Raw genomic sequence first — 207,147 nt, forward strand, 5'->3', positions numbered from 1 at the left:
GAGGTTCCTCACAAAGTTGAAAATAGAGCTACCTTATGACCCAGCAATCGCACTGCTGGGTATTTACACTAAAGATACAAATGTAGTGATCCAAAGGGGCATGTGCACCCAAATGTTTCTAGCAGCAATGTCCACAATAGCCAAACTATGGAAAGAGCCCAGATGTCCACCAACAGAAGAATGGATAAAGAAAATATGGTATATATACATAACAGAATACTATGCAGCCATCAAAAGAAATGAAATCTTGCCTTTTGGAACGACGTGGATGGAACTAGATGTTATTAAGCTGAGCGAAATAAGTCAATCAGAGAAAGACAATTATCATATAATCTCCCTGATATGAAGAATGTGAGAGGCTACGTGGGGGGTTGGAGGTTAGGAGGGAAAAAAAATGAAACAGGATGGGATCAGGAGGGAGACAAACTATAAGAGACTCTTAATCTCACAAAACAAACTGAGGGTTGCTGGGCAGAGGGGGTTAGTGAGAGGGTGGTTATGGACATTGGGGAGGGTATGTGCTATGGTGAATGCTGTGAAGTGTGTAAACCTGGCAATTCACAGACCTGTACCCCTGGGGCTAATAATCCATTATATGTTAATAAAAAATTAAAAAATTTTAAAAATTAAAAAATAGTTAACAAAAGAAAGAAAGGAATGAAGGAATGAAGGAATGAAGGAAGGAAGAAAGAAAGAAAGAAGAAAGAAAGAAAGGAAGGAAGGAAGGAAGGAAGGAAGGAAGGAAGGAAGGAAGAAAGAAAGGACGGACATTGCTTATAGGTTCAGGCGGCAAAAAGAGATTACGGCAAACCCAAGTGTGGGGTCAGCCCTACCTTGCAGACAGAGCAGACATCTGTCACACATAAGAGTCACAGAGATGACCCACATGACAATAGAAATAATAATACCCTTGAATTATGTAGCACTTTAAAATTTCTCAGGCGCTTTACGAATGTTTGATCCTCCAGATGACCTCCTAGGACCCAAGGAGAAAGAAAGCATCTTTTATAAGTTGTCACCACCTGTCAAGTTTTCCCTCATAGGGGAAAGGCAGAAGACATGCAAGGCAGTGAGTGAATTAACCAAACCCAAGCTCCTGTGGGTAATTGATAGTTTTTATGGTGTCTTTACCCTCAGACTCCTCAGATATCATATTTCCACTGGATTACCACATTTACATAACAGTGCAGGGTGAGAGACCCTGATAAATCTTCTCTGCATGGGGATGAATACTGTGGAAATGTACTTTGTTGACAGCAATTTGTTTTACTACACCCCTGCCCTTCAATTTAGGGAGGAAAGAGCAAAGCTATTGCCTTATGAAGGGAGGGTGGAAAGGAGAGAAAGGGAGGGAGGAAGATGAGAGATCTGGAAAGAGGGGATGAATGAGAGAGAAAGACACAGGGAGAAAGGTAGAGCTTTAGGCAAAGTGGAAGAAGGATGGAAGGCTGGAAGGATGGAAGGATGGAAGGATGAAAGGAAGGAAGACTAATAGCAACGAGAACTCTGTGCCAAGCACCGTGCTAAGCATTTCCCTGGATTAATTCTGCTAATCCTCACAGCAACCCAGTGAGGACAGTCCTGTTAATATCACCATTGTACAAATGACAACACCCCATCCTGTTACACACATTTTATTTTGCCACTATCTACAACGGGCTTCTTAACTCACTTATGTGCTCACTGCCTTGTTCACAGCTATATCCCCGGCACTTGGAGCAGTTTCCGACCTGAAGTAGGTTCTTAATAAGAATACTTGTTGAGGGGCGCCTGGGTGGCTCAGTGGGTTAAAACCTCTGCCTTCGGCTCAGGTCATGGTCCCAGGGCCCTGGGATCAAGCCCAGGCTCTTCGTTCAGCGGAGGGCCTGCCTCCCCCTCTCTCTGTGCCTGCCTTTCTGCCTACTTGTGATTTCTGTCTGTCAAATAAATAAATAAAATCTTTTTAAAAAAAAGAATACTTGTTGAAAGGATGAAGTGATGAGAAGCTACTGGGGAGTGAGCCCCACCCTGCCTCCCACCCAGGGTGATATGATGGGGAGGGTGGACGGAGGGCAGATTCTGGAGGTGCTTTCTCTCTCTCTCTCTCCACAGACACAGAGGGAACTGTTATCAGCTGATGGAAGGAACCCATTATCTCCTCCATCCTTATCAGCTCTTTTCTTTTTTTTTTTTTTAACTGCCCTCAGCTCTTGTGTCCCTTCCTGTCCTCTCAATTTGGCATATGCTAATCATATCTTCGAGTTCTGTCTCACTCTCATTCTTGTTCTCTTTGCTTCCCTGCTTGCTTCTCTTTCCCATGTCTCTCTTAAGAGAGAGCTCATCCGGCTAACTTGCAACTGGTGATTGCAGAGGCCAACTTCCCCTGTTGGAAGCCCAGTCTTGTACCAAAGACTTCTCCCTGCAGAGGGCATTTCTCTCCACCTACAAAATGGACAGAGTTTTTTATAGGGTTTTTTGGACCAGTGCTGGTGAGCCTATGAGGGAGGGGTCTCAGAACCACAGCACTGACCTTCCCCCATCCTGATCCACAGAGCCTTGCCAAAGCCTTGAGACCACCGGCATCCACTACCCAACGGAGAGCTATTTCTTCTCCCATGGTATACGCTATTTAATGCAATTGCAGTAAATATAAATCAGAGGATAATAAGCCTCACTTTCCTTCTGTCTTTAGGATTTTGAAAACTCTTCAATCCATTAAATAGCAGTCCCTCTGCTGAAGGTATAAATGGCAAGACCATGGGATAAGTGTACAAAGACCATGTCTCCACAGGGTTGGTAGAGTATCAGAGTGGCTGGGAATGTGGGCCTCGAGAGTCAGATAACTTTGAGTTTGGAATCTGGCTTCTGTATGAGTAGATTATAGCTGCCAAGTGTGGAAGTTGGGTGTCAAATGAGGCCTTTGGTACTTTCTCCAAATCAAGCTTTCCTCCTAGGCCCACCAGAGCCTCCCATACCAAATCAGTTATAGCACTTGGCCAGTCAAGTTGGGATTATTTCTTGCAGCAATGTCCAACCCACCAGACTCTGAGCTCCTCAAGGTCAAGAACTCAGTTCTTTCTTTGTATCCCTACAGACAGGCCACATGCTGGACATAAAAGAAGGGCATTGTATAGACCTTCATGTTCTTCCAGACAATGGAAGGTACGCATTTTCTTCCTCAAGGTACTGCTATTCCTTCAGACTTTGATATGTTTAGCACCTACTGCATGCCAAGCACCCTAATGATATTATCTTCTTTAGACCTCATATTGGCCCTTGAGTTAGGGATTGAGATGATAAGCATTATCTCTCACCTGGATTAGGGAAAAGAACCTCTTTCTGGGAGAACACTGAGTTCTTCCTCATCTGATACCCAACTTCTGCCCTTCTGATCTATAGGGTACGCACACAGCAGCCAGAATGATCCTTTTAAAATCATGTCTGTTCTGCTCAGAATTCTTCAATGGCTCCCCATAAAATCCAAACCCTTACTACGTTCTACAATGCCCTACATTATCTCCCTAACCCCCAGCCCGAAAACTTAATGACCTCATGCCATACCATTCTCCACCTTGCTGTCTCTGGTAAGCCACTCTGGCTTCCTGACATACTTCTCAAACATTGCTGTGTACACTCCTGCCTCAGGCCCTTCCTGGCTGTTCCTGTGCCTACAAAGCTTTATCTTGACCTCTCCATGGCTTGTTCCCTTACTTATTTCAAGTTTTGTTCAAGTGTCTCTATATCAGGGAGGCCTTCCTTGACTCCCCCGGTGATTTTAAAATATGCCCACAAAATCTGATAATCCTCCCTTCAATAGGTAGAACTCAGTTCTCCCCAACCCCTTGAGTTTTGGCTTGACTTACTGTCTACTTCCTAAATAACAGAATATGGTAAAAGTAACAGCATGTGACTTCTAAAACAAGGTCATAAAAGGCTTTGCAATTGCCTTAGTCTGCTGATGAGAAAACATCAGAAAGATGCAAATTAAGGGACACTCTACATAATACGTGATCAGTACACTTCAAAATTGTCAAGATTATGAAAAATATTGCCTGCTTCAGCAGCACACATACTAAAATTGGAATGATACAGAGAAGATTAGCGTGGCTGCTCCACAAGGAGGACACGCAAATTCACAAAGGGTTCCGTGTTTTTACCATCAGGGAAATGCAAATCAAAACTATGAGATACCACTTCACACCTGTCAAAATGACTAAAATCAACAACACAAGACACAACGCGTGTTGGCAAGGATTTGGAGAAAGGAGAACCCTCTTTCAGTTAGGAACGCAAACTGGTGCAGCCACTCTGGAAAACAGGATGGAGGTTCCTCAAAAAGTTAAAAACAGAACTACCCTAGGGTCCAGCAATCTCATTACTGGGTATTAACCCAAAGAAAACTAAGACACCCATTCAAAAGGATACATGCACCCCCATATGCATAGCAGCATTATTTATAATACTCAAATTATGGAAGCAGTGTACATCATCTGATGAAGGGATAAAGAAGATGTGGTATATATGATGGAATATTACCCAGCCATAAAACAACAATGAAATCTTGCCATTTGCAACAATGGGGACAGAGCTGGAGAGTATAATGCTATGTGAAATAAGTCCATCAGAGAAAGAGAAATACCATATGATTTCACTCAAATGTGGAATTTAGAGATAAACAAACAAACAAACAAAAAAAAAACAAGCAAAGGGGAAAAAAGAGAGACACATACAAACCAAAAAACAGACTCTTTATTCTAGAGAACAAACTGATGGTCACCAGAGGGGAGGTGGATAGAGGATGGGTGAAATAGGTGATGGGGAGATTAAGGAGCGCACTTGTCGTGATGAGCACTGGGTGATGTACGGAATTGTTGAATTACCATACTGTACACCTGAGACTAAGATTACACTGTATATTAACTAACTGGAATTACAATAAAAACCTTAAAAAAAGATTATGAAAAACAAAGAAAGAGAAGGAAACTATTGTTGATCAAAGGAGACTAAGGAAACATGATGACTAAACACAATGTGATCTCTTGAACAGGATTCTGGAACAGAAAAGACATTAGTGGAAAAAGCAGGGAAATCTGAATAAAGTCTGAAGTTTAGTTAACAGTAATGTATCGATGTTCATCTCTTGACTTTGAGAAATCCACCACAGTTATATAAGATATTAACGTTAGAGGAAGCTGAGTGAAGTATGTAAGGGAACTCTGTACTATCTTTGTAAGTTGTCTGTAAATCTAATATTATTCATAAATAAAAAGTTTTTTTTTAAAGCATTGTGGGGTGCCTGGGTGGCTCAGTGGGTTAAAGCCTCTGCCTTCAGCTCAGGTCATGGTCCCGGGGTCCTGGGATCGAGCCCCATATCGGGTTCTCTGCTCAGCAGAGAGTCTGCTTCCCTCTCTCTGCCTGCCTCTCTGCCTACTTGTAATCTCTGTCTGTCAAACAAATAAACTCTTAAAAAAATAAAAATTAAAAAATTAAAAAGGCATTGTGTCTTCCTCGTTTCTTTCTTTCTCAGACCATGCACATGCTGCCATATCATGAGGATACTCAAACAGCCCTGTGGGGAGGGCTACTCTTCATGATGAGCAACTGAGGTGTTCAGCCAACAGCCATGGGAGCGAACCACCCTGGAAGAGAATCCTCCAGCCCCAGTCAAGGTTTCAGGCAACTGCAGTCTTGTCTGACATTTTGACCGCAACATCAAGAAAGACCCTGAGCCCGAATGAGCCAGCTAAGCCACTTCTGAATTCCTGACCCTTAGAAACTGTGAGATGATAATTTATGACTGTTTTAGGCCTCTGAGTTTTGGAGTGAACTATCTAAAATAGCCTCCTTATGGTCACGCTCAACCCCCTGTCCAACCTCAACTTTCTTCATAGATCCTATCATAACGCCACATGGCATGTTTGTTTATTTAACTTCTGTCCTGCAGCCACCCCCCCACCGGAGAATGTGAGCCACATGAAAGGAGAAACTTTGTTTAGTGTGTGTCCCTTACACCTAGAACTGTGCCTGACACATAGTAAATGTTTGATAAGGGATAGTTGTAATTATTATTTTTCGATAACAGGGAGTTAGGTAAAAATCCCTTTCCTACCCTCACCCCGACAGAAAAACAAAGCAAAACAAAACCCAGCCCTGGAGGATGGAGGCCAAAGTGGTTGACGTTGAGGCAATGTAGAACTAGGAAATGCAAATGATGAATCAGAAACTCTGAGATCTGACTGAGTTCTTAATCCACTGAGAGACCTCACATAAGTGTTTATTCCTCCATCTGGGTCTCTGTTTCCCTAAATATAAAATTCAAAAGACTGGGAGGACCAGCAAGATCACCAAGATTCCTTTCAGGTCTAACAGTTGATGATTCTAAAGGTGGCCTGGGAGGAGGTACAGGAACTCAATTCTGGAGATGGAGGAAAGGAGAAGGAGTGAAGAAGATGTTTCATCCTCACAGGGACCAGGCAGAATCTGCCTACCTTTATGCTGTTCTCACCTCCTGGAAACCCTTTCCCATCTAATAATCTAGTCCTTTTCCAAAGCCCAGCTCCCTGTCTCTGCAAGGCCCACAGGCTCCCATAGGCCTTAGCACAAGTCTTCATAACACAGTTCCCACACTGAATTATAACTGGACCTTTTTAAACCTGGGGTCTTAGCTCCTAAAAGGAGTAAGTCAGTCCCAGGTCACTACTCTCAGGCTTGCAATTCCCTCCTAGGGAATCAAGACCCTAAAAGAAGGAAGGAAAGAGAAAACAGGGGAGGGGGTGGAAGACCAGACATATGCTGGGACTCCCTTAAGCCTCTGCCCTTTCTCTCCTCTCCTCCAGTCTTGGCTTCACCACCAAGAAAAACATGCACATCAGCCTGCCGGCCCTCTGCCTTACCTAAGTAGGAGGCCAAATGCCATTTATTTGAGCCATATTAACTTTCCCCTGCTCCTCCCTCCCTTAGTCCTCCACCCCTTCCCCATGATATACACATCCTGGGTCCCTTCCCAACATCTGTTCCAGGAAGCGCACACTTCTTAATATTTGGTATGAAGACAGGTTTGAGGGTTGTTTTTTTTTTTTTTCTTCCACTACAGTTCATGGAAAGTCTTGAAGAATTTGCTCTGCTCTGGGAATCACAGGAGGTAGGATCCCATTCAGTCTATAAAGTGAGGTTGGGAGCCACGAGAAAAGAGGTAGGAAAGGTAGGCAGGAATCAGCCTTTGTGACGGATTTTGTCCCATAATCCACGGAAGCCACTGAAGAATTTTGCACAGATTGGAACTCACTCCCCTTCCACTCAGCCCTTCTTATTTACATCCCTCCCTATCTCTCTATGCCCTCCCACCCCATCCCATTTGTCTTCTACCAGAATATTCATAACAGCAAAGATTTATTGAGAACCTACACTATGTAAGTTTCCTGTTCACATTATCTCATTTCCACCTTTCAGCACTGATGAGGTAGGTGTTATTGTCCCCACTTCAAGTAAGCAAACTGACTCCAGTGAGTGATTTGCCCTGTTGGAAACTAAGGAGAAAGCAGAGCCCAATTTCTTAATCATTACACTAATTGGTCTCTGCTCTCTGACTTTTTGCATATCTCTTCTTTGGGGGAAATGTCTTCTTTGGGGGAAATGCCTGTAAGGAGGTCTTTTGAGGTCAGGAGATAGAAATCAGAGGAGCGAGTGCAGAACCAGACTATTCTGGAACTGGAATTTCCAGGTTCTGAAGGGACCTATCTCATGCAGCCTTGCTCTTCTCTGCTTGGCAGGAAATGTCCCCTATTCTCCCCATGCTCTGTCTTGATCCACTTGCTTACTACAGTTCCTATACTCTCCTTCACCTTTTTATATACAGTTTGCCCTTGTCTTTCAGGTTCTGGGTGCTACATTTGTTCTGAAAATGCCTGGATGGACCAGAACCCTCTGGAACTTCTGCAGATAATTCAAGTGTCTGGAGAGGATACCCACCTTGTCCTCCCCAACTCTAATAAAAGTGTCTGGCCTGACCCTGGGCTTTCAAGACTCTTCAGCAAAGGTTAGCTCCTTTCTACTTCATCTCCCACTACCCACCCCTGTGCCTTCTACGAATATATAACCACATGTACTTCCCCAAACATGCCAAATTTTTAAAATCTTTCCACGTGCTTTTTCTCTCTCTGGAATACCTGCACCCTTTCCACCCCAAGTTTTTCTGCAAGGAAACTCCCAGTTATCCTCAGACTTGGCTCAAACATGATCTCCATCCCCAGGGATGTCATCACTCAGGTTATCATATCTTGTCTGGACTATTGCCTCACTGGTCTTTAGGATGCCTCTCTGGCCCTATGCCACCCAGTGCCCACATTGTACCCCGAGTAACCTCTCTAAAATCCAAACTTGATCTTATCACTTCCCTTCTTAAAACTTGCAAATGGTTTCCCATGCCCTGAAGGTAAACTCATAACTCAGCATGGTTTGGGTGCTTCTTCCACCCCACTCCCACCCACTTGTCTTGCTTCATGTCTTCCAGCCCTGCCCACCATCCTACTGGTACTCAAGGCAGATTTCCTGACACTTTTGCTCGGTTCCTTGAAAACTGCCTGTTCTCTCTTCACTACATAATGTTCCCTTGGCTGGAACTTTTTTTCCCTCCTTCTCCCTTGGCTGACTTCTACTAACCTTTCAGGTAGTTCTCAGCTTGGACTCCCTTCAACACAGAGCCTTCCAGGACCCCTCTGATAATGAAGCAAGATACCTCAGTTTCCTGCCCCCCACTGCCTATGATTTCCCCTAGGACAGCATCTGTCTGGTTTATTACTACCTGTCTGCTTATATGTTTCCCACAACCACCTGGGAGCCTACCTTTTTCCCCTAGTAGGCCCTCCATGAATAACCATTGGGGAGTGAACAAAGCCTTCACTATCTTTACAGTATGGACTTAGGTACCCACTGTCATTTCTACCACCACCACCTCATAGTTACTCTTCTAGATTATGGGTGATTGCTTCCCTGCGTGCTCTCTCTCCTGATGGATGGGGATGGTACCTTGAATGTACTTCAGTGCCTAATGCAGAGGTCAACATTCACCTTCCATCCATCTTCTATTTGTTCTTATTTGTAACAAAATTTTATTGAATAACTACTATATACTAGATACTTCGGATGCAGCAGTGAGCAAGGTAGCTGACACGCTGCCTTCAAGCTCATGTTCTATTGTTATATATGGGTGCCTAGTGAACAGGAGGTTCAGTGGGTCTCAGTTCTATTGGGAAGCCCCTGAGGGCTTTCCTGTCTACAACTACCAAGCAAGGAGCAGAGCTTCTGGGGACCCCTGGACCTCCCTCTGTCCAAGTCTCCATGGGACTAGCCATCCAGCAGCAACGGGAAGCAGGAGGGAGGGAGGAGAGTGGACAATGGTGTTGTAGCCCAGTGCCTAAAACCACTTCACCCAGCAAGGTTGGCAACTGGCTTTTTTCTTTACCCTGGAATCAAGAAACAAAGATATCCACAGGGGGAAAGGCATAAATGGATAGGAATGACTGAGGAGAAAGGAAAGAGAGGAAAAGTGGAACACAGAGTAAGAAGAGGAGTCAGAAACATATGGACAGGGAAGGAGACAGAGGCAGATACAGAAATCCTGAAGGACTAACCCTGCCCCTATCATTTGGGTCACTGGGGGGTGGAGAGGAAGGTGTTGGAAAAGATTCAGTTTTGACCTCTTGGGATTCCTTAGATGATCCCTCAAATTATCTCTGGCCCCATCTGACCCAGGAGGCTTCTGCCAGGGACCTGCTAGCCCCCAAGCCAGGATATACTCCAGGTGACCCTCATGAGTAGGGACAGGCAGTGATGGAAAAACGCAACTGCTCTGGGAACAGCAGTCCCTGGTTTTCATCTTTTTCAGAAAAGATCACAGAAAAGTCCCTGTGTTCACCATCTGTTTCCTAAGTGGGGACTCCAGCCGCTGTTCTCTGAGATACTGGCCTAACAATATTCCAATCTACAGGCACAGCACAGAAACTCCTCTGAGCTGGGAGCTGGGGAAGCAGCCCCCACTACCAGGAGCCCCCAGATGCCAAGCACGAGCCCGAGTTGCTAATCGTGCCCTGTTCTTGCCAGCAGCCTCAGCGGCTCGCTACTGAGGCTGTGATGCCATCTGCTGCTCAATTTAGGAAACTGGCTGACTCTGGCTGCACAGCTGAGGCCCATCAGGGCAGGAGTGGGGAAGGGGGCCCGCCTGGGTCTCAGAAGAGCCATGTCTTTGTCTCAGAGGACAGACCCAGTACTGGGCGTCCTGGGCAGAACAAATGCTCTGTTCCCTATCGTCATTCTCCAAAGACAGGCAGGATGCCTCTCTTTTACAGGAAGGTACCTCAGGGTTCTGGAGGGACGGGTAGGTTGGCTCTGCTCTTCATCAAAGTCCAGTGTTGTTTCCAGATGAAATTGCCCAGAGGGCTCCCAACCTGCCTTTGAAGTTCCACAGCTCTCCTCAAAATAGTTTTTTTGTTTGTTTGTTTCTTTGCAGGTTTAAGTAAGATTATTCCAAGTTATATTAATTCGGTAAATGAAATAATGAGGCCAGGACTAGAGAAAGTGGGGCTTTGAAGAAATAAGCACACTCACGCTGAATCGAAATAAGACCTTCAGACTCTCAGTGGGTTTCTGATGTTCCTGATGTGTTGTCCCTTTTCAGCCTCAACCCAGGTAGGGTTGTGAGCTCCAGTGTTACAGGACCCACATGAATGCCAGGCACGTATTTTTGATATTTGTTCAACTAAGGGTTAGTTTGAGGAAATTTCCTGCAAAGCAGCTGAGGGGGCCAACCTCTGAGGTGATCCCCATCTCTTGAAATTCACCCTCTTTTAGTCCCCCTCCTACAAAGTACAAGGATTAAGCTGGGTGGCCAATATAGTATGACAGAAGTAATGGTATGTAATTTCCAAGATTAGATTATAAAAGAATCTGTGGCTCCCTTTTTCATGTCCCTCTCTCCCTCTCTCTGTCTCTGCCTCTGCCTCGCTCCCTCATCACTTACTCTGAAGGAGGCCAGTTGCCATTTTGTGAGCAGCCCTATGAAGGGGCTCCTGTGGTAAGAAACTAAGGCCTTCTGTCAACAGCCACATGAGTGAGACTCAAACAGATCCTCTTAGGAAGACTTCAGATGACTTCAGTCCTGGCAGGAAGGCTGCCTACAAACTCATGAGTGACCCTGAGCCAGCTCAGCTGAATTACTCCCATTTCTTTACCCTCAGAAACTGAGATAAATGTTCAAAGTTGGGGGTAATTTGTTATGTAGCCACATAATAAATCTGTCATCTGGTATTATTGTTATAATATCATGGCATATCATCTGCATTATATCACTCAATTTCCTTATAATATTTAATATGTGGACCCTACCCCCTTTTAAATTCATCTCCTTCTACCCAACCCTCTCCCCCACTCAGCCTCACCCAAGGCTCACTCATGCTTCACTCCAGCCCATCGAATTTGCTCTTCTGTCTGGAGCCCCCAGTCGGCTACCCCTAAATCTCTGGAAGGTCTGAGTCACTCTCGGTCACTCCCCTATCTCCTTGAGGTCTGTATTTATATGCAGCCTTTTCAATGTAGCTTTCCTTGACCCTCTGCACACCTGAACTGCAGCTCCCACATGTACCTATTCTTTTCCCCATTTTTATCCTTAGCCTTTATGATTATATAACACAGATAATAAGATACATTTTACATATTTATCTTATAATTTCTTTTTTTAAAGATTTTTTGTATTTATTTGAGAGAGAGCGAGAGCACAAGCAGGGGGAGAGGCAGAAGGAGAGGGAGAAACGGAGTTCCTAGGCTCGACCCCAGGACCTGAGATCATGACCTGAGCTGAAAGCAGACGCTTAACCTACTGAGACACCCTGGTGCCCTATTTTATAATTTCTATCTCTCCCCTTGTAGATAAGCTCCATGAAGGCCATCATTTGTGTTTTTGTCTATTTTGGTCACTGCTCCAGCCCTAGCACCTGGACTAGTGATTAGTGATGCAACTAACAAATGTGCGTTACATATTCAGTTGAATGGGGGGAAAATGTCATAATTCATCAATTATAGCATATATATCTCCTAGATGCCATACCATATATCACATGCCACGCTATGATGTCACATGTATATTGTATTTATTTTTTTTAAAGATTTTTGTTTATTTATTTGACAGACAGAGATCACAAGTAGGCAGAGAGGCAGGCAGAGAGAGAGGGGGGAAGCAGGCTCCCCGCTGAGCAGAGAGCCCACTATTGGGGCGAGCCCCCTGTGGGGCTGGATCCCAGGACCCTGGGATAATGACCTGAGCCAAAGGCAGAGGCTTTAACCCACTGAGCCACCCAGGCACCCTGGTATATTGTATTTAAATCCAGTATAAGGTAGTGCAGAGAGTCTAAAGTTATAAATAACAAGACCTAGCTTTGTTACTTACTGGCTAGCTATGTTACTATAAGAGAGGCACATATCACTCTCTGAGCCTCAGTTTTACTGATCTGTAAAGTGAGATTATTATAACCTCCCCGTCCTACCTATAGTGTAGGTGTAGAAATCAAATAATGAATGTTACAGTATTCTTTTAAATCTAACATATATGTTTCTGAAATGTTTTCCTAAGGCCATTTCATGTGTCTCAGGATATACTCTTTGGGGCTGGGGAAGATAAAAAGGTCAAAGAGGTTTGGGAAAGTTGGGTTCCAGTATATCAATGACTCCTCTTGGATATCCACAACCTTTGGCATATGAAAGGCTCTGAAAATCCCCTAGGAAAGCTCTTTTCCTAAAGCACCTAACTAAACTTGGTCTTGATCTCTACAAATACACACAGAGCAGCGCCCAGGGTTGTCAGGATGGTCTTGCAGGAAGGAAGTCTAAAGTTTCTGAAACAGAAATCCTGGTGAACTGGGCAATGAGAATCAACAGCTGAAATGGAGATTAGGAGGAGGGAGGAGGAGGAGAAAAAGAAAAAGGAGGAGGGAGGGAAAGGGAGAACAAAGGAAAGGAAGAAGAAAGAAAAATGGTGGTGAAGGGAGAAAAGGACAACTAAACTCCTCCCTGTTGAAAAGATCTCTACAGAAAAAGACAACCTGAAATTTCCCAGGGCTGGAGGGGGGGGAGGAATCCAAGAATCCTGATGCTGCCCACAGAGCCCAGCTTATTCCTTTGAGCGTCACCTCTGCCAGTTTCCGCAGTTGGAGCTCAGGCTTCCTTTTCAGCTTCTAGAAACCTCTGATTGTAGAGATTTCTTCTGTATCAGGGAAGAATCAGGTAAACCAAATCAGCAGCTTCTCAATTTAGTGTACTTTTTCTTTTTTTAAGATTTTATTTATTGATTTGACAGAGAGAGATCACAAGTAGACAGAGAGGCAGGCAGAGAGAGAGAGAGAGAGAGAGAGAGAGGGAAGCAGGCCCCCTGCTGAGCAGAGAGCCCGATGCGGGACTCGATCCCAGGACCCCGAGACCATGACCTGAGCCGAAGGCAGCGGCTTAACCCACTGAGCCACCCAGGCGCCCTCAATTTAGTGTACTTTTTAAGTGCCTGAAGTGACAGTTGCCGTTTTTCCTTTCCTCCTGAGCAATAGCCTTCCTGCTGCATTCATCTCTCCCTAGCATTCCTGTCTTGGAAAGGGGAGAGGAGCTGTGGTTTCTCCTCCAAGACTCCCAACACTAAGCGCTAAGCAGGAGAGGAAGAGGTGGGTGAGTTTATTCTTGAGCTCCAGATAGGCCTGCCCCAGGCCAGTCCACATACTAACAGAAAAGGATGCATCTCTCTTTGGCATCCCCTCACACTTTCAGCCCTCATGGCTAGGAAGTCCTTTGTTAGATCTCATTTCAGTCTTTAACCTATAACTTCATTTTGTATTGCCTTTCCTTTACCCCAGAAGAAGGGAGCAATTTGCCTGTCCTAAGTTGCATATACAGAGCAACTTACACTAATTAATATGATTATAACCCATCTCTCTGTGCATATGATTGATGAATATTATTAGAGGAACCCCATTTCCTACCAACTGGAAGACTGGGCCCTTCTTCTTCTTCTTCTTCTTCTTCTTCTTCTTCTTCTTCTTCTTCTTCTTCTTCTTCTTTTTTCAACTGTGTGATTTAAAGTGGGAATAGGGAGGTCATGAGAAAGGAAGTAACATAGGATAAGCACCTGCCTGGTCCCTTATATAGGACATCTCATTCCATCTTCACAACCACCGAAAATGTAGAGATTATAATTCCCATTTTATAGGCAAAGGTACTGATGTCCAGAGGTCAAACAGCTGACATGCAAGGTGGTGGAGTTAGAATCTCACCAACATCCGACTCCCAGATCCATGTTCTCTTTACCCAGGGGGCTTGACTATGTCACACAGAAACCTGGACCTTTGGTTTCTTTCCATTGTTTGTGATATATTAGGTTTATTCCCTAACATGCTGGGATTCTGGCAATTATCATATGTCCATTTACTGGAGGGTACACTTAACATCAAAAAAGTGTAAGTAATTCCCTCAAGGCTTTCCTGTGACCAAATCTGAACTCACTCCACCTGATGTCCGCCTGCCTCATCAGACTGTAATCTCCATAATGGTAAGGACCATGTTTGTCTTCTTCATCACTCCATCTCTCCTAGTGCCTACCACCAGAAAGAGAAGACTCCGTAAAACAAGGTAAGAGAATCTGAGAAAAAGATTTAAAAGGCCAACATTTAATTTAAAGAAGGAGAAGAGAGGTAGCTAGGAAGAGACTGAGAGACAGCAAGATAAGAAAACTCAGCACAAACAAGCAAGATAAAAATAGCTCTTGCCACTGTCCTTTTAAAATTACTTTCTATATTTGAGCCTAAGTGACAAGTGAAATCTCCTCTGTAATTTCCCATGTGTTCAGCTTAATGAATTTCTGGCAAATGGATTCAGCATTGGAGGGCCAATTTGGACATCGTGGGGGTGGAGTTGGTGAGAAAATGAAGGGTATGGAAATAGACTAATTGAGTCTAGAAACCAAATGAAGAGGTGATTGGAGGCATGTGAGGAGGGAGCCAACCCTTGGAACTTGCTCAACATCAAGAAGGACTGGGAACTGATGTCATTACGAATCTTTCCCTACATGCTATAGAAAAAGTCCAGAGTCCAGAGTCCCAAGATGCCTCACAACGATTCTTTCTGTCACACTGCCTATCTCCGAAAGAGCTTTAGTTGTTTATATAAACAGCATTGTATTAATGATTTAACTTCTGCCACTGGAAGGAATAAAGAGACTCTGTCTCTTTCAGGTCTGTAAGTCTTATATGCAGTAGGAATACCATAAATGTTGAACCAAATCATTATGAGGAATGGAAGCTAGGGCGTGCAAGGATGGGAATGCACAGTCTGCTCCTTTACATCTGTTCACGCTGCCCACTCAAATGTATTAACTTCTCTCTTTACTGAGGAAGGAACTCTGAGGGGCTATAGGACCCAGGATAAAAAAGTCCTCTCTAAAAATCAGCAATGGCCATGCAGACCACAATTTTAATCAGAACTGCATATCTTTCATGTCTCCTAGTATATTTTTCATTGTTGTTTTAATAGCTTTTTTGGTATATAAGTCACATACTATACAATTCACCAATATAAAGTATAGAGTTCAGTGGTTTTTATTATATTCACAGATGTGCACAACCATCACAATTTTAGAATATTTCATCATTACCTCAAAAAGAAACCTAGAACCTTGACTTTTCCACTCCCTTCCCTTCAGACCTAAGCAGCCCTTAATCTATTTTCTGTCTCTATGGTTTTTAGTATTTATGGAATCAAACAATATATGGTCTGGCTTCTTTCATTTAATGTAATATTTTTAAGGTTCATTCATGTTATAGCATGAATTAGTACTTTTTATGAGTTAATTCCTTTTTATAACCAAATGATACTCAACTATATGGATATCCCACATTTTATTTATCTGTTTGTCAGTTAATGGACATTTGGGTTATTTCAACCTTTGATATAATGCTGCTATGAAAATCTGTGAATAATGAATAATGCTGCTATGAAAATCTGTGTACAGGTTTTGTATGGACATGTATTTTCATTTTCTGGGGTATATATCTAGGAGTGGAATTGCTGAATCATAAAGTAACTCTATGTATAATCATTTGAAGAACTGCCAGACTGTTTTTCAAAGAAATTGCACCAATTTACATCCCCTCCAGAAGTGTATGAGGATTCCAATTTCTGTATATCCTTACCAATCCAACTATGCTTTTGAGAAATAACAAGGACAACTACAGGGCCCCACTCTAATCTGGATAGCTATTACAGAGAAGCAGCAGGAGAAGTAGAGTACACAAGGATGAAGGAGGGATTCCTCTTTAACTTTAAGCTCTTAGGATCATCCAGGGGAAATGTTGCCTGACTCTGACATCTGCCCAAGGATATCTATACTTTTTTGTCTTTTTCCCCCACTAGATTGTAAGCTTTAGGTAAGCAGAGATCTCTATTGGTCTGACTTTATCTGCTGCTCCTGAACAGGGTCTGGCAAGTGGTAGATGCTCAGTAAATGCTGGCTGACTGACTGACTGAATGTGTGATTGAGCATTTCTCTACTGGTGGTTCCTGTCCAGGCAGGAGAGGAAAGGGATCAGTCTCAAGGGAAAAGGCTTCAAGAAGGAAAGCAAGGACAATCTAGATGGAAGAGAAAGGGAAAAGCACACAAGAAGTTTGGGGACCTAGTGCCCCTTAGGGTTACATAGGATGATGAGGTGAAACTCAGAGCTAATGGAACTACCTTAATCCTTTGCCTTTCATCTCGTTGCATTTTTTTTCCTAGAAATTTTTCCTTTTCTTTTTTGTTATTGTTCCTAACAATTTTGTCTTTGCAAGAATAAGAAACATTAAATTAAAATGCGGAAGGAAAAAAAAGAATAAGAAACAAAAGACCACATCAATCAGCTCACCAAAATGAATTTAAAATTTAAAAGGTTAGAGGCTAAGAAGGTTGACTATGAAGAATTTTTTAACTAGGAAATACAGAAATCATAATCAAGGTTTTCCTCATTAAGACACTGAATGCCCTATACCTAAAAAAAAGGTGACTACATTGTCAATGACAAGACAACATGGCCCACCACTCACCCTTACTCATAATGGCTGGTCTGCCTTCCACAAAAATCCTGCCTCGTACCTGACTAATCTACGAATCCAGTAGTCCCCAGGTCATTGGGCTTTCTCTCCATCACTAGCCTCAATTACTTCCTGTCTCTTGTCTGAAAGCACACATGCACATATTCACACAAACCTCATTTTTCCTTTTCCTGAATCCTCAGGGCAGGTCTCTTTCTGCATTTTGTGTGTTTGGAAGAAAAGAAAGCAAAATATATGAGATGTCAATGTAATTTCTCCTTTAGCAGAGCTCCACAGGACAATTACCCACCCAATCTGCAGGGTTTTATAGCTCTCATAACCCTCCTTTATGAACATGGATACAGGCACTGATTATTGCGGCAGTCTTCAGCCACATTCCTATTTAACTGCAAAGCAGAGCTCCTGCCTACCCGCTCAGCACTGCTCATGTGACTTTTTTAATTATCGTATTTATGTAAGCCTTTTTCCAACCAGAGCCTGTGTCCAACTGCATCAAAACTGGAGGATTTGTGCTTACCACTTCTCCTGTGTCTCTCTGGCCTTAGAGCCTAGTGTCTGTCTGTAGCTGGAATCAATTTTGCACTCTGGCCTTTCTCAGCAGAGGTCTGTGAGGATTGGGGCGCACAGGAAGCACATTTGCTTTCATTATGACAGCTGATAATAAAACATGTTGGCAGATGCCAAGGGCAGTAGCTGGTTCCCACGGGTTTGTCTGGCAAAGGTGCCAGGTGTGAAAGATGAGCAGACCCGATAGGCTTTTGTGGGGCTAGGAAAGAGAGGAGCTCCAGCTTTACCAACTGTTCAGCAGGACAGAATCGTACTGACTCCAGCTAATGGGAGAAGGAAGTTTTAGTGTTCGAAAGAAATACTGATAACCTGGTGGGCAATCTGTCTCAACTCCAGATGTGGCATCTTCGGCAGACTGCCACGGTGCAAGGCAACTCTGACAGAGAAAGCCAGTGCTTTTGAGCGACTGCAACTCACCTAAGGATCCCACTGCAGAGCACCAGGGATGCTGCCCCACAGGGTTAGGCTGGAGGGGTGCCAGGCATCATCTACTGGAAAATCTTCTGGAGAGAACCTGAAAACTGAGGTGACCTATGTGGGTGAGCAAGCCATCAGCCGAGAGACAAAGCTACTGGAGAAAGCCTGATAGATCTGAGCGGGAGGTGGAAAAAGCGTGAGCTGCTCCCGCAGGAACCCAAAGGCACCACACGAGCGAGAGGAACAGGCGTCCCACGGGCACCCGCTGTGGGCAGGTAGGAAGCACGGCCTCCCTTCGGACACCCCAAGTTTAGTCTTTAGCACGTCCAAACCCAATGCTCCCTCCCATCCGTAGGTAACAAACGGGATGGGAGTCAAATAATGGTAGCCCTCGTGCAGATTCCTGCCCCTTTTATTGTGAGGTGCTAGCTACTCTAAGGAGTATGCTCACCTCAGCCACCACTCCCGCATTTTCCTAACCCGGACATTCCTGGGCGGGGCTTCCGGGCCCCGCCCACTGAGGGCCTGCTCAGTATCCGCCCCGGGGCGGGGCTCCCCTCCGCTTCGTGAGGTCCTTTCCCCTGCGGCCTCTGCTCTGGCGGGAGTACCCCGGCCGAGCTCCCAGACACGTGCGGGTGAGTTAAGGGCCAAGCGGGGAGAAGCCGTGGAGGTTTACCAGTTCAGGGCGAGAGGCAGCGATGGGGAGGCTTCTTCCGAGGCTCGGAATGAAATTGGGGTTCGTTCCACCATGACCCCGGGTTTGGAAGGCATCTTGAAGAGTCGTTGGGAAAATGTAGCCCTAGAGTCTCCCCCTGTTTTCTACCATCCCTCTTGTCCTTGGAGAGTCACCTAGATCCGGTCTGAGAGCCTCGCTTCCCGGACGCCTGGCGCCAGGGCCAGGGGAAGATTTGTGATGAGCACGTGTCCGGGTGGAGCTCGGTCAGGTCGTTCAACCCAAGCCCCTGAAAGGGGCAGACTGTTTTAAGATTCATTTTTAGACCTGAACGATAAGCCCCCTCTATTTTACCTTTTCTCTCAATTGTTTGGAGTTGGTTAAGAGTGAAATTAGAGCTTGGTTGGAAAAAGGTATTGTCTTAGATACCCTAATCTTATGGAAATAAGGTAAATTACTATGGTGAATGGGTAAGAATGTTTATTGACATTCTTGCAAACATTTTGGTTACTGCTTTCAACCAGTACTTGAGGTCATTGGCAGGAATGGCAGCTTGTTTCCAGTTCCTTTCATACCCATTATCACATCCGGTTTTTATAAAGTACTGCTTTTATTGTTCCTCAAAAGGTCTCATAATCCACATCCTCTCCAGTCTAGTTCTAACCATCCTTCACGATTTTCACTGCCCATTGCTCTCCCAGGATAATTTTTCCACTTCTATTCCTCCCCATTCCTCATGTCCTTGCCTGGAATGTAGCTTTTGATAACAGCAAGTGTTTATTGACCACATATTCTATATCAGATATTCTTGGGCTTAATTTATATTCTTTTTAGATCTAACAACCAGCTTGTGTACAGAGTATTATTGATAACATTCCCATTTTACAAATGAGACTGGAAGGTGCGAAGAGGTTAAATTACTTGTTCATTGTTAAATTGTTCATTGTTAGCTGGTAAGTGATAGAGCCAAGCTTCCTTCTACTTGTTGACTAGACCCTTAATATGCTGCTGTTGAGGGGCCCCGGCTGGCTCAAGCGCAAGTGGATACAACTCTTGATTTCGGGGTTGTTAAGTGCGAGCCACATGTTGAGTGAAAATAACTTAAAAATAAAATGTTTAAAAAAATCCCCCTGTTGAGTTGCTGTGGCACATGGGTAACAAATGATGTGAGAAAATGAAGCTAACCAAGGAAAAGCTTTTTGTTTGTCTATTTCTATGACTCAGAAATAAGTTATGTGGTTTTCAGGCAGAGGTCTTGAACTTCACATAAGTGTTCACTACTGTTGGCTGACTCTAACCTGGCGTGCTTCGATTGCAGAGGGGGACAGGCGTGGGCTTTGGACAGAGGCAGCCCCAGGTGAGTGCAACTTCATTCGCCTGCCTTCCGCCCCAGCGGTAGGCAGCTGCCTAGGTTGATCTGTACCTAGGCAAGTGTTACACTGCTGGGAGAGAAGCAGCCCACAGCTGGTTGGCATTCTGGGCCTGGTTCATGCCAACTCTGTTATTAACTATACCAGGATGCCAGCATAATTGCTTAGTCACAAAGGTTAAATCTGTAAGGGCATGATTTTGCAGGGGGACAACTAAAAATCCAAATCTTTTTGAGTGGTTCTTGTTCAACAGGTTTGGCTAGTATGAAGTTACTTGAATCATTGCTTGGAAACAGAACAAAGGTAAACAAGCCATGAGTAATGTAGAAGTTGAGGGAGAAAGTCACCTTTTTATTGTTTGAGTGCCTACCAGATGCTCCAAAGGGGGTTTGTACAGGGAAAAAAGTCAATGGGATTTTTGCAATTTTTCAATTGCAAATCGAAGTGCCTGGCCCCCACTCCTGCACCATACAGAGCTAGTCATGCTGATCCCTTTGTCGAGGGTTTCATTGATTTAATTAACTATAGGAACGCCTGATTAGGGAAATTTTGGTGTGAAGTTGCTTTAAAATTTTGGGCATTCTTCTCTGGCTCTTTAATAAAAGAGAAAAATACCAGTAGACTGAGAGGTTCTAGGCAGTAGGCCTAGCTACAACCATACTAATTTCTTCTTTAGGCTGATAATATATTTTTGTGAGTTTCTTACTGATTTTCAGGAATGAACAGAGTCCTTTGAGCAGTAAATACTGGGTCCCTTTTTGTAGTGATTTTGTTTTGGATCGCTAATTTTCTGAGAAGAGATGCTTCTCAGTTCTAGGCAAATACTTATCATTCAGGGTGATGCTGGAGATTATCCAATAAGGCTGACTTAGTTGCTGCTTCTGTGGAAAGTGACATCCTGGATTCCACAGGAGGAACTGATGAGGATGTTAGGAGGCAGGGGAGTTACTTATAAAAGCTAGCTTTTTTTTTTTTTTTTTAAGATTTTATTTATTTATTTCACGGATAGATCACAAGTAGTCAGAGAGGCAGGCAGAGAGAGAGGAGGAAGTCGGCTCCCTGCTGAGCAGAGAGCCCAATGCAGGGCTTGATCCCAAGACCCTGGGATCATGACCTGAGCTGAAGGCAGAGGCTTTAACCCACTGAGCCACCCAGGCGCCCCTATAAAAGCTAGCTTTGTTCTATCAATTGCCTTTCCCTAAAAAGGGTTCCCTTAGCTTAATGTTGAGTGCTTTGTGTGAATACCTCAGATGTTCATTGTGAATAGCCTTTTACAAATGGGGTCTTAGGAGTTGAGATATCTAGAGGGTTTGGGGGAATGGTTAGCTTTAATGGTAATTATAGGCAATAAAAAGATTATGGGAAATAACTCTGAAAGGTATTGAAAATAGGGTAAAATCATAAATGGCAGACAGCATTGTTTCCATTTCTACAGAAAAGCAGCTTCAGGAGCTGCTGTTTTAGTATAGGGTGTTGAACTGTGAAATCTTTTTCTTTTTTAGGATGACTTGAAAGTAGGGCATCATTGGCCCTCCTGAAGAGAGGAAATGAGTGGCTGGTGAACAGTAGGTATGGCATTCTCAGGTAAATGTCCCTCCCTATTCATTCCAACAGTGACTGCTTCCTGTGTGGCAGGCCTGTTTGCTAGCTGGTATCCATCAGAAAGCAACATCATCAATATTTGCCCCCCAACAAGTTCGGCCTCTGAGCAGTGAAAGGCTAAGTGGGATATCAGTGGTTATGGTCTGAAGGCATTTAGGATCTCTGAGATTATCTGTACCATTCCATCTGTAGAATGTATAAGGAGATTATAAAGTCCGGGAAAGAGGACGGTGTAGTGGCGCCGGGGTGGCTCAGTGGGTTAAAGCCTCTGCCTTCGGCTCAGGTCATGATCCCAGGGCTTTGGGATCGAACCCCATATTGGGCTCTCTGCTCAGCAGGAAGCCTACTTCTTTCTCTCCCTCTGCCTGTCTCTTTGCCTACTTATGAACTCTGTCAAATAAATAAATAAAATCTTTTTTAAAAAGGACGGTGTATCTTGGGTGTTCACTGCTAGATCCCGGTCATAGTGCCTGGCACATAGCAGGAATTCCATGAATGTTGGACAGAATGACCGAAGGCATGGGAAAGGGGTTCCTGTTTCCTATTTGTTTAAAGGGCTTGGCAGCAAAGTCTGCCATCACTGCTTCCAGGCTTGTGGTTTGCAGTCAACATTGAATTCATGAGGATACCTGTATCCATCTTCTACTTGAGTGTCTGGGTATCTGTTTTGGGAGTCACCCAGTGGTTGTCAGCTATCCAGGCTAATGTGATGCCTTGGATGGTGTTACACTGTTGGAAGAGCAAACACTGCCTTTATTGAGGTCTGGCTCCAAGCACTGTTTTGGTGTTGTGGCTAAGTACTCTCGGGCAGCGTTTTGCACCTCTGAGAGTGGAGTAACTCCTTCTGTGGAGTTGGTCCTAGTCTGGGTGCAAACAGTTTTTTGTTTTTTCTTTGAGGAGAGGACCCTATCTTAGGGATAGCCTGTCATTCCTTTCCTCTTTGAATCCTAGATGCCTTTACCTGAGAGAGAAATCTGCCTCCATCAGGACCTCAGATGTCTGACAGCCTTATGTGACACCAGGATAGGTAATGTATATAGTCTTTTGTTGTGTAGGTTCTCATTAACTTGTTTCAGCTCAGATGGGTGGTGTGCAATAACAGAAAAAATATCTGTATTGGCCTCCGCTCCCATTCTTGGCACATAATTCCCAAAACTCTTTTTTTTTTTTTTAAGATTTTTTTTATTGATTTGAGAGAGAGAAAGCATAGAGGAAGAGGGAGGAGCAGGCTTCCTTCCAGGACCCTGGGATCATGACCTGAGCCGAAGGCAGATGCCCAACCAACAGAGCCACCCAGGTGCCCCAGAATTCCCAAAACTCTTAAAGTTCCTTAAATGATAAGAACACTAGGAGCATCTTTTGTTCTACTATTCAGTCTTTGACTCTGATTCCTGACACTGAGCTCCTAAATCCAGAAATTTCCTGGGTGATTGGAATGTCTTGTTCTAATGAGGCTGGTCACCAGAAAGGCCAAGCAATGATTAGAAGCTTGGAAGTTTCAGCCCCACCTGCATTCTTCAGGAAGGGGAAAAGGGCTGGAAATGGGAGTTAATAATTGATCATTCCCACATAATGAAGCCTCCATAAAAATCCTAATAGTGTGGGGTTTAGGGAACTTGCAGGTTGGTGAGCACTTGGAGGGGCTGGGAGAGTAGTATACCAGAGAAGGCATGGAAGCTCATTGCCCCTTTCCACATAGCCTTGCCCTGTGCATCTCCCATCTAGATGTTTATCTATAGCCTTTCTCATATCCTTTTAAAATAAACTGGTAAACAGTAAGGAAGCCATTTTCCTGAGTTCTGAAACTACTCTAGCAAATTAATCAAACCTGACGGGGTAGTTTGTGGGAACCTCTGATTTATATCAGAGACTGGTCAAAACTTGTTCACTGGTAACAACTTGAACTTGTGATTGGCATCTGAAGTGAGGGAGGGCCAGTCTTGTTGGACTGTGCCGTTAACCTGTGACGCCTGATGATACTCCAGGTATATAGAGTGTCAGAATTGAGTGAAACTGTAGGACACCCAGCTGGTGACACAGATTTGCTTGGTGTGGGGGAAAACCCACACACACATCTGGTGTCAGAAATGGTGAGAGTGTGGTAGTAGTGTGAGAGTAAAGTTAAAATATAAAGTGAAGTGTTCTTGGGGCTCCTGGCTGGCTCAGTCTCAGTCTCAGCATCGTAGAGCATCTGATTTTTTTTTTTTTTTTTTTTTTTTTAAAGAGTGTGCGACTCTTCATCTCAGGGTCCTGAGTTCAAGCCCCACATTGTTTGTAAAGCTTACGTTAAAAGAAAGAAAATTTTTTTAAGAACTGAGGTTTTCTTTACAGGTGGAAAAAATGTATATGATTAAAAACTGTATATGAGTTCTAAAAAATTATGTAGAGTACGAGAATATTAGAGAATACTTGATCTAAAATCCAAGGCTTAAATTAAAGTCTCATTTTCTAGAGCTATGCTATGCAATAAATAAGACTGTTCAACTGATAAAAACTAAGTCTGCTTTTCCATCTCAGTATTTAGTGACTACCATCTTGGACAGCTCCAAGAACATTTCCACTAATGTGGAAAGTTTTGTTATACACTGCTGTTCTGGAGCAGGGGTCGGCAAACTTGCTGTAAAAGGCCAGACAATATTTTAGACTTGGGCACCATAGTCTCTGGTAACTGCTCAGTTCTGCACTTGGAATAAGAGAGTAGCCATAGGCATAGACAGTGTGTCAACTAGTGAGCATTGCTGTGTTCCAATAAAACTTTATTAATGGACACTGAAATTGGAATTTTGTAAAGTTTTCAGGGTTATAACTAAAAATTTGTCCCCTTCACTCTATGCTTCAGGGGTTTTCAAAAACAGATTGGCAGGCGAAAATTGGCCTGTGAGCTAGAGTTTACCAATCCCTGTTATAGAAAATGAAATTCAGGCCTTAAAGATTGCGAGCTCATTAGTGACGGGTTCAGGGCCAGTACCAACATGTCTCTGAAAAATTCCAGGTTATCAATACCTTTACCTTACAGCAAGCCTTTACAACTCTGCCCTTAAACTCTACCTCTTTTAGAGGACTAAGATGACTTTAGTAATCCAACAGTAGTTTAGTCCTCATTTCTTGTGTTTGGAGTTTGTTGTATATAGTCTTTGCACAGCTTGCTTCTGTCGTAGTGATTCTCTTCATTTTTAATATATTCCCGAAGGAGAGGTTCTAAGAAAAAACAGCAGTCTTCATTTCCAGCAGAGCCTGATCACAGCTTCAGTCCTAGGTAGTGAAATAGAAATGGTCCCTAAGGAAGGAGGATGACTTTTGTCATGACGTCAGGGTTTAAAATCTGGGATGGTAAGCTCCTCTGAACATACAGATCATTTCCCTGACCACTGTTAAGGCTACGCAGGTGGAGGGAGGATGCCTCTTTGTTGCCACTTGAAAAGGATGATTCATTGATGTCTGTGCCTGTATTCAATATCCCAGGAGATTTCAGTGGCTTAATCATGCACATTAAAATAATGTAATGGGATTTCCTACTTGATAAGTGAAGTTAATTAGTCACCTACTACTCCCTGTTTTTTTTTTTTTTAATTTCCTGGTGAGGAAATAAAAGATGATGTAGTAAAACATTTCAAAGTAACTCTTTAACTCCAAGCTGCCACCTACTGTTGTAGGTAGCAATTAGGAGACACGGTGACCCTCTTAATTGTCCTGCTCAAGTTTCAAGGCTCAGTCCTATGCCATACTAAGAGGAAAAACTAAGGCAGGGTGGATAAGGGAGCCGCAAGTATTGAGTAGACCATCCCTGGTACCTATCTGTAATTTACTTCTCTTCCTTCAGGGTTGAAACTGCTATCAGTGGACTTTCACATTAAAATTGTGGATTTCGTGGCTCCCGGGTGGCTCAGTGGGTTAAAGCCTCTGCCTTCGGCTCAGGTTATGATACCAGGGTCCTGGGAGGGAGCCTGCTTCCCTTCCTCTCTCTCTACCTGCCTCTGCCTACTTGTGATCTCTGTCTGTCAAATAAATAAATAAAATCTTAAAATAAATAAATAAATAAAATTGTGGATTACGTCTCAAATTGTAATCCGGTAAATAAAACCCCAGAGAAATAAATTGTGCAGGCCCCAAAGGGACACAGCAAGGTGGATCACTGCCTAGGAATTCACACAAAAGAAAACAATCCCATAAGAGCAACTAATTAAGTACTTAAAAGAGTGACAGTGACTCCTTGAATCTTGTTGCTTAATTGGGGCTTTATGAACAGCTCCAGTTAATGGACCTGTCAATATTCTCTTGGAAAACAATTTCACTGAATTAACAAATCAACTGTAATACTTAGAATGTCTGCTTAGCAATTCTTTCTCTTTACTGCTATTTAAAAACAATAAGCCAGCTTGCTGGGTCATATATTTGTCAGTTTAGTATCCTAAGGTCTGGCTCAAAGAAGCCTGTTACTTTGGCCCTCCCTGTTCTCCAAGGCTCTTTGGAATATTAGAACATTTTGTACTACTTGTTAAGGGTGACTTAACTACTACCTTAGAAAAGGCTGATAAAATGGACCTTGAAATTTATTTTATTTTAGAATAATTGTAGATGTACAGAAAAGTTGTGAAGATTAGTACAAAGAATTCCCATGTACCCTACACCCAGTTTCCTCTAATAACATTTTCCACTAGTGTAGTTCATTTATCACAAAATAGGGGGCTAATATAGATATGTTACTATTACCTAAGTCCATACCTTATTCACATTTCCTTAGTTTTTTTTGTTCTTGTTGTTTTGTTTTGTTTTTTAAGATTTTATTTATTTATTTGACAGAGAGGGAGAGATCACAAGTAGGCAGAGCAGCAGGCTGAACTCAGGACCTGGGCTAAAGGCAGAGGCTTAACCCACTAAGCAATGATATGCCCCTCCTTAGTTTTTACTTAATGTCTTTTGTTCCAAGATCTCTTTGAGGATATTACATTTAGTTATTAGACCTCCTTGGCCTCCTTTTTAAAAATAATTTGTTTATTATTATTATTATTTAAGATTTTATTTATTTGACAGAGATCACAAGTAGACAGAGAGCCTGGCAGAGAGAGAGGGGGAAGCAGGCTCCCCGCTGAGCAGAGCCCTATTTGGGTCTCAATCCCAGGACACTAGGATCATGACCTGAGCCGAAGGGAGAGGCTTTAACCCACTGAGCCACCCAGGCGCCCCATTTTATTATTTTTTAAAGATTTTGTACTGAAGTTACCTCTATGCCCAGCGTGTGGCTTGAACTTACACCCCTGAGATAAAGTGTCATGCTTTACCAACTGAGCCAGCTAGGTGCCCCTCCTCAGGTTCCTTTTAGCTATGACAGCTTCTTAGACTTGCTTGTTTTTGATTACCTTGAATTTGAGTAAGGTGTTTTGTAGAAAGTCCCTCAATTAGGATTGAGTTTTTCTCATGAATAAGCTGGGCTTAAGGGATTTTGAGAGGAAGACCATAGAGGTAAATTTCCATTCTATTTCTATCAGGATGACTTATTAGTGTTGCTGTTACCTTGATCAGCTGGCTGAGATTTGTCTTGCCAAATTTCTCCACTGTAGAGTTACTCCCCCTGACCCAATTCTGTGTGCTTTGGAATGAAATCAAATGTGCAACAAACAAAGACAAGGGTTGGGGCGCCTGGGTGGCTCGGTGGGTTGAAGCCTCTGCCTTCCGCTCGGGTCATGGTCCCAGGGTCCTGGGATCGGGCCCCGCATCGGGCTCTCTGCTCAGCGAGGAGCCTGCTTCCTCCTCTCTCTCTCTCTCTCTCTGCCTGCCTCTTTGCCTGCTTGTGATCTCTGTCTGTCAAATTAAAAAAAAAAAAAAAAGACAAGGGTTGTACTCTCTTTTGAAGGTGGAATAATATCTAGACAGGTTAATTGGATTTTTTTTTTTAATATTTTAGATTTTATTTATTTATTCGACAGACACAGGGAGAGAAGGAACACAACCAGGGGGAGTGGGAGAGGGAGAAGAAGGCTTCCCGCTGAGCAGGGAGCCCGATGTTGGGCTTGATCCCAGGACTCTGGGATCAGGACTTGAGCCAAAGGCAGATGCTTAACGACTGAGCCACCCAGGTGCCTGGTTACTTGGAATTCTTAAGAAATAAATTGATCTCTTCTCTCATTCAATTTATTTATATCACTGTGAACTCATCGATATTTCTGTTATGCTTTGGGAAGTAGTCCAATAATACTTTATTTTGTTGTGTTCCAGCTTTGACCTTTGGGAGCTTTGTTTGGCTACTGTATCCCTTCAGTATGCCTCCATCATTGTGAGGTTTTGGTTTTTAAGTGCTTCTCGCTTTATGGCACTATTAAGATGCTCTGTGTTCATCTTGTATCTTTCCTGTCTCAGTGTCAAACATTTGTCCAGGGACCTCTGGTTCCTTTATTGGTTAATGGCATTCAGGAAAAAGATCTGGGCACTAGGTATGCTCTTTTTTTTTTTTTTTTAAGATTTTATTTATTTGACAGACAGAGATCACAAGTAGGCAGAGAAAGAGAGGAGGAAGCAGGCTCCCTGCCAAGCGGAGAGCCCGATGCGGGGTTCGATGTGGGGCTCCATCCCAGGACTCTGGGATCGTGACCTGAGCCGAAGGCAGAGGCTTTAACCCACTGAGCCACCCAGGTGCCCCTCTATAGTCCTCTATTTTGTCTCATCTAGCATACTGGTTGGCTTTGTTTGCTTTTATAGCGGATGTGATAGTTGAGTTTTTACTCTCGGAGCTCACAGTGGAGGAGTTAAGCTCAAGCTCTGGTGCCGGAATGGTTGGAGGGTAGAGAATCCCTCGAGGCACAAAGCCTCTGCATTAGAATCTGGGTTTTACCAGAGTAGCTCCTAGTAGAACTTTTCTCTCCTCCTCAGTTGAGTACTCTGGAGGAACTCCAGGCGCTAAGTAAGGTTGCAAGGTGCTGGCCACCCTGCCAGTGAAAGATGTGAGGCAATGAGCAGGAGGAGAAAAGGCAGAACAAAAAAATTCTGTCCCAGCCTGCACTACCCCTACTCTCTTGGCACTCTGCCCTTATCTCTGCTAGGCTTCCATTTCTTGCCCCTCTGTAGTAGGCAGTCATGATCAGTTCCTCCAAGGTCTCTTTGTATCTCTAACTTAACTTCTTGTTTGTGTAATCTCCAGGACTGAGTTAGAGAAGACAATGACCTATGCTAATTACATATCTTATCAAAGGCTGTCATTTATTTCACACTTTTAATGGGTTTATAGCCTTTATTAAATGAACTCTGCTAGACATTGAGGGTGAGTAATAGACAATAAATAGTCCCTGCTTACCTTAACATGGCCTGTCAGGCCTTATACAGTATACCCCTTAGCCCTCTCATCTCCTCATCTTTACTACCCTCAGATTCCCTTCTGGCCACACTGGTTTCTTTCGGTCCTTGATAAGCCTTTTCTTAGGTCTCTGCACATGCTGTTTTTCTTTCTGGTTCCATATTCCTTCTCCACTTTGTCTCCTTTGAGATCTTAGCTCAGACAGCCCTTCTGCAGAGAAGCCACCTTGCCTGAGTGTCTGGATACCCGTTCCAAGTATCTTTGCACCATGGCTTCCCACAGAGCTAGCTAATCAGAATCTGCAGATGCAGAGTAAGAGTCCTTTGAAAGGTATTATTCACCAGCTTCTCAAGGTTTCCTCACTTCCCGTACAGCCAAGCAGCCTCAATTCAGCTGACAGCTGACTAAAGACCTTCTGCTGATAAATATGAATATCTTTGTGTCAAAATGTATCCAAAATAGAGTAATGCCATTGGCATATCCTCCTTTTTAAGATTACCACAGTAAGTGAGGGTATCAACAGTGCTGGTTTTGTTTAACCGTTTGAAAGAAAAAAAATTATGAAAACAATGGCGTCTGATTTCCAAAGCATTTGCTCTTGGACTCTAAAGATGCAATTTAGTGCACAACTATTTAAGACTAAATTTAACTTCAGAAAGTATTGAATGAAAATAATAGATTTGCAGATCTGTTCCAATTTGAGACATCTGTTTACTAAAATATATGTGTGGCCTTTTGTTACTTTTTTTGTTAATCTATGTCTTTATAGTTAAAAGCTGTGAAACAGCTTTGTGTGTAAATTACAACTAAAAAACTTCTCTAACTAGTGGTCATTGTGCTGACAAGTAGGTGAAAGATTAAAATGTAGGTTTTAACCAGACTTAAATGGATAATGTTAACATGTTTACTCTGGGGCTCTATAAAAGTAAATAACCTGTGAATCTATGCGTTTTGTCATTTTAGGATATTCCTGTAAATAAACTGCAGGACACGTGGTGTTTTGCAACACTGACAACATTTACTGCGTGTTGATGATGTGCCAGAATTATAAACTCATTCTACATATCTTAATCCTCTCAACAGGCCTACAAGGTACTGCTGTTATTTGCCCAAGGTCACACAGTGGGTAGGAAATTACTGTGGTGTTAATTTAATCTAGTTCCAAAGTTAGTGTTTGATTTGTAACTTTTAAGTATGGTGCCTCCAGGTCTTTCCAACTAATTCTAATGAATAATTGCTGCCTTTTTCAATCATCAAACTCATTCAGATTAAGGATTAATATCTTCGATGAACTACTTAAGTGACAGTTTCTTCTAGTTTCTTAAAACTATTCCAAATGCCAAATACCTTCTTTCAGTCTATCAGCATCTTGGCCACTGGTGCTGAAGAGTGAGGAGGCTTTCTTTTGTTCTTAGCATACAAAGAACATATACAGACAAACCCGTTAGTCTTGCTTTTAGCATCCATCTACTTCATTCCTCCTGTCATACCACCTCTGAATCTCAGGTTTTTAAAAAATGCCCCTCTGGAAGGCCTCAGTGGGTCACATTCCCACACCCAGACTTGCCCTATGATAGTGTTTGTCACATTTTACTAAAATTTTTCAGTGCTGGTCCTACTAAACTATGGGTTCAGTGAGGGTCAGAATAAGAATTCTGAGACAGTAAAACATTCCTGAAATATTTGCCTTTTTTTTTTTTTTTTTTTTTAAGAGAAAGAATGTTGGGAAGCGGGAGAGAGAGACTCTTAAGCAGGCTCCAGGCCCCTGCAGATCCCAATGCTGGGACTTCATCTCACCAGCCTGAGATCATGACCTGAATGAAGAGTCGGACCCTCAACCTAATGATCCAACCAGGTGCTCCAAAGATTTACTTTTTTAAAGGTTGGGGTAGAGTAGGGTTCCCATTTTAATTTTACATGCATAGTAGTACAACTGCTAAATTAAGGGCATAAAGACTTTATAGATACATATTATAAACAAACTGTTACATAATAATACAACACGGAAAAGTTATTCCAAGATTATTTCAACAATATACCGAGAATAATCTCCCTATATGCTAAAATAGCATTTGTTAAAATTGCTGAGGAACAACATTCCTAACCTATTAAAAGTGTCTTACCCAAAAGGCTGTGTGATGCTTAATGAGGAAACCCTAAAAATGATCCTATTAAAAAAAGAGAAAAGAGGGGTACCTGGGTGGCTCAGTTTTTAAGCATCTGCCTTTGGCTCAGGTCATGATCCCAGGGTCCTGGGAGGAGCCTGCTTCTCCCTCTCCCACTTGCCCTGCTTGTGTCTCTCTCTGTCCAATAAATAAATAAAATCTAAAAAAAGAAAAAAGCTTTGTTCAAAGTTACTACCAAAGGTAGTTAGATAAAATCACTTATAGATGGTAAGTTTACTTGGAAATATATCTATGGGTATCAACTGAAAGTGGTCGATTGAAGTAAAAAATAATAGGTTTGAAGATAACTTGGAAGGAAAATAAAGATAGGAATAATTAGATAGATGTACAGAGGTTACAGATGAAGAAAACATTAAAATACTGACAGACACAAATGAGACCTTCAGTGGTAAATCATACCATGTCCAAGAAATTTCAACATAAAGATAAATCTCCTAAAGAAAACTGTAAGTTTATAAAAATTCCAATAAAAGTAACAGGATTAATTTTGTAACTACATAAGATGATTATAACATTCATATGGAAAAATAAGAATAATCATAATGTGAGAAATTAGAATCATAAAGGATAACTAGACCTACCAGATGTTAAAATGTTACAAAAAGAGTAAAATGTTGATACTGGCACCCGAATAGCTTACTCAATGAATGGAACAGATAAAAGGAAGTCCAGAAATAGACTCCGAATGATGTTTAAAAAGTACAATAAGAAAGCATGGTTTTTCCTTTAATTGTGTAATATAGTACCTTTGCCTTCCAAGTTTAAAAAAAAATGAGGAGTACTTAAAAGGAATGAATTATGTGACTGGATTTTTAAACTTCTGTACGGAAGGGCACCTGGCTGGCTCCATCAGTAGAGCACACAACTTGGTTTCAGGGTCATGCGTTCAAGCCCCACACTGGGCATAGAAATTACTATTAAAGTATTAAAGAGGTAAATAAATCTTCATTTAGTGTATCACTATGTAACAAACCACCTTAAAACTTAGTGGTTCAAACAAGTATTAAAATTCTTCCAGTTGATAGGGCTCACCTGGGTGGTTGCATTCTACATGGACTCGGCTAGAGCTTTGGCTGTTGGAAGTCTTCATTCAGTAGGAGCTATAGACTTGAAGTACTTTGCTTCAAGTACTTCACTTTGTGACCTCTTCATAGTGGTTGGGTATCTCACATGGCAACTGGGTTCCAAGTGGGTGAAAAAAAATCTTAAAATTTTATCTCTTCTATGAAAAAAAAAGTCACTTCTGCGTTCTATTGGTCAAAGCCATTTATATGGCCCTTCCAGATGCAGGCAGAGTGGAAATTGATTCCACTATGAGAAGAGTAGCAAAGAATTTGTGACCATCTTTAGTAAACCACAAGCATATACACATACACATATACATATACACATACAAAGTGTTTCTTTATAGAAAATCCTTAGAATACAAAAGAAATGATTGGTAAGTGTGTTACCTTTAAGTTGGGGAAAACTTGTGTTCTTTGAATTTTATTACATGTATTATCTACTCAAAAATTCCTTCCTAAACCCCCTCTTGCCTGCCCTCCCTGCCGTGCCACTGCTAAAAGAGCCATTGGTTAACAGTTCTCTATTTTTAAATAGCTTCAATTATAGGGATGACCTGGTTTCAGGGCATTAAATCTGTTAAAAAAATAAGTAGATGGTGGACTGTCAAGAGATTCTGAGACTACAGCTCTGGTGAAGGTAGTATCATATAATGCTCAAAAGCTCTGTGTTTGGACTGATATAGAACTGGGTTCAGATCCTGGCTTTTGTCACTATATAGCTGCATCACTTGCAAGCTTCTTAATCTCTTACATAAAACAGGAATAATGGTACCTTATCATCAAAATTATGATAATAATTAGAAAGCATTATCAGCTGCCTAATGATTGTGTGGTATCAGAATATATGTCCTCAATATGTCTCCTGTGCAAAACTGTAAAAGGTCTTCATTATCAGCTCAAATCCGAACTCTTTCCTGGTGTTTAAAGTCTTACATAACATAGCTGTACCAAGCTGTCACTTAGACCTTCCAAAGTCTTAGCAGAAATTCTTGCTTTATAGCCACATTCTTCACCATCCCTGGTGCACAACTCACCCACTCCCAAGTCCCCCAAACCAGTATAGAGCTCTTGATTCATCTCTACTCACGGCCAGAACCACCTTGAGGCCAGACTCCTTGTCCATTCACCATCAGACTATGATCCTCAAGAGCTGGCAATTGGTCATTGAATCCCTACCCTTGTACTGTGTCCTTCATGAAATAGGCATTTGATGACTGAAATCTTGTATTAAGTTTGGTTTCTAATGCGTCTTTTTGCTGATGAGCCACTAAGCAGATCCTCAATAAATAATTACTCAATGATAAAGTTTGACTTTCCTTTGTATGATCACCAGATGGCATTACAGCCTTATACAAAAGCATGGGTAAGTGCATATCTTAGTTCTAAAATGCATTCATGTTTCTTCATAAGGAGCAGAGCCTCTTTCATCTAAGAGCTGGAAACAACATAAAGGGAAGTTTTAGCCAAGATAGCCAAGATTACTTGGAGTCAAAAGTCTCACCAAGTGGAAGGCAGATATGGTTTTGAATGGACGACTCAAGACTCATCGAGGAATTTGGATCCCCTAAAATTTCATTCCAGAGCTAACCAGTGGGCTTTAAACATCACTTAATTTGGAGGAGCCTCAGTTCTTAATGGTTATACAACATAAATGCAGATGTGGGATTGCAGTTCCACTCTTCACCATGGCTATTTAAAAATTGTCCCTTGGGGTACTTGGGTGGCTCAGTCAATTAAGCATCTACCTTCAGCTCGGGTCCTGATCCCAGGGTGCAAGTCCCATGTTGGGCTCTCTGCTCCATAGGGAGCCTGTTTTTTGCCTCTGCCTCCCTCTTTCTCTGTCTCTCATGAATAAATAAATAAAATCTTTTTTTAAAATTGTCCCTTATTCAACTCCAGCCCTCAATGACGTCTTAGTCACAAAATTGAAGTCCCCTTCAATTCCCAAGGCTTCAACCAAACCTAACGAGAACTCCACATCTCCTCTCTGCCTCCTGTTAAAGGCAGGTCTCCTTTCTCTGGATCCTATTTCAGTGTCTGTTACAAATCATCCCTCTAACTTGTTATTCTTCAGCCAATACTTTACTAAAATACTCTTCCTACCAACATTTTCATTGTGCTCAAAACTGCTGTAGTAAGGGGCACCTGGGTGGCACAGGCAGTTGACCGTGGGACTCAGGTCATGATCTTGGGGTCCTGGGACAGAGTCTTGCCTTGGGCTCTGCTCCTCCTGCTTGTGCTCTCTGTAAAATAAAGTAGACTTTTTTTTTTTTTTTTTAAACCCACGAAACTCTTAGCAAATTGGAAAACTCAACCCTGCTTTCTCCAGTCTTCATAGCCAAACCTTTCCTGCATTGAGTAGTTTCCATCCTCCTGTTTCGATCCACCTCCAGTCTGACTTCCTCTCCCACTTTACTGGAGCAAGTCCATAATAAGGATGACGTCGTGTTGCTAAATCTTTTGTAGATGTTTTTAGTCCTAGTCTTCGTTTTTGATAGCATCTGACCCTGTTGATCACTTTGACCTCTTATTTTGGCTCCCAAGGCAGTACAATTTGTGTGCCTCCCTGCTCTTCCCAAAACTTGTTGCTTTTCCCCCGCTACCTCTGTATTCACTTGCTCTCCTTTGCCATTCAGCTCTACCTGATTTGCTTCTCAAGGTCCTAATACCTCTTTTTACTGTACTGTCTCTAGCTTAACTTCCAAATCCCATCGCTTCATTTATGTCATTAACGCAAATGTGCCACTAACCCACATCTTTTCCCCCTGAGCTCAAGACCCATAAATACCACTCCTTACTTTAAAATTGATGCCAAACATCTTGCCTTATAGTCTCCTGGTACTCTGCCAGTGCCACTTAACAGCACTGCTAACCATGGAGTTGTCATTCATCCATGACCCTCCCCTTCCTCATCTTCAGTAGTGAAATGAACAAGAGCTGAGTTCTGAACTAGAAGATCTCTTCAATTTTCTATTGGTCTGTGGTATTCTCCATCTTTGCCCTCTCCACTATCTTCACAGAGGACCCTGAACGATTTTTCAAAGATGCGAATCTGATTCAGCATAGTAAAGATTTTTTTTTTAAAGATTTTATTCATTTACTTGACAGATCACAGTAGACAGAGGCAGGCAGAGAGAGAGAGAGGGAAGCAGGCTCCCTGCTGAGCAGAGAGCCCGATGCGGGACTCGATCCCAGAACCCTGAGATCATGACCTGAGCCGAAGGCAGCGGCTTAACCCACTGAGCCACCCAGGTGCCCCTTTAGTAAAGATTTTAAATATTTGAGTGTTATTAGTATTTGTATTCACTTATTTACTTAAGGCAGTATCTCAAAGTCGGCCTCGGGATTTTCACATGTGCATTTCGGGAACCTCTATCAGTCTCGGGCGTTTTCCATTCATTCAAATTCAAAGTGGCGCGGTGGTCTTTATTTGAATGGGCTGGGTTCTCTGTCTTCTGCCTCCATGACCCTCCACGGAATTACTGAGATTAAAAACCAGCCAAAATGGTATGGGTTCCAGCGTCTGGCCCTTGCTATCACTCCTCGGCAAATACTGAGAATAATCAGAGAAGAAATCAGGTCTAAGCACTGAGTCCCGCGACTCCCTTCTAAAGCATACCCTATTTAAATTTTGCACCATGAAGTTTAAGGGTTCGGGAAAATCTTTTTAGGGGATGGGACTCGAACTCATCAACTGTAGCTCCCTATGCATTTCCCGCCACAGGCGGGCTCCAGGGTTAGAGAACAACGACCGCCGTCGAAGGCGCGGTGGTGTGCGCGCCCTGAGTAGGGGGAGGGGCCTGGCGCGCGCAGAAACAGGACCCGCGAGGGGGTGGGGGTGGGTGTACTCTCTCGCGAGAGCGGGTTTGTTCTAGGGCTGCAGCCGCCGCTGCCACCTCTTACCAGCGCCGTTGCTGCGGGGGATTGTGGGAGCCTCCGCGTCCCGCTCGCTGGGAGAGAGGTACCTCTCCTTTTCCCTCTCCCTTTCCTTAAGGTAGGCGTGAAGCGGGTAAGAATCGGGGTGGGGTGGCCGGGGGCTCTCCGCGTCCGCCGGGAGGAGGCAGCGACGGCGACAGGGGCCGCGGGGAGCCGGCGGCGCGCCTTTCTTGCTCGCTCCCGCTCGCCCGCTCTGCCTCCCTCCTCGCTGCGTATGTGAGCCGCCTGATCGGCGGCCGCCATGTTAGGAGCGCAGTGGCGGCGCAACCAGCCTCCTCGGGCGGCGGAGGTGAGCGGTCCCGGAGGGAGACACGCGGCCAGCTAAGGGCCGGGGGTGCGGCGGGAGAGTCGGGGGGCGCCGAGGGCAGCTGATCGGCTGAACTTCCCGCGTCTTGGGCTTGCTGTGGGCGGGGGCGGGACGACGAGCCCGTTACACGCGGGCTGCAGCTCTGAGGCGAAGGGAGGAGCGCTCGAGGCCTGAGGGACTGGCTGTCCATAGGGGGCCTGCCGTTTGGGGAGAATAGTTAAGCAGCGAAGTCTTGGAATAGCGCCAGCCCCAGATAGGTGTTTGCTTCCCCCCCCCTTTGCCCCTTTAAAACGTGTCGCAAAATGGAGGATTTCGCAGACTTTGAAAAGCTTAGCCGTTTGAGCAGCGTTTCTTTCTTCTCTTGGTGTCACGGCCTTCGCTCTGCTTTTGGCCGGTAGCTTCATAGCGCCCCCTAAGACTCCTGTCCCCCGCCCACACACATCCGCGCGGGATTTTAGCTGGACCTCAGAAACAATTCCTCCCCACCCCCATCGCGTAAAAATGGCCGAAAAATGAAACGTTAACGCTTGTTTTTCTTATTGCGTCGTGGAGAAAGCCTTCTGCAGTAGGCTGCGAGCCAAGAGACTTGCTTAGAGAGTCCCCTCCTCTTCCTTTTCTCTTTATTGAGATATTATCAGTCTGCGTTCCTCTAAAGAGGATCGTGTGTTGTGGGACCTTCCGGTTTCCAGACAAAGGCTTTGGAGTACCGTGGTGTAGCCGGTGCATCGTTGTTCTTTTCATTGCTAGCCTTGTGCCATGTTCGGTGTTTTACAGGGACTTTTCTCGTTTGCCGTGGAAGAATTCTCCTAGATGTTTTTCCTGCTCTGTGGCCTTATACTGTGGAATATTCCTATTGGATCAGTTACAGTTTTCCAGTCATATTTCTAGAATGCTTATGGCGATTCCGAAATTTCTAGTCTTTCAAGCGCGCTGGAATAAAGCAAGAGTCGTTTATTTCCCAGCTCTTAGTCATGAGATTGTTGTCTTGATGCTGCGTTCTGTTGAATAGAGCTTGGTTTAAGATTTTGGAGTAGTCGATAAAACAGTTTTCTCCTAGATAAATTTAAACAGTTGTACTCGGCGGGCAAAAATTCTGCTTTAGGCTATTTTCATAAAGGTTGAGAATTTCCTTTTGAAAACTCAGTGGCTCAGTCGTCTGCGCAGTCTGTCGTCATAATTTTTCAGCAGTAATGTTTTAGAAATGGAAGGTGGACAATGATTTTTGTTGCAAAAACGCTTTGTATGCCTTTTGCACTTACCCGGAATGTTTTTGCAAACTTGAAATTGAACACAATTTAAGTACTAAATGAGGATTGTTCTGGTTTGTTATGTAAGACTGGGAAAAGAGATCTTTAGCCAGAAGATGTTTGTGGTGAAGTGCTTTAAGTTTACAATTTTTTCCCCTTGCACTTAATATTTATATGGTTATAACATTAACGTACATTTTACCCGGAAAGGAAGTTTTTGCACAACTCCCTTCTCAGATATTGTTAAGTGAAGTTACTTTACATAACATTTTGAACTAATTCGAAAGGATTTAACCCCTCTTGATTTGATCACTATGCATGTTAAAGGAGTCTTTAAACTTATTATATTCATTAATGCTCAGGGTATTGTAAATGCTAAATAATATTACAGATGAGTTAATGATAGGTAAACATACTGGCATGAGGAAAGCAAGTAAATTGTCTTACATGACTTCAGAAAATGTAATTCAAATCCCTAGTTTCATAGAAGAAAAGATTAAAGTCCAAGGAGGTGGTGGCAATATAAACAGTGGCAGTGCTGCGGGTGTGTTCTATAACATTTGTGTGTCGTTTGGGTACTTGATTCAGACTCATAATAAATAGGTTTAAAAATGGAAGGAATATACTTAAAGGAATTTATCCTAAGGGAACAGTGTACAAAAGATTTGTGTACATAAATGTAATCTCAGTTACCAAGCTTCCTAAAAATCTGAAAAATTTAACACTTACAGATGTGCTAATAATAGTGTGGCCATCTGATAGAAATCTGTGTAGCTTTTTAAAGCAATGTTTTAAGAGGAGAGTAATGATGGGAAAATAATGGAATATAGTATTACTTGGAAAAAGATAATAAAACTCTGGTGATCCCAAATTCAATTCCTTTTTTGTTGGTTTTTAAAGGAACTTGTGAATAAGCATAAAAATAGAGATGTACCAAAAATTGTTAGCTCTGGATGTTGGCATTGGCATTATGGGTGATACTATATTTCTTTCCTTGTGTTTTTCTGACATTTCCTCAAGAAATTGCATTTATCTTTGTAGGGGGAGAGTGATGAGACATTTTTATACATGCTAGACTGCTTAGAAAACCAGTATCTCATGTTTTGTTTCTTTAGGACCTCGTGTATTTTTTTTTTTTGAGAGAAATTGGGATAGAAGTGAGCTAGTTTCTTTAAATCTAAAGTGCAGAGTATTCAGAAGTGACAGAAAGTAGTGTTTATTATGTAAGATACCCTGGTTATTACATGTAGACAAATGGAGGAATCCGAAGGCATCCTTATGTAAGAATATTTAATTTACCATTATGGGGACTGATGGTAATTAAGTTACAATGTGAAGTGCAGCTTTTAAACTATTTTAACAATGATCAAAATCAAAGAATGTGGTAATGGTTTATTAGTGTTATTCATAGCACATTTTTTAGTTAAAGGTACTTTTTTAAAAATACATACTTTGTTTTTAAAATATATTTTCTTACTTAGAGTTGCATTAAAACTGCCCCACACTTGGTGGCAACAGGTTCTGAGTGGACTTGACTTTGGGTTGGAATACTGAGTTCTTTGAGGGTGGGGTGGAAGGGTCGTAGACATTGTAGTTTCACAATTATGTGTGTTTATTCCAAGGATAACAGTGTCCAAGGACATGAAACTCTGTAATTCATATAGCTCTGTATTGGGCCTTCTCATTGGATCATTGGGATTGAGAGCTCTGAAATTATTGATTTAAAAAAAAAGTTTACGTATACAAAATTTTACTGGATAGTTAAAACTGGAGCAGAGAGGAAAGGGAATGGTTTGAGAGAATTATATATATGTAGCCATTAAAAGATGTTAGTAAGTGGTTTTTGTTTTTTCTTTTTGTTTTTGTTTTGTTTTTGTTTTTTAAGATTTTATTTATTTGTTTGACAGAGATCACAAGTAGGCGGGGCGGGGGGGGGGGGCGCGGCGGGAAGCAGGCTCACTGCTGAGCAGGGAGCCTGATGGGGAGCTCTATCCCAGGACCCTGGGTTCATGACCTGAGCCGAAGGCAGAGGCTTTAACCCACTGAGCCACCCAGGCGCCCCTGTAAGTGGTTTTTAAAGTTTGCTAGTTTAGCTTTTGAGTTATTGCAGCCTGTGTCTATCATAAGGTTAAGTACAAACTTGTAGTACGTTAGGAGATACGTGATAAAGTGCTATGTTATCTTGCCTGACAAATACAATTAATGTGGCAGGTCTGAGTAGAGGGAGTTCTTTGATATGATGCACTTCCATATAATTTCCAGCTGTGTTTCAAACTTTAATGTTCTCTGCATTTATAAGGCTCAAGACTTTGCAATTAAACATGATTTGCATGAAGTAGCAATGAAATTTTTAAGGTTAAATTTTTTAAAATTTAATAAAATTTTTTGGTTTAGTTTAAAAAGCTTTTCCAAAGTTAAAGGTTAGTTGATAAAAAGAGTTTGCTTTTTTCTGAGAAGTTTTTAAAATAGCAGATCTGACATTTCTCTTTGATTGGCAGTCCCAGTAGCTTGTGGATGTTGGTGCCTATCTTAAAATACAAACAAGTTAGTAGGAAAATAAAAAAGGTCAATGAAGGGAGGGTGAGGTAACTCATCCCAGCTACTGCTGCTGAATGAGAGCAAAGCGTGATACCTATGGTAGATGTCTTTCTGAGCAGCAGTAAATGCAGCTAGTATGGAAAGTACTCAGTTGATACTAGAGTTTAAATAGGATCTTTGATTTGCAGTATCATTGGTTGCTAATGAAGATAACTTTCTGATCTTTCAAGATGATTTGTATGTTTTTTCCCCTTTGTAGAAATTACTAGGATATTAAATATCTACCTTTGGTACGGTAACTTTTATAAGAACCTATTCCATATGTGAATATTTAAAATTGTTTGAGAAAGGAAAAGTAGTATCAAGGAATTACAAGCATGTGTATTTTAAAATTCTTTATGTAAGAAAATGTGGAACAGCAGGATACAATGCTTAACTGAGTATCCTTGTATGGGCTATATAGTTCTGGAAAAGCACCACAGAGGAGGGAGGTTAAAGCTGAAGCTTCAGGAGACACCAAGAAATATTCATACCGGGGCGCCTGGGTGGCTGAGTGGGTTAAAGAAATATTCATACCAACATTCTTGGTAATGGCCGGAAACTGGAAACAGCCTGAATGTTCATCATATGCAGAATAAATAGTGTATGTGCCATGTGGTTGTGTGTATTGCAGTGACATGAAGGTTTAATTCATGTATAAGTCAGTTTTTTACAAGTAGATAAAAACAGTCTGTACATATTAGAAGTTATTTTGTGCATAAAAGTCATAAATGCAAAATAAACACATTCTTTAGGATGTATCTATTAAGTGATAAAACTTAAAAATACGGGACTGCAGAAAGGGAAGATGATGGCATTGGAAATTGGTAGGTAGAAGGTATCTAAGATGTTGTTAACATTCCCTTTCTAAACTTGGGTATACAAACATTTGGTTTGTATATAAAGTGGGGTGCAGTGCTGGGCCTTAAGAGAATTACTAGTATAAAATGAAGAAGGGGAGATAGTCCAGCAAATATATTTATGTAAGTACTGAGCAGATCTATAACTGCTTCTAAAGTCTTTTGCATAAGGTGTTGGCTTATGGTGGAAAATAGATTTCGAGATGTAAGATGCAACTAGAACGTGAAAGGCATTAGAACCATGATGTGCTTTTCATGTGGTAAGTAGTTAGGGAGTAATGTGTTTTTTAGCAGGGGTGTATATAAAATAGTGATGTTTTAGGAGGTTTGTATTGGTAGCTGTAAACATGGATGCAAAGAGGCCAGCTGAAAGGCAGTAAGATTATGGCAAGGAGGTAAGGACTTTGAAGGATGAGAAGATAATTTAAAGGTAGATTGGTAATGGAAAACGAAGAGGTTTAATTTGTTCAGATCCCTTCGCCTCTGCTTCTTTTCCTTAGTGTTATCTAAGTTACTGCCAGCCTTTAAATCTGGTATCTTAAAGGTTACTTGTGGTTCAGTAGCAAAATTCAAATACGAATTCCATCCTCGAATAGAAATGAATGAGACACTAAAGTTGACATATGAAATGGGGAGTACAGTGCAAGTGAAACATATGTCTCTGGGTCAGTCCTTTTGCAACTAAGGTTTTTCTCATTGGTTGTTATGGTCATCTGTGTAAAAGTAGATGATTACTACAGTCCTGACCATGTGTCAGTAACCATTCTAAGTGTTCTGTGTGAACTGATTTATTAAATGTTTACAGCCTTATGGAATGGATATTTTCTTTCCCATTTTACAAATGAAAAAACAAATGTTAAGTGATTTTCTCAGTTATTTTGTAGTAGAACTAGCATTCATATCAAGGTATTTGGTAAAAATCTCCATATATACCAAATGAAAGAGCTGTACAAATGTTTGTGGAAACTGAGAGTTGAAAAGGAAGTGGAAATGTCTTAAGGATGCAAAATAGCACCTTGAGGAAAGCTCACTAAATCTAGGTAGAGAGGAAAGTAAGACAAGCTAGTATCAAAATCAGATGGAGTCACAAATGTCTGGTAAATGGATTAACTTTCTATCCTGTATTGCTTTAATCCAAAAATTTTTAATGTCTAATTGAAAGTTGCTGTAGGTGTAGGAAGAAGAAAATTTTTACTCCGAGCCTGAATAGGAATCCCTTCTGATTAACATGTTTTCTATTTTAGCAGCTGAAGGCACTTTTCAACAAACACTAATATCATTAGCCTAAGGATCAAGAAGTGGGCTAGAAGTTGAATCCAGGTCTGTAAAATGGATTAAGAATGATAATCCTAAAGGACTTTTTAAAAACTTACACTGGTTTTTCAGCTTTCTCAGCACTACATTTTAGTGTTTTGTTTCCCCTGTTGCTTGATGGAGTGCATATTGCTTTACACAAAACTGAAATGAATAGAGCTGGGACTTTATTTCCTAAGAGGTTTATGAACTACTAGTAGTTCATTTTATCATGAAAAAACCTTTTCTGTCACTCAAAGGTATGCCATACTAAAATGAGATTATGACACTGAAGAACCACAGATTAAAGTACAAGGTTTTAAAGTGGTTTAAGCTCTCCAAAAAAAAAAAAAAAAAAACCACCCAAAAAAACAGTTTAAGCTCGCTATATAAAAGATAGATTAAAAAAAGATAGATTACTCAGATAGGAAATCCATTTTTAAAAATGAAACCCTTAAGATGAGATACAAGTTGGAAAATCTATTAAGAAAAGATAGTGACGTAAACTAACATTAAAATAAAAATTTACTAACTTTAAGCTGGAAACTATGTTGGTGAATTGTGAGACCATTATAAAATTAATTAAAAGTGTGAAACTTTAAGGAATAATTAACCTACCCTTTACTATAGCTGGAAATGAATCAGGTGCTTCTGACCATAGGAATCTTTGCTTTTGTGTGACTGAAGACAAAAATTAAGCATCTACCTTCTGAAATGATGCTTCTTTGAAATTACTAATAGTGAACTTTCTGTGCTATTGGTGACATGATTGGAATTTTTTTTTTTGCTATATTGGTATGTTGATTGCTACCTTAAACATATTTGGCATATTTTCACATGAATAATTTAACACATCACAAGGGTATTTGGCTTTCATAGAACATTTGGGAAATCTGAAAATTCTTAACACCTTCCTGGGTTTTTATTTCAGAAAGAGAAAAATACTATAAGAAGCTACAATTTTCTAGCTCTTGCTTTTAAGTTTTTGTAAGATTAAAGGGTTAAAATCATGTCAACATAAACTTCTAAGCATCTCTACAAGCTTTTATGATTATACATGTATTAAAAATAGTTGTTTGTACGATGCAGTTATTTCACATAATTGAGAACATAACTAAAGTTCAGTGTAGTAGTAGATAACTTTAAGACGTAGCATTTTAAAATTCTGAATTTAAAAGGTGAATTTTTTTCTATAATGTTTTAGAGAACTAAAGTCCTCTTGCGCTCATTTTGGTAATCCTCCTAAATAATCCTCTGGAAGAATGAATAATGGGACAAATAAAGTGTTATTTTATATAGGAAGTCTAGATGTGGAATGACCATTTACTTCTCTTTACCATGAACTTTATGGATATGTTAACCTGTATCGTGTTCTGTAATATTTTAGTATTCTACTTCTTTTAACTGAAGAAAGTAAATCCAATAAAGCTATTGATGGAATGGGAAGAATTGAATGTTACTAAGTGAAACTTAATTCTTAACCATACATACAGTTATTTAGATGTTGACCGTGAAGTTAACATTTTTAGTGTCATTTGCACTTATGTCATGAACTAGGTTTAAGCTCCGGGTTAGTTATTTAGAATTGTCTTGGGTTAGTTATTTAGAATTGTCTCTTGTTTTTAGGGTGAAGGTACTGCCTTTTTTTTTTTTTTTTTTTTTAAGTGAAAGGTTTTTTGTTTTTTTTTTTGCATTGATGGGCATTAAGATTTTAATGGGTAAATTGGATTTTTAATTACATTCTAGATTAGTTATTTCAGAGGAACTACTTTTGAACTTTCTTAACCTGTAGTATAGGGTACTGTGGGAAGGCAATTTTATAATACGGGGTAAGCCACTCTTTTAAAAAGTAATTTAGTAAACACCTCAGTGTTGTGCTAGCCTTAATATAGGCAGTAGGTCTTGCTTAAATAAGCCTTTTAAAATGGCTTGTCTTTTTTTTTTTTTTTTATCACTGACCGAAGATACTAAAGGAACTATTTTCGTAAGTGCTCTTTGAACAATGCTGGCATGTCTGATTTCTCTCAATTTCCTTTTTTTTTTTTTTTTTTTTTAATATTTAAGATTTTATTGGAGAGAGGGAAGGAGAGAAAGAATGAGCAGGGGGAGGGGCAGAGGGAGAGGGAGAAGCAGACTCCCTGTCGATGAGCAAGGAGCCCCATGTGGACTCAATCCCAGGACCCTGGGATCATGAGCTGAGCTCAGGGCAGTCACTTAACCTTCACTGAGCCACCCAGGCCCCCGATTTCTCTCAATTTCTTTGTTTTAATGAAAAAATTAAGACTTTGATTATTTGTGCTCCGGTCAAAAGTCTGACTTACGTCACTTTTCAGTAATAATGTTCTCGTGTCCTTGTGTGGGGCTGCATTTAAATTGAAACTGTGAGTCTTAAAAACATAATGGTTAGTCTTACGAGATTACAAGTTGTCATGGGATTTACATTGTCGTTTGTCTTGCTCTTTTTCTGAGTTTTTCTGACATCCATTTTCTGTTTTGTCTTAAGGTTATCTTTTATCTTCTCAACCTTTCCTTTTACAGATCCACCCTTTTCATATGTGCTACAAAGAAAAGTAATTAAGATCTCTGTAATCCAACAGTCACTGCCTTAAAGTATGATCAATTAAAATTTTTTACATAGTCATAATACTATTATATAATTTCTCTAAGGGAAAGGAATAATCCTTAAAAGAAGAAAAACAACTGGCTTTTCTGTATTACAAAGCTTTGTCTGTACCATGAAGGGCAAAACTGCCATTAACAGTAATATGGTTACTTCGACATGCTGGTTTTAGAACCCTCTAAAACGTTTTGATCTTTTAAAATAAAATACACATGGAAATTTAGAGGGTCCTCCTAATGTTTGCACAGTATTTCAGCTGCCATTCTGTATGGCATTTTCTGTGAGACATACCAAGGAAACGGTCATCCAGAAAAGTCCACCTAACTCTTGTCTTTATTATTCTTAAAGCGTAAGTAGTTTATATATAGTATATCTCATCTAGAACTAGTTTCTTTAGTATCTTTTCTCAGTTTCATCTCTCTTGGTGTGCAAAAACATCTTCTGTAATTCCAGTCACCTCTGATAGCATTTCTGTGTCTTTTTAACTTTGTTACATCTTTTTGTAAAATCTAACTAAGTCTTGCCTGCAACTTTTTTTTATACTTCTCTACCACTGTATGTCCAGTGTTTCCTTGCTTTATTCGATCATTGGTGGAATTGGTCCCATAATAGACTTGTAACTTGAATATTGCCCAGTTTGTAATGTAATAAAATTTAATAATATTAAACCACCAGTGCATAGGTGAATGGGTGATCAAATGTATGAAACTTAACCGAGCAATGCTTCTTAACTGAATTATATAGCAAACAACTTTAGACTTAACCTTGGTATATAGTTGTGATTATAAAAAATTATTTCATCAAGAACATTTGTTATGTATGTCATTTGATATTTTATGAGAATCGTATGTAAATGCTTTGCAAATTCCTCTGTAACAATTTGAGATGAAACAATAAGGAAGATAATGAAAGTAATTTCATCCAGAAACATATCTTGGGGGATTGTGTTCAGAATTTAAAATTTCCAAGTGAATGGGCTAATCTTGTGAAAAGTTTACAGAAATCTGTATAAGCACAATATCATTTTCATTTTTACCGGTTTTGAGCTCTAGAGGTTCTGTAGCCCAGAGTATTAACTGAGCTTTGATGGATGCTAACTTAGAGGGGAGTTTCACTTCTTTAAATCACCTATACTTCCTGTACCTGGATTTTTTCTTGGGAGTTCTCCTATTTCTATATTGACCATATTTAGTTCTCCTTACTTTTTAAAATTAGAAATGAAATAAGCACTGCCTAATACAGGATAGACAGTAAGAAGGCAGTTAGTCATATGGCTTAAATTTGTGCAGAAATCCTTAAACTAGGAAGTCACTTGTTTTTCTTCACATCTGTCTTTACCTCAAATTGATTTTGCTGCATAAAGGTCTCAACTATTGTGTTTGGTCTTAGATCTTATACTAGGTACTTGACTCCTAAGCTTCATTTACTTGTGATTTTACTTGGTTCTTTCTGATAGTAATAATAGGTCTCATTTTCTAAAGCAGAGTACAACTGATTCATCTTTGACTTGCTGACCTTGATTTTTTGTTTGTTTTTAGTCTTCTCCTGGAACTTAAACATCATATTATAGGGTGTATTTTTATTCTTCCAAAAGAAGAGACCCATCTATATTTTTATTGAAATTTTGATGTACTCAAGACATCTAATCCTTCAATTGAAATGTTTTTAAATTCAGTATGAAATTCCCTTTAATAAACTTTGGCATGAAAGACTACTTTTTAAATATCTATATGCAGGCTCTGCATACATCTGGAATCTGTTTAAGATATGTAATAAATTCCTTGTAAGTTTGAGATCTTATATGTTTTTTTTTAATCAACATGATGCATAAGTTTTTTTTTCTAAAAAAAAACAGCATCTACTTAAAGGGATTTATGACTAAAATTGCTTATTTTTCTACAGAGTTGTCTGCTGGTTCTCAGCTTGAAGAAGATTCTACAGTCCTTATTGATCCTTTTTCTTGGCGTTACCATTTTTTGAAGCAAAGTTAACCTAGTTTGCTAGCTTGAGCTTTCTTTTTGGCCTTCTTTTAAAAAAATTTTTTTAAGTCTATAAACTAGACAAGAGATAGTTCTACAATGTCCAAGTCATTCCAGCAGTCATCTCTCGGTAGGGACTCGCAGGGTCATGGGCGTGACCTGTCTGCAGCAGGAATAGGCCTTCTTGCTGCTGCTACCCAGTCTTTAAGTATGCCAGCATCTCTTGGAAGGATGAACCAGGGTACTGCACGCCTTGCTAGTTTAATGAATCTTGGAATGAGTTCTTCATTGAATCAACAAGGAGCTCATAGTGCACTGTCTTCTGCTAGTACTTCTTCCCATAATTTGCAGTCTATATTTAACATTGGAAGTAGAGGTCCACTCCCTTTGTCTTCTCAACACCGTGGAGATGCAGACCAGGCCAGTAACATTTTGGCCAGCTTTGGTCTGTCTGCTAGAGACTTAGATGAACTGAGTCGTTATCCAGAGGACAAGATTACTCCTGAGAATTTGCCCCAAATCCTTCTACAGCTTAAAAGGAGGAGAACTGAAGAAGGCCCTACATTGAGTTATGGTAGAGATGGCAGATCTGCTACACGGGAACCACCATACAGAGTACCTAGGGATGATTGGGAAGAAAAAAGGCACTTTAGAAGAGATAGTTTTGATGATCGTGGTCCTAGTCTCAACCCAGTGCTTGATTATGACCATGGAAGTCGTTCTCAAGAATCTGGTTATTATGACAGAATGGATTATGAAGATGACAGATTAAGAGATGGAGAAAGGTGTAGGGATGATTCTTTTTTTGGTGAGACCTCGCATAACTATCATAAATTTGACAGTGAGTATGAGAGAATGGGACGTGGTCCTGGCCCCTTACAAGAGAGATCTCTCTTTGAGAAAAAGAGGGGCGCTCCTCCAAGTAGCAATATTGAAGACTTCCATGGACTCTTACCGAAGGGTTATCCCCATCTGTGCTCTATATGTGATTTGCCAGTTCATTCTAATAAGGTGAGTTAATGCAACAGATACTTCTAATTTCTTTTACATTGTAGTGCCTATTCTGTATTTACCTATATCTTTTACTCTAATTCTGTAGTCTGGTGACACTGAGTTGATCGAGAATTTTTATGCTTTTGAGAACACTTTATTTGGAAGGTAATTGTTTTTGAGCATTAAACCAGGGCTTTACATTAATACAATCTGCCTAGATTACTTCTGGCCACAAAGCTGTCATCCACTGGGATTATCTTGTTGGTTTTTGGCATCAATATGTTCTTCTTAATCATATATTTAAGCAGGTTTTTTTGTCTGCTTTGTTGAATTGTTTTAAGTATTTTTTTTTTTTTTTGCAGTCAATGTGCTCTGCCATTCAGGATGCTAGATTTCAGCTCTCCATCTGTCTTGATTGCTGATTTGTATGTAGTAAAGATGTATTCTTGAACAATTCTCTTTTTTTCCTTATCTGTGGCTACAGGGAAAGAGTTAATGTAGAGCCCTGGTGTTTGTTTCAGTATGTTTCATATTTTAGATTAGTTCATTCTTCTTTTTTAATTTCCCTTTGACACAAACTCTCATACTATGACTGAAATTTTTCATCATTTTTTTTCTCCTTTTCCACAACTTTCTTAAACATACTTCAAAACTCACTTTTTATTATCCCATATTGCATCTGTCCCTTTAGAGACTTGGAAAAATCAACTACTGCAGTACCCGCTCTATGTTCCTCATAAGCATATTCTTTTTCTGACTAGGCTTAGACTTCTGGTATAGTCATTTGAGCAAAAGGAAAAAAAATTATATATATATATATATATATAAAATTCTCCTTTGCTTTAATTATCACATCTAGCAAAATGGGAGCTTTTTCAAAATGCCCTTATAAATAACGTTGTCCTTTCTCTTCCAACATTTTCAATGTTACTTATTCTCACTGAATTTTTTTTTAATATACAGTGCAGTTGACTTAAAAGTCAACATAAATAGCACTCTAATAGCTTGATTATGATCTCTGACCGTCCATGTTTCCTGATGTGCTGTACAGTTATTCTACTTAACATGTTGCTGCCATGAAATTGGATTTGATGATTACTATTGAGGATTTTTTCTTTACAGTAACATCTGGAAGGATCATTTCTTTTTCATATCTTTTTCCCTTTAAAATGCAATTTTTAGTGCCTTGATTTTTTGAGTAAACTAAATCATAGATCATGAGTGATTTTGTTTTTAATATTCTATTTAAAAGTATTACCAGCCACTCCCTTTTCTGTGTTTGGCTCTCAGTATTTTTGCCTCAGGTAATTAAGAGAACAGACTTCTTCCATTTGAATTTACAGAATACTTTGAAAAATGTCTTTTTTTAAGAAGTTAATTCTTAGCTAAATTTATTTCTGTACAAAAATCTTTTGAATTATTGTATAATAGATTAAGTACAGCACAAAGAATATTTTAATCTTTAATCCAAATAAACTAAACTAACATCAAATGCTAAATTTAAATTCCTAAATTAATTTTTATTGAAGATGTGACCCCAAACTCCTAAAAGTTAGGGAATTTTATTTGCTAGGTGTCTTTAGTGTTGTCTTTTTCCAAATATGTTGGATAAAGTTTTAGCTCTGGTGGGAGTTGATTTAATGAAAAGGTCCACAAAACTTTGGTGACTCAGTTTTTTTCTGTTACTTCTTGCCTTTTGCAGAATGGGCAATATTATCAGTGTTCTCAGATAGGGTCTCTAAATTCCAAGGAAAATAGCTAGTTACAGTGTCTCAAATGAAGGTGATTCTAAGGGACTTAAAATCTTTGCTAATGGGGTCCTCATACATCAAGAGCTATTGCTGGAAATCTTATTCTGACTTTGAGCAGTATTTACCCTTGTTGCTTGCACATAGAAAAACACTAAAGGACCATAAAAGGAAACCGCAAGAGGGCTTTAATCAGAGAAAAGTTTCAGTTATTATATGTGATTAATCTTTTCTCTCCAAATTTTGCTATTAGTTCCTGAACAATAATATTAATAAAACACTATAGTTAAATGGATCTAAATTAATGAAAAAAAAGTTTTTAAATATCTGATGAAACTTTGGATTCAAGAGTAATATACCCTGTCCTAGTGCAAGAGGTATTTTAAACCTGTCAAAATGCTTAGGCCCTAGCTGGTTTTGGTATTATGCCACAGTATTGGGAACATTTAAGAATTACTTGAGGTCCATTGATTGATTGATTGATTTGCAAAATTTATATTTGTAAATTGGGCCAATTTTAAGAAGTTTAAGCACTCCGGTTGTCTTAATGTATTCCAGTTTCCTTAACATAGCTCATGTTTTCTGAGTATCTGCGTTATTGAAAAAAAAAACTATTTACCTTCAGTTGTGGTCCTTTCTCATTTAATAGCTGATACAGAAACAATGACTTGAGAGAAAATTCCTGTGGTGAAAGTAGATAATGAAAATTTTTAAACATTTAATCCTGCTCTCTGGTATTGCTGCATAACTTGGAAAATCTGTTCTTTTCACTTAGTGGTAGTGTTAAATAATTTACATGATCAAAACTTCATCTTATAATGAAATAAGGAACTTTTAGGTGAAAAACGTGATCTAATTTATCATCATTATTTGATATTTTGAGTGACTTTCAGTGATGGTGTTGCTTTTATTTCTTCCTAGGTCATTTTAGAATGTCAAATTACTTTTCTCCACAACCTCAGACTTCCCTCAAATTCTTTTCACTTAGAGTGCCACTACAGCCTTTTCACCGTCTTGTCACTTGAGCTCATAGTTTTCCTTTTAGTATTATTCTAAAAGCCCTTAAAGTCTTTATTCTGCCATTCCAGAAGTGCTTCTCCCAAATTATCCTTTCTTTATATAATTTAGGTATCTCAAAGACTGTTAAGGTGAATATAGTTTTCCTGCAGAACTTTTACATTCAAAATGTGAATCCTTTTACCTTATTAATCTGATGTGAAAGCTACCTCAGTTTAGAATCAAGGATATAGGTTTTTTAAAAACCCTTTTGACTCTTAATCCTCACTTTAAACCAAAGATGTTGATGGGGTAGTGTAGATTAGGAATGTGGGTGGGTTTGGGAGATACATAATAATTCTTTGATCTTGGCCTTCCTTCTAGTACTTTGAAAGACCAGCTACATTTTTACCTTAAGTTTGAACCTTTAAAGAACATAGAGGATTGGATATAAATAGTTTTCTGTTCAACTAGATGCCTTTCCATCTCCTATGAATTAGAAACGTGCATAATAGGGTAACTTTTACTCCTCTCCCAACACACTGCTTCTCAAGGACGTTTTAAATAAAATCTGAATATTTTTACTTCAGAAAATTCTAAGTTAAGGTATTTGTTTAATCCCTCTTATGAATTTTGTGAACTTGACCTATGGCACCTCTTCTTACAGCCATTTTAAAAGTGTCCTCCAATAAGTCAGTGGTCTGTTGCTTTGCAAGTACAAACTTTTTATATCCCAAATAAACTGGTTGTGGAGCCAGCTGAAGAGATTTCTTTAGGTTCCTTAGCTATTAACCATTATTTTTAAAAAGATAATCTAGATTTGAGGTACAGCTTCCATAGTTCTTTCACAGGATGTTAATTCTTTTAGGGGAGAGGAAGTATGTAAGCTGTTGTAATATAAATCCATTTTTTTAAATTGGGTTTATAAAACACCATTCTGAAGCTTTTCAAGATGGTAGCTCTTGCAATTTGGTTTCTTATTTTAGTTTAGCTCTAAGTGAGACTCCCTTTTAAAAACATTGCCTGACCGTGTTTTATATTCCAAATATAATGTATTAGGTAGTGTGGATGTGACAGAAGTTGCCTCATTTTGTGGGAATTTGTGAGACCATACTTGTAAAGCAGGAATTGTAAAACGAGATAGCTTTATAAGCAATGTAATGACAGTTAATTTTTTTCTTTTTTGGGCACTTATGTGCCTGGCAATGTTCTGATAAGCAGTTTACCTTTAGTCATTCACTTTACATAAAATCCTAGGAAAGTATTGAATCATAGTAAATTTAAATTTCAATAATAGGTACTGATAGGTACCAAGGATTCATGTCTATTAAGTGGCACCTTGGGAATGGAACCTAGTCAGTCTGACAGCAAAGCCTGCTTTTCCTAACTCCTCTTTCTTCAGTTGTCTGAAACATTGATCATTTATATGTGGATTTTTTTTTTTTTAACTAGAGAAAAGAAAGCTTATTTTCATAAAATAGGAAAGAAGTTAATCCCTTAAATTAAAAATAACCACAGAGGAGCACAAATACTGATGAATATGTTTCCCTTCCTAAAATTTGGAAACAGACATTCCTGAAATTTGCTTTTTTACTTATGGGAAGTAGAATGGGAGCTTAGTGTTTTGATAAATGGGGACCATTTTCTAGAAAAACCATTCCTGTTGAATCTTAGCTTTTCATGGCTGTAGTACACTTGGAACACTCTTTAAAGCTGGATAAAATTAACTAGTCACATAATATTTCTAGAAAAGTAGATAGAAGCATGGATATTTTATCATAGAGTTTTATAAAAGCAGTTCTAATGATACAATATATATAATCCAGTTTGGTCCACAGCAGAGATTAGTATGTCTAGGTGATCTCAAGGTCAGTTGTTATTCTTGATCTTTATTAACTCTCTTTTCCCTGTCAGGTCTATTAGTATGTTAACCAAGTTAATCCAGTTTTTCCAAGAATGTGCATGGCGTATTTGAGGGCAGGATCATGCTACAAGGATTCAGAGAAATGGTTTTAAATTAATTTGTTGTGACTATTGAATGATCAGGTGTTTTCTATAGTCTGTCATGCTTGAAAAGCATATGTTATACGGAATACAAATTAACTTCCTAGAGTTTGAATGGTTCAAATGAAAAATATTTTAGCTTTATTTTTGTTAATTCTACTAATTTACTTTGCTGCAGGAGTGGAGTCAACATATCAATGGAGCAAGTCACAGTCGTCGATGCCAGCTTCTTCTTGAAATGTAGGAGTTTGAAATACCTTTAAAGCATCCGTACCGTGAATCAGAAACAGCCATTGATTGGTTTTGGGGAGTTCATCACTTGCTTGTAATATCCACATTGTTCAACACTGCGTAGTTGATACTGACCAGGCCTTATCAGTTACAAACAAAATGTTTAGATCTGGAATCTCATTTCAGAATATTAGGTTCAGTGTTAAGTGGTGTTTTTTATTTAATATTATTTGTAGGGCAAATAAACATGGGCTGTCTTTCTGCAAATTCCAAGAATTTTTAATACACTTAAAGATGGCCTTTGATACATAGAATAAACTCAGGCATTTTCAGTAACAATTAATACATGCTCTAAAAATATAGCAGATAGAAAAGTCATTAGGAATTAGAAGTTGTTGAGCAAAATCTGTCAAGATACACTTTTTGCTTTTGAGTGACCTTTGGTTCTGATTTTAAGCTGCTGGAATGGAATGGAATTCATAAAGAATCTCCCTGCTGAAACACACATACCCGTTGTTCACTAGATTGCCAGTTTTCACATATGTCTAGCTCCGTTGGGGCTTTCTTTACTTTCTAGTGTCACAACTCTGTTTTTGCTATTGGCATTTAATATTGGAGAAGGAAAACCTGCGGTTGGTCCTTATTTCTGTATATGCCCACATTTCCAATTCCCCATGCAGCACTTTTTCCTCCTTATGACTTACCAAATAAGTATAAAATTAAACTTAAATGTATATTATCTAAATTTTCATTATAGAACACGTTTGTTCTTGTTCATTTGGATTATTTTGAAGTTCTGGAGTTGTTTTTTTTTTTTTTTTTTTTTTTGAAGTATCTATATGATATGTTTTAAATTATAGTATTTCTAACACTTAGACTCTCCTGTAACTTCACTAATAAATAAACTCTGTTTTAAAGGCCAAACAAGGCTGTTTTATGAAAAGGACAGTTTTATTTTAAAGTTAATTTTCTGGTCTCTTTAAAGCTACCCAGAATGGAATCCTGACAATGATACAGGACACACAATGTAAGTTAAAATTTTTAAGCTCTTGTTAATAAAGGAGATCATTGTAAGGAATTCAGGTTAAACTTTCAAAATTTATAAGCAAATATTTTCTGAGTATCTTCATTAAATATGAGAGTTTGGTATAAGTCACTGTGGGTGAAAGAATCTTTAGAATTCTAATTTTTATGTTAGTGATTATTATGTTATTGTTATTACAGCTCTTCCCCTAGTTACTTCACACATAAATGCCTGCAAAGATTGGAATTATAATCATTAAAGGGGTATTTTAACAATAAATCTTAATTATTTTTGATGAAACGTTTTGTATTCATTACATTTTACGTCTCACATTACTAGGGGTGATCCATTCATGCTGCAGCAGTCTACAAACCCAGCACCAGGAATTCTGGGACCTCCACCTCCCTCATTTCATCTTGGGGGACCAGCGGTTGGACCAAGAGGAAATCTGGGTGATTATAAAATTTGTTACCTTTCTCTGAGAGCTTTTACTAAAAATGAAATGCAGTGATTAGAGGTAAAAGAAGGCTTGTTGAAAAATTAATCAAAATAACATCATATCTCATAGGAAGACATGGTTCTTATTATACTTGTAGTAACCTCTGATTTGTGTTTGAAAGATGTCCTGTTTTCCTGAGGTACCTGGGTGGCTCAGTCAGTTAAGCATCCGACTCTTGATCTCAGCTCAGGTTTTGATCTCAGGGTTGTGAGTTCTGGCCCTGCATTGGGCTCCTAGCTGGATATAGAGCCTGCTTTAAAAAGGGGAGGGGGTGCATGTGTGGTTAAGTTGGTTAAGTGTCCCTACTCCTGGTTTCTACTCAGTTCCTAATCTCAGGGTCCTGAGATGGAAGCCCTTGTAAGACTCTAGGCTTAGCAGAGAGTCTGCTTCTCTTCTTCCTCTGTCCCCCGACCCCGTGCCCTTCTCTGCTCTTTCTCGCTCTCTCAGATTTTTTTTTTTTTAAGATGTCCCATTATTTTATAATAAGTATATTTATTACAAGATCTTTAAAAAATCACTTTTTGTCTATAAAGGTGCTGGAAATGGGAACCTGCAAGGACCAAGACACATGCAGAAAGGCAGAGTGGTCAGTAATACAACTCTTACTTTATTTTGGGGGGAAGTGTAATTTAACTTTGAGATTCTTGTAAATTGAGTCTGTGTTGTAGTCCTTTATTATAGAAAGGCTGCTGTATTGTTTGAAAACTATCAGGCTTCTATATGACTTAGAGTTCAAAGTTTAATTTTCATATACCCATAGTATAGAGAACTCATCTTGAGTGTAAGAAATTTTGCTGCAGGAGCACCTGGGTGGCTCAGTGGCTTAAGCCTCTGCCTTTGGCTCAGGTCATGATCTCAGGGTCCTGGGATCCTCGCATCGGGCTCCCTGCTCAGTGGGGAGCCTGCTTGCCCCTCTGCCTACTTGTGATCTCTGTCAAAAAGAAAAAAAAAATTGAGATACTTTATTTTAAAAAAGGGAAAGAAATCTTGCTGTCCATTTATGTCTACAGTATCCTATTTAAAAATAACTGTAACTGCAGAGGGTTCCTGGGTGGCTCACTTGGTTAAATGACTGCCTTCGGCTCAGGTCATGGCCCCGGAGTCCTGGGATCGAGGTCCGCATCAGGCTCCCAGCTCCATGGGGAGTCTGCTTCTCCCTCTGACCTTCCCTCTCATGCTCTCTCTCACGCAATCTCTCTCAAATGAATAAATAAAATCTTAAAAACAAAAAAAAAAACTGCAGAGGCTTTCTGAAACTTTGAGATATACCCCAGTGAATCTGATTTCCTGTGTAGTTTTAAAATTCTCTAGAATGTTGTGAGTTGTTTTAAATACTTAATATGTTCTGGTTAACTTTAGACTGTGAAACTTGTAATATGTAACATGTTTTCATCTTGATTCTAAAGAGACCTCTTAACTTGATTTTTTCCTAATGGATAGGAAACAAGCCGAGTTGTTCACATCATGGATTTTCAACGAGGGAAAAACTTGAGATACCAACTGTTACAGCTGGTGGAACCATTTGGAGTCATTTCAAATCATCTGATTCTAAATAAAATTAATGAGGTATGAGTTGAAATAAGTGTAGTATTTATTCATTACTAATATAGTTCCTAAAGGAATTATATGATTTTATATTAGAAAAAGCCCTCAGTGTGATCTTAAATCATTAATATGGAATGTTAATAGAGAAAAAAGCAAATAGTTGAAGTATGTCAATAGCATTAATTTCTAGGCCTAATGGATTATTTAATTTATTGTCCATAAGCAGTAAAATTGTCATTATATTACTGTAAGGGCTATAAAAGGATGATAATTCTTTGAGAAGCCATTCCAAACTTTTATCAAAATGGATGCAAATTACTATTTGAAATACAGTAGACATAATAAATGACACTTGGGTAGCATGAAGGTAGTAAATTCTGAGATGACCTTTCAAAAAACAGCAAATTAACTGTGTTGATTCTGTTTTTAGACTCTTAAAAATGCTTCCTAATGATTTAATATATCTAGAAAGACTTGGGCAGTCTTGTTTTATTTTGGAAATAATAATTTTGTCCCAATTTTAGGCATTTATTGAAATGGCAACTACAGAGGATGCTCAAGCTGCAGTGGATTATTATACAACCACACCAGCATTAGTATTTGGCAAGCCAGTGAGAGTTCATTTATCACAGAAGTATAAAAGAATAAAGGTAATTACCAATTATTTCCAGATTTGTATCACCAACCAATTAATACATCGTTTTAATATTTATTAACTTTAGCTACTTTAAGTTGTTGCTAGTAATAGAATTACCTTAACTATTAACAAATAATTACAGGATACCTACCACCATTTGACTTGCCTGTTTGCTTGTTTATTATTTAGAAACCTGAGGGGAAGCCAGACCAGAAGTTTGATCAAAAGCAAGAGCTTGGACGTGTGATACATCTCAGCAATTTACCTCATTCTGGCTATTCTGACAGTGCAGTTCTCAAGCTTGCTGAGCCTTATGGAAAAATAAAAAATTATATACTGATGAGGATGAAAAGTCAGGTAATCCCAAACATAGAAGCTTTTAAGGAGGATCGTGGGGAAAGGAAAGGGGAAATAAGACAATAGCAGAGAGGGAGACAAACCATAAGGGACTTTTAACCATAGGAAACAAACTGAGGGTTGCTGGTGAGAGGGCAGGGGTAAGGGGGTAATGGGCATTAAGGAGGGCACGAGATGTAATGAGCATTAGGTGTTACATGCAACTGAAAAATCACTGAACTTTACCTCTGAACTAATAATACACTCTATGTTAATTGAATTTAAATAACTTTTTAAAGATTTTTTTTTTTATTTGACAGAGATTACAAGTAGGCAGAGAGGCAGGCAGAAAGAGAGGGGAAGCAGGCTCCCCATTGAGCAGGGAGCCCAGTGCGGGGATCCCAGGACCCTGAGATCATGACCTGAGCCAAAGGCAGAGGCTTAACCCACTGAGCCACCCAGGTGGTCCCTAAATAACTTTTTAAAAAATTTTAAGATAATTAGTACTCTAAGGTTTTTTTCTGTATCTTTGTTTTTAATAAAGGGAGAATAATTATCTTCTCATAAATTTTAAATTTTCTTTGCTTAATAAGTGATGATTTTTTTTTTTTAAGTCACAGTGGATTCTCAGTGTGTAAAACAGTAAATACTGAGAAGCTATAAAGTGGAAAAGTAAACATGGTAACACTTTGCTTCCAAGTGTGCATCTAGAAAAATCTCCCTGTGTGTATATAGGTATACTGTTTCTTTCTTGCCCCATTGGTATTACATTACAGTGTTGCTTTCCACTTTATGATTCCATTGAGTAAACAGTAAAAAAAATTTAACTTCCTGAGTTGATGGGATATTTAAAGGTTTTTGGACTGTACCATTGATCTCTTATAAGCTGATTGCCTTTTTTTTTTTTTTTTTTTTTTCTTCTTTTCTTTTTTTCCTTTTCCTTTTTTTGTTTAAGGCCTTTATTGAGATGGAGACTAGAGAAGATGCAATGGCAATGGTCGACCACTGTTTGAAAAAGGCCCTTTGGTTTCAGGGGAGATGTGTGAAAGTTGACTTGTCTGAAAAATATAAAAAATTGGTACTGAGGGTATGTAGTTCTGAATTTGTCATCATTATGAAGCTTGTTTCACATATTTCAAGCACAGCATGCTTATACACGTTTTTATTTGCGAAGAATACAGGATTTGGTTATTTAAAGATAACAATGTTTTTTCCCTTGGTGTTCTTCAGTAGAAGTTTGTTGTTTTTTTAATGGTGTTATGTTAAAAATGCCTTCATTGGTTTTATCTATTTATATTTAAGATTTTATTTGAACTTGAGTTCTACCAAAATATTTATTTTCCACTGCTCTATGCTCTGTCGAAATGTTGATTGTAATGAATTGCTTACTCGAGGCAGCTTACATTCTTAGGTATGGTTACTGGGATTGAATAAGCTTAGTTGATGATATGAAGGATGTTCCTTAACTGTTAGTTAATTAGGTAATTACATAATCTGCAAATGAATGTATTCTAATACATTTATTTAACTGATACAAAATTTTGTCTTTTAGATTCCCAACAGAGGCATTGACTTACTGAAAAAAGATAAATCTCGGTAATTTCATTTTATGTGTATATATACACTGGTATATTAAACTTTTGTTTTCCAACTCAGGAGAATTAATTGAGGGGGTATCCTTTTGATTTCAGGAAAAGATCTTATTCTCCAGATGGCAAAGAATCTCCAAGCGATAAGAAATCCAAGATTGATGGTTCCCAGAAGACTGAAAGTACAACTGAAGGTAAAGAACAAGAAGAGAAATCAGGTGAAGATGGTGAAAAAGATACAAAGGATGACCAAGCCGAGCAAGAACCTAACATGCTTCTTGAATCTGAAGATGAGCTACTTGTGGATGAAGAAGAAGCAGCAGCACTGCTAGAAAGTGGCAGTTCGGTGGGAGATGAGACAGATCTTGCTAATTTAGGTGATGTCGCTTCTGATGGGAAAAAGGAACCTTTGGACAAAGCTGTGAAAAAAGATGGAAATGCCAGTGCTTTGGCAGCTGCAAAGAAAAAGCTGAAAAAGGTAAAGGAAGATTGTATGTTGACCTGTGTTGACAGAAAACTAGATCAGATAAATGTTTATTATTTACATTAGCAGCATCAGCTTAAAGGGAATTAGTCACTTACATTAGAAAAAATCAGGTATGAACCATTTATAGAATTAATATTTAAAAGTAAACTGCAATAAATAGGTTAAGTAAGACTTTTTATAGTAGTTAAAAAGTGTCAACTAACAGAAGGAAGTTTTTAGTCAGGTAGGAGGAAGTCCTAAATCTACATATGTTTGTGTATTGTAGCGTGTAAGTACTGGTAAGCAGCCTTTTAGTACAGCTTATTTTTATTTTTATTTATTTATTTATTTTTTTAAAGATTTTATTTATTTATTTGACATAGAGAGATCACAAGTAGGCAGAGGCAGGCAGAGAGAGAGGGGGAAGCAGGCTCCCTGCCGAGCAGAGAGCATGATGTGGGGCTCCATCCCAGGACCCTGAGATCATGACCTGAGCTGAAGGCAGAGGCTTTAACCCACTGAGCCACCCAGGCGCCCCAGTACAGCTTATTTTTGAAAAGATGGGATAGGAGTTTATAATAAGTTAATTGGCCCAAGATAGTAAAAACATTTGCCATTCATTTAAAAATTGTTAAACTTGGGGCATCTGGCTGGCTTAGTCAGTGGAGCATGCAACTCTTGATCTTGGGGTTGTGGGTTCAGGCCCCAGGTTGGGTATAGAGATTACTTAAAAATAAGATCTTATTTTGTTAAGCTTGAAGAATTCTCGTATTTGAGAAACATAAGCTTGATCAGATAATACAGTAACTTTTAAGACATTTTGCTTAGAACACACGTCACTGATAAGCATATAAGGTGAATACAAATATAAAAATATATACAAAGCATAAAGAATAGTAAAACAAAAGACCATGATCTACTGATTATCTGCATTAAGGATTAGAGCACTAAAATGCCTTTGAAGCCCCTTACGTTAAATGGCTCTTTTCAGTGAAAGAGGTCCTTTCCTGTCCATTGGTTCCTTGTAAGCAACATTCAGCCATTGGAAGGCAGATTTTGTTGGTTTGGTCACATAACATTGTTTTGTTTTTTTGTTGTTGCGTTTTTTTAAAGATTTTATTTATTTGAAAGAGAGCAAGCCAGCAGGAGCAGGGGAGAGGGGCAGAATGAGAGGGTGAATCTTCCTGCTTCCTGCTGAGCAGGAAGTCTGACAGAGGATTGGATCCGAGGACCCTGGGATTGTGGCGTTTGGTGACGTGAGCAAAAAGCTGACATTTAAGCTACCGAGTCACTCAGGTGCCTAGTCACATAACTTAAGTCTTAAAGTTACTGTTCTGGCTGAAGTGGATGATTGTTGCATAATGTTTGCACTCTTTTTTTTTTTTTTTAATTTGACAGAGATCACAAGTAGGCAGAGCAGCAGGCAGAGAGAGAGGGGAAGCAGGCTCCCAAATGAGCAGAGAGCCCAGTGCGGGGCTTGATCCCAGGACCTGAGCGGGAGGCAGAGACTTAACCCACTGAGCCATGCAGGCGTCCCAGAACTGTATTTTTGCTCTCTTAAGAGCTGATACTTATTACATGCTATAAATTTTTCTGAGCTCTTTGTGTATGCTAATAAACTTAATACAGTAAGTATAAGCAGCAGATAAATACCTTTATTAACCTGGTTTTATGAATGAGAAAATTTAGGCATAGAGAAGTTCAATAAATTGTCCTTGGTCATACTGCTTGTAAGTGGCTGTCAGAATTTAGACATAGGCAGTCATGCTCCAGAGCTTGATTTTTTTTTTTCCTTTTTTAACCACTTTCAAGACTTAGTGTTCTCTAAATAACAGTTGTATCCTAAGATACTGTCTTCCAAAGGATAACATTGAACTACTTTTATCAAAGCACATTTTTGATACAGTCCCTTGCAGCCTAATAGTTTTAAGAAGTGTAGAATATAATGTCCTTACCTCATTTATTTTCTGCTCTTCATGTGAGGCAAGCTTTTAATTATATAGTTTTAAAACAAAGTTGTTTTAAAAAAACAACAGTGATTTTGGGGGAGAAAGGAACAAGTCAGTATTTTGAAAGAATGAATAAGGACAAAGACGCTATCCCTTTCCCTTCAAGTAAAGCAAATGGAAGGGATGCTGCAGGATAATTGTTGCAGAGTAAATTTGTCTTTCTTAACAGCGTCGTTTCCCAGGGAGTATGGAAGGTTTTGTCACTCTAGATGAGGTTGGTGATGAGGAAGATTCGGAACTTCAGAAACTTCGTAAATCGGGCATGGCATTTAAATCTGGTGACAAAAATGATGATGGTTTGGTTGAAATTAAGGTGGACAAGATCGAGGAACTTGATCAAGAAAATGAAGCAGCGTTGGAAAATGGAATTAAAAATGAGGAAAATACAGAACCAGGCGCTGAATCTGCTGAGAATGCTGATGATCCCAACAAAGATACAAGTGAAAATGCAGATGGCCAAAGTGATGAAAACAAGGAGGACTATACAATCCCAGATGAGTATAGAATTGGACCATATCAGCCCAATGTTCCTGTTGGTGAGATATAAGGCTTTGTTCTTCCCCTCTCATCCCTTCCAAGTTCTATTACTAAATAATTTTTAAATTGGTCTTACATAAACTTTGATACCATTTTAAATTTATTTCTCTGCATAATGATTTGTAAATCTTAATCGATATATTCTCCATTTAACCAACTCTCCTCATTCTGTATTCTCTTTTGTTACCATTTCACAATATGTTCTTTCTCCGCATAAAGGTTTCTGAGAATTTCACATTGCTTTTTATCTTTTTTATATTTCTGCCTTTTTAAGAGTACAGTTAGGTGGACCTTAAATATCAGTTAAGTACAATTAACTAATGTTACTATGGTTTTTGTTTTGTTTTAGCTTAGGCTATAATGGACTTCTCACAAATATCTCATTCAAATAATGATGGAAAAAAGATTTGAGAACATTAATTAAAAACTTCTGATTTACTAAATTTGTAAGAATGTATGTTTGTATTCTAGGTATAGACTATGTGATACCTAAAACAGGGTTTTACTGTAAGCTGTGTTCACTCTTTTATACAAATGAAGAAGTTGCAAAGAATACTCATTGCAGCAGCCTTCCTCATTATCAGAAATTAAAGGTAAGACTGAATCTAAAAGAGTAGAGTTCTTTTATAAAAACAAATCGTATAAAGTTACACAAAGTAAAATGTGTATGGTACCTTCTGTAGACCCATCACAATGCCTTATCCTAGAGATGACACTTTTATTTCTTTGTTGATGGGCCTTAAGCGGTCTAATGAATTCTAGGAACATCTATTGAGCCTTTTTCTGTAGTACATTCTAATTAAATAATTGAATAATTTTTTAGCCGTGTTATAAATTCTCTTATAACTAAAGTTACTTCTTCCCAAGTGAGTATTAGACTGTAATTTCTCTAATTTGGAAGATTCTGGAGGCCTGAATGCCAAGTGGAATAATAAAAGCTTTTTCAACTTTTATGATGTGCCATGTCCCTTCATACTTAATGATTTTTACGTTGTTGTTAAATTATTTGATGATAATGATATTCTATAATAAATGGATTAAAAAATAAAACATTAATGAAACATAAATTCCTATTTGGATATTTTGAAATTTGGTATTTTAGTGACTGCTTTAAGGACTGAGTATTAAAGCAAGTAATAGGGGAAAACTTGAAAGGCTTTTAACTCTATAAGTACAAATAACCTGGTTTTTGCACTGCTTTGTAGTAGAGAGCTACTGGAATATTCCGTTATCATACATGTCCTATGTATTGATTTATATGGATAAAGATAGCCTTGATTTTGGAGGGGGGACGAGGGGATGGCCTTGAATTTAGGAAATAATGCCATTTCTTGGCTGTGTCACTAGTTTGAAATGAAGGTATTCTTTGCTACCTGTATGTGTCTTACATTTAGCATATGAAAAAAGAATGGTGGTTTAATTGCATTAGTAGCAGAAGTTGTGTATTACATAGAACAGTGTTGAAATACAAAAGTTGTCTCAGTGCTTAATACTTTGTAAGTGATATGCTTTCTAATATTTCCTAGCTATTCTAATTTTCATTTGTTTATTGGAGGTGACTTTATAATTCTGTGGTTTTTTGTTTTTGGTTTTTTTTTTGTTTTTTTTTTTTTTAATTAAAAAAAATTTATTTATTTATTAGAGCATGAGGGGGGAGAGGTCAGAGGGAGAAGCAGACACCCCCACTGGAGTTGAGAGCCCGATGCGGGACTTGATCCTGGGACTCCAGAATCATGACCTGAGCTGAAGGCAATTACTTAACCAACTGAGCCACCCAGGCGCCCTCTATTATTCTATTTTAAAGAAACTTTGTCGACTTCACTAAAATGTATTGTGCAATACAATATTTTGCTAATGATAAATGACTTGATACTTTCCTGAGTGTTTTTTCCAATGGCTCCTCATCAGTTGGAACTAACTATAGAGTTGAGAAATTCTACCCAGAAGTAAAGAAACAATGGGTGTTTTACATTTGGTGGGGAGGGTTGCTTATTAATGTCTTAATATGTCTAAGAACTGTAGAAATTACAGGTGCAATACAGGGGTCACCACTTTTGTAGATAAGGTGGGGTTTTGGGGGGTGTGGAATATACCCACCGTCATTCATTTAAGTGTTGGTATGGCTGGCTTTATTGCTGTAACAGAATTGAGTAGTTGAAATAAACAATAGCCCACAAAGAAAATATTTACTACCCTTAAGAAAATGTTTCCCCACTTTAATGGAAGGTGCACTATTTGAATAATCGCATGTTATTTAACTACTGTATGTTCTTGGAATAGTGGCAGTTCTTTGCAAGTACGATCTTTGTTTTCTTATCTCTATAAGTTAATGTTAACTGTAAATTGGAATGATCTTTTTTTCCACATTTTACTATTTTTTCCACGTTTTTATGTACTATGATCTAGTTTAGTTTTGTACACTGACTTAACAAGAATACCAAATCTTTAAAATAACTGATAATGTTACAGCTAAATTACAATCAAATTCAAAAAGTTGGGTAGAGTATTTTATTTTGAAGTTCATCCTTTTAGTTTTTCTTAGGTGACTTAATCCTTGTAATTTTTTTTTTCTTTTCAGAAATTTCTGAATAAATTGGCAGAAGAACGCAGGCAGAAGAAGGAAGCTTAAAATGTGCAAGATGCTTAACAATTTCAAAGAAAATAATGGTTCTTTGTTTTTAATGTTAACCTTTTTTAAATACAATACTGATAGTTAGAAGAAAACTATTGTACTCTTTTGTTTTAGTGGAAAAATAATAGATGTCTGTTCATGTGTTAAGTGTTAGAGCAAAAATACATACACGGTTAAGTTAATGAAGAATTGTTTTTGTTTTATCAGAATGGTAAAAGACCGAAGTACTTTGTAGAGACTGACTCGTATGTAAGCTACTTAAGACAAATTGCACCACTAAGAAAAAAAGATGTAGAATCATTCAGAGAAATGAAATTTAGTTCCAGGCTTCAAAGAAATGTCAAAACTTTTGATTCCATTCAATAAAGAACAAAACCAATTGTATTTTTATTACTTTCATCTGAAACATTCCACATTTTAATCTGAGCCTTGCAGACTTTTCATTTGGAGTTTAAAGCTTTTAGGTTGCTTTTTATTTGGAGATTTTCATGATATGAGATTGGCAATTAAAAAGCAGGTGCAGTTTTCTTTTAATGTCATGTTGTTGTTTAGGTAATAAGAAATACTAAGTAATTGGCTTTAGATTTTTGTAATTTTTTTCCCCTAAGTTCCTGCTAGATTTCGTATTCTAGTAGTCAGTGTATTTTCAGTGAAATGTAAAAACTACTCCCGTTCTCTTTGAGCAGTATTAATTTCTTGAGATCTTATTGCTTGTCACTTGAATCCTGTAGCTGTCATACATCTGGTATAAGCAACATTTGATTTTTGAAGTGTGTAGACCATCTCTTCATATTTCAAAATGTAATTTCACATTTCTGCATTTTAAAACAGTTTGGCCATAATCTAGACGCACGCTTCTAATTCACATACCTGCACATGTGACCTTTGTGAACAGAAATTTGCATGTATAATCTGTGTTTACTTGTAACTTTCTGGTAATATACTGCTTATATCTGTGGATTCAAGTTTCTGAAGTGAATACCAATAAAAAACTTAGGCCATGTTCATTGGTTATACATGTTTGAAATGTTAACCAATATTTTTGTCAGTTGTGGTTTTTATTCACTGTTACACTTCTTTGCATGCTTTAACAAATTACGACATTTTTAATCTAGAGTGTTCTAAAGACTGCTACTAAAGATCTGAGTTTTAAAGATTTTGGTGCTGGTGGATTTCTTGTTCCTGTTACATAAAAATGGGGCTATTCGTGGTCTTTAAAAACCTTTGGAGGTTAAAATGATAAGAGTGAAGAAATGGCAAAAGCTCATGTTTAAACCTGTCTTAAGTATCAAACAATAAAGTTGGAAATAACATGGAGTATCAAGAATTAGTTCTATCAGCTTTTCAAAATTTTTTCGGGTTCTTGGTGTAAAGGATTTACCTATTGTCTGTCAAAAAAATTTTTTTAATGTTAAAAAATAGAAGAACTTATTAAGAATTCTCTTTGGAACTCTTAGGTCTGAATGTGTTTAAGGGATCTATCAGAATTTTGTGGTGTATCTCTGAAAGGCAGTTAACTTTTTAATGTGACATGCACAAAAAATCCTCGCCAGTTTATTTCTGCAGTTTAATTTGGCCTTTACTAATTACCCACTTTTGTTTATTCCAACTGTTAACTAACAGCAAGCAACACCAAGTATCAAGTATGCATTGGAATCCCTAATTGTTTCCTGTCAATGATAGCATTTTTTCATAGGCCCGACTTTGTTGGCTCTACCAAGCTATAGAAGAGAAAGTTCAGTATCTTCATTTGATAACATTTAGAAAGCAAAAATTTTCATAAGTAAGCTATTAGTATTTCCCATATTATGGCAACCTTTTTTTCATAGGAATGTTTTCACTTAAACCTGGTATAAAGTTGAACATTTTTACCACTATCATTTTAGCCTTTAGTTTAATCTTAGGTTGATCCTCTGTGAGGAAACCTTTAAAAACACCTTGAGTATGTATTATTTTTTTAAACCTATTGCTGGTAAATTTGAGATTTGAGTGTGACTCCGATAAAGGCTTGAGTTGACTAGCTATACTGTAAAGGGTTAATTTGAAAATTTACTGATGAGGAATGTGAATTTCTGGTCACAGTGCACTAACTTCTGTAGAGTCTAAATAATACAATTTTGAGGAAATTTTTAAGGTTATATCTGTTCTCTGATTGCCTGTTAAGGGGATAACTTTCCTCCCCCAGTGACATGGAACACAAGGTACACCCTGTTAAGTGTTAATGGTAGGTATTAAGAGTTATAGGGGGAAAGTCCATTATTTTTTGCCTAGTTTTGTTCACGGTGGATTTTCAGTAATATTACCCTGAGTAATATTGTGACAAAAACAGGCTGGTGGTGGAGGCCCCTGGGTGGTGCAGTAAATTAAGCATCTGGCTCTTGGTTTAGGCTCTGGTGTGATCACAGGGCCGTGAGTAATTGTATTGTGCTCAGCATGGAGTATGGTTGGGATTCACTTTCCCTCTCCCTTTGCCCTCCTTCTCCCCCTACTCTCAAGCTCTCTCAAATAATCTTATAAAGAGGCCAATGTAGTGGAAATCTGCAGGTACACTGTAGTAGAACAATTTTTAAAAACCAGAACATTCATGGGGTGCCTGGCTGGTTCAGTCAGTGTGAAACATACAAACCCAGTTTTGGGATTGTGACTTTGAGACCCAAGTTGAATGTAAAGATTACTAAATAATCTTTAAAATAATTTATGAGAGAGCAAGAGAGGGAACACAAAGCAAAGGGGAGCTGGAGAGGGAGAAGCAGGCTCAGGGAGCCCGAGATGGGGCTCGATCCCAGGATATGGGATCATGACCTGAGCTGAAGGCAGATGCTTAAGACTGAGTCACCCAGGTGCCCCTAAAAAATAAAATCTTAAAAAAAAAAAAAAAAAAAGTAAAGTGTTTGATCCAGTGTGTGTAGGTTATTTAAGATAATTTGCATTATGGCTAGAAGCAGCTCTATATGCTCTTTTATTGGTCTCCATTATAGAATATGGTTTAGTATAGTTGAAAGCTCAGGTATTGGGTGGTAATGTGTTTAAGATTGGGTATTCCCTGGCAGCTCTGAGCTGTTTGTTGATCTGCTATTTAAAATGCCCTTTCCAGGGCTCCTGGCTGGCTTTTAAGAGACAGAGCCCAAACTGGTGGGGGAAGGGCGGGCACAGGGAGAGACCGAAGCAGGATTAGATCTGAAGTAAGGCTCAGTCTCAAAATCCTGTGATCCTGACGAGCCAACATCAAGAGGTGGACACTTAACCTGACGAAGCCTCCCAGGCACCCCCAGAATAAGATCTCTTAAAATACGGAATACCCAGGGTCGTGGGATCGAGCCCTGAATCAGGTTCCCTGCTCAGCAGGGAGCCTGATTCTGCTTCTGCCCGTCTCCAGTTCATGGGCTCTTTTTCCTTCACTCTCATTCTCTCAAATCTTTTTTTTTTTTTTTTTTAAGATTTTTATTTATTTATTTGACAGAGAGAGATCGCAAGTAGACAGGCAGGCAGAGAGAGGGAGGGAAGCAGGCTCCCCGCTGGCAGAGAGCCCGATGCGGGACTCGATCCCAGGACCCTGAGATCATGACCTGAGCCAAAGGCAGTGGCTTAACCCACTGAGCCACCCAGGCGCCCTCATTCTCTCAAATCTTAAAAAATTATGATAGCCTGAGATATGGTTCAAAGACTCATGCTTTTAAAAAATACCCTTTCACTTTGATGCAAGTCGGTTAGGGGTAAGGCCAAGATTCTTAGGGTCAGCAATAGTATACAAACCAACTTACTGAATTGTTTTTCTTTAGTGGTTCTCAAATGTTAGCATGCATCAGAATTACCTGAAGGTAGGGGGCACCTGGGTGGCTCAGTGGGTTGAAGCCTCTGCCTTCAGCTCAGGTCATGATCCCAGGGTCCTGGGATCGACCCCCACATCGGGGTCGATCTGCTTCCTCCTCTCTCTCTCTGCCTATTTTTGATCTGTCAAATAAATGAATTTAAAAAAAAAAAAGAATTACCTGAAGGCTTTGTTAGAATAAGAATTTCTGCTTTGCTGGGTTTTGGGTGGGTCTTGATAATTTGCAGCTTTTTAAAATTTTATTTATTTGACAGAGATCACAAGTAGAGAGAGACAGGGAAGCAGGCTCCCCGCTGAGCTGAGAGCCCAATGTGGGGCTCCCACCCAGGACTCTGGAATCAGGACCTGAGCGGAAGACAGGCTTAACCCTCTGAGCCCACCAGGTGCCCCGATAATTTGCATTTTTAACAAGTCACCAGGTGATGATGGTATCAATTGGAGAAGCCACACTTTTTAGAATGACAGTTTTACTTGTAGCTAAAGAAGTATTTTGGCTAGGGGTTGTAATCATGCCTACTTCAGGTACTCTTGCCTCCCCCCCCACCCGGTACTACTGCTTTGGCTACTGTTCCAAACCTAGAAATGCTAGAAAATAATCACCATTTGAAGCTTGTGCAAAGCATTAAAAAAAAGGGGGGGGGTGGAGCAATTCAGTTAGTTGAGTGTCTGACTTGGTTTTCAGCTCATGTCATGATCTCATGGTCCTGGGAGAGTTCCCCCCCCTCACATTCCCACTCGTTCTCTTTATAAAATAAAAATTTTTTTAAAACCACCAATGGAAAAAAATAAAACCACCAATGGAAGATGCCCCATTTCAGAGCTGTAGGTATTGCTTTTCCAGGTGTGCCTTTTATCTTTTGCTCAGAACATTAAAGTCTTGTAATTTTCTGGGAACTGGGCACAATCAGACATTTAAGGAAAGTTACTGGGGCAGAAACATGAACTCTCAGGAATTCACTATTTTGCCTAGTTAAATGTTTACTTTCTTTTCCCACTGTATCACTTAATAACCTAGGAACTAATGAAACAGCGTGGTTATAGTTGGAAGTTTCAAGTGAATGGGAAGATGGAAATGGCTACATCATCACTCAAGTACATCTAACTTGATAAACTATAGTTGATACCGAGTGGAGCTCAACTAAAGTACTAGTTATTAGGTAAAAGATAAAACTTAAATTACAGAGATTAGGCAAAGTACAGGTGAGGACTATTGGAAGGTAATACACAATTTTTATGACCGTGTTAACATACTTAACTTACGTTCAGATTTTTACCCTTGGCTCTTCTGTGAACTTAAAGCTCTAGATTTAAAAGGTTTATAATTGCCATGCAATTTAAGAACTCCGTGAAGATGTACAATAGGAAATACGAAAACAATGAAAGGGAAAGGCAATCTATATTGGATCTAGTAGACCAAAAAATGGACATTTTTATGCCCAATAACATATGTAAACTTGGAGAATGGCATTAAGTACAGATTTAATGACCTCTGATCCATGATGTTCTTGTGCTTCAGGCATGGTAGCATTGATGAAGTATTGGTTCTAAAGACATGTAAATGGGATATGCCCAGAGTATCAGGGATGTCCCACCTTTGATTAGTACAGTACCCAAGTTTAAATTATTGCACTTGCCTGTTGTAAAGCAAGACTAATTCTTAGGTGCTCAACTCTGCCAAGGTTAACTCAGAAGTGGTTTCTTGTTGGCTATTTGACTCTTGAGATTTAAATGACCTTTTTTCCCCCCTTCACTTTTAAGAGGTCCCTGGGTGGCTGGGTCAGTAGAGCATGCATCTCTTGATATTGGGGTTCTTTCTAAGTTGGAGCTTCACGGGTGTAGAGATTATTTCAAAATCTTAAAAGAAGTTGGCTATGAACATCAAAAGGCATCAGCAATCGGATTCTGGCTGTTTTCTTGGCAATCACAAGTCTATATGGAGTTCCTTTTTCTTACTACTCCACTGTGTGAGTGAGTTCTATAGTTTTTGTGGTGTCATGAGGGCCTGTGGGGGAAAGTGTGGCAGTTTATTATTAGTGTGATGGTGACGCTGTAGTGGTACCTCCTTTCATGTTCCAGATTGTGGCTGCTACTCAAAAGCATCAGGGGTTGGCTTTTTTTTTTTTTTTTAAGACTTTATTTGAGAGACAACAAGAGCACAAGCAGGGGAGGGGCAAAGGAGAGGAGGGGGGAGAAGCAGACTCCCCACTGAGCTCAGGGGCTCTATCAGGACCATGAGATCATGACCTGAGTCAAAGTCAGACTCAACCGACTGAACCACCCAGGTGCTCACTGACACATCTCAGCTGGGAAGGGCTTGGCCCAACCTGGAGGAATTCCCTCTGCCCTTCCCGTATTCTGCAATGTGTAGGCGCACATCACCCTTCTGCAAAAACCTCTACCTACGTCTACACACATCTACACCTTAGTCTCTAAATCCTGTTCATCCTGCCTACTCAGCTTATACAAATTTGATCCTCCTTTTAACTCAGGATGGTTGTTTCTGGAATTCTTTTGGTTAAATACACTTCACCATCTTAACCATTTTTTAAAAAAGATTATTTATTTGACAGAGATCACAAGCAGGCAGAGAGGCAGGGGGTGGGGAGCAGGGGCTGGGGGGAAGCAGGCTCCCCACCACGCAGAGAGCCTGGTGCTGGGCTTGATTCCAGGACCCCAGGATCATGACCTGAGCTGAAGGCAGAGGCTTTAACCCACTGAGCCACCCAGGTGTCCCTATCTTAACCATTCTTAAGCACACAGTTCAGTGGTACTGCATTCACCTTGTTCTGCAACCATTATCCATCCCCATAACTCTTCATCTTATAAAACTGAAACTACCTGTTAAACAAGAACTCTCCACCCACCCCTTCTCCTGGCCCCTCAAAACCATCATTACAATTTGTTTTTATGATTTTGACTATCTCAGAAGTGGAATCCTGCAGTATCTTTTTGTCACTTAATGTACACAAGTTTCATAGATGATATAGCGTATTGCAGAATTTCCTCCTTAGAGGCTAATACTTCATTGTATATATATCCCATATTTTGCTTATTCGTTCATCTGTTGCTAGACATGGGTTGCTTCCACATTTTACCTGTTAGTAATGCTTGCTATGAACATGGATGTACAAATACATCTTTGAGATCCTGCTTTCAGATCTTTTGGACATACACCCTGAAGTTGTATTGCTGGATCATATGGTAATGTTATTCTAAAATTTTTGAGGAACCGCCATACTGTGTTCCACAGCAGCTATACCATATTACACTTCCACCAACTGCAGAAAGTTTCCAGTTTCTCTACATTCTCACCAAAACTTGTTAACTTTTCCTTACTTGATAGTAGCTATCCTAATAGGTGTGAAGTGGTATCAACTTTTCTAGAAAAAGATCATGCCAATTACTGCCTTGTGTATCAGTGTTCAGGACCATGCTGGCACATAGCAGACATTCAAAATTTGTTGCATGATGCTTTTGTATCCTCACCTGAATTGTAAATATTCAGAGCAGGAACCATTGCTTACCCCCACAGTACTAGGTCCTTACTAAATATTAAGTAATGCTGGGGTACATACTCTTCCCAGCTTCCACATGATACAAATGAACATAGGGACGAGACCATTACCCAAACTGCTATAGAAGCATATAAGGTAGTTTTATTTGAGGTATGATCTTTTTTTCCTGTTTATAACTGCAATTGAGAATTTGGACTATAAAAAAATATACAAAAGACAAATCTTTCAAAATCTGAGATACAGGGGCGCCTGGGTGGCTCTGTGGGTTAAGCCTTAGCCTTCAGCTCAGGTCATGATCTCAGGGTCATGGGATTGAGCCCCACATCAGGCTCTTTGCTCAGCAGGGAGCCTGCTTCCTCCTGTCTCTGCCTGCCTCTCTGCCTACTTGAGATCTCTGTCAAATAAAATCTTTAAAAAAAATCTGAGATACTGTTTATTCTATTTTGAAATGTAGTTCCTGCTATTATAATGCTATTCAATCATATTTGCATTTATTTTTACATAATTTTAGAAGATTATATGTGCTATTTTGTAGCCTTTTTTATTTTTTAAAGATTTTTTTTGAGAGAGAGTGGGGAGGGTCAGAGGGAGAGAATCTTCAGGCAAACTCTGCTGAGCATACAGCCTGATGTGGGGCTGTGTCGCAATCCAAAATGGATCTCACAACCCATGAGATCATGATCCCAGCAAAAACCCAAGAGTTGGATGCTCAACTGACTGAGCCACCCAGGTGTTCCTTGCAGCTTAGGAAAAAAACCAAAAACCTATCAAGGGATATACATTTTTTTAAAGATCTTTTATTTACTTACTTGACAGACAGAGATCACAAGTAGGCAGAGAGGCAGGCAGAGAGAGAGGAAGGGAAGCAGGCTCCCTGCTGAGCAGAGAGCCTGATGTGGAGCTCGAACCCAGGACCCTGGGATCACGACCTGAGCCGAAGGCAGAGGCTTTAACCCACTGAGCCACCCAGGTGCCCGGGATATACTTTTTTTTTTAAAGATTTTATTTATTTGAGAGCGCATGAACTGAGGAGGAAGAGAAGAAGAAAAAGCAGACTCCCCACTGAGCAGGGAGCCCTATGTGGGACTGGATCCCAAGGGCCCTGGAATCATGACCTGAGCCACCCAGGCAACCGGGATATATATATATCTTTTTAATAACTAATGTTTTATTCTGTTACACCATGATTAATCTGACCAATTCTGTATTGATAGGCTATTTGTTTTGGGTTTGGTTTTTTTTTTTTAAGATTAAAAATAACGTCCCAGCTATTTGTTTCTATGAAAGCCTTACACGTCCCTACATCAAATTCCTATACATGGAGTGCTGGAGCCGGAAGATCTGCCCATTTTACATTTTGATAAAAAGTCTGCAGGAGGGGCGCCTGGGTTGCTCAGTGGGTTAAGCCTCTTCCTTTGGCTCAGGTCATGATCTCAGGGTCCTGGAATCAAGCCCCGCATCGGGCTCTCTGGTCAGCCGGAAGCCTGCTTCCCCCCCTCTCTCTGCCTGCCTCTCTGCCTACTTGTGATCTCTGTCTGTCAAATAAATAAATAAAATATTTAAAAAAAAAAAAAGTCTGCAGGAATGGGGTACCTGCCTGGCTCAGTTGGTAGAGCATGGGACTCCTAATCTTAGGATCCTGAGTTCAAGGCCCACATTGGGCAAGGATCCTACTTAAAAGATTAAAAAGTCTGCAAGAAGTTGGTACTTTAGACTGGAAGCTTATTCACAACCATCCTGGGCCTTCAATACTAACCTCTCTCTTCTGATTCCTACTTCAACTTCCATCTCAAGTTAGGATTCATTTTGCTAACTGAACCAAACAAGGATTTTTGGAGTGTCTTTAAGCTGGATCTCTAATGGTCTTATTGAAGTGTTTGTCCTCTGCTCTAACAGCACTTTCCGTTCACAGACCATCACCATCACCACTGTCCAGATATAGCATGAACATTATGAACTCCCATTTTGCAAATGAGCAGAGGGTTCTTGGAAGGAAGGATAGCCAGAGGATACCAAGGAAGTACTCTGGGGCCCATCAAGCTTTCTCAACCACAATGGTGAACTCTGTGAGCTGGGAATGGCATTTGAACTATATACCAATTTTTTTTCCTTTAAGTTCTGTTCCTTAGGTGGAGCTCGAACTCACAACCCTAAGACCAGGAGTTGCATGTTCTACCAATTGAGCCCTTCAGGCATCATAGAAATTGGGATCTTAACCCCTTTGAGAAAATCAATGCAAGCCTTTGAATGGTTCAGATGAAAAAAACCAGGGGCGCTCCTGGGTTGCTCAGTTAAGTGTCTGTCTGCCTTTGGCTCAGGTCATGATCCCAAGGTCCTGGGCTCGAGCCCCGCATTTGGCTTTCTGCTCAGCAGGGAGTCTGCTTCTCCCTCTGCCCCTGCTCCTGCTCTCTCTCACATACTCTAACAAATAAATAAAATCTTTAAAAAAATACAAAAACAAAACAAAACAGGAATGGGGCGCCTGGGTGGCTCTGTCAGTTGGGCATCTGACTCTTGGTTTTGGCTCAGGTCCTGATCTCATGGGTCATGGGATCAACTCTGAGTTGGGCTCCACACTCAGTAGGGAATCTGCTTGATGATTCTCTTCCTCTGCCCTTACCCCGCACATGTGCATGCTCTCTAATAAATAAGTCTCAAAAACAAACACCAGAATTTATCAAAGATTTTTTTCAATGTAATCAAGTAGTTTCCTAAGTTACAAATTCTACTCTTTTCATGATTAGTTTCTGGGTCAACTACAGATAATATGAACACCCATTTTGATTTTATTTTCCTCCCTCCTCCTGTTTATGCCTTTTCCAGCCTCAGGTTGATAGTTAATCTTTCAGGTTACTTGGATGAATCATACTCTGCAGACCTGTAAAACAGCACCATCTCCTTCCTCCCAGAGCTTTTGCTCAGCAAGCAACAAAGCCAAACCCTTCCTCCCAGTTTAGGCTACAGATCTGAAAATGTGGCCAAAGAGGTTCACTCAGGGGATATGGCAGAACAAATGTGTTCTCACTTCTTTGGGCCTTTGGAAAACCGAACTAAAGCAGATTTTTTTTTTTTTTTAAGCAGACTTTCAATGAATGAAATGGATCTAAAGATGAGTAGCCCTCTTCTGGATTCCTTCCCATAGAGAGAACCACTTTCCTTAGTTTTAGTAGATACTAAAAGCATGTTTGTTGTTTTTTTTAAGTAAGCTCTACATCCAGTGTGGGGCTTGAACTCACAACCCCAGGATCAAGAGTTGCAAGCTCTACCAATTGACCCAGCCAAGTGCCCCTTATGTGCTTTTTAATATTCAATTTTACCAGAGTAAAAAGATAAATCTCACTCCCTCATTTTCCTTCCCCAAAGGCAAGAAATGACTTTTTGTGTTTCCTCTTTCAAATATAGTGTATGTATACTCAAACATCCAAATCTTCTTACACATAGTATGCACCATACTTTGATTATTATCAGTAAAATACATATATTGAGTCTTGCCAATGATGACTGCAAGGATTAAAGTAATGTATGGGGGGCAATGCATTCAGGATCATGAACTAGGAAGCTCTTGGACCCTGCAGTCCCACCTTTCTATACTATCTCTGGACAGGATATTTCTTTCCTTACCCACAAAGAAGCTTCCATAGGCTGCCTGGGAACCAAATATTCATAATTTGTGACTGTGTGTACAGATCTAGCTTCAGAAAATGTGTGTCTGAACGTGTCTGAATGCAGGTAGCGTATAGATCGTATCCTGTGAATGTCTTATTGTTTCCCTATTATGTGTCTGTGTCAGGGTCTCTGGATGTAACTGGGTGCGTGTCACTGTTAGTTTGACACTATATACCATGTTTGGGGGTGTGTGTGTGTGTGTGTGTGTGTGTGTAAATGCGCGGTCCTTATCCAGACGTTCCTGTTTGGTGTTAAGGTATTTTAGATACCGTTGCAATCCGTATTCTTCAACCCCCAGCTCCCTCACTCACTACATGCCAATATTCTTGAAGGATGGGCGGGTGTCGGGGCACAAGCTCGCCCAACACCAGTCTCCCACAGAGAACGCAGCAGGACTTCCAGTATACCCGGCATCCGCCAGTCATGCAGGAGAAGCCGTTGCGCACGCACAGCGTGCAGCCTGGGATACGAAGAAAACCTTGGGGTCGCGCGTTCTCTCGCGCGCTCTCTAGTGGCCCCAGAGGGCAGCGCTGCCAGAACGAGGGGGCGGAGCCGACGACGGCGGACGTGAAGTCACTTCCGGGCTGGGGTGTTTGTTTGGACTGGAGAAGGGAGGCGGCGGGCGAAGCGCGCGTCGAGCGGGGGAGCGGCGCTGCCTGTGGAGATCCGCGGAGGCCGACCGGATTCGTTGGCTGCCGTCCCCGCTGCCGTGCACTGGGTGAGGGGTTCCCTCGGGCAGAGCGGCCAGAAGGGTGCGGCGACCCCAGCGGTCGAGGGACAGCACCTCGGCAACGGTTGAGGGTCCTGGAGGGTCCCCCGGGTTGTTGGCCACCAAGCCTCATATGGCTTCCTTTATTCCTTGCACCTTTAGTCGCGTCGAGGGATGAGCTGGGACCGACTTAGACTCTTTCTTTTTTTGAGAAATGGCCGTCGCTTTTTTTCTCATTGTCATTATTATTTATGATTTGGATCTCGCAGCACTCTATCCGGGTCTTCGGTGGCGCGCGAGGGTTGCCGGGATAGCACTTTCTCGTGCCCCCCCCCCCCTTTCTTCACCTCCTCCCTGGTACCCTTTTCCCCTGCCCCCCACTGCCGCTTCGGCAACAAAGCTCATTGTTTCTCCCCAGTTTACGCCTGCGCGTCGCCACGCGCAGCTCCTAGTTGCTGCGCTTGCGCGCTGCTCCCGAAGCTTGGGTGGGGGAAGAGAAAGGGGCAGAGGGACTGGCGGGCTGGCGAGCGTCCTAGGGGAGCATTATGCGACCGTCCACGGGCCAGTACCTTTCTCATCGATTTTCTTCCGTTTCTTCACCTTCACTTACTCCTTATTTTAGTTATATTGTTTCCTATGCTCAGGATAGGGGGGGCCGGACTCCTGCTCCGGGAGGGTTGTGAGCCAGATAACTTTAAGGGCCCATCCAGTTCGTATTCTTGGATTCTGCTTCTCTTAATTTCCCTTCCACTATGTGCTTACTCCCCACTACCCCCAAAATTACGTGGCTTGTGGTGAACTTTGTTTTTTCAAAATATTTGTTGAAGCAGCCAACAGTTTGATTTTCTGGTGACTCAGAAAGGGACCTTTTCTGCTTCTTTTGTTGTCTTGCTTTCCCTAATTTTGCAGCCCCATCACCTCACCGAAACCTCAAACTCTAGAAGAAATTTGGCTTCTAATTTGCCGTGGGAAAAAAGTTTTAACAGCTGACAGCTTTTGACATTTATTTCAACAGAAGACAAATTGCCGTTTTCGTGTGCTGGCTAATATTGTAGTCTCGTGGCATAATTTTTCACAAATTGCAGTTGAGCGGGTGTTGGTCTGCATTTTCTTCAAAATAGCCTTTGAAATTTCAACGGCTGCAGGTTCTGTTTGGAAATAAGAAAAGGGTCTATGGATTTTTAAAAAAATTTATTTTATTTATTTATTTGAAAGAGAGACAGTGAGAGAAAGCATGAGCGAGAAGAAGGTCAGAGGGAGAAGCAGACTCCCGTGGAGCTGGGAGCCCGATGTGGGACTGGATCCCGGGACTCCAGGATCATGACCCGAGCGGAAGGCAGTCACCCAATCAACTGAGCCACCCAGGCGCCCCTGGATTTTTTTTTTTTTTTAAGATTTTATTTATTTATTTAATAGATAGAGATCACAAGTAGGCAGAGAGGCAGGCAGAGAGAGAGAGAGAGAGAGAGAGAGGAGGAAGCAGGCTCCCTGCTGAGCAGAGAGCTCGATGTGGGGCTCCATCCCAGGACCCCGGGGTCATGACCCAAGCCGAAGGCAGAGGCTTTAACCCACTGAGACACCCAGGCGCCCTTGGGTCTATGGATTTTTAATGTGATTCCTGGTGTTGGTTTGTACTTCTGATTCCAGTATGTGAAAGGATATTTGGAGCAAATTAGCTTGTTTATGCTACTTGTTAATTGTGAATTTGTACAAAACTTAATCTTTTCTCACGAAAAAGTGTCTACAACAAATAAAGATAGGTGACTTTCCAAAAATGACAGCCTATTTATCTCTTTCTTTAAGGGATGGGTGTTAGGCAATGGAAACTCCCTGTGATGGTTAAAGGCTTGAGAGCTGGGAGGATTTTATTATAATATATTGCATGTTGCTGTTAAGGAGCTCCAATTGAGGTAGATGATCTCTAACTTCTTTTTTTTTTTTTTTAAGATTTTATTTATATATTTGACAGAGAGATCACAAGTAGGCAGAGGCAGGCAGAGAGAGAGGGGAAGCAGGCTCCCTGCTGAGCATGAGCCCGATGTGGGGCTCGATCCCAGGACCTTGAGATCATGACCTGAGCCGAAGGCAGAGGCTTAACCCACTGAGCCACCCAGGTGCCCCCTGATCTCTAACTTCTTAAGAACAGAGTAAGTTTATAGTAGGCTTTACCTTAAGTAAGCACGGTACACCTTACTCAGGTTTACCCCTTTATAACTCTAGAGAGTAATGCTCCAGTTTCAGTAGAAAATATAAACATAAAAATCTGTTAGCATAGCAATTTCATGGACATCGTGAGCATTGGAAGAAAGTAGAAAATAAGGACTGAGCCTCCTTCCTTTTGTGCTCTTACGTGTTCTTGTAATTTACAACCTTATTCATTATAACCTATGGAATAGGCAGAGGAAGTTTTATCTTGCCCATTTTGAAATTGAGGAAATAGAGTTTGAAAGATTATTTTATTAGGCACATATTTCTTTTTTTTTTTTTTTTAAAGATTTATTTATTTATTTATTTGACAGAGATCACAAGTAGGCAGAGAAGCAGGCAGAGAGAGAGAGAGGAGGAAGCAGGATCCCTGCTGAGCAGAGATCCTGATGCGGGGCTTGATCCCAGGACGCTGAGATCATGCCCTGAGCCGAAGGCAGAGGCTTTAACCCACTGAGCCACCCAGGCGCCCCTAGGCACATATTTCTATAGCACTTAGTAATGCCAGTCATTGTTCTAAGTGCTTTTACAGGTATTTAATCTTCACCTTCTTTCGGTGGTAAGTACTATTGTAAAATAGAGATAACAGCTAATAGGTGTGAATTAACTTGTCCACTGTTAACACAGCTGGTAAGAACTGGAATTCAGACCCAAGTAGTCTAGAGATTATGTGCTCTTAACCATTTTACTGTGCTGCTTGTGGTTTAGTGACCTACTCAGGATCCTCTAGGTGGTTTGTGGCGTATCATAGATTCGGACCCAGTCCAAGACAAAAGTTATCCAAGTGATCCCTTTGCGATCCGGACCACCCTGTTGAATTAGTAATTTGCATTTAATATAGCCTGAGGTTCAGTTATAGTAACAGTCATTTTTCCTTTTTTTCATTCTAAATTTCCTTAATGTTTAGAGCAGTGTTGTCCCAGTTAGATAACTGCTAATGGCACATATGTCCATTGAGCGCTTGAAATGTGGCAGTTGCAACTAAAGAACTAAATTTTTTATTTTACTCAATTCTAATTGGTTTAGATTTAAGTAGCCATATGTAGCTATTGGCCACATATTGAATAGTGCGGGTTCAGAGGTTTGAATTGCTTCTGCTTTTTTTTTTTTAAACTTTTATTTTTGTGTTTTTACATTTATTGATTCTTTGTAATTTTTGGGGGGGTTGACTTTTTTTTTTGAGAGAGTAGGGGGTGGAGGGTATCAGTCAAGAGGAGGGGCAAAGGGAAGGGGAAAGAGAATTTTTTTTTTTAAGATTTTATTTATTCGTTTGAGAGAAAGAGAGAACAAGCAGAGGAGAAGCAGACTCCGCTGAGTAGGGACCCCAACTCGGGGCTTGATTCCAGGACTCGGAGATCATGACCTGAGCAGAAGGCAGACACTTAACCATCTGAGCCATCCAGGTGCCTTGGGAAAGGAGTATCTTAAGCAGGATCCACACCCAACTGCAGAGCCCAGGTAGGGCTGGCTCTCATGACCCTGAGATCATGACTTGAGCCAAAATCAAAGAGTCAGATGCTTAACCAACTGAGCTATCCAGCCCCATCTGCTTATATTTTATATCAGTTTTTATAAATAAGGATAGTATTTCTGATGTGCTTTGAACTTTTTTTTTTTTTTTAAGATTTTATTTATTTATTTCACAGACAGAGATCACAAGTAGGCAGAGAGGCAGGCAGAAAGAGAGAGAGAGGAGGAAACAGGCTCCCTGCAGAGTAGAAAGCCCGATGTGGGGCTCGATCCCAGGACCCTGGGATCATGACCTGAGCCGAAGGCAGAGGCTTAACCCACTGAGCCACCCAGGCGCCCCTGTGCTTTGAACTTTTATCAGCAGTGATGATAGGCAGTGCTTGAGCCATCCTTACTCTCACCAGATCACCTTCATTACACTAGTTGAGATTAGGATTAAAGTCCTCATTCTGTGTTGTTGTTTCACTTCTACAGGTTTTTTAACATGTGATTTTTTTTTTTTTTACCTTATACCTTGCTCCAGCAACCTTTAATTGCTCTAAATGTTTAATAAGCACCAAAATAGGTAATAGTGTCGTGTGCCAGGCTCTGTACCTAGATACTATTATTATTTTCCACTTGATAGGGAATCTGAGACAGAGAGGGGTTAAAACTTGCCTTCGGGTTCCAGAGCCCCTGCTTTTAATCATTAATGTATACTGCCAAACATTAAAACAGAAAATTCAGTACTGCTTACAAATTTAAATGGAAAACAAGCTTAAGCAGAAGTTTCTTTATCCTCTCTAACTTCTGGAGAGACAATTATGATAATGTGTATGCAAATAATGTTAAGGAATAACAGTAGTTCAAAATAGAGTACATGGGATAAGAAAAGGTGTGGAATCAGGTTAAGGAAAAAGAACTGTATTTGAATTTTTTTTTTTTAAGATTTTATTTATTTGAGAGAGTGAGAGAGAACGAGCAGGAGGAGGGGCAGAGGGAGAGGGACAAGCAGACTCCCTGCTGAGTGTTGAGCCTGAATCAGGGCTTGATCCCAGGACCCTGAGATCATGACCTGAGCCAAAACTAAGAGTTGGGCCCTTAACTGACTGAACCACCCAGGCGCACCCCTCTGTTTGAATTTTAATGAAAATTCTTAAGAGATGAAACTGAGAAAGTTTCTAAAACTTCATGATTAAAAAAAAAATGATATCCATATTTTAAAATTTTATAGAAACCATTATGTGGAAGAGGCATTTTGGAAGAAAAGAAAGCTGAATATGTGAGCTTGTGGATTGAAAGCGCTAGACAGCATTAATAGGAAAAAAAAACTGCTCTCACCTAATAGAATCTGATGAAATTTCTGAGTTTTAGTGTTAGGCTCTCAGACTCCCAGCTGAACAGGATCTTTACAAAAGAAAGAATAAAACAGTGAAAGCTGGAATATTTGCAGAAAATAGAAAAGACAGGTGTAAATCTGCCCCATTTAATAATTTTATTCAAATATGAAAGCAAAAGATACTTTCAGACCTGTAGTAGCTGAGAAATAAGTATCTTCAGGTGCCCGGGTGGCTCAGTTGGTTAAGCACCTGCCTTTGGCTCAGGTCCATGGGGAGTCTGCTTCTCCCTCTGACCTTCTCCCCTCTCATGCTCTCTCTCACTGTTTCTCTCTCAAATAAATAAAATCTTTAAAAAAAAAAAAAAAGAAAAATATCTTCGGGTAACACCCCCCCCTTTTTTTAGATTTTATTTCTTTATATGACAGAGAGAGCAAGAGAGCACAAGCAGGCAGAGCAGCAGAGGGAGAGGGAGAAGCAGGCTTCCCCCTGAGCAGGGACCCCAGTATGGAACTCAGTCCCGGGACACTGGGATCATGACCTGAGCCAAAGGCAAAAGCTTAATGACTGAGCCACCCAAGCACCCCAAGATTTTTTTTTTTTTTTTTTTAATTTGAAAGAGCGAGCACGCATGCATAAAAACAGGCAGAGGGAGAAGCACACTCCTGCTGAGCAAGGAGCCAGATGTGGGACTCAATCCCAGGGCTCTGGAATCATGATCTGAGCTGAAGGCAGATGCCTAACCAACTGAGCCTGTGTGTCCCCCAAAATGATAAATTTCTATGAGCTGGGTGAAGTAATCTTAACTCTTTATAGTAGAGAACTTGAATATACCACTTGAAGAATTTAACAGATGAAGTAAAAAAGATAGTATGTACGCACGCGCGCGTGTGTGTGTGTACACGCACACGTGTACCTTAGAAATAGAAATCACACATTTTTCTGTTTATGCCCAAGGGACATTTTGCAATGTCTGCATTTGTCTGCAAACAAAACTATATATAATAAATCCCCAAAAGTGAAGGTTTTTCTGGCTGCATTTTATAACATAATGAAATTAAACTAGAAATCAGGGAGCGCCTGGGTGGCTCAGTGGGTTAAAGCCCCTGCCTTCGGCTCAGGTCATGATCCCAGAGTCCTGGGATGGAGCCCCGCATCGGGCTCTCTGCTCGGCAGGGAGCCTGCTTCTGCCTCTCTGCCTGCCTTTCTGCCTACTTGTGGGGTCTGTCTGTCAAATAAATAAATAAAATCTTAAAAAAAAAAACAAAACTAGAAATCAGGATACCAAAGTATAGAACCTTAACCATTTGGAAATTTAAAAAATATTCTTCCAAATAATCTCTGGCTGTTTACAAATTAAATAATTTGTAATTACCTAAATTGATAAGAAATAAATTCTGTATACATGGGAAATTTAGGAACAATTTTTATTAAATGAAAAGTTGAAAATAAGCATGTTTGTCACCTTGAAAAACAGTAACAAACTGGTTGAAATTAAGTAGAGAGGAGGGGAGGGAAAATAAAGTGAAAAAAACAAATTAATAAAATAAGTAGGAAAAATAAGTGAAATTAGAGGTTTTGTTTATTGAAGTTGAATTTTTAATAAATCATCCATTCAAGACTCAAAAGATGTAACAAAATATCTCTTGCCACCTCATTATTCTTGTAGGCAATGAGTAGTATTGTTTTTTTTTAAAGTTCTTATTGAGCTAGAATTCTCTGCACTTAACTCATTTAATGTACACAGCAGAGTGATTTTTAGGATAGTCACAGAGTTGTAAATCCATCACCACAATCAATTTTAGAAACCTTGTTACCCCTTAGCTTTCATATAATATGTAGTGCTTTATGACGGGTTTCTTTAACTTTGGCATAATGTTTTCTTTTTTTTTTTAATGTTATTTATTTGAGAGAGTGTGTGCTACAGCTCACAAGAAAGGGGGGGCAGAGGGAAAGGGGGATGCAGACTCCCTGCTGAGCTGGGAGCCTGACTCAGAGCTCCATCCCAGGACCCCATCACAATCGAGCCACCCAGGCACCCCTAGCATAATGTTTTCAGTGTTCATCTATGATAGAGCATGTATCAAGTATTTCATTTGTTTTTATTATTGAATAATACTCTGTTGTATGGACATACCATATGGTATTTATAAGTTGGTGGACTACTGGGTTTTATTCACTTTTTGACTATTATGAATAATAGTGCTGTGAACATTTGTGTACAAGTTTTGTGTAGGCATGTATTTTCATTTTTCTTGGGTGTATATTTAGGAGTGTAATTGCTGGGTTCCATGTTTAATCTTTTGAGGCACTGCCAGACTTGTTCAAAGCAGCTGCATCATTTTAACATTCCCATCAGCAGTAAATGTTCCATTTTCTTCACATTTTCACCAATACTTGTTCGTATCTTTTTTATTATAGCCGTTTTAGTGTAAAGTGGTATCTCGTGATTTTGAGTTGCATTTCCCCCATTGTCAGTGATACTGAGCATCTTTTCATGTATTTATTGGCCATTTGTATGTTCTTTTTTAAAGATCTTTTAGTTTTTAGAGAGCATGTTTACACATTCTCTCAAATCTTTTAAAGTTCTAGTTTGCTCTAGGAATTCCGATTTTACTTTTATGTTAACACTTTAGTGCATTTTTTTTAAAAGATTTTATTTATTTATTTGACAGACAGAGATCACAAGTAGGCAGAGAGGCAGGCAGAGAGAAGGAGGAAGCAGGCTCCCTGCTGAGCAGAGAGCCCGATGTGGGGCTCGATCCCAGGACCCTGGGATCACGACCTGAGCCGAAGGCAGAGGCTTAACCCACTGAGCCACCCAGGCACCCCAGTGCATTTTTTTTAATTAAGATTTTATTTATTTGAGAGAGGAAGAGTGAGCAAGAGAGCACAAGTAGGGGGATTAGCAAAGGGAGAGAGAAAAGCAAGGTCTCCCGACTGAGCAGGGAGGCCGAAGCAGGACTCGATCCCAGGACCCTGGAATCATGACTTGAGCCAAAGGCAGATGTCTAACCGACTGAGCCGCCCAGGTGCCCTAACACTTCAGTGCTTTTAAAAGTTTTTTTAAGGGGCGCTTGGGTGGCTCAGTGGGTTAAAACCTCTGCCTTCAGCTCCAGTCATGATCCCAGGGTTCTGGGATCGAGCCCTGCATCGGGCTCTCTGCTCAGCGGGGAGCCTGCTTCCCCCTCTCTCTCTGCCTACTTGTGATCTCTATCTGTCAAATAAATAAATAAAACCTTTAAAAAAAATAAAAGTTTTTTTTTAAATATGTCATGTAGCACTTCTTTTTTTTTTAATTTTTTTTTAAAGATTTTATTTATTTATTTGAGAGAGAGACAGTGAGAGAGAGCATGAGTGAGGAGAAGGGCAGAGAGAGAAGCAGACTCCCCGTGGAGCTGGGAGCCCGATGCGGGACTCAATCCTGGGACTCCGGGATCATGACCTGGGCCGAAGGCAGTTGTCCAACCAACTGAGCCACCCAGGCGTCCCTGTAGCACTTCTTTTTAATTTTTATTTTCTAGATTAATTATTTCAGAGAGAGTGCCTGAGTGTGGGGAGGGGCAGAGGGGAAGCAGATTCCTTGCTGAGTACAGAGTCCGGTGTGAGGTTTGATCCCAGAACCCTGGGATCAGGACCAGAGCCAAAGGCAGACATTTACCCAGCTGAACCACCCAGAAACACCTAAGGGAAAAAAAAAAAAAGATACAGAGAAAATGACCATGGTACAATCTTAAAACTTGGTGAATGTAGATGGAAGGTAGAGAGTGTTCATTGTATTATTCTAAAACTTTCCTATAGGTTTAAAAATTTTTCAAAATAGATGAAGATGAAGCTATATACATTATACAATTACAGAATAAGTATTCTAGAAACACAGTATAAGTGGGAATTTAATTATGATAAGCTTGGGAAATAAATAAGCTTTGGTTATTGGTTATTTGGTTAGTGATGTGTGATCTATTCATATGGGGGAAATACAGATCCTTAACATCATACTTAAAGTCTCACGTGAATTAAAGATTTAAATGTAAAAAAAAGTGACACTGTAATAATAGAGAAAATGTAGAAAGTAAAACCGGAAGGTAGGAAAGGGCTTTTTTTTTTTTTTAAGATTTTATTTATTTATTAGACAGAGATCACAAGTAGGCAGAGAGGCAGGCAGAGAGGCAGGCAGAGATAGAGGAGGAAGCAGGCTCCCTGCAGAGCAGAGAGCCCGATGCGGGGCTCGATCCAGGACCCTGGGATCATGACCTGAGCCGAAGGCAGAGGCTTTAACCCACTGAGCCATCCAGGCGCCTAGGAAAAGGCTTCTTAAACAAGATAAGCATATCCCAGAAAGTGTAAAGGAAAACAGTGAGATTCTACTTGAGTCTAATTGCAAAACTAAAATATATTATGTCCAGAACTGTGGAAGATAAAGAAATGGGAGCACTCAGTATATTACAGGACAGTATATTACAGGTCCATTACCACATTTGTGGCAAATAATCTGTTTTTTTTCCCCCCCAAATCTAAAAGTTACAGATGCAGGTGGCTTTTGGCTTTTGACTTGGTTATTCCCACTTAAGAAAATGTAGAACACAGGGGCGCCTGGGTGGCTCAGTGGTTAAAGCCTCTGCCTTCGGCTCAGGTCATGATCTCAGGGTCCTGGGATGGAGCCCTGCATCGGGCTCTCTGCTCAGCAGGGAGCCTGCCTCCTCCTCCTGTCTCTCTCTGCCTGCCTCTCTGCTTACTTGTGATCTGTCAAATAAATTAAAAATATCTTTAAGAAAAAAAAAATTCTTAAAAAAATGTAGAACACAGATAGCATACATAGAAAAGGATATGTGTGCTACGGTGACTGAAGCAGGATTGTTTGTAGCAAAAAAACCCTGGGAATGTGGATACGCATCAGAGGTGGAAGTAGTTGAGTAATTGGTGCTGCTCTATCCATTAAAAAGTGACATAATAGGGGCGCCTGGGTGGCTCAGTTGTTAAGCCTCTGCTTTCAGCTCAGGTCGTGATCCCAGGGTCCTGGGATCAAGCCCCACGTTGGGCTCCCTGCTCGGTGGGGAGCCTGCCTTTCCCTCTGCCTCTGCTGCACTGCCTGCTTGTGCTCTCTTTCTCTGTCAAATAAATAAATTTTTTTTTTTTAAAGGTGAGATATACCTGTACACCTTGACTAGTATGGATCTTTTTTTTTTTTTAAATTTTAGATTTTATTTGTTTATTTGCCAGACAGAGATCACAAGTAGGCAGAGAGGCAGACAGAGAGAGAGGAAGGGAAGCAGTCTCCCCGCTGAGCAGAGTCTGATGCAAGGCTCAATCCCAGGACCCTGGGATCACAACCTGAGCTGAAGGCAGAGGCTTTAACCCACTGAGCCACCCAGGCACCCACTGGTATGGATCTTTAATGTAATTTATTTAGTATGATTCTATTTTTTTTTATAGATTTATTTATTTATTTGTTTATTTGACAGAGAGAGAGCACAAGTAGGCAGAGAGGCAGGCAGAGAGAGGGGGAAGCAGGTTCACCGCCGAGCAGAGAACCCGATGAGGGGCTCGATCCCAGGACCCTGAGATCATGACCTGAGCCGAAGGCAGAGGCCCAACCCACTGAGCCACCCAGGTGCCCCATAGTATGATTCTATTAAAATACATAAATCCCCTTTGTGTGTTTCTGTAAGCAAGAAAATATGAAAGGATACATACTAAGCACCTAACACTGATTACCTGTGGTTAGGAATGGAGATGGACAGGAAAAAATGTAAATATGTTAGACCTGGGTTTTTTGTTTTTTGGTTTAGTTTGTCATTTTTTTAAGTAGACTTCACACCTAGGGTAGAACCCAACACAAGTCTTGAACTCAGGACCCTGAGATCAAGACTTCAGCTGAAATCAAGAGTTGGGCACTTAACCAGCTGAGCCACCCAGGCACCTGGTGTTAGGCCTGTTTTGTACATCTAACCTGTATTTGCTGCTTTTCTAAGTAGTGTGTACTTGTATATATATTTCTTTCACTTCGAAGCTTCCTTTCCCAACAAAATTTCCTGTGTACAAACATCTGCTATCCAGAAATTATTAAATGATGATTGAAAACAAAGCAATCATAAGGTGATACATTACTGTTTTTACTATTTCATGGTTTTCATTTAGGGAAATCTTATTATAAATATTTATTACAGATATACAAATATTTTAACATAGATATATTAAATTACTTGTTTTGGGTTAGTACTACTGTGTTCTTTTTTTCTTTTTTTTTCTTAAGATTTTTTTTTTTTTTTTAAGATTTTATTTATTTGACAGAGATCTCAAGTAGGGGGAGAGGCAGGCAGAGAGCGAGAGGAGGAAGCGGCTCCCCGCTGAGCAGAGAGCCCAATGCGGGGCTTGATCCCAGGACCCTGGGATCATGACCTGAGCTGAAAGCAGGGGCTTTAACCCACTGAGCCACCCAGTCACCCCTTTTCTTTTCTTTTCTTTTTTTTTTTTTTTTAAAGATTATTTTAGAGAGTGAGAAAGGATGAGCCAGGGGAGGGCAGAGGCAGAGGGAAAGAGAGAATCCTTAAGCAAACACACCACTGAGGGTGGACCGTGACCTGAGCTGAAACCAAGAGTCTGACACTTAACCGACGTTCATCTCAAGTCATGATCCCAGGGTCCTGGGATCGAGCCCCACATGGGGAAGCCCGCTTCTCCCTCTCCCACTACCCTGCTTGTGTTCCCTCTCTCATGTCTCTCTGTGTCAAATAAATAAAATCTTCAAAAAAAACTTTTTTTTAATTTTCATTAAGATTTATTTATTGGGCGCCTGGGTGGCTCAGTGGGTTGGGCCGCTGCCTTCGGCTCGGGTCATGATCTCGGGGTCCTGGGATCGAGTCCCGCATCGGGCTCTCTGCTCGGCAGGGAGCCTGCTTCCCCCTCTCTCTCTCTGCCTGCCTCTCTGTCTACTGTGATCTCTCTGTCAAATAAATAAATAAAATCTTTAAAAAAAAAAAAAAAGATTTATTTATTTGTTTGAGAAGGAACCACAGTGCACTTGTGAGAGAAGGGGGAGAGGGACAGAATCTTCAAGCATACTCCCTGCTGAGCCTGGGGCTCCATACCACTTCTCATGAAATTGTGACCTGAGCTGAAACCAAGAGTCTGATGCTTAACTGACTGAGCCACCTGGGCACACCTAAGGTTTTATGTGTACCCGAAGTGGGGCTTCAGTTCATGACCCCAAGATTGAGAGTCTCGTGCGCTGTTGACTGAGCCAGTTAGGTGCCCCATTTCTGCCAGTTTTAAATAGATTGAAGCATGAGCAAGATAGCAACAGATTGGTATGGTTTTGTTTCCAGTTGTTTCTTTACTGTATTTGTCAAGTCATTATCTACTTTGTGTCCTGAAACATCACTCAAGCAAATTAGGTACTTTTGTGTTTCCAGCATTTCTTAGGTTTCTGGTTTTGGAGAAAAGCTTTTTCCTAGCTAGAGGAGCTTGGAACTCACGGACTCTTTGGAGTCTTAAAACTGTTTCTGGCTGCTTTCAGATGGGATGATGATATGTGACAGCTATATACTCTTTGTATTTAAAAAAATTTATTTTTAATATTTTATTTATTTATTTGACAGGCAGAGATCACAAGTAGGCAGAGAGGCAGGCTGGGGGGTGGGGAGGCACTCCCTGCTCAGCAGGGAGCCAGATGCGGGGCTCCAGGGCTCAAGCAATCCCAGGACTCTGGGATCATGACCTAAGCTGAAGGCAGAGGCTTTAACCCCCTGAGCCACCCAGGCGCGCCCCATACTGTTTATATTTTTAAAGTTATTTTCCTAGTAGTCACCTTAGTTTGTGATATCAAGTTTGAATTAGTATCAGCTTAGTTTAAAGAGTATACAAAAACTTCTTTCATATAGCACTGTATCCTCCTCCCGCTGCCGTATGTTATTGTCATAAAATATATCTTTATACATTGTGTGCCCATTAACATAAATACCTAATTATTGTTCTATGTATTTGTCTTTTTTTTTTTAAGATTTTATTTATTTATTTGACAGACAGAGATCACAAGCAGGCAGAGAGGCAGGCAGAGAGAGAGGAGGAAGCAGGCTCCCTGCTGAGCAGAGCCCGATGTGGGGCTCGATCCCAGGACCCTGAGATCATGACCTGAGCCGAAGGCAGCGGCTTAACCCAATGAGCCACCCAGGCGCCCCTATGTATTTGTCTTTTAAATCACATAGGGAAAAGGGAGTTAAAAGCCAAAAGTACATTATTACTGATTTCCATATTTGTGTAGTTACTTTTACCAGTGTTCTTTATTTCTTCAGGTGAATTCAACTTAATGTGTAGTATACTTGTTTCAGCCTGAAGGACTTACTTTAGCTTTTCTTGTAGGACAGGTCTACTGGTGATGCGTGCTCTCTCTCTCTCTTCTTAAGATTAGGTATTTATTTATTTATTTATTAAAGATTTTATTTATTTATTTGACAGAGATCACAAGTAGGCAGAGAGGGAGAGAGGAGGAAGCAGGCTCCCTGCTGAGCAGAAAGCCCAATGCAGGGCTCCATCCCAGGACCCTGACATCATGACCTGAGCCGAAGGCAGAGGCTTTAACCCACTGAGCCACCCAGGCGCCCCAGCATTAGGTATTTATTTGAGAGAGAGAACATGATCGTGTATGGGTGGTGAGGGTTGGGGGCAAAGGGAGAGGGAGAACCAGACTCGCTGCTGAGCAGGGAGCCCACATGGGACTGGATCCCAGGACCCTGACACCATGACCTGAGCCGAAGGCAGACACTTACCCCACTGAGCCACCCAGGTGCCTCTCTCATTTTTTTACGTACCTGGGAATGTCTTAATTTCTCCTTAAAATTTTTTAAAGAGTTTTATACATTTATTTGTCAGCACAAGCAGGGGGAGCAGCAGGCAGAGGGAGAAGCAGACTCACCACTGAGCACGGAGCCCAAGCAGGACTCAATCCCTGGACCCCGGGATCATGACCTAAGCTGAAGGCAAATACTTAACAGACCGAGCCACCCAGGCGTCCCCCTCCTTAATTTTGAATTATAGTTTTTTTTTTTTCTTTCAGCCCTTTGTATTTTCTGGCCCTATGGTTTTCTTTTCTCTTTTTTTTAATTTTCCTTCCTTCTTTCCTCTCTTGCTTTCTTTTTTTTTTTTTAGATTTTATTTATTTGTTAGAGAAAGCATGAGCAGGGGAGCAACAGGCAGAGAGAGAAGCAGGCTCTCCACTGAACAAGGAGCCCAGGACCCCAGGATCATGACCTGAGCCCAAGGCAGATGCTTAACCAACTGAGCCAGGAGCCCCTGGTCTCTGTGGATTCTGATGTGAAATCAACTGTTAATCTTATTTTGAGGATCTGTTGTATGTAGGGTTACTTATTTTGGAGATTATTTCTTCTCTTTGTCTTTCAGTAATTTGATTATAATGTGTCTTGATGTGGATCAGTTTGAGTTTATCTTAAGAGTTTGTTGAACGTTTTGGATATGTAGAGTAACATGGATTTCATCACATTTGAGGAGTTTGGGGCTGTTGGGTTTTTTAAGATCTTATTTTAATTTTTTAAAGTTTGTTTATTGAGAGAGTGGGAGAGAGAATATGAAGCAGAATTCATGCTCAGTGAGAAGCCCAATGCCGGACTCCATCACACAACTTTGAGGTCACCACCCAAGATTGAGCCACCCAGGTACCCCTACAATTTTATTTTATTTTATTTTTTGAAAGATTTTATTTATTTATTTGACAGATCACAAGTAGGCAGAGAGGCAGGCAGAGAGAGAGAAGAAGGGAAGCAGGCTCCCTGCTGAGCAGAGAGCCCGATGCGGGGCTCCATCCCAGGACCCTGATATCATGACCTGAGCCGAAGGCAGAGGCTTTAACCCACTGAGCCACCTAGGTGCCCCTACGATTTTATTTTTAAGAGCCTCTACACTTCATGTGTGGCTTGAATCCACAATCCTGAGATCACCAACTGAGCCAACCAAGCACCCCAGGGGGCCATACTCTTTCTGGCCCCTTGCCTTCTCCTTTTGAGAGTCTCATCCTGTGTATGTTGGTACATTTGGATGGTTTCCCACTGGTCTCTAAGGTTCTTTTCATTTTTCTTCATTGTTGTATTTCTTTACTCAGGCTCTGTAATTTCAATTGACTTATCTTCAGGTTTCCTGAATTTTTTTCTCCTTGATCAGATCTTTTGTATTCCAGCTAGTAAATTTTCCATTTCAGTCCGTCCGTCCATCCATCCTTCCTTCCTTCCTTCCTTTTCCCTCCATCCCTTCTTTCCTTCCTTCTAATAAGAATTTATTTGGAGTGTCTAGGTGGCTCAGTTAAGCGTCTGCCTTCTGCTCAGGTCATGATCCCAGGATCGAGCCCCACATTTGGCTCCCTGCTCAGTGGGGAGCCTGCTTCTCCCTCACCCAGCCCTCCCACCCTCTGCTAATGCTCCCTCTAACTATCTCTCCCTCAAATAAATACAATCTTAAAATAAATAAAATCTATTTATTTATTTATTTGAGAGAGCATAAGCAGGCTGGAGGCAGAGGGAGAAGCAGACTCTCCATTGAGCAGGGAACCTGATGAGGGGCTCTATCCCAGGATCCTGGGGTCATGACTTGAGCCAAAGGTAGACATTTAACAAACTGAACCACCCAGGTGCCCGTGAAAGAGATTTTATTAAATACTCATAAGCAGAAACAACTATCCCAGTCTTTGCAGATGGGCTCTTGTTTATGTTGAGACATACCTTCAAAACAGGCAGTTTACAAGTTTTCTTAGTCCTCACTCCATGTGCATAGTCTGAAGGTCAGCAAGAGATGACTTGAATGAATCTCAGCAAGAGATGCTGAGCTCCCAGCACTGAACCTGCCCATGGCCTTCTAGATTCCCCAGAATATACTGGAGCTTTTTAAAGTCCTTATTCCCAAAGGATTTCCTTTACCAGTCTTTGCTCTCAGGCTTTTTGGTTTGTCTTTTGTTTGCCACAGTTGTTATTCCTTGCCCTAGGTGGCTTTGGCTATTTCGTTTGCCTTTGACTTTTTTTTTTTTTTTTTTAAGATTTTTGTTTATTTGACAGATCTCAGGCAGAGAGACAAGCAGAGAAAGAGGGGAAGTAGGCTTCCTGCCAAGCAGAGAGCCTGTGGGACTTGATCCCAGGACCCTGAGATCACAACCTGAGCCAAAGGCAGAGGCCCAATCCACTGAGCCACCAAGGTGCCCCTGCATTTAACAGTGTTTTTAACAGATGCCAGTTCAGCACTTTTAAAATCATAAATTTTTATGATATTTGAACTATATACCCCAATTTTTTTTTTAAGTGAGCATTATACCCAGCATGGGCCTTGAACTCACAACCCCGAAATTAAGAGTCATATGCTTGGGGTGCCTGGATGGTGCATTCGGTTAAGTGTCCAACTCTTGGTTTGGGCTCAGGTTGTGATCTCGGGTCAGGGGATCAAGCCCCACATCAGGTTTAGAATGGAATTTGAGACTCCCTCCTCCTCCTTCTGCCCCTCCCCACTGTGAGTGTGCTCTCTCACCTGTGCATGCTTTCTTTCTTTCTCTAAAATAAATCTGGGGCGCTTGGGTGGCTCAGTGGGTTAAAGCTTCTGCCTTAGGCTCAGGTCATGATCGCAGGATCCTGGGATCTAGCCCTGCATCGGGCTCTCTGCTCAGCAGGGAGCCTGCTTCCCCCCCACCACTGCCTGCCTGTCTGCCTACTTGTGATCTCTGTCAAATAAATAAATAAAATCTTTAAAAGTAAATAAATAAATGAATAAATCTTTAAAAAAAAAAGTTATGTGCACCATACACTGAGCCAACTACGTGACCCTATATACCCAGTTTTTAAAAACAACAGAACACACAGAATGAAGTATGAAGAATGTGATCCAAGATGGGTCAAGAACAAGTCATAGAAGAAAATTTAAAATTTGATACATTGCCTTATATTAGAACACCTTGTATTCAATAATTGTAAATCCATCTAGTTCTGAAAGTAAATGATCCTTACCCCTGGCTTTCACTTGCCTGCCTGTAGCTGGAAATGTGGTCTGGTCCGCAGTTGTTCCTTCCCTCAGTTGTCTAAGGTATAAGATCAGTGTTCAGGTTTCAGTTCATTCTTCTTGTTTTCAGTTGTGATTTGTTTCCCAAATATTGCTTGACAGAGTAATTTATTTACGGTCCTTCATGGACTTTTTCACTAGGATCTATACCAAAGCTACTGCTTGTTTGATGAGTTGATATTGAGCAAAAAGCTGACCAGGGGCCTGTCAAATGCAGGGATTGGGCCCTTTTTTGCTAAACTCGGTTTAGATTTTATTTGTTACTGGTTTGCATCAAACGAAGAGGGAGGGGAGTCCCCTGGGTTTCTCAAACTATAGAATTTGCTGAGGCAGATTTTTCATTGTTCACAGAAGCTTGGGCTCATATATCGTATGGAAATTTTTTTTCTTTAAAAAAGTAGATCGCAGAGGCACCTGGGTGGCTCAGTCCTTGGGCATCTGCCTTCAGCTCATGTCTTGATCCCAGTGTCCTGGGATTGAGCCCCACATCAGGCTCCTTGTTTGGCGGGAATCCTGCTTTTTCCTCTCCCACTCCCCCTGCTTGTGTTCTCTCTCTAGCTGTGTCTCTCTGTGTCAAATAAATAAATAAAAAATTTTAAAGATTTTATTTATTTATTTGACAGAGCTATAGAGAGCGCAAGTAAGCAGAGTGGCAGGCAAAGGGAGAGAGAGAAGCAGGCTCTCTGCTAAGCAGGGAACCTGACTCAGGGCTCGATCCCAGGACCCTGGAATCATGACCTGAGCCGAAGGCAGCCGCTTAACTAACTGAGCCACCCTGGTGCCCCAATAAAATATTTTTTAAAAAAATAGATTGCAGGGGTGCCTGTGTGGCTCAGTGGGTTAGGCCTCTGCTTTCAACTCAGGTCATGATCTCAGTGTCCTGGGGTTGAGCTCCCACATCGGGCTCTCTGCTCAGCGGGGAGCCTGCTTCCTCCTCTTTCTCTGCCTGCCTCTCTGCCTACTTGTGATCTCTCTCTCTGTCAAATAAAAATAAATAAAATCTTTTTATAAAAAAAGTAGATTGCATTTATATATAGATGGACTTCCAGTGATTGAGGCTTATTTAAAAATAAGTTTGACATATTTCTAGATGGACAAGTCTCACACCTATGGTTGCTACTTACCTACCCAATTCCATTTAAATATTGAATATCCTGTAGTCCGTGCTAAACTTTTTTTTTTTTTTTTTTTTTTTAAACTAAAGCTGTAAGACTAAAGCTCTAAGTCACTTGTTAATGCTGTGGTCGTCTGAAAGGGAGGATTTAACAGGTGTAAGTTAGAATAGGATACGTGTTGGGAAAATAACAAAAAGCTGTTATAAATTGCAATGTCTCTGAGCATAATGATTAGCTCATATGCAGAGTAAACAAAGTTACATCCAGTTGCAAAACAGGATTGACTGGTGCTTTTCATAATATTTGAGTTTAATCTAAAATGGAATGCCTGTCATATGAGAATGAGTAATTTCTTTCAGAGGAACTGATTGGTTTTTAGTCAGAACTTGTTACCCAAAAAAAAGGATTTTATTTCATCCAAGATAAATAATAAATAAAAAATATCAAAGATATCCACCGGGGTGCCTGGGTGGCTCAGTCATTAAGTGTCTGCCTTCGGCTCAGGTCATGATCCCAGGGTCCTAGGATTGAGCCCTGCATAGGGCTCTCTGCTCAGCGGGAAGCCTGCTTCTCCCTCTCACGCCCCCTGCTTCTGTTCCCTCTCTCGCTGTATCTCTGTCTTTAAAAAAAAAAGAAAAAGAAAGAAAAGAAAGATATTCATAGTCTGTTTTCTGTCTTGTCTGCTTTTATAGTGCCTCTTTTTCCTAACCCAAATCATGTTTTCTTTTTTAAGATTTTCTCTTTTTTTTTGACAGAGATCACAAGTAGACAGGCAGGCAGAGAAAGAGGAGGAAGTCCTCTCTGCCTCTCTTTAGTCCGTCTCTGCCTCTCTTTCATATGTATACAATATAACTAGGGCAGAAGATCTTACTAATTTTTAGTTGAAGATCTCTTAACTAAAAATGTCACTACCACGATGGTATTATAAGTAGTAGTCAGTATTTCAGAATATACTTGTGTGAGTCAGGCTAGGAAACCGCCCCCCCCTCTCAGCTTAAGAGACTAAATTCATATCATATGAATGGTATGAGTTTTTATTATACTAACAGTCTTTTTTTTTTTTTAAGATTTTATTTATTTATTTGACAGACAGAGATCACAGGTAGGCAGAGAGGCAGGCAGAGAGAAAGGAGGAAGCAGGCTCCCCGCTGAGCAGAGAGCCCGATGCGGGGCTGGATCCCAGGACCCTGAGATCATGACCTGAGCCGAAGGCAGAAGCTTTAACCCACTGAGCCACCCAGGTGCCCCTATACTAACAGTCTTAAGGATAAGTCCATGAAATGAATCTAAAGAAGGGGCACCTGGCTGGCTCAGTCAGTAGGGTATGTGATCCTTGATATCAGGGTTGTGAGTTCGACTTGGGGCTTGATATCGACCCTGAGATCATTACCAGAGCCCAGATCAAGAGTTGAATGCTTAGCTGACTGAGCCATGCAGATTCCCCAGGTCTTAAGATTTTTTTTTTTTTTAAGATTTTTATTTATTTATTTGACAGAGATCACAAGTAGGTAGAGTCAGGCAGAGAGAGAGAAGCAGGCTCCCCGCTGGGCAAAGAGCCTGATGCAGGTCTCGATCCCAGGACATTGAGGTCATGACCTGAGCCGAAGGCAGCGGCTCAATCCACTGAGCCACCCAGACGCCCCGGCCTTAAGATTTTTAAAACTCTGTCCTCATGCTAGGTATGCTGATTCCTTCCTTTGGTGCCAGTCACACTGCTGTTTGATTTTATATGCAAATGACTCTTGTTAAATGTAAACCCAGGTTTAGCAATTTTATTTCTACAATTAGAATCTGAAACTTACGCTTCAAACTTTTATTTTTATTTTTTTAAAGATTTTATTTATTTATCTGACAGAGAAAGAGACAGTGAGAGAGGGAACACAATCAGGGAATGGGAGAGGGAGAAGCAGGCTTCCCGTGGAGCAGGGAGCCCAATGCAGGGCTCAATCCCAGGACCCTGGGATCATTACCTGAGCCAAAGGGAGATGCCCAACGACTGAGCCACCCAGGCACCCCTGCTTCAAACTTTGAGCCACCAATATATCAGCTGGGTTAGGTCATGTTACCACCTATTGAGTAGTGTATAAGAATCTGCTCTACTTTTACTCACATAAAAAGAGATTGGATGCTTGAGCTAGTTGGAGTCTGTTTGTTGTTTGTGGCTGTGCGGGGGTTTGCTATTGTCTTGAAGACTGATGAGCCTGTAGCCCATGGAAGGAGGAAGTCGCAGAAGCTGACCCTGATCAGTAGCAGGTCTTTAGGTCCATTGGTGCAGCAGATTTCAGGGCTAAGCTAGGAAGACTGCTTCTGATCCCTGCAGAAAGAGGAAGCAGAAAAACAATCTCAAGATGGAAAGTGTCCTCCAGGAAGGCAAAGGAGAAGAGCAGTGGGCAATGAAGAAGAAGCCCACCCTTTCGGAGGTGGGAGCCTGGAGGAAGTATTAGAGTGGGTTGGCCCCCCCCAACAATGTTGTTAGAGAGGATATGTCCAGTAGGCTTATCAGTAACCTTGACATGATAGATGGAGATGCCGATGGAATGGTTCATGGAGGAGATGAGAGAGAACCAAGGAGGAAAATTAGGGAACTTCATTTGAGGTATAGCTTTCACATTGTTAAGGGGATCCCCCTCACTGAGACCGTCATAATGAGTTTTACTTACTTTATGCCTTGAATGCTGAGGTTAATAATAATAAACTCTCTGCTTCCCAAAGTTGCATTTTCTTGATGTACCCTTTACTGTGAACTTGTGATGTTCCGTCATTTTTCTTCTGGAAAATTCATTTTGACTTAGTCTGGAAGTTTTTCTGTCAGCAGGGGAGTTTCATCAACTTTCATGGAAAGATATTTATTACATACTATAAAAGTAATAAAAGAGTTTAAAAGGCAGTCTGTAGGGGCGCCTAGGTGGCTTAGTTGGTTAAGTGTTTTGCCTTTGGCTCAGGTCATGATCCCAGAGTCCTGGGATGGTGTCCTGCATTGGGCTCCCTGCTCAGTGGTCAGTCTGTTTCTCCCTCTACCCCTCCCCTGCCCATGATCTCTCTCACACTTGTTCTCTCAAAATCTTTAAAGAGAAAAAGTCTGTAGATAATATCTCATTTAAAACCATGCATATTGGGGCGCCTGGGTGGCTCAGTGGGTTGAGCCGCTGCCTTCAGCTCAGGTCATGATCTCAGGGTCCTGGGATCGAGTCCCGCATCGGGCTCTCTGCTCAGCAGGAAGCCTGCTTCCCTCTCTCTCTCTCTCTGCCTGACTCTCCGTCTACTTGTGATCTCTGTCTGTCAAATAAATAAATAGAATCTTTAAAAAAAATAAATAAATAAAACCATGCATATTGCATAGATTAGATGCTTGACACTCACTGTACAGTGGACAAATCCAGACATGGAGGGACTTGACAGAGATAAAGCAAATAGAGAGTATGCTATGAAGTCAAAAGATCCAAAATAGTAAAAGGATGGCTCAGTTGATTAAGCCTCCGCCTCTTAGTTTCAGCTCAGGTCATGATCTCAGGGTTGTGAGATTGAGCCCAGGTTCCACATTCAGCACAGATTCTGCTTGAGATTCTTTCCCCCTCTTTCTCTCTCTCTCTCTCAAATAAATAAATCCTTAAAAAAAAAAAAAAAGAATAAAAGATCCAGAGCACTCTGTTCCTTGGAACTGAGGAACCAAGAGGTTATTAAAATCTGTTTTCGGGGCGCTTAGGTGGCTCAGTCATTAAGTGTCTGCCTTTGGTTTGGGTCATGATCCCAGAGTCCTGCGATTGGGCCCGGGGTTGGGCTCCTTACTGGGGGGGGGGGGGGGGGGGGAAGCCTCTCCCTTCTCCCTCTCCTCCTGCTTGTGTTCCCTCTCTTGTTCTCTCTCTGTCAAATAAATAAAATCTTTTTTTTTTTTTTTTAAGTCTGTTTTCATTTGCAGTCTCTGGGCTTTTTAATACCAGTTTTTAAAAGTTGAATTTGCTTTTCATAAAGTAACTTTTAGTGACTTAAGTCTTCCACATTATGCTTATTTTATAAAGTAAGGCATATCTAATATTTTAAAAATCAGATGATTTGGGAGTTACGTTCAAAGAGTTGATTACCGTCGATGGTTACCAGAAAATACTAGATGAATCTAGGCTGTTGCAGCTATTTCTTAAACAATAAGATCATTTGAGAAAAAAACTGAAGTTTTCCAATTGCTTGATATATCACGTGCATCTGGTACCTAACTGTGATGCCTGGTGGTGATAGACGTTAGTTAAGAACTGAAAGAATGACTGGGGCGCCTGAGTGGCTCAGTGGGTTAAGCCTCTGCCTTCGGCTCAGGTCATGATCTCAGGGTCTTGGGATCGAGTCCCGCATCGGGCTCTCTGCTCAGCGGAGAACCTGCTTCCTCCTCTGTCTCTCTCTCTGCCTGCCTCTCTGCCTGCTTGTGATCTCTCTCTGTGAAATAAATAAATAAAATCTTTAAAAAAAAAAAAGAACTGAAAGAATGACTGACAAAATTAACTATTCTTCTTTGAAGGTTAAAAACGACAACTAACGCCAGCCATGAAAGATCCAAGTCGCAGCAGTACTAGCCCAAGCATCATCAATGAAGATGTGATTATTAATGGTCATTCTCATGAAGATGACAATCCATTTGCAGAGTACATGTGGATGGAAAATGAAGAGGAATTCAACAGACAAGTTAGTTTTGTGTACAAACATGATCTTTCTCATAGCCCATGACAGCCCTCAATTTGGTTGTACTTGTCCCCATAGTTTGTTTTTCATCTGGTCCCTTATATATATGGATTTATATGCCACCACTCCTATTTTATTTGAATGCTGATTACTACCAGGTTTATCTGATCACTGAAATAACTTAGGGAGCTTTTTGCAGGGTCCCACACCAGATATTCTCATTCAGGAGTACTGGGGTGGAGCCTGGAAAACTTGTTTTTCAAAAGCTCCCAGATCCGGGGACACCTGCCTGGTTCAGTCGCGTTGGGATTCTTGATCTCAGGTTTGTGAGTTCAAGCCCCATGTTGGGTGTAGAGATTAATAAAAAATAAAACTAAATAAAATAAATATTTTATTAATATTAATTATATATAATAATTAATTTAAAATAAAAAATAAAAATAAAAACAAACAAAAACCCTCCCAGATGGTTCCATTGTGCAGTTAGGTTTGGAAACTACTGCTTGCATCAGCCAGATTGCTCTTAAGAGAGTATAAATCAGGAGCAGACGGGCATAGGTACTAATGTACAGAATTGTGCTATTTTTTTTTACTTGAGGTTCTTAATTTGGTAAGCCTAAAAACCTGACACCACTTTTACCTTTAGATCGTGCTCTTACATTGATAATGTTGTCTTTTATTCCCATATTTCTGCCATCTGTTTTCATAATGTTGTCTTTTATTCCCATATTTCTGCCATCTGTTTCCATCTTGTGTCTAGTTCGTCCCTGATTGTGGCTTTGGTAATCAGTAGCCAGTTTGATTTTACCATAAATCTGTTTTTGGTTTGTTTTTAATTACCCATGCCCCAACCCTACCTTCTATAGAATTTTAGTCATTTTTGGGTCAGATTAGGGTTTGTGTAGTTTTAAAGTATCACAGGTAATTCTGACAAATTCCTCAGTGAAAACACTCCGTTATTTATTACTTCCCCATCACTCTAAGTAGAAAAAAGAATATTCTGCTAAGACAAAGACCACAAACTCCTTCTTCCCTAGTCTTGTGGTAAATGTTTCTTTTTCTTGGCACAGAAGCAGAGGAGAACGTTACAATATTGTGGTTTTAAGTGCTTTAATTCAAGATATTTTAAGCTGTTCCTAGTGATGCCTTACCAAATGTTCTATAAATTACCCTTTATATATTATAAATCCAGATAGAAGAGGAGTTATGGGAAGAAGAATTTATTGAACGCTGCTTCCAAGAAATGCTGGAGGAAGAAGAAGAACATGAGTGGTTTATTCCAGCTCGAGATCTCCCACAAACTATGGACCAAATCCAAGACCAATTTAATGACCTTGTTATCAGTGATGGCTCTTCTCTGGAAGATCTTGTGGTAAAGTTATTTTTCATCTTTTTAAAAACTAGCTCATCCTTCCCATAAGTGGAAAAGCCAGCAGTCATCTGTTTAAGAAGAGTTCTACAAGTTTCTTCCCCTTCGGAAATTATACTGCTTCTTACTATGGAAGCAGGAGCCTCCTGGTCTCCTCCTCACTTATGACATGGAGTGACTTCTGACGACACTCTGGGGCTAGTCTCAGACTAACAAACTTCTTGCAGACTAACAAACTTCTTGCAGTTGCTTTTAGTTTTAATAACTGTTGTCCTAGGATATGTAAATATCTTAAAGCATTAATCCAAAAGAAGTATACAGTATGTCCATGTGACTTGCCTGTACAAAAGTAGCTTGATAAAGAGGTTTTGCTCTTTAATTTTGCCTTAAACATTTGGCGAGATTTTCAAAATTTTATCTGAAAGGTGAAAATTTGGATTTTTTTCCCCCTGACCCAAGATTTTCATTGAGTTACACTAACTCCCATTTAGAACTGGGATTTAATAGGGACTTTTATAAGCTCTTGGCAGAAAAGGAACACAAACTTATTTGCATTTTTATTTATTTTCCATGTTTTGTTGCTGGGGATGGTATATTTGCAGTAAAAGGTATTTTTAGGAATTACGACAAATAAACATTAGTACAAGGATAGAACCTGAAGAGTTGTTTGCTAAAATTAAGATAAAATGATTTGAAGTCCTAATGTTGACCTTTCTGACCATATTGACAATCTCTAATTGCTTTTACAAGATAGTTCTTTGGAATTTACTCCTAGACTCTGAAATATTTTTTGCAGTTGTTGTCTTTTCACTGTGCAGTGATTTCCTACCCTGGCGATACATCATAATTACCTGTGAAACATTAAAAAGAAAAATAAGTCCCTCAGCTACATCCCAGACTTGTAAAATCAGTTGTCTAGGCATGCTGAGTTTTAAAAAGCACTCCTAGTGCATACTGCCAGCCTGCCCCATCAGGCATTTGGGAACCATTCTTCTAAAGGGCTATTTGAAGAACATTTTACATTGTAGTATAGACTTGTTGCAGTAAATGACAGTAACCCAGTTGAGCAGATGTGTGATATGAATAGTCCATTGAGATATGCTTGCTTATGCCTGCATTAGTCATTCCACAAATAATCCTGGTTACTCTGATGAGTAAAGTCCTTTGCTGGTCATAATGTATAACTTTTTTTTTTTTAATTTTTTTCAAAGATTTTGTTTATTTGACAGAGAGATCACAGGTAGGCAGAGAGAGAGGGGAAGCAGGCTCCCCACTGAGCAGAGAGCCCAAGGTGGGGCTCGATCCCAGGACCCTGAGATCATGACCTGAGCCGAAGGCAGAGGCTTAACCCACTGAGCCACCCAGGTGCCCCATAATGTATAACTTTAATATGGACCCAGTATAATTGCCTAGAAACTGGTTTGTTCGACTCGACTTGGTTTATTTGAAATTGTTAATTCCTTCTCATTCTTTTGTAGCTGCCAAAAGACACATTGAAGAACACTGCTTTTTAATTTAAACCTCACACTTTAAAGTTCAGAAATAATTCACTTGAGAGAAGTAAGACTATGTATGTCCTGTCCAAGGAAATAGTTGTGTATAATTATGAAACTAAAATTAAATTATTGCTCTAACATGTTATTTAATATGCTTTGGTCTTGAAGTAAGTGATATAGGGGGTTCAGATTCCCTCTAAAAGCCTCTCAGCATTCCTACATTTCAGGGCCTGGAATATATTTTGATTTCTTTTCATCTTTTGTCAACTGTGGTGGAGGCAAATTTCCAGCTATTTTCAGTATACTGACATGTCTGTCTAGGAAAATAAAGATTTAGAGGTATAGAATGGTGGCTCTTAGAGACTTTGGCCCATTCTTCTTTTAAGAGTCCCAGGGAAAGTGACTTATCCAGCCTTTCATAGGAAGCTAGTTAGGAACAGTGACGAAATTCCATCTTTGGTCTTCTGATTCCCCATGTAGTTTTCTTTTCCTGTTACAAACCTTGCTTCCTGTGGGAATTAGAATACAACAATTTTAGAAAGATAACTCCATGTTTTTAGTGAGGATCATGAGCAAAATTAATCCATAAACAATTCTCCAGTCTACTTTAATCATCATTTCAACCCTTAATATTTTTGCGTAGTATGAAATGGTTAAAATCAAATATAGTTAAATGAACAGAATTCCTCATTCTGTGACACCTTTTCAGTTTGTATGAACTTAGTGGGTTTCTGGTTACCCTTTAGCAAATTTAATTTCAGTTCCTACTTTCATTTTAGAAGGTGATAAATTTTCATATAAATACATAGTTTATCTCTGGTTCTTTCTTTCCCTGCTATAGATAGATTTTGGGGGTTAAGTTTAACCTTACAATCTGAGTTCTTTTGTTTTATATTTTTTGGAAGATATTTTTGCATGTGGATCTGGGTTGAATGCTTCTAAATATCTGAAGCCATCTGTTAATGAATTTGCTTTTTTTTTTTATGTATTTATTTTCCAGGTCAAGAGCAATCTGAATCCAAATGCAAAGGAGTTTGTTCCTGGGGTGAAGTACTAAAATATTTGAGTAGACGGGGCCCTCTTTTGGTGGATGTAGCACAATTTCCACACTGTGAAGGCAGTATTAGAAGACTTAATTGTAAAAGCTCTCTCTTGTCACTGTGTTACACTTATGCATTGCCAAAGTTTTGTTAGTCTTGCATGCTTAATAAAAGTGCTGAGACTGTTATTAAGTAATAAGCTGTCAAACATTTACTGAAAATAGGATTGGCCCCATGGCTTGATGTGAAGACAGCAAGGAAAGAAGCACCAGTCAAGTTGTGACAAAGCACCAAATTAAAATGACCTCTAAATCTTAGTGAATTGTCTTTTTTGAGGCTAAACTAGTCCCTTAGGGTTAGCGAATGCTTGTTGATGTCTAAACTTTTAAAAAATGAGTACATTTAAATTAAGTTCTAGTTGTTAGGTATATTTCTAAGTTCAGACTTCAGTTTGCATTTGTAACTATCAAAAAGGATCTCCTTTTTCTGAAGAAGGCCTTGTTCGTTAATTTGAAATAATTCTTTATAGACAAGTATGTCTTTGGTTACTGAGGTTATAAGGGTAGTAATCAGATGATAACTAGTCCTGGCTTCGATGGTATTTTTCACCTAGGAAGTAGTTCTTCTAATGTTACATCTGAGGAAGTATGTAATTTGAGAACTGCATCTTCTTCTGAGGAGTCACTGCATCATAGCTCTCCCTATGTGAAGTGCAAACATTTGGCCCATCATAATCCCCTGAACAAAGTAATGGTAACATGATTTGAGTGGTGCTTTTCCTTGCTTTGTTAACCATCACTACAATAGTCTACAGCACAACTTTTCTTTTAACAAAGCTAGAACAGTTTTGGCTTCTTAAACTTCATACTTGGGTAGGTTAAGCTGCCATACGTGTTCAGTGTGAATAGTGTTTAAGTTGAAAATATTGTAAAAAAATTATATTTTTTCAAAAATATTTAAAAAAATAAATAATAGTAGAACTGAGCTGATGCTTGTGTTTCTTGGTGCTGGAATGCAGACTCTCCTGTGGTGATTGATACTCACTTTAGTGTGGGCTCAGTACTTCAGGACAACCCTGCTGGCAAGATTTGCTGAGAGCAGGCTTTATTCGATTCCAGAGTGTCAGGTGTGTCCTTATGCGTGTATCTGTCCAAAATACAGTAGTAAAATAAAGCCTGCATCCCCTTCTGTAACCCACCTTGATTGCTTCGGGCTGCAGTCAGTGTCAGGGCAGTTGTAGATATCCATGTTAAGAAACTTTTTGACTGACCAGTATAATAGTAACTTTACTCTAGTATAATCACCTTTGGCTTCTGCCCGTCACAAGTCATTGCTGGTCTGATTGGACTGGTTTGCTATTTTGATTACCTGGACCATCCCTGTTTTCCCCTCACAAGCTTATTTATAATGTTTGTGGCTAATCTTTATTTTGGGATAGGCTGTCAACCATCTAGCAGTTCTCTGGTTCTGCCATACAATTCTGCTTCATGGTCCTACTTAGTTGTTGATAATTCCCTCTGTGCTTGAGTTTGTTGGGCTCAAAAATTAAAAAGGCCATGTAGTCTGTTCTGACTCACATTCTCCAGGGAAGGGTGGGGGGTGGTCCTTTGGTTTTCCAGGTGCCCTAGTGTTTTTTAGTAGCTCCCTTAAAAGAAACTAAACAGGTAGGTTTTTTGTTGTTGTTTTTAGTAATTTTGGGGTGCCTGTCTGGCTCAGTCAGTAGAGCATGAGATTCTTGATCTCCATGGGCTCAAACTGACAACCCTGAGATCAAAGAGTTACATGTTCTGACAGAGCCAACCTGGCACCCCAAAATAGGTAGATCTTTAAGAAACTCTGAAACAAGGTTTTTGGAGCCATGATACAGCCAGTCCCCTCTGTCTTTAATAGCTAAGTACCACAAGTGACACAGCTGGCTGCCAAATGTATAAGGCTTACAGATTCTCTCTAAGGTCAGGAGGGGGCAAATGAGTTCATTTCCACATAGTGCCAGATTGCCATAGTGTAGTGTAATTGGAGATTATAAACCTGAATTAGAGAGGCATTGTAACCTAATGGTTAAGAGCACAGACTAGCCAGACTTCTGGATGTGAATCCAGTGATCATGGACAAGTCACTTAACCATTCTATGCCTTAGTTTCCACCTGTTTAAAATGGTTGAATTAACAGGGGCACCTGGCTGGCTCAGTTGGAAGCACATGACTCTTGATCTCAGGGTTGTGAGTTTGAGCTCCATGCTGGGTGAGGATATTACTAAAAAAAAATAAAGAGGCACCTGGGTGGTTTGTTGGTTAGGCATCTGTTTTTGGCTCAGGTCATGATCTTGGGGTGCTGGGATTGAGCCTCGAGTCAGGCTCCCTGCCCAGTGAGGAGTCTGTTTCTCTCTCTGCCCCTCCCCCTACTTGTACTCTCTCTCTCAAATAAAATCTTTTTTTTTAACTTTTTTTTTTTTTTTAAGACTTTACCTATTTCTTTGACAGAGGTCACAAGTAGGCAGAGAAGCAGGCAGTGGCGGGGGGAGAGCAGGCTCCCCCACTGAGCAGAGAGCCCAATGTGGGGCTCGATCCCAGGACCCTGAAATTATGACCTGAGCCGAAAGCAGAGGGTTAACCAAAGGTTTAACCTGAACCACCCAGGCACCCCTAAAATCTTTTTTAAAAAATTATTAAAAAAATAAAATTTAAAAATAAAATGGTGGTAATAACAGTGTCTGTCTCAGGAGTCTGTAGTTAATTAAGCACTTACGAGAGTCCCTGGTACATAGAAAGTTCTACTTAAGTGATTTTTTTTTTTAAAGATTTATTTTATTTATGTATTTGACAGATCACAAGTAGGCAGAGAGGCAGGCAGAGAGATGGGGGGAAGCAGGCTTCCCGCCGAGCAGAGAGCCCAAGAGATGCGGGGCTCCATCTCAGGATCCTAGGACCCTGGGATCACTACCTGAGCTGAAGGCAGAGGCTTTAACCCACGGAGCCACCCAGGTGCCCCTAAGTGATTATTTTTACAAGAAAGCTATGTTGTAGGCTTAGCTCTCATTTTGTTGGAACTACTCTTTTTTTTTTTTTTAAGATTTTATTTATTTATTTGACAGAGATCACAAGTAGGCAGAGAAGCAGGCAGAGAGCGAGGAGGAAGCAGGCTCCCTGCTGAGCAGAGACCCGGTGCGGGCCTCAATCCCAGGACCCTGAGATCATGAACTGAGCCAAAGGCAGGGGCTTAACCCACTGAGCCACCCAGGTGCCCTGTTGGAACTTTTCTTGATTTTTTTAGGGAAACTGCACATTAAAACTACTTAGCTGTTTAACTGGAGAGTCAGGCATCTGCATTACAGGTAGAGATGGAAAGTTTGAGAGCATCAGCTATTCCATTTTGAAGAACTTTGGACAGATCATCCCATCACGCCCATGTGGCATAGTTTTAGGGTAATTGAAGTTATCCTGTTACGATTTTAGGGATTTTTATGTTATCACTACTGAAACAAGGCAGCATATATGAGAGAAAGTTTCCTGTTTTGTGCAGTGTATTTCTCAACCTATTTCATGTCATAAAGTGTTATGGGATTTTGGGTTCTGTTTTGTTTTTAGCATATTGGAGTACACGGATGGGGCTACCTGTGGCTGGAGTTTATGGCTCAAGGGCTGAGGTTGACTCATTTCCTGCATAGACACCCAGAAGGCTGAAGAGGTCAATATGTCAGCATACTTGTAACCTCTTAGTGACCCACACCAGTTGGAAAGTTCTACTCTCATTATGAAATGGTTAAGGAATTGCACTCAAAATCTGTATATTGACGTTTTACACAGTGTACCTTTCCCTTAGTCAAATAGGTCACAAAAACAGAAGCTGAGTAGTTTTGTTTTTTTTTTGGTTAAAGTATAAAAATATTGTGTTGTTTTTTTTTTGTTTTTGTTTTTGTTTTTTTTTTAACCCTCCTACAAAAGACAGTCTTAACACACATCCTACCTTTACTAGGAGTAATTTTTTAGACTTTGGTGCATGCAGATCCAGTTTGTATATTTTCTGGAATGTCTTCTGAAACTGGAGGCTGGGTTTTCGACCTTAAAGAAAATCCTTTGAAGATTGGGCAGATAGGAATGTATTTCAGAAAGGCAATCCTTTTTACAATGTTCATCCCAATGGGGAAGTCATAGCTCTTGAGGCTGGTGGACATCTCACTGTTGGCATGGGCCCCAGCTTTCCACTGTATCAGACCTCGTTCTTCTGGGCTCCCTGAAATAGAGCAGTGAGATTGTCAGGGCCAGCAGCCCTCCACTATCTCCGTTCCATACCTCCATAACCTAGTCCTGAGATAGATTTCTGGAATCCATTGTCTTCATTCTCAAGTATTTTCTGGGACTGGAAGGTTACTGAATCCATGATTTCTCAGATCTTAACATGGTCAGAACTCTAGGAAACCCTAAAAGTAATACTGATTCTAATTAGTATCTATTGTGTATCTGTAGTGTGCCAGGCTCTGTGCTAAGTGCTTTAATTTCATCATCTCATTTCTTCAAAACATAACTGTGGAAGGTATACAGGCACTATTATACATATTTTTATGAAGAAACAGGCAGAAAGGTTAATTGGCAACTTAACATCTCTAGTATGGGGCTAGAATGTGCTAAGCTGATGAGGACCAATAGTGCCCAGTCTGCTTTGGGGTCAAGGAGGGCTATTGAGAAACACTATAATCAGTATTAATATTCAATATTAGGAATCCATATTTGGAAAATAAACTCATTTTTATAATACAAACCTCAGAGTCAAGCAAAGTAAAATCTTTGTTGGTAGTATGGATACACAAAAGATTATTTACATCTAGGGGAAATGCTCCCTCAGGAGGTAGGGGAGGGGTGCCTGAGGTCTCAGGTTTTCACAAGAGGACTGGGGTGGAAGAAGAATGATGCAGTGTAAATCTAGAGGAAGGGGGGTTCTACTAGCCCCACTAGCATTTGCTGAACTAATTTGCCCTTCTAAGTTTGGGCTGTAGATGGGGAAAGAGCAAATGCAAAGCGGCCCATCAGCAAAATGCCATCACACAGAAGAAAGTATGTGATTCCATAATTAAGGAATTCTGATTTAGCCAGACCTGGGTGTGAATTCAGGTTGCATGACCTTAGGCAAGTGATTTGACCACTCGGAGCTTCAGATTCATCAATGCACATTGAAGGACTACTGAGGATTTTGTAGCACAACATATAATGATCCCTGGAAGAGATGGTTGCTGATAGGCAGTTGGGTTGAAGGATGGGGATGTGAGGACTTCACGCAGTCTGAGGCTGTTAACATCTGGGTAGCTTTATCCAGATCACAAAGAAGCCCCTCTGTATACAGCTGTCCACCTGAGGCCTTCCATCTCCCCATATTCCCTGGGCATTGAGGCTGCCACTTCTTTACCTCTGGTCCGCAGCCTGGCTTTCTCTCAATGGGGAGGGGCAGGTACCTCCCATTAGTCCTTGGGGTAGCTGCTACCAAGAGTTATCACATCATCGGATGCTAAAATCCCTAAAAGGGCCATGGCACCTAGGCCCTTCCTGCCCATGCTCCAACCCTGCAGCTGTGTTTAGGCTGGTAAGTGGTGAGGGGTGGAGGACCATCATCCTGCTGCTCCCATCCCTCATCTCCCTGGACTGATGCAGTCTTTAACCTCTGCCTCCACAGAGCTTTCCCTGGTCTTCCAGGTCCCCTGAAACCCTCCAACAGAGGCAGTATGGTGCAGTGGCTGGGACACAAGCCATAGACTGCATCCAATGGACTTTGTTAGAGTCTCAGATTTGTGACCTTTTAAATCTGCAAACATTGTGAACGTTGGTGAGTCACTTAACATCTGTGATTCTGTTTCCTTGCGAAATGGTGTTGATGGTTTTTGCCTAACAGGATGGTTTTTGAGAGTGAAGCGAGACATAGTTTCATGCCTGACCCATAGTAAATGTTTGGTAAATGTTAACTATGCTTGTTACTCATTAGAACATGGAAAATTCATTACTCATTAATACAATGTCAATTAATACAATTGGTGGCATTTGGTTTTTATATTTTTATATTTTACAGGACATCTAAACATTGGCCGGAAGGGTTCTCAGGGGCCCACACTAAGTATCCTCCCTGTGAAAACCCTGATACCAAAGAGAATGTTAGGGGCTCTCCTAGTAGTCAAGCATGATGGGTTACTGGCATATTTGGAGTGGGTTTTAGCACCCAGATTGATGCTTCATTTGTATCTGGCCTAATGGAAGAAAGCAAAGGCTCCCAAAGGCACTCTTCCCCTGGTGGCTCTCAAGAAATGGAGAGGAAACAACTCACAGGGCTGGGGAATGACTCCCCTAGACCCACCCTCTTCAAGACCTGTAGAGCATGTCTGTGCCTCTGTCCAGCCAGTGGTCTCTTCAGCCCAAGTGGCCCTGCTTCTCTTTGCAGGGCCCTCATTGCCTGGGTCCTGGCCACACTTGTGGTTGTGGGGCCATCTGTTGGAGTGCAGATGAGCCCAGCCTAGTCTTGTGTGTCCCTCCCAGGGCTGACCCATACCTGGCACTGTGTTGTCCAATATGAAAGCGAGGCACCCACCCACGAACATCTCTGTGGTCAGCAGCACAGTCAGAATCTGGTCCACTTCAGGAATGCCTGTGGAATAGGCCAAGGGCCAGTGGGCATCTTGGCTTCTGGAGACAGAGCTCAGGGACTTTGTTCCCAGTTGTGCAGCTTGTTGACTTCTTTGAGCAGGCATGGAGATGAAAGGGTACAAATCCCAACGTTCACACCTATAATCCCAGGTTTGTTGTCTTGGGACACATCATTTAACTTCTCTGAGCCTCTTTCCTCCTCTGTCACGTGGACAGGACAGTAGTATCTGTCTTGAGGAACTGTTGTACATATTAAATGAGCACAGGTAAAGCTCCATGCCTGTCCATAGAAAGTGTCTCAATAAAGGACAGCTGCTCATTCACTTCTCAGCTTCTGCTTCACATCCAGGGTTGGGCAGGATCTGTGGCTGTTGCAGAGTGCCTTTGAGGGAAAGACCCATGCCCAGAGCCCACTACACCTCCCCCACCCCCAGACATTCTGACTAGTGGGGGTACCTGTGTTGATGGTGCCAGGGTTGGACTCCAGGTAATTGGGCAGCGTGAGCCCGAAGAACATGGAAAATCCGAGCACAAACAGGTTGCGGGAGGAGTTCATGTCCACGAACTGCAAGTTGGATAGCCCCACAGCCGTAATCATGCCTGAGGGCGCAGGATAACTGCTGGAGCTGCCCCACAGGCAGGGTGGGCTCCTCCACCGCAGAGCGCCTCCCACCCCCACCCACTGGCTACACACCACTCACCAAAAAGGGTGCAGAACATACCCCCCAGTATGGGGTCAGGGAGTGAAGCAAAAAGGGCGGTGAACTTGCCAATTGTGCCCAGGACAAGCATGATGCCCGCACCGTACTGCACCACACGCCGGCTGCCTACCTGCATGGGAGCCGGGGCTAGGGTTAGGCCCTGGACGGACCTGGGCGGCTGAGCTTGCGGAGGGAAGGCAGGCAGGGCCTGTCACAAAATCGAGCATGAAAGGGCCCCAGGCTCATTGTGGGGTTGGATGGCTCATAGGTCGGGTGGGGCTGCAGTACAAGGAATGGTGGGGGGGGGCACTTTGTGCGGCTCTGGCTTGTGGCACCTTGGTAATCCCCAGAACGCCAATATTGGGGCTGGACGATGTGGACCCATTGCCTGTGCCCAGCAGCCCTGCGATAATGCAGCAGATGCCTTCGGTGAAGATACCCCTGTAAGGAAAGGGTGAGTTAGGGGCTTGGTCCAGCCTCTGCCCTGGCTTGTGTCCTCCCCTCGCCCTGGGTGGGCTGCATGCCTTCTTGGGGACAGTATAAGCTGCAACTATCTGTCTGTAGTACTCCCCACTACAGGCCAGAAGTAGGTCTGGGAGCCAAGTGCCCACATCCAAGCACTAGTCCCAGTGCCCTAGCACTTACTCCCTTAGGTGACTCTGGGCTTCTGTTTCCTCGTCTGTAAAATGCGGATAATAAGGGTACCTGTCTCAGAATAGTTAGTAGACTGCATAGGAAAATGCACATGGAGGGCCAGGCACGTTGAAGATTGTCAAATAGTTTCCCTTAGGCTTCATTACCTCAGCGACTCAAAGCACTCAGACTGAATGATGAGAGCATCCCCATTTCGTAAGTATGGAGAACAAGGTCTTGAACGTATTAGTACTTGACCAAGTCCACACTTTTGGGTCTCCACCATGTCCCTACATTTGCTTCCCGAGTGGCCCCTGAGAGGATCAGAGGCGGGAGAGGGCAGGCGGCCATACCTGTTGATGGCATGTACAGGAGGGGGTGGGGCACCCGCCAGGCGGGCACAAGCATAGTAATCTCCGATGGACTCAATGATGCCTGCCAGTGTGGCACTGAACATTCCCAGGACAGCAGCCGCAGTCACTGTGGGCAGGCCCCACTGACCTGGATCAGGAGGAGATAGGAGCGGGGGGATGCACTGCCGCTGGGTGGGCCAGGGAGGGGACTGGGCAGTATGTGGGGGGATGTGGGGGGTGAAGGGACTTCGACCTGGGGTGGGGGCTAGACAGTCCTGAGAGCTCATTTGGGATGCCTCAGAGTTGTGAAGCTGGAGTGAGGCTTTGAGGAAAACACTCTGGCACACTAGAAATGTGCACCTAATGCTCATTATGTCGTCAACTGGATTGGTGTCATCAGGGGCCCCTTAGATGGTCTCAGCTGGAGGCAGAGGGGGCCAGGTGGGGTGGCTCACAGGGGTAGGGAATTCGGATCCAGGGTGCAATAGCCATGATGTCCCCTCGTGCATCTGTCCGCGCCTGGAAGCCGTAAGCTGTGGGGTCTGAGGGCAGCACGTTTGTCAGGGTCAGGATGTAGCAGAGCAGCCACACGGTCATGATGGCCAGCACAATCTGAAGTGGGGTGGGGTGAGGAGAGCACTGAGGGTCTGGGAGGTCTTGGTCCAGGGGTAACCAGCCCCTACCTCAACCCTAGCCTCCGCCCCTGCCCTAGCTCAGGCCTGGGCCCCCATCCCTGCTCTGGCCCCTGACTGGGACCTCATCTGTGCTCTGGTTCTAGCTCCTTTGCTGTCCTGGACCTGCCCCCCAACCTTTGCCCCGGACACAAGTCCAGCCCCTGCCCTAGTCCCAGCCCCAAGCCGCCTGTCATCTCCTCACTCACTGGAAACATCTTGAAGATCTGGATGCGGAAGAGAGTCAGGCCCTTGCCCCAGCGGTAGATAGGCAGCAGGAAGGTGAGGTTACGCAGGTACTGGGAGAAGAGGATGATCAGGAGAATGGAACTGGGGGCAGAAGCACAAAGGAAAGATGGCTGGTAGGCTGGGCTAGGGACAGGACGTGAAGGGGGTGAAAGGGCTAAGGCTGGACAAGGATCAGGCCTGGTGTCTGCTCACCAAGCTGAGATGCCCCAGTGGGAACCAGCTCGGTCACCAGCAGCTTGGAAGACAGACAGGCCAATGAGGGAGACAGTGGGGGTGACCGTGAGAGGTCCTATGTAGCTGAGCAGGGCCCCAGGCAGCCCCATCAGCCCGATCACCACCTCCACCGTGCTGGACACTATGATTGCACCCTGGACCTAGAAAAGCAAAGACCAGCTATAACATAGAGGCTATCTCCTCTACATTAAAAAAAAAAAAAAAAAAAAAAAAAAAAAGAAAGCTCTTGGACCACCACCTTGAATCCTCCAAATCAGCAGTGGCTCCTCTCCCATCTAGCCCCCTCCTCGGGTCCAGGTCTCTTCTACCCCAGGTGCAAACCCACCTCTCGTATCCGTGGGTGCCAGATATGAGAGGTGTTCAGGGGAAGACTCCAGTTACCGTAGATATCCTCTGGGAGCAGAGACAGGAACACACACATGGCCAGGGAACAGAGAGAGAAAGAGAAGATGCTGCCATGAATGCACCTCAGTGCTCCTGAGCCTCTCCTTTCCAACATAGCGCCCAGAAGTGTGCCCACCTTCCGGGGGGCATTTCCATCTCTCCAGGGCCAGGATGGCTTTGGCTGGGACCAGAAATGCAAAGGCGCTGGCCTGGAACAACGGCAGCCTGGACAGAGAGGCACAGAGCGGCAGGGATGGGGTCAGGGGTGGGCAAGGACACAGAGACAGGAGAGCTGGGGAAAGAGCGGCACCAAGAGAAGGAGACAGAATCATACCCAGAAGCAGACACAGATGGACAAGGGACAGGGCAGACCTGAGAGAAGTCACTGCAGCCCTAGGCAGGACTATTAATTCTGGGGGCCCAAGGAAGAAAACTAATGGAGTCCCTGGTCCACAAGCTTCCCCCTTTCCTTCTCAGCTCCTGCACTGTGAGGAGCCACGTGCAAGGAAGTAGACAGCTCAGCTCTTGCGCCCAAGTTCCACTCACAACCTTCCTCCATCCTCCCACCACACAACCATCTTTTGGCCACCCAGACCTTGAGCTGTGCGCTTGGGGACAGGGGGCCCCCAGGAGGATGGGCCGTTGAAAAGGCCCACAAAGAACCTAAAAGCTGGGAGTGGGTGGTCCTCATTACCAAAGTAGGGCTTAACAGGGAGAGCCCAGCTAAGGGTACATTCCTTTAAACCCACCAACTCTTTGCCTTTGGGGAGCTTAGGGCCCCAAGGTAGGATCCCAACTGCCTCGCTCTAAGGCTGGCTTGGGAGTAGGAGGAGCAGGTGGGGGCACTTAGCAGCTTTCTCGCCCCCCACCCAGCCCCCAAAAGAGCCCTCAAGAGAAACCACCTGCTCCTGCTGTGTGTGTTTTCACGGTGGGGTGCGGGGCGGGGGCAGGGCAACTCACCGGATTCCCAGTGTGGTCTGGATGAGGGTGGTGATGCCCACGCAGGTGAAGATCGTCCCGATGAGCTGGCTGACCATGTGCTGGTCCCGGCCCACACACAGTGCCTCAGCCAGGAGGAAGGGCACAGCAATGGTGCCACTGAAGCATGTCAAGTAATGCTAGGTGCAGGGAGAGTGCGTGAGGCAGCTCCCTGGAAACCAGGGAGACCCCAGTGATCCTCACACCTGCCTCAGGGGGCCTGAACCCACACTGCCCCTGGCAAGGAGCTCACCCGGGTGAGCTCACTCATACAGGGATTCCCAGAGAGCTACCGTTCACCTCTCTCTTTGGGGTACTAATTCACCCCCAAATATTCTGTGGCTTCTGTGGAGTGGGTCCTCTCCCCTGTGACTGACATTCTGCCTGGCAGGTGACACATATTCCCAGGGAAGATCTTTCAGGCCCCATCAGAAACCCCCTCCCCATGCCAGCTTGGGACAGTCACAGCTGTTGACCTTAAGTTTCTCTTTCTGTTGCCCAAGATAAACTTGCCAAGTTTATCTTGCCAAGGAAGCGGGCTAGGATCCTGGGAAGCATGCAGAATGGGGGTGGGGAGGCCCTGTGGGGAAACCCACCTGGAAGCCCAGCAGAATACACAGGTACCAGGGTGGCACATCCTCGATCTTGTACAACATGTCAAACTTGGGCTCTCTGGGCAGGGACTCCGTGGGATCCCTCTCGGAGTTCCCTGCAGAGCCCAGGGACTCATGCTAGGGCAGCAGAGAGAAGTAACTCAGGGTGGAGTGAAAGGGACCAGCCAGGTTCATGCTGCCCCAAAATCAATCAGATGGCCTGAGTGGCCCATCAGATGCTCAGTACAGCGTTCAAGCCCCACCCTCCCTCACAGTTCATCCACCCAGCTGTCTCTCAGCCTGACTACCCCTGGCTCCCTCCTCACATTCCTTTGTGCAGGGATAAGTCCTCTGTGCTGGTTCCTGGAGGCCTTGGGACCAGAGCATTCCAGCCAAGGGAATGGGCCCCTAAGTCAGCAGGCCCCAACAGCCAACAAGAGAGGGGGCAAGAGGGCTGAAGTCCGTTAACAGGTCCCACCCTTGCCACTGGAAGGTCTTTGGGGTTGCTCTGGGTGTGGGGTGGGTGGTCCTTGCTGGCCCTCAAGCTGGAGTCAGCCCATCTCAAAGCTGATGACTCCTACACCTTCACTGCCCCCCCACCCCATCCCCCAACTACTACTTTCAGCTTGGGATAGTCACTCTCAATCAAGTTCATCAGAACTTGTGTCTCTGCCTTCCCAGGGGGAAGGCACGAGCAGGCCCTCTAGCCCCCACCCAACCCTGCCCCCACCCAGCTCCCACCCATTCCCCAGCACCTGTGTCCGGCCCTCCAGGTTCTCCTGGGCCCTCATCTTTGGGGCACAGCTGTGAGCAGTTCCTGAGGAAAAGAGGGGATGGCTTTACAAAGGCCAAGGAGGACTTTAGTCCACACATCAGACATTGTTCGAAGTAAATCTGTAACCAGACTCCCAGCTCTGATTGCGAAAGGCAGACCTGAGCAGAGATAAAGTATTAACTCCAGCCCTAGTGGTAAAGGCCACCCAATCCTCGGTCACCATTTCTCTCCTGAGCATGTGCCCTTCCCTGCCAGCACCTGAGCCTGGGCGTGGGACCTGTTGTTTCCAAGAGAGTGCCGGGGTGCAGATGAGGAGCGGACAGTTCACCAAGCCCCAGGTGACAGGGAAGAGAATGGTAGTAACCTTAATAAGTCACACTCTGAATGAGACTCTTCCCCACTTTTTAATAACAAGTTAATGATTATCATCATCAAAATCACGTTTCTTAATGAGGAATGACTGCCTGCCAAATGTATTCCCAGGTTGAACTCCAGGCACTGGGCGACGGTAAGCTCTTTTACTGCTGAGGAAACAGATCTCGGGAGATGTGATCTGACCGAGGTCACATAAGTAGCAAGATTTTAGAACATCATTCCTAAAACTCAGGTTAATCTGAACTCCTGAGTTCATGCTATAAATCAGCCACTGGATTCAGAAAAGGGCTGCCTTTCCCATATGGCCACATACCCCTCAGTGTCACAGAGGCACAAAACAGATGGGCCACTGGAGGAGAAGCTGCCCAGGCTGGCCCAGCCTTGTCTGTTCCCCGTGTCAGGATGATTCCCTCCCCACCCTCCCAAGTCAGGACTGGCTGCCTAACCTATAGGACCCAGTGCAAAACAAAAATTTGGGGCCCCCATTCCAAAAGTATTACGAATTTTTTTTTTTTTAGTATTATTAATTTTGATACAGCAGAGTATTAAACCAAATCAAACCAAACCTTTCTAAGCACTGGGCCCCATGTGAGTGCCTGTCCCACGGCCGCTGAAGCCTGCCCTGGACTCAGCCTGTCTTGTCCTCCTGGCAGTCCCACTGGCCTGGCCGTGGGGGCCAGAGCTGGCTGAAGGGACTTGGGGAGGGTCTGAGGAGCTGGAGCCCCTCAGCTGGTGAGGATTGGGCCTAAGGTTCCTGGTTCTGCTCCCCACTGTGCTGCCCCAGGTCCAGCCCCCCAGGGCCCACCTACTTCTGGGTTGTTGGGCCCACGGCCAGGCGCTGCTCCACAGGCCCTCAGGCAGCCGGGCTCTCCAGCTGGGCAGCAGCTTCATGCTACAGCTGTGGATTCGTCCGTCTGTCCAGCCTTCAACTCTTCCCCTAGCTCCTGCTGCCTATCGTCTGCTTAGCTCCTGCTCTGCTTCCTTGGCTCCTGCTCCCAGGTGTCCCAAAGTTGTCTGACCAGTTCGAAGCTTTGAAACTGCTCCTTAGCATTTCCTCTCCACCTCTCTCCACCCCAGTACTCCCCAGGGGCCTGTGGAGGCAGAGCCCCACCCCTTACACTTAAGTGCACAGTCCCATGGACATTCAATTCAACATAAGCCCATACCATCCACATAGAGACGAGGCAGCAACACTGCACATGGTTTCAGATACACAAACAAATGGACCACAGCACCCAGACTGACCTACCGAGTGTGTCTAAATCCCTCCATATAACACAGAGCCACACAGGTCCGTGTCACAGGCTCCCATCTCCACACCCGATACTACTGACAGCTCAGCAGGCTCCATGGGCCCTGGCTCTCTTCCTGATGACAAGGGGTTCTCTCCTGGGGTGAAGGTCAGGGAGGAGGGGCCTCCGGCAGAGAGGGAGCAGGTAATGGAATGAAGGAGGCCAGGCTGCTGTACAGCTCACAGACATTGGAGGGGTTAGGGCCTGCCTGGAGCACTCCTATTTTTCTAGCAATGATCTGCCTCTACCCCCAAATCTGAATCCCCTAGCTCAGGCTAGGACTTGGCCTGAGTGCCTCTTTTCTTTTTTCTTTGAGAGAGAGAGAGCTCACACACTCGCAAGTTTTGGGGGAGGCAGAGGGAGAGGGAGGGGGAGAGAATCTTAAGCAGACTCCACCCTCAGCGCCAAGTCTGTCTTGGGGCTCAATCTCACAACCCCAAGATCATAACCTGAGCCTAGATCAAGAGTCGGATGCTTAACTGACGGAGCCACCCAGGTGCCCCCGTTTTCATTTTCTAAGCCTCAGTTTCAGTGTCTGTCAGCTGAGGATTAGAGTGTCTACTCTGTCCACCTGCCAGGGCTTCAGCAGATCAGGGAGATAATAAGGAAGCGACAAGTTACAGCGTGGACTGCCCACAGCTTCCCATTCTCAGGCAGGGCCTAGGTGGGGTGCTTTCCTCCATTGCTAAGGAAAGGTCCCAGGTCAAAAGAATTTCTGGGGAGAGCAGGACTGAGAGCCAAGATACTGAATCCAGCTCCTTTCAGGAACCCTGCCGTGCCCAGTCCCAGGCAGACACCTAGGGCCTAACCCTGCCAGCTGGGGTCAGAGGTAGAATCCAGGAATTGAGCGGCTGCTGGGAATAGACCCAGTTAGACTAGTGTTCAGGGAGGGGCCCAGAGAGCATGTAGTGGCTGAGTAGGCAAGTCTATAAGGTAGGCTTGGTTTTTCTTTTCTTTCTTGATGGATTTGGGATTTCACCATTCATGTAATTAGTCCTATATGCCTTTGACAGCTCGCTACCATTTCCAGCCATGACACATCTCACCTACCTCTAGATTGTGGGGAAGTGTATTTGGCCCTCTCTAGGTACAACATCAGCAGAAAAGCCAATGTCTGTCTTCCCAGCTCCACAAGCACCTTTTTTTCTTTTTTAGGATTTTGTTTATTTATTCGACAGACAGAGATCACAAGTAGGCAGAGAGGCAGGCAGAGAGAGAGGAAGGGAAGCAGGCTCCCTGCTGAGCAGAGAACCCAATGTAGGACTCGATCCCAGGACCCTGGGAAGATGACCTGAGCCGAAGGCAGAGGCTTCAACCTGCTGAGCCACCCAGGCACCCCCACCACAAGATGAAGAGAGAAGAAATCAAGACATCAAGGTCACTGGGTTTTATTCGAGTCCAGAGGGTAAGGCCTTCCCCCCACCCCACCCCCGACACACACACATGGCCCCCATGTCCTGAAGCTGGAGGAGGGAGGGGCCATGGCAGCACAGAAAAGCATGGCCTTCCTGCCCTCTAGGGCAGCCTGCTGAAAAGAGTGGAGCAGATCTAGAGGATGCCCCAGCTGTCTTCAGGGGCTGACCAGGAAGGGGAAGGAGTCAGACTAGAGCTCTGTCCTTGTAATAGTCGCCTCTTCCGAGCAGGCCCCTTCGGGTCCTCCACACAGCAATGTCTCCAGAGCCCCTCGGCCTTGTTGGTGGGCTTCATAGATCTGGTCTTCTCCAAACTCCCCCAGGTAGTGCAAACATGTCGTGGAGAGCCTAAGGGAGCCCGACAGAAACCTCAGACCCTGCCTGCCCCTCAGAGGGGTGATCAAGGTTCCAAGGTCTCCATCCCACCCCCACACTCTGTCATCACCTGGTCGGCCAGGGGCCCCCTGTGATCATCACACTGATGGTTGGCTCTGGCCCCTTGCTGAGTCCTGGGCCTGTGAGACGTTTCACCTGGTTCACTTCTCGGATCCCATAGCTGGAAGCAGCAGGAAGGAGAGGGATACAGTATTAGTGGGAGCCCTGCCAGCAAGGGATACAACTCCACATGAAACTGGGCACATGGGGCATTTGCTGAATTCAGAGCCCAGATTCTGATCCTCCCTGAGGGAAAACTGAGAACCAGAGAGAGTCCCTGGTGGAAGGTCCCACAGCAACATTGTCCCCTGGCCACGTAGCATTCTGCTTGCCCTCAGCTCCAGACCTCAGACTTCATCCCAGCCAGCTCCCTACCCTGGACTTTATAAAGCCTTAGTGGAGTGTGTGTCTGGTGTGAGTGGGAGAGTGGGAACATCTACCCATCAGCTCTACCCCTAGAGGAGGGTGGTAGGGGCTAGATTCTTGACTCACCCCTGCCAGGTCTGGGTGCAGCTCTGGTCCAGGACGTCTGTGTATACAGACTCGCTCAGCTTCCGCCGCTGCCCCCCTGAGTCTGGGGTATGAAGCTTGGCCTCTGCCTTTGCCAAATATTGCCACATCTAGAACAAGGAGGGGCTGAGAACAAAGGCTCCAGGACTGCTCAATGGCAGGGGAGGGTCAGACAGGAGCCTGTGTCTCCAGGAGAGAGTGAGGTAGCAAGGGAGAGTTTTGGCCTTCCCCCAGGTTCTGAAAGTTGGGACTGGGTCTGCTAAAGTAGGATCCACTTCCCTGAGATGGGGTGGGTGGGTAGGAAACGCTGCGGTGGGAAGTTAGGCCTAAGTACTGGGGCTCCTTCCCCAGGGCACACCTGCCCATCAGCCATGCTATTTTAAACCATAAGAACAAGGAAAGGAAAAAAAAAAAAAACAAAAACAGAAAACCAGAGTCTTCAACGTCACGTGTACTCATAGCCTTCCCTCCCCCAACAGAGGTAGTCAGGCATGCTTGATGGGTTTCTTTGTGAACTCAAGACACACTCATGCATGTATTCATGCGCTCAACCCATGTGCACATGTGTACATACACACTCGTGCTCTCCAGCCAGGGAAGGGGTCCAGACCCAAGGATAAGCCCGGAAAGGGAGGAGTCAGAGAGGACAAGCAAGCGACTCCTGGGGTCTCAAGGTACTGTGGGATGTCCCATATTATTTGCTCTCTGTTGGGCTGAGAGATGGGTAAACTGAGGCATGGAGGTTTGGGTGACGTGCAGTTGGCAATGTCATGGAAAGCTGAGTCCAACTCAGGGCCCGGGGTAGGGGTTTGGAAATCAAAGGCCAGTGGTAGGATCAGAGGTAGATGGAGGGGCCTGGCTTCAGGAGGGACCTGGACAGGGTCCAGGGAACTGCAGGGGTAGGTACTTACCTGGTAGACCACTGCCCTGCAGGCATCACAGCGCAGGTGAGCAGGCATGTGAGCTGAGTACTTCTCCTCATCGTCTAGCTGTGGGGCCGTGGCTGTGAGTGGGGCCCTGTCCCCAAAGCCCCCTGGGATGGCCCAGGCTCCCAGCAGCAGTATCAGCGGCAGAGACAGCATCATGGTCAGCGGAGCTGGCTCAGTGAGCCTGGGCTACGGTTGGGGCGCAGGTGTGTGTGTGCCTGTGTGCAGTGGGGGCCACCCCGGAAAGCCTAACCCAGACCAATGAGGAACCAACACCTCACCCTTCCCACCTCTTCCTTCCCCCAGGGCCCTAGAGATGCCACGTGTACACCTCCTCTACTGGGATCCCCGCTGCCACCAACTCAGCCCCATTTTCCGGTGACATAAGGAGGGCGGCTGGGCCTGGGCCAGGACACATGGCGGGTTGATCCCTCCCATGTCCTGGGATCTGGCCACTCGGTGGGCGCTGTACTGAGTACCAAGGGGAGAGGTGGTGTGTTAGTGTCAATTTTATGAGCACATGGAGGCTCAGAGAGAAGTGATGAATCCAAGACCATACAGCTTAGAAGGGCCATACTGAAGTTAGAACCTGAGCCTGACTGACCCCAAAGCCCACTGGCCACCCAGCCACCAGGGAGAATGAGGTCTCGGGCGTGGTTGCCAGCCTAGGTCTCTCTCCTGGGAGGCAAGTTTGCAGACTCAAGGATGCCATGATTCATGAAAGACATACAGGGCCCCTTTCCTGGGCAACTAGGGCCCCCTCCACCCAGGCCATACCCAGGCATGGAAGAGCGTCACAGGGGGTGTCAGAGGTCGCAGCAGGAAGTCAGAAATCAGACAACTTACACCAGCTGTTCCAAGGATCATGGCTCATTGGGTCAGTGATTTATTGCACACGGGATGAGGGGAGGGGAGCAGGAGGGACGCCGGGCCCTCCGTGCCATCAGAACCAACATCTCTGGCCATGAGAAGTTGTTCAGGTTTATTCTGATTCACAGCTTCCCAGTCAGCTTCCAGCCCCAGGCAGGGAGGCGGAACTTCCTGGGACCAAGACCGCCCAGAGGCCTAGAATTTAGGTAAGGCATCAATCTCCATCCCTAACAACTGCTTCTAATGGGAACTGTTCTTCCCCAAACTCATCACATCACATATCAGTTCAACAAGGCCCCACCACTTCAAGCTCAGAACTACACACAGACCCCCCCATCCCACCCGCAGAGCACCCCCTACCCCATGCATCTCTCTCAGCACTCCTCAGAGGCTCCAGCAATCTCAATGCAATTAGAACACAGGCTCTGGGTTCTGTTCCTTCCTTTCTGTGACCAGCCTCCCAATCCAGGCCTTCTCTGGGCACAGCCGCCAATCTGTTACCAAGGGAGTAGAACCAGCTGAGGGCTCCAAGTCTCTCTGCCCTGCTCCCCACCCCCATGGCATCCTTTCTGCTGCCCTAGCCCTAACCCACCCTCCACTACACCCAGAGGGGTCGAGAGGCTTAACCATCCTTCCTGCTTGTAAGTCCTTCCTGATGATTCATTTCATCTGTCCCCCACCCTGGGTGGGAATGGCTTAAACCTCCATTCTTGGCCCCAGGATGCACCCACTCAGCTCTGAGGGCTTAGAGTGGCCAAGTCAGATGCTGAGGTTGAGGGGAGGATTAGAAGTGGGGCTCCCAGCTGGAGACTACCACTGCCTCCCCACTCAAGCCCCGTCCCCAGGCTGACCCTCTACAGCCCCTTCCATATGACATCCCTGCTCCATCTCCACTTGCCGTCCCCGAAGCTCCCTTTCTCAGATCCAGCCTGGCCTGGGGGCTGTACTGGCCACTTTCCCACACAGCCTCCCAGGCCAAGGCTCAGAGCCTCTTTCAAACAATAACAGAGTTGCTAGTCACAGTCCTCCCTCCATCCCACTAGCGCTCACCGGCCTGTTCCTCCTCAGCTGGGTCCACCTTCAGGGAGGGACAGACAGCTCACCACCTCCGTGGGCAGCCCCATCCTCTGCTGAGCCTCTTTCTTGTTGCCCTCAATGAACTCCCAACACGCCCTCAAGTCAGCTCCTAGGAACAACTCCTAAGAAGACTCACTTTCACACACACACACACACACACACACACACACACACACACCACACTCTGGGAATGCCTGGGAAAAGAGGATACCATTTTGTTGGAGGAGGAAGTAGGCAACCACTTTCTAAGTCCCAGCTCCATCAGTCCCAAAGTCTGATACATTGTCTGAAGGTAACTTCCAGTGTGAAGACGGGTCGGGAAGGGTAAAAGAGAGAGAGGTGATAGAAGGAACGGTGGGTAGGGGACTGGATGCTGGAACCTCCAAGGCCATCAAACAGGCCCCAACACCATGAGGATCAGGCCCTGAGGCCTCACACGGGGAACAAAGACCCCTTGCCGGGTTGGGCTGAACCTGAACTGTTGGGCGGAGCACAGAGGAGCAGAGGAGGTGCAGGGCTGGGGGTTCCACTCACGGGCAGATAGTACATCCCGTCCAGGGGCCCCGCCTCGGAAATCCAGGGTACTTGGGGGCCGCTGAAGGCCGGTGGGCCAGGGGAAGGCGGGACTGAGAGTCCCGAGAGAGGCCCATAGGCGGGCGGGTAGAGGCCAGAACCCAGGGCCAGCGGGGTGTAGACGCGGCGGGGTGGTCCCGGCGGCGACGGCGGCAGCAGAACCTCTACGTATTGCCCGCTTTCGGGGTCGAAGAGCATCCGCAGCCGAGGCTGCCGCGGCGCCTCCACAAAGTAATAGCGGCCGCTCTCGGGGTCCACTAGGACCTTCCCCGCGTACGCGGTCCCCGGTGGCCTGCGCGCCCCCTGGAAGGGGCCTTCCGGGGACCGGTCCATTGGAGGCGCCGAGGCAGCACGGGGCTGGGTCGGGGCTGTCCTGCCAGCCGACACCTGGGATTCCCGCGGGAGAACCGACTGGACGGCAGTCGCGGGCTCGGGGGCTCCAGGGGGCGCCTCCAGTTTGGGTGCGATCCCAGGGCTAGAGCTAGGGTGCGCCTGAAGGGAGTCGGAGCAAGGTGGTCTGGGTGGTTGGGGCCCGGCTGGCCCTAAGGGCGACTGCTGGGGTGAAGCGCGAGCGCCGCCTAGAGGGCTGGTCCGCCCCTCGCCGTCCGGGACCAGGCGCTGGGCTTCGGCATCGCGGTTCTCTCTGCCAGCACCGCGCACCATAACTCCCCCGGTTCCCTCGGGCCGGCGGCCCAAAACCAGTGCACCAGGCAGGCGGATCTCAGTGCGCGCGAAGGGTTTTGCCGTGCTGTTCTCTGCTCTCCGCCTCAGGACCCCGTTGGGCTGCGAAGCGTCCCGGGGCACTGTGTCAGTTGGCGGCTCTGGGGGCTCGTAGGGGTGCGTCACGACCGGAAGAAAGTCCTTGAGATACACAGAAGTGTAGTGAGCTGGGCCTGGGGACCCCAGCGCCTCGAACTCCTGTGTCTTGGGTGCGCCGCCCTCCTCCCCGCGGGGGTCCGTAGGAGGGGCAGGCAGCCCCAAAGCCGGGGTTCCGGCGGGGAAGCTGGGCGCGTACGTGGTCTTCACCATCTTGCGCACGTCTCGGGGCCGCGGGATGGCCACGCGCGGCCGACCCGAGGCGGCTTCTCCAGGGCCCAAGGCTTCCTGGCGCACATCGGCCTCCAGGGTGCCCACCGGGCGACTGAGGGGCAGCTCAGGTGCAGCCGCTTCTGGCGACTGCTGACTGCCTTGGAAGGCAAGATCCCGCATCTCCCGCGTGGATGGACTTAGCGCCTCTGTTAGCTCGGGAGTCCTGTGTGCGGACGGCCTAGGCAGCTCCAGCTCCTCCTGTCCTACCCCGTTCAGAGTTTCCGACGTAGATACCATCGATGAGCCCTGCAGTGTGCGATCCCACGTCTCTTGGGGAGCTGGGTTCCACGTTCCATTAATACGATTTGGAGCCTTCCATGAGGACAGGGCCGGCGGGGACGGGTTTCTACAGCTCTCTGCCGTATAACTAACTGTCGGTTCCGGAACCTCCGATAGGGAAGCTTCGGGGGATGGGCTTCTTGTCCTGGCAACACCGTGATTCCACTGGGAAAGGGTAGGTGGGGAAGGGCTTCTGCTGACCGTTTCCTCGACAGCGGGATCCTGATTTCCCCATGCAGAGGATGCCTCAGGGAACGACGGGCTACTTACCCTCCGAAGAGCCCGATTCCATGGGAGCAGATTCTGGGGAGACGGGCAGAGTGGGCCCCGTAAAGTTCCATTTGGAGCCTGCCACAGCGGGGACGAGCTCCTTGGCCTGCCAGCCTTACTCGGAACTTCCTGGGGGGCTGTAGACTCGAAAGTCGGACTCTGTGCTCTCAGGACGGTTCTATCCGGAGTTTCCGGAGGGAACCGAGTCTTGAGTTCCTGACTGTGCGCCTCTTGAGTCTTCTCCCCTGACTTCAGGAAGATGCTGGAACTAACCGGACCCAGCGGCTCGGTCCCTGGCGCGGGTTTGTCGCGCCGAATCGCGCGCTCTCGGAGGCTGGGCCACGGCCGTGGTGCCCTGGTGGGGGCTGAACTATAGTGCACGCGGGGTGGCCGAGAACTGGCCTCCTCCAGGACTCTTCGGGCAATGCGGTCCGTTTCCCGGGTCGCACACTCTGGCCGCCCCGTGGGCCCGAAGGTGGCGCTGCTCGGGACAGGGGCCGCAGGGTTCAGTTTTCTGGCCAGTGCTGTCTGCACTAGGCCGGTGGCTGCCTGCAGGCGACCCAGCGACTCGTCCAGCGAGCCAGTGCGCAGAAGCAGTCGGGGGCGCGGCGCTCCCGCCTCCCGCGGGGGACTCCGGGGCCGGGGGCGCAGCTCGATCTGACGCTTGGGCACCGTCCGGGTCCTGGCGGGCGCGTCACGCTCCTCCAGCGCCACCTCCACACACTCGAACTGCGCTGGGGTCCCGGGACTCGGCCCGCGGGGCCGCAGCTCTAGGTAAGTGGCCCAGCGGGAGCCGCCGTCGGGGGCCTGAGGCGTCGCTGCGGCGGGAGCAGGAGTCGCAGGCCCGGGCGGAGAGAGGCTGCGGAAAGCCCGCGCGGTGAGTTGTTGCACCTCGCTATCCGCCGCGTCGGAGCGGCCGAACAAGGCCCGGGCGCCGAAGATGACTTCCATCTCCCCCGACGGCAACATGCGCAGCTGGGGCTGGGGTGGCGGCGGGCCGGAGCCCGGACCTAGCGGGAAACCCGAGCCGGGCCCGAGCTGCTGGCGGCTATTCTGGGCGCTGACGGACAGGCGAGGCTGTGTGCCCGCCCCCAGCGCAGGGCCCCCTCCGGGCCAGTTAGCCCGGCACCCTGCGTCCGGCCCAGCGTCCGGGGGCTCTGGAGAACCCGGAGCCGTGTGGTAGGAACCTGACGAGCCGGAGGAATCCTGACGCCGCGCGGGGGCTGCGGGCAGCTGCCCCGGGAGCCCAGGCAGGGCTGGCCGGGCGAGCGCGGTCAGCATGGTGGCGCCGGACGCCGCGCACTACCTCCCTCACGTTCTCCTCCGCTGGTGCCGCGGACGCCCGCACTGTCCCCGCCCCGCCCGCAGATGTCGTGGGGGTCACCGCGCCTTAAAGCGGCCGCGTCCCCTCTCGAATCGGTGGCGTCGCCAACGGGACAGCCTTGGCCCCTGGGCTTCACTTTTCTAACCTTCTCTTCTGGTGCGGGCCAGAGGCCTACGATGCCTATCCAGCCTCGGGCTGACAGGAAGGTGAGAGACCAGCGGGTGCCCGGTTGGAAGCCAGGAGCTAGGCCTGACTCTGCTCCTCACCGGCTCAGAGAGAGGCTGAGCAGGGACCTGCCTGAGGTCAAGCGTGTGCACCAGGGCTGTGGAACAGAATGTGAGCCAGGGGATGGGGACCAGACTTTTGAGTCAGGCGACTCATGTCTTCTGAGCAATTTCATCTTCCTCTTAGCCCCAGGTTTCCTGTCACTCCAGTGCTCCTCTTTTCCTTGGCCCTCTCAGCAGTTGTCCCAGTTAGAGTTCATAAGGGTACACTCACCACTTTCCTTGACCCATCACCCCACAATCTTTGATGGAGGAGCAATGCTTGGAGGGCTCCCCTAAATCCAAAAGTTGTGCTATTGCCTCTGGAAGGTGCAGTCCCTGACTGGACCCATTGCCTTTAGTGGGAACATACTGAAGGGGCTGGAGTGGATAGCTCTAGCTTTCACAGATGGCCTTGGCACCAAGAACAAGGGCTAGATGCTGATGTGGAGTCTCTTAGGAACTTTGGGGGTAGCTGTGGGCCCCTATCTAAAGCCCCTCTGAGGCAGAAAGAGCTCTATGGTCCCCCAGGCACTTGCGAGGCCCTCACTCCAGCCCCCACCACCTAAGAACCCACCCTGGGGACAGGAACTGGTGGGGAAGCAGCTATCAACTGTCACTGTCCTGGGATAATGACAATGGGCACCATTTGCCTTGAAACTTCTGGCTTCAGTGGTGCTATGATTCAGGCCCTAGCTGGCCTCCGAGCAAAAGCACCAGCACCTCCCCCTCTCCCATGCACTCACCCTCAAACTGACCCAGGTTCAGCTAGACTTGATAAATCTGACCCAGCATCCCAGTGGGTCCCCCTGCCTGGGTGTCACCCTGCTCACCTAGCCATCAGTGATGCCTTTTGACAGGATCAATGCTGCCCCTCATCTAGCCTGCATATGCAACTTTAGCAAGTCATAGCCCCTTCAGAGACTGTTTCCACATCTTAAAAATAGACATAGAATTGTCCTTTTCCCTTCCTTCCCCTTGTGAAGAGTTGAGCCTCTGTTTGGGGGAAGTATAAGAGGGTACAAGTATGATTCACAGGTAGAACAGTCTTGTTATATGATGGGAATGGATTTCCCAAATTCATTGTGGTCCTGGAACCCACTGTCTTTGATGTCTCTGATCAGGGCTTCTCTCTTTCTCTGTCTCTCTCTGTCACACACACACACATACACACACACACACACACACACACACAGCCCTTCCTGCTCTATAGCCAAGTTGGGAGAGTTAAATTTACCAGGGCGCTGGGAGTGGGGTGGGGTGTTTACAGGTAACCAGGGGTAACCAGAGCTGTTTACATAGGGAGGGATTAAGTACCAAGAGTAGGAAGGACAGTGCCTATTAGACAACAAAGTAGTCCTCCCCTAGGCTACACCCCCCCACTTACCCTCTCTCTACTACCTAAGAGAGAGAGGGAAGTGGCAGGGGCTGGAGACTTGGGCAGCATCCTTTTCTAAGCTCAGGAGTGGCCTACAAGGCGGTGGTCCAAGCCCTGTCCCCCTCCAAGTCCCTGGTAACTTGATTTTCCCTCTGTCACAAAGGTCCTCCAGAAGGCAAGCAGGAAGGGAAAAAAAAGCGCCTTTCGCTTCTTCCCCTGTCTCTTCCCTGGGAATCAGGCCCCTGGTGAGGCCGGTGGTGGCAAGGGCCAGGACCCACAGGGATAGGAAGGATAGGGATGGGGACCCCCACAGCAGAGAAGTCAGAGGTCGGGCATTACAGCCAAAGAACAGGAAGGCGATGACCATTTTATTTTTCCCTGGGGCGCTGGTGGCTCCGGGCCTGAACCGTCCCTGAGGCTTTCTTATGCTTCTGGTCCAGTACTTGGGCCATGTAGTTCTCCTGCTGCTTCTGGATCCGGTAGTCAGACATGTGATTCCTGCAACGGAGCCGGCTGGGCATGGGCTGGGGGCAGTCTACGGTAGGGGCCAGAGACCTGGCTCCCCACTTCCATCAACAACCCCCAGCCTGGCCCAGACCCCTCACCTGAAGATCTGTTTCTGCTGGCTGATAACTTGCTGCAACTCCTTAATCTCATTCTCTTTGCCATTAAGTATATCTTCTTGCTTTATAATGTGAGACTCAATCTCTGTGGGGGAGAGAGGCAGGGAGGAGGGGTGGTTCCCATCCCACGGGCTCCTTCCTGAGATAGGCATTCATTCCCTTACAGGTTTTTTAAGAACTTGGATTCCCCCCACCCAGGGGTTCTCCACAAGTAGCTGCTAACACCTTAGTAAGAATGAGTTTATTAGGGAGTTTTGACAGGATGGTGGCTGAGGGGCACAATGTCTGATGAACATGTCAGTGACTTCACAGCTCTATTTCTGGACCAGGTGAGCCACATGAGGGCAGGCGGAGGCCCTTGCAGAGAGGTGGACAGCGCTGCCCATAGGTTGGAGGATGAATGGTTCCTATCCTTAACTCCTGCCAATCTTTACAGATATGACCACCTTGGCAAGATCCTTCCCAGTCTAAAAGTACAACCCCTCTCAATAGTTCCTATCCCTTTTGCCTGCTTTCTTTTTCTTCTTAGCTCCCATAGCTAACATACCATATATTTTACTTGTCTTCCCTACTGGGATATCTATGCACAAAATCCACAAGGATAAATATTTTTTAAATTTACTGTTTTAACCCTAAGGTCTAAAAGAGTACCTGGCACATAGAAGGTGCACAATAAATTTATTTGTGGAATGAATGAACAGGATATCATCTGGGGGTTTAGGACTTAGAAATATTACTTAGTTCAGTCATCTCAATCCCAGCAGACCTACTGAGTACTGAGGGCCAGTTGGATGCCCAGCCCTGTGCTAGGGCTCCAGAGGAGAAGATAGGGTCCCCACTCTCAAGGAGGCAGCTCCTGAGAGTTAAGACTCAGGAACTGATGAGAGAACAGAACAAGGCAATGTTTAAACAGTGTTAATATTGATGAGACAGCATTACCACTTTGGGCAAGTTGCCTCCTTTTCTAGAGCCATTTCCTCATCTGTAATGGGGACAGGGACGGCCCCTGTTCCACAAGGGCATGGGGAGCACCCAGGGAGAGAGTGGTGGCAAAGCTTACCCCCACATTAAGTGCTCATTAGATGCAAGGATGATTTTTGTGTCTTACATCAAAATTGAAAGAGGCTGTAGGGATCTGGAGGGCGCTTCATTTATATGAACTGTCCCTTGGGCAGCCCTGGAAAATTCTGATCCTCATAGGAAGAAAATACCATTGCCTTTATTTATTTTATTATTATTATTTTTAAAGATTTTATTTATTTATTTGACACAGAGAGAGAGAGATCACAAGTAGGCAGAGAGATAGACAGAGAGAGAGAGGGGAAAGCAGGCTCCCCATTGAGCAGAGAGCCTGATGTGGGGCTCGATCCCAGGACCCTGAGACCATGACCTGAGCTGAAGGCAGAGGCTTAACCCACTGAGCCACCCAGGTGCACCTACCATTGCCTTTAAAGACTGGATGAACATTAACTAGAACACAAACTCTAAAAATGCAGAAATGCTAAAGCATTTAAGGTTTCAAAGAAAAGATTTGGTAAAGAGTTAAGGCACAGCATAGAAAAGAGGACACAGACAAAGACACAGGGGAAGGAAGAGAATGAAAATGAGCTCTGCGGGTCACAGAACAGGACTGTTGACCCTTCTTCCCAAGGTCACCCAGACTGATTGATTGTGAAGATCTTTTGGAAAAAGGCATCAGAAATTTATGTGAATCTTTTAAAATAAATGAGAGATGAATTTAAGATAAATAGCACCTAATGAGAGAATGATTAGGAAATCCCTTTGAGAAAAATAAGAAACTATATAAGTGTAAAAATCAAACTAAACCCACATAAAGGGAGGTTAGAGGGTAGGCGGGGCACAGGCCAGGGGAAGGCTTAGATCATGAGATTTGCTCAGGTGAGGGCTTGTGTCCCACTAGAGGGGTTTGGGACATTCTGGGGAGAGGCAGCCAGGTTCCCTCCCCATCACATATACACACACACCTTGCACAAGCAGACGGGAGCACTGTGGCCTTGACTGATCTCTAGGAAATGCCTTGGCACCACCAGGAAAGACTTCTAGGTTCCTTTTAGGGAAGTGGGGGGATAGGTAGAGAGGGAGGAAGAACTGGGGGCCAGTGGCCTTGGGTATGGAGGCATTAACTGCCTGTTGGGCCCCAGGGGGCCCCAGTAGGAGGCCTTGATCAAACAGTCATGAGGCCTGTTGGCCCACCTAGCGAGACTAAGACATCAGCCTGCTGGCATCTTACCAGTGAGAGTACTCACCAAGGGGGAGTGAGGGCTGGATTGGTGGGTATGGGGTGCCCAAGACTCCAGGTGACAGCCCATCAGGAGGGACCCTGAATATCTTTTGGACTTGGGCTCTGGTCTCTGGCCTACTCAAAACTGCATATGGAATTCATATCTATTTCTTAATAGAAATTACTAGGTAAAGGGTATTTAGTGTTCTGGGAAACCAAAAAGGGGATCCTGAGATCTAGGGACACTGGATGGCTGACAAAAAGTACCCCCAAACTTAGCACCAGCTGAGCCAACAAGTGATCACAGCCATCTGGCACAGAGCAGAGATGAAAATCAATGGCCTACAGACATATTTTACTTGGCCCATACAATAGTTTTAAAATTTTGAAATCAGTTGCCAACACTAAAAAGTCAGAAAAGTTTCCGTTAAAAACTGGCTACCAGTTTCTTTTTTAAACATCTGACAATACTGGGCCCCCATCCCCATGGCAGAGACATTAAGCCTTGAGAAGTGGCATAGCTCTTCCCATCACCATGGTCCCCACTCCTCCCTGTTGGGTCTCCAACCCTGACACTAGGGGTCAGCTCCCAAATGGGACTGAGCTTGCCCTGTTGTCCCTCTTGTAATAGTTATGAGTAAAATACACTATTTCTAATACCCATCAAAAGTGGGAAAACAAAAGGTGGACTAAGAAGGTTGTATGTTTCAAGAAAAATGGGAGCGAGCCCGTTCTTTTATGGCCATGAAGAATATTGTACACCAACTGCTTCCCTCATTTCCGTGGCCTGCCTGGTCCCTGAAGGCCTTTGCGAAGGTGTGGCCCGCCTGGGCCTGCCTGTATCCTCAGCCGGGGGCAGAAGTTGGGGTGAAACCCTGCCCTGGACATGGGCACTGGGCTGTTAGGGAAGAACCCATGCATGTAAGCATGGGGGGGGGCACGGGCCTCCCGCCTACCATTGCACTTGGTGATGAGCTGGTCCTTCTTGCTGGATTCCTGCAGGGCTCTGCTCTTGACACTGGAGAGCCTGGGTGGAGAATAAAAGAAAGGGTGGGAAGGCCGACAGGCAGACTGGACCCCCAACCCTTCCCCCACCTACCAAGGCCCACTCACGCCTTTTCAAAAGCCAGCTTCTCTTGCTCCAGCTGTTTAGATAGCACCTCTACTTCCCCGAGGGCAAACTGCAACTTCTCCTCTTCCTTGGCCAGGAGGACCTTGGTCTTGGCGTGGGCAGCTTTCTCTTCCTGCAGGGGCAGCAGCAGTGACCTCATTACCCCCAAGCCACCCTGGTTTCCTAGATCCCCTTAACCAGCTCCCTTTCTCAAAGAGGCACATGGAAGCCAACCCAGGAAGATTCTGTCCTCACAGGTAGGGCTGGAGGTTCTCAGAGGCCTCAATAACTGTGCCCATCCACAGGGATCCCAGGAAATGGGAAAAGATTAGGAGCCTGCAGAGGCCATTACTTACCACCAGCTTCTTCTCCACTGCCTGGAACTCTTCTTTACTGACAAAATTTTCATCCTGGAGAACCATCTGCAACAGAGCCTGGCTCAGGGAGGGCCTGGGGCTGGAGTGGGAGGAGTGCTCTCTAGGGATCAGGACCAAGGTCAGACAGTGGAATGATACCCAGGGCACCTAGCATGAGACTTGAGATCTGAGAAGGGAGAATGTGGTTCCATAAGATTCACAGAGGCTCAGCTCTAGGTCCTACCTACCCTTAAGGAGTAACTAGTTTGATATAGGAGACAGCTCACAGCCAGCACTTCTAAAATGGTATGTGAGTATGATGGAGAACCACAAAGGGCTGTGGTGGTCAGGGGAGGCCCCTGGCCTGGCGAAAGATCAGAACTCCTTCCAGAGAAGGATCATGAGACAGGGCATCTGACTGCTAAACAGGGGCGGGCCAGAAGTGGTGGTGGAACAGAAAAGTGTTTCAGATGGTTAGAACACACATGCAAATGCCAGCAGATGCCGGCTGTGAAGAAAAAGAGCTGGGTACCCTTAGGGAATTGTAGGTAATTCAGTGCCTAGAGCTGCACACACCTATTAAGAGTGAGAGATAGATGTTAAGTCAGTTTTGTTTCTGAGATGGAGCTATCTCATGACCTTCTAATCAAGATAGAAAAAAAAAAGAGAGAGAGAGAGAGAAACCATGAACTCCCAACTGGCCAGGATTTTACCATGCCTGTCCAGGTAACCTGTGGCTCCAATGTTTTGAACTCAGGAAGGAGGGTTTGACTAGAAGGCAAAAGCAAAGGGGCATAAAGAGGTCGGAACCCCTTAAGTTAACATGTGTAAGGGACAAACCAGTGCTTACTGCCCTCAGCATGGCGCTGCACTAGACACGGGGAGGGGATGTCCATAAGAGAAAAGATGTTATAGCTTCAGTGCCTGCACCTGAGCGCCCTGGGAGGCCAATGAAGTCCTCTCCAACTAGAAATGGGCAAAGTGAGGCTCGGTGAATAGACTGGGACATAACTACCCGGACTTAAACACAATCAAACAGGGAGTAGAAATGAACTTGATTTTGATTTAAATTCCATGGTAGACATTCATGAAGACCTTGCATCATTTTGGCTCCACTCCTACTAGCTAGAACACATCTGGGCCCCGCCTCCTCCTGATGACGCCATTGGCAATGTGCTCTAAGCTCGCCACAGGCTTCGGGATAGAAGGGCCCCGCCCCCTCCATTTAGGTGTTCAGGTCGGCCTCTCCCCGAGGTTTTCTGGCTGCGTACCACGTTCCTCAGCTGATGGATCAGTTCCTCCTGAGATTCGATCACGTCCCGCAGTTGATCGAAGGCGAGACACACTGATCCAGAGCCCCCCTGCGACCACCCGAGGGGCGTCGCCATCTTTCGCCCACGCCAGCTCGTTGGAAATGGCTGTCTCTGGGCGCCTCGCCCACCGTCGCCAACCAATGAGAATGCGACGCCACAGAGCATCCCGGCAACCGGGGGCGGGGACTTCCTTTGTTAGCAGGGATGGGGCCCGCCTCTTAAAGGAGCCGCTCTCTGAAAGATGCCTTCTGGGGAGGGGGAAATCTCTAACAACCTTTATGAATTTAAGTTCATAGTTTATCTGTACACCTGTTTCGTCTGGTATTTGTCACGCAGACCGGAGGAGCAGTCGGGGTCCGGCTTATTCTTCCTTATGGAAGTGAACAGGCCTCGCTCAGAGAACGGCTCTCTCAGCCTTCTCCCAGGGCCTGTTAAACTGCTAGACCTGTGAAGCTAGAGCTAACTAAGGCAGCCCCTGCATCTTTAGCTTCACAGGCTTCTTTCTCGCGCCCTAATCTCTAGATTTCCCCCAGAGTATGGGACTCCAGCCTCTTCTGATCTCTCTTCCACGTATGAATACTCTCTACTTAGGTGGCCCAAACCCAGGCAATGAAGGGAAGCCCAGGTACAGGAAAGGAAAGTGGCCTCACCCAAGATAAGAGTCCTCCTATGCGGGTACCAGGTTTTGGCAGCCACAGTGGACCCACGTTCAACTGTGTCAAGGTACTGAAGAGATAAGGAGAACTGAAGAGGGGCATCGAAGTGATGGAGAACAGAGGTTTTCCATCTCCTTCTGTAGACGTGCAGAAGGATAAAATGATCCTAAAGTGACCACATATCCTCACCAAATCCCCTTTGAGGGCTTTTTGGAAACCCAAATAAGATTAAATAAGCTGAGGAAAAATCAGAGCTAAAATTTACTGAATATTTACTATTCTGTGGCACCATTATGCCTTTTTAGTACTACTTCATGTGATCTTCACAATAATCTTGGGAAGAAGATTTTAATCTTTTACAGATGAGGAAATGCAGGTTCTATGAGGATGAGTAACTTGCCAAGGTCACCCAAGGTCACCCAAGGTCACCCAAGCTAAGAAGCTTTGGAACAGTGTTTTAACATGGGAGGTTTGATTCCAGAGTCCATGTTCTTTTTTTTTTTTTTTTTTGAAGATTTTATTTATTTATTTGACAGAGAGAGAGAGAGATCACAAGTAGGCAGAGAGGCTGGCAGAGAGAAAGGGGAAGCAGGCTCCCTGCTGAGCAGAGAGCCTGATGTTGGGCTTGATCCCAGGACCCCGAGATCACAAGCTGAGCTAAAGGCAGAGGCTTAACCCACTGAGCCACCCAGGCACCCCTCCAGAATCCATGTTCTTAACCATGATGCTGTCTTAGATTTTTGTTGAACATAGTGGGTACTGAAGTTGTGGAATTTAATACTCCTAAGCAGGAAATGACTCTATTAAGTAGTTTGGAGAAAGTATTATCAGTAACCAGGAAGGGGAGCTGAAAGTTCAGGTAGGCCACTTAGGCTGCTCCTGAAGGCTCCCTAGGGGCCTCTTTTGGGGTTGAAATTTGTGGCCTGATCAATGTGACCATTTCTGTGGATTTCCCAGTGGTAGCTCTTGTTTGATTTTTCTATGTTTCTTATGTCTATTCTCACATCCTGGAGAGCAAGGTCATTTCCTCCTTTCTTTCTTCCTTTCTCTCTCCCTTCCTTCTTCCTCCCTCCCTTCCCCTCTTTCTTCCTTCCTTCCCTCCTTCCTTCCTACCTTCCTCTTTCTTCCTTCCTCTTTCTTTCTTTCTTTCTCTATCCATCTATTTGAGAGAGAGACAGAGAGAGACAGGGTGAGGGGAGAGACAGACAGCGCAAGTATGGTGATGGGCAGAGGGAGAAGGAGAAAGAAACTCCAGCAAACTCCATGATGAGTTTGGAGACCGAGGTGGGGCACAGAGCCCACTGAGGGCTGGATCCTGCAACCCAGAGATCACAACCCCAGCTTAAACCAAGAGTCAGACCCTCAGCCAACTATGCCACCCAGGGCCCCAAGAGAGTAAGGCCATTTCTGTTGACCAATCTTAAAGAGCCTAGAGCAGTACAGTCCAATAAAACTTATGTGATGGCCATAGTCTACATCTGCACTGTTCGGTATGGCAGCCACTAGCCACATGTAGCTAGTTGTTCAGCACTGGAAATGTCGAGGGCAAAATTCTGGAGTTCAGTAGTTCCCACCAGCCACTTCCCTGGGGATAGGAGATTATGAGCAAGAGAGAAGTCTGGGTCCATGTCTGCATACCAGCATGGACATGAAGGATGGTCATCCTGGTTGGGGGACTGCCACAGACTCCCATCTGTATGCCAACAAATACTACAGGCTCCTGGCCTCAGTCAGGGCTCAGTGAGGGTCGGGATGACATAACATCACAAACAGCTCTGTGATCCTAACCCAGGAAGTGTTGCCTTTCTGCACAGGGTTGTCATTCTGGTTGAGGTTCCTATTACCTATTGCTGTATAATGAAGCATTCAAAATTTACAGCTTAAAAAAAAAAAAATCATTTCACTCGGGAAACTCCAATTTGGGCAGGGTTCAATAGTGAAAACTCATCTCTGCTCCATGTTATATCAGCTGGGATTTTGGGTGGAGGGAGTGAGGGAGGAGAGGGAAAGAGGCTAGAAATTCTATTTCCAAGATAGCTCACTTACGTAACTGGCCAAGTTGGAGTTATCAGCTGGGAGCTCATTTGAGGCTGACCAAGGTTCTTGTTCCCCTCCATGGGCTGTTTGGGCTTTCTTATAGCATGTTGATTGGTTTAAGAGGAAGCATCCAAAGTGATAGGAAAAGGAAGATGACCATTTTCTTAAGGCTTGGGCCTGAAAACTGGCACAGTGTAAATTCTGCTATATTCTATTTGCCAGGGAGCCTCAGAGTTCAGATGCAAGGAGAGGGAACACATCCTATCTATTGTAGGAGTAGTTTCAAAGAATTCGGGCTGCACTTCCAGTGGACATCCTAGCAGATGACATGTCATTTTTTCAAGGTTCACATCAGATAAAATCAGAATGAAACTTAGTCTAGTGGGGAGACAAACATCAAACAAACACACACTTAAATCCCAAATTGAGTCATTATCCAAATAAATAACATTATATCTATGACAGGTGTTAAGAGAGGACTGCGTTTTGTTTTGTCTTTTTTTTTTTTTTTTTAACGTAGTCTTCATGCCCATGGTAGGGTTGAACTGATGACCCTGCGATTAAGGGTCACATGTTTACTTGCTGAGCCAGCCAGTTGCCCTGCATGAGAGTATTTTAAAGGGAGATTTTGCCCAGTCTGGGGTGTCCGGGAAGGCTTTTGTGAGGAAGTGGGATGTTTGTGCTGAAACCTATTAAGATTACAAGGAGGCACTTAACAAAACAGGTAGGGGCAGGTGAGTTGGAAAGGGTTCCAGAAAGAGGGAACAGTATTTATAAGGTCCCTGGGGCAAAAGGAGTTGGCAGATTATAATAATTAAAAAGTTAGTATGGCAGAAAAGAAAAGGTTGTACAAGGGCAAGAAGGGTCAGTGGCCAGAAACTGGGTAGAACCTTGTTCAGTGTTAGGCGGTGTTAAGAACTTTGATGGTTTTTATTCTGGGGGCAAAAGAAAGCTGCTCAAATACTTTGGGCAAGAGTGTGACATAATTTATGTCCTGAAAAGATCTCTCTGGTTGCAGTGAGGTGTACAGATTGGACGTGGTCCTGAGTAGATGCATAGACACTACTTGTACTTAAGAAGCTATTACAGTTTTTTGAGCACATGGCTGGCTCAGTCAGTAAAGCACGCAGCTCTTGATCTCAGGGTTGTGAGTCTGAGCCCCATGTTGGGTGTAGAGATTGCTTAAATAAACATAAAAAAGAAAGCTATTGCATTAAAAAAATATATATATATATATTTATTTATTTATTTGACACAGAGAGTGAGAGAGAGATCACAAGTAGGCAGAGAGGCAGGCAGAGAGAAGGGGAAGCAGGCTCCCCACTAAGCAGAGAGCCCAATGCGGGTCTTGATCCCAGGACCCTGAGATCATGACCTGAGCCGAAGGCAGAGGCTTAACCACTGAGCCACCCAGGGGCCCCACTATTGCATTTTTTAAAAAGATTTATTTTATTTATTTGAGAGAACGAGTGAGCAGGGGGCAGGGGCAGAGGGAGAGAGAAACATAAGCAGACTCAGGGTTGACTGCAGAGCCCAATGCAGGGCTCCATCTTACAACCGTGAGATCAGACCAGAGCCGAAACCAAGGGTCTGACGCTCAACCAACTGTGCGCCCCAGGCACCCCAAAGCTATTGCAGTTTTCATCACAAAAAAGGGCTGGTAGTTTTAGAGTCAGATCACGTCAGAGGAGATGAAGAGAGCAGTTGGATTTGGACTATTCAGGAGGTCAAATTGATAGGACTTAAGGAAGGAGGGGATATGGGGGAAAAAGGGAGCCAAGGTGTTGTGGTTGCCTACGCTGCAAACAAACTACCACAAAATGTCATGACTTAAAAAACAGTAACCATATTATCATTTGCTCGTGATTCTGCTGTTTGAACAGGGCTTGGTGGGACAGCTCATTTATGTTCTGCCTGTCGGCTTGGGTGGCCTGCACAGCTGGGCTTAGATTTTATGTCTGGGTTCTCAGTTCTTGCTGCCTGCTCAGTTGTTTGGTTCTCCTCTGCATGTTTGCTTCTCTTCTCCATGGGGTTAGCTTAGAGTTTGCAGGGTTGGTTGGACCGACATGGCAGCTGGCTTTCCCTAAGTGCAAAAATGGAAGCTGCTGGTTTTGCCACATTCTATTGGTAAAAGATCAAAGATCAGCCCAGATTAGAAAGGGGACTACACAAGGGCACAAATATTACGTGTGGTCCTTTAGGGGTTACCAAATGCAGTCTACTATACATTTCCTAGCTTTCTGACTTTCACCCTTGGACGGAGGATGATGCTATGCATGGAACTGGGAGCACTGAGTGTTGCTTCCCTCTTCTGTTAAAAAAAAAAAAAAAATGACTGCATTCTGTAAGAAGGGTGATTATGTTTCAAGTCTCTCTTCCGTAGTTGCTTGCACTGAAGTCTCACACTGGATTGAATTCCTGTTATAGATCCCCAAGGTTTCCTTGATTTCCCCTCTGACATTCATCCTGCTGGGGAAGCACAGTCTAAAGTTGGCTTCCCCCTCAGGCCTGAGCTCCAGGAGCCATGGTGCTGGGTCTCACTTGTTCCCCACCCCCATCGCCACACTCAGCCCACCCAACACAGTAAGTCCTCCATCTTTGATGAATTGAATCTCATCGCTATCTTTTTCCAAATGAAAGGTATTATTAGGAACCATGTACTGTATTATTAAAGTCTTTTATTTATTTATTTTTTAGTTCTCTCTCCACCCAACCTGGGGCTCGAGCTCATGACCCTGAGATCAAAAGTCACATGTTGTTCTGAGTCAGGCAGGAGTCCCCTATGTCCTGTACATTTCAACCAAGATTTCCTGAAACATGGGTCATCGGGAACAAGGCCATTAAGGAACTGGGATAACACCTGGTTTTCGGAAGCTAAGTGGTTTAGCTCTGTGCGTTGGCTGTGATATGCTGTGGCTGCTCTTGTTACCTGATAGAAGAGGCCTATGGAATTGGTGATGCCACCAGTTCTCTGTTGTTCTTAACACCAACAGTTCCAGTGACGGATTCGGGAAGTCTGGAACAGAGGAGAGTAGGCCTCTAGTCCCAGGTGGCTCCAAGGCAGTGAGGAAGGACGTGGTGCCCAGGGGTGACATGAGCAAGAGGAAAAGAACAAAGGGAAAATATAGACCCATTCTTTTTGTATAAAATCATTTAATTTCTTTCTCTGTTAAAATACACTCAATCCAGATGCAGTGGATCAGGTGACCAGAGTTTTCAGGATTCATATTCCCCCAGGAGCAGATTCCACCGGTGTCAAACCCAGCTCTGGTCACAGAACATTCACATCATTAATTCCAAATACTGAGTGTGATGCAAATGATGTAATCAATATCGAACACATGGATATATAGTTTCTCGGTGGTCACTGCATGAGGGATCAGCAACACAGGCTCAAAAAATATGATGTAGAGTAACTCGGCCCTTTCCAAAAATTAATACATTAGAACACTAAGCTTATACCATAAATGAGTCCAAAATAAATACTAATTAAGAGCTAGCTTCTGTGAGGAACAGAGCATGCAGAGACAATGAGCTAGCAAGTGTGGCCAGTTATAACAGAAAACTTCTGGAATCCCAACAGTGCCTCCTCACAAAGCCAGTCCTGAGAGTGAAGGATGAAAATGAGAACAGCACAAGGCTTGGCCGGGCTTCTGGATCCCATGTTCCAGTGGGGTTTGGAGTTCAGTGTGATTTCTAATAGTTTCCAACAGAAAGCATAGCAATGGCACTTTTTTACTGGTCACTTGTCCCAAACTGTGAGGCCTGGAGCTGATCCAGGAAGTCCAGAAGTTTTCTGGTTTGAACAGATGAACCCCAGGGTTGTTAATGTGGGGACATGGATTCCTTGAGGCTCTGGTGTCCTCTGTGTGAGAAGGGTTTTCACCCTCCCCTCCTCACTGCTGATCAGCCGGTGCAGAGAGTCCTTTCACTCTGATGAGTGGGAGCTTCACCTTCTACTCGAGCCGCTAGGCCTCCTCAGCCCCACTCCCATCTCACCCCTCTCCATTCGGAGTGAATGCTCATGGAAACGTAGAGAACTACACAGCAAAACAGCAAGAAAAAGCCTTACCTAAGGAGTTTATACATAATCAGGAAAACTTCCAGAAGATGTAGGCAAAAGGAAGATGCTTATTTTACCACCATGCAGACAACCCATCTAAAACAGAACCCAGGAAATTAGAGTGCAGCTATATTCTGGACTGTACCAAACAGATGAAACTATTCTCTAACAAAGGCAAATACCATTTTACTGAGAGGAAAGCCAGATGTGTTGTAGTCTCTTAGGTAATAAATACAACAGTACCATCAGTGCTATGAAAACAGACAAGAGACCTGATGTTTAATGGAGTTAGTTTTACCTCTGTTTTGTATCATCACAGGCAACACATCTCTGCCATGAAATCCAGGTCAAGTCAGTTTAATCATGGTCCCTTTTTTTCTAGAAGAGACTGGAGTTGGGGAGGGGAGAGCTTTGATTTTTGTGTGAATAGGGAATCTTTCCATAAGCCTGTTTGGCTCACAGGCATATTTTATAGTATAAATCCCCTCAATTACTCAGAAAGGATCAAGGAAGTCCCCCCAGACCAGGAAGATAGACCTAGCTAAGCAGCAAAATCTGGCTTCTCTGGAGTTGCTCCCCTTCCTACAGCTCAGCAGGTGTCCCCTTCCAGCCACCAAAGATCTACTCTTCAACTCTGAACCCATCTCCTGACCCTGTGGAATGTCCATGTTGAACCATGCTAGACACGTCTGCCTAATCATGGCTATGCCTCTGAAAGGACAAACTCTACTTTGGAAATCAGTTTTGATAGAGGAACTTTCCTTTCCTCCTGAAGAAAACATTGAGTGTAGACTACAGTCACCTATTGATCTTCCAGGTTCTGATTCATGATGATCTAGGCAGCTCAGTCCTGATAGTTCACTTAGAAGAGAGGGCCCAGAACCATCAGGCCTAGGTAGTAACTAACCTCTTCCTTGTAACCAGTGGGAACGGCTGCCTGCCTTTGAGGACCTCTTGTTTTGTATACAGAATTGTTATAGAGAGGGTCTTGTTCCCTCAAGGCCAGGGAGGAAGGTCTGGAGTGAACGCAGGACTGCCATAAAAAGGATATATGGTCACAGGGTCACATGGTCAGGGGGTACTGGGGCATCCTAGAACTGCCAAAGAAATGGGAATGACCTCACATGTTCTACTTGATAACCTAGCTCTGCCATTACCAGTTTTGTGACTGGGTCAACCATTCATCCTCTCTGGGCCAATGTTCTCTTTCATAAACAAAGGGATAACATGTCTCCTTCACAGAGTTGTGAGGAGGCTAAAGTAAGAAAATATATGTGAGAGCTCCGGCTTCATGCTAGGCACTCAATAAATGTTGATTACGTGAAAAGGCAGCTCATATCACAAGCGATGGGGCCCTGGGTTAAAGACCAGGATGGCTGGGACCAACACTGACCTCTGAAGCAATGGAACAGGGTCTTTCCCCTCCAGCTCTAGGCTTGAGCAACCAGTCTGGTTGGCCGTCAATGCCTGCTCTTAGGTCTGACCACTGTACTTGTGTGGGGTGTAGGGACTCCGGTCAAGTGTGATGCTGCAAGAGGAAATGGCAAAAAACCACCCATATTCTCCACATTCTGTGATGGCCTCGGGAACCTGTACCGAGAAGCTGAGACTCAGGCTTGTGTTTTACCTTCATCCCCAGGTCCCTGCTTTCTGCTGCTGGGCTGTCCATGGAACTGTTTCTTTTACCCAGTGGCTTTTACCTTCTGGACCCTCTAACAAGAGAGAGGGTTAAGGAAGTAAAAGAAACTCAAATCAGGCAGTTTGCTAATGCTAGTAACTCTGAACAGAGATAGGCAATGGAAAACTATTGACTGTAATAGTTAACATCTCTCATTTCCCTTAGAAAATGCAAAGTTGGGCGGGCACCTGTTCCAAGGGCTGAATGCTAGGAGCCGTGAGGACTCACAGGAAGGGAGAGCTATCATTCTCCGTGTACACTGTAAACAACTAATGCGAAGCTGCTTTGGCTATGCCTAGGAATGACCGGATATCCAGACTTAACTGAAGAAGGGAAGGAGGAAGAAAACGTGGACCTGCTCTGGGATGCCTGAACTACAATCCTAGTGGCAGGATAGGCATGGAGCAGGGGGAGCTGCATCAAACGCTTTGCTTTTAATTCAATTCAGATGAACTGTTCGTGGCCCCTGGAGCCAATCCCCAGGAAGGATTCTGTGATGGCAAGTCTGGCTCCATGCTCAAGTGCCTTCAACTCTGCCCACGAAAGTTAGCAAGTTGTAAAATGTTCGTCGTTTCCTAATTTTGTATTATAAAATGGAATTAGGAACATAAATAGTAACAAGTAGCAAAACCCCAACCCGGTGTAGGACTAGCATCCTTTCAGCCACCTCTGCGCAGGCCAATGAGTTTGGAAAGTTTTTCACAGTTTTCAAGTTTCAGCGACTCTGCCTTCTGTTTCAGTCGTTCATCTCTGTATAATCCTGCCAAATTTGTCAATTCCGACTCTGAAAGATAAAAGAGGTAACCAATTCATCAAGAGAGTTGAGCCCCTTTGTTTTGTTTCAGTATTTCTGGAAGCACAGCTCCTTTTACTTTCATGCTTTTTCTTTTAATTAAATTTGAGAAATGCTTACTCATTTATTCGAGAAACTCAAGTCCGGTAGCTCAGCTACACCAGGTGCCGAGGATTAAAGGCCACCTGTGGTCCCGGAGTCCTACAGTATCCGTGCTCTATTATAAAAGCACTGGACTTAGTTCTTATCAATAGAACATTTGGCACCAGACTTAGGAAACGTGCACGTGTGCAGTAAGAGGAGACTCCGTTTCACAGCCTCTCTACGAATGGCATTCAGATGGCAGTTGGGAGAGAATGGAGTCCAATCGCCTGTTCCTGTCATCTGAAACAAAGACAGCTGCTCCATTGTGTCCCCTGCGTGGCTGGATCATAACTCAGACATGCTAACTGACACAGAGCCTCCCTCCGGTGGGTATGCCTTCTATAGATGGCCAGGCTGCTGGCAGCTTTCTTCATTCCCTCACCACATGTGGGGTCCCTAACTCAAAGGCCAAAGGCAGCTGGGCTCTTTTAAAAGTGAAATCATCTGGATCCGGTGACCTTTGTCTCCTTGACTAAATGAATTTCATTTTCTCTTCATGGTGGAGAAGGTCATTCTATTTTTAACCAGAATATAATCTCCGTTCTTTCCTGACGCAACAGCAGTTTGGCGGCCTCTATTTTTCATTCTTTTGTCAGGTTTCAGAGACATTCTTAGGAAGGAAAGCCTGAAAAGCACCCCCCCCAGAGACGTGTTGTGTATTAACAGGATGGCACGCTTGGATGGGCTGTGTGGCTTTTGAAAGCCTCCGACAGCAGGCAGCTACTCGGTGTTTAAAGGACCATATTTGTGAAAATGCTATTTTAATCATTTTGAAATATGTCTATCCATTCTTAATCATCCTGCCAACAGATTTTGTTTTTCTTGCTGGAACGAGAGGCACCTGTCTGATTAATCAGCAAACTGACTGGAAACAGGAATTAATACTTTGCCAGGGGGAACAATGGGCATTGGTTTCTGAGTAAGTTTCTATCAACACAAAACACTGGCATTTCTGCTTACAATGATTCTATTTACACCAAGGAAGGCCCTAAGTGCAGATTAAGTGCAAGACTCCAGGGTGAGGGGCGGCCATGCACGAGAACCCTCCCTCTACAATGGAGGCTCTGAGCCCGGGGCCCTAGTGGCTTGGCAGGCCGCCTGTCCCCGGGGGCCCCCCCGAACAATGTGCTCTTAGCCGCTGGTGCGGTTGCCTGCAGTGCCTGCCAGCCAGGGCTTGCCTTGGCGCCCTCATCGTTGTGGGCAATAGCGCTTCCTGGAGCCCCATGCGCCACGCCCAAATGAAAGCCCCCCCCCATCGCCCCGGGCCTGTCCACCTCACCAACTCCATTTCCCTGGCTTCTCTGGCATGTGGGAAACCTGTTCAGGTCTCTACGCCTTTGGTCCTCTGGAGTCATTGGTATGCCGGCATATGGAACAGATTCTGTGGCTTTACTTTTCCTTCAGTGATTTCCTTAGGTGTTTTGTTTGCTGAGCTTATCTCAGTGCCTCACTGCCTGACATCTCATTCTAGAAAGAATTAAGGGTTAGTGATTCTTACTATTTTCTATATTGGAGTCCATTCTAACAAGCTGGTGAAGGGTAACCGCACTTGGATGCTTTTCTCAAAATATCACACAGCTTTTCATAAAGTTCATTAAAACCAGGTTTCAATGCTCCACAGGTTGAGACCCCTGCTCCAGATCAATGACTGCAACAATGTCAGTGTCAGTGTTTCAAGGAACCACATCCCAACTGCCCACCACCATGCTTGGAGAACTTCTCTCCAAACAGCCAGCAAATGCTTTTGCCCTTCCATGAGTAAAAGGGTCAACTCAATACGTTACTTCTGACATATTTTGACTGTTCATACTCAGTGACTTCTAAGTTAAAAAAAAAAAAATTCTTGGAAGGGGCATCAAGAGAACAGTTTTTCTTCCTTAACAAATGTCCCTTGCCCCGAACTCCTGTGTGATACATGGACAGAGCAATGAGCCTTCCAGGCAAACTGACTCAGGCAAATTGTTGAAGAAGCAAGTCCCAGAGCCCCTCCAAAGAACCCTCTGCACTCCTGTGGTCTAGAAGGTTACACGGATCCCAGCCAACCCTCAGGATCCAGCTCCCTGGGACAGTACTGCATCCACTCTAGCAAGACCATGTAAGGCGCGGAGTCCACCAGGAACCGGGAGCTTAATATGCGCCAGACATCAGGCTAAGCATTATACCCATACCATCTTCTATAACCCGGACAGTGTCTTTAGGAGGAAGAGTATTTTATCCCCATTGCAAAGCCTGAGCTTCTACCCACAGTGCTGCCCTGCTCCTGGGCACGGAAAGAAGTGCTCCTCGGCCAGGCAGGGCCAGGACCTCAGCTCAGCTCTGCCAGGCTGGGAGGCAGATCCTGCCTGTTACTTTTGTCCATCCCGGCCTGGTGGCAATGGCCACTTCCCCTGGCATTGGGTTGATTAGATGCAGCTGTGGAGGAATAAACAGGGCCATCAGTGTTCAGAGTAGGGGATTACTCACAGTTCACTCAGATTAAATATTCTAAGAGAAAACAAAGAAGAGAAATGAACAAAAGATGAAAAAAGACAATGGCTAACTTTGCTAAAAACAGTTTCCATTAGGTATTTTGCCAAGAGTGAACTTCGTTCTCAAGTGGATTTATTTTTACAACCTCCAAGTGCTAAATTTAACCTTGTTGGCTGCACTTGCTGCTGGATTGGGAGGGCAGATGCTGCTCATTCTCAAATGGCATTTGGGTCGTGCAGAGAGTCTGGACAGCCACCATCCTTAAATACCAGAAATAGATTTTTAAGGGGTGTGTGCTGATAACCCCCTCTTTGGAACTTGTGGGTACATGCATCATGCTTACCCACTGGATTTTTATTTATATCTAGAGGGTACCAAAGTCCTGAAACTAGGCCTCAGGCAGATGGGGAGAAGAAGCCTAAAAGCCATTTTAGATGTAATCCTTACCGTGAGCTCTGTGCATAGTTCCAGCTGGGGAGTGTATGTGGGTGGGTGTGTGTTTGAAGAAAGTGAAATGCAGATTTTCATCCAGTTCTTGCAGAAAGCAACAAATTCAAAACCCTCCCAGGGGTGAACACAATGGGGACTTTTAGGACACACATTTGGCCTTCACCTGATTTAGATCCATGTATCAGATGCCTTTCTGTCCAAAGCCTTTTCTTGCTCCAAAATTCTTTTCTGATTTTTGAAACTTGCAACGAGTTTAACATGAGGTAGGGTACTTCCTGACCTCCTTGTTTTTTTCAGTATTTATTTTTCAATAAATTTTAAAAAACAACTTTCTCCAGCTTAATTTCCCCTTATGTTTCAGAATCATTGCCTATCAAGCTCCTAATGCACCTGAGAGTGGAGGTGGGCTTTTCCCAAGAGGAGTAGAAAGCAGAGACAAGGTCCCTAAGGGCTAGGGTAAGGACACTAACCCTGCTCTGTGATTCTTAATCTGCAAACATTTTCATTATTTTCCAGGCCTGAGAATCCTCTCTTCCAAGGACATTTGTTGAGCACCTGTTCTGAAGCAAGGATGGTGCCAGGGGCCTGGGACACGAGATTGGTAAGACATGGCTCTTATCATCAGAGGGCTCGCAGTCCAGCAGGGAGACTGACACGTACCTACAGAGCGCTAACACTGAGAGTAGTACTGTGCTAGCAGCATGGACAAAGCATTTTAAGAACACCTAGGAAGGACAGATTAACTTGGGGGTGGAGCTGGGCTGCATGATGGGTCAGCAAGGGCTTAGTGGCACTGTGACTAAAGAGCTAATTTTATCAGGCACTGTTAGACATTTAATAATATCCAGTTATCCATTTAAAAAATGAGTGAGTTTGCTTTTTAAAAAGTAAAGCCACATTTTATATGATACAGTTATTAAGGGTGTGTGTATATCCCCCCCCACCGCCTGCACAGGTGTATATACATTCGTGTATGTGTGTATACATTTGTGTATGTGTGGAATTCAAGTGGGATGAAAAATGAACCTGTTGGCTGAGAGGCAGGGCTGCCCTTGCTACCAGCACTCCCTAAACCAACTGGTGGACACTGACACCCCCATTGTTTTCAGAGAAGGAGCAGAATGGAAGGCCTGCTCAAACCCACACTTACTGAAGGGGCAGACCCAGATAGGGTCACTTTTGATTTAGGTGGCCCCAGCTGGCTAGAGCCGACTTTTGGTCTGGCTCAAACAATTAGACTGGATCAATCAGATTTTCTTGTAGGGAATGTGGGATTAGGAAATTGGACCAATCCAGCTAGCACTGCACACTTACAGAGGAAGCTTGTAATGTAGAAAGAGGCCAGTAACTAGTGGACTTGTGGAAGCTGAGAGAGTGACGAGGAGGGTAGCAACCAAAACCAACCAGGGCAAAACCAGGTTGTGAAGGAGGAAAGCTTGAGGAAGCAAAGGAAGGCAGTTGGCAGAGAGGAGAGTGGGTTAGATGAGCAGAGAGAAGTAGACAGACAGACAGATAGGCAACTAGTGCTGCCTGCCTAAATTCCTAAGGTTTCCAAATTCTGGCCACATGTGTCCTCTCAATGAATTTCACTTTTTTGGTGGTGTCCCAAATGGGCCTCTGTCCCCCCAGTGGGCCCTCCGATCACATAAACATGTGCCACTCAAACAAGGAGAGAGGAAGGACTGGGAAGCTAGGCATGCCTCAGGTTGGAAGCATGACGACCAGTGAAAAGTCCCTTTTACATCTTACTTTGTTGTTTCTCCTTCCAACAACTTGTCTGGACATAATCAATGTAATCCTTCTCTATCGTCTTCTCCAGGTCACGGAGAGATGCTCCTCTGTAGGCCTTCTCAAAGTTTTTGTCCACAAAATAAGGCACCTGCAGGTTCTGCGTTTCTCTGGAGATGGTGTAGCCCAAGGTCCTGAGACAAGGAGACAGAGGCTCAGGTAAGCCAGTTATATATGGCAATCTCACTCTTAACTCCAGCTACACAGATATCATGACCATAATCCCCTCTTCTTAGGGCAGATGCAAGCACCACTGTCGAATACACCTAACATTTATAATTTCCCCAGCAAAACAGTAACTGTAATGTCATTTTTATGTATTCATGTTGTGAATTGAGCCTCAGTATAATTACTTTAGTCTCCTTTTTTTTTTTTTTTTTAAAGATTTTATTTATTTATTTGTCAGGGACAGAGGGAGAGAGCGAGCGAGCACAGGCAGACAGAGAGGCAGGCAGAGGCAGAGGGAGAAGCAGGTTCCCTGCTGAGCAAGGAGCCCGATGTGGGACTCGATCCCAGGACACTGGGATCATGACCTGAGCCGAAGGCAGCCGCTTAACCAACTGAGCCACCCAGGCGTCCCTTACTTTAGTCTCCTTGAGGATCCCCTCTCTTATATTGGTTTCTGGGCTAAAAGTTGAATGCTGAATGCTTAAAATATGTTGTACGCTGTGTAGGACCCAGCATGGTACCTGGCACAGAGCAGGCTATTGGTAAATGTCGGGCAAATGAATTGATTGTTACAGTAAACTATTCACAAATTACCAGAGCACCAATTTTTAGCACAGGAGAGAAAGTACTTCACATACGGCTGCTAAGTGAGAACGGCAAAAACATCAGACAAAAGATTTCAGTGATGCTTCTGTACTAACTCTTTGTGGATCTAATATATCCAATAGTATGTGGTGCTCAGAAACATCAGTAGTTCTGAGTTAACTAAATACTAACTCTAAGGAAGTACAGAAAGAAGCTCAAATTCTAGTTAAAACAATGTGGTGGCAACATGCAAAATCCAGGCTAGTTTTATTCAAACTCGACAAATTCTATTTCGACTGAGTTAGTATTTTCCCAGTTTTCTCCTTTGATTTCTGTATTTAAGCATCTTCCTGGATATCTAAGGGTTCAGGCCATGACTGCTCCCACCTCCATCTGGGAACGTGTTAGCAGGGCAAGTTCCTCTCTGCCCCACTGGGTGGGTAAGAAAGGAGGGAGAAATAGCAAATGGGGAAATATGGGAAGTCGGGAAATAGAGGGAATCAGGCCAGGGTGATCGACAGCAGTAATTCCTCTCTGAGACTCAGCTTTCCTTTTCGTAAAATGAAGATACTGATGTAGAATATAGTTTTCAGTCTACAGTGATCGCCAGCAAGGACTCTTCCTGTTATATACTACCCCATGGGTTCCACATTTTGTAAGGTTTTAAAATTTTTTTACAAGATTTTATTTTTAAGTAACCTCTATACCCAATGTGGGGCTTGAACTCACAACCTGATGAGTAAGAGTTGCGTGCTCTATGCACTGGGCCAGCCAGGTCCCCCCATTTTGTAAGGTTTTTGCCTCTTAAACCATAATGAGTAACGACTCATTTCTCATCAAACTTAAAATAATTAATTCAGTGGGGTGCCTGGGTGGCTCAGTTGGTTAAGTGTTTGACTCTTGATTTCAGCTCAGGTCTGGATCTCAGGGTGGTGAGTTCAAGTCCCATGTTGGGCTCCAAGCTGGGTGTGAAGCCTACTTAAAAAGAAATAAATTAATCCAGTGATCCGCAGACAATGAACCAGAGTTATTTGGAGAGCTTATTAAAACTCAGATTGCTGGGCGCCTGGGTGGCTCAGTGGCTTAAGCCTCTGTCTTCGGCTCGGGTCGTGATCTCAGTGTCCTGGGTTTGAGTCTCGCGTCGGGCTCTCTGCTCGGCGGAGAGCCTGCATCCCCCTCTCTCTCTGCCTGCCTCTCTGCCTACTTGTGATTTCTCTCTCTGTGTGTCAAATAAATAAATTAATTAATTCAAAAAACCCCCTCAGATTGCTAGTTTTCATCCTCTGAGTTTCTGATTCAATATGTATGGAGTGAGGCTTACAAGTTTGCATTCCTAACATGTTGCCAGTTGATGTTGATGCTGGGGACTCAAAGATGAAAACCGATGAACTGAAATAACTAACTGAAGAAATAAAGAAATACCTATCATAGCTCATAGTTTTCATGCATTTTTCTGCAAAAGCAAAGTAATATACTACTATGGTTTGACTATATAGACTCGTCATGAATAAATGTCCCATTCTTGCAATTACTTAAATTGAAAATGATCACTGGATCTCAGATACTATGTTCCCGACCCAGAGGGGTCCAGAGATCTGACCACAAGCTCAGTAGGGTCCATTCTAAAGCTAATGATATGATAAGGATTTAATCTGAAGCTGGAGTTAGTCTATTTATCCCTCAGAAACTGGCTGCTGCTGTTCTGCAGCTGATCGGATGATGTCGCTGTAGAACAAAATAATCCATGTCCTGAGCCCATATGAAACTGCCTCCAGTATTTTTCAGTCTCTGCACTATTACTATCCAGCTGTTCCTTTGAACACAAAACCAGTGTTTTCTACAAAAGCGAAATGGAATGTTAGCAGTACCAGCGAAATAGTCAAGTCTTTTACCCTCCAAATTGTTAAGAAAGATTGATAAATATTTGACTTACGATTTATAGAATAGACTATATGGGGGGTTAGCGGCTAGCAGCTGAGTAATGACAGATATAATCACAATCACAAGAACTGGAAGTAACTGAATAAATGCAGAATATGTAGTCTGAAAAAGAAAAAAAATATTGGGTGTAAGTGTTCTTCATCAATGTAAAGCTTACAGAAAATAAGAATAGTTTTCCCAAAGAAAATACGAATTACTGCAATGTACTGCACAAAGCCCAGAGCTTTTCTGAGAAGTCTGTTCTCTCTGCGGAGAAGACTGAAGGATACCCACCCACAACCTGTATTGACATCCAGTTATTCTCATGTAATCCCCTTTTCTAAGGCCCATGAAGCAGACACCTCCGGGTGAGTCTGCCTAGACTGTGACTTTCACGGGGTGGGGTTAGTATTATGTAGCTGTGTTGCTGAATGGACTGCGAGACATCTAACCCTAGCAGGGATAATCACTTCTCCCTCCCAGAAACGTGGAACTGAGACTCATCACTGTGCACTGCTGTGAAGTCACCTGAATAAAGGACATGTACTCTTGGGCAGTGTGGACTGGTTATTTGTAGGCAAAAGCAGAACTAGCTGGGTTGTTTCAAGAGAATAAAGCAGATGCAGAGAAAGGTGGAAAAGGTGGACACAATCTGGCCACAAAGAGTCATGGACAGATAGCTGAACGGGTGACTGTCTGTACCTTGGTTTCTGGTTCCCATCTGTCCTGTGCTTCCCGCCCTTGAGCTTCAGGAGACTCCCTAGGTCCCTTACTTTCAACTCCCTTTAGTTCTAAATATTCTGAAGGGGATTCCTATTTTATGCAGTGAAGAAAACCTTGATCAAGAGAGTCCCACAGGGGAACTGATTTCCTAGAGCAGCCACCAAAGAACGAGTGGGGAAGGAGGTACCCTCCTGGCCCATTTGGACCAATGACCCACCCCTTCCCGCCACTGCCTCTGCTTTCCTATAACATGTTTTAATAACATAAGTTGAACTTCCAAAACCTGATCACAGACACTGTAAAAGTCAGCTCAGTACAAGTGTGGATGAGCTGCAGTTTGGCTGTCCTGTCTTGGTACCTGAGGCTTCTCTTCTTCTTCTTCCTTCCGTGTCTGCATCCGCTCATGTCGGTGACGCCGGCGGTAATAGTGGCTATCATCTGTCACATTTGAAAACATATGAATGTTTCCTAGGAAAGAGAGAAAAACCTAGTATAGAATATGGCAAACATTCCTTCCTTGCTTTTCCCAAGGTCCTTGTTCCCAGCTAGGTTCTCTGATGGCAGAGTATTGTCCCATTTTACTCAGTAGAAAAATACAACAGTAGGTAAGCCAAGTGAACCAGGTGCAAATGGAATGTGCTCTCCTGCTTTTATTTAAATAGTCCTTTGTGACTAGTGAGTGAGAGAACCCTAAAAGGCTAGTAAAGAAAGAGCATTTGGGCCATGAATCCTGTCTGACATGCTCTTGTCTGCTTCCTTGTCCAATATCAGATTATGTTATTAGTATCTTTGTTTATAAATAAGTAGGTTATTTATTATTTATTTATTTATTTATAAATAAGCTCCACGCCCATCATGGAGTCCAACATGGGGCCCAAATTCAGAACCCTAAGATCAAGACCTGAACTGAGATCAGGAGTTGAATGCCCAACTGACTGGGCCACCCAGGCACCCCAACACTAGTATCTTTAACAACAATTCATAAAATTCAGTTTATTGCCTGGGCATTTAATTATTCCAACGGCCAACTCCCTGGGGGTATGTTTCTAACTTTTATCTTTATATAGCTGCTATTTTGCAATAATGATAATAGGCATCTTCCTACTTATTTTTAAGCACTTAAAAATATTTAATCCTCACAGCAGCCCTGTGAGGTATATGTTATCAGCCCCATTTCTCAGGTGAGAAAACAGAATCAGAGAGACCAAGGGATCTGGTTAAAGTCGTGCACAGTTGGCTGGAGACTTGCCTCAAACCCTAGCTTATCTGATTCCAAATTCTTGCTGTTTCTACCATACCATGGTCCCTCTATTCAGATCCTTGAAGAGGAGTTAGCTGAGATACAGAAAGAGAGAGAGAAATTTTCCAGCTATAATTTTGAAATACTCACCTGTAGGAAAATGTCCTCCAAAGAAGACATTGAATAGCTCTTCTGGAGTGATGTCGGCTTCGAAGTCCCTGTAATAATTATAAGGTCTGCCTCGAGGGGCAGTGAAAGTCACCTGTTCGTCTCCATATTCATCATAGCGGAGTCGCTTGTCAGGATTGCTCAGGACTGCAAAGGCATTTCCTATTGCTGCAACCAAAACCAAAAAGTACCTGAGTACAGTCTTTGGTGTAGCTGAGGGTAACGCAGGAAGCAGCAATGAAGAGCCCAGAGTTGTAGGCTGCTGCATGATGTTGTGGGGGGCTAAGGAAAGGTGTTTGGGCCTAGAAAGTTCACCAGAGTTCTTACCCTTGACATTTTCCATGATCTAGTTTGATAAGCCAGAAACAATATGGGACTCAAGACGAACTAAGAACTACTGCTTTTATTCATCAAAAATTTGTCCATATTCCCCTTGAGAGGAATTACTTTGTGGTTGGAAACAGTTCATACATAAGCAGTGGTATTCTAACTTGAAGTCAGAAACAATCTCCTAAATAAAATAATCAGTAAAATCAATCGCTTGGCTAAAAGCAAAGTCCTCACTAATCAGAGTCACGTTTCAGCCTACTTTAGAAAGCAGGCTTTAGAAATTAGGAAACCTATCTCCAATGCGTCAGTGACAGAGCAAAGACTGGATAGATTACACATGCTTACCATCACCTCTTCTCTCTATGCACAAATATGCAAACACCATCCAATTAAAATTAATTTAAACATATAATCACTGCCACTAATCAAAGAAACCTTGAAAAAAATCTTTTTTTATTTTTTATTTTATTATTTTTTTATTGAAAAAAAATCTTTAAGACATCCCCATCCCCTACCTCTAATTCAGCCAACACTATGAGAAACACAGTCAGGAAGAGCATTTATGATTCTTCTAGCGAGGAAATTATATTAGATGTTTACAGCAATAAAACAGCTAAGTAGAGAAAAGCAAATAAAAAAGGCTAAATAGTTGCTTCAGTATTACATCCCTTGAAATCTGGCCAATTTCTCATATAATGGCATTAGTCTGTGAGATACTTTACATGAAGGTGTAAAGAGAATGTGGGTTATCTAGTTGTTTCTTTGTAGAAACTGTGGGGAGAACAAGATTCACAATGGCACCCCGACAAAGGGAGATTGTCCTTTGAGGTAAATGTTGACTTTTAAATTTCTTGGAGCTATAATTTTTTAACCTTTTCTTTAGAAAAATTCTAAATCTACAGAAAAGTTGAAAAAAACAGTAAACAAATGTATACCCTCTATTTGGTTCATCAACTGTTTGTATTTTGCCACATTGCTTCCCTCATTTCTCCATACCTACATAAATACGTATGTACACGTAGTATGTACAATTTCTTTTGCTGAACCATCTGAAAGTAGGCTGCAGGTATAATGGCATGTCATCCCTAAATATTTCAGCCACTACCTCCTAGAAGAGTCTCCTACATGATCATAATACCATTATCATAGCTAAGAAAATTAACATCAATCCATGTAATTCATCCAAAGTTCATGCATTGTATTTGCTCTTATACTCCTTTAGTTTCTTGTCCTCTAGAACAGTCTCCCCACCTTTTCTGCTTTTCGTTATATTGACTATTTTGGGGAGCAGGACAGTGTTCCTTGTAGAATGTCCCACATTTTGATGGTTTCCTCGCTATTAGGTTCAGGTGGAACATTCTGGGAAGAATCCACACAGGTGCCATATCATATAATGTGAGGTGGGTCCAGTATTGGTGATGATAAGCTGGATCACTGGGTTAAAGTGGTGACAGCTAGATATCTCCATTATAAAGCAAAATTTCCCCTTTGTAATCAGTAGGTATTCTGGGGAATGATGCTCTGACATCATGTGACCATTCTATTCAACGAAAAGCTGTCACCCGGCAGTTTTAGCATCCATTGATAATTCTTGCCTGAATCAACAGCTTCACTGGGGGTGAAGGTCTTAAGTAAGATTTTTATTTATGTCTCAGATCTAAAAAGGTACCATTACAGATAAATATTTTTTTTTCCCAAAAGAAATTAAAGTGAACGAAGATAGGAGGGAGCTATGCTGATAATCACTATTTAAGAGGTATGGCAGGAAAAAAAAGGCCCTACTTGTGGCCTTATAAAATAATGACAGGATAGGGTGAAACATCTTGTGGCAGAATTAAACAGGAATTCATGATCAGACCTTTGAAAGCATCAGTTGCTCCAGGAGCACAATTCTTATCAGGGTGAAATTTCAGGGCGAGTTTTCGGTAAGCTTTCTTAAGCTCTTCATCACTGGCATTTCGAGAAACTCCCAGAATTTCATAGTAATTTCTGCATTTCTTGATCCTAAAAACACACATCGGAAACATGTATGTCTACAAAGACCCCTTTTGTACAATTAACTGTAAAATAGTACGTTTACATTTTACATTTACATCTGGTCCTCCAATCTGTGAGCCCCAAAGCAAACCTAAAAGAAAAGTGGTGAACACATTCATAAAACTTTCAAATTGATTAACAAGGTCCTCCTCCCACCAAGAGCTTAATGCCTTTCAAAGTGTTTTTACCGGGGGATGGGGGAGAGGTTTGGGGTAAATCCGAAAAAAATGTAAAAATTTTAAAATCAAAGTATTTTTACATCTGATATTTTATTCTTCTTGTATCCCTGCAAGTGGGTAGATCCTTACATGAAGGTGCAGGCTAAGCCCCCGAGAGTTCAACCACAGGACGGCAAGGTCAGAAGAAACACCTACTTCACCCTAGTGATTTCTCTCTCTCTCATTTTCCTTATAGCTACCTATCAAAACTTTGTGTGTGTGTATTTTTTTTTAAATTTTTTTTTTAAGGATTGTTTTTATTCCTTTATCTGACAGAGAGAGAGGGGAGGAAGCAGGCTCCCCACGGAGCAGAGAGCCCAATGTGGGGCTCGATCCCAGGACCCCAGGATCATGACCTGAGCTGACGGTAGAGGCTTTAACCCACTGAGCCACCCAGGCACCCCTCAAAACTTAGTTTTAAAAAGTTAATATATACACATGCGGTAGAAGAAAAATATCCAACAGTACTAAACTATATGCAGCGAAAAAACTTCCTGCTTCCCTATTCCCTGCTCACCAATCTCCCATCCTAAGGACAACCATGTGAGAAGTTTTCTATGAATCATGTGTGTATGTATAGACACCTCTCCCTTTACTTTTTTGCCTAAATATAAACATACTGTAATCATCTTTATACATTCCCCATCCCTTTTTTTTTTTAAGATTTATTTATTTATGTATTTGACAGAGATCACAAGTAGGCAGAGAGGCAGGCAGAGAGAGGAAGGGAAGCAGGCTCCCCGCTGAGCAGAGAGCCTAATGAGGGGCTCAATCCCAGGACCCTGGGATCATGACCTGAGCGGAAGGCAGAGGCTTTAACCCACTGAGCCACCCAGGCGCCCAGCCCCCATCTCTTTTTTTAAACCAAAAGTGTTTCTTAGAGATGGATTGGTAACATACAGAGACGAGTACGGGACAATAGTTTAGACTAGAATAGCAGTTCTGGACTTTGTGATCTCGTAAGTTTCTTATACTCTTAAAAATTACTTGAGTCCCCAGAAGAGTTTTGTTCATGTGAATTATATCTATCAATATTTACCATACTAGAAAGGAAAACAAGAAATTTTAAAACAGAGTGATGATATAACTACATATCAGGTAGACTCTCAAAAATTCCACTGTACAATCATGAGAGAATGAGAGTGAAAAAGGCAAATAATGTGTTTGTACTATTTTTTTTTTATTTTTTTTTAAGATTTTATTTATTTATTTGACAGAAAGAGAGAGAGATCACAAGTAGGCAGAGAGGCAGGCAGAGAGAGGAGGAAGCAGGCTCACCGCTGAGCAAAGAGCCTGATGCGGGGCTCAATCCCAGGACCCTGAGATCATGACCTGAGCCGAAGGCAGAGGCTTAACCCATTGAGCCACCCAGGCACCCCTGTGTTTGTACTATTATCAAAATTGTTTTAAACTCACAGACTCCCAAGGTTTTTGGGGTTCCTAAGCTACACTCTGAGAAATGTTGTACTAGAGCATGAACTCTGGGGTCAAAATGCCTTGGCTGGGATCTTATCTTGCTGTGTACTTAAGCTCTGTGACTTAGTGTTATCTTCTGAAATGGGATAACAATTTCAACTATATTTCACAAGCTGTTATCATTTAAATGAAGTATTCATCAAGGTACTTGATAGCATTTGACAGCCCATAAATACTGGCTATTACATATCTATGTCATTCTTTTCAAAAGCTGCACTGCTTTTATGGATTACACTTATTGCATTTTATGGATTATATCTATCCTCTACTGATAGGCACTGAGAGAAAATCTCCAGTCTTTTGCAACTACACAATCCAGTCAGACAGAGAGAGGCCCAGCATCTTGCTCAAGAGTTCAGTAACACAGGCTGGACTATAAAGCAGGGTCTGGAATGTCAGTCATGGTCCTTCCCCAAGAGCTGCCCGTGGGTATCCTTTGGCTCCTCAGCCCAGTTTCCAATCCCTGCTTCCATGGCAGATACTCCTCTGCTCCTTTCTCTCTTTTGTAGAAATTTGTTATTTGTTGAGTAACAGGTTTTTTTGAGCTACAATTCACAAAGTTCACTCTTAAAAGGCACAATTCATTGATTTTTTAAAAAGTATATTCAGATTTGTACACCATCATCACTATCTAATTCCAGAACATCCTCATTACCCCAGAAAGAAACCCCTACTTATTGGCAGTCATTCCTCATTTTACTTCCCAACCCCTGGCAACCAATAATGTAATTTCTGTCTCTATAAATTTGCCATTCTGGACATTTCACATAAAAGGAATTATAGAATATGTGGAGTTTTGTGTCTGGCTTCTTTGACTAGCATAATGTTCAAGGTTCATTCATGTTATAGCATGTATTAGTACTTCATTCCTTTTATTACCAAGAAGTATTCATTGTATGGATATTCCCCATTTTGTTTATCCATTCATCAGTTCATGGACATGCAGGTTGTTTCCATTTGGGAGTTATTATGGATAATTCTGTACAAACACTCATAGACAAGTCTGTGTGGAAGTATGTTCTCTTGGTTATATACCTGGGAGTGGATTGCTATGTCTTGTGCTATGTTTAACCTTCTGAGGAACTGGCCTTCTATTTTCCAAACTGGCCACACTGTTTTCCATTCCTACAAGCAATATATAAGGGTTCCATTTCTCTATATTCTTACTAACACTTGCTATTGTCCTTTATTTTTTTTTTTAATTGCCATCCTAGTGGGTGTGAGGTGGTGTGGTATCTCATTGTGCTTCAGTTTGTATTTCCCTAATGACTCATGATACTGAGCAACTTTTCATGTGTTTATTGGCCATTTGTAGATTTTTTTTTTTTAAGAGCCATTTGTATATATTCTTTGGAGGAATGCCTATCAGATCCTTTGCCTATTGCTCAATTGGGTTGTCTTTTTATTGTTGAGTTGTAAGAGTACTTTATATGTTCTAGATATAAGTCCCTTATCAGATACATAATTTAAAAACATTTTCTCCTGTACTGTGGATCGATTTTTCACTTTCTTGATGGTATCTTTTGAGTACAAAAGCTTTAAATTTTCACAAAATCCAATTGACCCATATTTTTCTTTTGTCATTTGTACTCTGGGTGTCATGTCATGAAGACGTAAATTTATGTTTTCTTCTAAGAGTTTTATAGTTGTAGCTCTTACATTTAGGCCTTACATTAGGTCTTTGAGTTAACTTTTGTGTTTGTGTGAGAAAGGAGTCCAACTGCATTGTTTTGCATGTGGATATCCGGTTGTCCCAACACATTTATTAAAGACAATTCTTAATAAATAAAATCTTTAAAAAAAGGGGGGGTGCGCCTGGGTGGCTCAGTGGGTTAAAGCCTCTGCCTTCGGCTCAGGTCATGATCCCAGGGTCCCGGGATTGAGCTCTACATCAGGCTCTCTGCTTGGTGGGGAGCCTGCTTCCCTTCCTCTCTCTCTGCCTGCCTCTCTGCCTACTTGTGATCTCTGTCAAATAAATAAATAAAATCTTAAAAAAAAAAAAAAAAGACAATTCTCTCCCTTATTAAATCATCTTGGCACTCTTTTTTTCTTTCAAAATAAGCTCTACACCCAATGTAGGGCTTGAACTCATGACCCTGAGATAAAGAGTTGCGTGGTCCAACAACTGAGCCAGCTAGGCACCCCTGCCTTGGCACTCTTGTCAAAGAAAAATCAGTTGACTGGGGGTGTCTGGGTGACTTGGTTGGTGGATATCTGACTCTTTTTATTTTTTTTAGATTTTATTTATTTGAGGTGGGGGAGGGGCAGCAGAGAGGGATGGGGAGAGAGAGAGAGGAAGAGAAACAGACTCCATACTGAGTGTGGAACCCAAAGCCAGGCTTGATCTCAGGACCCTGAGATCAAGACCTGAGCCAAGATCAAGAGACAGACACCTGGGACACATGGGTGGCTCAGTCTGTTAAGTGCCTGACTCTTAGTTTTGGCTCAGGTCATGATCTTAGGGTCATCGAGTTCAAGCCCCAGGTTGGGCTCCCTGCTGGGTGTGGAGCCTACATTAAAAAAAATCAATTGAGGGGCACCTGGGTGGCTCAGTGGGTTAAAGCCTCTGCCTTCGGCTCAGGTCATGATCCCAGAGTCCTGGGATGGAGCCCCACATTGGGTTCTCTGCTCAGCGGGGAGCCTGCTTCCCTTCCTCTCTCTCTGCCTGCCTCTCTGGCTACTTGTGATCTCTGTCAAATAAATAAACAAAAATCTTAAAAAAACAAACAAACAAATAACAAGATTTGAATCCCACTTTAACTTAAAAAAAAAAAAATCAATTGACCATAAATATAAAGGCTTACTTGTGGACTCTCAAGTCTTTTCCATTGATCTACATGTCTATCCTATACCAGTCCACACTGTCTTCATAACATAGCTTTGTAATAAGCTTTCAAATTGGAAATGTGAGTCCTCCAACTTTGTTCTTTTTCAAGACTGTTCTGGCTATTCTGGGTCCCTTGTATTACTATATGAATTTTAGGATCGGCTTGTCAGTTTCTGCAAAAAAGGCAGTGAGGGATTTGATAGGGATATGTGAAATCTATTGATCGATTTGAGTAATATTATCACCATTTCCAATATTAAGCCTTAATAAAATAATCCTTTCCAATATTTAGCTCCATGAACACAGGCAATCTTCCCATTTATTTAGACCTTCTTAAATTTCCTTAAATGAAGTTTTGTAGTTTCAGTGTACATCTTACACTTCTCTTGTTAAATGTATTCTCAGGCATTTTATACTTTTTTGATGGTGTTATAAATTAAAATTTTCTTTTCCGTTTTTGGATTGTTCATTGCTAGGGTACAGAAAAACAGTGATTTTTGTATACTGATCTTATATTTTACAACATTGTTGAGGTCATTTATCAGTTTTTTTTTTTTTTAAGATTTTATTTATTCATTTGAGAGAGAGAGAGAGAATGAGCACAAGTAGCAATAGGCTGAGGGAGAAGCAGACTTGCCGCTGAGCAGAGAGCGTGATTCAGGGGCTTGATTCCAGGACCCGGGGATCATGACCTGAGCTGAAGTCAGATGCCCAACCAACTGAGCCACCAGGTGCCCCTCATTTATTAATTCTAACAGTGTGGGTGTCTTCCTTAGAATTTTCTTTTTTTTTTTAAATAAAAATTTTATTTATTTATTTGAGAGAGAGAGGGCACAAGTCTGGGGGGAGGGCAGACAGACGGAGAAGCAGACTCCCTGCTAAGCAGGGAGCCTGTCCTGGGGCTTGATCCCAGGACTGGGGGATAACAACCCAAGCAGAAGGCAGACACTTAACCGACTGAGCCACCCAGGCATCTCTATTCTTTAGGATTTTTTATATTATATCATATCTTCTATGAATACAGTTTTACTTCTTTCCAATCTGGATGACATCTTTAAGAATTTTTCCTTTTTTAAAGGATTTACTTATTTATTTTAGAGACAGAGAGAGCATGTGCACACACACAAGCATGGGGAGGGACAAAAAGAGAGGGAGAAAATCTCAAGCAGACTCCCTGCTGAGTGCAGACCCAGAACATGGAGCTAATCTCAAGACCCTGAGATCACAACCTGAGCCTAAACCAAGAGTCTGAAGCTCACCTGACTGACTCACCCAGGTGCCCCCAATCTGGATGACTTCTGTATTTCTTTTTCTTGCCTAAATGCCCTGGCTTGAACCTGTAGTACAATGGTAAATAGAAGTGGCTAGAGTGAACATACTTGTCTTCTTCTTGATCTTGGAAAGCATCCAGTTGTTCACCATTAAGTATGACGACGTTAGCCGTGGGCTTTTTAATAGATAGCCTTTATCAGTTGAGGTTCTCTTCTACTCCTATTCTGTTGAGTATTGTTATCATGAAAGTGTTGGATTTTGTCATGCTTTTTCTGCACCTATTTAAATGATCATGTGGTCTTGTCCTTTATTCTATTAATATGGTGTATCACACTGATTAATTTTCATGTGTTAAACAACCTTGCATTCCTGGGATAAATACCACTTGGTATATGATCTTTTTAAAAAATATTTATTTATTTATTTATTATTTGAGAGAGAGAGAGAGAGGAGAGAGAGAAAGAGGGCACATAATTGGGGGGAGTGACAGAGGGAGAAGGAGAGGAGCAGACTCCCCAGTGAGCACAGAGCCAGATGCAGGGCCCCATCTCACGGACCCAAGATCATGACCTGAGCGGAAACCAAGACTCAGATGCTTAACCAACTGAGCCATCCAGGTGCTCCAAGGTATAGAATCCTTTTTATATGTTTTTACATGTTGCTAGAATCTATATCCATGAGGGATATTGATTAATAGTTTATTTTTCTTATGTTTTTGTCTAGTTTTAGTCACAGGGTAATGTTGGCCCCGTAGAATGAGTTGGGAAGTGCTCCCCTCTCTTGCATATTTTGTAAGAGTTTATGAAGGATTAGTTAATTCTTCAAATGTTTGGTAGAATTTACCAGTGAAGTTTTCTGGGCCTAGGTTTTTCTTTATGAAAATTTTTTTAAAAATTTTATTTTATTATAAAAAATAAAGTTTTTATTTTATTTAAATTCAATTAATTAACATACAGTGTATTATTAGTTTCAGAGGTAGAGGTCAGTGACTTATCATTTGTATATAACACCCAGTACTCATTACATCATGTACCCTTCTTAATGCCCACCCCACTCCTCCTTCAGTAACCCTCAGTTTGTTTCCTACAGTTAAAAGTCTCTTATGGTTTGTCTCCCTCTCTGATTTTGTCTTATTTTATTTTTCCCTCCCTTCCCCTATGACCCTCTGTTTTGTTTCTTAATTCCACATATGAGTGAAATCGTATGATAATTGTCTTTCTCTGACTTACTTTGCTTAGCATAATATCCTCTAGTTCCATCCACATCATTGTAAATGGCAAGATATCATTTTTTTAATGTCTGAGTTATATTCCATCATGTGTAGGTATTACCATCACATCATCTTTATCCGTTCATCTGTCGATGAACATCTGCACTCTTTCCATAGTTTTGTTATTGTGGACATTGCTGCTATAAACATTAGGGTGCACGTGCCCCTTCAGATCACTACGTTTGTATCCTCTGGGTAAATACCTAGTAGTGCAATTGCTGGGTCACAGGGTGAAATTTTTTTTATTATGAATTCAATCTCTGTATTTGTAGTAGGTCCATATGATTTCCTAGTTTGTACCTTTCTACAAATTTGTCTGTTTCGGGGCGTCTGGGTGGCTCAGGGGGTTAGAGCCTCAGCTTTTGGCTCAGGTCATGATCCCAGGGTCCTGGATCGAGCCCCGCATCGGGCTCTCTGCTCGGCAGGGAGCCTGCTTCCCTTCCTCTCTCTGCCTGCCTCTCTGCCTATTTGTGATCTCTGTCTGTCGGATAAGTAAAATCTTTCAAAAAAAAAATTGTTTCATCTAGGTTATCTAATTTGTTGGTGTACAATTGTTCATAGTATCCTTTTAAAATCTTTATTATCATTGTAAGATTGGTAGTGATGTCCCTCTTTTATTCCTGATTTTAGTTATTTGAGTGTTCTCTCTTTCTTGGTTAGCCTAGTTAAAGGTTTGTTAATTTTGTCGACATTTTCAAAAAGCCAATTTTTGCTTTTGTTGATTTTCTCTTGTTTTTCTAACCTCTATTTCATTTATTTCCACTCTATATTATTTCCTTCATTCTGCTTGCTTGGATTTAGTGTACTCTTTTTGCTCTTCTTTTTCTAGTTCGTGAAGGCGGAAGATTGGGTTACTGATCTGAGATTTAAAACAAACAAACAAAATATACATATATAACGTTTATAGCTCTAGATGTCCTTCTAAGCTTTGCTTTAGCTGTATCCTACACATTTTTCTATGTTGTGTTTTCATTTTCAGTCATCTCAAAGTATTTTGTAATTTTGCTTAAGAGTTCTTCTATGACCTATTTGTTATTTTAGGAATATAATGTTTAATTTTCACATATTTGTGAATTTCCTAAATTTGCTTCTGTTATTGATATCAGAGGACACACACTGTATGATTTTAATCCTTTTAAATTTATTGACACTTCTTTTGCGGCCTGACATCTGATCTACCCTGGAAAACGCTTCTTGTGTATTTGAGAAGAATGTGTACTCTGCTGTTGTTGGCTAGACTGTTGTATAGATGTCTCTTTCATCTAGTTGGTTTTCCCTGCCTTTTCTACACAGAAGCAGGGAAGTTACCTCAGATTATATCCCGAGACTCCACTTCCACCGAGGGAGGCTTGCCTCTGCAGCCAAGAAGCTGTTGTGCTTCCATAATAATAATAAAAGTATAGTAGCAGTCAATGCTTATGTAACACATTCTGCTAGGAACTCTACGTTAATATCACTCACTGAATCCCACCACAGACTCACCTTTGTACCCCAAGCAGCTGTTCCTCAGTGTAAGTGGCACTCCCCTCACCCTGTCGGGTTGGATTCCACTCATGCTCAGACTTCTTTTCCTTTTGCACTTTCATGCAGTTACAGCACCCACACGGGTCATGACTTTCAGGAGGTCTATCTTCTGGGTATTTGTTTCTTCTAACTGCATCAATGTAAGCTGCAAAGCAACAGCCCCCCATTAGGCCTCCGTCTGATCTGCAATCAGCTTTGCTATCTGCCCTCGATATCAGGGAGGCTGCTTGGGGCCAAGAGTGTGAGGGGCCAAACTACTGACATCATCCTGACTTTTAAGCATCCACATAAAACTGAACGAACATCTCCCTTGAGAAAACAATGTAGTAAATACGGAGCAACCATGAAAACTTATAATGCTAGAAACGCAAAGCATAATAATTTACACCATATCTACAGTGGTCATTCAGCAAATAATTCTGAATCAGAGCCAGAAAAGGGGCTTAAGAGGCCCCCAAACCTTGTCTTTCAAGAGGCATCTACCTTTAGCGCAGTACAGGGGAAAGCCTGTTTTTCTGTGATCCACGGTCAGAAGTGGCATGGCTCATAAAATAATTTGTTGTTTTTGTTGCCATGCCTCCCACCTAAGATTTAAAATATGGGTGGTTCTTTTAAATTAGCAGTTATAGAACAAGACACTTGGCTAGATGGAGCAAGGAAATGTATGGATAAGACCTACTTCTGACCACAAAGAGGTTATAGCTTAAAGGGAGAAGATTCAATTCATCATAACACGTGGAGAATGTTAAGAAGGCCATAGCAATCCAGTCAAAGAAGGCAGAGGACTCAGGTCCTGTCTGGAGGATCCGGGAAAGGCTTTAGAAATTTCTCTCTCCTGCCTAAAATACCTAGTGGCTACCGACTGCTGCTGCTTCTTTTTATTTTTTTAAAGATTTTATTTATTTATTTGATAGAGAGATGGAGAGAGAGCACAAGTAGGCAGCAGAGTGGCAGGCAGAGGGAGAGGGAGAAGCAGGCTCCCCCTTAAGCAGGGAATCTGATGGGGGTCTCAATCCTAGGACCTTGGGATCATGACCCGAGCAGAAGACAGCCGCTTAACTGACTGAGCTATCCAGGTGCCCCTACCCACTGCTTTTGTCCAAATTTCTTATCATAGGCCCATCTGCCTCTGCAGCCTCCTCTCTCACCACAAGCTCTTTTGCAGCCTATGCTCTAGCCACACCAAATGCCTTTCAGATCAGCCATGCTTTCTTTTTTCTCTGTGCCTTTGTACATGCTGTTCCCTCTGCTTGCAACGTTCTTCCTCTAAGTCAGCCTAACTCCAAGGCATCCTTCATCTCTTCATATGTCACACTTTCTTCCAGATGCCTCCTCTGACACCCAGGCTGTCAGTGTGCTTCCCAAACCTAAGACCCTGCTGTGTAGCTCAGGACTTAGTGGCTCTGTTTCGTAATTGTCTGTTCACCTGTCGAACTCCCTCAATGGACTGAGAGTTTTGTGATAGGGGACCATGTCTGTCAGATCCCTGCTGCATGATCAGCATAATGCAGGGTACATAATAGGGATTGAATCAATACTCTTTGCTTGACTGCAGAATGGCAAAGACCGGCCTATCGGTCTTGGTGCAGGCTGCAGGAACAGCACCAAAGAGAGACCTAGAGTCGGCGGCCTAGTTGGGAGGATCGAGCATAGGGGCTGGGAAAGCAAACTGCAGGAATCCGCATCACTCTGCTGACCCAGCCACCCTGGCACAGGCGGGGCCTGAGCAGCGCTGGTCCTAAGCTCGGCAAGGGCCGAGGCGGGGCGGGGCTGGGGGCCGGAGGCAAAAAAGTCATCACGGGTGACTCTGGGCTCCTGGCCAGTTCCTTAGCTTGAGCCAGCGCTCCTGATTTCCAGATCCCGGGCCCTGCCCTGCCGGTCTCCCACCTAATTCGGAACCCTACTCAGGCTCAGCATCTCTTCATAGGCCTCCGTCCTTCACCTCAGGCCCAGGATCTCAGCCCTCAGTAATCTCAAGGAGCCCCATCCCTCCCTCAACTCTGCCCTGTCCCACCCTCCGGCAATGACCTGATACCTTCGGTCCAGCGCTCCCCGCTGCCTAGAGTCGCTGCCATATCGGTTCCCAATCAGCAGGTCTGCGGAGCCTCCCCAGCGCCAGAGGCTGAAAGGGAGGGGGCAAGAAGCGCGGGGCATGCTGGTCATTGTAGTCCAACTCGCAGGAGCCGCGGGACATTGGACTACAACTCCCGGCAGGCTCTGCGCGAGGGGGCGGTGAGAGTTTAAGCTGCCTCTAGGGTTCGACCCTGAGAAGCGAGGTCTGTGGAGGTTTGTTGCTGTTGGTTGACTGCTGGGCGACTGCCGACCACACTTTTCCTCAACTGTAGAGTGGGGATGTGGCTACGGCCTCACCTAACACTAGGGGCATTCAGGGCGGCACGATGAGATCCTGCCTCGGAAAGGTTTTGCAAACTAAGTCTAGAGGGTCACAGTGTGACTATTCATCTCAAGAGTGTCCTTTTAAAATATAAGCTAATGCCTGTTCTGTGTAAAGCGTATGTTAGGTCCTGGAGATTGAGAGACGGGTTTTGGGAACCAAAACTTTAAGAACCAAGAAAACAGAAAAAGGAGATAGATTTATGTAGTTAGAGGTCAGTCTGAGTATGCCCTCTTCGTGCATTTACTCTGGCACAGCTTCGTTAGAGGGACCTCAAGGCTTCAGAGATAAAGAAGAAAGGGGCAGGCGCTGGAGCCTGCATTAAAGTCCCTATCTTTGCTGTTCTTTATTCTTCATCCATCCCATCCCACTTCAGGGCACATCTGAGACTTTTCTGTTCCACTCGTTTCCATGACCCATTCCCTTGTTTTCTGAAGGCCCTATGAAATTAGTAAAAGGGAAGTAAAATATGCCTGCGTTTTTCCACTCAGGTTTTCATGGAGCCTAACAAAGAAAAAAAGCAATTCTCATGGTGTCCTTACTGACTTGTGCCTGCGGGTGAATTGGGATGGCTAAAGATCAGGTTTCAAAAGTGAGAAATGATCAATTCATTTCAAGACAAAAAATTACTTGGAATTCATTGAGCTCTTACCCAGGAAGACCACCTCAGTATGCCAACTGTGAAACCAAGCAGCAGCTACTTAGGCATTTGGGGGTGGGACTGGGAGATGATTAGCCAGAGACACAATTGATAGGGTAGAATCTTCCAGTCTAGCAGTGCTACCCTACAGTCAGGCCCTAGGATGTGAGCGCCAGTGTGCTCACAGAAGGATGGGTCCTAAAGAAGCCACCTGTCCTTTGCAGACAAGGGACCTGATCAGGGATATACATTAGGTGATTAAACATAAGAAGGAAGTTTATTTGGTTTTGGGAAACTGGACAGACTGCTTTAAAATATGGACAAGGGAAGGTGAGGTATGCCTTAGGGTCTAGGGGCACAGGGCTAAGGTCTGGAGGTGCTCAAAGCTGTCAGAGGGCTGGGAAGTGAGAACTATCTGGTTGAGAATGGCAGGGAGGCTGGGCTAGAGCACTGTAGGGAGAAACTGGATTGAGAAGAGCTACTATGAATTATGGGGGTACTTAGGAGTAGATTCAAGGTTCAAGAATGCTGAACAAGATTTGGGAAGCTGCAGACTTTTGGAAATGTCTGGGACCTCAACAACTTTTTCCATTGTCCTCTGAAACCTCACTCTCCACTTTTTTTTCTAGAAGACTCATTTCCTCCTAGGTCAGTAAAAAATGGCTCAGCATGGCAACCTTGTCAGATATGCCTGCAAATGTAATCTTTAGCTCATTTACACCTCAATTAACACTACTAGATGAATGTTTCTATGACTCTAGCACTAGGACTAACCTAGAACTCCAAACCTCAACATTTAGAACACTTCTGTGCCAGTTTTGGGTTAAGCACACCAACCACTCAACAAAATAATCCCGACTGTGAAACACAGTCTCTGTGTTTGGTAAAAGAGGAAGCTGTGGGCTCAGAAGGTTCATGATGGAGGTGCCCGGGGAAAATAACCAGCAGGAGGGGTCAGGAAGCAACTGGGAAGGAAATAAGGGAAGAGAACTTGGGATCTCAAGGAGAAGGAGGTAGGTGTAGAAAGAAGTTCAAAGAGGTGATAAAGAACATCTACAAATTCAGAAGGAGACTGTTGAGCAGAGCCACACAATGTTTTCCAACAGATTCAAATAGAATTGATTAGTACTAGCCTGACTTTAGGAAATGATGTGCATGTACTAGGCCAAGGGGCCTGCAATGATCCTTCATCTACTAAACCATTTTACTGAGAGCTGGCCTCAGATTTCCATCAGTTTTCTCTACTTTTAGAAATATTTGTTGAACTGTAGTGAATTTTTGCTAGTGATCCTGAGGTTTGCCTTGTGCCCATATGATTGAGATGTTGCCCCATCTATCCCTGGAAGAAAGGTACTCAGTAAATGTTCCTTCTGTCCAACTGGGCCTGTGTGCCTGAGCTGGGTTGTTGGTTAGCCTCCCATAAGATGAGGGGAGAAGCAAAAGAAGGACATTCTATAATAACTACTCCACCCCACCACCTGTGTTAAAATAAGGGGAAGCTGTCATGTAAATGGCCACCATCCTGTTGTCTAGACATCAAGGAAAAGAGATACTGTCTCAGGGAAGTTGCCAGGGCTGCAGAAGGCTGCACTCGGATTTCCTATCAGAGGTGGGTTCTTGTATTTGCATAAATAGTAGGATCCTCTAGCAGAACTCCTTATAATGCAGTTTCCTAGAGAATTAAGTGAATTCATCCTTGACCCCTTTCAAAAGAGAGCTATTTAACAACAGGAAAATCAACATTGCTACTGAAGAACTACAATGTCGGTTTCTGGGTAAAAGCCATCCAACCTCATAGTCATACCAGTTCACACCCTTTCCCCCACATATAAATACCTTATGACTAACAGCTCATATCTGCAGGACATTGTCCAGAGTCAGGGGGATGCTTGTGGCCTTAGAATGGAGATATCAACTGGGTTATCTAGAGCAAACCTCAGGTTCTTGACCTAATTAGTCCAGTATGATTAGCAGCTGATTGAAGTGCCCATAGCAGCCAGAATAACAAGAACAATTCAAACAGAATCCAGTGCTTGTAGACATTGTTATGTCACCTGGAGAGTTCTATCCCAATGATGGATTTTTGTGTGCGCCGGAACTGCTTAGGAAGTCAGGCATTTTTTTGCAGTGTGGCTTTAATAAATATTTCTGAGTTATTTTTTAAAATGTTGTAGTATTTTAGGGGCGCCTGGGTGGCTCAGACGGTTAAGCATTTGCCTTTGACTCAGGTCATGATCCCGGGGTCCTAGGATCCAGCTTCTCCCTTTCCCTCTGCCCCTCCACCCCACTCGAATAAATAAATAAATAAATAAATAGCATTTTAAAAAAAATGCTGTAGCATTGCTGTCATAGGTTGGAAATAGACTCTGAGACTTGGAGATTTGCATGCTGAAGGTTTATTGGTGAATGCTCCTGGGAACAAGAGCTGTGAGGGGTAAGGGACGTGGGATGGGACAGAGTTGGGAAAATCGAGGCAAGAGTTCCAGGTCTTTATCCCACACCCATCAACCAGTCATCAAGCAGCTGTGAGCCCTCAGCAGCCAATGCTCCTCTTTTTTTTTTTTTTTTCAATTTTAGCAGCCAGCACTCTTTAACAGCTGAGGACACTTGCATTGACCTTGAAGTGGGACCTGGGTGGTGATACTCCACATTGTCTGCTGCGATTGCCAACTAGTACTTCTGCTTCCCACGTGTCTCCACATTTGCTCTTCCACTTTACCTACCAAGTACCTACCAAGGGTCAGATAAGGGTCATTCTTCCCTTAAGACACAGGGAAATCTTGGGCACCTGGGTTGCTCAGTCAGTTAAGTGGCTGCCTTCAGCTCTAGTCATGACCCCAGGGTCCTGGGACCCAACCCCGAATCAGGCTCCCTGCTCAGTGGGAAGCCTGCTTCTCCCTCTCCCTCACTCTCTGCCTGCCGTTCTGCCTACTTGTGCCCTCTATATCTCTGTCAAATAAATTTTAAAAAGAAAAAAAAAGACACAGGGAAATCTTAAGTCTGGAGAATATAGGCTTGTCAGACTCACCTAAGACTTGTCTCTGGCTTTCACCCGGAGTGATTTCTACTCAAAAGATGGTGTTCATTTTTTCTTACGTCTAAAGTTTATAGAACTACAGAATATAAGAACCAGAAAAGGGGCGCCTGGGTGGCTCAGTTGGTTGAGCAACTGCCCTCAGCTCAGGTCATGATCCTGGAGTCCCTTGATCAAGTCTCACATGGGCCCCCTGCTCAGCAGGGGGTCTGCCTCTCTCTCTCTCACCTTCCCCCTCTCATGCACTCTCTCTCTCATTCTCTCCTCTCTTTCAAATAAATAAATCAAATCATAAAAAAAAGAAGAACCAGAAAAGGTAATGAAAGCCAAGTAGTCCAGCCACCTTGCTTTAAAAGTAAGAAAACAGTCTGGGAGCTGGGGAGTGATTTTGCCCAGCTGCAAAGTTCAGCCTGTGACCACATTTCCTGCCCTTGAGAGCCAGTTTTTATAACCTTCAATGGGCTGGGCACCATGTACCAAACTGGAGCTATAGAAGTGACTCGATTTCAAGCCTTGTCCTAGAAGATTTTAGAACCCAGTAGGTTTCTTCAGTCTGCTTAAATAGTTGCAACAGAACAGAGAGGGTGAAGCTTTCTTTTTCCAGGCTTTCTCTCTCATCTCACCTCACAGCGTCTAGATCCAGAAGCAAATGGTGCATTGTCGCACATTGTTCAGAATGGGTAATCTTGTAATCTGGACTGCCAACTAGCATGTATTTATAAAGTTAACCCCTCTGTGTAGACACATGCAGGTGACTCTCCCACTGAATGTCCCCCAACCAAAATTAATTTCCAAACCAGTTTCATGGTGGAGAGTTCTAAGAAAATGGGTAACTGCTTTTCCTCCTTCCCTTTAAAAGACTTTAGAGGGTTTGTCACCCTTTATTCGCTTTCTAGGACACAAAGATTATAGCTGTACAGGGTAAAGGGGGTGGGTTTTGGCTTATGAAGTCACAGACTTATCCCTGTTCCAGACCTCCCCAGTGTTATTCCCATAGCTAGGACCAAAGTGAGGCATGTCTGCCCTGGGGCAGGCAGAGGACATCTGCCCTCCCCACTGGGCTTCCCTAGTCAGAATGCATTGTGCCTCTCCTGTTCTCATTCTCTAGGTTCTCTAGGTGTGTGCACCTAGAGAGTTTACAGCTCCCTTTCTCTCTCCTCTCTTGAAGTAATTAGTCCCTCAGGACCTCATTCCTCCTTAATGATCCAGAGGAACTGGGGCAGACCTGACAGAATGTTCAGTCTACCTCGCAGGTTGCTCAGAGAGCTCTCTACAGGGGCAGAAGCTTGGATCTGTGCTTGCCCAGGAAAGGAGATATCACAGCTGCTAGAGCACCATTAATAAACCTGCACGAGAGCACAGACCTTAATAGAAATTAGACTGTTGGCCAGAAAATAATTTTAATGCAAAGTAGCAAGGGCCACTCCACTTTGTCATTTTCCTTGCCCTTGCCCTCCAGACTCCCCCTTCCTTTGACGGTGAGTGGGTGGGAGGAGCAGGCTGTATTTCCAGAGTGGCTGCCCATATGGGAAAGAGTCTCTCATCCTGGCAGCTTACTCCTAGGTCTGGAGGAGTGCTGGTGTCCTTTAGATCTTGGAGTAAGTGTGAAATAATAAAATAATTTATATGTGATTCATGCCTCTAGCACTCCCATTGCCTTCCTCTTTATAGTCATGGGGCAGCTTCATCGTCCTTGGACCCATGGGGACCCGACATTTCTTCTAAAGAACCTGCAAAATAAATACATCGTGAGAAAGCGTGAACTTCTCAGGAGTGGTGGGCTAGGAAAGAGGAGAGCAGAGCCTGCGTCTTTGAACATATCTCCTTTCTGGTTAAGGAACTAGAACCTGAAGGTAAGAGAAGGAGAGAGAAGGGAGGAAGGAACCAGGAAAAATGTACCTTCTCTGCTGTGGGGTATCCTTTGCTGTTATTCATGTTGATATTCTTCATGGAGATCAGGGTGATGCTGTCTTTCTCTCCATTGGCTGTGGAGCAGCTAGGGGTAGGAAAGGAACATGGGTTGTAACATGGAGGAGTGCACTGGGGTGGTCAGGGAGCTGTGGGGTCACGTGTTGGAACTTCGACCTTTGTTTCGATAAACCTGTATTTTGGTGATGGGCCCTAATGAAATGGGCATGTGCTTGGAAGCCCAAAAATCTTTTATCTAAATCTTAGTTTCACTACTTGCTACTCATGTGATCTTGACCAAGTTACAACGTCTCCAAGTCTCAATTTTTTCAAATGAACAGAATGCAATATATCTGCCTTGAAGAATTGATGTAAGAATTTGAGATAATATTAGAAAATATCTACCATAGTGCCTGGCATGTACAAGATGTTCCTAAATAAGTGTTTTCTTATTTAAAGGGGTATCTAGAGAGGCACCTGCGTGGCTCGGTCGGTTAAGCATCTGACTCTTGGTTTCAGCTCAGGTCGTGATCTCAGGGTCACGAGATTCGGCCCCACGTTGGGCTCTGCGCTTAGTGCAGAGTCTGCTTATGTTTCTCTCTCCCCCTTCCTCTGCCCTTATCCCCTCCTCTCTTTCTTTCTTTAAAATTAATCAATAAAATCTTTAAAAAAAAGATTATTAGAATCTGAATTACATATTAGAATATATGTATTCTATATATATAGTTATATATAGATATAGAATCTATCTATATAGAATCTATCTATCTATCTATCTATAAAATAATCTGAATTGTATTAGAATCTGAACTCCTACACTTTTCATGAGGGGGTTATAGAGGCTTAGCCCTTAGGCTGAAGAGTTCCAGTTCATCTCCTGTCTCCTGATTGTTTCATTTTAGCGTCACTCCTGTCCTGCCCATCCCTTGCCTTGGTCTCAGTGGTGGCTGTCAATATTCCATGCATGCTTGTGTGAACATCCATGTAGAAGGCAGGAAGTATCAGTTCTTTTTCTTTCTTTTTTTTTTTTTAAAGATTTCATTTATTTATGTTAGATCAAGAGAGAGAGAGAGAGAGAGAGAGCAGGGGGAGGGGCAGAGAGAGAGGGAGACAGAGACAATCTCAAGCCAGCTCCACACTGAATGCAGAGCCTGACACTGGGCTTGATCTCATGACCATGACCTGAGCTGAAATCCAGAGCTGGATGCCCAAAGGCCTGAATCACCCAGGCACCCCAGGAAGTTTCAGTTCTCTCTTGGAGTGGTGGACTGAGAGGTCAGATAGATGATTCCTCCCTTATACCTCTGACAGTCTTACCTTTCAGATAGCCCCGAACTCCCAGGCTTCTGGGGATCTGTAAAATAGTCAAAGGCACAGATTGGGGGTCACATGCTATAACTCAGAAGACCAGCCTGTCCCTCAAAGCCCACCCAAGTGGACTACCCTCCCATCTCATCAGTGGCGCTTATGTGCCATGCTTTTCCTACACTCCAGTCCCAAAATGCAGCTCTTAGTCTTTAAAGAGGGGCAAAGGGGGCCCTGAGTGGCAAGGATGTACCTTCAGACTCTTTGTTCTTCCGACACTTAAACCTTAGACTGACCACACTGACTAAGACGATCACCACAACCACCAGGATGACAATGAAGCTGATAACACCTGAGCAGGGAAAAGGTCAGGGTAAAGGAGAAGCAAAGGAAGGGTCAAAAGGGGGCAACAGGAGTCCAAATTCCCTTCCCAGCTAAGTGCTCTGTAGATAGGCTCTGAAAGCAAAGTGAATTCCCCTTCTCTGAAGAATAAATGAGCTCTCAGCCCACTACCCCTGGCCAGAGTAAGCTCCACAGCTGCCTCACCTCCCAACAAGAGCATGGAACCCAGCAGAGCCCAGAATTGCTGACTGGAGGGCCCATGGAGGCTCCTTCCTACCAGGGCCTCCTTCATCAGCCATGCCCTCCTAGAACAAATAGGTGGGATTTACACTTGTGTTTCCAGACCCAGAGTCCAAGTTAGTTCAGGGATGGGGTCTCCTGCCACTCTCCCCACCTTGTCTCTCTTACCAAATGCAGCCACAGTGAGCACCGTCTCTGATGTGGGACTGGGCAGGACAGACAAGTCTTCTTTGGTCCTCAGGCTCATAGTGGTTGATATGGGAGTAGTATTTTGAGAAGTGTCTGAAATGGAATGGGGATGGGTGCATTAGTGATGGGACTGGGATGGCCTGCCAGAGGAGAGAGCTAGCTCCCCTCCCACTTTCCCAGGTAAAGAACTCAGAAGGAGCCCATGCCCTATAAAAAAGACTTCCTCCTGCCACTCACACCAGATCTCGTGATTATGGGGGTCAGACTGGGTGACGTAACATGGGATCAGGTGATTGCTCTGCTGGTTGCTCATATTACTAGCTGCAGGGGACTCCAAAAAGTTCAGGATGCCTCCCCTGTTACTCTCTTCCCACCATCCTCTTGGGACCCATTTGTGCTCCACAGATAGGGAGCCAGACCGGGCAAGGTAGAGCCCTCTGTATCTTGCCAAAGGTTGAAGCAAGAGGAAAAAAAGCGCACTGGAGGTTTATCCCCAGGCACTCATTTAATAAGGCAGGCTGCTGGTTAAGGGGCACAAGTTTCCGGTCCTCTTAAAAAATAGTACGATCAGGGCACCTGAGTGGCTCAGTTGTTAAGCATCTGCCTTCAGCTCAGGTCATGATCCTGGGTTCCTAGGATTGAGCCCCACATTGGGCTCCCTGCTCGGTGGGAAGCCTACTTCTCCCTCTCCCACTCCCCTGCTTGTGTTACCTCTCTTACTGTGTCTCTCTGTCTCTCTCTCTGTCAGATACATAAATAAAATCTTTTTAAAAAAGTAGTATGATCACCCATCTCTTCTCCCCTTTGACTCTTTTTTTTTAAAGCTTTTATTTTAAAGTAATCTCTACACCCAACATGGAGCTTGAACTTGTAGCCCTGAGATCAAGAGTTGCAGCTCCAGCAGCTGAGTCAGCCAGGTGCCCCCTCTTCCACTCATTGTACTGCTGGTCTGATCGCTGTCCATTTCCTTATCCATCCCTGCACTGCCAAATAAGTCTGTGAGTATAAAAAAAATCCCAGAGCCAAGGGGTAGGATGAAAGAAAGGGTCAGGGTGCTCTTCATTGAGAACACAGATAGGACAGTAGGGCCACAACGGAGGTGTCTGTCCCCTCCCAGCTCTTGCCCCACACTGGCGTATGAGGTTAGCCTGCCCAGAAGAGCATGGAGCCCTGGCCGAAGGCCTTTTGCCTCCCTTTTCATCATTTTGGGTTCTACCTCTCCCTTTTCCCTCCATGCCTTCATCAGTCCTGAGTCCAGGCTCCTTTTGCCTTCATTGTGACCAGGCCCAAGGCTGTGTCTCTACTTCCCACCAAACCTCTCTCATCCCCAAACCAAGCTGCCACTAATGTGGCTCCCGGCCCTGCGAGGCCTCCTTGTGGGGCAGAACCTGGGCATCCTGAAGAGGTGGAGAAGGACCCCAACCAGACATGACCCAGTGCTCCTGACCCTCAGCCCCAGGTACTCACCAAGTCCTGCTGTGGACGTCTGTGCCTGGGACTGACTGTCCATGGTGCTTGGTGTCACAGGTTTACTGGTCACCATGAGGACCTGTGAGGCCTTGTCCTGAGGTGCTGTGGAGTAGGAAGCATGGGTGGGCCTGCTCAGGCCTCAGCCAGTGTGTACAAGGGTCCCTCTTCAGACCCAAACCTTCCTTTTCTTTACTGCTTTCAATTCCAGAAGAAGCCATCCTCTCTTTTTAACTTTGGGCCTTTACCTATAGGGTTCTGTCTGCCTGAAATCTACCCTACCACCCTCCACCCCACAGTCCTCATCTGCTTAACTCCATCTTGGACCTCCACTTCCAAGGTCACTCACTCTAGCATGTCTCACCTGGCCCCTGAGTCAGAAGTGGCCTACGTCCAAGTCTGTCTCGGCCCTTGCAGCATGTTCTGCTGTGGTCATCACAGCCCTTTCCCCCTGCTTTGTAGCTGGCCACATGAGGTCCTGTTTACTTGTCTGCTCCCCACCAGTCTGTATTCTCCTGTAGGGCAGCAACTGTGTCTGCTTCCTCACTGGGCCCTCCCCAGAAGGCATCTGGATCTGAGCCTCAGAGTACCTTGGGTCCTCGTGCTGGCCAGAGAGCTTGGGCTGCTGGGATCTGAGGAAAGGCTCATTCCTGCAAGGACAGAGGCAGTGGGAGATTAGAGGGGGCAAATTGGGTGACACCACACTCCCTTACCCAGCTGAGAACCCTTGGGCTCCAAGCAGATCCAAAGGGCTGGGTGGGGGGTTGGGCAGGGGGCTGGGCTGGGGCAGGGAGCAGCCCTTCTGCAGCCACACTCACTCACCTATGTTGGAAAAAAGAGGCTCTGTGGTCCGACTTGGGCTGCTAAAGTTTCCTGAAACAAATCATCTGAGGCTATTACTCCGTCTCCCTGTCTTCCACATAGATGGAGTTTTCTAATCTTTCTCCCTGCCCCACCCCCCAACCTCCAACCATTCATCCGTCTCCTCTTTTGAGGCACATTAGCCTAGGTCAAGCTGAAATAGTCCCCAGAGGAGCTCAGCCTTTGATGTCCTAAGAGCTTGGGCCCCACCCCCAGTCACCTGAGATCCGTGCTCCTCTTGCCCTAAGTGGCCAGGCCTCAATGCTAGAGTAGGTTCCGTGTGTTTGGTCTTACCCTGAGATTGCCCTGGGCTGGGAGTGGTGGCTTGCAAGAGAGAGCAGAACACTTTGACTAGTTTGGCGAGACTCTTGCCCAGCTCCAAGCCCACAGGAGAACCCAATCTTTCCAAGCCTTCCATGTTGGAAGGCAGGCACACTTGGCAGAGGGCTGGAGGACGTGGCTCTGGTTCACAGGCCTAGCTTCCTCTGAAACCATAACTCAATAGTACCATCACCCCCACCTCAAGTTCAGTGTCCCAGAATCCTTTTCTGTCTCTTTAATGCCACGTGGGTTCTAAGCCAAGCTGATAGGAGGTCAGGGGAACGTTATTTCAAACCAGTGATTTGTCCAAGAACAGAGGGCCAGTGACCTTTGATGTCTGGATAAGGACCTAGGACTCCAGATTCTTGCTTTCCTACCATTGAGCCATCCATTTCTCCCTGTGAATATTGTCATCTTGGTCCTGCCCCCAAGGGAAGGGGATGGAAAGAATAATGTGGTGAATAAAATGAGGTTAGGGACTGGGGTTGGTATCTGGGCTGTCTCTCTGCCCCGTACTCCAGTAGGAAGGAAGAGCACACACAAGAAGTGAATTCTGAGGTATATATAAAGGCCAGGGAAGCTCTAGAACACGGGGCCAATTTTACCTTCACAGGCAGAGGCTACTTCAGAAACGGCCATTGTTGTCCAAAGCCAGGGAGGAGCCAGTTACCAGGAGGCCCCAGTCAGAAGCCCTCACTGGCTTTTCGGTTTGTACACGTGTATGCCTGCAGGCCTCTGTGCCGCTGTGTATGTGTGTTTTTGTGCCCCTGTGTGCGGCCCCTGTGTGTGTGGGACCTGAAAGGTCAGGTTGTGTTTGCTCATTTTCCACAATGAAATCATTCTTGAAACCTGTGAACAATGTGAAATGAAAACAACATGGGGAAGTGGACCCGCCCAGCCTGGTTCCCGTCTCTCTGCCTCGGCAGGGACCGCAGCCTCTGGCCTGGCCCTTGGGCTCCCAGGCCCCCTGTCCGCAGGGAAGTCCCAAGCCTGGGGCGGGGTGAGCGGAGGCAGCTGCCAGCCAGGGCCCTCCCAGCCTGTGGCAGCCTGCCGGTCTGTTTATTTTCCTTAGCCACTGCCTTCCTCCGTGGGGCTATCACTTGGACAGTGGGGATTTAATGGTTTCCAAGCCCAAGCTTGCCTAAAGCCTGGCTGTGTTTTTCCAGGTCACCAGTCTCTGGTAGTACCCTCCCTCTTTGGGTGGGCATAGGAGGGGTATTAACACTCCTAGGTGCCTGAGGCTGGAGAGAACTCTACCAGCTGAAAATGACCCTGGAAGAACACCTTTCAAGGCACATCCTGAAAACAGCCGTCAGCTACTGATCCAGTGTGTTTTAGGTTCTGTCTGAGCTCTGTCATGTCGTAACGTTAGTTTTTAGTGTGTGGCCACAGTACAGTGCCTTCCCGCAGATGTGGGAACAAAACTAGGGGCTTGGAAGGAGTTCCAGAGTCACAGACTCCAAGTTCAAGTACCCTGATCTCTGTCTTCTGGCCCTGTCTCCCTACCAGCACTTTCTGTCACCAGTGGATTCCTCTGTGAGTAGAGGAGGGACTTAAGGAACACCTGTTTCTGCAGGCCAGGGTGCCTCTGACCACTGGGCATACAGACAGCCCAAGAACTGAGGGCTGCAGAGATTTCTGATTTTCCCATCTCTTCTCTCTAATCCCTACCTGCTTCATGACCTTCCAGCCTTTCCCTTCTCCCTCTCCACCACCCCTGTCCCTTATTTTCTTCAGCAGCATAATTTAATAGTTAAAAAATCACAGCTTTTGGAGTCTGACAGGTGTGAGTTCAAGCCCAGACTCCACCACTTCCTCTCCGACCTAGGCCTGTTTTCTCTTCTTTAAAACTCAAATGACTTTCATACCTCATAAGTGATTGTGAGGATAAGAAAATTCATCTAAAGCACTTAACCCAGTGCCTGACAGACAGTCCATGCTCAATAAATACTAGACATTTTCAGTTTTGCACTGTTCCTTCCAATCCTCCAAGTCTCTGTGTATCCACGTCAAGTCACCTTGTGGGCCTGATTAGCCTCCCAATGGTTCCCTCAAGGGGGATAGTAAGTGTACTGAGATTTCGAGATGAGAGATGAGGAAATTCAAGGGGCGAGCATGGCTTATGTAGAGTTTACACAGGATGTTTCGAGCCGTCCCACTTCCTGGGACACTGCCCCCACACGAGTCTTGCCATTTAATCTCCTCCTCTGCCACTTCTGTGGTTTCTACAAGAGTTTAGTCCTGCAGCCCCAGACCAAATGTGTGACTCTGTCCTCTGGGGGTGTGGGGCTGGGGGTGGGGGAGCAATCAGAGTCTTACTCCGAGCCCATGGGCTTCTAGAGAAAAATCTGACCTCTTCGGGGAGGGAGTACTGGAACTCAGGCTTCCCACCCCCTACCAGGGGAGAGCCATCCTCTCTCCCCGTCCAAGCACTTTGTACTTTTTTGCACTTTTTTCTGCTGCTCTGAGAGCAGGCTCATAAGTCCACAACAGAGGACGGCTGGAGAGTGAGGTGGGGGTGGGGAAGGGATGACCAAAGGGAAGTCGCTACCCTGTGAGTCAGAATCTCCTGGATTTCTCATGGTTCCCAGCAACTGCTCCCTAATTAGGGGACCCCTTGTGAGCTGCTTCACCCCTCATGGGCTAGCAGAAGGCAGTGTCAGAGGTGTTGTTTCCAGTCATCTCCTCTGGCTATCTTCTCACCCAGCCCCCCACTGGGTGACGATGCTGTGTATATCCTCTCTGGTAAATAGTTCTTTGTATCTAACCTGAGTCCCTCTTGCTGTGATTTGAGCTTCAAGTCAACATTTGGAATGCCCATGTTGTTACTCCTCATATGAAAAAAGAGTAAGGATCACCTGTAAAGCCTGAAGCGCAGACAACTGTATGCTAGAACACCCTGGAAGGAGCTTTCTGGCCTCAGTCTCACACCAAGAGAGTCGCTTCCCCACATTTCAGGAGACCAGCCTCTGTGGGTGCCCCAGTTCATCCTGGAAATTTTCTCACAAAAGGGTTTCACGACACCTCAACTTTGCGTTCACTCGGTACTGACCCCCCCGCCCCAATTCAACTGGTTCCCTTCATGAGAAAGCTCTGGAATTTCCCTTGGGCATGGGCCTGGATGGAGAGCATGTGCCTCGGTCTGTCTGTGGTGAAGGATGGACTGGCACCCGGGACTGCCAGTGGCGGGAGAGGAGCTGCTGGAGCGGAGGGGCAAGTGCCTCTTACCTTGGATTAGGAGGACGCCGAGGATGGCCCAGCACAGCTGTGTGGCTCTGACCGTGCCCATGTCAGCGGGGTCTGTGGCGGGCAGGCAGCCGCTCCACGCTGGCTCTGTCCATAGTGGAGAAGAGAGAGGGAGTGCTGGGGCGGGGTGTCGGGTGGGGGCTGGCTCTCCAGGAGCTTCCTGTCAAAGAATAGAAGGAAACAGATTGGGACTGGCTCCAGGGGCCCTGCTCAGCCCAGCAGGCCCAGATGAGGATGTAAGGCTGGAGCAGCCGTGACCATGCCCGGAGCTCTGCCCGGCCTGGGCTAGAGCCACTGTGGTGTCTGTCCTCCAGGGCCTTTCGACAAAGATCAGTGATGGCCGAGAGGCTCCAGGCCCCCTCTCTTCCCCTCTGAGGGGCCATCAGGTCCCTCCACACACAGTCTGGAGGCTTTTGGAGGTTTTCCTGGAGTCAAACTCCAGTCCTTCCCCATACTGTTTCAGACCAGGTCCCCGTCGCCCTTGACTGAGCCTTGAAGCTCAGCCACCAGCCACCCATGCTCAGGAGACCTTGAATGCTTCCCTTTCCTCTCCCTCCTCAGGGCTCCCCATGCGGATGGGACGCCCAGCACCTTTCATGGAGGCCTTACAAACATTGTTCTTCTTTTTAAGGTTTTATTTTTAAGTAATCTCTACAACCAATGTGGGGCTCCATCTCAGAAGCCTGAGATCAAGAGTTGCTTGCTCCCCTGGTGGAGCCAGCCAGGTGCCCCTCTGGTTATTCTGAACAGTTCTTCATGTTGGCAGAGCTGCATTCCCTCCCAATGCTCTAGGGAAGTATCTGTTCCTTGCCTCTTCCAGCTTCCAGCAGCTGTTGGACATTCCTTGGCTTGTGGCCACATCACTTCAATCTCTGCCTCCATCTTCACATCACCTTCTCCTTTGTGTGCCTCTTATAAAGACACTTGTCATTGAATCTCATGACCATCTGGATAATCCTGGATGACCTCCTCATCCCAAATCCTTAACTTAGTTACATCTGCGAAGACTGTTTTTCCATGGAAGGTAGTATTCCCAGGTTCTGGGGACTAAGATAACAATGTATTTTTGTGGGGGGTACCATTCAGGCACCATGGCTAGCTTTTCTCCCACTTTAAAGTTCCTCTTTTCACCTTTGTAATTATGTAAATACTACATATTACAATCGTTTATTATTTTGATGAACAAATTGTCCCCATTTTGGTCATTGGGGATCTCTTCAAGCTGGCTTTCATGTCCTATTGACATGGTTCCATCATTCTTTGAGCACTTTCTTACTTTCTGGAATAACAAGATGTTCCATGTTCATCCTGTGCCCAACCTTGGGATCAGCTATTTCTCCAAGGAGCCCTAGTTACAAATGGTATTTAGAAACTGAGATCCAGTCAGTAGGTGTGTTCATTGCTACTCATGGGTAGCCTCTCTAAGGCCTCTCTCTCTCTTTCTCTCTTTTTTAAGATTTTTAAAAACCTGGGCACCTGGGGGGCTCAGTGGGTTAAGCCTCTGCCTTCGGCTCAGGTCATGATCTCAGGGTCCTGGGATGGAGCCCCGCACAGGGCTCTCTGCTCAGCGGGGGGCCTGCTTCCTCCCCCCCGCCCCCGCCTGCCTCTCTGCCTACTTGTGATCTCTGTCTGTCAAATAAATAAATAAAATCTTAAAAAAAACCCCTTTATTTATATATTTTAGAGAGTGGGGGGTGGGTAGAGGAGCAGAGGGAGAGGGACAAACAGACTTTGTGCTGAGCATAGCACCCCACTCAGGGCTCGATCCTTTGACCCTGAGATCATGACCTGAGACAAAAATCAAGAGTTACAAGCTTAACCAACTGAACCACCCAGGCACCCTCCAAGCCCCTTCTCTTAAATCTGGCTCTCATTGAATTTATTTGATCACTCGCCTTGTAACTAACCTCCCATCTCAGCGCCACCCTCCCCTCAAGGATACCTTCTACTCAGTCTCTGACCCTTCACTCTGGGCCCTTCCTACACCTCCTGGGCTCTAACAGCCTTCTCTGTGACTACCTCCCACCTCCACGGGCACGTTGCCTAACTTGTCCTGCCTCACCTTTGGGACTGGATTATTCTAGAAGTAAAGGGAGAACAAGAGAAGGAAGAGCTTTCCCTTTATTTTCAAATTATAAGCCTTTCCTGCTGGCTCACAGTCTTCATCACGATATTGTATTTTTTTTTTCACATTTTATTTATCAATTTATTTTAGAGAGAGAGTATGCATGTGTGAGGGGGTGGGAGGACGGAGGGAGAGAGACTGGCTGACTTCATGCTGAGTGCAGAGCTGGATCCCATGACCCCAAGATCATGACCTGAGCCAAAACCAAGAGTCAACCCACTGAGCCACCCAGGTGCCCCTCATTGTGATCAGTTTTAATGGCAACGTATTTACTGTTTTGTGGTCTGTTTAACCACTTCCCTGTTTTTAAACGTTTAAGGTGCTTCTGGTTTTTCTTTTTACGACTGATACTGCTGTAGACAGCTACAGGCTTCGTTTTAACCATTCTAATAGATACTTAGTTTTTTATTGTGTTTTTTATTTTCTTTTTCTATTACTCTTTAAAGATTCTATTTATTTGAGAGACAGAAAGAGAGAGAGAGTGAAGGGAGGAGCAGAGGGGGAGGGAGAGGGACAATCAGATTCCACAATGAGTGGGGAGACTGACATGGTGCTGGATCCCAGAACCCTGAGATCATGACCTGAGCCAAAACCAAGAGTCAGACGCTCAACCCACTGGACCACCCAGGTGCCCCTACTGTGGTTTTGTTTTTTTTTTTTAAGATTTTATTTATTTATTTGACAAACAGAGATCACAAGTAGGCAGAGAGGCAGTCAGAGAGAGAGGGAGAAGCAGGCTCCCCGCTGAGCAGAGAGCCTGATGCGGGGCTCGACCCCAGGACCCTGAGATCATGACCTGAGCCGAAGGCAGAGGCTTTAACCCACTGAGCCACCCAGGTGCCCCTATTGTGTGTGTGTTTTTTTAAGAGCTTTATTGAGATATAATTCACATGCCACTAAAGGCTGAACGTTTGTGTCCCCTCAAAATTCATATTAAAATCCTAACTTCCAAGGTGATGGTATTAAGAGGTGGGGCTTTTGGGAGATGATTAGGTCATAAGGGTGGAGCCTTCCTGAACAGGAAGCGTGCCCTTATAAAAGAGACTCTAGAAAGCTAGCTTGTCCCTCTGAGCCTCAAGAGGACACAGTGAGAAGGCACCATCTATGAATCAGGAAGTGGGATCTTGATGGACACTAAATCTGCTGTCATCTTGATCTCGAACTTCCCAGCCTCCAGAACTGTGGGAAATAGATTTCTGTTCTTTATAAGCCACCCAGATTATAGTATTTTGGTATAGCAACCTGACCACCCTAAGACGCATACTATACAATTTACCCATTTAAACTGTACAATTCTGTGGCTTTTAATATTATTCAGAGACTTGTGTAACCAGCACCATGACCAATTTTAGAACATTATCATTACCCGACAAAGAAATCCGACACCCATTATAGACCTATAGGTTTTAATAAGAAGGCTGGAAATCGGATGCAGTTGAGATGGGTAGCCCTTGCTCTCGGCCTACTTCCAGTGATGCAGAACTTAAGAATGAACCCCAAAAGGCAGCCAGGTCCCAGATGTTCCCTATCCTGGCAACCTCCTGCTGGCTTGCTCAGAACGTCCACACAATTCCCTCTCCTTCAGCTTCAGCAGCAGAATCCTAACCATGACTTCCTTCAGTGAGGACAGGAGGGAGGAAGGGCTGCTCCTTGCTTCCCCTAGGCAACAAGGCCACTTCCGCCTCCACCGGGGAGCTGGAAAAGAGAAATGACCCCAGGGTACGGAACTGAGTCAGGGGCCTCCTGCCCAGAGGGGTGACGGTGATGAGGACCCCAGAGTCTTTTTATTTGTGGTTCCAGTGCTCAAATGTTGAGAGCCAGGGCTTTTCTTCTCTGAAATAAGAGCACATTCTTGATCATTTTAGAACCTGAACCTGAGAGATTCCATTACAACACAAAGCCAAAAAGAAACAGAGGGAGTAAGTCACTGAACACCTGTTGTGGCTGAGAACTGCCATCCCCATAGGTGCAAGGTAATGGCTTACAAAACTCCAGGACTCAGGACAGGATGGGGGTGGGAGGATGCTTCCAGTTTCCAATTCTATTCAGCAATCTTTGTCCAGTACCTGCTGTCTAGTACCAGGCACTGTGATGGACTCTGGGACACAGACAGGAAGCCCTGATGGGGCTCAGAGGCTAGGAGGAAAAATGGGCCCCCACACACCTGTATATCAAAGTGTGACAAATGTCAGGAGCAAGGGAAGAAACATACCAGTGTAGGGTTGAAGGAAAATAAAGAAAGCTACGTCAGTAGAGTGTGCTGAAGACTACATTCCTGGCAGAGGTGGAGCTTGAACCAAAGCCATAAAAGATGATTAAAGTTTAGATGGTGGGAATGGGGGAAGCGCAGCTCCCAACACTGAGCATAGAGATGGACAAGTTAAGGAAGGCTGAAACAATGGTCTAGTCCCAAAAGTTTCCCCTTATCCTTTCTCAGGCCTTTTAGGAAGTAGATCCAAGACTGATGAGGGAGGGAAAGGGGAGGTGAGCCCTCAGCAGGATCAGGAATTGGGCTTTTTGACTCAGGGACTGGAGCCTCAGTGGTGGTGCCTATGGGAGCAATGGGACATGTGTCTTAAGGGGGCAGGAACCAAAGAGCAGAGGCTGAAGCTCTGGCCTGTGACAGAGCCCATATTCCCTCTGGCTGAAGGCTAAATGAACCCATATGGGACATTCAGAGCCTTGGAGGCACTAGTAGGGAGTTAGCCTCCTAGCTGGCTTCAAGGTCAGCCAGCCACTTGTCTCACTCAGTTGCCGGGTCAGGCCAGCGGCTCAGTGACCTCGGGTTCAGTGAGCTGGCAGATGAGGTCTCTGAATGTCAGAGTGTGGAGAAGCTTGGCTGAAGGACAAGGAATCAGGAGGCACCATCAGGAGGCACCATCTTGCCTCCTGAGATCAAACTACTGGGTGAAGGGAATTCCCAGGGGTCTCCTGGTCTTCAGACGGGAATGGAGGGCGGTACAAGCACAGCAAGGGACAGAATGAAGGGTGGCTGGTTTCATGGAGTTAGTTGAGACCAAAAATTACCCTTTATGAATCTCCGGATGGGCACTTTTTAAAAAAGGCTTTATTTTTAAGTAATCTCTACACCCAACGTGGGGCTACAACCCCGAGATCAAGAGCCTCTTGCTATATGGACAGAATCTGCCAGATGCCCCCGTGGGCACTTTTCATGACTTGGACACATTGAAGCCCACACATTCTCAAAATGAAGTTACATTCAGACAAATGCAAAGAGATGTGTAGGATTCATATTTGTAAAAACCAAAGAAGAAAAAGTCCAATGAGAAAAAAATACCTTGCACAGCAATAATAAACATCAAATTCAACAACATGGTTACCCATGGGGTAAGAAGGAGGGGAGAGGTCAAAAAGTGGGGCTTCTTTTTTATTTGTTATATTTTGGTTCTTAAAAAGTTTTGAAATAAACATGACAAACTGTTAAGATGGACAGAGCTGGTGGTTGGACCAAGGGATTTAGTATATTATAGTCTACTTCCAGTGTGTTTGAGATATTGCATTTAAAAAAAAATCGAAGAGACAGTACTGTCAGGAAATTAGTCGAGGTGGGGAGTGGGATGTCATGGTGGAGAGCAGGATGGGGTGGGGGCGCTGGCAAGGTGTCTGCGACTTGCTGGAGGAGGGGTGGGCAGGCAGACCCAGGCTGCTAAAGCTAGCAGGGAGCAAGAAAGGAGGTGCCAAGATCAAGGTCAGATCACAGTTAAGGAAGGGCTGGGCCCTGGGGAGTCCCAGTATTCGCGGAAGTGAAAGCGCGGGAGAGTATGTATGCAGAGGGTGTGTGCGCCCCATAGACGTGGCAGCTCCGGGTAGGGGACAAGCTGGGGCAGCAGGCTCTTCTTCGCAGGGCTGGCCACCAGTCCCCGGGGAGCCTTGCACCAGGCGGACAATGCACCAGGTAGACTTTGGGCTCAACCCCTCCAGATAAGCTGCCTGTCTCCCTGCAGGGACCCCAGCCCTTTCCCCAGACTGAACTTCCCTTTTTCCCCTGTACATCCGGAGCTGCTTTCCCCCTCCCTCCCCTGTGCAGGGACCTCTGTGGCCTGGACCCCAGAGAGCCTCAGACTTTTAACTGGGGGTTGGTATTGGGCTTCCTACATGCAAAGGGACAGTGTTGGGGATGACAGTGTGACTGAGAAACTAAAGAGAGTGTTCTCAATAGTCTACCCTGGACCCCAATTGCCAGTCTCTTGCGGGAGGGTCAGGCTTATGGCTCCAGGTTTAGGGGAGAGGCTCCACCCCCATGTTGGGAGGGGGGGCACTGATGGTCCAGGGGGTATGGGGAGGGAGGCTAGGGAGAGAAGTTTTCTTGAGCCTGTGGTAACTTCATCAGCTGGCTCTGGCATTTATCGTTTGGAGGTTTGCTGCCTTCATGGTAATCCATCCCACCCCTACTCAACAGTTGGCAGAGCCGAGACAGACAGACATTACCCCCAGCTTCTGGCTGGGACCTTGAGAGAGGCAGAGGCTGGCATGGGTTCTCCTCAATGCAGCCAGGAATCCACACTGGGCATCCCCTCCCTTCCAGGTCCAGACCTGAGACCCCTAAGAAGATCCTATGTTATGGGATGAGGTATCCCCTTTGCTTTACCCCCAGCCTTGGGGGTTCCTGCCTCATTTTCCTTTCTCCCTCCCCCAAGGTACCACCCCTCTGCCTTCTGTGTGAGTTGAGGGTGGTGGGAACCTAAGACACTCAACACAATGACTCCCTTCTCCCAGGACTTGAAGAAGGGCTGCTCACTGCCCACAGGCCGGGCCATGGAACAGCAGCCCCTCGTGGCTCAGATTCCTGACCTAGGACATATAATCTATTGGAATTTTACTGGAGGCCTGGATAGACAGATCAGTGGGAGGGGACGGATGTGGGGGGCCACACTCTGTATGCCAGACTGTAAGGAAGCCCTCTCCATCCCTTTCTGAATTACTTTGTCTCCCTATTCTCTTTCTCTGTCTCTCTACATCTATTTCATTCCTGGTTCTTTATCTCTCTTTCTTTGTCTTCTTGGCTTTGTGTTTTCCTCTTTCTCTCTGTATCCCCCCCACCACGCACCTGTATTTTTCTTTGATTCTCTCTCTTCCTACATGCGGGTTTTTTTGTGGGGGGAGTTGTGGAGTTTATTGCTATGCATGTGTTTATCTGTATGTTTCTTTGTCTCTCCATGTCTTCCCTCCCTTTCTTTGTCTCTCCATTTCTTCACTCCCTTTCTTTGTCTGTGTTTCTCTCTCCCTAATGCTCTCTGTCTCTCAGTTCCCTTTGGGTGTCTGTCTCTCCATTTGGCTCTTTTTCCGTGTGCACAGGCCCATATCACCCTTTTTCTCTCTGCCACTCCCCTACCAGGCTGGCCAACGTCCCTGGCCTTCTGCAGCTGTGAACGGCTCAGGGCAGGAGCCCCAAAGGCAACTCCCAGAGGTGCCGGGTGGGACCTGGGAACCACCAAGAGGGGATGGGCTACCCCTGCTCACCATCATTGTTGCTGCTTTTGTCCTGCTGGCTGTCTGTATCGTGGTGGCTGTCCACTTTGGGCCAAGACTACACCAGGGCCGTGCCACTCTCCCCGCAGAGCCACCAGCCCCAAAGCCGGAAGGCGGCATCTACCTCATCCACTGGCGAGTGCTGGGCCCCCAGGATGCTCATGGAGACACCTGGCAGGAACCTCCTGTCCCTGGCTCCTGCCCCGTGCCAGATGGGCCTAGGCTCAGCGTTGATGAAGTCACATGTCTGTAGGAGGGACACTTTGAAAAGTTGGACTGACCTGGCTCACAACAAGAAACTGGACAGAGAATTAGGGCAAAAGCAACTTGGGGTCTGGACATCAGAGCTTTGGAAATGCACACATGGACTCAGCTGGAGCTGCTCTCTCGGCAGAATATTTATAGAGAAAGTGCTGATGCGGACAGGAGAAATAAAAGAAGCTTGAGGGCTTTGCCTGGAAACATGCTCCTGTGAGCATTACCAGGGCCCAAAGCTGCCCTCACAAAGCTACCTCCTGCTTTTCAGGACCATCAGATCCTTGACCCTCCTTTACCAAGTTTGTACCTCCTCCTCTCATCCCTAATCTCCTTTGCTTTTGGTGTCTGCATGAGTCCAGCTTGCAAGATTCCCCCACCTACCCCACCCCTGTGCGGGGAATCTCAGAGTCTCGCTGTAGAGGTCCTGCCCCCAGTGCCCCCAGGTTCTGTGAGAGCTAGTCAGGGAGAGCCGAGGCAAAGAACCTAGGGGTCTGCCTTCTCTGGTACTCAGGAAAAGAAGGAAAATCTGTTGCCCTTCACTGATCAGAAGATAGCCCTTTGGCTCCTGGGGCCTAACCCTCTTCAACAACTTCCAAGGCCCTTGTAAAGCCCCAAGCACCAATTATTCTCCCTACATGGCTTTTGAATGCCTCCTACTATGTTGGGGCAAGACTTTTTCTTGCCTTCCCAGGATGAGAGGGAGGGAGTTCGGGGGCTCTCTTTACCTGCCCCTTTTTGTGTGTATGGGCCAGTTGGAACCAGCCTAAAATTTATCCCATGACGTGTCCCAAATCCAGAACCTTCCAGCTAGTGGGAACACAAGAAAGGAAAAGGAGATCCATGCTGCTCGTCTAAGGGAAAGAAGGAGTGAGGAGAGGGATTTGCAGGGGATGGTGGGCGTGGAGGTTGATAAGATGCGGGAAGGCAGTGCTGAGCCTCCGGGTGGCTCTCCAAAAGGACCCTGTCCCTGACCCAACTGTACCTCAGTGTTGTGCAGTTGAGAACGTGCAGATAGGAGTTTATGGAGGGGCATCTGGGTTCTTTACACTGGGGAATGCCTGAGGACAGCAGATGCACCCTGGTACTGGCCTTGGTGAGACCCTGGCCGTCAGGAAGGTGAGGATGGCAGACAATGCAGAGGAACAGAGGTGGAGATTGTAATGTGCACTGAGGACTGGCCTGCCTCCTTTGTGGTCCAGCTGTACACTGGGCACCCGACTCACCCGTGGACCTGTGGATATCCTAGCATTCACTCCTCATAACAACTTTGGGAGAAAGAGCCCCTGTTCTCCCAGTCTTACAGTGGAGGATATCCAGATCCCCAGGTGGACACAGATGCCAAGTGGTGAAGTCAGGATTTGAACCTGAACTGTCAGACTCTCCAGCCTGAGCACCAAGTTGGGGGCTAGATGGGTGGGGGCAGATCATTTTGGAAAGGCCCTTGATTCTCCCCTGGTTTCTAGGCACAGGAATGATTGGTATAAGGTTGGAGGAGCCTCGGGCCTTGGGGGGCAGGATGGCTGGGACAGCTGGGAAGAAGAGATTGTGTCCTCCTTTCCTCCTTAGGCTCTGGAATCCTTGGGAGCAGTTGGTTCCTTCTGACAAATGTGTGTCTCTCTGTTGGGCCCATCTCCACAGTGATGCTGTACGCAGAAATTTGTGCTGAGCATTTGTGATAAAAAAACAGAGGTGAGGGGCGCCTAGCTAGCTCAGTCGATAGAGCGTCCAACTCTTGATCTCGGGGTTGCGAGTCGAGACACATGTTGGGTATGGAGGTTACTTAAAAAAATTTAAAACAAAATGAAACAAAATCAAACCAGAGTGGGAGGTAGGGAACAAGTGGGTAAAACAGAAGGAACTGGTAGAAATGGGCTGCCTGCCCCCCCTGATAGAGGAGGTTTGCCATTACAGCATCGTAATGGCTCGGTTCTAACAGTGATGGCATGGCATAAGACACAGCAGATGCCTGGGTGTGTTGTCCAAGGTCTCCCAGAGTATATCCTATCTCCTCACACAAACCCTCTTCTCCCCTTCCCCCTTATCCGTTTGTAGGCTCTATCATCCGGGCACGTTCATCCAGTGGCCCCTGGTCCTTCGAGTAGCCCCTTGCCCCAGATGTGGCTGTGTGCCGCTCCGTATTCCCCAGCCTCTCACTAGAGACAAAGGCCCATGGGGCATACTACACTCTCTGCCCCCAGCCTGACTCCTGGACTCCGTCCGCAGTGAACGCATGCTCACCACCACACTGCCCTGTCCATGGGCAAAGAATAAGGAGGGGTCTAGGGGGGTCTCAGGAAGTGGAAGTACGTCTGTGCAAGTGGATTTGGACATTTCAGATTGCTTGTGTGAGTCAGAGTCCAGCCAGAGAAAGATGGCACACTCAAATAGGTCATCTGAGGAGTGCTGAAAAGGGGGCTATTTACGGGTGTCTGGGTGGCTCAGTTGGTTGATCGTCTGACTCTTGATTTCAGCTCAGGTCATGATCCTAGTGTTGTGAGATTGAGCCCCACATCAGGTTCTGTGCTGGGCGTGGAGCTCCTTGAGAGTCTCTCTCACTGTCTCCTTCTGCCCCTCCCCACCTACCCTCTCCCATGTACACCCATGTATGTACTCTCTAAAGAAAAAAAAATTTTTTTAAAGAAAGGGGGCTGTTCAGAAAGGGCAGGTATAAGGAGACTATAAGTGAAGAGTGAGTGCTCCAGAAGGGACATTAGGAGGAAGCCAGGACCATTGCTAGGTCTGAGCAGCACGGGGAAGGGGCAGATAATGGAACTTGGGGAGAGACAGGGTTACCGAGAGCATGGCAGAAGCATGGCTTTAGGTCAGAGATGCAGAGAGCCCACAGTGACCTTGGTGCTACAGGGAGGAATCTGGGAGAATAAATACCCCAACCTCGCCCCCCTCCCTTTCCCTCTGTTCTCCTACTGGGGCTTCCCATGGACTGAACATGACCAGAATTCAGAGAGCAAGGGAGCCTGTCGATGCCATCCCAGGACAGAGGAGGGAGAGAGGGCTAGAGTCAGTCTGGAGGTCCAATGAAAGACACCTGACACATCCCTTAAATTTATCTGGCATTTAGAGTTTACAAAAATGTTCCATACAGTCATAATCCTCACAACAACTCTGCAAGATAGGTAGGACAGTGATTATAATCCCATTTCACAGATGAGGACACGGAGGTTCAGAGAGGTAAAACAACTTGCCCAAAGTCGTAGGATTCGTCTTGAAATGTTAAGTTCAGGGAACTTCTCTGAGAGGCTCCCTGTGGGAGGAAGTGGTTCTGCTGGGCATTCAGTTGCTGAGAAAGCCCTTCAATCCACAGTCTTGGGGATCCAGAGTCTTGGGGAGCACTGGGGTTTCAGGCCAGCAAACCCTGAGCATCAGAATAAATCCGTGCGGAGTGGTAGAGGCTGTTCCAAGCCACTGATGAGGAGCTTGGGCTCCTGGGACAGAGTGGAGGAATTGGGTGCAATCGAGGTGTCCAGGCCACCCATAGTGACCTCCCTTTCCTCCTGCCGTAAGTGCTGGAGAATCTCCTGTGACAGGGAGAAGCTGCTTCCCTCTGCAGGTTCTGGAACAAGGATGGGGAAGGTGGGTGAGGAGTGTGGTGAGGACCTCTCATGTTCTCACTTGAACATGCCCTGAGGCTTTCGGGGGGCAGATCCTCCAACCCTTCCTCTCCCTCACCTCTCTGTGTCCTTCCCCACCCCTGGCCCTGGGGCTAGTGTTCCCTGGAATTCTGGGGCTAGAAGTGGTTTTAGAGATAACAGAATTCCACCTTCCCAATCCTAGAAATGGGGCTCAGAGACAGCAGAGACCAGCAGCCCTGGTCTCTGTGTCCTGGGGCTGGGACTTTTCTGCTTCTTCTAGCATTCCTAGATGAAGTCAGGGGCTCCTGGAGCCCATCTCTTCACACTCCACCCAGGACCCGTAGCCAGATACTCAGAAAGCAACTGAGTGCCCTAAGTGGAGAGGTAGGACCTTTCCCTGGGCAGGAAGGAGCCGGGCTTGGATGCCTTGACCGCTTGGGAAGACCCAGGGCATGGTGCCACTCTAGCTACTTCTAACCCCTCAGGACACCTCTTCTCTTCCCACCCGGTAGCCTATCAAGCCCTCACCCTGGTAGACGATAAGGCGGCAGTTTTTCTGCGATTCAGGGGCATCTGCCAGGATGTCTTCAAGTATCCGGCAGAAGAGTTTGGCCTGCTCAAGCCGGTCCTCCCGGCTGAAGCCAGCTCGGCCATCCTGTGACATGGCGAAAAGGGTCTGCAAGGGGGTGGCATACTCCAGGACACAGATGCCTGCCTAGAAGAGGTGAGATGGGGGCAAGACTCAAACAGGGCCCAGACAGACAGACTCTGGACCCTGGTGCCACTGCTGGGGACCCACTCCCTCAGCCTGTAGAGATGGAGTTCTGGGAGGAGGCAGCCCTGATGGGATCCATAGAGTCTGGTGGCCTTTGCTCCTAAAATCAGGACCACGACTGTGCTAAATTTACCCTCCACAGATCCTCCTTCTCGGATCCTGGGGCAAGGCCCACTGAGTCACTCTGCTGTCCACTGCTCCAGTGGGAAATCAAATGTGGGGGCTGGACTCTGGGGCTGAACCCTGGTCTGGGCTTCCTCCAACCTATGTGAGATCTTACATTCATTCTCACACCTTCGTTTAGGGCAACTCTATGGTCAAGTACGTGGTTTGTCAGGTTGAAATCGTCCTGTTTCTTGCTGGTTCTTTGAGTCTTGGCTTCCTCATCTGTGAAGTAGGGCTCATAACAGTCCTCACCCCACAGGTGGTAGCGAGGCTTAGATGAGGCGGTCAGATGACTGGCATCTGGTATGCGCTAAGGGCTCTGATTACTGTTACTGGTTGCTATCGTCCTTCAGAGCCAAATCCTGCCCAGCCCTGGGACCAACTCGGGAAATGAAGGCTCAGAGGAGGGCAATGGATTTGTATCAGTGTTTGGCCCAGGGTCAGAATTCTGGTGCTCTGGGCTGGATTTCTCCTTAGCAGCACCCTTCTCCCTGAACACTCACCGGTTGCCCATTTTCCAGAAGCTCATAGACACTGTTGGTGTAAACCCGGCCCTTGATGCCAGCACGGTCAGCACTTTGGTGCGGCAGCTCATATAGGAAGCGAATGTTGGGGTCGGCCACACTCAAGTCGTCAGGAACCCCACAGTCCAGAGGGAAGAGGATGTGTAGTCGATGGCTCCCCAAGCCCCGGAGCATGTTGGCGTGCTGTAGATTGTACATGCGTATCCGGGCTGGGAGCCCTGGGGTGGAGAGGCCCAAGAAGTCATTCCTACAGCCCTGTCACCCAGGGCAGAGACCCAATTCATTGGTTCCCTCAATGTGTGAGTGCATGAGAACCACAGGTCCAGTCCACTTGCATTGTGCCTGAGCCAGGAGGGGCAGAGCCTTCAGGAACCCTCCCCCCACCCCTTCTCCTCCCCTCCTTCAGTTGTCCTTTGTCCAGATGTCTCTCCTCACCCCGCTCCTTCCCACTACAGCTTTTAGGGCTCTGAGAGGCAGGAAGAGCCCTGGAAGGTGACATTCCCAGAACTCCCAGGTGTACGGGGTCTGGCCTCTCGCTCCAGACCTGTTTCCTAGCAGAGGCCCTGGTGACAAGGGCAGAGAGCAATGAGTTATGGGAGAGCCATGCTCTTGGCAAGCAAGTCAGAAGAAATGAGACATGACACATGGGCTCGTAGTAGAGTGTGAAGGATCCAGGCTCTGGGCAGGCCTGGGTTCAAATCCTTTCTCTGCTCACTAAGTCGTGTGACTTGGGAGAAGTGACTTCACCTTGTAGAGCCACGATTGTCTTATCTCTACAACAGGGATGATAATTATCCCTTGTCCACAGGGTATGAATTAAAAGTGAAAATGCACACCCAGATCATGCAGTAAATATTCATTGGAAGAACTCATGCTTAACCTGAGAGAAATCACTTAATGGCTCTAAGCGCCATATTCCTCCCTGTAAACCAGGCATAATAACATCCTTCATGCCTACAGAATTTTTTTGGGAATCAGATGATTCCTTAGGAACAAAAATTCTTTGAAAAATACGGCAGGTTTTATGTCTTACTGTCTGTCTTAAAGATCTGGAAATAGAAGCGTCGAGAATGGCTCACCTGGCAAGATCAGCCGCAGGTACCCAATGTAATATGACCATGCCAGCCCATGGGCCACGTTGAAGTTCCTTTTCTCACAGACTGCAGAGACCTCAGCCGGAGCTAGGCCCTGTAGACAGCAGGGTGGGGCTGGGGAGCCTCCATGAAGGATAACCAGATTCCCTCCTCAAAAAGTTTTCCCAACCAGCTGCCAACCTGCTCCCTTCTCTGCCACTGTTGTGGAACATTACACACTCTACTCAAAGGACCGACCTCTAAACTAGTCCCATCCCCACTGCTGAGCTCAGAGTAGGAGCTACTAGCTGCTCCCTCCACGTGGCTACACCCTCCACCTCCCTCTGTGTCTCACCTGGAGTTCTAGGAGGATGTTCAGTGCCTCTGAGAGGCCCAGGAGGGCAAGCATCCAGGTGAAAGTCAAGCCAGCTGTGTTTGGGAGGGAGCCATAGAAATAGCAGGACAGCAGCAGCAGAGCCCCACAGCGAATGGGGCAGCCCAGGCAAGCCCGAGTAGCCCTCCAATAGCTGCCCTGGTACCTGCAGGGGACAGGCAAGCTCTGGACTGCTGCTCTGCTCAGCCAGGGAGATTCAAGGAGGGGCAGGGCTGGGCGTCAAGAGAGCAAGATGTGGGGGCAGGGGGTTGGGAAATCGCCATGGGTAATGGAGTCACCTGGAGTGGAGGTGGCACAGCTCCTCAGTCAGATGACAGACCCCCTTGAAGAGCAGTCCCAGCTGCAGGGAGGCCAGGTGGAACACCAGCCATCGGAGAATGTGTTCTGGTGGCTCTCCCAGAACCCAAAGGGCTGTCAGGCAGACAGCCAACAGGATGAAGGCTGCCTTCCGGGCTCTGGTCCCCCTAGGCCGTGGGATGGATGGGTGCAGGCTAGAATGGGACATCTGTGGGTACCAAGAAACCCATGGCCGTTATCCTCCCACTCTCCTACCATGGCAGGACAGCTTTCTCCTCTTGGTGCCCAGCCAGGGTCAGAGGCTGTTGTCGGAGATGCCTCTAGAGGACAGGCTGGGCCTAGAGCATCCCAGCACTCCTGTCTCAGAGAGATTTGTTGAAAAAGAAGCAGGGGAAGAAGTGGGTGTGCCCACACATATACACCCTACCCAACCCCAGAAAGACCACAGATGTAGTGAAGAAAAAAAGCAGTGACTGTCCCAGACCCAGACCTGAAAATGTCCTGTGAGGTGCCACCCACCTAGGGACTGTTGGGAACCTGGCTTCCCTCTCCACCGAATCCACCCCAGGGAAGGCGTTAATCAGCAAAAGTGACACCACAGTCTGGGAGTGCAGGCAGGACAGTTGGAAGGCTGCTGCCCATCTCTGGGTGTCTGGGAGCCTCAGCCTTGGAGCCTATGCTCCACTGCTCCTAGTCCTACCTACCTTCTACCTCGGAGACTGCAGATTGTTTCTGGAAGATGACAGGGAGAGGTCTAAGGCAATGACCCCCAGCGACCAAGTGCAGACTCTCTGGGTACAGCCTGAAAATGGGAGTTTAAAAAACAATCAAAACTTTGTCCACAACACTCCAGCCCTGGCGTCTCACCAGACCACAGCTCAGGAGAGGACGGTATTTCCTGCTCTCCGGGAAGGGAGGAAGGGCCCTGATGAGCCATACTCCAGTCTTGATGTGGAGAGGGAAGCTTGAGGAGGCCCTTGTTCCATTGCCCTTTGCTCCCCCTCACTGTCCCCTGCAGCCATAACCCTGAACACCTCAAGACCCCACGATCAAACAGACTCTCCAGCACCCAGACAGGGCTCCACATGCTCTCAGAGGAAGGCAGCGCGCACACTACACCATACTGACCTGCCTGATTTTGATTCTGGTCTGGACGCAGATCCTCTTTTTCTGGAGACTGTGATATCAGGAAGGAGGAAGGGAGAATGAAAGTTATTTCCTGTAACAGCAGCCTTTCTGGTAAAAGGTTTCACAGCAGCTGAGAGCCTGCAGGGGAGTGGGGCTTTGGCTTCCACGGGAAGTAGCCACGCCTCTGACTTCTCAGAGAGAACCCTGTGATTCTAGCCAAAAAAACAGTCACATGGAACCTCACCATCAATCATCATCATAAAGGGTTTACCATGTTCCAGATAGGATGCTAAGTGTTACACATGGTATTTTTCTTAATCCACTGAGCCACTCTGGAAGATAGCTAGAATATTATTCCCCATTTTGCAGGGGATCTGTCTGAGGCTCAGGGTGGTAAATGGCTTGCTCTGTGCCTTGACTGCACGGGAGGGGGTGGAAGGTACCAGGTCCAAGTTTCATATCTACACGTTCTCCTGGGGTGGCTGGGAGTATCTCTGGCTGGTCTCTGGCAAACTGAGAAGCTGATTTAACCAGAGGACAGGGCTGGCCTAGAGAGTGGGATTGGGGTGGCCCCCACAGAGCCGCAGCTGTTCATTCTGGCCAGGCCAGCGAGTCTTTGCCTGGACCCTTCACCGCATCACAACCAGAAACCAGGTGGACAACACATGCACTCACAGATGACAACGGGCCTTCCACGAACGAGGAGGCCTCCAGAAAACTCTTGTTTGCAAAAATCACTTCCTCTAAATGGGGGAATTCCCTCTATCTTCTCTTCCCCACAAGTGGCTCCCAAGGGGGACCCCTGAGGTGAGCAAGGGCTCAGCTGCTTCAAAACCAAAGAAAATCAAAGGTGCCCAAAAGAAGGCCTGAACAGAGTTCTCCCAGCCCCAAGAGCCAGCTGTGCCAAGTAGCCAAGGGCCTCTAGGCTACGGAGGACCTACTCCCCCAGGGAACACTGCAGTTGCCTGCTCTGTGGCTCTGACTGGTCATCCCCCAGACTTGTTCTTCACTCCATCCCTTCCTTCACCCCACGCCCCTAAAATAGAAGTTCCTCCGCTTTAAAGGCCAGGTTGGGACTATGTATTTGAAGCCTTAAAAAACACATGTGTCATCACAGATCTAGCAATCCACTTCCAGGAACCCTTCATCAGGAAATACTCAGACAAGGGGCACCTTGGTAGCTCAGTTGGTTAAGCCTCTGCCTTCGGCTCAGGTCATGATCTCAGGGTCCTGGGATCGAGCCTGCTCCTCCCTGTCCTGTTCTGCTCTCTCTCTTTGTCAAATAAATAAATAAAATCTTAAAAAAAAAGAAATAATCAGACAAGGACACAAAAAAATGCCTATTTTTCAGATGTTCATTATTGTTTACACCAGAGGAAAAACTGAAAGTTATGCAAATGCCCAACAATGAGGACTTGTTGACTAAATTGTGATGCATCTTATAGTAGAAGGTTGCAAAGCCACCAAAAATGATGAGGTAATTTTGTATTAATGACTCTTTTTTTTTTTTTTTAAAGATTTGTTTATTTTAGGGGGAAGAGGGGCAGAGGGAGAGGGAGAGAGGGAATCTCCAGCAGACTCCCTGCCCAGCGCAGAGCCCAATGCCAGGCTCAATCCCACAACTCTGACATCATGACCCAAACCAAAACCAGAGTCGAACACCCAACCAACTGAGCACCCAGGCACCCCTGTATCTCTTGACTCTTAAACATGTTTTTCACACATTTCTCACTGGAAAAAAGCAGCATACAAGACAGTATAATCACATTTTAAGAAATATATCTTGCATGAAAAAAGGTCTGGAAGCACGTATGTCAAAATGCCAACAATGATTACTCTATGCCGTGGGAATGTAGATGATTTTTAGCATATTTTTCCCTGTTTGCTCAATATGTTCTCTTGGGTTTCTTTTCCCAAGATTGTATTGTTTGTTTCATGCTTGGAGTATGCTGTGAAAAGAAAAAAAATCCCAGCACTGCCTCAGGGCCGAGGGGATAGGATTGCTGCTGAATATGACAGGCCAGGCCCAGTTGTCATGACACCCACAGCAGGGCACGTGCCGCGCCGTGGGCATTGGGCAACCGCACCAGGCATTAACTACAGATACGGCGAAGGTTTCAGAGAACGCACTTCTGTTGATGTTCTGAGGGGAGCCTGGAATACCCAGGTCTAGACTTTCCTGAAGAAATGCCATTTAAGCTGAGTTTGGAAGGAGCAAGGCAAGGGTAGTGGGGAGGAGGGAGGGTGAGGAACATTCGACTGAACATCATGTGTTTAAAAGGGTGGGAAGGATTTGGGTCCGTGGAGGAACAGAGAAATGCCTGGTGTGGGGGAGTGTGTGAGTGTGTTGGGGTTCTGTATCAGATTCTTAGGGCTGCTCTACGGAGGCCCTAGAAATGTGGTGCTTAAAACAACAGAAATTTATTAAACAGAAATTGACTCACCACCTTCTGCTGCCTCCAGGTGATCCTTGGTTTGCAGCTCTGCCTCTCTAATAGCTTCCTCGGCTTTTTGTCTCTGTCTTCACAGGGCTTTTCCTCTTCTAATGAGGACACCCGTTGTGCTTGGATCAGGTTGCACCCTAATGACTTCATTTTAACTTGACTAAACCTGCCAAGAGACTATCTCCAAATAAGATCACATTCACAGGTGCTGGGAGGCTAAGATTTCAACATATCTTTTTGGGGGACATAATTCAACCCCTAACAGGGTCTGTGGTATAGGAACGGGATGAGGGACGGGGTCTGTGACCAGGGCCTCAGAGCCAAGGGAGCATCACAGCGGTAGCACGCTTGGGATGTTCCTCAACGCTCAGACAGACCAGCTGGACTGACAGACAGGGAGCTTGAAGCTCTTCCAGACCCACCACCTTGGCATCTGAGGAAACCATCGGCCACAGGAGGAGGTGAGGTGGGAGTGAGGGTGGTTGCCAGCTCATAGGCTGCTGCCTTCAGGCGAGGGTTTTGGTGCTTGATTGCTCTGCTCCATGGGCTGGCTTGCTCCCGGGGCCTCCCTCTCACTTCCCAGTAGTGGCTTCTTCCCTCCAGACAGCCCCTGAGTGCTTGTCTGGGCTGGCGCTACACATTTACATTTCCAGCCCAGTTACAGCTGCCATAGGTCTCCCCTGAAACTCATCATCAGTGTTCAGGGAGAGAAATAAACCCCTAAACACTCATTCTGGGGACTTTGGGCCTGGGATAGCATGTGAGTGGGGTTGGGAGGACTCTGGGCTCTGAAGAGCTGCCCTTTTGCCCACACAACCCCTTTCATGTTTACAGGTCCCTGATATTCTTGCGTGAAGGTCCCCGAATCCTGCTAGGACAGGGACTTGGGGGGAGGATTTTAAGATCAATTAACTATGGTATTCCCGGGATCCAATCTGGCCTCTGTGTCTCCTAGCTATGTGACCTTGGCCCAGTTTTTTACATTCTTTGAGCCTCAGTTATATTGGGGATGGTAGTATCTTATCATATCAGACTGTCATGAGGATAAAAAGAAACACTGCACTTGTAGACATGACTTGCTCGAGATGCTCAACGATTACTCATTTGACCCACCGCCAGCAGCAGCACTGACAGTCCTTCTCTTGGGGTTGCCAGCTTCCATCACCTTGGCCTCTAAAATGGGCTCAGATCACCTCTCCAGCAGACACAGATGTGAGTCTGACACCAGCCACTTCCTTGCATTGCCCCATCATGGAGCCCACTAGTGTGTCATGGCCTTTCTTGGACAGGACAAAACCCAAGTAGATGTGAGTAGAGAAAGAGGGGCTGGAAATGCATGATTGGGGGAGGGAGCATGGGAGTGAATAATGGACCATGTCCTCCTGGAAGGAGGTATCCAGCCTCCTGGATAGAGATCTAGTTGGTCTTTTTGTTGTTGTTGTTGTTGGTTTTTGCTAACAGCTTTATGGAGATAGAATTTCTAAAACATACGACTCATATATTTAAAATGCCCAATTCAGGAACTCCTGGGTGGCAAAGTCAGTTGAGCATCCTGGTCTTTGTTTGGGCTCTGGTAGTGATCTCGGGGTATGAAATTAGGTGGATTCAGGGTCTGTGCTCAGTGTGGAGTGTGTTTCAGATTCTCTCTCCCTCTCCCTCTGCCCCTCCCGCTCATGCTCTTTCTCTCTTTCTCTCTAAAATAAATCAATCTTTTTCTTTTTTTAAGATGTTATTTATTTATTTATTTATTTATTTATTTATTTATTTATTTGACAGAGATCACAAGTAGGCAGAGAGGCAGGCAGAGAGAGAGGAGGAAGCAGGCTCCCCGCTGAGTAGAGAGCCCGATGTGGGGCTCGATCCCAGGACCCTGGGATCATGACCTGAGCTGAAGACAGAGGCTTTAACCCATTGAGCCACCCAGGTGCCCCAATCATCATAATTTTTGTTATATGCCCAATATTCTATAATAGAGAATTACGAATCACGATTGAAGCAGTTACCTATTATTGGGGATTTAGATTCTTTTAAATTTTTCTCTATAAGAAACTTTGCAGGAGCACCTGGGTGGCTCAGTGGGTTAAGCCTCTGCCTTTAGCTCAGGTCATGATCCTGGGGTCCTAGGATCGAGCCCCGCATCGGGCTCTCTGCTCAGCAGGGAGCTGGCTTTCCCCTCTATCTCTGCCTGCCTCTCTGCCTACTTGTGATCTCTCTCTCTGTGTCAAATAAATAAATAAAATCTTTAAAAAAAAAAGAAACTTTGCAGTAACGTAAGGAGGTGCATCTTTGCACACTCACTTTTCTGATTATTAGGAACGAGTCTCAGAAGTGGGGTTGCTGGGTCAAAGATTATGTGCAGTTTTCAAGCTTCTGATGAGTAGTACCAAAGGACTCACTCACTAGATATATGCTGTTTGCTTTAGAAGCAAAATAGAGAAAAATGAGAAAATAGGAAACAACCCAAACTTTCAACACCACAGGAACAGTTCAAATAATGAGGGTATGTCCACAGAGCGGCAGGGTGGGCAACTGCAACAAATGATGCAGCCCTACACTTTCTGATGTTGAAGGACACTGAGAGCATATTTTGAAGTTACAGAACTGGGACGCCTGGGTGGCTCAGGTGGTTAAGCATCTGCCTTCAGCTCAGATCATGATCCCAGGGTCCTGGGATTGAACCTCGGGTCTCCCTGCTCGGCGGGAAGCCTGCTTCTCCCTCTCCTACTCCCCCTGCTTGTGTTCCCTCTTTCAAATAAACATATTAAAAAATATTTTAAAAAAATGAAGTTACAGAACTCGTTATAAAATAGTTCATATTAAGTAAACATTCAAGGAAATATCCCATAGCTCCTTCAAGAATTGAGGCAGCGCCCTATATACTGAAATGGAAATATCTGAGAGATAGTATACTGAGGGGAAAGAACACACTGCAGAACAGTGAGTGTGGAAACCAAAGGGTAGCTCTGCTTATATATTTGTAATCTTTGTAATAAATATGCAAGAAGTTGGTGAGCATCAGGGAGGGCAACTGAGAGGGTGGGAGCCAGGGAGAGAGGGAGACTCACTTGCAGCTGCATATCGTTTTGTGCTTTTGTACCTTTTAAGTTTTATTTTGTGCACATTATTATGTATTCTAACATTAAATAAAATAGCAGTAAACCACAGTATTTATATTATGATCCCATTTTTATTGTTGAAATAGATGTATATCTTTGAGTGGGAAAAATTCTGGTTGTAAATACAACAAAATGTTCATAATGGTTATTTTGGAAGGAGATTTGGGGTAACTGGAAGTTAAAAACATATCCGTAAACCCTCTTACATTGCTGGTGGGAATGCAGGCTAGTATAGCCACTCTGGAAAATGGTATGGAGTTTTCTCAAAAAGTTAAAAATAGAGCTACACTACAACCCAGCAATCACACTACTGGGTATTTATATACCCTAAAGATACAAATGTAGTGATCTGAAGGGGCACCTGCACCCCAATGTTACAGCAGCAAGGTCCACAATAGTCAAATTATCGAAAGAGCCCAGATGTCCATCGACAGATGAATAGGTAAAGACGATGTGGTGTATATATACAATGGAATACTATGCAGCCATCAGAAAATGGAATCTTGCCCTTTGCAATGACGTGGTTGAAACTAGAGGGTATTATGCTAAGCAAAATAAGTCAATCAGAGAAAGACAATTAGCATCTGATTTCACTTATATGTGGAATTTAAGAAACACAGCAGAGGATCATAGGGGAAGGGAGGAAAAAGTAAAATAAGATGACTTGAGGGTTGCTGCGGGGGAGGAAGGTAGGAGGATGGGTAACTGGGTGATGGGCATTAGGAGGACACGTAATGGAATGAGCACTGGGTATTACATGCAACTGATGAATCACTGAACTCTGCCTCTGAAACTACTAATACACTGTATGTTAATTAACTGGATTTAAATAAAATAAAATAAAATAAAATAAAATAAAATAAAATAAAAGGATCAACAAACCTCCGATACTCCTCCCTTCAAAAGGCGGAGACTAATCCCCTCTCAAGCATAGGACTAACTGGATCACTAGTTCTGGGGACAGTCAGCTGCAATGCTCACAAGATACTCACGCAGCTACAGAGAGGTCCGAGTTGTGAGCTTCAAGGCCTCCTACCAACCACCAGCCACATCTTGCCAGGCGTATAAATTAGCAGCCTTGGAAGTGAAACTGCCAGCCCTGGTCAAGCCTTTGAATCATGGCAGCTCTGACAGCTTGATTGCAATCTCATGAGAAATTCAGAGCCACAACCGCCCGACTAAGCAACCCCCAAATTCCTGGATCTGAGAAACTGTGAGATAATCCGTGTTTGTTGTTTGAAGCTACTAAGTTTTTGGGTAATTTGTTACACAGCAATAGATATAATAATACCAAATAATTTTGGATTTCCATTTTGTTTATTGTATTTAGAAATGTTTATTAAAATGAACACATATTATGAGAGTAATCAAAACCGAGGAAGAAATGAGCCAGAGAACAGTGGAAAAACAGCTCAGTCTGAGGTTCATTAATTCAGCTGTGGATCCTTAAATGGGGATGCTCTGGTTTCTTAGCAGTTTTCCTGAAGCTTCTTTAAGGGCTTTAGTCGACCTCAGGTGTATTTTGACTTGCCATCAAAAGCCCACTACGTGGGGCACCTGAGGGGCTCAGTGGGTTAAAGCCTCTGCCTTTTGGCTCTAGTCATGATCCCAGGCACCTGGGATCGACCCGCACTGGGCTCTCTGCTTGGGGAGCCTGTTTCCCCTCCTCTCTCTGCCTGCCTTTCTGCCTACATGTGATCTCTGTCTGTCAAATAAATAAATAAAATCTTAAAAAAAAAAAAAGGCCACTATCTTCCTGGGCTGTGTTCATGGGAAGGTAGATCTGCATCATGGAATGTGACATTGTGGTTCCCCCACACCCCACATCAGACCAGATCTGGGCATTAGACACTGATGTCCAGAAGCTGTTGAAGGCCCAGAAGTTCTCTCTTCCTTCTTTTGAGGGCCCCTTGTCTCATAGCTCTTTTCTCAGCTGTGCACTCCAACAAGACTGGACCTTGTTAGCGTCCCAGACACTCCATGCTCTCTCTCACTGCCTAGATGGCTCTTCCTGTCCCCTGTGCTGTCCCCAACCCTCCCCCCTGCTACCCCATGAGGCTGCATTTCCTGGTGAGCAGACTAAGCTCAGAGCATGAGCAAAACTCTCCCAATTTTTCCTTAATTTTATAAAAAGTTTTATTTAGGGGTGCCTGGGAGGCTCAGTTGGTTGGGCAACTGCCTTTGGCTCAGGTCATAATTCCGGAGTCCTGGGATCGAGTCTCACATCGGGCTCCTTGCTCAGTGGGGAGTCTGCTTCTGCTTCTCCCTCTCCCTCTGCTGCTTTTCCCTCTCCCTCTGCTGCTCCCCTGTTTGTGCTCTCTCTGTCCCTCTCTCTCAAATAAATAAATAAAATCTTTTTTTAAAGATTTTATTTATTTATTTGACAGACAGAGATCACAAGTAGGCAGAGAAGCAGGCAGAGAGAGAGGAGGAAGCAGGCTCCAGGGACCCTGGGATCATGACCTGAGCCGAAGGCAGAGGCTTTAACCCACTGAGCCACCCAGGTGCCCCAATAAAATCTTTTAAAAAATTAAAAAATAAAAAGATTTATTTGTCCATTTGAGAGAGAGAGAGAGCACATGAGCCAGGGGAGGGGCAAAGAGAGAGAATCGCAAACAGACTCCCCGCTGAGCACGGAGCCAGACATGGGTCTCAATCTCATAACCACCAGATCACCACCTGAACCTAAATCAAGAGTCAGACACCCAGCCAACTGAAGCATGCAGGCACCTCCCCTAATATTTCTTTAAAACTTTGGCATTTGAATAGCCCTGTAGCTGCTCACCTGACCACAGGGAGATCTCTCCAGGAAGTCTCCCCAGACCTCATGCTGGGTAGGGGCCTTGCCTTCTGCTCTATGTCAGTCCAAATCTTTCCTGTTTGGCCTTGTGCATGCTTCCTTGTTACTGCTGGCTGGTTGATGGTTTCTTGGACAGACTATAAGCCATGGAGGGCAGCATCAACCTTGCTTGTTCTCTACTGTGGCCCCAAGGTCTGACACAGAGTAAATGCTCTGTATAGACCTGAGCAATCTCTCCAAATGTCTGAAGGGCTGTATGAGGGAGAAGAGCCTTTCTCTTTGTAACCACAGAAGGCAGAACTAAGACAAATCAAAGTGAGTATCAGATTTTGTTTCTAAATCAGGAAGAATCTTCTAATAATATAGGTTGCCAATGAGGTAGTGAGCTGTAATCACCAAAGGAGTTTCTAAGAAGCCTGGTAGGCTCTCTGTGAGGGGTGGGCTGCAGAATCTCTGAGTTTCCAGGATCCCAGGGCTTTTGAGGAAGTCATGAGGTGTCTTTTTGGTGGGGGAAGGGCAAGGAGGTGAATTTGTTTTTCCCATTTGAGGAACTTGCTTGTGATTCAGCTGGTCAAGTTCACCCACCCACACTTCCTCTTCCCAACCCACCTCTTCTCCTACCCGCGAGAGGCCTTATGGTTGGCACTGGTGACACCTGGTGGCCATTTGGACTAGGAGCGAAGCAGCCCTATCATCAACTAGTCCATCTGATTCATGGCTAAATCCCAGGGCAATGCTTGCTACGCAGGAGGCCCTCACCTTTGAGGAATGAATGAATGAATGAATGAATGAATGAATACAGACAGTAAAGAGGAGAGGAGGAAGATATACTGCCTCTTTGAACCTGGAGACTTAATCAAGAGGACCAACCAAACCTGCAGGAGACAGCTGGAGAATTCATGCACTCAGGGATATACAGACAAAAGGGACTCTCCTCTCTCTACTTCCTCCCTCCTCTGTCCTATGTCCTAGGGGCACATGTGAAGGGAGGAAAGGGCTATTTTGAGAAAAGGCTAAATTTAACCAAAAGCTGTTCCTGCATCTTAGCTTAACTGTGCTCTAGAGCTATGGGCTTGGTTAGACATGCCTGGGTAAGGCTCCTTTCAAAAAGAGGACTTAGAGGCGTGGAGAGGGCAGGAACCTGCCTAAGGCCCCACAACCAGATTGTAGCAGGGCCGGGAACCCCAGCTTCAGTTCTTTAGGTCAAATAATAGAATTTGACCACCTAAGATAGAAACAGAAAGGAAAGGAGTCATTGGTGTGGAGCCTAGAGGAACAAGGCTGACAGGATTCACAAGCCATTGGAGACTCCCCCAGCATGCATCTAGGCCCTTCCAGCACTATCTCTACCCCAAACTGAATGGGTATTCCCTTCCCACTCTCTCAGAGCCCATCTCTCAACCAGTCTGCTTTATATCCAAAGCTTTAACTGGATGGACAGTGTTCGCCCCCCAGAGCCTGATTTTCCTAATCTGCAAAGGGATTATTGAAAGTGTGAGACAGGCTGCATGCCAAATGCTTAGAGTGGGGTTCGGTGTGTGGTAAGCATTCATTAAGAATCAGTGGGGTAGGCCTATGGCTCAGTTGGTTAAGCCTCTGACTCTTTATTGCCACTCTTGATCTCAGGACTGTGAGATCAAGCCCTGTGTTGGGCTCCTTGCTTAGCAGGGAGTCTGCTTGTCGCTCTCCATCTGCTCCTACCCCAACTCATACAGGCTCTCCTCTCTCTCAAATAAGTAAATAAGTAAAATCTTAAAAAAAAAAAAAATCAGGAGTGCCTGGGTGGCTCAGTTGGTTGTAGGTCCAACTCTTGATTTTGGCTCAGATCACAATCTCAGGGTCATGGGATGGAGCCCTGGAGTCAGGCTCGGTGCTGGGTGTGGAGCCTGCTTGGGATTCTCTCTCTCCCCCTCCCTCTGCCCCTCCTCCACCCTCGCTCGCTCTCTCTTGTGCTTGCTCTCTCTCTAAAAAAAAAAAAAAAGAATCCTAGCAACTATTACCATAGTAATACTGTGGACCCAGTTCAAGTCTTTCCCACAACCCCCATCTAGATGGAGACATCTTTGAGGGTAGCAGCTTAAGGTTTTGGGGGTTTTTCTTAAGATTTTATTTATTTATTTTTGTGAGAGAGAGAGCACAAGCAGGGAGCCCAATGCGGGGCTTGATCCCAGGACCCAACCTGAGCCAAAGGCAGATGCTTAACTGGCTGAGCCACCCAGGGACCTGGGGACAACAGTTACCCTGACTCTGTAACTAGAGAAGACTCAGGACACAGCAGTGGTCTGTGTTGACTCTAGAGGGTACCTGCTGACTGGTTTCCCTTAGTGCCTTCCCTACAGGTTGGACAGGGGGTGGCCCTGCTGTCTGAGGCTGACTCTCAGGCTTTCCATTCCTTGAGGCTGTAATGAATCATTCATATGGAATGGGCTTGGGATCTCTCTGATAGGCCAAAAAACAGAGAGACAGGGTGCTGCCAGGAGTACAATGATGGCATTCCTCAGATGACCTGGATGGGAAAAGGGGGCTCAAAACCCCAGCAGAGGAGGAGGGATAGGTCCATGAGGCCACAGAGAGGAAGGCTGATACATGGACACCGGTTCTCCTTGGCTTCCTTGGCAGCAGTGTGCCTCTGACGCAGACCCCTGTGGGTAGTAGTATGAAGGGAACTGGAAGGGCCCACAGCTGCCCAATCATTCCCCCTCCTCCATCCTCAGGGCTCATTTATTCTGGGTTGCTCTACTTTCTCATGTCATCATGCCAGGTACTAGAGTTGCCCTCAGCTTGGAATATCCACAGACATTCACTCACTCAATGGTGAACAAGTATTTATTGAGCCCCTTTTCTGTGCCAGGCACCTTGCCATGGGAGCTTACGTTGTGGTTGTAGGGACAGACAAAGGAGGGGACAGACAAAACTCCATTTAATTAGTGCTGTTTTAGGAGAAAGCCCAGGGCTTGCAGAGGGCAGGAGAGAGGTGGCCTTTAAACTCAATCCAAAGGAAGTGGGTGAGGTATAGTCTCTAGGCAGGGGGAGCCTGTGTGTAGGCCAGAGGGAAAGAGCCCTGGGATTTTTCAAGAGCTGCAAGAAGTGAGTGTCAACCACAAAAGACCTGTCAAGCATGGGTGCCACTTCCAGGGCCTGAGGTAGGGACCCCAAATCAGCACAGTTAACAAGACCCGCTAGTGATTTCGATACAGGTGGGACTCTGGCTCAACATGTGAGAAAGGCATTAGGAAAGATGGGCTGGAGTTCACAGGGGCCACACTGTGAAAGCCTGGTAGGTCAGACTGAGTTTGATCTTTAAACCAAAGGAACAGGAAAGCAACTGAAGAGCATTCATCCTGGGAACACCAGAATCTTTAGGAAGACCCCTCTGCAATGTGGAAAATGGGTTGAAGAGCACTGTACTGCTGGCTGATGTGGCCTTCCAGCCTGGAGTGGATGTTGGCCTGAATCAAGAACGAGGCAGTGGGGGACAAAGAAGAAGCCAGCTTTGGGAGAGGAGGTGGGACTGGAGCATCCGCCAGACCCGGTGATGGAGACAAGAGAAGGAAAGCAGCCAGAAAGCAGGAGAATGTGTGGGGGAACCCAGAATCTGGTAGGGGAAGTTGGAGGAGTATGAGGAAGGAAGGAAGGGATCCGATGTGGAATCTGAGGAGTCAGAGAGGGACATGGCCATGTGGCCATGCCTGCTGCCTGAGGACGCACAGGATAGGGGTGGGGAAGGTATGGCACGTCGGGGACCCGAGTCGGAAGGCCCCACACTCGGGCGCGCGCTGAGTCCACAGTTGGAGAGAGGTCAGACAGGCCCAGACTGCGGCTGGTCCCAAACCCATCCTCTGTCTCTTTGGTCCCCTCGCGCCAGCTTCTGCCATTCCCGGCATACCTCGGGGCGGTGACCTCATGGGGCTCGGGTGCCAAGGCCCGCGCGTCCGCTAGATGGCACTGCTCCCGGCGCTTCTCGGCCCGGCCGGCGAGGTCAGAGAAGACCTGCCTAGCCCGCCAGGGATCGCTCCGGCTCCCGCTTGGGCTCGGGCTCGGGCTCGGGCGCGGGCGCGGGCTCCGGCTCCGGCTCCGGCTCCGGCTCGGGTTCCGTTGGGCTACACGTCCCGCCCTATCCCGGCGGAGCGGTTAGCCTCCGAGCCAGCGCCACTGCCTGGCCGCCTCTGGCCCCCCGCCTCCGCGCTTTTGCCTTAGTCCGCGGTTGTGAAACGTGCGCGTTTCCGAAACTTGGGCACCAGTCTGGAGAGCGCTGTCGTCCTCACACCCACATCCTGGCAGTCGTGGAGTCTGGTTGGCTTTTCTGCCCTCTCCAGAGCCCTTCCCTGAATCCTGCTCTCTCTCAGATCTGCCTGCGTAAGTAGAAGAATAGAGTCCAGAATCAAAACCCTAGCTCTGACCTTGAAGAAATAATCTTCTCCTGCTCCAGTTTCCCTTCAGATTAGATGGAATTGGTAATACCACTCATAATATTGTTGGGAGGACTACATGAATCATGTTTTTCATTATAAAGCAAGT

General features: G+C 44.5%; 10 protein-coding genes and 2 non-coding genes across 18 annotated transcripts; 5 read left to right on the plus strand and 7 right to left on the minus strand.

The window, feature by feature from the left end:
- The first annotated feature begins 4,031 nt into the window (after nucleotides 1-4,031).
- On the plus strand, nucleotides 4,032-4,134 carry LOC116861081. The gene has a single exon (XR_004381408.1). It is a non-coding gene; the product is annotated as a U6 spliceosomal RNA (small nuclear RNA).
- Nucleotides 4,135-22,394: 18,260 nt separating this feature from the next.
- On the plus strand, nucleotides 22,395-22,595 carry LOC116861082. Its single transcript, XR_004381409.1, has one exon. It is a non-coding gene; the product is annotated as a small nucleolar RNA SNORA74 (small nucleolar RNA).
- Nucleotides 22,596-36,107: 13,512 nt separating this feature from the next.
- MATR3 (matrin 3) lies at nucleotides 36,108-65,644 on the plus strand. Of its 4 annotated transcripts, XM_032847538.1 has the most exons (16): nucleotides 36,137-36,249; nucleotides 42,427-42,502; nucleotides 46,998-48,085; nucleotides 52,994-53,055; nucleotides 54,032-54,073; nucleotides 54,410-54,522; nucleotides 55,103-55,155; nucleotides 56,010-56,135; nucleotides 56,639-56,764; nucleotides 56,941-57,108; nucleotides 58,043-58,174; nucleotides 58,640-58,683; nucleotides 58,779-59,154; nucleotides 61,321-61,687; nucleotides 62,160-62,281; nucleotides 64,267-65,644. In XM_032847538.1, the coding sequence occupies exons 3-16, from the start codon at nucleotides 47,174-47,176 to the stop codon at nucleotides 64,315-64,317; spliced, it is 2,694 nt and encodes an 897-aa protein (XP_032703429.1). In that variant the 5' UTR covers nucleotides 36,137-36,249; nucleotides 42,427-42,502; nucleotides 46,998-47,173; the 3' UTR covers nucleotides 64,318-65,644. The 4 variants fall into 4 exon arrangements, with proteins under 4 accessions (XP_032703428.1, XP_032703429.1, XP_032703430.1 ...); XM_032847537.1 differs by lacking the exon at nucleotides 42,427-42,502 and having other exon boundaries at nucleotides 36,108-36,249; XM_032847539.1 differs by lacking the exons at nucleotides 36,137-36,249; nucleotides 42,427-42,502 and adding an exon at nucleotides 36,366-36,480.
- A 10,258-nt stretch (nucleotides 65,645-75,902) lies between these two features.
- On the plus strand, nucleotides 75,903-103,741 carry PAIP2 (poly(A) binding protein interacting protein 2). Its single transcript, XM_032847542.1, has 4 exons — nucleotides 75,903-76,048; nucleotides 98,692-98,855; nucleotides 100,045-100,224; nucleotides 102,718-103,741. The coding sequence occupies exons 2-4, from the start codon at nucleotides 98,718-98,720 to the stop codon at nucleotides 102,772-102,774; spliced, it is 375 nt and encodes a 124-aa protein (XP_032703433.1). The 5' UTR covers nucleotides 75,903-76,048; nucleotides 98,692-98,717; the 3' UTR covers nucleotides 102,775-103,741.
- SLC23A1 (solute carrier family 23 member 1) lies at nucleotides 102,208-116,256 on the minus strand. Its single transcript, XM_032847541.1, has 16 exons — nucleotides 116,133-116,256; nucleotides 114,929-114,990; nucleotides 114,177-114,311; nucleotides 113,563-113,720; nucleotides 112,739-112,827; nucleotides 112,544-112,611; nucleotides 112,177-112,358; nucleotides 111,945-112,065; nucleotides 111,520-111,676; nucleotides 111,065-111,212; nucleotides 110,414-110,519; nucleotides 110,079-110,208; nucleotides 109,834-109,977; nucleotides 109,283-109,378; nucleotides 106,721-106,987; nucleotides 102,208-102,226 (listed from the first exon to the last, which is right to left on the minus strand). Exons 1-15 carry the CDS (start codon nucleotides 116,212-116,214, stop codon nucleotides 106,740-106,742), a joined length of 1,926 nt encoding a protein of 641 aa, XP_032703432.1. The 5' UTR covers nucleotides 116,215-116,256; the 3' UTR covers nucleotides 102,208-102,226; nucleotides 106,721-106,739.
- Nucleotides 116,257-117,987: 1,731 nt separating this feature from the next.
- Nucleotides 117,988-120,126, minus strand: MZB1 (marginal zone B and B1 cell specific protein). Of its 2 annotated transcripts, none has more exons than XM_032847516.1 (4): nucleotides 119,884-120,126; nucleotides 118,955-119,098; nucleotides 118,473-118,583; nucleotides 117,988-118,375 (listed from the first exon to the last, which is right to left on the minus strand). In XM_032847516.1, exons 1-4 carry the CDS (start codon nucleotides 120,055-120,057, stop codon nucleotides 118,319-118,321), a joined length of 486 nt encoding a protein of 161 aa, XP_032703407.1. In that variant the 5' UTR covers nucleotides 120,058-120,126; the 3' UTR covers nucleotides 117,988-118,318. The 2 variants fall into 2 exon arrangements, with proteins under 2 accessions (XP_032703407.1, XP_032703406.1); XM_032847515.1 differs by having other exon boundaries at nucleotides 118,955-119,082; nucleotides 119,884-120,124.
- A 626-nt stretch (nucleotides 120,127-120,752) lies between these two features.
- PROB1 (proline rich basic protein 1) lies at nucleotides 120,753-125,554 on the minus strand. The gene has a single exon (XM_032847462.1). The coding sequence runs from the start codon at nucleotides 125,335-125,337 to the stop codon at nucleotides 122,278-122,280; it is 3,060 nt and encodes a 1,019-aa protein (XP_032703353.1). The 5' UTR covers nucleotides 125,338-125,554; the 3' UTR covers nucleotides 120,753-122,277.
- A 1,813-nt stretch (nucleotides 125,555-127,367) lies between these two features.
- SPATA24 (spermatogenesis associated 24) lies at nucleotides 127,368-132,800 on the minus strand. The gene is made up of 6 exons (XM_032847467.1): nucleotides 132,625-132,800; nucleotides 131,354-131,419; nucleotides 131,000-131,130; nucleotides 130,843-130,913; nucleotides 127,627-127,729; nucleotides 127,368-127,519 (listed from the first exon to the last, which is right to left on the minus strand). The coding sequence occupies exons 1-6, from the start codon at nucleotides 132,739-132,741 to the stop codon at nucleotides 127,390-127,392; spliced, it is 618 nt and encodes a 205-aa protein (XP_032703358.1). The 5' UTR covers nucleotides 132,742-132,800; the 3' UTR covers nucleotides 127,368-127,389.
- An 8,867-nt stretch (nucleotides 132,801-141,667) lies between these two features.
- Nucleotides 141,668-167,522, minus strand: DNAJC18 (DnaJ heat shock protein family (Hsp40) member C18). 3 transcript variants are annotated; one of them, XM_032847465.1, is made up of 9 exons: nucleotides 167,374-167,522; nucleotides 164,538-164,624; nucleotides 162,461-162,647; nucleotides 153,737-153,882; nucleotides 151,531-151,716; nucleotides 150,499-150,608; nucleotides 149,431-149,540; nucleotides 146,706-146,878; nucleotides 141,668-141,884 (listed from the first exon to the last, which is right to left on the minus strand). In XM_032847465.1, the coding sequence occupies exons 2-9, from the start codon at nucleotides 164,575-164,577 to the stop codon at nucleotides 141,760-141,762; spliced, it is 1,077 nt and encodes a 358-aa protein (XP_032703356.1). In that variant the 5' UTR covers nucleotides 164,578-164,624; nucleotides 167,374-167,522; the 3' UTR covers nucleotides 141,668-141,759. The 3 variants fall into 3 exon arrangements, with proteins under 3 accessions (XP_032703356.1, XP_032703357.1, XP_032703355.1); XM_032847466.1 differs by lacking the exon at nucleotides 162,461-162,647; XM_032847464.1 differs by lacking the exon at nucleotides 167,374-167,522 and having other exon boundaries at nucleotides 164,538-164,655.
- Nucleotides 167,523-169,954: 2,432 nt separating this feature from the next.
- On the minus strand, nucleotides 169,955-181,965 carry ECSCR (endothelial cell surface expressed chemotaxis and apoptosis regulator). The gene is made up of 12 exons (XM_032847543.1): nucleotides 181,942-181,965; nucleotides 180,470-180,530; nucleotides 178,746-178,767; nucleotides 176,824-176,830; nucleotides 174,845-174,896; nucleotides 174,613-174,672; nucleotides 174,023-174,127; nucleotides 172,535-172,648; nucleotides 172,038-172,136; nucleotides 171,797-171,833; nucleotides 170,471-170,567; nucleotides 169,955-170,301 (listed from the first exon to the last, which is right to left on the minus strand). The coding sequence occupies exons 1-12, from the start codon at nucleotides 181,963-181,965 to the stop codon at nucleotides 170,293-170,295; spliced, it is 687 nt and encodes a 228-aa protein (XP_032703434.1). The 3' UTR covers nucleotides 169,955-170,292.
- Nucleotides 181,966-184,172: 2,207 nt separating this feature from the next.
- SMIM33 (small integral membrane protein 33) lies at nucleotides 184,173-186,999 on the plus strand. Its single transcript, XM_032847469.1, has 2 exons — nucleotides 184,173-184,491; nucleotides 185,932-186,999. The coding sequence occupies exons 1-2, from the start codon at nucleotides 184,174-184,176 to the stop codon at nucleotides 186,316-186,318; spliced, it is 705 nt and encodes a 234-aa protein (XP_032703360.1). The 5' UTR covers nucleotide 184,173; the 3' UTR covers nucleotides 186,319-186,999.
- Nucleotides 187,000-189,364: 2,365 nt separating this feature from the next.
- On the minus strand, nucleotides 189,365-193,955 carry STING1 (stimulator of interferon response cGAMP interactor 1). Its single transcript, XM_032847463.1, has 7 exons — nucleotides 193,846-193,955; nucleotides 193,123-193,349; nucleotides 192,806-192,989; nucleotides 192,457-192,565; nucleotides 191,353-191,595; nucleotides 190,442-190,624; nucleotides 189,365-189,894 (listed from the first exon to the last, which is right to left on the minus strand). Exons 2-7 carry the CDS (start codon nucleotides 193,347-193,349, stop codon nucleotides 189,704-189,706), a joined length of 1,137 nt encoding a protein of 378 aa, XP_032703354.1. The 5' UTR covers nucleotides 193,846-193,955; the 3' UTR covers nucleotides 189,365-189,703.
- Nucleotides 193,956-207,147: the final 13,192 nt, after the last annotated feature.

Source organism: Lontra canadensis, unplaced genomic scaffold (genome assembly GCF_010015895.1).
Source record: "Lontra canadensis isolate GAN:19392208 unplaced genomic scaffold, GSC_riverotter_1.0 scaffold189, whole genome shotgun sequence".
In the NCBI taxonomy this organism is placed as follows: domain Eukaryota; kingdom Metazoa; phylum Chordata; class Mammalia; order Carnivora; family Mustelidae; genus Lontra; species Lontra canadensis.

Coding starts and splice junctions, on each gene's coding strand:
- SPATA24 (XM_032847467.1), bottom strand. CDS start 132,741: ATGGCGACGCCCCTCGGGTGGTCGCAGGGGGGCTCTGGATCAGTGTGT. Junction 131,131..131,353: donor CAGTGGAGAAGAAGCTGGTG/GTAAGTAATGGC, acceptor CTGCCCCTGCAG/GAAGAGAAAGCTGCCCACGC. Junction 130,914..130,999: donor AAGCTGGCTTTTGAAAAGGC/GTGAGTGGGCCT, acceptor TTCTCCACCCAG/GCTCTCCAGTGTCAAGAGCA.
- PROB1 (XM_032847462.1), bottom strand. CDS start 125,337: ATGCTGACCGCGCTCGCCCGGCCAGCCCTGCCTGGGCTCCCGGGGCAG.
- MATR3 (XM_032847537.1), top strand. CDS start 47,174: ATGTCCAAGTCATTCCAGCAGTCATCTCTCGGTAGGGACTCGCAGGGT. Junction 56,765..56,940: donor AGAAGTATAAAAGAATAAAG/GTAATTACCAAT, acceptor TTTATTATTTAG/AAACCTGAGGGGAAGCCAGA. Junction 59,155..61,320: donor CAAAGAAAAAGCTGAAAAAG/GTAAAGGAAGAT, acceptor CTTTCTTAACAG/CGTCGTTTCCCAGGGAGTAT.
- ECSCR (XM_032847543.1), bottom strand. CDS start 181,965: ATGGGTGTCGGATTTCTTTGTCGG. Junction 174,673..174,844: donor GCCTCTTTTTTCCAACATAG/GTGAGTGAGTGT, acceptor CTGTCCTTGCAG/GAATGAGCCTTTCCTCAGAT. Junction 172,649..174,022: donor GACGTCCACAGCAGGACTTG/GTGAGTACCTGG, acceptor ATTCCATTTCAG/ACACTTCTCAAAATACTACT.
- MZB1 (XM_032847515.1), bottom strand. CDS start 120,057: ATGATGCTGTCTCTGCCGCTGATACTGCTGCTGGGAGCCTGGGCCATC. Junction 119,083..119,883: donor GCAGGGCAGTGGTCTACCAG/GTAAGTACCTAC, acceptor TCCTTGTTCTAG/ATGTGGCAATATTTGGCAAA. Junction 118,584..118,954: donor TGCACCCAGACCTGGCAGGG/GTGAGTCAAGAA, acceptor TGCTGCTTCCAG/CTATGGGATCCGAGAAGTGA.
- DNAJC18 (XM_032847465.1), bottom strand. CDS start 164,577: ATGGCAGCGACTCTAGGCAGCGGGGAGCGCTGGACCGAAG. Junction 153,883..162,460: donor CAGCTGCTTGGGGTACAAAG/GTGAGTCTGTGG, acceptor GTGTGTTTTTAG/GATCAAGAAATGCAGAAATT. Junction 150,609..151,530: donor TGGAGGACATTTTCCTACAG/GTGAGTATTTCA, acceptor TCTCTTTCCTAG/GAAACATTCATATGTTTTCA.
- SLC23A1 (XM_032847541.1), bottom strand. CDS start 116,214: ATGAAGCTGCTGCCCAGCTGGAGAGCCCGGCTGCCTGAGGGCCTGTGG. Junction 112,612..112,738: donor ATGGAAATGCCCCCCGGAAG/GTGGGCACACTT, acceptor CTCTGCTCCCAG/AGGATATCTACGGTAACTGG. Junction 112,066..112,176: donor CACTGGGGCATCTCAGCTTG/GTGAGCAGACAC, acceptor TTCTGCCCCCAG/TTCCATTCTCCTGATCATCC.
- PAIP2 (XM_032847542.1), top strand. CDS start 98,718: ATGAAAGATCCAAGTCGCAGCAGTACTAGCCCAAGCATCATCAATGAA. Junction 98,856..100,044: donor AAGAGGAATTCAACAGACAA/GTTAGTTTTGTG, acceptor TTATAAATCCAG/ATAGAAGAGGAGTTATGGGA. Junction 100,225..102,717: donor CTTCTCTGGAAGATCTTGTG/GTAAAGTTATTT, acceptor TTTATTTTCCAG/GTCAAGAGCAATCTGAATCC.
- SMIM33 (XM_032847469.1), top strand. CDS start 184,174: ATGGGGTGGGGGCGCTGGCAAGGTGTCTGCGACTTGCTGGAGGAGGGG. Junction 184,492..185,931: donor CCAGGCGGACAATGCACCAG/GTAGACTTTGGG, acceptor CTCCCCTACCAG/GCTGGCCAACGTCCCTGGCC.
- STING1 (XM_032847463.1), bottom strand. CDS start 193,349: ATGTCCCATTCTAGCCTGCACCCATCCATCCCACGGCCTAGGGGGACC. Junction 190,625..191,352: donor GGAAAATGGGCAACCGGTGA/GTGTTCAGGGAG, acceptor TCTTCTAGGCAG/GCATCTGTGTCCTGGAGTAT. Junction 189,895..190,441: donor CCGCCTTATCGTCTACCAGG/GTGAGGGCTTGA, acceptor TCCTTGTTCCAG/AACCTGCAGAGGGAAGCAGC.